Source organism: Coloeus monedula (genome assembly GCF_965178545.1).
Source record: "Coloeus monedula genome assembly, chromosome: 3".
Lineage (NCBI taxonomy): Eukaryota > Metazoa > Chordata > Aves > Passeriformes > Corvidae > Coloeus > Coloeus monedula.
The window spans coordinates 92,988,204-93,276,561 of NC_138783.1; the positions used below are offsets into that span (position 1 = coordinate 92,988,204).

Sequence of the window (288,358 nt, forward strand, 5' to 3'; positions counted from 1 at the left end):
GTAAGACTCACTTCAGCTGATGTCCTAACACAATCCAGTGCACAGAGAGCTGCCTCCACGTGTATCTTCATTGACAGTGAGTTTGAACCAGTCAGGTGGTCTGCATCCTCACTGTGTGTCTGCCAACTCATCTGTCTGCCAATCTGTGTGCCTTTTTGTGTTGTTTAATCTATCAGTCACGTTGTGTCTAGCCTAGGATGTAGGTGTGATACTGAAATGCTGTAGCTGGTGACTGCTAGTATGTTCTAGAAGTATGATACAGGATGTATCGGTACTGCAAAACACAGTTATTCATATTTGCAGCAGCAAAGATGAAGTAATTTGCACTTTAACTTCACATGCGAAGCTGGCTTTCAGGGCTGTGAGAACAAATGTAGCAAAGGAGAGATTGAACTACTGCAAAAGACAGAAAATAGAAAAGCTGCTGGGACTGTGCTAGTGGGTAACCAGCATTTCCTGAGGGTTTATACCCTCTTTGCGTGTCTTTCCTTGTGTGTTTTCACACTTATTTTTGTGAGTATGGCCAGGCTACAACTGCCCTCCATTTGCTATGTACCAGCTGGCCCAAAATCCAAGCTGTGTTGTCCTCTGGGAGATGCAAGCTATGCCTGGTTAAGGCTGTGCTTTCTTGCACATACATATAACTGTAACCTGTAAATATGTATTCTAATTTGTGCTGAGCTTCAAGCTAAGGAGCCTAGAAGTGAAATGAAACTTGTGCCATGTAGGCTGTTAAAAGAGCTTGGGCAGGTTTGCTCTGCATTCTTCTGTTGCATGGAAGCCTGGCAGAGATGGTGATACCAAATTAAACCAATTATCAATATTATGCTGTTCAGCAAATGCTTCTGTTTCTGATGGTGTTAATGAAGTGGCAGGAGCAATTTGAAGGCCGCAGTTCCCGCAATAAAGTGCTGGCAGTGCACAAATGAAGCAGCAAGCAGCCCCAGGAGGGACAGCTGGAGGATGGGGGCGGGAAGGCAGAGGCAAGAAGTGATTGTCTGTCTCCTGAGAATGGGACCAATTTTCAGTGCAGCTATGCCAGCTGAGCTCCAGGGAGGCACTGGGGAATCCAGCTCAATGGGATTTAATTTGTGTGTATGTGTATAGGTTATACATGACAGGCACGATTCCACATGCCTCCCAAATCATGGCACTGTACTTGAGCCCTTATACATAGATAATGCCAGCGTGGGATAATCAAAGCAACCTTTGTCATGCTGAAAGCTGAAACTCCTGAGGGCACAGTTTAATCAGTGTATTATTGGAACTAAAATTCCAGCCTTACTGTAGTGATTGTATTACTAGATGCCATATTTAATTCATGAAGAGAACTGTGAGTTTTAAAATTCAAATGAGACTCAAAATTTGCTGGTTGATGCAGAATGTAAAATTAATTTTCTGTTGGTCATGAGCAACAAAGAAATAGGTAAGAAGGAGCAAAAAAATCTTTCTCATTTGTGGCTGAATTCCTTTTGTCAGGTTATTAACCATCTCAAAAAATACTGAAAGAAAACACTGCAGAAAGGTATCTGTGATTCACTTCACAAGTTGCACCTCTGTTCATACCAAAGAAGGATTTTCTTCTATTCCTTTAACAGTGCATGTAAATGTCAAGCTTCTACAAGCTGAAGAAATATTTCAGCATTATTTAAATATATAAGAAAATTATTACTTCCCTATGGTTTTTGTAGTGTTAACTCCTTTTGCTCTTTTTTTCAGACAGGGGAATTGCTAGGAAGTGGTAATGTATCACTTCTACGTACACATGTAGATTGCAACCATTATGCTTGTGCTTGAGCTTGTGTGTTTTCCTACAGCTCAAAAAAGCTTTGCTTTGATTAAAAAAATAAAGAATCTGCTGATTTGAAAGAAAATATGGGAGTGAAACAAATCTCGGTTATATTTGGTTAACAAGGAAACAGAGGATGATGCCGGATGTGGAGGTGACCAGGATGTTCCATTTCAGCTTTCCTTCCTCATTTAACTTTTCTTTGGCTGCTCCAGCTAGGAACGATGTTTGAGGGCTGGAACAACAGCAGGCATGGGCGTTTTTCATTACCTGCCCCTCTGACACAGTAGCACATCAACCATCACATCTCCACTTTCCTTCCTGTATGCTCTTTGTTTCCCACCATGGGAATATTCTTTCTCCTGATGTGCCATATCTTCCCCCAGGTATGGTTTAATAGTTACTGTTCCCAAAGTCCCAGTAGAAATGAGCTTGTAAATTGGAGAGCAGTAACAGAACTTCGGGATGATGAATTACACATTGCCTTCCTGTTGCCCAACAAACTCTAGTGCTTCCACACATTGTGGTTCGTATGTTTCTTCACTCTGGCTTTTCAGCTGTAGAAGAGCAAAAGAATATCTGCACCTCTTGTTGGCAAGGAAGTGACATCCCCACATGATATTTCGGGCATCAACCTCTCACTGACTTGTGAACCTGGATCTCTGACTCTGTGGTTACCTGTGTCCAGGCTTAAGTAAATGTGCTTGAATTTGTGGTAGTGGCTGAGGACTGCGGAATAACTGCTATACTTAAGAGAATAGTTTAAATTTTTCTTATACCTGAGCTCATTTGCTTGGTGACCTAGTTGGCTTGTCTTGAAATGCAAATAGTGAGAATGGTGTCAGGTGCAAATATGACCCTCTGATTAATGTGACAGTAATCTTTATGCCAGAGTTCCTCAGCTCTGAGGTGAAGGTATTGTTTCCATCCTTCACAGCAGGCTGTATGGTGGGATGAAACTATTTCAATACTGAAGGGGCAGATCTAACCACAGATTTAAATGAATTATCATGCTGTACTCTGTCCTGGTAACCTCTACTTGTTGCTGTGTGACACTGATGCTTTTTTTGCTCTTCTTTTGTGCTGATGTAATTTTTCAATACATGCAAGTTAAATCCTACATCCCTTCTTAAATAAACATTACCATTTATTTTTAGAAACACATTTAAAACATAGACCAGTTGAGGTGACTTCAGTGAAGTTAGAATGGAGTCAAACATGAGTGTTGGAAAGGAACAAAGATCATAGAATTAGGAACAAAATCATAGAATCATAGAATGGTTTGAGTTGAGAGGGACCTTAAAGATTGTCTAGTTCTAACTCCCCTGCTGTGGACAGGGACACCTTTCACTCGACCAGGTTGCTCTGAGCTCCATCCCACCTGGCTGTAAACACTTCCAGGGATGGGACATCCAGAATTTCTCTAGGCAAGCTGTTCCAGTGCCTCACCACCCTCACAGTAAAGAATTTTTTCCTGGTATCTAATCTAAAAGATCCTCACTGTTACAGTTTTATCACAACTTTAGTGGTATCTCTCTTTTTTTTTTTTCATGTTCCTGGTGCTGCATCAACTGAAAACTTCAAATGAAGGTTTCTCTGCAAGAAGAAAAGGAAAACTTGGAAACACAAACTCTGCATGTTCTGTAACTAGAAAGCAACTAAAAATAATCACAATTCATATTTAATTTTCACAACTTTTACTGCAATAATACAAGTGCAACGTTTTTAGAAGGCCTGACTCAATTTTTTTAAACTGCAGGCAATATGGTTTAAACTCACTGTTCTTGCTTTAATTCAGGGCCTGGAAATCCAGGTGAATAGTTTTTATTCTGAAATCATAAAAATTCTGTTTAAAAAAATTGGGAATGTTTAAGTAATATTCCTTTTATGGTGGTAAATATGAAGAAGTAATAAAATAAATACACTCATACTTGGTGTTTGTCCAGTTTAAAGGGGTGTATGTGTGTGAATACCAGATTAGTCATTCTTAACTCTTAACTTGGACAAACCTTTATTGTGTCTATACTCATAACTTTTCCATGGTAACTAACATGGATTATTGAGTTGCAGCCATTTTAGTGGATTTCATGTGTTTCTATTGACCCTTAGGAGAGCTATTTTGGTGTTGAATACTGCCAGGCAGTGAGTAAATGTTTTTCTAATTTACCAAAGGAATATGTGTCTTTTCTTCCTTCCTTCCTTGCTTAGTCTTAAATTCATCTTCAATGAACTGATTCAACCAATTAACCCACTGGAAAACTATTCTTCTTTCAAAAAAAAAAAAAAAAAAAGCACAAGGATTGGAGTTAAAGGGGAAGAGTGACCTTTTGTTTCCCATGGCAGGGAGCTGGTAGTTAATCTCAGTCCAGATGTGTTTAAAACTTCAAAATGAGTTAATGAGGGTTTTTTGGACATGGTTTCTTAATGTAAGGCTATAATATCCACAGCAATTGCAGTGAAGATAAGGCTGCTAGCCTGGATTTACAGTAGTGAAAATGAAAGCAGAACTTGACCCTGAGATTAATATTTCCTGTAACTCTTAACATTCTTTTTTATAAGTGGTACTTTAGTTCTCTTTTGTTTCAAGTATTTAGTCTGTAATCATTCCAGTGCTTCAGTAGCAAAGTGTTTTAACTTTGGAGCCAGGGATTTGAAGAGAGTAAGATTTCTACTTAATTATAAGGGAAGCAGCATTTGGTCAAGTGTTTTAGGTGATTATTATCCCAAACTGAAGCTTTTAAAGAAGAAAAGGAAATAAGAAATTTTTGGGTTCAGTGATGTAACTTGTTAAGGATAGCTGTCCCCTTACAGTGTGCCATGATGATCCAACCTAGAACCACGTGAAGCAGGGGACTTCCAGGGTCCATAAGGGCATAGGACATTTTCATTGAAAAATAGAATTGCTACTAAAGCCAAGTTGTCACCTTCCTTCTGATAGTGAAGGAAGTTTTGGTTCATTAAATTACTTTCTGGCTCTTCTTTAAAGGGTTCATAATCTTTCTTTTAGAAATGATCTACTGTTGAAACAAACAGATGATATGTGCCTGCCCAATGTGATTGCTGTAACAGAGGTGCACAACAGAAGCTGAGTTTGTCTGTCTTGGCACTTTCCCATCGTGGCTGTTGGCTTGGGATAACCTCCATGCAGCCAAGGAGCTCTGTGGTTGACCACTGCATGGTGGTCACCTCCTCCACATGGGGTCTGGACATAGTCAGTGCACTCTAGGATGTGTGTTGCTGCAGCACATTGGACCAGTCCCACTATGGCTTTGGGCAAACAAGAATCCTTTTACCTTCTTGACCCAGGCACCTAGGTATGGTGAAGCTTTTCTCTCTGGTTTGGTGAGTTTGGGGATCCTGCCCTGGGAAATGTCTGGTTTTCTGAAGTCAGGAGTTGGCAGTTGTGTGGCAGTCACTGAAGTACTGTGAGGTGGTTGTTATGGGAGATGGTATTTCTACTCTTAGTTCAGTACTAAAAAGTCATGGTCTTGTGTGTTAGAATTTCTGTCTTTCAGAAAATAAGCTTTCATCATTAGCATTTCAAACATTATCTATTGATCCATATTGCAAATGAGAAAGGAGAAAATACCCTAGAAAGCATATCCAAGTGCAGCCTCCAACATGACTGCATCTGAAATTCTATGTTAAATAAAGGAAGAGCTGATACTGGTTTAAGTCTTGTTTTCAACTGATAACCCTTCTGAGAGAATTGCTGCTACCCTGCTTGATTATGCTAAGATAATTTGTGATTTTAATACACATTTTCTTTTGAAGAAGTGTAATTAAAAATAAGCAATACAGAATATGTGCTTCAGAACAGAAATGTGTGCCCCCTGAACCATAGATCAATGGTGGTGTAACAGAGTGGTAGATTATAACATGCAAAGAGTTGATCAGTCATGTGGGGCTTTCTCCTTGTTTCAAGCTGCTAAATCCTATTAAAAGGGAAGCTAGAAACAAATTTTATGTATTTTCAGTATTTTCACTCTGTGTATGGAATTACTGTGACAGACCCAAAAATTGCATAAATCATGAGTAAAGAAGAAAGTGTTGCTGCAGTGGGAGGGCATTGGTCTACTAAGAATTCTCCCTCATTCATGGCAAGTGGCTCAGGGTCTTCAGAGCCTCTGAAGATTTTCCAAAATCCTCACTCTGAAGTATTTGCTGTCAGCTAACTGGGTCCTTGCTGGAGAGACCTTGGATACTTAGATGAAAATTGTCACGGGGAAAAAAGTCCAAATTGTAATCAGATCAATTAGTTATGCTACCGTTGCTGGCTTACAGTAATTTTCCCAGTTAGGCTTCTTCTTTACTAGCTGTTATAATCTCAAAGGAATTTTGTTGGGAATTACAAGGGAATGGCTTTTATGTCATTTTGCTTCACAGTTTTTTTCACTACACTGAAGACATAGTGTCTTTAATATCGACACTCTTACAGAATACTTAACCCCCTAGTATTGTAAACTATATGAATCCTTCCACTTAATTGTCCAAGGCACTCCAGCTAATTCTAGAGCTCTGTTACAGATTTTGCTAAGTTTAGCTGCATAGTTGAAAAGGTTAGTACCCTCACAACTCCATTATTTTGATGTGGGAGTTATCGTCTGCATAGGGACAGCAGTATTTTAACTTAAACTAGAGAATTCAAAATATGCTGATGCATAGGGTTGCAATCACAAAATGGGCTTGTGACCCCTGTTCTGCTGGTTCACCATGCCAGGAATGGACTGACTTTCAGAATGAGGGCAAAGCAAGAAGACTGGGGAAAGTAAAATTTCCAAATGCCAACATTATCCAAGAGGGAGTAAGAATTCTTTGCTACTTCCTAAATTGCTTTCACAGGAGACTACTGGAATAATGCTATTTCTGGAACTCTGTGTTGTTCTAGTTGTTCTTTTGCTTTCCATGATGAACATGATCTCTTTCTTTTTCCTTCATCTTACTTTTCACACATTCTTGTTTCATCTGTTTTTCTCTTATTTTTCCCCATCTCATTTAGAAGTCTGTTTTTTAAATTGTTCTTCCTGACAGAAAAGAGAAATCAATATAAATATATGTAAAATAAAGAACTTGTCACTGCCTTGATTTACTAACCTTATATGGCTTATTTTCAGGATTATTCTCTTGGTTAGCAAAGAAAGCTGACAAGTGCTTGCTGGTGATACAGCTGTTGTCTTCTTCCAGAGAAAAGAAAGGGAATTCTCCTTTTCTTTCATTCATGAGAACTGCCTGAGCCACCAGAGTCAGAGCAATTTCCACCAGTCAGGCCAGTGGAAAGACTGATTCAGATAAATTCTTTTTTCAGTTTGGATTGGTAAAGAATGTCCTTATGTAAAAAAGATTCTCACTTTTTCCTGCTGTTAGAGCATACATGTCACTAGTAAAAAGTTTTCAATTGAAAGAGACAGAGAGTAGAAAAATACTTGACAAGAAGTGGTATGACTTGTACTTTAATGAAGTTTGACTGTGGACTGGTGTCAGGTGAACTATAAAATCATAGGCGGATCATAGAGTAGCACAAGTTATGGCAGATCTTGCCAAATACTTCCACTGATCCTATTTTCATGTGTAATTTCACTGAATTTCTCCTGGTGATAAAGAGGTTTGCAGCAGGTATCTGCATCAAGTTTGCTTATTTGTCAAAAGACAAATGTCCTTCAAAAAGGCTCAACCATTTCTGAAATGGTGAGTGGAAAATGGTGTTTTCTAATGAGTACTTCTTACAGATGTTCTAGTACCTGATAATTACAGAGCACAGACTTCACAGCTGATGTGGTGAAGGCTGCAGTATGTATTTAGTTTTCCATATTTTGGTGCTTTCTGACTGTGAAGCACCTGGCTTTACAACCTTACTACTTTTTATATAATTATTTGGTTTGCAATATTGCCTCCACAGCAATTAAAGCTGCCTCATATTTTTCATTGTAGAAGCCTCTCTTTTAATTGCAAGTTTCTTGGTCAAGTCTTAACTGTTTGGGTTGAAGCTTTCCATTCTTGCATTCTGCCTCTGACTAAACAGTTTTGGGAAGCTTTAGGAAAACCAACCAATATAGCTGTATTCCAGAACGGTCTCCAGACAGAAGTTGGGGAGAGGTTGGGGTAGATTTTGGTTTTGGTGCCACAATTTTTATTTCTTTTTCTTTTGAGTGCTTTGCCTTTCCTTGAACAAGCCCTCCGGAATTAGAACTGGGACCAAAGATTTGAGAAAAGGATAGTCATGGGGTAGAAGAAATACCATTTACTGTCCTCCAAAGACTCGGGCAAATTTTGATGAGCTACACCTTTGAAAATCCTTTTACATGTGTTCAGAAAGTACTGACTTCAAAAATATTTATTTCAGTGGCCTCAGGCTAGAGATAATGGGTAAGGAAGTGAATATAGTGAATATACAGATAGTATAAACCACATCCATATATATTGAATCAGATTCACATGACAGAGGACATACCTCAAAAATCAAGACACATGACCAAGGTAATAGGGAGGATGGGTAAAGGCAGAGCTGAGGCCAGCTACCTGCTTGATGGGCAGTGCTGCAGCTTCCCTCTGGTTTGTGTGGGACAAAGGTTGGGAGTTTCTGACTTAGAGGGCTCAAAGCCCACTGAGATGGACATGGAAAAGCAAAAGACAATCAATTTTCTTTCTCTGGAAAGCTTGCCAAAACCTCTTATTGCCATTTTGTTGCTGATTTTCTTTACCTGTTACTGATGAAAATAAGAACCTGGTTACTTTGCCAGTGTAGATTTTGGAGCCCTCAATGCATGTGCCCTTCTGGTCACCTTAAATGTTGTTGCTGTGTCTGGCTGTTTCTCTCAGGGAACTGGTAAGCAATTGCTTCTGGTTTTTTGAATTATTTTTAGATTATTTCTGAGAGCGCCATCTCTCCATGGTGCACAGCCTGATTGTAGAAACTACAGAAGTTACAAATCACTTAATAAAGTCTGAAGAGCACTTTGGGATTCATTTGATAAGAGTGGCTGCATTAAGTGAAAGGCTGTTAATTGTGTGGCTGGCTGCCATGTGCAGTTAATCCCCAACACAAAAGTGCGGTGAAATGTGCTCTATGAGCAGTTCCGATCCAGAAATAACTGCGAAGGGATGAACAGAAGCTCAGGGCTACCTTTCGACTCTGTGATTTACACTGCCCACAAGGATAGCTCGCAATGTTGGCCATGTATTTTTCAGCTTGTTGCCAATCCTCATGCCATCATTGAACCTGATACTGAGGCTGGGACTTTGTAATTCTATCCAGAATGGCACAGTTCTCCTGGTTCGCTTTTCACAGCTCCTGCTTTCATTTTTCTTCAATTAAACTAGAGGGGAAAACCATATAAGTGGAATCAAACTTCTTCACACTTGTTTGTGTTCCCATGCCTGGGAACCCAGAATGTGAAATATTTGCCAATCTTCTGTTAGGGGGAATTTTGCCTGAAATTTTATACCTCCCCTACAGGGACTTGCTCCTTCTTGATCTGCATTAACTGGCCCTTGTAACCCAATCTTTTTGTCCTTCCTAAGAGGATAGACTTGGTTCAGTACTTTCCAAACACACCCCTACCTATATGGAATTTTGGGACATTTTACAAGAAGACCAATTCTATAGCTTTATCTAAGATTAATGCCAACCCTCCAGTCTTGGAATTGCAGTAGTGCAGTACTGTAGGTGAGGGCACAGCTGGTGTTTGAGATGCTTAACCATCGATTTCAGTTGCTTTGGTTTATAAGTTTCTTTTGTGTACAAATCTGATATACTGAGTTAAGAAGCATGAAGATAGTGGAGATAAACCTACTGCCTCAAATGCCTTGGAAACTTTCTGTGATTTCTTAGACTGCAATTTTCCAGGCAGCTGAGTTGATCTCACAGCAGTCTCCTGCCACCAAAAAAAGCAAAGGAGTTGCACTTTTCCTTCCCCTTCTCATCTCCCCACTGCTCCTACTGTGTGGTCTTCTCCATCCCTTGCAACAGCCCTGGAATTCATGACTTTGCAGAAAGTGGCAGAAAAACCATCTAGGTTTGTTTGGTTTTGTTGGGTTAATTTTCTGCTGCTGTCACGAATTTAATTAGCTAATGGAGAGGTTTGGTGAAAATCAGAGAAAGAAAGAAAGAAAGAAAGAAACAGGAGTTTGCCACTTGAATCATGAACAGAGAGAAGGAATGGAAAGGAGCAGGATGCTCTGCTCCTTCCGTATCTTGTGGAATCACAGCTTCAGCAGTGGAATTAACTGATGCTTGTTGATGCCTGCACAGATCTGGATATTATTCACTAGTGACAAGCTGTAAGTGCTATAATGTAGATTTTCATGATGTGGCCATGACCAGCTCTGCTTCAGATATAGGAATTGTGCAAATGTCAGGATATTCGTGACAGTGATGTGTAGTGAGTTCTACCTGGGTCATTTCACCTGAGCAGCATTTGCTGTCTGGAGACACTTTAGGGCCTGGTAAATAGACAGTCTAGCATGAAGTAGACTGGCTGCAAATGAATCACAGGAGATAACAACCACCACCTGAGCTATACAAACCCTTCACTTCAAAAGCTTGTCCCTGTTGTTGACTGGTTTGCTGTGCCCTATTTGGGATATGAATTTCCTCCTGAATCAAAAATATTTAAGATGGTTTTCTCTGGTGATAAATCTTCAAGGCACATTTTGCTTGGTCTCCTTTGAGCAGTAAATTAAATTTTCACTTTTGCCTGCTTCCTGCTCCACTTTAAAAAAAAAAAAATTCTATTTTTGCTCTGGCTTTATTTCATCTCTCAGCTTTGGGTCTCTCTTTTTCCGGTGGTGTCTGTAGGAAAAACTGGCAAAGTCAGCAACAATGACTCACTTAGCAGGATCAACAGCTTTGCTGAGACATAACAGGTTTGCTTCAATTATTTTCTTAAAGTAGGGCAATGTTTCCCCCTCCCTATTTTTTTTTTTCATTCCCTCAGTTATTAAACTGAAAAACTAATTTAAATCCATCTTCTCTTCAACAGAGTGTAGGAGGGAAATGACCTGGCATTAGATTTCATGTGACAGAACAAGCAAATGGCTTTCTGAAGTGTTGATTATACCTTAGGCTGCCTTTTAAATGTGTCCTCACAGAGCAGTTTATCCTTAGCTATGTTTGTTACCGGGAAGGAAACTTGATAACTACATGGAAATAGTGCTGCTGATGTTACCTTTTGGCCTTATAGTCATTTTTGTTGTCAGTTTGTCCCTTTGTTCTCATGATGCAGGACATCTTCTCCAGCAGCAAACAGTTGTCTCTTTCAGTGGCAGAAAGTTGGTCTTCCTCCAACTTTGTGTACAGAAGGGATGAAGAAATGATTCTGGTTTTACAAAGGCATAACAAGCACCAGTGATGTATCATGGATACCCAATGGGGTGTTCAAAATTGCTGTCCCCTTCTCTACACAGCATGCAAAAGACACTGATAAGGTAAGCTCTGTGCTCTTATTGAGAGAACCCTTTTTTCCACCATTTTCATGGTGACACAGGGAGAGAAAGCCCTTTGCAATGCTGTGAATTTGACCCTGAAACACTCTCCTGCAACCACAGCCACAGCCTGCATGATTAGTGAATGCATTTCATCAGTGCAAGCAACATTTCTATGAATATTTGTCAGCTTATTTTCCAGAATCATCATCATAATTTTTGTCTCTAGCAGCCTTCATAGGCTCTTTTCAAAAGCAAGGATTCTTATGGACAGTGTACAAGCACATGATGGGACTTGTCCAGACTTCCGTGAAGTCAATATGAAGTCAATCTGTTATCTTTGATGGGCTTTGGATCAAATGGAAACTTTTCCATTGACTTCAGTGAGATTTGGAGTAAGTCCAGTTGCAGGCCATTTTTGTCCTGGAGGGATTGCAGTCTGGTATAAGTAGAGGAGCAACAACTGAGTGTAATGAACAAATGGAGACAGATGTATGAGGAAGTATAAGCTAGTTCTTTTCATTGTTATCATGATTTTAAACCTTTTAAAATTTGATTTTAAAAAGGAAGATATTAATAATATCAATCTCTAAAGTTAACTGTGTCAACAGTGGATGAAAATTGAAATAGTCCAGTGGAAGAGAGAGAATCTCTTTGGACATCCTGAGGCTTTGTCTAATTTGTGAAAAATGTTACCATATCGTTTTTCAAAGAGCACAGATCCATGCTAAAAGTGTGTTTGTGGGGTTTGGGAAGGAATGGGGTAGAGGTGAAGAGAAAAACTTATTTATAAGACTACCTGAGGCCCAACAATGCCTTTTCTGAAGGAAGGGCTGAATTGAAGATGACCAGAGAGAGGCTGCATGGAGGAAAGCAGGGAAAGCACAGTTTTCATAGCTGGACTTCAACATCTCGTTCTCAAAAAGCTCTTGGAACAGAATCGCTGAAGGAAGAGTCTTGTTTTAAGCATACTAATTCAGTCTTTTCCTTTCTCATCCTTTCCTTCCCCATATTTGATCCTAGGCACTCCAAAGATATTTTAGGTCCTATACAAAACAAATAGTAAATCCTGCTCATCCAGATCTGACAATTTTGAGTGGCTAATGTTACAGTAGCAGGTTTCTGGAGGGAAGCTAGTGCATCTGCCTTGTTTGCTGGGCTTTGTAACCAAAGCAAGCCAGATGCTGGTCTCACTGTAGTATAAAGGTACCTAAAACCAGTGCATTAAGTCATCCCATGACCTAATAACCCTCTGGAGAATGATTGTAAAGAAGAACTGGATAACAGAATATTCAAAAAAATTTTTTTCTCCCCTCTTTCTGTGTGTGGGGGGTTATGCAGTGTTTCATTTTCAAATGAATTTAAGCAATTATTTTTACAGTAATGGGAAAAAAATTAACAGCAGCAGTTGAACCCACATCCTAATATAGCATGTGAATTTATGCGTGAAGAAGAAATGAATTGTTTTGCTAGTGAAATGATTTTAAGGTGCCTGGGGATTATTATGTCGCACAGTGAGATGATAAACAATTTTAAGGAAATTAATTCTGAAGTCCTTATATGGGTTACGCTCCCATTGCCTGAGGGGCTCTGTGTTGGAAATTAAGTCTTTGACGGGGTTTAGCTGCACGTATTTTCTACTTTGCTTACATTTGGTGGTGTGTTTTCTTCCTTTTTTTTTTTTTTTTTTTAATTGTTATTTCCTTTTAGTGAGCAGAGATAATTAGCTAACAATTTTTTTCCACTCTTATCCTTTAATAAAAATTAGTCTCTTGGGAACAGTAAGATTTTGAAGGATAACTGCCATTCAAGGCTACCCATTGTTATTTCTTATGCTTTGAATATGTTAACATCCTATTATTCAGTTCCTTGCTCTGCATCTTGGTGATTTTACTATTCTTGTTATTTGCAATGTTATTTTCATGGCTGTGCAGAAGTACATCTTAGGAGGCTATTTGAACACTTCAGCACTTGTTAATCTGAAACACTCTGATTTCATCAATAATCATAAAATAAGTTATTTAACGTTGCCGGGAATGTGCTATTCATGGATCCTGATAGTCCTGTTGTAACAATCACTTCACTGAGGGGAAAAAAAAGGCCCTGAAATTGTGACCATCTGGTAGGCTCTTTGTTTCCTTTGAGAGGAGATGTGAAGGCCCGGTGAAATAGCCGATACTATACTTTCAGCTTTCCTAGATTCTGATGGAGGTGGCCATATTTTCGTGGGGCACATGTGTCCACTAATGGTTTTGCTGTCTGGATCTGAAACAGAAATGAAACGTTTATCCTTTTTCGTTGGAAATACCCCTGCATATCATTGCAGAAGATCTTTTAATTCCTGTGTTCTGTTTTGTTAGCTGGCAGTAACACTATTAAACATATGATTCATTGTATCAGCAAAGCCAGACTTGCCCAGAAGAGTAGTGGAATATGGAAACGTTAAAGAAAGTTGTTCTGAAGTCTGATAGAGATGCAAAGTTTTCTTTATGTTGGAAAAATGTAGAAAATGCATACAGTCTGGTTACAGTTGTGTTGATGTTATGCTACAGAAATGACTGTCTAAGAGAAGGCAGGCATTTTTTATTAGGCATCCAGAAATAAAAAGACTAGTGTAAGAAGGCCCTAGGTACTCCTAAGGTTAGTCAGGTCTTCCAAAAGGTTACATATTTAGGATGCTGCCGGAGAGGTAAGAATAGTGGAAAAGGACTTCTTGTGTTGAAAGTATTCCCAGGTCTCTTCTTATTAGCGTCTTAGAACAATCATTAAGAGTATGTTGTGGATCTAATAATTCTAATGGAGCTGGTAGTTCAGTGGCATAATATTTATCTCCATCTGACCTAAATAGCTGTGCAACATATGAGGGAGAAGAATAATCTGTGAGCTGTGTTGGACTAAGTAAACCCCATGGAAGAAAAGCTGGTAACGGAGTGAGACAGGATTAAGAGGGGAGACCACTTTGTCTCAGAGTGGGCTTCTGCAGGGAGTGACACTGCATCAGTCGAAGCAAAGATACCATGATTTTTATCATGAAATACATTCTCCCTCTCTCATAACTTACACATGAACTTTTCCAACTCAGGCAGAGTCAGTGATACGGAAAGAAGAGAGAAATACTTGCTATTTAAAAAATAAGAGACTGACAAGTAAAAGCAGCAAGCACGTCACCAACACAAACCCCTCAATGTAGGACATGTCAAAAGCACTGCCTGAATGCAACAGAAGTCTTCCATGTCTCTTTCTGAAGCACCTTTGTGAAAAGCCAAAGACCAGGCTTGAATCCCTGATAGCAGACTTGTCATACATACTATCAGGACAGGCTCCTTGCTTTTAGAACAGAGTGAATAATTTACAGCATTGGCTGGGATAATGTTTAGCAGTTTCTAACTTTGAAACTTGCTTGAGCTGCTTGGCTTCTTGTGAAAACATTCAGCTGCTTTTTTTTGTGCAGCCATCTCAGAGGAGGTGGGATCCCAGAAGGAAACTGCTCTCAATTCCAACTGTTTTCAGGGGATGATGCATCCTTTCTAGATCTGCATCCTTTCTAGATCCCATCAGGGGATTTTTACTGGATAGCAAAACTAAACTTGGAAAATCTGTGGGAGTTTTGGCTTCTGCTATCTCCTCTGACTCTTCAGGTGCCTTTAATTAGCATACTATTAAGTTATTTAAAAAATAAGTTTAAGAAGCCATGTAATTTGTAAAAGAGGGTTGTTACTGTACCTGTCAGTACAAATCACCAGTGTAAAGAACAAAATGTGATATTTATGTAAACTCTGATATTAATTTGTAGATGTGCAAAAACTTGAGTTTTTTTAAGTTTCAAACTTGAAACAACAAAAGGTGGTTTTAGAAACCAGATTTCTTCAGTAGAATTCATATCAATATAATTTCATTTTCTGCAAAATGTTGTGAAAAATTTCTGTCTCATTCTTATATGCACAACTGTAAAAGGTAAACCTGGCATTTATAAGCCCACTGTTATCTCTGTTCAGGACTTTACAGATGGTTTTGGAACCATTTTATATTTAATCATATGCACAATATTGCAGAGAGGAAATGTAACTTTTGGTATTTTTTTCCCTGTTCCTTTCTTCTATTAAGAAAACAGCAAAATTATTCAGACTGGATGCATTTGCTCTTGTGTTCATCAAAACATGCTGACATTTTTTGTACCTTTGCAGCATGGAGAAAACGATAACTTATCCCTAAACGTTGCCATTCACATACAAGAAGTGTACCTTGTTTTTTCCCTTGCTTCCTATTTTTCCCCTTTCTTTCTTGCTCTGGTTCATTTTGTTTGTGAGCTCCTTCAATGCAAAGCTTTCACATCACCAAGCAGAGACCCTTATGTTTTCTCAGAGCGATTTCTGTCTCTCTTGGTAGATCAAAAGTCCGGGCCCCAGGGGGCTGTGTCATTCAGGACAACCTGCCAAATTGCCCTGCTGACCCAGGTACCATAGCTGCAGATACCTCTGGTCTGGTAGCTGGTGTTCAGTGCATCAAGCCTGTGTTTGTGCCAGGAGAAGGCACAGTGAATTTTCTGGCAAACCAGCACATGAATTTAGAAGCACCAGCATGACGACACAGGGGCACTTGAACAGGCCACTCTTTGGTCACTGTTAATCTCTGCTTGGTGTGAACCTCATAATAAGAAACAAAATTCTGTACTTTCTAAGCCATCCTTTGCTCAAGATGATAGTTGTTCTTTCTCTTTGCTTGCACTCAGAAATTAATAGTTGTGTTTAATCCAAGAGCAATTGAGTCATGGGAAATATTTTGTTCTCTATAAATACTTTTCTTCACTATATATCATGGTGATCTCTAACCTCTATTCTTGGCCCTTCATGCATACATGAAGTACACTGCTCTGTACACTGAACAAAGAGGAGTCCTGTATGGACAGTGGATGCTGCGAGTATTCAGCTACACTAGTATCAGTTCCCTGCTTTAAAAGAGCCACTGCTTTAATAGTCATGCTTATAAACAGTAGTGAGCCTCTTGAGGTTAATTCATACAGAAATAAATTTATTTATTTCAATAGTGTGAATTTAGTTAGGAACATATGTCAAATTCAATTCTCTACCTCATCTTTAACTTTTTTCCACCTGCAAGTCAAATCAGGGGAACAATGGAAGGAAGTAAGGAAGGAAGGAAGATATTTTTACACAGCTAATGAAGCAGATTCAGTCTGGAAATAATGAAGAACTATTTCTTCGTATTAAAGCTAATTGTATTGTGATACAATCTTCCTAAGGTAGCAATACAGTTGAATCATCACTGATGGTATTCACTGCTTACAGATTTTGAAGAAGGCACAGTCCTGCATTATTACTGATTTGGAGCAAATGACTAACAAAATCTTTTTCGCTTCTAAATTTGGTGAAAATCATTATGATGCCCTAAATGGACACAAAAGCTATACATATATTTTCTGGATATTATCAAAACATGTCTCTTGTACCTTATTGCTCAACAGTAGCTTTCACAATGCATTAAGAATGAATAGAGAGATGCTGTAGTTCTTTTGGGTAAGCATAATTTTTAATGAAGAATTAAAGAACATGCTCTTTATCAAACAGTTGTACCCATCCTTTCCTTGTGTTCTTCATACTTTGCTTTGTCCCATTTTAGCTGAAAGAGTTGTTGCCACATGGTAGAATTGACAGGTAGGCTTGATGCATCTTCCACAAAATAAAGCATCTCTGAAACTGGGCTCTTTTCTTTTATTTAAAAAAAAAAAAAAAAAAAAAAAAGTGTGAGTAACACCAGTCTGAGTCTTTTCTAAAGCAAAGCCCTGGGGACTTGTGGTATGCTTGTAGCCAGTCACGTGGGGGTTGTCATGGCATCGTTGCACAGAAAAGGAATGAATAGCTGGTGGTAGCATTTTAAACAATACTTTTAACAAATAGAAAACAAGAACTGAATGTTATAGCAAAGAGTATTTTATTCATATATAAAATAGATTACCAGTTATACTTCAGCTCTGTCTTTCCTTCTACTGGTGAAGGAAAGACAGTGGTATAAGCCATTAATAAGATGCATGGCAGGGGGGTTGGAACTAGGCATCTTTAAGGTCCCTTCCAACCCAACCCAATCTATGATTCTACGAATAGTTCATACAAATATGTAAAGGACTGCATAATGGGCTATATTTACTGAGTCTTGAATTGAATGGCACACCTCAGTAATGCTCTGAACAAACCCATAGTGTCATCTTTTGCTCTGCAACAAATTTTTTCAAACATTTATTTAATTGATTAAAAATGCACTTTTCAAAAGCCAGGGCAAATGTGTTCATACTGAAATAGTTCTGGGGTTTAGTAGCCTTTTCACCTTTCTTTATCTGCTTGACATCTGACAGCTGAGAAAAGCAGACAGGCTTCCAAAAGCCATTTAGCAAGCTGACTACTGGTTCTCATAAAGAACCACCTTGGATTTCATTTAGGCAATATTTGGCAGAAAACTGAATGGGCAAAGATGTTTCCTCAGGCCCTCTCAAAAATAGAAAAGGTTCTTCTAGCTTCAAGGTTCTTCTAGCTTCTTCAAGGTCAGCTTGGCCTCCTCCAAAGATGACTTTGAGCTGACACAGATCATTTGATGTATGTCCTCATGGTATGGAGCGCCCTGAAGCTAGGTCTGGCAGATTGCTGAAGATGTTTCCTTTTGGTTCATGTATTTGCTTTATAAGATCTTTAGTTCCTAAGGAGAAGACTTGAATTACAACTTGCAGCTGCCATGGGTCTTTTAAAATAGGTAGAATAATGCACATTATATAAGAGTACTGGGATGTAGGGAGGGAACCTGTGGCAGATAGTACCAAAATTCACTAACCAAAATTGGTCTGTTCAAGGATGAACCTGGGGATATTCCTTTTTACTTCAAAGCTGTTTGTGCAGGTTGATCTTACGCAGTGTTTCATGTGGATGCAGCAACACATCTATCACACAACTACTCAACACAGAATCGGGGCCAGTGCTCTTTTTAATATGTATCTTGATTACCTTTTTCATTTCAGTGGTTGAAGTAAGGTTGATTATAGGCATTAGTGATTTTTATTACACTTGGTGTGAAATGGAGCTTACACAACAGAAGCAGACATATAATTAAAATCTTGATACCTACTAATTTTGAGCTGTAAGGCAAATACTCTTATTTTCAGACAAATGATGGAAGGAAATGAAGAGTGGTTTTTTTCAGCTGTTTGTGTTCTTAATTTCTTGTTAATATAAAAAGAAAGATGTGGAGAGTGTCAGTCAAAATAATAAAGAGTACAGAGTTGAAGTACATTTTTTCAAATACCTATATAAAACTGAACTGTACACATAACATAATTATATTTTGCTCTTGAACAAATAAAAGTTCTTGGCAGGGTCTTGGCCTTGGTCTTTTAAACGCTATGTGTTTAATGATCTGTTATGGACTGATCTGAAGGACATCATTATCTTTTTGCTGATTTTGATTAAACCCTTAAAGTATAAGAAAAACATAGACTCTTACATTGATGGAAACACAGCCCAATAAGAAATTGAAATCACCTGGCACAGGTCCCCAGCTGTTTCTGAATTAAAGTCCATGAAGGGAAGTGGCTTTAAACTTCCTCCTTGGTTGCCTCTTTCTACCCTCAGAAACTGGGCATATATACATTCTAAACTGGGTTCTGGGGGGATTTTGTTATTGCTGGGTTTTGTTTTATTTTGACTTAAGGAAAGAAAAACTCAGCAGTTTCAATGGCTGTCTTCATGCTGAGCTACCTAAGGTCCAGAAGATGGTGACAGAAGACAGGGACAGTAGGTCCTACCTCTAGATCTTATTTCACTTCTAAACCTAGAGCTACAGTAGGGAATTCTTTAGACTGGTGCTTCACTGCTTAGTCAAAGCAGTCTTCTGAAGCATCCTTAAAAAGCTGCAGACTGGACTTGCATGTAATTTCTTAATAGCAAAAGGTACTTGCTAAAGAACAGATGAGAAATGAGTAGATTATGAACATAAGAAATTTTTTTTTTTTTTGCAAAAAATGCATTTTCCACTATGTATTAAGACACAAATACATTTAGCTTTTACACACAGCAGAGAGAATTGTGTTTTCTGCAGCATAAGAGCAAGGTAGTCAATACCAGAACCACTTAATCTTGGAGCGTGCCCAGCTTCTCATTGGAGATCTCAGCACTCTATGGCTCCCATAGGTTTCTGGGTTTGTTTTGGTCAGATTTTTAAGCAAACCTGTGCATACAATGTATAGGGCTGTAAGCTCTGCAGGTGGTATTGCTGCTAGGAATTTGATTCTTGAATTACTTCCCACTATGTTGCAAATTAGTGAGTCACTGCCCTTTTCTCTCCCACCCCCTTCGCCAGCAGAAGAGCTTGGGCTGGCTCAGGAACTAGCTACACCAATAAGTTAGAGTTCCAGAATAAGTTAAAAACAATGCTTCTGCTGCCATTGCGCACCCCACAGAGATCATATGTTTGAAGGTGCTGTTGCTCACCATGATCAGAAATGCCTTTTCACTTTGTTCACTTGCCGTGAACTTCGTATATTTAGTAAGAAAATGCAATATGGTGAGTGTACATTTTCTAAGTCTTTAAAGCTTTTCTGTATGTATGAAGAGGAAAATACGTATTTTTGTTTGTTTGTTTGTGTTTTTTGTTGTTGTTGACAGCTTTCCTGGCTATTTTAAAGTTGTGGCAATTTCTTACTTTATTCTATGAAGTGCTTTACGCTGACTTTGAACATATGTACAGACTGATTCACAGGATGGCAGCCACTTGTGGGTGTGCTTGAGGATCAAGCCCAGTCTCCCTTATTCATTGCCTATCCCTGGATGGGCATTTCAAGATGCTGTGAGAAGCCAAATTATTGTTTGGTCTGTTCAGTGTGTTACGTGATAGGACCCCATGCTGTGACTTTGCCCCTGCAAGCACACCCCCTTATCAGATAACTCACAAGCAAATGACCTGACTGAGTAGTTGCAGAGTTCATCTGTACTCAGGGGGATAAAAAAGGCAACGGGAGCCGTGCTGGGATGAGTTGGATGTGCTCTGTCTCTGCATGCAGCACACCTAGGGGCTTCCATCTAAGGGCTGCCTGCAGTCAGGCCGGGGAAGTCCTCGTGCACGTGTGTGAGTAAAGCCTCCCTGGCGCGGCACAAGTACTTGCAGTGCTGAGTGGTGCAGAGGGAGGGGACTTGAGGGCTCTGGCTCCCACTGCAGTACAAAAGCAGATTGACCAGATGCTTCCTTTAGACTTGACCCCTTCTGGAAGTTTTGAGCAAGAATTAATTTTTGGCTGGGTAAAAAAAAGAGGTTGTTTGCCACTTATTGTCTGAGAAATTGAGAGAAGGGAAAGGGGGTGGGAAGAGAGGAAGAGGAAGGGAAAGACATTGCTATAATCACACAGAGGTCTGTTTATATGTATTTATATCTATATATACAATTTTAAATCTTTTGGATTATGCTTACTAAAATACACAATTTCCTTGATCTACAGAAAAATTGCCAAGAAGACTAGCACTGACAGGTAATGTTCCTCAGTGGTTTTAACGTGAGAGGAGGACACAGAGGGAGAGGACAGGGCAGGACCCAACTCTTGAGCAATTGACTGAGCTCCTGCACTGAAGTCTGTATGCTTGTGCAGCAGTCCTTAGCTTTCTGGGGAAGGCTGGTCTCGCTGCATGAATGAATGACACACAGTACCTACACAGAGATAAGGCCAGGGCCCTGTCCCCCACCTTTTCCAGAGGAGGGGAGCACTTTCTGGGTAATAACCTCCCTGTCCTGGTGTTGGCCATGGAGAAGGCACCTGGGTGGGGCAGGCTCCCGCTGCTGAACAGCTGGTCTGTAGCCAGAGGCCAGCATGCCTGGGTATGGAGGGCTGGGTGAATTGTCCTGGCAGCCCCATGTGCTCCCTGGCAGCCATATGCCCCCCTGGGTACAAATGTCACTGTGGCAATGGCTGCAGAGAGGGTGTCAGGCTTCTGTGCGTGCAGGCTGGAGGGCGTTGCTGATTCTTTAGCTGGCAGTTTTTTTTACTTCTGGGTATTTTCTTTGTATCAGACCCTTGCCAAGTTTTACAGGAGTAAATCTCAGCCAACTTGTCTGCATGAGGCACAGCTAAATTTGTGGCTGGAATGAGGGCCACTTACCAGCGCAGGCAAGGACCATGTTGCTGTAAGAGAGGTGTCAGCCTCCTAAGAGCAGCACAGAGGAGGAAACTCAGGAGCCTGAAGCACGAGACCTCCAAAGAACAGACAAAGCACGGTGAAGCAACAAAGGCTTTAGACTGAAAGCAAATGCCAACAGAAACATTGTTCTGGATGCATGAGCTGTGGCCAGTGTTCCTGGAGGGAATGCTTTACACTGCAGTGGGACATGGTGCTCCTGCAGGCCTGGCCCTTCCCCTCTATGGGAGTCATGTGGTAGTGCATGCTTGTGTTAGTTCTTGCTAATGTGTGTGGCTCAATGTTTTAGATTTTTTATACTGCTTTCAGGGCTGATATAGATTCCTACTGCTACGAACAGCTGATTGCTTTATAATAGCTAAAACAAGCTAGCGGAGAAAATGAGGTATTAATTAGAATTTTATTAGGTCCTGGGATATGTATTCTTGTTTCTTTCTCCACTCCACCCCACAGACCTGGATAACCTTCAAAAATAATTTCAGTTTTTATTCTCCATCTTCATTTTTTATTCTCCCTTTTATTCTCTCTTTTTATTCATTTTATTTTTTGGCTTCAGAAATAATTGAAAGGTATGCAGAGAAAGGCACTGTTTCCCTGAATGCAAGCACCATCTAAACACCAACTTTGGGCTGCTATTCTAAACCTGTTGGTCATGCAAAAATTGGTTGCTTAAGGGCCTGGGTTTGATTTTGGTTAAAAGAAAAAAAGGTCTGAATCCCTAATACAGTGGCACCTGTCTCATTCTCCGTACTGGCTTGGGGAGACCTGCCAATTGAAAAATCACACAAATACAATTAGTCCTGTCATCAGCCAGTGGGACACAATAAGCCAGCCCCCTGACAAGAACTGCTAGTCTTACCTGTGTGTCCTGCTACTGCTCAGCCTGTTCCACACAAGGGAGAGGGGAAGCCCAGTCCTGCAGTGCTGCATTTGGATTTACCCTCTGGCTTACTTGGATTACTCACTTTGGTTTGCTGGCACAGAGGAAGCAAGTTACAAGGTTCTGGCTCTCTGAAGAATACCATGAACAAACACTGTCCTTTTTTTTTTTTTTTTGAGTGAGAGTAGGATGTCTTGAATGGGCAGGTTTTGTTGTCCTTGAGGGTTTTATGGGCCACCATAAAGCCAGAGTGGTCAATCTCTTTGAATGAGGCTTGAAGACAATGCTAGACTGAATGAATAGAGGAAGAAATTCTTTGTGGGGATGGTGCAGGGGGACCTGCAGTCATCCCATTTCCAGCAGTGGTAAGACAGCTATGACAGACTGGGATGGGATTACCTGGGTGCATTAGTTTCAGACTATATATCTTGCCTTCTGGTCAGACTCAGGCAGATAACTTTATTCTCAATAGCAAATTAAATTTCTGTTTGTTTAAACAAAGTCATGTTATGGTTTCTCTGTGGATGCTTGCAAATATCCCCCTTTGGCAAATCAATCTTTGCCAGTGGGTGCAAGAGGAATAAGCTCCTGGGTACAAGGAGTATATTTTGCTCTTTGACATTTCCTCTTGCTCCGTGAGTGACCAGACCTTCCATCTGTGGAACTTAGTTGTGTTATCACATCTATTTCCAGCAGGTGGCAGATGATAATCATGCTAGTAACCCAATCTGGGTACAAATGATGTGTTTTCCAGGCTGTTTATTCAGATATTGACTTAAATCTTCACATTATCTAGTGGCTATAAATATGTTTCCAAAAGCAATAAAATAAGATTGTGTAATTGGAGCCCATTATTAGTTACCCATGAAAATATGTAATTAAGTACTTGGGTATCAAGTGTGGTATGATTTTTATTTTTAAATTCAGCCTTGATTTTTTTAATCTCCTAGATCAGAGAAATTGTTTCTATTCCAAAAACCTCCAAATAACCATCTGGCTAATTGTGTTTCGTGGTATAAGATTATCTTTGCTCATCAACTGTGGTGGGATAGAGCTCCTCCATGTAGTCATGCCTGGATAATTAACTGATGCTTTACAGAATTATGTGTTAAAATATAGTGACAAATGGTGCTATATTGCCTTTCCTATGTAGCCTCTTACTAGCAGGATTGCTCTGCCTGAGTGGTACTACTGACTGAAGGAGTTTTTTTCAGATTAGCAGTCCTTAATGAAGACCAGATTTTGTTCCTTTTCGCTCTTGTTAGTAGTCACTCACACACGAGTAATCCCAGTGTGTTCAATAGCAGCTATTCACCACACAGAGAGAGGGTGGCATTTGCAAGTTGACCTTCCAGCATTGGCTTCAATGGGGTGTTTGAGCAAATGGAAGACCACAGGACCTGACCCATACTAAACGCGTGACTACATGGAAAAGTCTGTTCAAGGTTTACAGCAGCATGTGGATTAGCTGTGGGCTGCTGCTTGTGGGTGAATTATGCAAAGCTTTGCAAAATCAGTGTAAACTTCATAGCATCTGTCTTACAGGTCTTGCTTATAGCACAAAACTGGAACACATCTCGGAGGCAGAGAAGTGTTTGTTTTATGTGTGTTTTGGGGTGGATGTTGGTAGTATAATCCCAATGGCTTTCCTCTGGCTGGATATGCAATCCCTGGGGTGGATAAGAGGGCGAAGATAGGGTAAAAGATCTCCTTGCAGTCCTACCAGCAGAGATACTACCAGTGCTGCCAAACAGAGGGGCGTTGGAACTTTGCCTTGGAGTTGGAGAGTAAGGGTGGAGTCCCATTTTGTCAAATTAATTCCCATAAAGAACAGAGGACTGCAGATGAGGTGATGACATAAAAGCAAAGAAGATATGAAAATTATGATTATGGCTGCCAATATGCAATGACTCATGAAATATGGTTGTTTATATGCCTGTTTGTATAACCATTTATTTATTGTGAGCAGAAGTACTCAGTATTCTTAAAACAGTAGAAAGTCCTATTGCTGTTCAGTTTTTCTTTCTCAATATTATTTGCTGTTTTCACCTAGCAGTTTCACAGAAGGTTAATGTGGAAGATATGAGAATAGATGCATACTTTTTAAACTGCAGAAAAACTCACCATATTTCATTCTTGTACATAATCACTGGGGTTTTTAGTGTTTTGTTTTGGTTTTATTTTTTGTTTTTCTGTAAGATCTTAATGCAGTTTTATTACATTATAATCTCTTATGGAAGGATAAAGGGATTTGTTCCTTAATAGGAAAGCAAAGTTTATAGGCTCAGGTAAAGCAGATATGGCCCAGAGCGCAATGCTTTTGCAAGTTCACCCAGAAAATATTTCTTGTTGGTAAACTTCGCTGGAATCCTGAATGTTCTGTGCTTGCTTCTGTAATAACTTGGATTTTAACATAGATACATATTTTAGGAGAATGCTAGACTGACAGATTTTTAGAAGTGATGAACAAGAATTAAAAGAGAAAAAAAATTTAAAACTTAAAAAAACATATACCATGAAAGTTAGTTGTATTTTCTTGGCTATTGTAACAACCAGTTCTTACTGGGCCTTTTTTCCTGTAATTAAAGCCATTTTTCTTTTCCCCCTTCTGGCCTCTTCCTGGCCCAGTGTTCCAGCAACAAGCAGCAAAAATGTGGGATTTTTTGAAAAGGCAACTAGTAAGAAAAACAGGTAGACATGCTTTACTTCCTGTACTCAGGGGTCACAGGGGAGATCTTTGCTTTCTTTAAGTGTAGTAACTGCAATACAATCCCTGGTTTTCCTGATTCTGATGCATAGATCTATTTTTATCCAGTGTGTGAGTGTGCCATACATGCATCAATACTGGTACATACACAGAGTTCAGTAACAGCCACCTCAGTAGTACCTGCTCTTTCCCATGTTTCTCCTTCAATTAAACTTTGTCATTTCTGTATTATTGTGAAATCTGTGCTTTCTTGTCACTGTTGCTGACATTTTGCTAATTAAAGGTTTCTTCTTGTCATCGTTCTCTTTCTTTTCTTCTTTTATTTCATGTAATGGCTGGAGTGTCTTTCTGCCAGACTAATCATACAAGTAATTTCACTACTGTTGCATCATTCCTCTGTAGCTACCTCAGATGTGAACTCGTAGCCTTGGGAGACAGGTAATCACAGGCTCAGTCTTAATTTCCTACTTGCATAGAATATTTCTGCCATATCTCACCATGCACGGAGACTGAAGGAAGGACTGCAGCCTTTTCCTGACCAGTTGGTTGGTTCTACGACTTCAGGAGCAAAAGTACCCAGCTACTTTTGTTATCTTACTGTGAGAGATATCAATGCAAAAATCTGAATTTACCTCTCAGACAGGGAATAGGAAGCTGAGGCTCTAACAAAGACAACTTTGCTTCTCCACTCACTTAATCAGGGATAAATGTTTATTGGGTCACCCTAGTCAGCATAGTTGTCATATCATGCAGCATCTCTATACAGATAGTAGCTGCCTTTAGGCCTGGAACAGATATTATTTGTTAAAACTATCTATGTCTTCCTAGAATTCAATTACAGGACTTGCTCAGTCATCAGATTTTTGCTTCATCATCTTGCTTTTTATAATAGTGATAGTGCCTCAGATTTGTCTTAAATGTGTTGTTCCTTCACATAAATATAGGTAGCAGCTTTGTGCTACCTTAGGGATAGAAGGTTCATATTTTGTTAGTTTCTTGCATAATGCAAAAGGAGATTAGAGAGCTTCTTATATTCTGTTTCCTCCCAAGAGAAAGCTATCATGTAGATCAAGAGAGGAAATGATTTCCTTGCTTGGCACAAATGAGTCACAGAAAATGACCTTCTTTGTAGTCTAATTTAGATTCAAGAATCCTCTGAAGAGCTGATAATATAAACCCATATGGCTTGGATGAAGAAAGTTGGGAAAGACATTGTCGCTAACAGACTCATCCACATCTTAGAAACCAGTATTTCACTTTGCCTAGATTTTTTTGATCAGACTGCTGCAGCTGCGAACCTCATGTTGCCTGCACATGTTATGTGTAATATGCACATACATATGTGATGCTGCTGCTGAGGTTTCATTTCAGCAATGGAGAAATTGAAAAAGCAGCACACGTTCTTTGGCTGTTTTTTATACTGTGTTTAACATCTTTAAAAATACATATTTATGTGAATTTTGAAACAGTGCTTACATTTACATTGTTGGACTGTGTAACGTTTGGAGACATGTTTATTACAGAGGAAGCAACAAGCTTTCAGCTGTATATCAAGAAAACAAGATCCGACAGAAAATAAACTAGCACACTGATACACAGAAGCACTGACAAAGAGCTTCAGCAGAAAAGATCTGGTGGGAAACCAGAAGCATAGCTGGACAGCACAGAGAGCTGCAAGCAACCATCTGTAGATTTTCATGTGTGGAATCTTAATTTATTCCACGGTGAAAAGTCTAAGAAAGTACCAGCTTTTTTCCCTATTTTTTCTTGCTATATGTTGGTTTTTTGTTTACTAATTTTTTTTGGTGTTTTTGATGTTTTTAAATGTTGGTCTGTTCCAATTGTTGCTAATTGATTCCGCGGGCTTCTTGGTAGTTTCTGTTATGCTTAAGTGTGGAAGTTGGTCGTGCTTCACTACATTTTACAGGAAAGGCTGGGTTTATGGTTAAATTTTGCCACAGCTTTCCTGGACATATTTATGCTCTTGGCAAAGCTAGGCCATCCTGAAAAATAGCCTGGAAGTGTAGCCATGGGCAGGTATGAATTGTTAAAGCTGCCCAGCATGCCACTGTGCCCTAACCACACCTTTGGACTGGGATGCTTTCTGATCAGGTTGCTTATGATCATGGGTAAAGAATTTCCAAGTGACATGGCTTACAGGCCTCTTGTTTTTCATAATACACAAGTGGGAGTCATGACAGTGTATTTTTTTTTTTTTTTACCCAATAAATATGTTGTGAGCACCAGCGTTAGCACAGGGAGAGGTTGCAAGCAACACCTGAGGTTAGGGTGTGGGAGAAAACCAGCACCTCAGATTATAAGGTGAATTTATGCTGGGTCAAATGACATTAGATTTGAGGTAGTGGGCTTTGACTGCAAATTTGGGTGCACATAAAGGGGTGGGAAATTTATGTATAGCTTGATTTTTGTGAACATATAATGACCGTATTATAGGTAGATATATTCTTTCATTTCCTGGACATAAAGGATATAGGTAGAAGAGCCATGGCTGACTGAAAAGAACACAATGGCAAATTGGGAAGGATAGTCTGTTCAGTATCTGCTGAGATCAACTCTTACAGCAGCAAATGCTGGGAAGAGAATTGAAAAATTGTTTTTTTTAATGACAATTTTGGGCTCAACCTTCTGCAGATAAGAAAAGGTTCCAACAGGGAAATGAGGCCAGCTGAAGTCCTTTTGTAGCAAAGGCAAACACAGAAGTAAAATATTTTATCTGAGATGTCCCTAATATTTAAAGCATGGAAGCAGATTTCTCCCTGATATTGAGGAAGATTTATAAGGATCCTAAGCATAGGATACATTTACCTTTGCTTATAGCTAAGCATTATCCACTTGCTTATAGCTGTAATTCTTTGTGCCTGTGTACAGCATTGTGTGTGACAGTTGATTGCCATTTTTCTTCAGTGAGATGGCCCAGTGGGCTTGTACTTACTTTGTACCAGTATGTTCAAGGTGTGTGCATGTGTAGTGAAGGAGTAAAAGCAAGAGACTTTGTATATTTCTTTTTATAGCTGAGCATGTACAGAGTGTTAAAACAGACGTGTATACCCTAAAATTGTTTGTCACATTCAGCATCTGAGAAGCAACATCAGGTTAGCCAGTCTGAGACAATGTGCTTAAAATGTGAGCTCTCTGATCAGTATTCTTGTAGTTTCTGTTCAGACTGCTGCTTGTGTTGCCTCTTGTTCAGCTGGAAGGTGAGACAAAAACAGGGGAATCAGAGGTATTGAGACAGGAGAAATTTGGGTTATGGTGCAGAAAATGCTAAAGGTTATTAGGGCAGGGATCACTGAAGGTATCTTGGGGGATGCAAAGGACCAGCAGGCAGAGGAGCTGAAGTGTTTCAGTGAGCTGGGAGCATTATGGAATTAAAAATGGCACATGGTGGAATGGGTGTAATGAGGTTACAGAGGACATTGGGCATATTACAGCGAGGAAGAAGGAATTACAGAATGGATGTTGGTAAATGGAAGCCTGTACTTTATAAAATCTCTTTAGAGTCCTGTGCTATAAAATTATTTTTATCAAATTACGTATGTCACTTGGCTATGCAGACAAGGAAGACACAGTAAGTCAGGCAGCTCCTTAAGATAACTCACTGCTTCCTTTTTTGGCTGTGAGCTTGCCAGTTTCCTTCAGTTAGGCCCATACCTGTGTGGGAAACTCGGATGCCTCAGGCTTTCCTACAAGCTGACTTCCTCTGCTATTGTAGCTCCTTCCCAACTTTTCATTTGCTCTTCCATATTTCAATAGCTCATCTTTTACCTTTTTTTTTTTTTTGTAATAAATGGCATTTATTATGTGTTGTGTCTTCCATGATTCAAGCAATTATGGACTGCTCAACTGTATTCATCGAGCTTGCATGCGCAATTTCTTTGGTACAGACTTCATACTGTGTGGGACTGACTTGCCTTCTGATTTCGTGCTGTCCTTCATTACTAGCTTCCTTCGTAATGCATGTTCAGATTGTCCTCAGTGTGTATGCCTTTCTCTCACTCCTGAAATTAGAGCTAGAATGGGAAAGTACTTATTTTTATTATTTTTTTGTTTGCAGGCTTGAGAAAGAGCATTTTGTGGTACTTCTCAGACTTGCTGGAGTGTGACGTCACTGGGCTGCTCTGCATAGGGATGTTCCAAGCCCCTTTAGGGAGGATTGTGACTGCACCAAAGGTAATTTGATTTTTTAGTTTTTGAAATAATGTAATCTGTAGACCTCCACTGAACTTCATGCTCTGCTTTTGCCAGACCTTTAGGGAAGCTGTATTTCAATTACTGACTTTACAAGAACCAAAGTTTGGCACTGAACACTGACACAGGTATTATTTCTTGCTGTTTAATGTGTAATCATGCAAGTCTGAAATCTGAATTCCCTGCTCTCCCCGTGCAATCAGGTAGAGCCAGCTTTGCCGCTGATCAAATGGAACCAGGAGACAGACTGGCCTGCTCCCAGCGCCCAAACGGGTTTGTTTATTTAATACGGGACTTCTTTTCCTCACTAATGAATGGATTTCAACCTGGGGCATCGCTAGTGCCCTCTCTTTATGGCTGTGTGAGAAAAGAGGACTTGCACATCCCTCCCTCCCTCTCTCTCGCCATGACGCCAACGGCTGCTCCCGGCGGCTGGTCCGGGCCGGCACTGGAGAGGGGCCACAGAGTTAGTCAGCCCTCACCCTCCCCGCGCTGCCCGCTGGGGGTCCCGGCGGGGCGGCAGCGGCGGCGGGGCCGGGCCGCGGGGGAGCGGCGCTCCAGCTGTTGCCGCGCTCCGCGCTCCCCCCGCGCGCTCCCCCGCCCCCGGCGGGCACCGGGCCAATGAGCGCCGCGGCCGCCGCCCCGCCGGCCAATGAGGGGGCGGCGGCGGGGCGGGCGCTGCCGGCCCGCGGGGGGAGACGCGGGTACTGCGCTCCGCTGGGCTGCGCGGCCGCTCCGTCCCTCGCTCGCTCCAGCCCGGTCGCGGCGCGTCCCGAGCCGTCCGGCCGCCCTCTACTCCTTCCCGTCTGGCGGAGCATCTCCCTTCCCTCATCCTGCTCTGTCCCCGAGCTTCCGCGGCGGCGGGGCTCCAGCACTGCTGAGTGTCAGGCGCAGCGGCGGCGGCACCACCACCATGGCGGTGGAGGAAGAGGGGCTGCGGGTCTTCCAGAGCGTCAGGATTAAAATCGGTGAGGGCGCGGGGCAGCGGGCAGGGAGCCCCCGCTGGAGCGGAGCGCGGCGAGGCGCCGAGCGCCCCTTCGTGCTGCGCTCCGCATCCCGCCGGGGGAGCGCTGGGGGCGGCGGGGCGGGCGGTGCCCGCGGCCCGGGGGAGCTCCGCGGGGCCGTGCGGGGCGGGCGGTCGGTGCCTGGCAGGCGCCCGGTGCCGCGGGGACGGGCGGACAGCGCGGTGCGGCCGGCTGGCGAGCGGCGCCGGCTGGAGTCCGGGCAGCGCAGGATATTCGAGGATATTCGGCGGATTTCGCGGGTTTTGTTGTGGTGTGTTGTTTTTTTTTTTGGGTTGTTTTTTTTTTTTTTTTTTTTTTTTGGGGGGGGGGGTGGTTGTTTTTTTTTTTCTCTTTCATTTCTGTTGCTACGCTACGCTCTAGAAGTTTGAAGGCGGTCACCGAGTCTCAGCACTATGTGTCACTGGCAAAGCTGGTGCGAAACCGGCCCAAAAGTGGCTGTGTGCAGGAGCCGCTGTCTCAGCCCCTTCCCTCGGCAAGGGGGACAGGCAGGGGCTGCTGCCGCTTCCTCATGGCTTCCTCCGACTCGCGCTTTTGGAGACTCGCTCTTCTTCTTGCTGTTGAGCGAGTTCCAAACCACATTATTAGAAAGTAAGCGACAGATGTCAGCGAGTGGATTAAACTCTCCCTGGTCGAGTTCTGAGTGTGCCGGCTGGGAGGGAAATCCCTCGTTTCCGTAAGAGAATCAGTCCCACATGCCGAGGGAGCAGTTCTCCTCCCCGGGATGGGGCGCGGAGGCTGCGAGTTGCAGGGGAAGTGGCGACGTTCAGTGCCAGGCTCACAGCGGTGGGTACCGAGGACGTGTGGCTTCCTAATAAAGCTCTTGTAAAATCTCCCTTTGCGTTTTCCTGCGTTCGGAAGCAAATTTGCAGCCACCAATTGCCGCGTTAGATAAAACTGAAACGTGACATTACATAAAAAATCTCATTATTGGATAGTGGCGTTAGCATTTCAAAGAGACCATTGCTAGGATGCTAGTTAATTGTCAGCAGATAGTTTAGTAATAGCAGTTTTTAAGAGTTAAAATTTTATCATATAGACTAAAAATTATGTGTTCATTTTATGTCCTTGTAAACATACAGAAAATAGATTCAGTGAGACTATAGAGTGTGGTCGGAGGCTTGTTCTCTGTCTCTTTTCAAAGAGGGGAGGGGAAAATAAAAAAGGTCTTCGCAAGGGAGAAATCCGGACACCATGTGAGTGATGCTATTGCAAATTGTTCCTATCTGGTGATTTTTAGTAAAAGGGGTAAGAACACATCTCACGTTTCTGATGATGAGTCGTGGCTAAGGTTGGGGTTTTTTTGAGAAGAAAACAGTGATGTTGTTATACCTAAGTGATTAAAGTCACGAGGGTGTGGGATTTTTTTTTTTAATTGTAGAAGAGGTCTAAGATAATAACAGCAGCGAAAGTCTTGAGATTAATCTCATTATGTCGCGGACTAAAGTTAATCCTGCTGCTGACTTCAGTAAGCGGAAGGGAGCCCCCATCAGAGCTAAGCACTTGATTACTGTAGAGCTGCAGCAAGGATCCCCGCTGGTTTTTAGCCTGGATAGCGAGCAGGAAAAGCCGGGCGCATCCCGGGCGCAGCGGTGCTTCTGTGGTGCCGTGAGAGCGGAAGGTGTTTCCCGGAGGATGTTGAGGACAATGCCCGGCGCTGCGCCGCTGTTCCGCCGCAGCCCGGCAGGGGGCGGAGCCGAGCGCTTCCGTCTGCCCGTGGCCAAGGGACGCGCGCCGTGGCGGCAGCGCGGCTTTCTGCCGCTCGTGTTCAGAAGTCACACTCCTTTCTGTAGCTGACTGTCTCTTGGGAAATTTGGCAGAAAAATAGGAAGTGGCAGGATTGCTTTGATGGGTTGGGGGAGTTTTTCTAATCAGACCGGCCTCGTAAAGCAATCCTGATCTTCTAGAATTTGTATGTGGGAGCCTGTAGGCTCCCTGCAAAAAGTCCTGTGACTGGATCTGAAGGGAGGTCAGACTCAGAGCTGTTAGGGTTGGAAGGGACCTCTGGACATCATCTACTGCAACCCCCTGCCAAGGCAGGGTCTCCTAGCATGGGTTATACAGAAATGTCTCCAGAGAGGGAGACTTCATGACTTCTCTGGGCAACCTGTTCCAGTGCTCTCTCACCCTCAGTGTAAAGAAGTTCTTCCTCATGTTGAGGTGGAACTTAGTGTGTTTCTATTTATGGCCGTTGCTCCTCATCCTGTTGCTGGGCGCCACTGAAAAGATGGGGAACGTTGGAGGGACACTACTTTTTTCAGCTATTGCCAAGAGTACATTTGTCTTTTAGCAGTTCCCATTCATGGAATGAAGTTTCTCTTTTCTCTAGTGATAGGAGGCTTTGAATCTTTTAATGGATTAAGAGACAAGTTATTTGAGGGCAAAAAGATAAGTCATTTCCCATGTCAATTTGCTTTGATTTATCATGCTGTAGAAATGATCAGTTCGGTTCTTTGGGAGCTTGTTTCATGGCCAAGCTTGACTGATCTCTGACTTTCAAATACTTTGTGCTTGATCTGGTAAGATGTTTCCTTCTCTGTAGCACCTCTGCTGGCAAATCATGAATAGGGACACTGATATACAGGTATGCCTTAGTATAAATTGGATGAAATGTAGAACTGCTGCATTGAGGAATCAGTGCAGAGTGGACACCTATGTTGGCATGCTTCTTTTAGTGGGGAGGCTGATGCAGTTGGGAGGCTTCTGGCTGTGCAAAACATCTGTAACCTAGATGTTTGAATGCCCTAATGTAATGTACTGCTGTGGCTGGCTTGTCCTGTATTTCCAAGAAGCTGCAGGTAAATGAAGGCATTTTCTTCTGCTCATATAACTTGTTCTTTTGGGACTGATGGGCTGCATGGAATCAGCCGTATTTAGCTAAGTGGGTAATTACATCCTGGATCTCCTAAATGCTTCCATGTTTTGAGGAGTGTTGTTTCTAGTCATGCTTAGATTTAGCTTGAGCCATCTGTCTCTTTTTTTGAAAATATTGAAGTTCTGAAACAGTTGAGCTTTGTAGGAAGCTGTGTGTTTGCCTCACTCAGTTGAACTGACAATGGTGTGGCACCTCCTTAAGATGTCTTGTTGTGATGAAGTTGTGGAGCAGCAATGTGAACTCTGTCAATGTGGGTACCAGTGTTAAGAGGAGTTGTTACTGTGCTGCCTCTTGTCCAGTTTCTTTTGTGGTTAGTTGAATTGAAAGAACTTAATGCCTGGCAACTTCTGCTCATGTTGCAAAGAAGTAATGTACAGTAGAAAAAAAAAAAAAGTAGTACTTGTGTTAATGAATGTGCTGTTCAGATGTCTAGTTGAAATTGATTTATTTTGGCTTTCCATAACTGAAACTGTTGTGCGTATGTCTTTTTTTTTTTTTCCTTAATTGAAAATTATTTTTACCGGAATCCCTTATACATAAACAAAACAATGTGTCATGTAAGACTAAACAAACACTTCCTATAAGATTACCACTTTGAGGAAGTGTGCAGTGCTGATATTTCCATGAGTCAGTGTTTCAGAACCTGAAAGGAAACAACATAAGGCTCTATGGCTGATGATTGGCTGGAAAAACTACAAAGAGTGTCCTTCTGCTTGACAACATGACTTTTGTTGTACCATTAATATTTAATAAATATGCTGTACTTAATTGCTACTTTTTTTCTCCTTAAATGGCATCAACTATTAAACTTTCAGTTGAAAAAATAAAAGCTCATGTTCAGGGTTTCTGCTGTTGAAAGCTGTATACTGGCTCGCAGAGAACCTGCTGCCAGATTTTACTTTGTGAAATTGTTTATACTTGAAAAATCTAAAGCAACAGCTCATTTGTAAATTTTCACTTTAATAAGCTTTTCATGTCCCTGAAATCTAGTACTGTTCTACTTAGGGGCATTAGGCTCTGCTCCAAAATAATATTTTTTCTAGCAGTAGTAGTCCTTGTTACAGCTCTATCTGATAGTTTGAGAGTAATAATTGGGACAGGAGGATATTGCACACTGAGAGTTTACTGGGGCTGTAATATAATGAGGAGAACATTTTGCTCATCATTCTGTTGACCTGACAGGTAGTAACAATCCACTTGTGCACTGTGAGGGCTTGTTGCAATTTAAGACATTCATGAATTTCTAAAACTTTCTTTTATCATCTTTGGAAAGGGTTGTTTTGTGGTTACAAGGTGTTGTGGGTATTCCAGCAGCATAAGCTATCCGTAGCATTAAGTGGGATCAGAATCATGAAGCAGTGAAATATTTGTGATGAAAGTTGCCTACTACCTGATGTAGGTTGGCGCTTTGCACACAGCTTACCCCGTTCTAAATTCACCCCATTTTCTAGGAGCTGTAAGACCTTGTTTATGTCCAGTTGACAAAATGAGGATGGTTGGTCTGTAGATGTGCCATCTCTTTGCCTCTAATTCTTGGTGTGCCTTCTTTACTATTCATGTAGAGCAATGTAGTTTAAGACACTGTGAAAGCAGTTAAACTTTTTGAAACTAAGAGTCTTGGGTGAAGTCAGGCAGAGTATTTAGTTAAGTGCTACTTTACTGGTGTTTAAGCAGCTCAGTTGCCAAGAGAAGGTTTACAGGCTTCCACCATTAAACTTGGTACAGAGTAAATTCTTGAGAGATGTCTCTGCATTTCCAAGGCTAAGAAGAAACTTATCTTGTCCCTGACAAATGTAAGGTCTACCTTAAGTCTAATAATACTAAGGTTGTTCAGGGAAATCCATTTTATCTTGAGAAGATGTCCCTTTTAATATTGTCTGCTGGGATTTAGTGCCTTAAGTGGTTACTTGTAGAAGTAATTACGACTAAATATGTTCATTGCATAATACTGTAAAAGGATTTATTCCCATTTAAATGGGGCAAAAGGTTGCTGAATAGATATTTTTAGAATGAGATAATTTTTCCCAGGTACCTTTCTCTCTCTCTCTCTCTCTCTCTCTATATATATATATGTATATTTGTGAAAAAAAGAAAAAAATATCATTTAGGAAGTGTAAAATGTTTCTTATAAAGATAACAATGTTTTTTTCCTGTGTTTCTACGTTAGAGGACCAAGACGTAAAGAAAAGAAGAAAAGCTATTTGCATCTCGCCCTGAATATATTAAAGACTTCTCAAGATCTTTTCTTCACATTAAAACATTAACAAGTACAGTTTAAACTGATGATGCATAGGTAAAATAAAGTGGCAGCTTAATGTTCTTATTGACTGACTGTAGCAATGCTAATTAAGGCTTGAGTCTCACAGGCTATGGAAGGTGCAGAATGGATCATGCAGATTTAGCTCTGCTGGTTCAGTATTTGAAATTGCTAAATTTGGGTTGTGTTCTGACCAGCTTGTGTTCAGTGTGCTGAATGGAAAAGGTCTGGGACCAGTGCTATTTCTAGAGGCAGGGTGCCGTGGCTGTTTGTGGACTGTCAGGAACAGCCGTGACTGGAGCAAAAATGGAGACCATATTTTCTGCAAGTGAGAGAAGGAAACAGAGGTAGCAGTGGAAAATGCTTCAGTGAATGTAGTTTTGAATAAATAGAAGATGCTTGTGTTTGGGGCTGCCAGCCTGACGTCAAATTCCATAGCCTTCCATCCATATCCTTACTTTTTTTTAAGTAGAGAAGGATTCATATATGAGGGGAAGCCAATGTGTTTTGGTTTTCAGAATGTGTAGAGGTAAATTCACAGGAGTGAAACTGTTAAACAGATCTGCTCAGGGCCTCTGATGCCAGTAAGCAAACTTGTTAGTTTTTTTGGTCTTCTTCTGGAATTGGTACATTTGAAAAAACTGTTATTTAATCTCTCTCATGAGAAGTAGGTATTTTCTTGTCTCTTCATGGAAGTGATTGTCTGGTGGTCGGAGTACCAAATGCTCTTACATAAGGACACATAACTGCTGGATGTCTTAGCTTTGGAGTTTTCCAGAAAATGCTTTTGAAAACTTCATTGCCTTGAGTAACCCTTCGAACTGATTGATGTTTTTTGGTGGTTTTGTTGGTTTTTTTTTTTACTATTTCACTATCATTGGTTAAAACTAAATTTTTAGTTCTGAAATTGCTGGGTTAGTTAGATGCCAGCATTAGCTTCTCTTGCTCTGTTTTTTATATGTCTGTTCTGCCTGATCCTGTTCTTTGTGTTTTGCATATTGCTTCAATTCTGTTCAATAGCTGCAGTCCAAAGCATGAAATCATGATATGCTAACACAAATTAGTAGCTTGATGCTGCTGAGAAGGCAGGTCTTGTCTTTCCCCTTCCCTACTCATCTTGCTCCCAGCCATGAAATGCTCTTGGCACACCTGCTGTTGACTGATGCTCCTCTGCTTGCAGAAAAGAAAATCCAGTTCAATTTGCAAAGCAGAACCAAAGAATGCAATCTAATTTTCTTTTCAGATTTAGTTTTCTTCCATTTTAGTGAGCTGAATCTGTGCACTCCAGTGGATGTCAGAGCTGTCTCTGGACAAGTATCCAAGAGTTTGACTGGGAGTGTGCATTTGTGGGAAATGAAATTGGAGGGGGACAGCAGGTGCATCCCTTGCTTTTGTCTGTGTACTGGCAGCGTCATGACACTGCCTGACTCTTTCTATGCTCTTCAGTCCACTCCCTTTCCTTACTATAGGTTTTCTTGTTGGTGCTGTATTTGTTAGCTGCCAATACACACCAGCTTGGGCAGCTGCTCTGGAGAACAAATGTTAAAACTCCAGTGAGGACGGCAAGAGGATTATCTGACAAACTGATGTATCTATGTCTCTGACCTTCTGCTTGGGAACTACTTGAATCTCACACTCAGTTCAGGAGCCTTAGCTGTTTATAAAGGCTTAGGTGTTTTAGTTGGTATTAATTAATAGTCACACATGCTTCCCCATTTCTCCATCACACACTTGTCTTTTAAAGCTGAGGCACCTAATGTTGGTTGTCATATTTATGGTTAAACAGAACTCCCCCTCCCCTTTCTTTGCATCAAAGCACGATTTCTGCTTATGCAGTTATGTTGTCAAACACTGTTATCATATGAAGTCATTTGTTGCACTGATGCTCCCATTTAAGGAAGACCTTCTCATGTAAACACTGGAGAGTGTTGCCTGCACTGAGATTAGAAAATAAATTTAAAAACCTCATCAAAAATACCTTTGATAGTATTCGTCGGGTTAAAATTCCCTCTATCCTTTCTCACTGACTCATCTCCATTACAGGAGTGTAAATTATGAATAATTCTGTTAAAGCCAGTAATTGCACTTCTGTGAGAGTTGAATTAAGTCTTTGAGTATCTCATGTAGCAATTTTTTTTTGTGGAGGAGAAAGAATGAGGCAAAATCCACTTTGGGTTGAGGAGTACTTAATACCTCTCATGTTGTTACAATTCACTTTGCAAAGGGATGTGTTTGGAGAATAAATCTTACAGCTAGCCCTTGTGAAAGCAAGAAGCCTACAGTAAAATCAGAGGCTTGTAGACTTTGCTGCATACAGTAAAAGATGTAAATATCAGTTGCATATATTGATATTGCACATACTGATCAGACCAACAAATGTTCAGCCAAATATGTCAAAGAAAAATTAGTATGTGTGTACCAGTGGACTATTAATGCTTCTGGGGAGCAAGTCACCTAAGGCTTGTATTAGTAGTCAAAACATGCATTAGTAAGTCTTAATGCTGTGCTTTTAAACTTTCTAGTTCCAGAGGTTTATATATTTTGTGGTTACACCAAAGAAAAGCTCAAGCTTGGAGTTAGTAACAGGTTGTGTTTTATTAAACTGAAAAGCTGATTGTGGTCTTGCTCATTCTAACCTTCTGATTTTACTGACATTTACTAAACCTTATGAGGTGTCTGTTCTTTAGCAGTGTCTGATTTCTTCAGCATAGTGGACTGGTGACTGATCCAAATAAAAGGATCCAAATAAAAGCTTTGTTTTGGAGTAAAAACAAAACAAATCTAACTTCCTTCCTCTCCCATCCTAACCTCTACCAAGGGAAAAGGAACTTCCCTGAAACTTTGCATGTTGTTTTCCTCCAGTAGAAGACTTTCTGGGTGAAAGTTTTGTGAAATGAGATGTGAAGCTTCAAAATTATGAAGAACTGGAATACTTTCCCCCTGTTTTCCTTTCACAGATTTTAGTGGATCACTGCCAACTGTAAAACACTTAAATATTCAGTGGAAAGTTTGAGGTCTTTGAGGTTTGTTTTTTTTTCTTTCCCCCTTCTGCCTGAAAGGGAAAAAGCGTAGTGTATCTGTATTTTTGAAGTCTGTTGAGGAGAGAACACAAATGTTGAGGACTTACAGCCTGGTCTGACTTGCCTGACTTCTGAGGCTGATTAATGTTTCTGCTGTTCAGTTTTCATTCCAGACCTCTGAAATATCATTTTTTTTCTACTTGACTAGAGACTTGTGCATTTGCCTGTTATTACCTCTCAGGGAGCACTGGGGCAAAATGAAGGTCCCTTCATTAGCCCAACGATTGAATCTTGCTGTTCCCTGTCTGCTGGGGTGTGTAGCTGTGACTGCATCGCCATTGACTGAAATGGATTAGTGTGATCTGATGGTAAGAGGGTTTCACTTATTTGAGAATGACTGGTAGGTTTGAACAGGTGGCATTGGATGCAATGTTTAATTTGCATAAATATTAATGTACTTTTATAAGCTGCTAGTAGGTGGACGAACATGAGATGAAGTGTCTCAATTCTTCCATGTGCAACAAATGAGGGAAAAGTCTTGAAGCTGGGAAGAGCACCTATTTCTGTGATGAGGGGAGGAGGGGGACACACAGACCTGTGTTCCATAAGATGCATGCTTAAGCTTTCTTTTCATATGTTACAGTGACTTTAGGAGGAAATATGCTTGTCTGTTTGTCTCTACACTTGTTACTAAGAGATTTGAAAATCCATTTAGAAGAAGTTTGCATTGGGAGGCCTGAGTTTTTGTTTCAAAAAAAAGGAAGATGAAACATTGGAGATGTGTTACACAGGGAGAAGAAGGGTATTTGAATGTGTGAAGGGGTTTTATTTCCAGGATTTTTAACCTGGAATGTTTTTGGATTTTTTTTTTTTAACTTACAGATGTAGGAATAAAGTTTTTACGTGACTGAGAACTTGTTTTATATTATATTTATATTATTATATTTATATTATTTGCAAATTTAAATTCTATTCAATTCCAATTGCATGGAAGGCATGTATTATAAATCAACTTTACTGGTTTTTTTTAATGTTATTTGCTTTTGAGTTTCATTCAGCTTTAATATTCCAAGTATTGGAAAATGGGCAACTTGAACAGTTGTGTTGTGCTCTTTATACAGATTTCTTATGTTTAAATAAAGCAATTCAAAAAACCACATGAACTGGTAGCTGAGTTTTAAACTTAAAAATAGGAGGGAGGGGAAGAAGTTTATTTTTATTGCTGTTTCTAATTTCTTCTAAAAATATTTCTGTTTACAAATTGTTTACAGCTACTTACTTTTGTTCAAGAACTCTAGAAAAAACCAGTTAGTGGTAGCTTTTTACAAGGCTGTAGTTGATTCTTGCTTGTATTTCCCAGCTGGTGTTAGAGTACATCTGGAATCTATGAAATTCCTTTCTTTGTTCCTCATTTCCTGTTTCATTGAGTACTACAGTGCAACATTCTGAAAGCTATTTCTCTTAGCATCTTCTAAGATGTGCATTTTAAAGCAGTTAGTGAGTTCTTAAAGGTAGTTATATGTGCTTGTGTTTAACAGTGTAATTGAACAGTGAAATTAAAGTGTATTATGAAACTTTTCAGATGCTTTGTTGTCACATTTCAGTGAAAAATAGTTCTGTTGATTTATCTGGCTGTCATTCAGCTTGTAGAATTGTAGGAAGAAGGATGGTAGAAATAGAAGAAAAATCTGGTAGGCAGTACAAAAGCTGCCTTTCTTAGTCTCTCTGTCCCTCCCTCCCTCCCTCCCTCTCCCTGCCCAGGAACAATCACCAGTTTGTAATGGAAAATTAGATCTATTTTGCAGGAGACACAGGGTGTGACATCCTACAGTTGCTTTTAGATTCTGGTGACTGCTGTAGAACACGTGAACACAACCTTCGAAAATTGAGTTCTGACAGTGTGGCACAATTTGAGATTTGTGTCTAAAACAAAATCAAAACCAGTCCATCCTCTCCAAAACAGCTGTGTTTAAGTTAGGTTTACTGTTTGGAATTGAACTGTTGCAGATAATTCATAGTCAGTAAAAAAGAGAGAAGATGAAATTGTCTAACAGAGTTGCTCTCATTTTTTGCAAGTAGTTGTTCTGTTCTTCCTGAAAAAGACTGTGCTTTTATGCATACTTTATGTATCTGAGTGGCTGCCCCAAGTTTTCCAGAAGAAATGGAAGTTCTTCACAGTCCAGTGGTCGGCTCTTCTGTTGTTGCCACTTGCCAGCTGTCAGTGCTGTTTCTGAGATTGCAGCTTTTGTTCTTTGTTCTGTCTGTAGTCATGAAAACTCTGTAGTGGTACAATATATGTTGAAAAACTTCTTCACAAAATATCTGCTCTTAAAATGAGATTTGCATTGGAAGCATTTTTTTTTTCTTTATAAATGCACTTGCTGTTTTCCCTTTCATTTTTAACTTGTGGAATATCTCTGAAATGGCAGGATTTGCTCTCATGGAGAACTTAATATTGGGGAAATATTTATCTTATTTTTAGCTGCTTCTAATACATTTTAGCAGAGCTAAGCAAGGAGTGCTAGCACTGAGACCTGTCACTCCTCTACAAATCTGATCAGTACAGTTTCTTGTTTTCCTTTGATTTTTTTTTCCAAATGTCCCTAACAGCAGATGTATAACTGATTACATGAAATAGGTGGTACATGGAGGTAGTTGTGCATTATGTTTATTCTACATATTATAAGGAGCTGAGGGAAGTGCTACTTGTTTCCCACAAGGTATGCAAAAATAGTGACAGAATTGTGAAACTCCAGCAGTTGTGTGTCTTTCAGCAGTTTATGTGGGTACAGAACGTTTTTTAAAGTTCTCGTGTCTTCTGCACTTATATAAAAGTAACTGTACTGCTCAGTGTGGCTGAGAATTTGGTAAACCCAAAAGCCATTTTGGTCTGTAGGTGATTATTGTTGCTATTAGACTGTATTTTGCCCTGTTTCAGGGATGCAGTAGAGGTCCTAGAAAACTTGCACCTGCTCTGCTCAAGTCAGAGGAGCTGTGCTCCTGTAAATTTTGTGCCCTGCTGAAACTGTCAGTAAGGTCCTCGTCTTGATCTATGCAAATTCTCAGCAGCCTAGACCAAGTCTGGTCCTAAGAGACTTCCTTCAGACCACGTATCCCTGCAGCACTGGTTCATTAACCTATTAGTTCAGTTCCTGAAATGGTAAGTTGCATTTTCCCTCCAAGAACATAGTGTTCAAGTTCTGAGTTTTATGTAAAGTGTTCCCTGGTAGATAAGCAGAAAGGACCCATCAGCTATTTCTGCAAATGTTCTGAGGCCTGTTCCTCTTTATAAACTTGTAGTGACATTTATAGTGTAGATATTTGATGTTAAAGACTTTGGCTGATGTTGCATAATATTCAAATTTCAAATTGCTAAGATACCGGAAGAACCACATTTGTGCACTATTAACATTTCTTGCCCTGAGTGTAAGGTAGGAGTTGACCAGCACTACTCTTACTCCTGTAAATATTTGTCTGTAAATATTTGTAGGTTGTTCCACATAATAAATTTTGCTACATGCTGAGGGCCAGCAGCTCTTGGATGACTCTGCTTGACCACTGTGAACACCAGAGTACCCACTAAGAGTGTACAATACTTGGAGGCAGGAGCTCCAGGTACTTGATGCAGAATAAGCTTAGGTGAGTAGTGCTTCAGAGATGATGATGGCTTAGAAAGGAGGTCGTGGTCAATGGCCATAAATTCAGCTCTGTCTAAAGCCAGGAGAACTGTTACTGCCCGTTCCCTCTCCTGTTCTGTGCGGTGGTGCCTGCAATGGACTTCAGGAAATTGGTGTTGCATGTTAGAGTTGGGAGGAACTAGATTTCAAGATAGTGTGCCTCTCCCTACTCCCCTATGGCTTCTTATTTTTTGGGCCTACTAAGCAAAATTGCCTGAGAGGGAGGAAAAAAACTGATTTTTATTCAGACCAATACTCCTGCCTGTCTGTGTTTGAATGGTGATTCTGTGATTTTTGACAGGGAATAAAAAGTGCCTCGGGGAATGTAGAATGTTGCAATAGAGCAAAATAATTTCGGTAAAAGTGAAACTCTAACAGGCTGATAATTAGTGTGTTTTGACACCCGATTCTGTGACAGTATTCCAGAAAGTTGTGAGTTTGAAAATGGAAAAAAAAAAAGAGGTGAATTACTTTTAAAGCCAGCTTCAGTATTAAATGTAACCAGTCTCTGTAACAGTCTGGTGGAAAATGTTGTCTTTATTAAAGTTTCCTGATAACACCTACAAATTTTTGGTATGCTGGTGCCCTGCTTCTGGTAATGGGAGCTGGTAATCTAGTCCTGGAGGTAATTTGTACTGCATGCTCTTGAACATGGGCTTCACTTTCTTGTGCAGAGTGAACCTCTGGAATTTAGGGTGTATTTTTCTCCTAGTCCAGTGGAATCTTTTTTCAGGTTTAGTTGTGCTGTGTCAAACTCTTTTCTTTTTTTTTTTTTTTTTTTTTTAAATGTTTGGCAACTGAGCTATAGCCAGAAGTACCAGATGCTTGTAAGGTGGGTCTGTACTTCAGCACGACCATGCACGCTGCATTGGGAAACACATAGGAGCAAGTTCTCTGCTTAACAGACCATGCACAGGGGCAGAATGAAATGGGGTCAGGCATGAATATCTTATCCAGGAAGGGCTTAGAACCAAGTAAGAGCTTTACATGTCTGTGAATTAGTGCCAGGCGGCAGATATGCCAAAACTCCTCTGGCCTTGCATGGGGTTAACTCAGTACTACAGAATGTGATCTGAGAAACCCACTACTTGTTTGGTGAGAAAACAGTGGGTATGGGGCTAGGTCTGATTCCCTGTTGCTCTCCAGAACGGCACAATACGAGATGTGGACAGGATCTTCCACCTATTTCCTTCAGAGTATGGAGTCAATCACAAGGCAGGACCGTGTAGCTGTGCCTTAAAGACAGGAATTTGGTTCCCTTTGTACTTCTGGAGGAGGTGGTGATGGCGATTTATCAGTGCTTTTGTTGTATTGTAGGTATAACATTTGGTGTCTTCAGTGTCATGGTGAAATGCTAGCATATTTTGCAGTGTATATATTTTCTGGAGTATCAGCCTGCAGGAGATAGAATTGGGATATTTCTCTTGGGGTAGGTTGGGTTTTGACAGAGGCAAAGCAGTACACTTTGGTCTAGTGCAGGTGTCATGTGCATTTATGTGATATTTTTGCCATTGTTTTGGACATGGATGCATGCCTTCCCCCGACCCCGCCCCCCCCCCCCCCCCGGCAAAGTGTTTGTTGCTTCTCTGTCCTCTGTGGTACACCTGAAACCAGCTGTGCTGGTGTACTGAGCCTTCACAGCTGCGGGGGAACAGGGTGTGGGAAGGATGAGCCATAGCCCAGCCAGTGTGTGCTACTTTTTTTTGGTTGGTTTGTTTTTTTTTGTTTTGTTTTTTTTTTTGCTTTGCATTGCATTGCTTTCTGTTTGTTGAATGATAGTTTTCTTTTGGGAACATGAGATTAGCACTAAAATAGGCCATCATAGGATGAAGATGACGACAATATAAAGCTTCTAAACATGATTTTGAGCCAGTGGGTTAGCTTTACTTTAATCAGGATTTTAATTTTTTTTTTTTCAACGATCATTCAAGTAAAATCTTTGGAACAAAATAGCTTAATATCAAGAGTATGTTTAAAGTATTTCTTTTGAGGAATGGAGCACTTGGATGTTGATGGGGACTAATGTGAATTCTGTTGTAGGGCTGTGATTGAGAGCTTTCAGGGGGGAAAAGGGAAGGAGGTTGAAACTTTTATAAGTTAAAACTAACTCAAAAGGATGCTGCTTACATCATCTATGGTATTAGTGATGCCTCTGAAAGGTCTTTAGTTATACCCAGGCTTCAGAATCATATCAGGAGTTATGGCTTAGCTGTAGACAGTGTAATCACTGTGATACAAAATTGGTTTGTACTCTTGTAATAATCCAGATTGGGTGGTTCAGCCCCAAACCTTCAGGATACAAGACAGTAAGTTTGACCTAGCCCACTTATTTCATTTTACAGTCTCCTCAGGTGTAATTTTTTAAGTTCATTAATTGCCTAATTAGCCTTAATGATAAATGAGGTTTTTTGCTAATTATTTGAAAGACAGCCTGATTTAGGAAAGTCACTGAAACACATAGCTGCTGTTCTGCCTGTAAAACAGCCTGGATATTTGTCTCACCCTGACATTATGATATCAGACATATGTCTTTCTTTTTGCTCCTGGCAGCTGGAAGCAGTGTCTAAAAGGCTTGTATTGTTTACCCGTGTCTGCTAAGCACCGCTGAGCTTCCAGAGTCAAACACTTGAAATTGAGGGTTACCATCATGAGGGTTGTTTATTGTAATCTTGAGTCTCTTTGTGTGTACATAACATTCGTACCATTACCGGATTACATCTTTACTTTTAGAAGAAAAAAGCTATGCTGCTTTCAGCCCATGGGATGGGTGATACTTGTGTAATGAGTAATTATTCTATTATTATTAATAATTTATCATAATTATCATTGCCATCATCTGTATTCTGTTCTTGTAGTGGAATACATGGTTTCCTGCCCATATGTTTAGTTCAAAACCTGCTCTGGCATTGTTGTTGAGCTCTTTTGCTACATTCCGTACCATACAGTGGAATTTTTAATCATCCAGCCTTTTTCCAGGCAGAGTCGACTCTCTTAAGTGGGGGACAGGATAGAAAAATGGTATTTATCAATCATGGTGCCAATTCCCGTCTAATTCTACGTTTTTCTGGAAGGCAATTTTGTTGAAATGGCAAGGATCTTGGACCTGAATATGTATCCAGCCATTGTTACTCCATTGTGGTAATCTTATTTCTTCCTGCTTACTTCATTCGTGATGTGCCTTCCCCCTGCTGAGGTGTTGAGTGCAGGTGCCCCACAAGCACCTCTCCCAGCTATATGCAGAGATGGAATCGACTGGCTTTGGTTAAGCACTGCCCAGAGCGATGAGAGAGCCCTGCCAGGGGAAGGGACAGGGGAGGACAAGCAGGATTCTGTTTCTCTGCCTGGCCAAGTCTTGCTTCCTTCCTTTCAAGATCCTGTTCTTGTCAATCTGCACTTGGAGTCAAATGCCTTCTGTGCCTTCCTGACATGATAGCGCTTTTGCAGTGAAAGTCCTGCCTGGCATAACCGGTATTGGAGAAATGAAATGCAGTACTAGAGCAAGTATCTCTCACAAGGATCAGAGAAGACACTGATTTCTATTCTCTGGGATTTTGGGGGATTTTGATGGAGTTATTTAAGGTCAAAAGCCAAGGGCTGCGTAATACTTAATTTTGACATCTGGACATTTGCTGGACAAGCTGACTTCTCCTGAGTTGGTGTTGCCTGTTTTAGCTGAAACAGTTGAGGGGAGTAGGAAGAGTTTAGCAGAAAACAGCTTTAGTACTCCATTTGGGTCTGAAGAATAGAAGCTAAAGAGGAAGCTATTATTAAGAAACTGGTACAAAATTGTTGCTTTTTCTTTCCTTTCACCTGTGTACCCATCCTCCCCTGCTTGTTAGACTCTCCCTGTTGATCTGCAGGATGTAATACAGTTTTTGCCATTCTGTAAGCTAACAGTAATGGAATTTTGAGCACTGCGCTACCAAGGTCTCAGTCCTGGTGTAGAACATTGTTTTGTGCAAATAAGTTCTGTTCTAGCTACTTGGAGTCTAAACAATGTAGATAACTCTGCTATAGCCTTAGTAATAAATTTCATTTTGTATTCTAGCTGCTTACCTTTTTGAAAAGCTGCTGTTCACTTATGTTACAACATAACCTTTTGCTTAGCCTTGACAAGTGTTATCCTGTTCTGAATAACAATGGTTAAATACTCCACTGATCATTGTGACCTTAGTAACAGAACTCCAGTGCCCTGCTGGTATAAGGGTGTGTTTTATTAATATTTAGAGCAGAACTGAATGAATAAAAGATTAATTTAATGTGAGGCTATCCCATTCCACTTGTCATGGAGCACAAAGTGGATTACTTGGTTAAAAAAGGCAGGCTGGAAGCTGAGCATGACAGCAAGGCAGGCAGAGCAGTGATCTTGCCAGTGAGGTGGGGAATCATATGGTAGCCAAACAAGGTCCATGATGTTAGTCAGGGTCAACCAAGAGCCTGGTGACCACCAGAGAACTCTGTAGTGGTGAGTAGGTCCAAGGTAACACCAGAATTTAAGTCATCAGAGTAGAGTCTGTGTCAGTAAGGCTAATGGTCGGGCACAGACAAACCTGCAGAGCTCTGCCAAGGGCCAAGGGTCTGTCTGAGCTGGAATGCAGCCCAGAAGTGGGGAAGGGTGCCCAGTGAGGCCTCCTCCAGCGCTTTCTCCCGGGGCTCCCTCCCCAGCAGCCTGCTCTGAGTTTTCACAGCTGCACTGTGTCACAGCTGGCCTGGAGCCGAGGCCTCCAGACCCCCGAGGGCTGGGGGAGAGGCTGTGCTCAGCACCCTGGCACCGCTGGTGTTTGGGTAAGATCTTGTCTGGGCCAGCCTTAAATCACATAGAATCTTCTGCAGTTCCTGATCCTGAGATAGCCATGCTGTGAATCGTAAAGGGTGAAAAGAGGAAGTGGGGAGGCAATAACAGAAAATAGGTCTGCATGTTTTGTAACAGTGACTGAGGCAATAAAATGCATCCTGTGTGCGAGGGGAGCCAGCCCCCCGTTGTGATTCTTGCATCCCCTGTGACTTGCATTGGATGGCGGGTATTTCCACAGCTCTTTGTGGATAAGGGCAAGTGTGGGAGGCACTAGGTATTAGGTAGCTATTGCTACAGTATGTTACAGTGTTGCTAATTAGACTGTTGGGATGGACAGAAAGTAAATGCTCTTGAAGTCTCTTTAACCTTTTGCAGCTGTGTTTTTGTGCCTTTATTCATCCCTGTACTTTGACTAATATCCTGCTCTCATTCTATGACATTTTTTAGTGATTTATTCTTCTTCCCTCTTTCTGTGGTTTGAAAACCATGTCTGATTTTTGTGAAGTTTCTGGTGCATGCTCTTACTTCTTTCCAGGCTGTGTCAAGTCTTCCCTTACATCATGTCAGCAGTGTTCTGTTGATCAGCAGAAGAGACCTATTAGTTCAGTGTCGTTTGTTTCCTGCCTCTTTTCTTTCCCCCTTCCCCATAAGGATTTTTTTAGAGACTTCTCTGTGTTATTTCTGTGGGAGCTGTGTGGAAGGAGTCTTTGCAGCAGACAGAGGATTGTGTAGAAATTAGCTTATGAACTCAACCAGTGATTCTCCCTGCAGACCTGTACTTAAGATGAAAGGGTTGGGTCTGTTTACATTCGAGTTTCCTGCTGCTTTCAAAGACAGTGGTGTGTCTCATAACAGCAGTACTCCTTCCACAGAAGGGAGAGTAATGACCAGTGTTGTATAGATAGGCATGTGGTTCCCTGTCTTCCTCTTTAGTTCTGCCTGGTTAAGAGAGTTAGAAGTTATCACTGTTAATGTTTTTTGGGTTTTTTTCTTCTTTCTTGAAAAGGGAATGATAACTCATGCAAAATATTTTGAATTGTAGTCTGAATGCATATCATGGTAAATTCACATACCGGAGTACTATTAAATGCATCTGGGACTTGTTCTGCATAATCAAATTGCTCAGAGATTTTTATCTTCTCTTAAGATGCACATAAAGTCTGCACTTTGTGTGTTTAGTAATTCCTTGCTGCATGACATCAAGCATTCCCATATGTTTAGAGATATCTTGCTTGTGTAAGAGCAGGGATATGACAGGCAATCAAGTTAACCAAATATTAAGGAGACAGCAGTTGCAGGGTTGGGGGGAGGAAGTTCACAACTGTTATGTAGAGAAAGTGGTACAGGATCTCCCAAAACAAACTAGCAGAGAGCACCCATGAGATGTGTTCAGTAAGTTATTGAATGTTTCTTTATAGCATGGCTTTACTGTTAGTGCTGGAATTTTATGTGAGTTTTTAAGTGCAATGTTGATTCTGGCACTGTCTAAGTTAGATTAGGTGCTCCTTTGAGCCGAAGGGTACAGCAAGGAGATGGAAGTGGAGAGAAGGTGAAAGGAGGGCTTATCTGGTTAAGTGGCTTTTTCCTCCCTTCAGGGAAGACCACAGAGCTGTACTATCTATTCACTAAACATCTTCCCCTGGGTGTGAGCTGTTGGTAATTTGCAGGTCTTAATGATAACAAGTGAGGGAACTTTATTTTAGATAATCGACATGATACAGGTGGTTGTTGTAAAGCATTTTAAATGGGGATCTGTGGGGAACTAAAGGATGAGGAAGGAAGCTCGTTAAAGAGGAAGGAAGCTTGTTAAATGGGTGTCCTTCTCATTCCTGCAAGTACAGTGTAAGTGGTTAAAGCTCAATGATGTAATTGGATTCCTTGGCAGATTTATTTTAGGTGGTTATTTTGCAGTTATCAACTGTACATGTGCCCCATCTCCTTCCATTTAAATGTAAGCCTGTCTGGCAGCATTTATGACTTCTGATTCCTGAAGAAAATGAGGCAGGATTTATGTTTAAGATTTGGAAATTCAGTTCCTAATCTACAGGACAAATTTTCAATACATGTGTCTATGTCTACTTTGCCTTTACCAAAGGGAAGAGACCTAATGGATGAGGTACCATTTGAACAGGTTTGGGTGTGGATCTGATAATGAGAAATGGCAGTCTGGGTGTCATTTACTTGAGTTTTGTGTTTCACAAGATGGTAAGGATTTGTTGGTTTGGGTTTTTTACCTCTGCAATATGAACATGTGTCAACTTTGGTTAGCCATGCCAGCAGGAGTTACACAACTTACTTGGAATGGCAGACTGTGCCGGACAGAGGATATCCTGTGAATTTGAGAATGAAGCTTGTAGATGATAAATACCAAGGCAAGAGTTAATTTAGCACCCACTTTCCATAAATAGAGGAAGTTGATTCATACAGTCACAGCTAGAGAGTAGAATATGTCAGAGACTTCACTGTCTTGCTTGAAATCACAAATTTGCTGAATAATGTGGTGGTCAAGTTGCAAAACTCAGTCTTCTACCCTTAGAATGGAAGTCAGAAAGATAAGATGGCGTGGAAGGAAATATCTTTTTTTGCTGTAATTGTTCTCTTTCACTGCTTGGCTCTTCAATACACCAAAGAGTTTCACTATTCCAGACACTTCAGATATATTTATGATCTAGTAAAAGATTAGCAACATGTGATATTTGATTATGGTTGTAGAAAGAGAATAGAAAATTCTTTCATCTTGGATAAAGCTGTATCAAAACCCAGCAGAATAAGTAGTGAGAAATGAAAATAAGGTTTTTTAAATGTTAGCTGAACAGAGACAGTTTCAAAGTTAAAAGTTGCTTGCAAGTTGTGTAGGGTTTTCATATATCTCTATAACACATAACTATACAATATAAAAAAAATATAATCTATAGCAGTTACAGATATACAGCAGTTGCAGTATATATTATGCACATTATGATTGTATGCAGTGTATTTTATTAATATATGCTATGTATTATTATAGAGAACAGTATTTCAGTTTGTAGATATGCTTTACTGATCACAAGTGTTGCTGTTTTGAGGCACATTGGCTTCAAATTATGGCAATAAACATGATGGGTGGAAGAATCACAGGGACTATGGCTTGGGTTATGCTGTCAATGATAGGGTTGAGTGTATCCAGAGCTGGCTTTGGGACCATCTCTGTTTCTAAATGTGCTAACCATCTGGCACAATTTATGTATGTGGTTTGTTTTATGCTTGAGGTTTTTTTTGGAGGGGGATGAACAGATATACATAAACATAAGTTTTCTTTTGGACCAGTTTTGCTGTCACTGTAAAGCTGGTGTCTAACTGCTCTGGTTATTTACTTTCTAGTTTTTTAGAAATGTTAACAGAGTAGGTGGTGGGGGCTTGTACCAGGCACGTAAATGGAGTAGGAGAATAGAAGTGAGTGTATTTCTTGGCAGATCTGCATTGGGGTTTGGAAAGTCGTCTGGATTGGCAGAGACTACTTTGTTGGCTTTTAAAATAAATAAATTCTTTTGCCAGGAAAAAAAAAGCTGCACCTTGCAGTTCTTCAATGTGTACCAGACTGGAGTAGTCACTTCCAGGAGTCTTCCCAGAAAAATGGTGAAGTGTTGTAGTATTGTTTCCTTCACTGTTCTAAATTTGAGACTGAGAGGCATTAGTAGATCCTGAAACCTGAGCTGGTAGTTCAGGGGTCTGTTGCATACTGCATTTCAGTGCTAAGCATATTAGAAAAAAAAAAACTTACCCTAAACTGTTTCCCTAAAGTAGGTGGTCAGAAGCATAGCTTTCATTTGTCCAAAATGTTTCCTTTGGCTCTAAATTGGTGCTGTAGAAGCATAACCAATTGAGGATTCATTGCTGTCTGTCCATAAATGCTGATGTTTTGGTAGGAATTGTTTCAACATGCGGTAGCTCAATAATACGTGGTCTCCCTCAATGTGTGTTTAAACTGTTACAGTGGTGTATTTATAGTTTCTTAAATTCTACTCTTAAGCGGATGGAATATGCTTGAAATGCAGTTGATGGGCTGCAGTTGAGCCAGACTGACACAAATAAAATCCCCTCATTATGTTCACAGATATAATTAGTATGACTTTAAATATTTTCCTTGCTGTTTTCCACCCGTATGAATCTTGGCTGAAGTTGCTAATGATTATTAAAAGCATACACCCCTGTTCTCCACACCTGTAATTGCACTGTCTTGATGTTTTGTAGGTGTCTTGATGCTGTCAGGCTTTGTAGGTGTTTGAGAGGAGATAAACAATGTTTTCAGTGGTTTTGTAGGTAATCTACAGCAACAGCTTTGTGTTCTACACAACATGCAGTTTTTCTGTGCAATTTGAAGTATTCTTTGTTCTGCCCTTCTTCTTGATGTGTTAATTATGCTACATTGTACTAGCAAAATGACATTTGGCATCAATTTATTTTTACTATCCCATTTGGAGATGCATGAGTGGAAGACATCCTGTGCAAGTGTCATGTTTTAGAGTTAATTTTTAAAATTATCTAGCTCTTGTTATGTTGCCATCTGTTTTCCACTAGCTTGAAGAGGAAACAGCTGTTGTGAATAATCTCAAGACAGTATTTTTAATAAAGTCTAATAGATCTGCTTACCTTCAGTTTGCATGTGCATCACAGGGAATGACTGTGCTGGCTCGGAGGAGAAATGTGGTTTTGCAGTAGGAACTGTAATGAGTTTGGTAAAGCAGTGATTCTGACATGTCTCCTCCATAGCTGGATTTGAATACAGCTGGAGAGATCAGTGTTAATGGGACACACTTCACTTGCTGTAACTGTGCATTATCTTGCAGAGGGGCTGTTATTGCAGCTTCTGCCCTCGAGTGCAGTGGCTGGCAGGCAGCTGGGGAGCTGACAATCTGCTGATCCAATGTAAACACCAACTCGTGGCCACACCATGCCATCTTCAGTGTGCTGAGCCAGGGGAGGCAATAGCTGTACTTGACCTGAGGGAAAGCACTGGAGATGGAGAGCCAGTGAACCTGGCCTCTTCAGCTGACAGTATGCAGTTCTGTGGAATTAGAGGTAGCATGTGCATCAGCAGTTGATAGCATTTTGGGGAAAACATTTAACTCTCTGATGGAGAATAAGTGTTACTGATGGTAAGTAGGGTATGGGTACACTTGAGTAGTTGATTGCCTTGTGGGTTTCTTAATTGTATTTTAGACTTCGTTTTGGTAAGGAGTGAGAAACCTCATGAAAGAGATGATGTACCGTATAAACTTCAATCACAGTGGTGATTCAACTGAATAAAGGGAAGGATAAATGAAGGTAGAGAAGCTGACTGTCAAAGAATGTCTTGGAAAAAAGTTCAGATTGGTTTATTTGAGCTCAAGCATTGCAGAGTGGCCAAGATTCAGTACTGTTTTACAAAGACTGGCTTTCTTCACTTATTTCCCTTTGATTTTGATAGACTTTGTTAAGTCTGGAAAACTTTGCAGGATTAATAGTTTTTTTTCAAAGGCCTCAACAGTAAAAAGAGTGGAGAGGCTAACCAGCAGAGAGCATTAAGTGGTGGTCAGGGAATATAGTGTTGAGTGGAGAATTATGATGAATCTCCTGTTAGTAGAGCAGAGTCTTCTGTCAGACTTGGTTGCTTTTGCTTGAGTCTTTAGGTTAATGGCGTTTTAGAACAACACTAGCAAGAGTAGCCATGAAAAATGAGCCTGTAGTTCAAGTGCTTGAGATTGTAGCCTCTGATCTTCCAGGAACCTACATCCCATAAACCTGTATGAAATGTGTCCAGTGCCATGTGGTTGCACAAGCCCTGTCCTGTTCACTCTCATTGCTGCCCCATTTCTTGCAACAAGGCGAAAGTCTGTGGTGTGGATCCGTCAGAAACCTCTACAGAGTCAGAGCTAATGGCTGCACAAGATCTGTTCTGTGCTGATATGATCTGTTATGCTTAATGGATTTGTGTAGCATGTGAACATGTGTGTTTGCACCGTGTGGGGGAAGATGGGCAGTGAGCAGTCAGCTGGCCTGTGGTGGCTTCAAGTGGCTCTGAAGCTGCACTGTTACTGAAACAGGTGAGGACATTGCTGCTCCGTGCTTAAAAATCCCCTTTTAACTCTTGTCTTCTGGCACAGAATGAGTGTGTTGGAGTTCAGGAAAGTAAGACACTGACTTGCAATTCAGTTGAAAACCAGTTATACTTACTTTTGAGCTTTCCTACCAAATTTAGGCTAATAAACAGCATTTGCTGTTTCTCTGGAGGATTATCTTTTGTATGTGAAGCACATATTGGTACAGAAACCTGCCTTTCAAAGGAGAGAAGTTTTGATTGATAACTATAAGAACTCTCAAGAAAGAAGCAAGTAACAGTCACCCAGAGTATTGTTACCTACATAGATCTTTCTTTTAAAGACTGATATTTTTGCTTAGCTTTATAGGCAGTTTCTTTGGTTGAATAGCAAACTTGTATTTGTTTTCCTGCTTGCAGATGTACCCACTGCCTCACTTCTGAATTTGTAATGCAAGTATATTAATTTCAGAACAAGTTAGAGCTGGAATAAGAAACAAGTAGTTTCTTTTGCAGAAACCCCCACCATTCAAAAGTCTTCAGTATAGGAAAGATCTGCTCTGACTGCACATCTTTTGAAATAAGTAACATTCCTATTCACAAATGGTTCATCTTGGGAAGATGAGAAGTAAATGTCTTTCTTTGGATCCCTTAAATCCACAGCTGGCAGCATCATGGTTATACCATGGTTATTTGGGATGTAGCAGTGCTGGAGTACATAGAGGTGAACTTTGCCTTAGTGGGAGCTGTCATTGGGCTTATGTCTGTGTTACTCTGTGCTTCTGTTGTGTGTACGTACCCCCTCTCCCCTTGGGAGTTCCTCTGCCCTTCTGTTTTGGTACGGAATACCTCAGGCAGCTTCTCATGAAGAGTGTCCTTCCTATCAAAGCAATTTCTGTCGTGAGGAATTTTTCTGCCAGGTTGCTTTGCAACAGTTATAGTACCTTTCTCATGCCTAAATTGGTGTTCTTTCCGCAGTTAAGCCCTTGGGGGCAATTTCTTTTCTGTGTATGGATGTGAGAGCACTGCTTGAAGTATACACTGCTAACAATGAGATGTTTCCTGTCATGGTTACTGCAAGCTGTTTGTCTTACCTGTTTGTTAAAAGGAGCAGGTGCTTTGTCTTCTCCTGCTCCGTGTTGGTAAATTTTGCTTTGTGTTTGATTTCCTCCCTTGTGCTGTTATGACAGCAGGCAAGAGGCTTCCCAGAATAAGATGTTGATCTTGACATGCTGCACAGGAGAGTCCTTTGGTGTAAGGCAGGTGGGTAGGTTAGGATGGCTTTGCTGGCCCTCAGATGCAGCTTCTGCAATCTCTCATGCAGTTGCATTAGCAAATACTGTAAGGCATTGCTCCAATGTAGTCTCATCTGAGGGACCTGAAGTTGCATTTTGATTATGAAGTACTAGAGAGGGATGGAGTTTGACCATGGAAGTTTGCTGTGTGACTTCCTGTGCACAATCACAGATGGAGTCTGCAGCAGAACGGGGAGGGAATCCAGGTCTTCAACGAAAAGAGCCCGCTTCTTGCATGGGGGTGGAAACTTCCTGCACAGAACAGCTCTGCTGCATGGTATTGCTTTGTAAAAACAAATGGACCGTTTTTGAAACCACATGAAATGAGAAAGGGGTTAACTGAAGCTGAATGAATGACTTTCCATTCTTGGGCAATCTCTGCAAAGAAGCATTAGTTTGTTTTGGTAGCCAAATATTCATCCCACAGCATTAAAAGTACTGACTACAGTGTGCACATGGATTTGTGTCCATGTACTCCATGTAACTTGTGTTCTTCCCTAAAAGGTAAAAAAAAAGGAGTATTTTTATCCAACAAATAGTCTTTGGATAGGCACGTCTATTTACGTGCTTTAACTTTTGCAGCTGGTTATTGTAAATGTCTGTGAAGAACTCCCTTACAGTCTGTGAAAGTGTGTGATATAATCCAGAAATCAACTTCTTTTTACACATGATTATCAGAGGCATTCTCTGACTTCAGTCTCCTGTTCTTTTGCAAGCCATGGATTTGCACAGGGGTTTGAGGAGATTATTTCAAGACAACTTGATATTGCACATGTATAGTTTGGCCTTTAGATACCGATTGACACTGGCTGCATGTGATAGCATAGCTTCATGTGACCCTCAATAAATATGAAAGGATTGATGGCTTTTTATTTTTTGAGTTTGAGATAAAATTCGTACATGCTGTATCAGCAAGAAAAACATGATTTTCTCACTTCTGTTGGGCTCTGAAAAAGATGACTTGTAAGTTGATGCATGTGAGTAGATTATCACTTTTTGCCTGCTTGATGTGTTCTGTAAAGTGCTGATGACAAGAGTTAACCAAGGTTTTGTGTATTTTGGGCTTTTGATGACTGAGTAGTTGCACCACAGAACTGTGATGCAAAACTGTGAGTTTAAATTTACTTAAATGTGTGTTGTCCTTTTTAGTTGTGGGGCTGAGGCATAAGCTTGGTTGCAGTGCCTTCTCCACCTGTGTGTCATGAAAGCAAGCCACTGCCACCAACTAGCTGTGTTGGCTCGAAGACTGAAGTTGGATCTTGGTTTGATTTGGCAAAGTTTTCAGAATAAGACTTCTAAATTAAGATTAACACCACATTTCAGTATATCTTTTGTATTGCATTATGTTTAGGAATGCTGTGCCTTTATACTTCCGTCCTGTCAAATATCCTTTATCTGCCCTTCCCTTTTTAAAGCTTAATCCTTCCATTACCATGTATGAATATTTGTTTAGGCTTAAGCATTTTAAGAAAGAGAATGTCGTCTTTGTTGGTACAGCTCTCATTACTGCTGGACCTCTGCTACTGAGGCAGAGTCAGAGTAGGTTTGTGCTGTGTTGGACAGAGTTATTAAACTGAAGATGCATATAATAGTAGAACTTTGTGAATGTATTTCGGAGTGGTTGCCAGTTATTCCTCTTGTTCATGTTTTTGAATTTCTTCATTTCTGCATAGACAAATTATTTCTGCTTTGTCACTAGTAGTTAGTATGCAAAATATTTAACACTTCACGAATACTTCACAATCAGTGTGACTTTACCCCCTTTCCTGCAGCTGATATGACTAACTTGTAAACTGAAACCAGAAGACTGAAAGAAAACTTAACATAAATTGAGTTCATTATATTAAGACTTCGTATAATTTAGAAAAGGAAAGTAGGTCACTTTCTATTTTTAATACCCGCTTTATACTTTGCATAAAAACCCAACAGGATTGCAGACAGTTCATGAAACGTTATACATTTTCCTGTAAATACAAATTTTAATCATATGAATGTTTGTGAAAATTGCAGGGGAATATTGTAACTTTGGCTTAGATGTTTCTTCAAAATCTCAGCTGCTTATATCAAGTGATGTATTTTTGGAGCACACAGCTATACAAACTTCTGAAGTATGTAGTTTTGATCATTGCTTGTAAATAAATTACTATATTCAGCTTCTTGCTGGTTTTTCTGCAGTGTTGTGCCTGTGTTGTCTATATTCTGTGCTGAGGAGTGAAGAAGCAAATGTGTTTTCTCTTTCCATAGTTACTGAAGTTGAATAATCAAGCATTTGGTTCTCATCACATTGCCTGAACAATGAGTCATGCTTTCTTCGTTAGGTTTGTTCCTCAGGCCAGGATTCATGTGATGTTCCCCTTCTCTGGGCAATAAGATTAGTCACTGTTTGAAATCTTGTTTAAAAAATAAATCACACCACAGGTTGATGCCTGCATACCCATTACATGCTCCCCCACTGCTCGCAGTTTGGGTTCAGCAGCATCATTATATTGAAAAATATTTTACAGTCATGGTAACTGACATATTATTGGAGTTCCATTGAAATTAGCATATTAAATTTGGGACTCATAGTAACTATCAAAGACTTGTCTATAAGGCAGGTGAATTTTAAGTAATTCAGTGCTGAAATGCATCTTGCTTAAACTTTGCTTCTTTTGTTATGCTGTTAAGAACAAAAACTACATTGCAAATGTAGTAGTAGCTTGAACTTTGTGAAGCCTATAGATTTATAAAAGCAGCGGTAATAACAAAAATTGTTAACATAGATGGCTTACTATCATGGTGCTTGAATCAGACTTTAAGTATTTGAGGCAGAAGCTCTTCTTGTTGAATTATCTGTGCCTGGAAGTGTTGGATGGAGCCAAGATTTAATGGAGGTTTCAAACAACTTTAGGACAGTAGCAGTTTCCAGTCCCTACTATGTGATATGCTGTTATGAAGGCTCTTGAAGTTCTTTATCTTGGTACTAGAAGATTTTAGGGGTGATGGTTCATTGTGGGAAGCAGCAATTTGAAAGACAAACTAATGCAGAACATGTGTGGTGGCCAGATCAGAAGTAGGAAGAGAGAGGGGAAGATACATACAGTGTGTTGTAAACACATAACCCAGACGGTGCTGTTAGCTGGCTAAGCTCCATATCTAGTCAATGGACAACAAATTATGATTCAGAAAACATGCTATGTTCATGGCCTGAATCCTCTTACGCAGGAATCTGCCAACAGTAGATGTTAATGCAGGCATCTAAATTGTGCAAAATACTGCATCTTATGAATATCCCCAGGGGCGATATCTCGTTTGTGCCTTGAGAGCAACTTACAGTTATGACACAGTAAAGGACTGGAAGTTGCTGAAATGAATGGTTATAAACTCTGTCATAGTTTATAGATGAAAACCTGAACATGAGGAAAGATGGATTAATGTTCCGCATTAAACTTTGATTCTGGTTCTTATGAACAGCTTCATTTTTCATATTGTAAGTTGTAAACGGTGTTTTGACAGAAAAATGCTCATGGAGTAGGTGGAGGTGCAAACCAGTGTGGTAGAAATGAGATTATCTATAGAAAGCCCAAATAGTGGTGTTTTGGGTTTTTTTGCAAGGCTTTTTCTGGTGGTCTTGTTCTGTCTCCATTTTTCAGCTGATTCTCACAGGTATCAGACACTCACAATTGTTATAAATACTAGTTCACGTTGTTATTTTTCCTTTCATTCTGTGTGAAACAGATGCGTGAGGTGACTAAAGAGAGATGCTAAAATTCAACTTTGGAGGAATTTCATAGGTGTGGGTGAGCAGCTCATTGGGAATATGCAGCTTCCAAAAAACACTGCCAGATTTGAAAAATACTCAGCCTCTAGGTGATTAACCAGCACCAAAATTTAATTTTGAGTCTTGTCTTTATTTCTGTGAGAATACCCACTGGAATAGAATAGACTTGTGTTGCTTTGAAGTTTGTTTAATCCTGCTGCATTGGCTTCCTCTGGAAGACAACATGACCGTGTATTTTGGCAGTTACTTTGTGCAGACATGAGTATGTTGGGTCCTATGTGCTGTGAGATGGGGACTTGATCCTGTGACTGCAGATGAAGCAAGAACAAGTAAATGCTTAGGTATTTGTGTGTGTGAACTTCATTTCCTTGAAAGATTCTTCCCCCAGCCACCACCTGGGACACTGGGAAATTGGATGGGGGAATTCTTGTTTGTTTTTTACAGTTGGTTTTGCTCAGTGCTGGTCAGTCAAGTCCCATATACTGCTCTAGATTTGTGGGTAGAACTTTACAGCTTGTTCTAAAATTAATCTCATACACTCTTAGCTTGCAACTCGAAAACTTTCCAAGGCTTAAGACAGTGGTAGCTACAATTGTCATTTCTTCCCTATACTTAGGTCAGTTTGTCTTGATCTGTATTTTCTAAGTGAAAATTTTATTTCAACAAGGAGCCAGGAAGTCTTGTGCTGGTGAGATTTTTGAAAAAACAGCTACTTGTTTAGTAAGCCTGCTGACATGGTAAATGGAATGTTTAGTAGGATCTTGGATGATGATGGTCCAGTTCTGTCAGTGTATGGATGTTCTGGAAGTAGCTGCTTCTTGAAGTTCTTGGGCCAAACTGTGTGGGGGCAGTAGTTAAGGCACTCTGGCTTCAGAGTAGAGGCATGTTGTCCTCTTACTTTCAGTGAGTAAATCAATAGGTTTGTAGATCAGTTGCAGTGTATCCTTGCATCTGCAGACTTGAGAGTTTAGCTGCACAGCACTGCAAGCTGTGATAGTCAAGCTGTGATTGCTGTGATAGTCAAGCAATTTTTAAGCACCTTAAGATGTTGTAGGGGGAGATGCTATTGGTTTTGCTTCATTAATGGAACAGTAAGCTAGCAACAAGAAATTAGCATAATTTATGTTAATTCTTGTGCATTGTTGTCATGCATCTGTGCAATACAGGCTATTCAACAGTGAAATAATTTTTTTAAAGCCACCCATAATCATATAAGGCACCAACCTTAGTAATGTACAAGTGGAATTTATTTTTGTTTCACTCCACTGGAAAAAGTGCTATGTAAATAAAGGCCCAGTAACTAAAGTAAAACAAATACTGTGCATGGGTTTGGTGATGTCATAATCTGAGAGCCGAGTTTGTAGCACAGCATTTGTCAGCCACCAAAGACTACAGCTAGAAAGGTATGCTTTCCCTTTTTCATTCCAAACCCATTGATAATGGTGTAGACTGAGAAGTGATTATGCTCACACTTCTCTTAAAGGGTTTCCTTCTGTCTTGTTCATTCGTGCAGAGGACACTTGTTGGTTATGAAGAAACACATGAGGAATATTTAAATGGGAAAAAAGAATTTGATCTCATTGTAGGAAAGTAACCTATTTTCACTGTTTTTGAATAAAGACTGAAGTAAAGCAAGTTGAGGAGATACCAAAACCTTGTTCTCTCCCTTATGATGATTAATTTTGTAATAGGAAGAGCATTTTGAATGTGAAGGAAGATACTCTTTTCTCAGTTAATTCCTAAGTCTTAGATGGTTTTCAAGATTACCTTGAGCTTCTGTGCTCAAAATCACCCGGTTTCTCAATAGCCAGGTTTTGTTTTGGATTTGACACTGTGGGGACAAAGGACTGAACTGAACCTGATCTAAACTTGATCCTGTGAGGCTCTGCTTGGTGAAGATGTTTCTAAATATATAATTCTAAAGCAAGAGCCATTGTGGACAGTGGCATCATTAGATGAAAGAGTTATGGTTTCTTAACAGTACCCATAAAGCTTAGGCTTTTTAGCAATTATTCCTTTTGGTTAGTAGTTTTTAATCTAAGCAAAACACAGCCTTTGGCAGGTTTGTACTTTTCATGTTGCTCTACTCTAAAAGTTTTTGGTGTCGCTTGTTGTGATAGAAGTGATTAGTGCCTGGAAGAGTGAGGGCATCATTACTTTTTCATTGCTTGTGTTTTGTTGGTTTTTCCACATAGCTGTAGCTTTTTGATCTACATTTAAAAAAAATGGAATGTACATAGATAAAAATTGTCCTTTTTCTTATTTTTTTGTGATGTGACCTTTGGTTTTGTCTGTGAATAATAGAAATGAAAGTAAATTACGTACTTCCACAGACATTTCTTTTTGCATATGCTGATGTTTTTGAGAATGCTACTTTTGTTCCTTAGCAATGACTAGGTTCCTTAGTACAGAGCAACAATCTTAAATTATCCTAAAGTACAGAGGCTCTCAAAAGGGAACATTTGAATTGTTGGTGGATTTTGTTGTTTGATGTTGTAAATCATTTGCTTTTATTTCCCGTGTCAAACTGTTTTTCTAAAAATAGCTGAAATTGCTCACTGTTTGCTCAGTGCAGCTCCATGATGGAATAGCCTGTTTAAAGTTACTTCCTCTCAGCTACTCTGCCCCTCCTGCAGCCTGAATCTCTCCCTCATGGCCTCCCAAAACAGATGTTCAGTGACTTAAACTTTGCTGAGAGAAGGTCTTTTATAACTTTAGGAAGCTGATTTTCAAAAAACAACTACCACCTAACCAAACAACTCCCCCTCACAAACGCCCCACCTCAGAACAAAAACAAAAAACCTACCGAGAACTGCACAAGCCACAATCAAAACTAAGGTCACAATTCAGAGGCTACAGAACAACCTATAGCTAGTCCCTACAGTACTGAAACTGGTAGGAAAAACCTCTTGGGTCTCTACCAAATGCAGCTGGGAAGTTGCATGAGATGTCTTGATGCAAAGTACCGTCTTCAAAACACAAGCTGGATTGAAAAAAAAAGATGTATGTGGAATTGAATCTAACTTTGTATCAACACAGATAAAAGAGACAGTCTAGCTAATTCATTGGTTCTTCTGCAGAAATATAAAAAAAAATCACACCAAAGTAACTTAGAATGCTAACCCCACAGGAAAACTGGATTCAACTGTAAACTCCTTGAGAACACCTTTTTCCTGGCAGTATTCTACTTTAAAATAGTATCTTCAAAGTGTCCTTTTATACAGAATAGCTTCAGTCTTGTTAAAAAGCAGCTGGACTGTGTGGTTTTTATTTTGTGGGATTAAGTTACTATTCCAAGGGGATCTTTAGAGAAACCTGATGCCTGCTGTTGGCCACAGTATTGGCAAGTAGCATGCAACCGGTTATTAAAGAGTTGAGGAGAATTATGCTTCTCCTCTTGTACAAACTAAAATCTTAATTTTGCAAGCAGCTCTCATGAAACTTGCTTTATAGGCATCTTTCCTCTCAGCCCTGGGCTTTGATTAACAGCCCTTGTGCTGTAAGCACTTAAGTACTTAAGATCATGACAAGATCTTTTGAGCCTTCTCTGTGTTCATTCTTCTTACAAGAAAAGTAAAACTGTCAGCCTGCAGCTTCTCATTGTTCTCCAGTGAAAATATCCTCAGTTGCTTCTGTTACACCCAGAAAAATAAAGCAAGATATGTGGACAGTTTATTGGACTTTCAGGGCTGCAAAAGGAGAACTGGAATGTCTGATCACACGTGTATAGGAAAAAGGGAATTTGGCTACTTCCATTCTGAGTGATAGGTCTGACTCTGTTCACCATGCAGGCTGTGGCTGATAAGACTTAGCAGTTGTTACAGAAAGGCCTGTTTGCTGTGCCAGAACAGGCTCCAGATCAGAGGAGGATCTGTATGAAGGTTCCTAACAGGTATAGAATAAATTTAATCACGTGAGGGGGCAGGGAGGTAGTATAGTAGTATGGCACTGGGTATACCAGTGAAGTGATTGTGCAGATGGGATTTTAACAGATGCCAAATGTTCCTGTCACTAGGCTGTGAATAGAGGTATCAGCTGGTGCTGGTCTTCAGTTTCATGCCAGAAGATTTGGAGTTGATGCTCTTTCCCTGAAGCCAAGAGGGTTTCCACACGATACTCTTGTCTAAAAAGTTGTAATTAGTGTAGTACGCTTTCCTTGATGGCTACTTGCTGAAGCAACGCTGTGGTATTGAGGCCATGGTATTGAGCTGCTCAGGGGTTGTTGCTAATGTCCAGGTCTTCAGTATTGTTCTGTTGAGGACGTGCTTTCCCTGAGACTTATAATGTGATGACCATTTCACGTGGAAAGAGGCTGGCAGGCAAGGGCTTTTAGATTAAGAACAGGTCATCTAAAAATTGAATTTTCCAGGTCACCGAAATCTGTTTACAGATGGCTATTTTTGATCTGGTTTAGAAATATAATGCAATCTGTCTCTCCATGAGAGGAAAGTTGTGTGTATGTGTGTGTACATAAATGCCAGTGGTCAAGGCAAAGAGACATTGTTGGACAAGTAGCGTTTCTAGCCACATCTGTTTTAAAAGAAAAAAATTCTTGAATATATCAATTTTCTTTATTAGATATTTGATATTCTTGTGTTTTTCTTATTTTCAGGCTGTGAGAATTATACACAGAAGGGGAGGGAAAAGAACATTTTGGCATGTGTTGCTTAGAAAGTATTTATTGTTTTTATTTTACTACAGAAGTACAAAAGAGCACTACGCTATTTACACAGCTCCATAGTTGCATGCTGGGTACACCGGTTCTCAGAATTTCACTTTTAAAATTTATTTTATTTCTTTTTTCTATTTGGAAAGGCAAAAATTAATTCAAACTTTCATCTCTGAGAGGTACACACAGTATGTCTACATATAGGGATAATATACAAAGGTAACAATCTATTCTGCTTTCAAATATTACATTAATGTCATATAATTATCACATTAGCTGTTTGGTAACAAAATTGGTTTCTAACGTGAATTGAAGTTTTTCAACTGGGACCATTCCAATACTAAAAGGGACTACTTTGTCAGTGTATTCTTTCTGAGGTATTGCAGTCATATCCCTCCCCTAGTCCCCATCTCATCTACAAAAAAGATGATCTTTCTTTTGCAAGAAAATGAACTGCTTTCTCAGCATTCAGCATAAATGCAACTGTTTCTGTTCAGTTTAAATTTAATGCATAGGCATGAAATTCTAGGTATTTCTGTGTGTTTTAATCAACATTAAGTGTTATTATATTTCTGGTTTAAGTAAAATTAAGTATTAGAAACTTGCTGGCATCTTGATATTTTACGTAAAGGCTGAATTTTGTGTGTGAGTAGCTTTTTAAGCATAAATTGTGATACTTAGAGCTCTTTCACACATTTTTCTTTTTCTGTTTTTGCTTGATGCGTCGATATTCAAGTAATAATGCTTTTTCAGAAGAAAGAAAACTTGAAAGGAGTGCTTGAGATAATTTTTCAAGATTTCCAGCATCTCTATTGAGACAGACAGCTTAAAGGAGAACAGGAGAAGCTTTTCATTCTTGACATACATTACTGTTCTGTTTTTGTTCTTGAAATGCTTCCCTACAAGCTTCTTTGGACAGTGTGCTCCTGAATATAGCAGAAACAAAGTGGATTGTTGTGGGTTTGTATACGATGCCCTTTTCAGATTTTAGGTATTTTGTTTCTGTACTCAAGTCTTTCAGCATGCTCCTTGAGGTCAAATACTCTGGCATTGAAAGCTCAGCTGCTTTTATTGGATTTATTTTTTTGGAGGTAGGTTTCTGTTTGCTTGTTTTCTGAAACAGTTTGAGAAATGGTTCTCTCATGCCAACTTGGGCAAATATGTTGCTGCTAGAAAATAGCAAGCTAAAGTTGCTAACAAATTACAAAGTCTTCCTTAATGCATTCAGATTGGCAGATGTGTGCTGGTGACCCAGTATTTGGCAGCACAAGAGCAGGAAATTTGTTGCAAAAGGAAGAAATAATACCTGGCTGTCATGCATTCTTTACCTTTCAGAAAGTTGCCTCTGGGGAAATATGTTAGAAGCAAAGATGACACAATGGCAAGTGTCTGAATTAAATTAAAAATACTAGATGCTTAAAAAAGATTCAAGTGGCAAAAGCTTAAGGAAATGTGTGTATATATTTGTTTATTCCTAGAAGCATTTTCAAAGTTTTTTTATTTCTTACAATTTATGCTCCCAGTGCCCTTCCCTGCCATATGCGCAGGAGAGCCCTTTTTACTTGCTTTCCTTTTATTGGCAGTGTTTTAGCAGGGCAGGAATATGCAACATTGGAAAGAACAAGGAAGATGAATACAATTTTGAGTTTTTCCTTCATCTTTTTCCAGTTTGTTGCATTCCCTGTGCCTGGCTCAAGCTAACCTATCTGTGCTGCCGTGATAATCTATTTTTGAACTGTAGCGACCCTGTAATAATTTATGGGGAGAAGATAGCAAGCCAGTGACATATTCAGAATTTTATAGTCTATTTTTTAAGACTTGTCCGAAATACCTAATGCTAACTTTTCCGTAACTGAAATCAGCTTTGCTAGGTTTAAGTACTTAGTGCTAAATTGAGTTCGGCACACAGTTAAATTAGGACCCATGTACATTAGAAGTGCAGGGATAGAGGGAAAAGCTGTTGCAGACTTGAACAGATTATTCTGCTACTGTTGCTCCAAATGGAAGCCTTATGCTCCAAAACAGAGTGTTTGTGTAGTCTAAATTGTCAGGGTTTTAGACATCTTAAGCAACATTCCGTTTCTTCTTAGTGGAAGTGGAAAACGGAAGGTTTTGAAGGCAATTGTATTGACCTTTCACCTGCAAACCCTCTCCAAGTTCTCTAGGGTACATGTACTTCACAAAAATGAAGAGGGGGGGGAAAAAAGTGGAGTTGGCTTTTGAAAATGCAATTGATGAAGATGCCTCTTCTATACAGATAGGTTAAGTGATTAAATTCTTGCCCAAAATAAATGATCTTATTTTTGAGAAAATGGAAATGACTGTATCATGTATTCAGGGCTTTCTTTTTTTTCATTTCAGTAAAAACCAAAAAATTACTGATTAAATTGTTGAGCTTCATTGTAGATGGCAAAATAGTGCCACAGAGGGAACTTTTTTGTCTTGGAGGAATCTAAAGAGCAACTGAAGCTCTAACAGAGCACGTTTGTTGACATAAAATGTCTGGCGAGAGAGCTGAGTCTTTAGCTGTGCTTGAAAGCTTGATAAATTTGTCTTTCTCAACTGCTCAGTGCTGGAGGAATCTAAACAGCCATTGGCTGCTGCTGGTGTTGGGAAGAAACAGTATTTTTTTTTTTGTAAGCTACTCAAGTCAGTAACATGATTAGTGTATTGGGTTGGTCAATTAATCCCTTGTTCTAATCTCAGTAGTTTTTCAGGGTCTTTTTCCATTTTGAAGAAAGAAATTACTGTAGAATGTCTTCTCCCTTTATCTTCCATCTGTGCGCTTTCTAACATTGTGATGGTGGTGACCTTTAATTTGCTCTACAAACTCTGCAGGCAGCCATCTTCTGGTGATGCTAAATGGTGTCTTCCTTCATGCTGCATTTATGTTTCAATATTGTGGGCTTTCCTACTGTAAGTCTTTTAACAAAGAAGAGAACTGAGTTTTCAAATGTGGTTCTTACAGAGTACTTGACATAACTGTTACCTTTAGGTGCTTAAGTGGATATTGTGCACATCAAAAAAAGGAAATCACGATGAAAAATTGCGATTTGGTTTCATGTGATGCAGTAATCTTGAAGTAGGAAGTGGAAGAGTGCAGAAAAAGGGAAGCTGTGTTATTATTTTGGTTTGATTTTGAGCTTGAAATGTTTTGTGTCTTTCTTTTGGAAGAACCGTGAGAACAGTGTTCCAGCCCCAGAGGAAGACTTCCTTATCAGTCTGCTATTGAAACGCTTCCTGTTGACACTCACTCTCATTGGGGAACTGTACCCAGTCATCCAGAAAAGAGTCTGGTTTCATGTGACTTTAATGTGAGGAAAATTAATAGAAATTTGATTGCCTGGGGAGAGGAGACAGCCTTGGAGGCCCCAGTCTGTGAGAATAGTGCATTTGGTTTGTAACTTGCTTGAACTCAGACTAACAAGAATAAAACTTGAAGGTTTAGTATGGCAGGATAGACTTCAATGCAGACCGAGCAAGCCATCAATAATCCTCAGTATATTTTTGTCTAGAGCTGCTGCAGTTAAACTATTGCTAACACTTCAGCTTAGTTTAACGCCACGTTGGGCGCACCAACAGATGTTCCAGTCACACCTTCAAATTACAGTGGAGACAGCTTTTTTTGATGCAATGTCTCACAACTCTGAAGGAAGTGGGAAGAATGCTATCAAGTTGTATCAGCTGAGCTGAGACAACAAACTTACTCAGAACTCTGAAGCGAGGCATTACTGAAGCAACAGTTTCAAGTCCCTTTTTAGTGCCTCTATATATGCTCCATCGTTAGCTTTAGAAAACATATGCACATACAGTCACTCATATACAAGCCATTTGTGAGAAATGTGGATATGTGGTGTTTCCAAGGGTATGCCATGGGTCAGTTAGCAAAAGCACGCGAACAGTGTGCCAGAAACAGATCACAGGCAGGAGTCCTGTGTCATTTTGTGCCTTTCCTTTGTAGCTGAGGATGCAGGTTGGCTCAGCATTTCCTCGCTACACGTCTTCAGTATTTACATGCACATGCATCAGGTTGCTGTTGAACAAATCTGCCAAAAGGAAAAAGTATGTCTTTACTGAAGATAGGGTTGAAAAAGCAAGGCGATTCTGTTAGTAGTATAAAGCTATTTGGGAACTGGAGACTGAGAAACTCTGTCTAGGAAAGTGCGCTTAAGCTGAGCTGCAGACATTGGATAGAAAGTTATATTTGTTACCATCATTTAGAGTTTCCTTCTATACTGGTGAACAAGCCTGTGTTCCCTTGGTCTGTGCAGTTTTAGTTTTGTTTTGTTCCTTGTATTTTTACCAGGAGAGAATGATCTAGTTCCCATGGTATGTGCTAATAATCTCCAGCTACTGGAAGACTGACGGTAAATAAGACCATGAGCATTGTAGACTTGCATTTAGGTCTGAGTTTTGTCTTTAGAATTAAATCACTCATCCACATAGTGTTAAGTTGCTTTCGCACAACAATGAGGGGCACTGTCGAGTTTCCTGTTGGAGAGTTTTGATTTTTATCAGTCAGCCAAAGAAATTTAGTGCTTGGCTTTGGTTGTTAATAGATATGTATGGGAAAACTGTGGTTTTGTTCTTGTTTCATACTCGGGTTTGGTAGTCTCTTGGTTACCCTGAGTTCCTCAGTCCTGTCCTTTTTGTTGTTGTTAAATACAGTATACATACTTACTTCTTGCTGTAGTTTTGAAACAAAGGTTATTGTGAAGAATATTCATGACTTGCATGGTACCTTTGTGCAAGGACCTTAGACAGCTTCACAAGTGCTAATTATCCCATCAGAGTGCTTTGAAGTCCAGCTTGTGATCTAAGGCTGTTGGCTGTAACTAAAGTGACTGTTTTCCATCTCCACATCCGTGGAGAGTGGTGAAGCTGTGATCTGCACAGCTCATTTGCTGTGTTCTGGTAATGGCTTTAGGATAAAATCAGTGGGCTGTCTTGGAAAGCTTGATTGCTATGTTGTATAGAGTTCCTGGTATCTTATGGTAACATTGATCAGAATCTAAGTACAAGTATGGAAGGAGATAGTCTGCATTCAAATACATGTGAATAAGTTGGATGCAACAGACAGTTGAATTGTTAGCTGAGCTCTAAACTTGGTGACTGTCAGGACCGGCTGGAATGAAAACAGGAGACTGCTGCAAAGTTTAATAGAGACTTCACATTTGAGAAGGAAAATATAATACTTTGCTTTAGCCATGTTGCTGACACTGCCTTAAGTTGACAGATAACTAATTTATGCATAATGTTATAATATGTAATCTTTCTGTTTTTTTTCTTTCTTGTCTTAGGTGAAGCCAAAAATCTTCCTACATATCCGGGGCCAAACAAGATGAGGGATTGCTACTGTACTGTAAACCTGGACCAGGAGGAGGTTTTCAGGACCAAAATAGTGGAGAAGTCATTATGGTAACACATACATATATAAATTCTCATTCTCTGCTTACTAGGTGTGTTCAATATTCCAAAGATACTTTCTTGAGGGGAAAAGAGAGGATGAATAGGATTCTTCTTCCAGTTTTAAAAACACTAGTGGTAAAGCCAGTAATGTCATGATAACTATCTGTATTTATGGGAAAATGCCTTCACCAATGCAACCCATATTAATTTTTCCTAACAGTGTACAACCAGTGCTCCTTTCTTTCTGCAGTATTTGTTTTGAACTTCCCTAAGCTTTTAAAATCTCAACTTAGAAAGAATGCACTAAACTCCCATTTTGCATCTTCCTATGCTTAGAATTTTGCATTGGTCTGGCTGCCCTAGGGAGTTAAGGATTTTATTTGTTTTCCTGTCACGGGCTGTAACTGAAGGGAGAGGTTTGAACACAAGATGCCTGTCTGATTATCTTGGACACTTTCTGTGAGATTGCGGATGTCAAATGTAGAATGGAACAGAATGAGAAGCGTGTAGTAAAAGTTAAAATGCTTTCTCCTGGAAATCCTTAGACATCAGAAAAATAAAGGGAACTAGGCTAGGTGTATATGTATATTCTGGTAAGCGAGGCTTTTTGAGAGGAGAGGAAAGAAACAGCAAGGAACAGTCAAGTTTATAACTTTTATCTTAAGAGATAACTCTCACCCTTTTCCCAATTTGAGTAATATGTTAGGAATTTGCTATTTGTCTTGTTATTGCAAATAATGTACTTCAGGAGGAATCTCTAGACCTCAGTCCCAACCACTCAGAAGTACCTGACACGTTCAGGAATGTGAGTGGGATTTATTCCTCTAAGTCTCTTTAGTTGTTCTTTCACATAAATTTTTTTCATCTTTAAGCCTTGGTGTTTTTGAATGATGATGCTAATGCTTTCCTATTTGTAGTATACTGTATTAACAAAAAGCAAAACCTGGTCTGTATGCCTTCTTCCTCACCCCTGTAGCTGACATGTAGTGTCCCTAAACCTTATATCCCTGGACCAGTTGTTTCTCTAGAAGTGATTTTTGGATGTCATATTAATTTTGTTGTTGTTGTTTTTGGGACTTCTAAAATTTTTTTTCTTCTGGATGGTCATTAATGCTTCACAGGGAAATGGAAGATGGGAAGTGAGAATGTATGAGAATAGTTGATGTAATTTCCTTGAATTAATCCAAGCATTTTTCTATTGAAAAAATAAACTCCTGGTAATAAAAATAAGCAGCAAGTTTAATTTCTACAGTGGGAAGTGTTCCATCTTTATATAAAGATGGAGAGGTACACTGGGGCTGTGCAAAACTGGAAGGTTTCTGGTTTCCTGATGGGGCTAAGTTCATTTTATTAATTGAGGTGAATTCAGGGAGAGCTGAGCAATGATCAGAGGTCTGGAAAATGTAACCGAATAAATCTGTAAATAAAAAAAGTTAAAACAAAAAAAAAACCCCAAACGCCACCCCCTTCCCCCCCCCCCCCCCCCAACAACCAAAAATTTGCAAGGGAGGGAACTGGTCTGTCTGTCCAGTATGGACACTGCAAGTAATAATGAGCTCAAATTGCAGTGGAGAAGGAAGTTGAGGTTAAGGTTTACTGTGAAGAAAAATCTCTGTTAAAGGTTCTGAAGCACTGGAATAGATTGTGTTCGTTTTTGTGCTTATTGCTGATGGCTTTTAATAGGTTTTATATAATCAGTCCCAACTAAATAATAGGGATCTTCCAGCTTTGAAACAGTGGCGGGACCCGATGACCTCTCAAAACCCATTATGGACCTATTTTCTTTGATCTAAGGCTTGACTAAAGATGGTCTCCTTGGTCATTATTTCTTCTCCTGGTAAATTCCTGTCTTCAATGGGAGTCTGCCTTCTCCCTGTGTGAGCTTCTGTTTTCAAATACTATTTTTGGAAAACTTGCTGCTTCACAGTCTCTGAATATCCACTTATAGGCATTGATATAACTCAGTTTTGCTCTTAGCCATATAGGTGTTTCCCTGTCTTTGTTTTTCTGGGACATAAAAGAAAAGCAGACAAAAATCCCAAATACATGAGTGGTAAGCCTGGGATGTCTTCCCAGTCCATGGGTAGGAATTGCTCTTACCTATTGAGGCACACTCAAACAGCTACTTTATCTTTCATGACTGTGCTTACCTCTTTTAAAACAAATGCGTACATAGACTTCCAGAAGATGTTTTTCAAATGATACCAGACCCTACTGCAGTTGCCTAATTGTTTTTTGTAGGATTCTAGGATGAGCTGAGGAGCCAGTCATGTTGTTACATTCTTTAATGCTTGTTTGCAAATTCATTTAACTCATTGAGTGAGTTATTGGGCAAGCGAGACTTATGTGCCCTATGGGCTGTGTAATTTTTGTGCAGCAGAGAAATTCCTGCTCTCGTGTACGGTGCTTCTTTGCCAGGCACTTGCCAACTTAGTAGTGAATCGTGTGTTGGTTCCTTTTTCTGAGGTATTGCTGCAGTGATACACAATGTTTGGGGACAGGGATGTGAAGCTGGGCCAATGCTCGACTAAATGAATTGAGTCCTGCCTGAAACTCCACATGGCTGGCACTGGAGTGGGTAACACAGCTTGACACAGATCTCCCCTACAGTTTGAAGGGGAGAGCGCTGGCTCTGATCTGTTGTTTATGCCTGTTTTCTATTTCTTATCACTTCATGTCTGGCACAGGGCTGACTTGCTGTGAAGTTCTAAGAATTGCTTGTGTTTTTACTGAGGCTGATTACCCCCCTCATCTTCCAATAAGCTCAAAAAATTATTTTTATGTAGTCTATAGAAATCAACATGCTTTGTATGAAAATCTGAATTGTGAGGTCTTTCATATGCAGCCCTAGTACTGATTCTGGAATGATGTCTTCTTGGAGAAACCCATCTTTTGCAGCATTTCTGAATTATTTTTTTCATCACCTGTATGAAAAGACTTGTAATTGACACAATTGTCTTGTGTAGCTGGGAATTGCTTTTTTCTTTCCCACCCTTTTTTCTCTGTTGAACTTCATTAGGCTTCTACTAGGCACTGCATAAATGTATATTTTTCCATGCGGGCCTTCTCCTGGTGTAAAGCTTAAGTAGAACTGGCAAATGGAAAAAAGGAAGCAGTTATCTCTCCTTCCCAGGGGGACTTGGATGGATGTCCAATTCTGGCTTGCTTGGAACATATTTGATAGAACTTTCAGACTCTGACTCATCATCTCCTGTTGTATACTGGGACAGTGTAAGAAGTTGCCTCCCTGAGCTTTGTCCTAATCTTCTGCAACAGATTTTCTTTCTTTGTTAGACTGTAGCAGAGGCATGAGAAGACAGCTGAGAGCAGAGTAACCTTTTAAATCAACAATTCGTGAATCATTCAGAACTCAAAACAACTGAACCAGCACGTCCTGTTGTCCAGTGAAGTGCCCTTACCGGTGCTCTGAAGAGAATCTCTGTGAGGTTGATGCCCTTTATCTAAGTTTGTGTTTCAAAAACTGAGAGGAACTAGTATGGTGAATCTTACCTCCTCTGTTCAGCAGTCAGGTGGGGCTCATAAATTAGAATGTGGAATTTAAGTCATTCCTGTCATCCAGCCTCTTGGCTGCTGTTGAACTGGATGGTGGGCACTGCTGCCTTGTGCTGGAAGATTTTGAGGGCTGCTGTGATAAACTTAGTAGTGTCTGACTGAAACATGTCAAGGGTTGGTTACCACTGGGGCAGGTCTTCCTACAAAACCACAGAGCAACATGAAAGTGATGTTTATAGGGGTGGTTCAGAATCATCCCACTTCTCTGGGGATCTTTGGGAAAGAACAGTGAATACATGAGTTGGTCAGAGCCAGAAATCCAGGTTCTCAGGGAGAGAATCTTGAACTCTTCAAGCAGCACTGTTTTTGTAAACTTGGCACAGGCTTTTACTAAATTCTAAGACGGTCACATGCAAGTCATAAGATATGAAGGAGAGGTCAGTTAGAGCCAGGATTTAATATGCTTCTCTGTTTTGTATTTGTCATTCAGTATTTATATTACCATAATCTGCAAAGACACTGAATAGATTTGGCTCCATTCCATATAACCTAGCAAAGATGTACGTGAAGGGACTTGTGTATTTTATGTCCTAAGGAGCATGTTAGGCTGACTGTGTTTTTATTAATGCAGAGATCTACAAATTTTCTTCAGTTCTGAGCTGCAAGTAAACAGCCTGACAAGAATTTTGCCTATTAATTCCCTTTGCTCAGTAAACTACTTATCTTCCCTCACTACTAGTATTCCCTACATAAGGCTCCATCATCCAGGAGTGCTTCCTAGCTACAGATATTTCCCAAGGATGAACTTTCTTGGCTTGTTGGTGTTAAGACTGACTTTGCCTTTGCAGTTTGCATCAAATGTGCCCATTCACTTAAAGGGCAGTGTCAGCTGCAACAGGAAATCAAGGCAGCTTCTCAAATCATAGGTGAAGAATGGAAGGAATGTGTCATCTCTAAATTTGTTTCAAGGATATGAATAAAGGCAAAATCTGTCGTAGGCTAAGAATCAAATGTCTGACAGTGTGTGCTTTAGAGAGGTGAGCCAAGTATCTTGAGTCTGTGATTATTTAGTTCACCACTATTTCACTGAGGAATTTTTCACGTGCTAAACATAGTGATCAAACCCTGAATGAACAACAAGTGAAGCCAGAGGCACTTTCCCACCCCCAGGTTTTTTTGGTTGGTTTTTTGGGGGTTTTGTTGGTTTGGTTTTTTTTTTTTTTTGCTAGTCTCTGGTGAACATAACAGTGAGAACTACAAGTCTGCTGTGTACTTGTGAGTGTATATTGAAATGTGCTGTAAATTCACACTTAAGGCTATGTTCTCTTTAATAAGTGGTTGCCCTGTCTTTGTTTAAGAATTAGATCAGGTAACAAATTCAGCCAGTAGCTCTCAGAACTTTAAGTTATTCTACTGCCATATTTAATGTTGTTATTTTCTAATTCTAGGTTTGCTTAAATCCTTTTCCCCCGTATGTTTGGAGTTCATGGCTGCGTAGCTAAACTTCTCATGTTCTGATAACATCTTGGATGCAGGCCTCTTCTCAGATTTTAAACACAAAGTTGTTTCCCTTAGTTGGAGTGTTGCCAAAATTAGCTGTTGTATCTGAGTTAACTCCATTAGCTGCTTCTGCATTCTTACATTGCCAGCTCACCTTCTTGAAATAACAGCTTTGCCCAGCCCAGGGGCCTTAAGCAGAGAGGCCTTGAGGTGGATGTTGCAGCGTGTTCTGCAGCTTCACCCCCATGTGTTCCCAGGATGTACCATCTTCTGCATGCAACAGCACCTAACTGTGGCTTGAATTCCTAATAAACTTCAGTTCTGGAACACTCAAGCTTCTAAAGGAAAGGTTTAAGGTTGGTAGGGGTACAACTTCAGCCTGGTCAGGGATATTATTGAAGCCAAGGACTGCATGGTTGTCCAGGGAAGTAATATAGCTGGGAAGGGTGCCAGTAAGGGAAGCCAGACTTAATGGAAGAAGGAGAGTGAGGTGAACCTTGAGACCCAAGGCAGGGTTTATGAATGAGAGTGTTTATCTATATGAAAAACCACCCATGTGAGTAACAATTGTTGGTGTTTAGGCTGCTTTGAGTGATTTTAAAAAAAAGTAAATGCAGCTGTAATGTGACTTCTGCTGTTTGTGTGTGTCGTCTTACAGAATATTTTGGGAGGTGACCAGGGGCCAAACGGCTGCTGCTTCAATTTATCATAATCCTTGTAAGCCTCATTGAGCCAAACCAGCAACTGTCAAGTGAGGTTGATAACTATAGCTCATGTGTCTGTCTGTCTCTTCTGAGCACAGGACTGAGAAAATGCACACTGCTTTATTTTTTCCTCAGTGTAGTAGGGCTGGTTATGGATGTAACAAAGCACTGTTCATCTGAGTGTCTCTGCACAGTGACGTGAGAAAAAATTCACTTAGGTTCGGTGGGTGTCTGGTAGACTGCAGCCAGCACTCTCAACAGTGGGCATGAGTGATATGTTTGGATTTCGATGTTGCCTCCTGTGCCATATACTTCCTGTTGCATGTCCTCTGCCAAATCTGTGCTTCAAATATAATATTAGTTATTTTTAATAAAATGTGTCAGAAAGCTACCATGACATCTGCCAGCTTTGGCTTTTATTTGCCTGTTGTTTTGTAGTTCTGTGTCTAGTAAGAGACTGAAGTACATTCAGATTTTATTTGGCTTGGTGTATCTGCTTTGAATAAACCTTCTCTCTTCTACCCTACTCCCTTTACATATGCTGCAAAGCATAGCATAAAAAGTATTAGCCAAGTAGTAGAAAAAGCATAGTAGTAGAAACAAACAAGTGTGCTCCTTTGTACAAGACTGATTTTGCTTCCTGCTCACATGGTGATGTGAACTCTGGTGTTCAGTTCATGCAGCAGGATGAATCCAGTATTTCTAAACCTTTTAAAATAGTCAGAGGACATGGGGTTGCCTGTGGCATGTTAATAGTCCTTACTTTTAATCACAAAAGCAGTCAGAAAAAAAATCCATACACAAAGAATTCTGGTTTGAGGGGTTTCATTATTATTCATCGTGCAACTCTTTCACTTCATCCACTGAAGTACTGGTGCCAACACAAAAACAAAACTGCTTTAGCAAATCCTAAGTATTGAGAAACAAGCACGAGATTTTGTAACACAGCCTGAAACTAAAGAAATGTTTTTACACTAACATTTGTTTTATGAAATCTCTTCCCCTCTGTTAATATTATTTGTGATGATATCAGTAGATATCTGAAGCTGTGAAATAAAATTGCAAGTATGTTTCTGGAATTTAGTAAAATGTAAATGTGAACAATTTTTGAACCCTTTCTAGAGGGTTTATTGTGTTCGAAGTAAGGATTCTTTATTTGCTTTCATTCCACTTGATCTGCACAGTAATTTCTGTTTCTCTTCTCCTTCCCTGTCTCCTCCTGAAAATATCCATTGCCAAAACATGCATTAGAAGAGATTCAAAAATAGATACCTTGAAATGGGGAGGGCTGGACAGCTGTAAGTAAGTGAAACAATACCTAGAGGGATCTTTTTTAGTTTTGTTTTCTTGGTATTCCTGCTCCCATGCCATGAGCATTCAGAACAAGCAAGTTTTTGGTGAGGGGAGAGTGAGTATGCCTGAAGATTCAAATCCGTTGCACTATTTATGCATCTTTTTGACTTGATTTTTTGTGTGTATCTCTTCTGTGATGAGAGCTGTGGAATCATACTAGGGAGAGTGTCCTGAGGAGGGATTGATCAGTGTATGTGTTGGTGGTCAAGGCTGTACAAAAGCTGTGCAATGAGAGAGCCTTGTGCTTCCTGAGGAAGGAGGACAGTTTAGGTCAGGCTTCCCTCTTTCAGAACATATTAAGGTGATGTGCATGTAGTGAAAAAGAAATGAGAAAGGAGTGTGAAGTGAGAGTATGTGGAATAGAAGGTTAGTCAGGCCCTTATGTGCCCGAAAGCTTGGAGCAAGGATTTAAAAATTAGTACAGGTCTTTTCTCCATTTCTAAACTCATCAGGAAAATAAGAGACAGCGACTTAAGAACAAGCCCTGTTTCATAACTAAAGAGTAGCTGATACCTGCACTGATACTCTTCTTGTTGCCGTGATGGCAAAACTGAAACGAAATTAGCAGAGCTGTACTAAACTTAGTAGTCTTTACTGAAAAAGCTGGGTTTGGAAACGCAGTTAAGTTCAGCTTGGAAGGAGATGAATTGCATTTTCAAGGGAGATCCACTGTTTCTGGCCTTGCAAGTTCCTGCTCTCAGCAGTTATGTCCCATCACTTGTTTGAAGTCCAGAAGAAACTGAAATAATGACAGCACTGGTCTTGTCCATGCCCTTCCCTTGTGACCATATTGATTTGCAGTCTATACTGCCAGGGTTGGGGAGGAGGCCCTCATTGTTACTCCTCCACTATGAATGATTAAAATTTCTCCTGAGTGTAGGGCTGATTCATCTACATCAAAAGTTCAACTCAAAACCTGTATGTTGAATCTGAACTCACTTGGTTCTTGAAAGATTTTTGAGTTTTCGACCGGGTTAGTTCCAGTATTTGTTTTGGAGGATGTTGTCAGACTCCCGAGGGCTGTGTAGGCAGATGTTGCTGCTTTTTATTAATTGCTCTGTCAAAATAAAAGTACTTACTGAATCTCCGTCAGACAAATTCTGGCTTTTCGGAGAGAGGAGACGCTGGGGAAGGCATTTAGCTGTTCTTTTGGAAAAACCATTCTGGAGCCCTGGGGTTCTCGTTCAAGATAAGTTAGCTTGGGAAATAAATCACGGGATTTGACTGCTGCGACCTCTTGCTCTTCAGGTCTGGGTGGGAGACAAAGCGAGTACTGTTCTGAAGAGATACATGGAGAAAAGGCACACATCTAAGTGGAAGCTGGAAGCATTTGTGTGGTTGCTTTTGATTCCTTCAAAAAGAAGTTACTGTTTCTGCAGAGCTACACAAGATTGGGTTGGGGACATACCAGATTTATCTTGATGTGTATCCTTACAGTTAAAACTTTGCTGGCTAATTACCGAGTGCAGATTGAGTATGCTTGTGTTGGAAATCTGCTTGCTTAAATTAATTAAGAACCAATGCGCCTCAGGGGTGTTACCTGAGTGATAGAGGTTGTGAATCTACGAGGGGTTCAAGATCTCGAAGGGGAAAAACCAAGAGCAGAACAAAGCTTCTCTTCTGGGCTCAGACTGCACTGCTAGGACTAATAAACTTTGTGCCAGAAGTATTGACCTGATATGGTCCCTGCACGGCTAAGTCAGCCTTCATAGCATTTCTTCTGTTAATTAGCCTCTTTCTGATTCCATGCATTGGGCTAGGTACCTCCTGCTGTCCACTCTGCTTTTCTGACTCTTGTTTATTTTGCTGTGGTGTGATCTTAGTTGACTTCTGCCTCTGTTCAACAGCCATGACAAACATTAATAGGGGGACTTGCCAAAGGTCCCAGTTGATATCTCTTCCCTACTCTTCCCCCCAGAATCAGTAAATTATGCTCAGTGTAAGTCAGTTGTACGTACATTGCATTTAGACTTGCAGTGTACTGAAGCATATTTTTGATAGAGGATTGGATATATAATCCACAGTTCATTAAGTATTGTTTCATTCTAAGGTCATTAGTGTATAAATTAATCTGTCATGTTCTTCCAGCAGAAAGGACAATTTTATGGCTGAATAGAGTATTAAAGCTTAGAATGATGAAAGTGTTTTGCATGTATAATGCACTAGATATTTGGGCAATATTAATGCATTTGTGTGGCGCCCTCAGGTCAAGCCTGTGCGTGAAAACTTGCACCAAGTGATGTGCACAGAATGAGGCCCTCGGGGCTGCCAGCAGAAGCATGGCTGCTGGGACAGTCATATAGCTCCCAGTTTGGTAGAAGCTGCTTGTAACAAAGAGTTAAGGTATTTTGTGCCTGAGGTGTGGCTGTGAAATTCCTGCTTCCAAATAAAACCTCTCAGAGCAGAACCATTAAGGAGGATGTAACAAAGAGTGCTGAATCGGATGGGGCAGTTGGGACAAACAGTCAAACCAGCTGCCATTTCCAGCTGTCAGATTTGCCTCCCCTGCATTCACAGTAGGGATGACTGAGTGGGCCTCACACTGGTTTTTATAACTTACGGGTGGATGCATTTATTTCAAGGAATGGGATTTCAGTGGTGGAAGTTTAGCCTATGGGTGTGCCTTGGGCTTTGTTGTTCCTCCAACATGTGTTCTTCCTTGTGGCTAGTGGAGTAGTGACTTAAATAATGTTCTTGGTGAATACTGAGCGATGTCTCTGGATTTCATGAAATTAATGTGGCATTTTCCCTTCAAACGCAGACTGGTTAGCTAATTTGCAGTGCCTTTGTGTTTTGAGGGAGACTTGTCAGCTAGTTCTTGAGGGAACGTAGTTATTCTGGGGGAGCGTATTTTTCCTGTAGGTGGAAATACACACAAAAAACCACATGTTGGTGTAAAACATCCTGAAAGAAGCCACGAGAATGACCTTTCCTGACAAAATTCTGAAAAATTTAAAGTTAATCCAAGGAACTGTTAGTAATTCTGTAAATCTATTTTTTTAACATAAAAACCTTTTAATAATCATTAAAACTACAGAGCAATTCTGTCTCATTTTTGAGCTCAACTAAGGCAATAAGGAGGTCTGTGTTTAAGAGGGGAAGAAAAAACTTGCTGGCTTTTGGCCTGTTGGAATTAGATTTATTTTTAAGTCTACATCTGCAGTGCTTGCTGTATTTGTCCATGTGACTCAAATCGCATCCACTCATTTAGATCTACTGAAGCATGAATGACTTGGAATGAAAGGTCTGTGTAAAATGGTAGACCTGTCAATGAATAAATAATGTTGATATATGCTTATAGTTCCTAGGAGTAAATCCTTAACCATATAATTCGATGGAAAGAAAGTGAAAGGGAAAGCCAGGTGTCTGAGATTTGTTTTTTCCCCATTTAAATTGGTAGGATCCAAAGAAAGCCCCTTAGGTCCCTAAAGAGCTTTTCATACTGAGATAGTATTTTTTTTTTTTAAATGTGGTCTTACTGTAAAAAAAATTATTCTATGCAATTCCACTATGCAAAAAAGAGATATGCAGTGCTCTGAGGTAACAAGCATGGAGCCAGCTCCAAGGCTTAGTTACCATCAGCTGACTGAATCTGACTTTATATAAGAGACTTTGCAGGGGACAAGAAAAGATGCAATGGCTGTAGGCATTTTATTTTAAGTATACTAAATGCTTTTAAAAAAAAAATGCTACGAACCATACTGTATTTTGCTCATCCTGTTCATGTATGCTTTTGTGGTCTCTATCCTAATGATCTACTGTAGGCATTCTGTGGCAGCAGGGGCCTCTCTCTACCCTTCAAGGCACTGTATGTTAACAAATAATGTGGTCTCTGCCCCCCTTTGTGAAGGGGCACTTGTTTTCCAGATAGAAAGAAGTATCTGTTCTTTTTTGCACATTAAAAAATCATCTTCTCTGGGCAGTTAAGATATTTAGGAAGAGTCAAAATGGAACAGTGCTTGACAGTGCACATTCATTGGTGGGAAAGACCATCACAGTCCAGAGTGATGTTCTGGCTGTGAAATATAAACACACTGGCTTGTCCAGGATACCAACACTAATCTATTTTCCTTTTTTTTGTGTGTGTTTGTGTATGTTGGTGTTTTTTTTGTTCACTCAGCCCCTTCTATGGAGAAGACTTTTACTGTGAAATTCCTCGGACCTTTCGCCATCTGTCATTTTATATTTTTGACAGAGATGTTTTTCGAAGGGATTCCATCATAGGTATGTGTTCATAAATTACTACTTTCTTTACAGCTTATTTCTCTTGGATTTTAACTTTTACATCATATATGGTCTTACGAGTTGGGGGTCTTGATAGGACTGATGATGATAGTGGTAAGTGCTGCTCAGTATTGCCCTTCTTTTGCCACTTGACAAAAATGCCTTCAGTATTACATATTATATATAAAAAAGCTGGGTAGATAAGCACTGTCTGTTGTGATAGTGAATGCAGATTGTAGTTTAACTGAAACAGGCTATAAAACCTTGTTTAAATGCTGACAACATCATTTGTTACTGCAAATGTTGCCTTTTTTTTTTTTTTCCCCCTAAATGCAAGGCCTTTAATCTTGCAGTTTTCCAGGGTCCTCACACTTGTCTGTGTGCAGTATTGTTAAACTGTGACTACCTTAACAACAAGCAGAGGAATAGCTGCTGGCCATAGATACCCCAAGTACAATGATGACAGAATTTTTTGGAGTGTATCAGATCAAGCTGTCACAGAATAGTTCTAAAAGACTTCCAGTGCCTGTTTGTGATTGACGAGATTCCTGCTTTTCCAGATATTATTTGTGATGCATTTCATCTGCAGCAAATTGCATGACGCTGCATTTATCTCTTTGGGGATAAAAACCTAGTAAAATTCAGTTGTTATTGAGGGGAACAGTTTCTATTTTACATCAGTTGAACACTTTGGACTCTTTTTTTTTTTTTTTTTTTTTTTTTTAGTTATTTATCTAAATAGTAGTGTATGACTACCATGGCTATAGCTATCACTGAGATGTATGTCTTGACGGAGTTGTAGAGAGGAGATTATCAGATGTTGAGCAAGTTTGTATAATGGCATAGAATTTATTATCTTAAACCGTGGCATGGTGGTGCAGATATTTTATATGTATCTTTACATTACAGTAATTTGTCATGCAGTCACAAGCTTTTTCTTTAATTATTGTTATATATATGAGCTGGGAAAGCGGTCATCATTCTCTTTTGTCTGTAAGTGAGCTCATGTGTTTAGCATCCTGGAGAGGAGGGAGTCAGTTTCTGATTGTTGAGTAAGCTTTTGGAAAGCTTTTTGTCTCTCTAATGTCTAGTTTCCTTTGCATTTTGAAAGTAACACCTCCCTTCTTTCAACTGATGAGTTTTTCATTGTTGAAATTATCTGATCTCTTGTGTGTCACCAGTTTTTAGCAGCTGCAGTGACCCATCAACAGGCCAGGGACTTTACTTGCTCAGGGCTTTACTCCCTCTCTTGGAAAAACAGTCACTTGAACCACTTAATACATGTCAGACTCATGAAATTGCAGATAGAGAAGTGAAAATATTTTTTTTTTCTCCATGTTTCCTAAGCTCACGTTTTAGTAATCAAGCTCTGATGTTGGAGGGGAATTATTCAGGAGCTGCTAGAGTAATCTTAAAGATACTGGGAGCAGTTTGTGAAAAAGACTTGCAGAAAATATAAAGACTTTTGTTTGCATGCTTGAATTATTGATCAAGTTTTCATTTTTCACTATCTCTTCCGGAAATGGTAAAGTTAACTCTTGCATGTGTTGCAGAATCCACAGGTAGGCAAACTGGTATGTTACCATACTGGTCTTAGGATCATAGAAAGGCCTGGGTTGGAACGGACTTTAAAGGCCATCTAGTTTCAACAGCCCTGGTTGGAACATGGTGAAGTAGACCCCTTCCACTAGACCAGGTTGCTCAGAGCTCTGTGCGACTTGGCACTGAACACTTCCAGGGATGGGGCATCCACAGCTTCTCTTAGCAACCTGTTCCATGCCTCACCACCCTCACAGAAAAGAATTCATTCCTAATGTGTACTCTAAACCTACACTCAGTTTAAGGCCATTCCCCCTTGTCCTATCACTACATGCCCTATAAAAAGTCCCTCTTCAGCCTTCTTGTTCAGGCACTGGGAGACTGCTATAAAATCTCCTTGGAGCCATGTCTTTTCCAGGCTGAACAGCCTGTCTCATAGGAGAGGTGCTCCAGCCCTCCGATAAACTTACTGACCCTCCTCTGGACCTGTTTCAGCAAGTCCACATCCTTCTTGTGTTGGGGGCCCCAGACCTGGACAAAGTACACCAGCTCAGGGTCTCACAAGAGCAGAGTTAGAGGGTCAGAATCACCTCCCTAGACTTGCTGGTCACTGGGATACCGTTGACTTTGAAGTTTGAAGTGCACATTGTTGGATCATGTTGAGCTTCTTGTCCACCAACACCACCAAGTCCTTCTCTTCAGGGCTGCTCTGAATCCGTTCTCTACCCAGCTTGTGTTTGAGCTTCTGATTGCCCTGACCCACGTGCAGGACCTAGTACTTGGCCTTGTTAAACTTCATGAAGTTCCCACTGTCTCACCTTTTCAACCTGTTCAAGTCCCCCTTCATGCCATTCCTCCTTTCCAGCGTGTCAACCAGACCACATAGCTTGGTGTCAGCATTGATGTAGCGCTAGAAGCCAAAACTCTGGTGTTTCCTGTCTACATTGAGATTTCACAGTGCATATTATCTACTGCAGTATTTTTTCCTCCCTTCCTCTGTTCCCCTTCCTCCTTATTGCAGGCATATTTTGAAAAGCATTTCAAAGATTTGGAAGTGCGATAAATAGCACTGAAGAGAAGAAGAAAAAAAAATCCAGAATTACGGTCAGTTTGATACTGCTCTCTAAGTTCCGCTTGTAGTAGGAAAATTTTCTGGAAAGACAACAGTGCTCTGGAGTAACTCCATGGGGCTGTTTTCAGTAGTTCCTATTGAATGGGAGGCAGCAGCAGCAGCAAAGCTCAACAGCAGAGTTTTTTTGAACAAGAGAACTTTTTGATAAAAGTCTGTCATATTTAAAAGCAGTAGTTGCTCTATGTGTATCTTCAGCTCAGTTTTAAGACTTAAACTTTTTCTTGAAGAGGCTTGAGCAAGAAAGGTTTGGAAGAGGTCCCTGCTGAAAAGGATGGTCAGAGTAGAACTTGAGTGAGCTCTTTTCCACTGAACCACCAAATTCTGCAGTTAGGGGCCCTTTGTTTGTATTCTGGAGATCGCTTGTTACATTATGTTATCATGAGACAAATCTGTTGAAGAAAATGTGGTTTACTCATGCTCATCCAGCAATGAATTTTCTCAGAGGAGGGAGTTGGGGGGTTGTGTCTTCCATCCAGGAGAGACTAATTTTAAGTCCATATGTTACTGAGACTGTGAATTTACCTCTGTGTGATCTGCAGTGTTTGATGTCTCTTTGCATTGTTTTTTTGGCTGGTTTTGAGGGGGTTTTAAGACAGTGAATGGAGTGCATATATGTCAAAATGGTGAGAATTTGGTAAGTAGCTCTTTTTTGAAGATGAATAGTTAGCAGAATTCCTTTTGGTTCACTGTTTAATGTTTCCAGGACTTTTGCTTGGTGTTACAATACTGACTTCCAGGGTTACCTGACCTCAGGCATGCCTTTACTTATTCAAATATGAAGTATAAGTTTCTGATGGTAAATTCTTTAACTTCAGAAATGCAACTCTGTGTGTGACAGATGAGAATGCCTAAGCTACCAAAAACGGAAGATGTGGGAGAGAGAATATGAAAAACAAGAACCCCCTGAAGCCTCTGACACAAACTTCCGAGAAGAGTCAAACAAACTCAAACTGGAACATGTGTAGCAGATATGTTTTGGAACATACTGTAGTATTTTGGCATACAGGATGGGAGGATTGTGCAGATAAAGATATCTTTGGAGTTTGCATGTTCGTTTATTACATTTGCATTTTCTTAATTGTAATTGCTAAGTCATCTGGGATTTTGTTAGTTTAACAAACAACTCTTGAACAACTGTGTCTTAGAAGAATCTTGTATGCTGGTTGAAATGCAAATATAATGAAGAAAATGCAGAGTTCAGTGGATCTGAAATACTATTTTTCTCTTTGTAGATAAAATGTTGCAAATAGTTACTGTGAAAGTACACTAGTCTTAAGTTGTTTAATTGATATTGACTGTTAGTGCATAGAGTTTATGTACTGATTAATATAGTATGTTGAGATGCTTTGAGTAGGAAATATACTACTGAAAGCAATGGTAAATGCAATTTAAAATTGCATGCTTGTTTCTGAATGATCAAAGCAGTAGTAGGCCAACTTGCTGGAATATGTGTCTATAATATGTAGAATAGCTATTTCCATCTAGTTACAATCAGAAAAGCATAGAGGAGATGGGACTAATTTGAAAAACTGTCAGTTGGTACCCCTCCAGTAATAATGGGAAAAAAAAGATGTCTCTGGGTAGATGCAGCAGAAGGAATATTAGGATAGTAGTGCTGCTGTGCCAGGCAAATAGTCTTTAATGATTGTTTTGATATTTTTCAGCTTTTTAGAAATGTTGAATGAGACATGCTGTGACAATAAATTGGGCTTCTCACACTTCAATAACTGAGGTAGATTTAGTGAGGAAAATATGTCCGTGATATGCCCTGAGCTGGTATTCTTCTAGGTGTGTAGTGAATAGGTCAGGCTGCCAGGGTGTGACCTTAAACCTACAGATCAGTTCAAAAACAGGAAACGTGCCACACCAAGTCACTTAACACTTCAGTGAGAGATTAGTTAATATCGTCTGTCCTTCAGGTGACAAGTGCACAATTATTTATCCTCTACTTAAGTCAGTTTAGTTTTTTTCGCCTCAGCACTTCATTTGGTAAGGGGTACATGAAACTGATTTGCCAACATCTGTGCTAAGCAGGAGCTGCATAGAACAAAATGCACCCCCATGAAGTTCTGAGGGGGAAGAAGTGCTGCACTGTCCCCGTACTGCACTGGGGGGTAAGAACTTTTCTAAGTTTGTGGTACTCCTGGCTGAGGAGAGGCTTGGTTGCTGTGCTGATGGGGATGGAATGGTGCTGAATAAAGCACGGGTGTCTAATATTGAAGCTTTTCCATGAAGGAGCATAAAGCCAGTGCTAGAAGACTAGTGCGTGGTTCTTCTGTTAATTACATTTACAGTAACTTCACTGCCCTAAGTCACCTCCATACAGGTTGTTAGGTGTGTTCTATGACAAATCGAAACTCTTGTGGCTGTTGTATTCTGGCAGGTTGTAACTCTCTTCTTGCTTAATGCTGGATTAGGTGAAGCAAAGCAAAGCACTGAAATTTGTCTTCGGAAGTAGTTAAACTTAGCTACACTGGACTAAAATAGATGAAACCAAATCATAGCTCTTGAGACACGCACAAAGTGAAAACACCTTGGAATTGAAAGTTGTTTAAGGCTTGCATGTTTGAGTTACCTGTGCCTTTGTTAATGGTTGCTTCCAAAGCTGAAGAGGTGTGTTGCAGAGTTGCCACAATTTATTACCAAATATCCAAGCAAGTTATCTACTGTTATTAGGTAACCCTTACCAAATGTAGCTGAAGCATCACCTTTTTTGTTTCATTATTTTACTGATTTAAAAGAAAAAAAAAAAAAAAAGATTCATCCCTGCTGAACTGTGCTTGTTGCTAGTTAAGTGTGGGAAAGATCCTCCAATACAGCATGAAGCAGAGATCAAAATTTCAGTAGAAAATAGTATTCCGTGTTTTCTTCTAGCCTGACCACAGTCAGTGGTTTACTGTTTCCGTAATGACTGTTGGGAATAATGTATCTACTCATTATGGTATAAATATAGCTACTAATGAAATAAAAGGAAACAGATGACTTTTTCAGAATGACAAATATCAAGAAGCTATAAACTTAGAATTATCCTGGAAAGGTTCTCTGCAGCTACATAGAAAGGCTAAAGTAAATACTTTGTGCATAGAATAGGTTGTTAGGATGCACTCACAATATCCTTTAACCTCATGGGTGGTCCCAAGAGCAGGAAAACAAAGTTGAGCTTTCAAAAAGTGGTATCTGTACTTCTCGGATGAAGAGAAAAAATATGAACAAAACTACTGAGGATAATGTGCTAGGACCTGGACCGTACTTTCATGCAGCCCTCCTCCTTACCTAATGACAAGTGTTAATATTGTCTGTATGTAGAATGAGGGAAAGAAGGTGGTGGTTGCTCAGTGCAGGCAGCATGCTCAGGGACTTGGTGCCTGCTGTAAGGCAGACAGCAGTGACTGCAAGTCTGGAGTTCAGGACTGCTGTCCCAACCACAGGCTATATCTGGTGTCTCAAATGTGGGGCCATTTTAAGGGCCCAGAGAGCAGCTGCCAGAGAGGTGATACCAAAGGTGTGGTTGAGGAGGGTTCTTTTTGTTTGTTTGTTTGGGGGTTTTGCTGTTTTTAACAGGAAGGGAGAGCAGAAATTCTGATGGAAGCTGGGTGAGATCTCTTGAGTTGTGACCAACAAACAACCCTGATAGAAGATACTTCATGCAAGGCTGCAGCTTGCCGCTCTTAAGGATAGAAGCTATATGTTGTCCACAGCCCGCTTTTTTCTCCCTTATTATCCAAGGTAAATCCCACAAAGGGGAAAAATTGATTTAGTAAGTGATACTCTTATTCTATTTGGACTAGTTTAAAAAAACCCAAACAAATTAAATTGGGGTCATGAATGTCACATGCCTCAGTACTCTCTGTAGGATGCACTGCTGCTGTGCTGGAAGTGTTCTGCCATTATTGCCACTGAATTCTTACCCATTGTAGCAGATGGTCTAGTAGTGCTTGTGCTTCATGGTGCACTGCACAGGAGCCGTGAGGGAGCAATGCTGCTGCTTCTAAAGCTCGGAAGCCTTATGTTGCCCCTAGTTCTCATCTTTATCTTTGTAATTCTCAAATAGGGGGTTTGCTTGTTTCAATCTTTCTGTGTTTTGGGAGAGGTGAGTGAGTTTGTGCTGTTCTTGAACAAGGCAGGCAAAGTTTCTGTACTTTCATTTAAAGACAAATAACCTTTCATACAGATAATTATAAAATTCTAGGCAGGCTGGAATAGCAGTGAGGCTTCTTGTTTCAAGTTGATTAGGTATCGCAGCCTAAAGTGTTGATTAAAATTGATTGATTTGTCCTTCGTCTTTCCAAGTATTGAAAGTGACTTTGTTTGTGCACCTTCATATCAGTTCTATTAAATCAGTATACTGATACAGTGTGTCTGTGCACTTAACATAATAACATGAAGCAACTTCTGAAGTAGCTTTGAGGCTCACTTGTGCCTAAGACTTCGGCATATAGGAAGGAGACAAAGTAGCCTCTGTTCAGAGCTGAGAGCAGACTCAGTTAATTAGACTGTTGGGGCCTTTTAACGTGTGAGTCAGACCTAACCCTTTGCTGTAAATTAACTGTACTGCAGTCATTGTTAATGGAGGATGTTATATTAAAAAAATATTATATTGTTTCAGCTTGCTTGGGAGCAGTGTGTAAAATTCTGTTGTTTTCACTGTGTAGATATTCCAAGATAAAGATATCCTAAAGAGAAGATACAAGAGCTCCTGAAATGCTCTGATTTTAGGCTTCTGTAAAAATAGCAGTTGGATCACTTTTCAGGTAGGGCCTTGTGCCCTTTTAAGATGACAAGTTCCTGTCCTGTTGCTACTGTGACTACTTTTTCAGTAAAGAAATCTTCTAGTAGTCTAGCATCTGTCATAAATATTCACGTATCTCAGCTGCAAACTGGAAAATTACTATTAAAAGGTGGGATGTAATCCTTTAACCGGTGCCTAACCCTTTTGTCACCAACAGGTAATGCAGACAGGAGGTGGTTATGTATGGATGGAGAATGCCTGAGACAAATGAATCAATTTTGTTAGTCTTTGTATGGAGACATTGACCCAAACTTAACAAGCCTAGGCATGTCCAGGGACAAGTTAATGGGCTGCATTGACTTGCTATGGAAAAATGTTTGTAACCAGTGAGGGATGGGCACTGAGGGTGTGGTGCTTCCACAAGCACTTTCCCAGGCGGTATAGCCAGAAATTCCTACCCTTCTCTGTTCAATATCTCTGCCTCTGTGCCTAAATTAGTGATCTCCTAGTGGTCTTCTAGCAGTGTTAATGTGACTCTTGAGTGGGGAAACTCTAAAACAGGTCAGTTGAAATGACCTTTGTGTTAAAAATGCCAACACCCACCCATATGTGATCCCTGAAACATCTCTTATTCCCTTCTCCTCTCCCGGAATGTTTATTTTCATTGTTTGGGTTTTTTTGGATTCACTTGATTTCCTCAACAGTTTCAGTGTGCCCTGCTGAGAGGACAGGGGTGCATGGGTGGAGAACGTAGGAGGCTCTTAAATCAGTTTGTACCAGGGATTGTAAAGTGGAATTTGCAGCTTTAAAACCATCCATAGCCTAGGTAGTAACTTTATTAATCTGTAAGCTATCTGCTCAATAATAGATTATCGGTATATTGTTTTTTCCCTTAAGAGGGGTTCACAGAAGGAAGAGCTCAATTGTGGCATGTTGCACCTTTGTTTTAAACACAGATCTTAGGATTTAAATGTTCCAGTGAAGGTCTGTTCAGTCTGAAGGGTGTGGGAAAGGGCATAGGGAAATTGCTGCCATATGGGTGGAAGACACACCGGAGTGTGTGAGGTTTTCCTACCCTCCCCCAATCTGAGGTCCTGGTGAGCTTCAGGCTTCAGAAAGAAATTAGTTCAGATGAGAAGAATGCTTTTACTTCATCATTGCTGGTTATTGCTGAGAATCTAACATCTAAAAATGTAATTTATACGAAGTTTTGAAATTACACCTTATATTGTTCAACAAGCTCAGCTATTTCCTGCCTCTTCCCATACAGTCTCAAAAAGCTTCAACAGATGCAGACTCTGCAGCCTGGGGCCACTCTGAGGAAACCAGCAGGAATGGCTGGGTGCCTCAGGTGCAAGATTTAGAGTTTCTTGATGCTGTCTGGAAGCCACCCAAGTCTTGAGAAAGAGTGCAAGACAATGGGCTTGAGTTTGGGAACATGCTGAAGAACCTCAAAGAAGAAAATGTCCTTTAAATGAGTGGTGATAAATCTTTCTGACCTCTCGTGTCGGGTTTATCTTCAGGGAGAATTACAGGTTCTTATCCTGTAGTGTCAGGTCAAATGACAGGTGCCAACAGCTTGTGATTATTGGCCTAGATTTAACCTAGTTCTGGTGCGGCTGGAAGTTGTTTGAGCCAGGTCAGACTTAGGTCAGCCAGTGGAAGAGCAGTAACTGTGTAGACTAGGAGAGAAACATGACCATGCTCAGCGCCTGCACTGTGTTTTATGTGGGTTGGGTGATGAGGAGGAGGAATGTGAGCTGCATGAACATAGGGGCATGGCTGGTGCAGGTAAAGAGTTATTACCAAATTGTGAGGGAAGCTCCTCTGTGTGTATGCAGAGAACTGTTTAATAGGGCAGATCAAACATTCTGCCTTATCAGTAATATATCTTTGCATATGTTCAGACTGGCCAAACTGTAGGCCCTCTTTTTCTGCTACCTTTTTTTGTTTCCCTAGTAGATTTTTCTTCTTTGTGAACCATTTGGTATGCAATGAAAACCCCTGGATTATAGCCAGCCCAGTCAATAAGTTTCAGTCATTAATAAAACTTGCTTGTGTGCAGAGCAAACGGTGCTGTTCAAACAATTTCCTAATCAAAACAGTTGTGTCACCACGTTAACTCCCTCAGAGCTGGAGGCACGTGCCATTCTCTGTGAACACTCTGTGCTGCAATCATGTACTGACTTTGTGGCCAGACCCACCTGGGTAACCCTGCCATCCTTGGTGCAGAAAGCAGTGGCATTCCCTGCTGAAAGAGGGGGCAGTGATCACACCCTTTATCTTCTGTGTACAGGTGCAGATACTGGGAAACGATCCTTGAGTTTTCTGCAAGGTGCTCCTTACATGGGAGGTGACTGTGAATGAGACTGATTGTGGGTGACAGTGTTTGGAAAGTGTGTGCAATGCTGCAGTTGAGTGGAGGATTTCTGCAAGAGATTAAAGGGTACAGTGAGGATAGCAAGCAGTGAAAGTAAATAATTTCAATGAGGTCCAAAGCAGTTAGTGGAAGGTCATGCATTTAAATGCATTCCTCTCAAAGTGTTTTAGAGAAACTAGGTTCTCCACAAGCCACTATAGCTGGAGAATAAAAGTAGAAGCTTTGCAAAAATAATCATGCCATAGATTCTCAGCAGAGTAACTTGTCGTCTTCTGTTCAGCACAGTTCAGATTTCTTATTTACCCTTCCTGACGTATTATTTTATTGGTTTGTGTAATTTAATTATTGCTTTTTTTAAGAAGTTTCAAGTGGCTTGCTCTGCATATCCAATAAAGAGTCTGGTAATGTGTCTCCCTTGTTAATCTCCCTTGTTAATTAGTTAAATGTTTGCCAGGAGATGGATCTGATAATCTCTAAAGGACAAGCAGTGAGAGGATGGTGCTGAGGGCACAATGAACAAGACTTGGGAATAATGGGTCAGAAGCTCTGAAAAGGAAGCTAGAGCAGAAATCCTGGCAGATACTATGGAGGGCAGCTGTGGAAGAATAGCAGGGTAGTTTAGGAACTGGGACTGAAAATCTGGAAACTGTCACCAGAAGCAGCCTGAGGTGACAGAAGAATGCAGCTGCAGCATGGTATGGGGTGTAGCCCAGCAAACAGGAGGGCTGGGTGAAGCTATCCAGCTGAAGGAAATGGCTGTAAATTGAGGGAATACTGGTGTGTAATAACTTGCTGCTAGGACTTCCATAAACTTCTAGATTTCAGAAGGGAAGAGTGCTTTGTGTTGGCCCCTTTTGTAGTCTTTGATCATGTGGGGTTTTTTTTTCTTTTTAAATGTGTTCTGTTAATGTTTGCTGGGGTCATGTATTACTGACATCTGGTCAAACTGCATGAATTTAGGTAGTGGTAATCTTTTTCCCACAAAACTATATCCATTGGTGAATGTCATCTAACAATGTTTGGTTAAAGGAAGTCTGTGTTTTTGTAACAAAGCAGTGGTTGCAAAGTGTATGTGAGCAACTCATCTAGCGGCAAAAGTCTACTCAACCACGTTGCCAAACCCCATCTTCCTCGAGCCTTGTGAATGTCTCTGACTGCCCTGGATTCTTTCACTTTGAACACGCTGCTTTGCTCAGTGCCTGGGGAGCCACCCAACCCAAAGCAGCTTTCTGAGGATCACGAGCTCCTCAGGCATGCCATGCTCAGATTTGTGTATATAAAGAAAGACACTTGGAAAAAGTTTCATTGTCCCTCAGAGAGTGCTTTGCATACTGCCTGAGAGATACTGGGCAGGACAGAAGTTTCTGCATTGACCCTTTGCATGCATGTGGGCTGTTAGTTCACAGTGTGGAACTGGGTGCTGTTACCATACCTACCAAAACAGCTGATTTGGTAGTGGTAACAGTGGTATAAAAAGGTGAGAGTTAAAGCTCTTCAGTGTTTTGGGGTGAGTTTCCTCCCCTGCTTTTCTCTACAGTCAGGGATAGCCCTTGGGTGGCTCTGGGTTGCATAATGGGAAGTCTGAAGGATTTGAGGGAGAGAGAGAGGTTGACAGGGCCCCAAAATGCAGATGTGGGAATCTGCTGTGACTTGACATCTCTAGTTGTTTTCCTTCTAGAAAGCTGTATAGTGAAATGCCTCATCCTGAAGTACTGTTGACAATAACATATGCACAGAACCTTTAATTTGGGATTGTTACAGACATCAGCCTCAAAAAAATGCTTGCTTGCAACAGTTTCCAGTCTTTTCTTCCCACAATTTTAATTGCATGTCAGAGAAGTAATGATGACATTTTTGCTATAATCATATTTACAAGCTTGTCCATAGTGTCCAGTGCTTCACCGTGTTAGGTGAGTAGGACTTTAGGAATTTTCAAGTCATTCACAAAATGCAGTGGAAAAAGATGCTCATCATTATGTATTGTGATAATAATCACAATAAAAATCTTTCCTTGCTCTAAAGCCTTTCTTGAATGGGACAGGCCCTAAATCATTGTTTTAAAACCTGGTTTTGATGGAAATATATCTTGGGAGAGCTACAGCATGTCTTAAACTGTGCTTCTGGTTTGTTTTATTTCAGGAAAGGTAGCTATACAGAAAGAAGATCTGCAGAAGTATCATAACAGAGACACCTGGTTTCAACTGCAGCATGTTGATGCTGATTCAGAAGTACAGGTGAGATGGTTAAAAAAATATCTTGTCAAAGGAGTATTTGTAACAAGGCCATGGAATTTTTATGGGTTTCATAGCTCTAGGACAGATGTGTTGCTTCCCTACAAAAAGAACCATTAGTATGGTTTGGGTTTTAGTGATAAGTGTAGGGTGGATTACAAGTGTGTGTGAGTCACTGGGGGTCAGGATTCTGCCCACAGAAATAATTAAAACTATGTGAACTATCAGGGTCACTGATACAAGGAGGGGTGTGTTTGTCTCAGGTATCAAATACCTTCAGGCCCTATAAATAATGGTTGATTCCTCAGGCAGCAGAGCCATCTTGAAAATAGTACCTGCAGGTACTGCTTTAAATAGTTATGTTGGCAGGTTGCCACAGAAACAGCAACAAGTACATCTTAGATGTGAAAAACATTCCTTGCCAGATTTCTAGGCCCTCTTCCAAACGGTGGGAATGCTGATAACTGTATTACTTCAGCTCTAAATTACATTTAGGGTTTGGTACTTCGCAAATTTTTGTACGCAGTGAGACTCCTCTTTTTGTACTCGCCCTCTTTTGAAGCAGATTCTGTTTTCTGTTACGACATTAGGTCTTGTGAAAACAGTCATTATAACAAAGCAAGAAATCAAAATGATGTAGCAGGATACTGTGCCAGTTACTTTTTTTTTTTATTCTCCTGTAAGTGTATATTAGAGATCACTTTTGAACCGCAATATTTGTTTAGGAGGAGACATGAATGTCTGACCTGCACAAGGGGAAAAGCCTCTTAGATAATTCCGTGTGATAGGGTTGGACACAGTGTCTTGGCTTTTCAGTCTGCTTGCAAGTCTGCACATACCAGGCTGGAAAATGACACTTAAAATGCACACACATTCCAACGTACAGTATGGTCATGTGTGGTGAAGCATATGTGAAAATATATGCAAGATTAGGCTGTCTTTTTGTTTGGAGAGCCAAATAACATACTGTTGTGCATGTGATATAAAGAGAGCCTCAGGACAGCCTGTTCAGCCTGTGGCATTCTCTTGTAAAATATTGATCCTCTTTAATGCCACATTTCAGTGTCGCTAGTGATGGAAAGGCTTTTAACAGGCTTTTAACTATGAGATCTATTCTGTTTACCCTGGTCTCCCTCTCTTCTTACCCCAAAGCCTCTTATGACAGGACTTTTAGAACAATAGATTGTTTATTTCCTGTAGGATATGAAAACTTTCCCTTTTTAATTTATCAGTTGAAGAAGGCAATATTTAGATAAGCTTCTGCACTGTTTATTTTGTTACAATATTTATACAGAGTGAGTTTGTGGAAGCTTTTTAGACCAGGGGACTTTCTGGGGCAGCACTGGTAATGTAAGTTGCAGGCAGCTCTAGCTTTTGGAGGGATGAGGAGCACAGTATTTGCTGGAAAGCATGTTCTCTGTTTGTAATTGTACAGTTTATCACTTCCTCTGTTTGCATCCTTTCAAGAGCCCAACTGTTAAAAGCTGTTTCTGGGCTCCATGATAAGCATTTATTACAAGTAGTGTAAATGCGATTACATGATACTTTGATTTTATCCATTTACTTAAATGTTCCTTGGTCTTTACGTTGAGTCTGCAGGAGGTCTTGGTTTTCCATAATAGTGGGAGCAGACTTGTAAATATTTTGTATGAATTCTTATGCAAGTGAAGGTAGCCAAATGAAATATTTTTGTGTTTGAATCTTTGACATTTTCGGTATCTCAGTTGTCCTTCTAAGCACTTTTTCATTTGTAAGAGAAAATAGAATACTTGTGTTAATGGTGAGTACTTATACAATGTTACTCAGTTTTCTTCCAATTTTAAGGAAAATAGTTTAAGAAATTTTTAGTAGTTAAAATTTGCAGTGAATCATGCGAATACTAGTATAAAGGCAGTTTTAACATGCCAACTATTAGTTTTATCATTCTAGCAGTTGTTCCAATGTAATCTAATGGATTAAACATTGAGCCAGATTCCAGGGAACTCCTGCATCTTCTGGTTTTGTCAGCCAGTGGCTGTTGTACTATTTTCCATGTTGTAGATCAGTTCATGGTTATTTAGTCATGCATCACAGCACTTTATTGAGGTAAGCTATTGTCACTCCCACACTTTGAATACAGTGAGAGTAAATGTCAGAAAGAATGTGACTTGCTTGAGGTTATACAGTCAGACTGAGAAATTAAAAAAGAGACCAGGTTTCTAATTATTTCTAATACATTAGGCCATGATATGAAAGGAACTGGGTAAGAATAATAAACCTATGAGGGACTTAATCTTTACCCTGTGCAAACTCTGAAAATACCCAGGTTTTAAGCAGACCAGCCAGCACAGTCAAACTGAAAACCACCTGAGAAACAATGGATTATTCAAATATTGGTGATATTCGATGCTGTGTTTCTTGTGGCCTGCTTCTGGGACACGTTACCTCATTTTTCAGAACAGAAAGATTGATTTGAAATTACAGATAACATCTATGATGTAAGAACTGATATTTTGAGCTATCTGAAGTTTCATGACAAGAATTTAAAAGTTTATTCAACATGGTTTGTACCTCATTTGTATGAGTTCCTGTGTACTTAAAAAAATCAGAATGTAAGTGTTAATGTTGTATAACTTCACATATTGTTTCCAAGGTGTTTAGCTCGAGACTTTGAATCCAGTTTTATGGTTTTACAACATTGCCAATTCTTACTGTCTTGTAAAGGTGCTTTGTATTGTCAGGAGTGAGATTATGGCTTCATAAATTTTATTGCAGATAAGGATGTTACTGACGGCAGGACTCGCATTAATTGTCAGACTACACAGATATGAGTATTACTGTCAGATGCTTTAATGCCACTTCCATTTATTGCTTGGTAGCAAGTAAAGGAGTCTGGCGTGATTGTTCATGTTGAAGAAAGAGTGAGGGCATTGTCTGTCTAGGCTGAGTGCTGCTAAGAGGCCTGTGATCTCACCACCACCTCGTGTTCAGTGTCACATGGAGCTGTACAGGTGGGACTGTGCAGCTGCTCAGCCCATAGATGCAGAGCAGGCATTACCCACATGCCTTTTGTGGGTTTGGTTTACCATTTGGTCTAGCAAACCTACCTAATGAGACAATCAGCATCATCAGGTGCATCTGAGTTTGCCTTCGCCAGAGTCAGTGGGAAACAGCAGCTACCAGAACGCAGTGCTGTGTCATTCAGCAGCGGGCTGTAACTGCCCTTTGAAGTTGACAGGCTTTTACTCTTGTTGGTACGTCAATGCCCCCACATTTTACTGGCTGGTTTTGCTCTCACTAGTTTGAAATAACACATTGCATATTCTGCTCTAGTCCTGTCAGTGGTTACCCTGGATGCTGTTGAGATATAGCTGCGTGATGAAACAGCAGTTGTGCTCTAAGTGATTAAGTTTGAGCTGCTATGTGGAGAACAAATGATGAAACTCCAACTTGTATTTGTGTTTGGCATACATTATATCTGAATATTTCCTTTGTAAATATAGAATAAAATGTTAAATGTGATGGGGAAGTTTTCTTACACAGTGCAGAATGGAAGTTGACAGCAGCTATTAATGCATAAATTATGGCTTAACTTTCCAGACTGAAAAACTTGTTCTGAAAGTATGAAGCTATAACCAGGTGGGTTTGTGCACATTTAGCTGAAGGAGTTTTAAGTTCCCATCTTCTGATGGAGCCTCCCTCCTCCTCAGTACTGTGACCGGAGTTAAATGCCCAGTGTCTGACAGTACAAGAGCCCAAGCCTTTCAGTGAGAAGTAGAACAGGAATTGAGCCATTACTGAAAATGGTTTAACTTTTGCGTTGAAATAGATGATGAACAATCAGGCAGCTTCAGCTGGGAGGGGCTAGCAGCAGAAGAGACAACATTGTAAGCTGCTTGAGGACAGCACGAGCATGATGTTGCACACTTTACACGGCATGTGTTTCTTTTCTACTAGTCATTTGTCTTTCAGGACCTGCTGTATTCTCATTGTCATGCTTTTTGAGGTCTGGAAGCAAAAATTGCCATGCTATTGTGTGTACATCTGTTTTGATCCATGAATGTTTTCCTTTTCTTCACAGAAGGAAGTTTACCCAACAGTAACTGATTCAGATATTTGCCTAGGGCTGTAGATGACAGATGCTCTCAGTGGTCCGTGTGTTCTCGGTGGAATTTAAGCCCAAGTGCACATGCAGTCTTTAAAAGCCCTTTCCGGGTTTTGAGTAGTTTTCCCCTTAATTTTTTTTCACATTAAGTTCATAGTTCAAGTCTGTTTTGTGAAGTTTGAGCTTTGCAGCCCAAATACCCCTTGTGTACATGTAATCATTGAAGTGGTTAAAGATCCAGAGATATTCTGATTAATATCTGTATACTCCAAGCCATGTAGTCTGTATATGCCAAGGTGGGGGAGACTTGCAAGGAGAGTTAGATTATTCTGACATCTTTTCCTGTGCAGGCTCTTGTTTTAAAAGTTCCCCTTTTCAAGTGTGCTTTGAGTTGCTTTCTCTGCCTCACTGACAAATGTGAAATAGTCATGTCCTCTTACAGCTGACTTTTCAGTATTAAATGACAGAATGTTTTTTCCAAAGCCAGTTATGCTCAAGGTCTTATGTAAAAGTCATTGTTGGGGCAAAAAAAGTCTGACAAAAACTTGAAAATTGCTCATTTCCCCTTCCTTCTCATAAGAACTTTGATCTGTTTGAGATATCTATTTGGCTATCAACTTAATAAAAATAAAAGGCATGTAAAGGGCAGATAACCAACACTGAGGAAGCAAATTGTCTCACATTTTAACCTTCTGTACTCAAAGCTTTGTGCAGAAGATTTACTGATGTTAAGTACTTTCTTCAGACACCAAAGGCCTTTCCTCTTCCTTTCACCACATTAGCATTTTGTCTATGCAGGCCTTTGACTATTGTTGATTAAACATGCCTGTTCTTGAGTATGGACTGGTGTCATGTGGTGTACTAGACTTCATTAGTGGAAAACATTTACAGGTATGTTTGGAGAGTGCACCTAAAATCCTCTTGTCCTGCTGGACATAACTACTGGCTCTGAAATGCTGCCTGTATATTAGCTAAAAGGATCTAGCTAATGCATGGTGTGCTCCTCAAAAAAACCTTTCGTTTGTGTCAGCACCTTCCCATTGAATGCAAGATCTGTATCCCAAGTGTCAGGCTTCATGAATGAAATCTTGGCCTTCTCAGGGTGGGAGTTTTGCCATGAGTTCATCAGAGCCAAGGTTTCACCACAAACTTTTTAATTAGCTCTTCTTCATTCAGTCTTGTGTGACAGAGAAGTTTATCCCAGATCTGTGGAGGAAGCTGGAAGTGTTATTTTATTGTTTTTATTCACCTTGCCGAAGTTTCCAAGTTCTCTCCTGTATCTGCCTGCTTCCTGTTCTATATAAATCAATGCTCTTTGTGTAAGTGGAGTAAGTCATGTTGATCTGTGATGGCTCTGTTGCTAATTGCTAATTAAGAATGTGTTTGAAGATACAAGATATAACTGTCTTTAGGAACAACTGTATATGTCAGTTTCACTCCAGTAGTTGAGAGAATTACATTGTCTGTTGAACAGTTAAGAGCATTGCATGCCCACTGTCCAACACTGATATTGACTAACTTTGTGTAGGTACTTAAATACTTCTAGCATAAAAATGAGTCACTGACGCATTTTGTGCAACCTACTGTAAGCATGGGTAAATGCAAATTGTAAAAAGAAGCAGCTGCTTCCAGTTTTGGTATCAGCTTTCTACCACACACAGGAAACATGGGTGTTGCCCTCTGTATTTTGAACAGTGGCACTTAAGTTTCTGTCTTCTAGTTGTTTTGAAGAGAGATCACATGTCTGTTTTGATAGGGTGGGGAGATTCTCAAGGCTAAATGTCTACTGACAAAACTACTTGAGACAACTGAACCATGCATCAGCAATGGTAAATAATGTTTGTGGTAAAGGGAAAGAGCAGCTATTGACCAGATCCTGCTTTGTGGCAAGACTTCCTCCCTATACGAATGTAAGAGCACAGAATTCAGACTTATCAGCACAAAGGGCTAAGACAGTCAATCAGGTTTTGATCTATTGCTCTTCAATAGCTAGTCTATAACATGGCACGTGGTGAGGAGCACCTATTGCTGAACAAGGAGTATACGTGGTTTTAAAGTAACATACATGGGTTTTGTATCTGCAGAACATAATTTGTCTGGGGAAATGAAACCCTTTCACTTACAACATCTACGTATTATATCCCATCAAATTATTTGAGAGGAAAATGTGATTAATTATAAGGATTTTGACCATATGGCAGTATTCTTTCTTTAGAGAAACAGGAAGGTTAACATTATGCCATGTGAAGTTGTTTGCCAGTTACTGAGCAATTCTGACATGCTTGCACATATGGAGAGCAAGCAGATATCAGTTCCGCTTTGCTTAGCATTTATGAATCCATGCAGTGCTGAATAGAGCTGCTGCACTTTCCTCAGCAGTCAGCTGGGTTTTGTTCCAGTTTCTTGTGTGCTGCACTGTGGTCCAGCAGACAGGCTGTGATCTCTAGCATGATCCTTAGACCTTTCCCAGCCGCCTGCTGCCCTCTGCTAAAGGAAGAAGCAGCTGTTAGACGCAGCAAATGTAGACAGCAAACAGACTCCTTCCTCCTCCTGCTCTCAAACCCGCTGTTAGGCCTGACCTTATGTGAGGCTGCTGATAATACTGCAGGGCTGGATTTACCTAAAGCAGTAGGTGTCCCCTTGGTCTTTCCCACTCCCTCAAGGGCAGCATTTTGTGAGCCCTTAGGGTTTGGCTCAGTTTCCTTGTTTGCTTTTAAGTTTTGCTGATGGCAGAAAGTGACTTCTCATGAAGTTGGCTGAAAAGGCTTCAGAGTAGACAGAATCTGCCCAATAACATTTGCTATATCCTGAAATAAAATTTGGAAACACTGAGAAAGCAATGGCACGGGTTATTCCCTAGTTTGGAATGGTCTGTGTGCAGCACTGAGTTCTTCCAATGCTCATTTCTCCAGACAATTTGGAGCAAGGGAAAATAAACCAACACACCACTGTTACCACAGTCCTGAATTTGAGACTCCAAAAAAAATGCGGTGCTGGCATGAGTCAGTCATGAACTGTGCTTCATGTCACCTGCTTAGCCTAGTGCTCTCCTACAACTCACATCTGTTACATCCCTTCCCTCCTCCATCTCCCGGAGCTGGGGTGAGACTGCTTGCAGTCACATTCTACCAGCAGGATGAAGAGTAAGGAGCCAAAACTGGGTCCCAGTCCCTCTTTCCACACTACTCAGCAATGAGCAGAGTTGAGCTGTACTGGGAAAAGTGTCCCCATATGGGATAAATGTTTGGAAAAACATTCATGCAGGTGTACTCCCACCTTGGAAGGGAAAGTTCCCAGCAAAATTGGGTAGGCTAGTGAGAATTAGGAAGGTGGGTGACCACAAACCTCTCGTCCAGCAGATTTAATAGTAAACAATACCTTATTTTGGGTTTTTTGTGACATTAACTTTGTTCTTTTGTAGAAGAGTGAATTACTATGCTGTGTGAGCCCTGGATATTAAGACGATTGACTTGATACTTAATATTCAAGCAAACTGTGTATTTTCTGGTTTTGTTTAAAATCAGCAGTGAAGACTTGTTCTTTTCCTTTGATGTTTTTAAAAATGAAAGATTTCTAAAAATTTGATAGTAACAAAAAGGATGGAGGCCTGCTTGATACTTGATTAAAAATGGTTTAGGAAATTTCAGTCAATTTGGCTCCTGTCTTTTGAACTTAGGCAGACTTGACAGTCTTGTGTGCATCTTCTAGAACCTCAGATAGGCACAGATGTTCCTGGTATTTGTCAGTGCTTTTTCATAAATATTTCTCTGAAAAACCAGATTGCATCTGTTTTGAGCTAGGTCGGATGTTGCATCTGAATCTGCAGTCACTGGTTCACGTGGGGTGTGTCAGATTCCAGGGCAAAAAGTGTGCAGGTAACTGCACTCTGATGTGGCTCCCAGTGGTGTCCTGGTGACCTTGCAAACACTGCCTCTGAGGCCTTGTTCAGGTCTGGCATAAAATTGTTTTATGCCAGGATGGCAGAACTTTGTCATAAGAGCAACTTTAGGATAATCTGTGGTTACGCATTTTCTTTTCCTTCAAAGTACTGTGGTTAAATGAAACCACAAATTTGCAACTGGTGGAAACATGATACAGGTAGGAAGGGTTTGTATGCCCTTATGTGCTTTGTAACTGTTTTCTGGTGTTTCAGTCCACAGCGACTCCCAGCTTCATCCCAAGCAGAAAGGAGGTGGTTGGAGACAGGCTTTTCCTGTATCTATAAAACCAGGACTTTAGGTGTGCTTTTTCTTTTCTTTGCCAACTTGAGATCAGTTTCAGTTTAGTTTTCAGGTAACTGAGTGTGTAGTAAAGGTTAGATTTAACAAGCATAGTATAATTTGTTTTCCTCAGTAAGGCCTTTCACAAGTTTTTTTTTGTTACTGATTTCCTTTTGAATACTTTCTGCTTCCCTACAAGAAATTCAGTCATCTGATGGCTTCTTTAATCAATAACTGAAATACTGGAAGCTGAGTGGCCCCATTATGTGGTGTTAGATGTGGTTAGGAAGGAGGTGCGACCTGTGAACCCACCCTCCATATCAGCTGGAGCTGATGGAAAAGGAAGTGTTCAGCAGCTGAAATGGCACTCCTTCAGCTTGTTCCTTGAAAAGGGGTCCTACCCTTCCGAAGGAGAAGGTTATGCTAATAAGCATAGCTGCTTCTAGGAACACCCTGAAATGTATTTGTTAATGGAAGTGTTTTGAGTAATTGATACGTTCTATTTCAGAATTGTCAAACCTCCAGATTTTTTCTCAGAATTTTTTTGCTCTGCTAAAGGGAAAAAAGCATTATAGCCTTATAATGCAGGACTGAGCCTAGACTCAATCCCTGGCTCCGAAGGAAGGATTCTCTCTGAGCAGGATGAAGCCACTGTTTCAGCTTTTGGTAAAATGGATTTTTTTTGTTGTTCTGTTGCATTGTCTAATCTTTCCTGCTTGTAAACTCTGCAGATCTACTATAATAGAAGACTCTTGTTGTTATTGCAGTAGTTCTTTTAATAATAAAAATATAAATTTATTTTTTACAAGTTGCCAGTCAGAGATCATGGCAATTCTGTTTCTGTGGTAATTTAATCCATTCTAGGTTGACCTTCTTGTTGATTAGATTAACTTTTGATCTTATGATACTGATTTATTGCAGTTTTCTGTCTTCCCTTTGCTAAATGAATTAGCTGGTGTTTTGTAAACCCAACTAATGCCATTGCTCAGGAGTGAATTTATTCAGATGAAATCTTATGTTTTGCGTAATGGTATAATTGATTTAAGAAAAAGGGTTCTGTTTATATAAGAGTTACATTTTCTGTAAATTAAGCCTGCAAGTGTGTTAGTGTAGCCTTATTTGAGTTTCTAACTGGAAGTAAAACATTGGAAGGTGTTTTGGGAATAGTTGTAGGCTGCTGTTCCCAGTGATCCCATGACCTCTGTTTTGCTCTAGGAAGCTTGGAGTCACTTTTTGAATAGCTGGCCATTTTCAAAGCTTTCACAAGAGAAAGATGAAAACTACAAGAAAAAATGGCTTTTAGCCCAGAAGGGGCAACACTATCATTTTATGCTTAATGTAGCTAGGAAAATGTGTGAAATACTGCTGATTTTTATAAAGATCTTTTTTTCAACCTAATTTCTGAAATGAGGAGCTTCCATTTTACTCAATCTGTGTGAGACTGAGCAAATGGCCACTTGAAGTTTGCTCTCAGGCTCATCTAAGTGCATTGCAGCATTCCTTCCTGAGAAGGGTCAGTCTCACTTTTAAGACCAGCAGAAATATTTCTATAAAAGCATTTTCGTACCTTGGTATTTTTCTACAAAGGGATATTTTCTCTGAAGTTGCAAAATCTCTGGTTTTGACTCTTAATTTCTTCAAAACTTGTATTTAAGTTGATTTCTCTGGTAAAGGTAGTTTGCAGGGTATCAACAAAGATTGCAGTAGTGGGTTTTACAGGTTAATAATATGAATTTATTTTCCGGAGACTAATGGTTTGCATCCTGTAATAGAATATGTGGCCAGTGGAAGAGAGAGCATTGAAGAGTAAGGAAAATACAGTAAAACAAAAGCCAGAAAACTGTTCTGCTTAAGCAGAGTTCTTAGCTGGTTATGTGCCCAGCCCTTGTCATGTGCAGCTACAGTGGGCATTGCAGTGGTACTGAGTCCTTAAGAACTGGGTCTAGAAGTGGCTTTATGCATTTGTGCAGAGAAATCCTGTTCTTACGCATGAGGACAGGCTTCAGTTTGGAAGCTTATGACAGATGCTGACTTTGGCACACACTGACAGGGTGAAGGAGTGGCCTGTGACACTGAAACACAAATCAGGAGTGGCAGCTAAATGCAACATGTCTGGTTTGTGCATTGGGGGCGGTGGTGGTTTAATTATTTTGTTTAAAATTCTGCAGAAGACACATGGCAGAAGCCTTGTTTTAAATTCACACAGACATTTGGGTTCTTCCCTGTTCAAAATGCCAGCAAGCTGCTGCGGTGCCTCTGCAACTTTATACAGATTGGAGAGGTTGTCTTCCTTGTTTTCTGGATGAACACCAGTATCATATGCCACGTTTACTTGAAGGGTCTGTGTTCCAGCCCTCAGATAGGAAAAAGTGTTACTGAGTCAGAGTACTGAAGGTGTAAGTAGAGGATAAAGGTTTGTGGAGTGAGAGCGTGAAGTGTGTGTTCAAGGTAGTGCAGAAAGAATGGTGCTGAATAAGGGATATACACTAGGAAGGGGATAGAATGACTGTAGCAGGAAGAAACAATGTCTCATAGGCTTTTTCAGGACAAGTATTCAGGCACTGAGTCCAGTGTGTGCTTCTTAACATGAGAGGAGCAGGGAATGACCTTGGACTGAACTTCTGCATGTCCATGCTCCTTAATTGTTGCTGCACTCCTTGCAGTGCTTTGGACTGTCTTCACCAGCTTTTGTCCAGACAGATCTGCTGTAGGGAAAGGGAATCTTAGCAGCATAGGTGCAACTTGAGGCCAGAGTTTCATCTTGACTCTCCCCTGTTGCCCAGGATGGACATTCTCATAGAGCAGGAGGTTGCTGTAACTAGTCACAAGAGATAGGGAAGTTGCTGGCAAGAGTTTTGGTCCTGTGCAAAAAGATCAAAGGTTGAATCTGGAAGATCTTATAAAAGGGGTGGCAAGAGAATTTTGTGTGATTTGAGGTAAAGATAATATCCACATTAGAGCTGTGATTAATTAGCAGGGTGGATTTTCGCATCCTTTATTACAAAGGGTGGAGGGGAGATAGTTATGAAAATGAAAGGCTCGATTTTGGCTATGATATTTTGCAGAAGATGACTTGGCACTGCTGACATGTCAGATTTGGTCAATAACAAAATGTATTTTGCATTTACTGTATACACACTGTAAAAGTGATGCTGAGTTTTTGTCAGTGGGATACTCACATTTTGAAATATAATGGAATTAATAAGAGGAATGCAATTGGTATTAATGTTTGCCTTTATTTTCTTAGCATATTGAAGGATAATATTTTGGCTCAAGTCATAATAAAGTTAATGTGATGGTAAGGAGTTGAAGACTCTGTAACTGTGAATACTAGCAACATGATTGAATACTTTTTGTGTTTTTTCAAATAGTTGTTTGATATAGTTTTATTGATACATGTCTTACAATTTATATTGCTTAATAGATTTTATTTTTATGATGTGTAAAACATGTAGGTGTTAATTTATAACACACTTCCGTGATACCATTTTTAATGGTAGTGTTGCAGATATTTGCTTAATATTTAAAATGCTAATTACAGATAAAGCTCCAACCCAACATTTCTGTGTCAAACTGTGGACACTCCATATCCTTCAATTAGTACAACATATAGAGATAATATAATGGTGGGAATTATGCACCCAAATTTAGTTAAATGACTACTAGTCTGGATTCTCTGGAAGTTGAAGGACGTTAGCTATACAGTTCTTATTTAATCTTTAGACTTCTCCTGGAATTACTTGCACAAACTGGCGTGCTTTGGTTGAAGTTGGAATGGTGACTGCCTATACGTAAAACTAACTTTTCATATGGTGTTTATGGTGTGTTTCAGGGGAAGGTCCACCTCGAGCTGAGACTGAGTGAAGTCATAACAGACACTGGTGTCGTCTGCCATAAGCTCGCAACACGGTAGGTCTTGAAATGTAGCAAACAGTGTGTGGTGCTTCATTTAAAAAGAGTTGGAGGAATCAAAACATTTATTTGGACACTGAATGTTCTTAATCAGAAATATCCATATGAATTTATAGGGTGTGAGATTGTTCTCATTTTCCCTTCTTGTTCTCTTCACAGAATCGATGTAATTTTCTTCCTAATAGTCTTAAATGTTAATAAATCCCTTATCCAATTTAGTCATGGCATAAATACTATAAAGACATCAAAGGGTAATATTAATGTCCTTCTAATTTGCATTAAGGACCTTACCAGCTAAGTAAATTTGTAGCACAACTTACGTGGTGAGAGAGTGTTACAGAGCTGGCTTAAAACAAAAGTTTGCCATCGGTTACTAAGGCAGCCTCAGAATCAGCCAATCCAGTCTCATTCAAGTTGAAACAGAGATGACACAGGACTCAAATGGCAGTAAAGATTTCTCTGTCCTCTGAGGAGTCACTGCTCTCTGGCCACACCAAAGCCTTTCAGGTTACCTCAGAAGTAGTGGCAGAGCTGTTTGGCTTCTGTGAGGAATTTGCTTTGTGTTCTCAGTCAGAAGAGTGCTCTGCTAGGAAAGTTCTGACCAGCCCAAGTTTCAGACCAGTATTTAATATCATTTTGTTGCTGCCTTTGCTAAGACTTTGTCCTGGCAATTTTTACATCTAGGACCTGTTAACAAATGCAGGTAACCCATATGGTGACCTCCATTGCAGTAGGCCCATTCTTGATATGGGGATGTGCTGGTGTAAGTGATCCTGCCTGCCTGTGCATGTACTCTCTGGCCATACAGGTCCTACCAGAGCACTGCAGTAGGTACATTCAAACTCTTTCTCTCTGCTGTGATGAGGCAGAGCGAATACCAGGGATATCGTGGTGCAAGTTGCTGTGTAGGCTCTGAGCTCCTGTGAACTTGTTAATCAGGGCACAATGCTGCTGGAACACAGCTGTATCTTTTTGAGAACAAAAACTGCCATGTCAGTATAGCTGTGCACCACCTCTAGCTGCCACCTGAGGACTCTCATTATGTCATTTTTCAGTGCACAATTTGAATATGACCAAGTGATGATGGTCGCACACGTTCTGAGAAACCAGAGCTCAAACCTGTATCTTCCAAGTCCTAGGCTGGCATCTTGTGTTTAAGTGTTGTTTGTATTGCTATTGGTCCTAAGGCTTTGCGGGAGAGGGGGAAATAGAAGGTGGGAAAAGGCAATTTCTTCCCTCTCTGCTGTCAGAGGGGGTGTATGTGTGTGGGACATACAGGACAGTGGGTTTATCACTGAGCTTGGACTGTCCTCAAAGCAAGCCTGGAGGATACTGTGCTTAGAGAGGAAAAGGAGCACAGTTGTCCTGATTACCATGTTGATGTGGTTTTTTGCTTTGGTCTTTCTGAAAGTGTCTAATGCACTCCTTAGATGTGATGCAGCCACAGAGCCCTCTGTCCGTATCCTTTGAACCCTAATTGTGGATTGACACCCTTAGATGTCCGTGACTCTGCAAACACCGATTAACTGATACATCCTTCCGCTCTTGTCTGTTTTGATTAGTTAGGTGGTATACTGAAGGACCTTCAGAAGTGTTTGCCTCTGTTTGTTTTATTCTGAGAGTGTGTCATACCACAGCCAGCTGTCTTTTAAAGGTTTTGTCTTCAGTTAAGTGGGACCTGGTAACATTACAGTACCAATGGATTTTTCAGTGAACTTTCTGAAATGCCAGAAATAGGTGTCTGAAAAGGTCCTTCTTAATACAAAATACATGCAGCTTCTTGCTTCATGAATAGCAGTAAGGCAATGACTACTTTAACAGTGTGATTTTCTAGCTTTCTATTCATTTTGGCCAGACAGCTTTTAAATACTTACTCAAATTTTTGCTTATGTATTCTTGATTTGAAGACTATTCCATCAACTTTCTACAATGCAGAGAAAAAGACTTCGATTGGTTACAAAGCATTCTGTAACCATGATTTGCTAGGTATTGTTCACTGTATTAGCTTCAATGTGTAGAAAAATCATGAGGTTTTAACCACTGAATCATAATGAGCCCAGGTCTCTTAGAAATAAAATTTGAGAATCGGAGCTCAAGCAAGCTTTTGTCTGCTGAAACTACCTTTTCCCATTGCCACTTTCTCTTCAGTATCTGACCTGGACACTCTGGCTCTTTCTAGTTCCCACATTTATTTGTTATTTGAGAGGTAAGGGAGAGTAGAGCTTAGCAGTTCGAGTAAGAGAACTGGGAAGGAAGAATGTTTCTAGAGTATGTAGCTCAGTTAGTGCAGGTTTTCATGGCAATGTGTCTTAGGTGTGAGAAAGAAGGGAATGATGAAGGGGAATGATTACATCGGGGGGAAAAAAAAAGCACTTCAGAATGTAGTCCAGCATTTTCTCTATGCCACACTACTTGCTTCAGGAAGGTCTACAGCAAACTGCAGCTCTTAACATTTTTCCACATGATCTGAAGTGTCTTTCAGGTTTGTTCATAGATACCTTGGTCCTAGTGCTTAAGCATATAAGAAAAGTGTGGTAATTAAACAACACTCAGCTAAAAGTCTATGTAGCTGGAATTTGCCAGTGAGGAGAACAGCAAAGACAGGAGAGGCAGAACCTTTGTTAGAGGTAGGTCATGAGTGAAAAGCAGAGCCTAGGTGTTTTGGGGAAGTGCAGCTTCCAATTGAGTGTTGTGAAAATAACTGATTTTCTTGTGAATATCTCGTGGATGTTACAGTGAGCAAGTAAGACAAGGCTGTAAAAATATGCGCAAGAATCTGGAATCACTTCATCTTAAAAACTAACTTGTTCTGATGAATCTAATGCTTGTCCTGTGAAATTCCTTGACTTTGTTTAAAAAATATATATTTAGGGTTTTTTTTAATGAAGCATTTAGCTACAAAGATAAACAATACCCTGCAAATGACCTCATAGATATAACTGGTTGAACAGTTCAGGTTTGCAAGGAGAACAAAACCTGCATCCAGTGGGGCAGCTGTTTAAAAATACCTTAGAGAGACTTGCTTTTTTAAGCCCCAGAATAGTGCTTGTTTTCAAAGACCACGTATGTAGGCTAAATGAAGACTTGGCCTAATTAGGAAACTTTTTTACCTCTCCAGAAAATACGATCTTACCCATAGGTCTTTATCAGTGTGCCCTCTGAGCTTGTTCACACTGCTGCCACCTCTGCATTCCAAAAAGCCTGGAAAGCAGCTGGGGCTGAGCCAGCCTGCAGTCCCATGGAGCATGCTGTGAACAGTCAGCTGGATGAATGAATGGAAAAATTCATCTGAATGGAAGGGCAAATTAAAATATTTAAGTGCTGAGCTCTTGAACATTAAGTGGTAGATTATTAAAAAATGCAAAAGGCAAGTGTGCTTCCCCTGCAGAGGAAGCAAAAAATTCAGTTCAAAAACTGTTACCTAATAGCTGCTCCTTAGGAAGCATTCAATACTTTCATTTGGTCTTAAACCACGAAGCTGTTGTGCTTCATCAGAGGCCCTAGTCTCAGCCAGCTGCTACAGCACAATCTCCTGGACTGAATCCCCGCAAAAGAGATTAAAAGGAGAAGCATTAGTGGATTTAAAAGTTACATTGATAGTACAGATGTAGGCACCACACTCACACTGCTTGTGTCCCCTGGCAACTTCTTCTGTCATACTCTGTAAGAGCCACAACTCTCATTTTGGATGCTCCTTCTGGGAGCACTTGCTACTTGTGGGCTCCCTCTGTGGGACCTGGTGGAAAACCTGATGGTCCTTGTGACTGGCTGCCATAAGTCTGTCATATCCCAGTTACAGGGCTTGGGATGCAGACCCTTGATGTGTATGTTCACACTGTACAGAGAGAGCAGACCTACAGCCTGCTGACCACAGACCCTTGCTGGAGTGTGTCAGATAAAGAACAACATGCATGGACTTTGTGGTCTGGTACCTTTCGGTATCTGCATTTGTACTAAATACTGTTGTGCCATGTAGTGAGTCCCCTTGAGTGTTGAGAAAAAGAAAGTCTTACTAAGTAGGTGTGGCTTCTCCCCTTTTTGTCTTTCACTCACAAAAGGTCTTGCACTGTGTTCCTCCACACTTTTTGCAGCCACAGCCTTCCTGGCCCTCTGCACAGTCAGCTGCTGCTTGTTGTGACTATCAACATCTGGCCTCACCTTCCACTGGTTGTGAAGGCCATCTCCTGTTTGTCACCTGCCAGAAATGTATCTGTAATTTTATGAACATTTTTAAGATAGGCCATGGAAAGAAGTGGTCAAGACCTTCCCATGCTTCTGGCTGCTTGTGTCCATACACACCCCTTTGTGCTGACACACAGCTCCTGGCAGCTGCTTGTGCAATGTTGTATTTTATTTTTTTTCCCCTCATGCTTTTTCAGCTGAAACAGGTTTTAATCCTGTGTATCCTAGAGACTGCACTTTCCTTTTTCTGTAGTGCAGAGGAAGGAAAATGACCAGGGAAAGATTCTCTTTCTGCAGCCATGCTGGATGGAAGTGTTTGAACTAAGTCATGAACAGTGTGTGTGTAGCCATATTACATGAATACGTCTGAAAATCAATGGTATGTACTTCTCCCTAAATTTTTTTTATGAGCCACCACTTCCCACATACAGAAACTTTTCCTGCTTTACAACTGAAGTACTCGGAAAGGATCCCTAGACTTTTTGTGAACCTTTCCCCACCATTGCTGGAGCTGGTTTTGGACAACATATTTGTGTTTAGCACAGAAAGGTGGTTCCCCAGAGGCTTTAAGGCCTCTGGGCTGTCCAGACAACTTTGTCTCATCTGTCAGATTCACACAGGCAAGGGACAGCAGATACATGCATTTGTATTTATTTAATAAAGAGGAGGGCTTCTGTAGATAGCTTTGTAGCATTCTGTAGCCTTTGCTGTGGTTAAGTGACTAGAGGCAACATTTAGAAGCAGTGTTCTGTATTTAGCAAGATGACATCTTGCAGCATGCCTGAAGGAACAGGCCACTGAAGTCCTGTTGAAAGTCAGAATGAGCTGGGAGCCTGGCTCCCTGATCATCCTTTGAGAATTCCAGCATGTGTATGTAATTAGTCACATTTAAATGTCTGTATTTATTCAGTGTACCCAGCTGCTCCTTCAAGTGTTGTCTTATGTCTTGTCTCTTAGTTTTAAAAAAGCTTGGAAACATCTGCTTTGAAGAGCTCACCCCTTCTCCCCCCTGCTTCTTTTATTCTCCCACCCAGTAAATCTATATAGTTAAATTAAACATATGTGCTTCAGAGGCCACTGCTTTCTTTCATATGTAGTGACATGGTTTTCCAGTAAACAATTCATAAGTCTACAAATACATTATCAATGCTGAAATTTTATTTGGTAAATGAAGCTTTTGTAGCTCTGGTATGGAAGACATGGCTGCTCTGCATTAATTTATGAATTAAATGCTGTGCAACCCTCTCGAGGGCTCTACAAGGTGTATTCCATTCATGTGAAACAAAGTTGAATGGGCAGTTTACAAGAGCAAGCAGGAAAGGAGACAATAAATAGGTATGACATCCCTACGATAAGTGCTTCAGGGAATATTAAAAGAACAGTGACTGATCTGTGGGCTTTAAAAACCTTCGGAAGAGGGAGGTAAGGAAGAAGGTTTTATTTGTCAGGTGTGGTTAAAGCAGAAGGTCTCTGCCTAGGGGTGGGAGTCCTGGGAATTGGTGATGGTTCCCCAGCCTTCCCGGCCGTGTGAATAAAGCACAGAGCGTGCGGTGAGCAGCATCTGACCTTCCTCTCTGATTGCTTGCATTATAGATCTGAATTTCCTTGTCCATGAGCATTGCTGCTCACTGGTTGACAACCACTGCCCTAAATCAGATTGACTTTATGCAACTGTTTAAAAGTCTCTTATGCAATACGATGTTTCTAAGGTTACAGTAAATGATGCTTCATTTTGAAAATTTCAGAGGCTCAGCCCTTCTCTTTTGTTGGTCACAACTCATGAAGGGCATGTAAAGTCTGGTTGGAAAGGTTGAGATAATGGCCATTCCTGCTTTTAGATCAGGAGTCTGGATCCTAATCTAAAGCATAAGAGGAAAACACAATCCCGTCTTGTCTGGTGCAGGTTTGCTGTTTTCTCCTGTGATTGCATTTGGAGACACCTTGAAAAACTACAGGAATGTAGCTAGTCCTTCAATCATGGAACATGCTTAAATGCGTTTGTGTAAAATTAAAACATACAAGCATCATCTTTGAGTCATCTGAGAATTCCCCTTTGCTAACTAGCTTGTTTCCTGCTTTTCTCGCTTACATTGGAGCTAGTTTACTTTCTAGTACATAGCTATCTTAATCAAATACCAGGAATTGGTTAAGAATTTGTCTAAAGGGTTGGATTAAAGAGAAAGCTTGGAACTACATGGCTGTATTTACCTACTGATGCTGAAGACCAAATTTTGTGGTCTTTCTGATGCTGTTAAGAGCAGAAAGCAGGAGTGCAGGCAGAGTGACCAGCAAAGTTTTAGATAATACTTTTCTCTGCTGTTTGGTTGGGAGGGGTTGGTTTGTTTGTTTGTTTTTCTGAATTCAGTTTTAATGCAGTAAACACTTGGACTTACTAGCTTGATGACATTTCTTTAATCTCTCATAGTAATCTGGTTTTCTGTAACAGGTGGTGGTGACATCTAGTTACTTGTCAGTGGTGCAGAGCAGGGTTTGCTCCTCTCTTTTGAGTGTGGTGTGTCATATTCAGTATTTCCTTTTCCAAAATGGAGTTGGTGTTCCGTGAAAGCGTCAGCAGGAACCAGGAGGTGTTTCTTCATGGAGGCAATGTTTTGTTGCTTTGTGAGGCAGTAGTGCTCAGTGTCAGGCTCTTGATGGTATGTTATTGTGGTGCAAGGCTGCAGCTCCTATTGAGTGTGGAGATAGCCTGAGGCCAGAGCTGGCAGTGGCTGCTTTTCCTGTGATGTTACAGCTCTCAGCGCTCTTTGCCTACGTCCAGAATGGGTCCATGAGCCACCCAGCCCTCTTGGGTTTGCTGCTTCCAGTTTAGAGAATATACATTTGTGTTGCTTTAGAGAAGTTTCTACTCTGCTGCAGAGACATACAGCCAGCTTTGAACTCACTTCAGGGTCAAATGAAGCTTATTTTCCTGCGTAAAATATGACCTGCATCAATTAGGGGGAAAAAAGGTATTGCTAACTACAAGAAGGTCAGTTTAATGTATGCATCAATCAGGTGAACTCACAGTATTTTGAAAAATTTCTACTTCTGTTTGCTCCTGGGAGGGAAAGCTAATGAAGGCATAAAGTGGTTTCTCGGCTTCATTTTGGATAAACTCCTGCATCCATTAAATGTGTTACAATCTCCTTTCTCTAGAGAGCAAGCCCTGTATCAAGCTGTGGCTTTTCCTGCAGGATTGCATCTTGATCATGCTTTTAATCTTGTATGGGTTTCATAACAAACTGATGGGGGAAATGTGCTCAGAGGTTGAATCACATACTGTCTGGTACTTTTATCATGGAGTGCTGCAGTGCTGTGGGTTTTGGGATTACAGAGGGGAAGAGAGAACAGGTATGTATCTTTATAAAGCTTTAATATGGTGCATCAATTTTTTCTTCTTTTCTCCCAGCTCTCATAACATTGAGTTTACACTGCCTCTGCTGTGCTTCTCCATCCCCACCATAGCCTCTGTTGACTATTTTGTAGCCTAAATCAAGTTTCAAGTGTTCGCTACCCATTAAACCTCTGATATTTGGAAATACTATCTTCTGCTACTGCTGTGTTTCCCACTAAATGAAGTTTGTTTCATGTTTCTTTGTTTTTGTATTCAGTGTTTCTTCAGTGCTTCGCCTCTGTTAATGAAATTCTTTGTTTATGCAAATCACATATGAGTGTCATTTTATCTGTAATCCCAATCAACAGCAACTTCAATTACACCCTCCTCCAGCAGAACATGTTTTAGAGTGCTCACCATTTTGAGACTGAATAGTCATCACATGACTCTGTGGAATAGATATAGAACTCAGTTTGTAATTAAAGACTCAAATGTAAGTATTAAGTCATTCTGTTTCAGTAGTAAACGCTGCTGTGTAAATAACGTGACAGTACTTCCTGTTTTACACAGAATAGACATAGACTGGGATTATAAATGGAGGCAAATTATTCAATCATAAATCCTTATGGTAAATTATTTCATTTCTAAATGTGCTTGAGATCACAGTGTTAGGGTGTTTTGGGGGCGTTAGAGAGCATTCCTGTAGTATCCATGTTTGTAAAAGGTGCATGGATTTTGAGAACTGTGAGTTGTTAGCACCTTCGATAGGCTGTCAGTGCCCCAAATGTCTGCAGTTTTTACTTCACTGATGTCCTTTAATGATGATCAGCTGGAGCAGTTCAATTACATTTGAGGTAGGGCCCTAGGAAAAACTGGATGAGCTACCTGTCTTGAAACACGACCTGTGTCAAAAGGTTCTTTGGAGTTTCTTTGGAGTACATGGTGTTTAGCATAATACAAGGGTGAACTTGTACCCTGTTTCATTCTGAATGACTTCTGGGATTTCTACAGCTTCTGTGGCAGGCACCATCCAAAACCAAAGCTAGAGAAGTTTCTAAAGGAGCAATGTGATGGGGCACAAATTACAAATGTCACTTGTCTCTGCAAATTTTTTATCTGTTGCTCCAAGAACAACACTTGCCAGTATGATACTTAGATAGCAGAATGGAACTCGGGACAGACCTCAAGGAAGGATAGACATCAAGATAGAAATAGGGGAAGCTGGAGGGTAAAGAGGAAGTTGCAGGGCCCCAAGTGTTGAGGTTGGATGATTTTGGATGATTTTTTTTTTTTTTTGGTCGGGTGTTTTTGTGGTTTTTTGGTTGTTTTTTTTTTTCAGATAAAAGGAGGGTACAGACATGGTACATAATGCCTGGGAAGCACTTGTCATTAACTTCATTGTTCACAGAAGGACTTGTTGAGAGGAAGTTATTGCAAGAAGTCTTAAAGTGGATGTGGCAATAATGAGAAAGTATCTTTTGCTCTACTCCATCTGGAGGAGCTAGTAATCATGTTCATGCTTCTGGATACATTATTGTACTGAGAATGTAACTAATTCTGTGCTATGACTGAGTACTTTCAGAGTCCACTGTGCTAAAATCACCTGGTATCTACTGTATGTCCCCCTACTTGTCTGTTTTGGTGTAAACCTTTGATTTTTGACGCCATTTTCTGGAAATTCCAGTAAGACTTGAAAAGAGTGGAAAAATTCATCTATGTTGCCAATTATATATTTATAATATAAAAAGCACTTGTGAGTCAGGTTAAAAATCTTTCAATACACATTTTTAATTTAATAGCACTTTGAGACCTGTCATTTTCACTGTCCCACTCCTTTCTGCCCTACAAGGTAGGTCGCTAGTTTCTCTAATCATTTTGTTCTCATAAATACTAAGAGAAAAGGGAAATATTCTGAAACTGCAGTAAGCACAGAAATTGTCAAGGAGGCTGTGCTTTTGGAGGCAGTAGTGTCTGCAATTAATTTTAACTTACTTTACGGTTGACTTGCTTCCAAGCTGATGGTTTTGTAATAATTTCATACAAGCTTCAGAGGCAACAATTCAGCTAGACAGTATACAGCTGCAGATGTACTCACTGTGTGTGGTTTTACCGTTTTAGTTGTTTGACAGTCACTGCTGTATTGTCCAGTTTTATGCCCCACCAGCCCAAACATCATGTTTGTAAAAGGTGGCACAGTGTGACAGCAGACTCACTATTAATGTGCTGTTCAGTCAAAAGCTGCTGAGAACTGCTGTGTGCAGCTCTTTCCTCTCTAGGGACATCCAGGGGTGGTTTCTTCTCTGCATAGCCATTGAGTTTAATAAAATTAGTAGAACTGGAGTATCCTTTGAAATCTCTACCACTTATTCAAATTTTGTGGAAAATGCCAACTGATTAAACAAAATCATCAGCAGGAGATTGACTGACAAATACAGACAGAAAGCATTTTCTCTTAAGCCTCTATCTTTAGGAGACCAGGCTAAAAAGGATGCTGTTAAACTCAGAAGTGTTCATGGGAGAGCTACAGGAAGAATCGAAGAGCTGGTAAATATGTCTTACAGTGAGTGACTGATTTTTGCAAGAAAAGCTTTGATGACACCAAGCTGGGGAGAGTGTTGATGTGCTGGAGGGTAGAAGGGCTCTGCAGAGGGACTTAGGCTGGATTGATGGGCCGAATCCAACGATATAGGCCACACCTTGAGTACTGTGTTCAGTTCTGTGCTCCTCAGTTTAGGAAGGACCTTGAGGTGCTGGAGTGTGTCCAGAGAAGGGCAACAGAGCTGGTGAAGGGGCTGGAATGCATGTCCTATGACGAGGAGCTGAGGGAGCTGGGGTTGTTCACACTGGAGAAGAGGAGGCTCAGAGACCTTACTGCTGCCTACAATGACCTGAAAGGAGCGTGAAGCCAGGTGGGGGTTGGCCTTTTCTCCCAGGCAGCCAGTGACAGGACAAGAGGACATAGACTTAAGCTGTGCCAGGGGAGGATTATGCTGGACATTAGGAAGAAATTCTTCACAGAAGGGGTGATTGGGCGTTGGAACAGGCTGCCCAGGGAGATGGCAGAGTCACCGTCCCTGGAGGTGTTTAAGAAAAGACTGGATGTGGCACTGAGTGCCATGGTCTGGTTGACATGGTGGTGTTAGGTGGTAAGTTGGACTGGATGATCTCGGAGGTCTTTTCCAACCTAGCTGATTTGTGAAATCTCAGTATGCACAATATTTAGAAGAGAGTCCTTCTGAATTGATGGTTACTTATTCCTACCATAAGTGATAACCAGTGTTTGGAAGCTCAAGGCTAGTGGGAAACCAGTAGTAAAACCATTGGGGATGGGGGGTTTGTTTGTTTGTTTTTGTCATGATTATTAATCAGCAAACAGTTCCATGTAGAACATTGTAAGGATATTTTAATAGTTGTGATTCCTTTGAGTTAAGCCTTGATTGCGTTTAAGAAACATGCTCTCAAACTGAAGTAGGCATCATAAACTTGTTGCACAACTTTACTAGGTGAGAGCTTTCACCACTGTCTCGAAAGAGGCCAGACTACATGATCCCAAAGATCCCTTTTGGTCTCAAACTGTGAAGATAGCCATAACACGAGTATGAACTGTTTGTGCAATAACTGGAAATAAAAAGCTGATGTGGGCTACTAATTACAGCTGGTTATACCAGCATGCCTATCTGACTATGCCCTAATTTGCATCCTGTTTTTCCATAAGATGATCTGAAGTGACAAGCCACTAAAAACTTTAATAAAGAACACTTTACATTGCTTTTCATCTCTAGAGAATTAGTGCTGTATAGGCAATGGTATAACCACCACTTGGTGAAGCAGATTTCTTCTTTGAATGAGATATCATAGCTAAACCTATGACATGACTGACCTTTCAGAGTAGACAGTAAAATGGGATAGTGTGCCAGTGGAAATGGTTTGCAATTTGTGTAATGCTTTGTTCCTGGTAGGGACTACCGGGTTTACCATTCGGCTGTGCTTTCATTGCGCCGGTAGTCGTAACTGGTGCTTTTTCCTATCAAACAGGTTAAAGGGATTTTGTCTTCTGTTAGAAGTCTGTGGCTTCCTCTCCAGGCACCTTCTGGGTTTTGCTCTGATATGACTCAGTAGCAGGCAGTCCTACTATGGAGTCATAGGTATTTTCCTAACGTCTTAAAAACTGTGGACAGCCTTAAGAGCCTGGTGCTTTACAGTTGTAGCATTTATTAAGGAGGTTTCACTGCTAATGGAAGATTCTGTCTGCGGGACTTTCTTTGGTGTTGCCACAGAGAAGCCACAAAACATCCTTCATGGAATTTCTGTATTACATTCACAGTGTGAATAGCACAGAACACTGTTGCACATCTCCTTGTAGGACCAGAGGAATGATTCAAATTAGGCAAGTCACCATCCTGTGACAGCTGTTTTTGAAATAAATGGTTTATGAATCCTGTTTGATCTCTCCTTTGGCCAAGTCAGGGACATTGATAAGGGTTTTTCAGTTAATTTCATAGGAAAGTGTATTAAAAAATGTGCCTTTTGATGCCTGTGATGATTGTGCTTCTTTGATGGGGCTTTGAGCAACTTGGTCTAGTGAAAGAAAGGTGTCCTTGCCTGTTGCAGGGGAGTTGGAACTTTATGATCTTTGAGGTCCCTTCCAACCCAAACCATTCTATCAATAGCTCTGTCTGCATCAGTGTAAAAAATGTAGGTAAATGAAACTTAACAAGCTTGGTTTATATGTTGCTATTTGCTTTACTAAAAAACACACTGTTCTGCTTCCCGCCTTTCACAGACTTGGTGTATCTGATTTAAATGGAATCTTTCTGGTTTGGGTTGGGTTTATATTTTTTTAAATAAAGGGCAGTTTTTGAGGCTATAATGCCATGATTTTAGTGTTAAATACCACGTGTTTTTTTATTTTTTGCCTCCTGTGTTCGATTACTTCATTGTCCGTAATCGGAATGAGATACATTAACATCTTTTTAGATATGTAAATCTTGACAGAATCAAGTTATTAAAATTATTTTGTGAATTCTAGTTGGAGAGCATTTTTGTGTTCATTGTGACACAATTTGTATAGCCTTAGCCCAGTTCTCTTATCAAAACAAATTCAGTGTATCAGCATTACTTTGGAACTTAGTTGGCAACATAACTGCCATCAGGTCTCAGCAGGGCTGATGAATCAACTTAATTTGAATTCCTTAATGAAAGTATTGCAAAGTGTAGCAAAAATCACTGCCCTTTAATAATAATTATTGTTAATCAAGATCCAAAATTGTCTGATTATTCACATAAATGTAATCAAGAGTTGTTCTGAGTTGTTTCAAGTTGAGTTTTTTAAAGCATTAAAGGTTCCACCTACCTCAGGCATGCCAAGCCATTCTCATTACAGAAGATTTTAGTCTCTGTGAAGTGTTTGAAGGCACCTTTGATTGCTTTGCAGTTCCACGAATAATTACTTCTTTTCTTTATAAATTGCAACCTATTTTTGTTTTGCTTTCATTTAGAAAGGTGTATTTGTTACTACATCTAATTAAACATATGATGTGAAAAATCTATGTGGAAGAGTATTCAGTAATTTATTTAGTAGAGAAATCATTATACTTGGATTGGGTAGGGACGAGAAGAAGCTTGGCTGGGTTTACATTCTGTTGGTGCTATGGCTTTCATTAAACCATCTAATTCCCCTGTCTTCCATTCCTGTGTCCATCCCCCATCTCAGCTGATGCATTCTCTTGGCCCAGGAGTTCTGGGTTGTTGGGCCCTGTGGTTCAAATGTGTAATGGCATGTGATTTAGATGCTCTTTTCCAATTTGCTATTCTTCATGTTCTCCCAGTTGTTCCAGGTGTCTGTCAGTTCAGATCACTTATCAGCATGTCTAAATTACTGTCTGTGGCCAGCCTGGGATATCTGTTTGACTTGTTTCTTGGGAGGAAACTCTTGCTCACCAGCTAGGCAGGAAAGCCGTAGGACGAGCTGCTTCTGTTTAGCTCTTTTGTTTCTTAGAGTTGAATACCCCCACTCTCACACTCACACCTACCCACTCCCCACCAGGGTGCCTTATTTCCTTCTCTCTGTCATAAGTTCTTTAAAGCTTCTGCTTTTAACCTTTTCCTTATCTTTTTACTTCATAATCAGATTCCTGCCAGTAGGCTCAAAAGCTTTTGGGTGATTTCTTGGTAACTTCTGCTCTGCCATGTATCACACTCTGTCTTAGGGATGAATGTCAGTCATTCCAACAGCTTCTTCATTTTGTCTTCCTTCTTTTCATGTGGGTATCAAACATTTAATAGTTGTAGATGCTTCTAGCCTCCTGTGGCTGGTGGAGGGGAAAAGTCAGGACACGTTCGTGCAGCTTGTTTTGTTTGCTTATGTGCTCGTGCACGTACACAGTGACAGGTGGGATTGTGCTGTGTGCCTGCAGTTCCTTCCTGGGAGCAGGTTAAAGTTGGACAGGTCTCAAGTCAGATCTCACTGCAGTTTTCTTTCCATAAAACCTGTATATCCCATACACAGACCAATATACCTTTCCAAGCAAATAAAAATTACATGGGAGATTTTTGTGTCATAGTCTGGCTTCATCATTTAGCCATAGGAGCCTTTCTGCCTCTGACTCCCATGCTGCCTTTTGGTCTTTCTTTTCTTATCAGCCTGTACAGACAGGATCTCATTGCTTCCATTTAGGATTGCTGCAGGCTGCAGTCGGCTCAGCTAAAGCTGCTGGCTGGGCTCTAATAATTTGCTGTGTACTGTAATTGTTGCTGTTTTGTGCTTCATTCCTCTTGCATTTCCCACTGTGCTGCTTTAGCTTCTGCAACTGCCTTGATGTGTTAACCCATTCCTTGGCTCCCTGCCATACTGCATGAAATTCAAATTTCTTCACTTGCCCCTACAAGAATCAATATAGTACCATCATTAAGCACATTTATCCTTTCCTGATTGTACCTCTAGTTTTGTTCTGCTATTCCATTATTATTTTTATATACTGCTTGCTTTGCTTTAACTTTTATTTGAGTCTTTTGTCTTCTCTGAATATCAGCATGTACTAGAAATAACTTCTCCTTGCTTAGCCTTTCTCTTTTCTCTCCTGTTGTTAAGCTCTTGTTCCCTGTTAATAGCTGGGGTTGCCAGTCTGAGACCAAGGCAGAAGGAAATGATGATGTCAGTGCCAGGAATAGTCACTAAGTCAGTGTGGTTCAAAATTTCAGTGAGCTTGTGTCTCTGCTTAAAGCCTCAGGGCACTGTCATAAGGGATAATTTAACCATTTTTTAATATTGACATATCTGAAGAGTTTTCTGAAGAGGCTTTTAGGAAGCTTGCAACTTTCCTTTAATTGGCTCATAAACTGGCTTAACTACTAATGGATTAAGTCCATGTCCTGCGAGAACAGGATGACTGACACACACTTTTTAGTCTGGTCTCTTTAGTAGAGAGTACAGATGGTACTCCGTAAATGTGTGCTTTTAAAGGTCTTTCTAGAGCGGATATTGGGAAGCAAATGGGATGTTTTGAACCATACTGTGGAGGACAGCTCCCATATTAATAGCAGAAAAAAAATCTGTTTTTAAATGTGTAGATGTTTAATGACATGAGAAGTTTGCAGTTTATTTGAAGTGATACTGGTTTTAGTGATGTATATGTCCCTTCCTTATATTTAATGAAGTAGGGGTTTTTTTTGCATTGGATGTAGTTTTACTGTAATATCTGTAATAGGATTTGGTTTAGAATAGGGAAGTAGGGGCTGTGCTCATTAGCTTTCACTTGCTTTCTATATGTTATTTGTTGGCTTTGTATGAATATTTGTCCCTGTTTTACTATAAAATATCTTCAGTAAAATAACTGCAAAAGAAATTTTTGCTTGAACCCAGACACTAGCAGTCAGTTCCTCTTCCTTTGCTCTCTCTGAAGGAAATCATCATTGACAGCCTTGTGTTAACAAGAATTGTGTGTGTGAGACAGAAATTTTGAGCATACAGAGCTTTCCACTTAAGACCAAAAGCTAATCTGTGTGGTGCATGAGGCTGCAAAAATTGTTGCAGGTCAGTTTAGGAAGGAATCTGTTCAGGGTAACATGGGTTTAAGAACATGTTTAAATAGTTCTCTGGACTGTGTTTTCAACTGAACTGGAAATGGGGAAGAAAAGGTAGTGCTTACATGGGGTTGCAGCTGTAATCTCAATTTCAAGGTTTCTGTTGTGCTTTTGCCATAGAGGCTTTGGGGAAAAAAAACCCAAAATAGTTGCCTGTTGGAGTAGTTTTGAGTGTCTAATGTACTTTGTATATAAGTGTTTCAGAGTCAATGCCTCAAATGCTGTACAGTCTTTATTCTAAGGGAATACGCATTGAGTAAATTGCTGGTCCAGGTGAAGTGCCATTTGTGTGAATGGGTCAGGATTTCATTTAGTGCCACAGACCTATGTGGCAGAATGCATTGCCATATGAAGGGGGGGGAAGTAGCTCCAGTTAATTGTTAATCCTCTCCAGTGTTAAGGAGATGGCAAGTGTTTATTTTTGATTGTAAGCCAGAACTTGTTTGTTCACAAAGTAAACTCAGAAGGAGGAGGGTATTATCCAGGGAAAATAAGGTACTGCTGGAGTTCCTGGAGGAGAGTGGTTTTCCTGGAGGGGGAGTAAGAGTGGTGGGAGGATAGACTGGAGAGCAGCAGTGTGGATGAGGATTGAGTAAAGTCTCTGGTTTCAGGTTTCCTGGAGAGATGAAAGAATGTAATGGGAAAATGTCTGGAAAACTCACGATGATAAAGCAAGTATTGATGTATTCTGTTCAGTATGGCTATATCCACTTGGACATTGTTCCATCCTTTCCTTTCCCTGGTTCATTCTACTGTAGTGACATGGTCAGTGGTCACCAGACACTATACAGTGCTGTAGCATTTTGTGTCTGTGCGGGACATAACTTGAAGGTGAACCAGAGCACATCATTGCAGGCAATTCCCGGGATGTGAGAACTGCTACCAGAGGAAACTGGTCTGTTCACAGTACAGAACAACATTCAGGTGAGAAGAATAGCAGGAAATATTGTTTTGGTGCAAATAGACCAACCACTTCTGAAAGTCAAGGAATGGGGACTTTTGAATTCTTCTTTTACTGGAGTTCACTTACTGGGAGTGGGCATGATCCTTCAGCTTCAGATGATCATCCAGAGGACAAGGATTTGATTCAATGTGTGGATTCAGTATTCTTAGCCTCCTTGTTCTGTGGGGACAGGGTCAAGTTAAAGTCAGAGTATAGATTGGTAAAGAAATTTTGAGAAGATTGGGATGTAATAATTGTTCTATCTTTGATGATGAAGGCAGAGTGGAATTTAAAACCAGGATTGAGTCAACTGTAAAAATTTTTGTCTTATTCTGGAAGAAACTGGCCACTTGGTCAGCCTCTTGACAAAAATGGGTTGTGTGTTTATGTTAAGTCCTCAGTGGAGATCCAGTAGATTACTTTGTGGGAGTGAAGGGGAAGTGCAAGGCTTGTCTGAAGGTGCACAAACAGCAGTTCAGATGTCGCATTTGGTCGGACTCAGCCCAGGATGCTGAGTTTGTCTAGGAGATGAAGAATTATGAGAGCAGTCATACAGTGACACACTCTCCTGGCCTCCAAAAATTTAAGATTCAGGGAATTTTCTGAGCTAGACATAGCACCTTTCTGCTTATTAGTGGTGAATGCAGTTGCATTCAAAGCCCCTCTGCAACATGTGAATATAACTGGTTTATTAAGGCTATGATAAAGGGAATAAGGAGGAGGCCTGGTAATAATTCCTGCTTGTGGTGGAAGGCATAAGTCAGTTCACTGGTCTGAGAGCAGCTACCATGTGCCCACACAGATGTGAGGTTGGCCAAGGTGTACATGAAAATCTGTCATGCAGCATTACATCAAAGTTCCTCTTAAACCACTGGGAATGAGTAAGGAGCTCAGCTCGTGGTGCAAAGCTGCACCGAAAGAAAAGAACATTCAGGAATGAACTGAACATTGCAAGGAAAGGACACCACCTCTTTGCTGTCAGACTAGGAAAAAAGACTGGACTGCTCTATTATGAAGTTAAAGATTAATAGCCTTATTTTATGTGCCGTGAGAAGCCCAGTCACAAGGAGAGACTATTTAGAGGTGTTCTATTATCCCTGGAAGACAAAGTACTCAGGATAGTACATATATTACGAGATGACTCTAGTCAGTAGAAAAGAAAAATTGGGAAGGAAAAAAAGAGATCTAGAGAGACTTGAGAAGCTAAGTCATATACCCAGCTCTGGGGAATGTACTTTACCAAACAAGTACTTAGCATAAGCCAAAGATGCATTGTTTTGATGACAGTTCTGACAAATCTACCACAAGTTTGCTTTGTTGGTGCTTGTCTGGTCAGGCTTACCTCACAAAGTACTGAGTGTTCAAGTAACCATTAGATCACTAGAGCAAGCAAGGAGGAAGTCTCTCATCTTTAAAATAATGCAGAGCAGAACTCGAGTATGGCCAAGAAAATAAGATAAAGAAATGAAAGAGAGGTGGAACATACAGAGGCTGGAAATAGAGGAATGGCAAGATAGATGAGTAAAATTGCAAAGTATATATATTGATCCCTGGAACCAAGCAATTAAAACACATTGTACAGCTATAGAAAGCAGTTGTATAGAAAAAAAAATTGATGTATTTATTTTCTCTTGAGGAATCACAGTGAGAAAACAGTCTGATTTGAGAAAAGAGAGTGAGAATGGTGTGCTAGTCCCTCCCCTAGGCTGAAAGTGGGGAAACAAGTGAGCCTGACTTGGTAGACTGGACGTGATTTATTCTGGAAAAAGAATAAATACACATACGAGTTTTAAGAACAGCTATGTCTCTTCTGGTTTCTTTTCTTTGTCTGTTTTTGCCTTGGTTGTCCATTCTGACACACAAGGAGGCTGATGACACATGTGCATCTTGGACTAATCACAAAGCCTGTAATTCTTAAACAATTTTTGCAGTTTCAGGGAAGGAGCATGGAATGCCTGTGGGCTTGGATCATTCTGGTGTTGCTCACCTGTGTTAAGCCTCGTTTTGAGTATGTTTGTGTAGGGGCTGTCAGAGATTACAGCCCACACTGCTTAGTTGGCTACCCAGAGGCAGAGGAAATGCCTGTGCTGTCAGATATGAGCTGCTTAGTCTTTGTTGAAAAATCTTTCTTTTTTTTTTTCAAGATCTTCTGCTCCTGCCACCCTCTCAGCTTCTGTAGGCACAAGGGCATGCTTATGGTATGTTTAGGTTTTTGAGGTTTTTCTCTTACCCACTGGGAATTTTCCATAGCTTATTTACTCTTCTGAAGGTTTGGTCATGAGCCACGTTGAAAACTGAACTGCCTTGTTTCTTGAAACCTATTCATTTTATAAACCACAAGCAAAATATAGTGAGGCAGCTGCATTGAGAGTTTTCTCATATGACCCAGCACTAACCTTAGCTCTGCCCAGCCAGGCAAGCTGTGAGGGGTGGCTCACTCTATCCCAGCTGGGCTCCAGACAGCTAATGGTGAGAAATTACCAGTTGGGTAGAAGAGATCCTGGCAGCCACCAGACAATTTTTTTTTCTCCAGGGTCTGATGAGTTGACTTGTAATTCTTGAATGATCTTGGTTGTCTAGGCTTTTTTTCATTATTCTAGTATGTGTAAGTTAAGTTAATTTTGCAGATGACTAGAGCAAGGGTGTTTTATTTTTACTGGCTTTCTTCAATGCCTCCCACTATGCCTCCCTTTCCCAAGTGTTGGGGTCTCCTCCCCCTGCCATGTGGTCCTGGCAGAGGGGCCCTGAGGGCACAGACACGGCGTTTCCCTGCCCCTGCTCAGCCTCGTTCCCATGGGTTGGTTTGTGTTCCCTGCGCGGGCAGAAGGACCCTCGGGTCCTGTGACTGGAACAGTTCCTGGGCAGAGCCCCGGCCATGCAGCTGGAGAAATAAACATCTCTGAAACAGCTATCAAGAATCCATCCATATATATTTCTTTCCACGGGCCTCGTTGTCTGATGCACGTGTTGCAGTATCGCCGCTGTAACACCCAAGATGATACCTTTATTCCACTCTTTTTTTTCTTTTTCATCTAATCTAGATATGAACTGTCAGTCTAAATAACGTGATGGCCATGTTGCAGAATTGAGATTCCATTTTATTGTCTCTGAGTAGCTGACATTTTTTTCTAGCTCTTTTCCTGCTTTCCAAGTGAAGGCAGTGTTTTGGTACCAGGCTGGGAGAGGAGGAGCGTTAATTGACTTAGCAACTTTCCCATGACTGAAGAAAATGGCTGTAACAAAAGCAGCCCCAACATTGCAGTATCCTGTAGCTAAGGAGAGTGTTCTAATATGAGGCAACCAGACCTGTGCATTGTTGAATTTTATTGTTTCTCCTCATAATGCTTTGTAAGAGACAAGAACCAGAATGAGCGTATTTCCAAACACAGCCTTCCTTCCTCAAAATCCCAAGTCTTCAGTCTTTTGCCTGATTTCTTCAGCATTCTTAAACAATAACTGCTTTTAAATTACCTGAAAGGCTTGTGATACAATCTGTTGGCTGTTTCCTGTTTTTCCACATTTTTTTCTTTCAAGGTTGTTTTTGCTTTTCTTATTCCAGCTGTGCACAAAGAAGCATCTTACTCTTAAGTCATCATGACTGCACAAGAACATCTGTGTATTTTGTTTTATTCCTTTTCTTTTTTTCCTTTTGTTTTTGCTTTTTCCCCTGAGAACAGAACAACTTACCTAGTGTGTAAAATGCCCGTCTAGTCTAGCCTGGTACTGTTTCTGGTACTTGCTGGTGAGTGATATTTCAAGTGGTATGATTGCTCCAGTGTTGCACCCTTCCTGATCAGCAATTTGGGATTTCCTGAGCTGAAGGAGGCTTCTGAACCATTAAGTTTTAATAGCTGCCTACGAACCTACACTCCATGAGTTCTTGTAGTGCTGGTTTTAATCCACGTATTCTTTCAGCCTCCGCGACACTTCATGACAATAAGTTTTGCAATTTCATTGTATAGAAAAAGTACTTCCTTTTGTTTATTTTTAAACTTTGTCTGGTAATTTCATTGTGTGCCCCATAATTCTTATTTTGTGAGGAAATGTTCTTCACACAATTCATGATTTTGTAAGCTGTTTGTGGATGGGTAACTTCTGTTTTCTGAGCTGGAGAGTACAGACCTGGGAGAGCTATGAGTGATTAGAAGCCATCTGTTGTTCTTCTCCATGTGTTCTGGAGAGCACACACAATTCAAATCGTAGGCATCTGGTGATGTACCTTGCTGTGTTCTCTCCAACCAGCTGGTGATACTGCTTGCCTTTTTAGCCATTGCTGATGATTGATGTGGTAACAGAGGGCTATCCACAAGAAAAACCTTAAATTCTTCTATGTGGCAATATTAGAATAGATCCTGTCATTGTATATGTGTACAGTTAGGGTATGCATATTTTTTGTTTGGGTGAGTTCACACTTTTCATCATTCAAATTCATCTGTGTTTTTTTTTTTTTTAATTTTCGGTTTTGTTTGTGTAGTGATTTGCAAACTGTATGTCCTCTAGTGTAGATTATACTTTCTGGGATCACTTTCTACATACTCTGGAAAGAACTGCTTTTACTGAAACAGGAGTCATACTCTCTCTGGCCACATGCTCTGACTGTTTAAATTTCACCTAGTTCTTCCCATATGGATGAGAGCTTGCTTGGAAGCCATTCATCAGCAGCAGAAAATTGGCTGACTTCTATAAAGCCATTGAGTTACTATTTCATTTTAAGGAACTTCAGACTGCTTTAAGGAAGCACTAGAACAGGGGGGTTTGGTTTGACACTGGCACTTGTTGTACAGTTGTTCTGTTAAATAGGAATCTGTTCAAGCTACATCTGCCATCCTGAAAGAGTTATCAGCAGTCCTGCTGTAGCTCACTGGCAAAGTGTTTCTGCTCTGAATATGGTCCTACTAGTATAAAGACCAGTGGAAGGAAAGTGGTCTGTCCCTTACTTGTATGAAAATCAAGCTGCACCTGCCTCTCCATAAAAACTTTCTTCTGGTACTTACTGGTTTTTCCTCCTGCACTGACAGATACTCTATAAGATGGCTACAGTGTAAAGTTCTCCGTAGTGTTCTTTCTGTTCTCACGTGCCCTTTTTAGATTTAAAAAGTGGCATTTCCCTTACAATTTTGAGTATTTGTATTATTACGTGTACAAAGAAAAAGCTTATTCTACACTTTCTCTGTAAGGTAGGCTGGGTGAATTTGGAGTAGGATTTGGCTGCTTGAAAACAGGCATCTGGTATATTTATGAGGCCTCTGCGAGATGTGGAGCTCACAAATTTACATGTTTCATGGGTACCTCCTGCCTCTCTGGAGCAGCAGCAAGGGATGGTGGAAGAAACTAAGTCATCTCAAATGGCACTGTATGCATTGCATTGAGGCAACCAAATCACGTGTTTTGTGCACTGCTTGATTTTGAGGGTTCCTGAAGCTTGCACCATGTGTTTCCAGCTGGTGCTGGTGTAGAATCTGTGGCTTGAATTTCACTGTCTGTGTTGTAGCACTCTGCAATATCAGATATGTGGTCAAACTAGGTGGTTCAGAGGCTTCTAAATTCTCTCTGTGTGGATGGTAAACTCGTAGTGAAATAATAGAAGTCCAGAAATGAAAGCAGCACATGGCCTATGCAATCCAGGCTTTTCCTAACTTTCTCTGTGGTTTTCATCTATGATTTCACTTGCATCTCCAGAAAACAGAACATAATTTTGTACTGGTGTTAGTGAATTAGCAATGAGGAGTCATCTAGGTTAGGGCTGTGCAACTGAGAAGCTTGTGGGTGAGAGAGTTTTTGGGGGCTGTCTATATTGAAAGATAGCTTAGCCTTCATTCTGAGGAGCCATGGGTAGGACAGTTCAGCTATGAATGTAATGTATTATTTCAGCTACCTGTGTATGAACGTATCTAGACTGTACCATCTGTGGTACAAAAATCGTTCCTGTATTGATGCAGAATATTACTTTTTTTCTCCCTTTATGGAGAGTAAGTAGTAATAGGCCTGTGGTTAAGCTGTATTTACAGTCTACCTTGTGTGCTACCAAATAACTTGCCTTGTGGATGAAATTGTGGAACACTATCTGTTACTGATTTTTTTTTCTCTATTGGTCATCTTAATATTGTTTTGCATTGAAGTTACTGTCACTGAAAACAGTAAAAAGGATATTGGTTTTCATGTGATGTTACAGCACCCAGAATTTTGCATGGTATTTCACACTGCAGTGGTAGTACTACTGACTTGCCCAAAGAGCTTCACAATTTGTCTTCACTGAAATTTTTCAGTTAAAACTGTACAAATACATCAGCCCAGCAGGTTACCTGTTGGAAGCAGAACTTGTTGCAGGAGAGAGAGTCCTGGAAACCGACTTGTCTGTCTTTGTTTCCAGATGGTACTGCATTCTTCAGTAGGTTTTAACTTCTGAAACATGCAACATTTTTTCACTTTTCGGGGGAGCCGTGTTGGGTTTTTTCTTCCTATTACTTTGGGGTTTTTTTCCTCCAAAGAGATGTTGAAATGAGAGTGCAAAAGTGCAGCTTTCCCACCACTGTGTGCAGCAAACCCCAGTTTGTTCCATTTTGTCCCTTCAATGTCTCTGTTACTACTTGACTGCAGAGCTGCTGAACATGGAGAAGGCTGGCTGTGTCATGTTGTTTCCTGATCTGTAATTAACACACCTTTACAAATAAGCCCATGCCAAGTTTTGCAAAAGCACTGAGGTCTTCATGAATGTTATTCTGAGAAGTTACTTAACTACTCCTGGGATCTGTCTGTGTGGGGTTTTTTTAATGTTCTGTTACAGACGTAAATTCTGGTTATGTATTTTGGTGAATAAGTTGTCACAGAATTTTAAAGTGCTGACAGCTCCCATCTTGACAGCAGACTCCTACTTCATGAACCTTCAGTTGCTGAGCTTGCATAGTAAGAATCCTTTGACTTAGGGTTTCTCAGTCATTTAACAGTATTTTTGACCCTACTAAAGTTAGTATTTAAGAACAAAATCTGTTTTCAAGTTCAGGTATAAATTAAATGTTTCGGCTTAGTGACATTTCAATTCCCTAGTGTAAAGTATTATGAAAAGAAAACTATGAAAACGCTTTGCTTTAATTTTCACTCCAGTCTCTTTCCATTTAATTAATTTGTCTTAATTTTCTTGTTTTCTAGAGTTTTGGAGTGCCAAGGGCTTCCCATTGTGAATGGGCAATGTGATCCCTATGCCACTGTTACCTTAGCAGGACCCTCCAGGCAAGTATTGCACATTCAAGAGCTTCCATTTTATAAGGATGGTTTCTGTTTCCTTTGTCAATTAGAAATTTGCTTTCTCAGATGGACAGCTGGGAGTATTTAGGCACTGCTAGAGTATGTTGAGTGTTTGGGGGGTGTGTATGAGCTACTGAATTATGCTAGAGTAAGTAATTTGAGACTTGTTTCAGTTTTGATTTATGTAAAGATCTGAATAATCTCAGAATAATTTGAATATCCCAGAGAATATAATTTGTGGTTAGTCTTAATTTATGCATCTTCTCACCTCGCAGTTGGAGGCCAGTTTTTGAGCAAATCCATTGCCCAATTTTGGGCAGGGTGGAAGAGAAATGTGAATACATCAACATCTTGCCGAGTATGCATGTTTGCATGTGAATATTTAGAATGTCTTTACTTTCAAGGTGTGACAAATCAATGTGTATGTCAAAAACCCTCGATGGCTCAGTCCTGTAATTTGATATATGCACACATAATAGCATGGATAAAACTTGGAATGAGGTTTTGGTGATGAGATTCTGCATAATACTTCTCAGTTTAAATTTGGGATTCAGTTTTCCCATCTGTTATAAAAATTTCGTGTGCTGTTGGATGTCACTTTTGTTTCTGCTTATCTGGTCGTCTTTTGTATCTGTGTCATTTTAGAAACAAAACAGCTCTGCTGTGACCTCAAAGAATCACATTTGGTAGCATGGGTTATTAATAATGTTTTACAACAGTTTACTGAAAATACTATAAATAAGAAGCATTCTTGGCAAATATTTACCTTGCATGCAGAGAAGTCTTTGAGCTTGTCTGTATTCTTCATCTTTGTCTAGGTGTGTTGTGCCTTATCTCCGTTAATGGACTTGGATATTTGACTTGTACACTTCATTTTAAGCCTGTAACTAGGTTCAAATGACTGGCTGGGTAGCCGTTACTGAAACTGTAAGGAGATTGATTGACTAGCCCTCAAATGTCCAAATTTCCCTTTGTCTGCTTCCCTTTGTCCCCCAGTCTGGCTAATGTATGACTGTTGATAATGTACTCTCCTCAGAATAAGGAGTATAGCCTTATCCTATTCCTATCTGGGTTTTTGTGGGGGGAGAAGGCTTGCCTCCTATCTCCAGCAAGCAGCATGCAGCTTATTCCCATTCACTGCTTTGTAATTGCTCAATAATTGTGCTGCCTTAATCGCCTCCCGTTCTACATCCTGCTTCCCAGACCCCTCCCAGATGGGTTTATCAGTAAAGAGGCTGATTGGCAAGTGTGACTGATGAGATGGGGTTGGCAATCTGTCCTGTGTCCTGGAGGAGATTAGTCTCTCTTATCTCTCAGCTTCTTCTAGGAATAGTGGGATATTCTTAATCTGTACATCATTCTCCTCTCTGGATTTTCTAGTGCCTCTCATTTTAGAGTAGGAAAGCTGCTTTATTCAGCTGCAGTTATGCAATGCCAAGCATAAAAATTTTGACAAATGTGCTGCTGTTTATTGTGTGATTTGTACTTAGAGTCATCAGACTTCCTGACCAAAACTCTCTCAGTGCCTATATTATAGATGGAAAAATATTGTGTACTGGTGGACAGGCCCATTCAAGTCACACGGGTAGTCTGTAGCAGCACTGGGAATTAGACCCAGCTTTTCTTGACCTCTATGAAATACATAGAGTTGTCCAGTGAATATAAGCAGTCACAAGCTATCTAAGCAGCTTTGGTGCATGAGAAATGAACCATGGCTTCTGGGATGAAATGATTAGGAGGTCAGTTTTCCACATGGCTGATGTGCCTCTCCATCTGTGTCTGTTTTATCTATGCCTGCAGAGCTGTAGGGTAAGATTGGTGACACAGGACAGCACGCAGCTTTTCTCTTGTAGGTAGCGAGAGCAAATCAAGCATAGGTTCATAACATTTGGAAGCCATCAAACAGCTGTTGGCTGGCCTGTGAGAAATGCATTGTGCTGGCTTGAGCCCAGCACCAAGCAGTCAATGTCTGTGTTCTCAAAGGCAGGCACAGACGGATGGCACAGCCCGTAGGAGATGAATGGGCACTGCTGAACTTGGTCAGGCCTGGTGGGTGGTTGGGAGGAGGTCTGCCACGTCTCACACCTACAGAACAGTAGAAATAGAGATTTCTGCTCAGCACTGCTCATAATAATTCACCACTATATTAGCTAAGTGCTGCTGGTGCTGCAGGAAGGGATGGTAAGACAGCAGAAAAACATTCTTACTGAAGAAAGCATTATGGATTTTTTGATTGTCACTGAAAAGCAGTGATTGATTTTTCAGAGCAGAATTATAAAATACGAATCACAGAAATAGCTATGCTAGTCTTTGTCTCCTGTGCTTTTAGAGTATGAGGAATTTTTGAGTCATGTCAAGACTGAGACCATCCTCCAAATGTTGCTGCTCAGAGCCCCATTCTTGCCAGTTGCTTTGTACAGATAAAAGATTCTGCTATGTCAAGCAAGTGATAGAATAAGGGTTCAAGGAGTTGTGTTTAAAATGGGATAACAAAATGTGATTGCTGCCACTTTAGAGAAACAGGAATGCATTGAATCTCTCTCTTAAATGTGTGCAAGTGTCTGTGCTTTGCTGTGCTGGAGCCACATGGCATTCCAGTTTTATCAGATAGATCAAGTGGATGGCTATTTCTTCCTCAGTGGCTCTGTTCTAGGATCACACTTCTACTAATGTTGTTTCTCAACCTTTTTTTTGTTTATTTTGTTTCCTTAATTCAGATCAGAAGCCAAAAAGACTAAAGTTAAAAAGAAGACCAACAATCCACATTTTGATGAAGTGTTTTATTTTGAGGTTGGTATTTCAAAGGAATGGGTGATAAGCTGAAATACTATACTGTGGATAGTTGGCACGACATCCTGCTCCGTGTTGTGCCAGCTGTCATCTTTGAAGACTGTTTCAAAGCATGGTGCAGGGGAAAGAAGTACACGGGCTCAGACTGGCTGGCCGTCTGCTGAAGGAGCAGTATCCAGCTTCACCTCAGGTGCTCTGTAGGAAAAGCTTCAAGTTGGGCACTTGTGAGCAACAGGCTTTGCACTTAACCACATCTTGCTCCACTAGAGTTTTGAAAAAAGGACATTTAAAAATGAGTTAAAAAAACCCGAACAAACCACACACACAGAGAAATGATATTTTTTTCTTAGTCTGTGTTTTTATAGCTGCTCCACCCTGTCTTTCCCAGTCAATGGGAGGAAGGCTATCTCCTTAGAAATACTGAAAACTGCAGAGGAAAAATACACTTAAACTGGTTGTTCTGGCTGTCTACCAGTCTGCTGCAATACCAGTGCCTTTTCTCCAAGTGGGTGAAACCTCTACAGCTTTATTTAATACAAAGTGCTTTCAACAAGTCCACTTAAGATAAAGTATAACTTCTATGAAAGTACTCATTTTGGTTCTCTCTGGCAAGAGTAGCTCTAATTGTGGTGTGGTCTATACATATATGTGCATGTGTTTATAATTTAGATCTCTCTTGAAACTTTTCATTCTGTCTTCTAAAGTATGTGTATCATTCTCTTTTTCTCTTGGATATCATAGTCCTGGTCTATGCTTGACTGTTCTATTTCAGTAGACACCTCAAGAAAGTATCTGGAATAACACAGCTGATGGAAGAAAAAGCCAGAGTAGCACAGTGCTGTTGGCATAGATTGAAAAGCCCTTTCTGCTCATATGGCTTGCATCATTCAGGTCACATTTGCATTATAAATTGTTGCTGGCATAGGGATGGCACCTAGGGATGTGGTTTCTTGAACCAGTTCTGGGACACAGCCAGATCAGGAAGGAGAGCCGGGCACAGAGGAACCATACAAGTGCTGTTGCACTGCTCAGATCTGAAGTGCACATGTAATTCCTGATTGCTGTCTTCCTGCTCCCTCTACAAATCGCCATCTTTGCCTAGAAGCTAGTAGTTGTACTGACTAATCTAAAGTCTGTCATACCAGCAGAAACATGCTCTTGTTGATGTAATGTGTTTGGATATGAGAAACAGATTTAGCAAGTTGCTTATTGGTAGCAGCACTTTCTGTAGTGCCTGAAGGGCTGGAAGCCATGAGGGTAGGCTAGGATAGCTATCTAAGGTAATCTTTGCTCTGCCAACCCAGCATGTCTCATCCTAGGATGTAACTGCCCTGCTAGCAGGGAGCTTTTGTGCCTGCTTCCTGGCTCCATGAGACTGTATGGAGTTGCTGCATGGGCACAGTTGGAGGGGCAGAGATCTCATGAGACCGAGTGCTGAAACTGCACTGAGGTGTCTGTGTGTTTACCCAGGATTTCAGTCCATCACCTGGCCCAGAACTGTGGTCTTTGGCAGTGTGATACAAGAGTGATGCTTTATGTAAGTAAAACTAAAATGGGCTTCCTTATTCTTAACATAGGCAGTTCTGGAGGAGCCTGTCAGCGAGAACTTTTTAATGAGAATGTAATGCAGGAATTCAGACTGTAAGCCACAAAAACTTCACCTGATTACTCAGCCTTCTGTATGCTGAAGAAACAGCGAATGTTTGGTATTTAAACACTGAACTTGGCAGGTGGTACCGTACTGGGAGAAGAAGGAGAGAAACAAAGCATCTTCCAGCTGGAGTTGGGAGGGAGGAGGCTGGGGGCTTGCTCAGCTTGCCTTTATACTGAGAGCTGGGTTGTGTGCAAGTACCAGCAAAAGCAAAACCTGAACTCAAGCCCATGCCCCAGTTGTTCTGCTAACTCAGAGCAAAATGAATTCTAAGAGGCTAAGAGCAGAGCTTGGGAAGTGACTGAATCAGCCAGAACTCTGAAATATAAACATACCCTTAGTGCAGACAGAGCCATCATAGATTTATGTCATTTTGAGAGTAGTTAGTACATATCAGGCTAAACGTCTTCAAGGAACAAGGTTCAGTAGAACTGCTATGACTGACTGGGAAATACATTCACTAATGAGACGTGGGCAGACCTGTGGCTGGTGCATGCAAACTAAGTGCTCCGATTCCTGTGGAGCTGAGAGATTCATGCTGTTGACAGTGGTGTCACTTTCTGCTTCTAAACAGCTTCATCAGCTTCCCTGTAGCCTGCAGCACTGTGATTGTCCAAGCCTCCAAGGAAGAAGCTTATCTGTAAAAGACAGTGAATGGGTGCTTTTCTTTCTACTACCAAAAAGTCACACAGATTTAATTTTCTAAATGAAAAATAGGTTATTGTTGGTTTGGGAAATAGAACGCTTATTTAAGGGGTGCTGTGAATGAAACTTGCACCTGATAGGAGCAATTTTCACCACTGTTTCAGCTGCAGAGTAGTGTGGAGCTGTGTGTGCAGCTACAGGAAAATGGTCCTCTTACAGGAACTCAAGAGGGAAGTGCTGGGGACCCGTTTGTAAACTTGTGTGTGCTGAAAAAAGAACCTGAGCAGCTGATAAATGGCTTGCCAGCTTTGTCAGATGAAAGGGACCAACACAGCAGAGTTCTGCCCCCTTTTTTGTACAATGTTATGGGTCAGCTAGTTTAGCACCGTGGACTGGGAATTTCCTCATCTCCACTTCCATACCACCATCTCTTTAGGAATACCACTCTCGAGCTGTATTGATGTGCACACTAAGTAGTCATATGGGTAAACAGAGAGATGTCATACATGCAGATCCAGCAAAACTTCTTAGAAAGTGTTTACTTAGAAGGGACATGCCATAAGTCACACCTATGCTGCAGCTTTTTGGAACAACTCCTGGGTTACAGATAGTAAGAGACTTAAAAGTTTGCTTCCTTATTAAAAATTACACCATTAGCTTCACAGTGGTAGTAGAAACTGTCATTTACAGGCCTGTAGGATACTTTGCAGAAACAGCAAAGTATTTGCAAGGCTAGGGTGAGGAATTTGTGTTTGACTGCTGAAGTTGTAGACTGTATTTAAATCCACAGTGCTGTTGGGCTTACCAGGTGCATTTGACTCCATTAGTCTGGAGCATTTGGTCTCCAGTGCTGCTAGTAGTACATTTTAGTGTTTGTGTATCATTTTGAAAATGTTGCCTGCCTCACACGTACACATGTACAAAAGACACTGAGTGTCCTGTGCCAAAGATTGTTTTCTGGTTCTTCTCCACTTAGGCAACTGTATCATTGCCTCCCTTATTTGCCATTTGTATCTCATGTACAGTACAAAACCAAACAGTCAAGTTTACAATAAATGCCAATTTTTGTGGGTGAGAAGCCACAAGCATATTCAAGCCTACAATAAAGTTCAGCTTCTTTATGCAGGAACCCAGAGCTGAACCCAAACATCATCATACACCCCTGCATTTGATCAGTTCCTGCTGTGGTTTCAGCTGGGTGGGGTAACCTTTTTCTTAAGTTTCTGACACACTATACAAAAATACAACATCGAAGTATTTTTACAGTCATGGTAGAAAACAAATTTTAAGAAACGTTTGTACTAAAACTTTTTATGCTAATGCTCTGTACTTCTTTCCTTTTTTCTTTGCCTGTGCTTTCCTGTTAATCAGTCTTGCAAATATGGTTGGTGAACTGTGTAGCTGCTTCTATATTCTGATATGCATAACACAGGCTAGGGTCTCTTGGATGCTTGGTCTGCTTGGTATTTGTTGTATGGGCAGGTTGAACTGACTTCCAGGATATCAGGACAGGAAGAACTTCCCAGTTTTAATTGGGTACACTGCAAAATGTTTTTAAGGGTGGTTGTGGTTCCTTCCCTGCCATCTGCAGAGTGCCTCAGGGTGTGTGTTGTACAGCTGTATTTAAATCCCAAATATTAATTACCCTTTTATTTCCCTAGATGGATAATGAAAGTGGTGCTCCTTTCACTGGTATTTTTCTATTGTCAATGTAAACTTAAAGTGCTGTAGTAATATTAAAGATGGTCTTTCTCTGTAAAAAAAACTACAGAGTAGTCCAAGAGTATCTGCTTACTCTTGGATGTGATTGTGTAACCACCACTTTATAGTCAGTAATCTGTTTAGTCAACATGTTTACTTGCTTGTATGAATGTTTTCAGTATCAGGACTGAAGTCACTGCTGGTAGTAAAATACTGTGCTTTTCCAAAGCTTTCTAAAAGTTACATCCGAATGTTTTTGTATCAGATAAAGCTGTTAAAGTTTCCTCCTTGTCATGATTTAGCTCACTACACTCCTTTTTATTAGGTTACAAGACCCAGTAGCTACAACAAGAAATCCCATTTTGACATTGAAGATGTAGATGAAGTGGACAAAATGGAGATTAGGTAATATAAAATACATTATTAGTTAAAAATTGTCTTCCAAAGTTGTGTAACTTTGTAGTAGACTGTTTGCAAAGTGGCAAGCATAGTTTTTCTGTTGATGCATCAAGATGAGTTTTTGTCACTGTATCTGTATGTTTATTTACCTCCACTGTCCTGTAGATTGTATCTTGAATATGTATGTTGGTTCTGATGCAGGAGAGATCCTTACTATTTTCCTTTGTTTGTCATGTACACTGTGTGTATACTAATATGAAGTTGTCATTAAGCACAGCTTTTTATATCTGGGCTCCCCTTTCCTCCCTCTCTCAGTTGCCCAGGACAGCCCAGAGGCTCTGTGATGCTCTCAGTTAAAGAGTATATTTTCTTTTATCACCTAATTTTAGCAACTTATGTAAAGTCCCTCTTCCCTGAAAGGAAATTCTTGAACTCAGAGTTTTTCTGGGGCACAGACAGTTTCTCTTCTCTTTTGCCTTCCCAGCTTTAACCCTTTATTGCAAGATTTGGTATGGTAAAAGTGAAATCAGTTGCACAGGAAAAAGCAATTCTGATTTCAAAACCAAAACAATCCTGCCCCACCCTGTGCCACCCTCTTAGTACTATTTTAAAGCTGAGGCCAGTCAACAGTGTCTGTGGGGAGAGGTGAGTATAAAGAGAGGTGAGAAAACAATAGGAGGTGCAAAACTGGAAAGTGTCACATGCATCTTACCATCACGTACTATTGAAACTTGGAGACTGGGCCATCTGGTGATCTGTATTCACAGTAAATGAAAACTGCTATATCTGCATTAGGTGGTGAGAAATTCCCCTCTCCTTTATGTTAGTATTTGGAGGAAGAATAGTAGCACTGCCTCCCTCCCCATGCATTCTCACCAGAGAAGGTTCCACAGTTCTTCAGAAGCGCAACTGGCTATAAGGAAAGGAGGGGAGATCAGAAAGGGGGAACAATACTTAATCCCAGCAAGCAAAACACATCTGTCTTCATGAATGGATTGAGGGCTGTTCTGATTTGACAGTCAGCTGCTGGTTCGTGTAGCCTCTCAATGTAGTATCACAGCACTACAGGAGCATTAATAGATTTGTGTTTGCCATGACTCTGTGAGGCAGGAAAAGGAAACTATTCATATGTGAGAGAGGCAAGAGCTGAGCTCTTTCAGAGAACATTTGCGTCAGGCTGTGCAAAGGTAGCACAACCACAGCTAGCTCATGGGAGTAAAAGCAAAGGCCCAGGTGCAGCGCTGAGCTGCTGTGGTGGTGTCAGTGTTGCAGCACAGCAGCTGACCTAGGCCTAGCACTAGACTATATTTCTGCAAAGCTTTGCATCGTGTAGGCAGATATGAAGTACCATGCCCCATATTCCATGGGATGTGTGTGATGAAAAGGGCATCTACACCATGTCTCAGAAGTTCCAGTCTAGTCTTTGTAACCATGGTGCTCAGCCATGCACTGATTTTAAATGGAAGCCAGGATTCTCTGAAGGATTTTTTGATAGTTTTGAGGGAGACGCTAGACATTGGTGTACAGTGCTTACATACTGCTTAATATTCCAATGATTCTTATTTTGTACTACTGCGCTAAATGAAATTATACAGTTGTTTTACTTGCTAAATATATAGTCTGAACAAATGACTCATCTGCAACAATAATGTATGTGGAGCTGAGCTTCAGAAAAGTGTGTCATTCCTGAAAACCAGTATATCACAGTCTGGTACACTGTGATATACTGGAATAGTTTGAGAGCAGGCTTGCAAAATAGTTGGGAAAAGATTAAGTGCCTAAATAACAGGCAAAAGCAGATAAAGTGTTAGTCTTGGTTGGGCAAATTCTCCTTAGAGCTTTTGTCCCCTGTGGGACAGTGTGTTTTTGTTTCCATCTTGGGTTCCCCTTCCACCCCCACTCACTTCCTCCACTCTGTTTAGTGAGAGTTAGATTTCCCCCATGCCCTCTGGACAGATCATACAGTTTATGGGTTTGGGGATTTGTTTTCTTTTTCTCTCCTGAGAAACATACAATTCCACAGAGTAAAGAGGAGACTTAGTCTCTCATGATTTCTCTCTAAAGCTATGAAAAGTTTTCTCTTTTTGAGTGGGTGTAGGAAGTTGTAGGCAGGGCATATCAACACTTGGGGGACCAGATGTTCTGGTGAATTCATTGTTTCTCCTCCCCCTCTCTCCTGTTTGTTTCTTTCTGTGACTACAATCTGACCAGTTTCAGAATAACACTTGTCATAATTTTGCCTTTTAAAAATCTTGGGAAACAGTGATCTTTTAGACTCTGAGGTCTGTGTATGAACATTTTTAATATACTCTGTTTATTCTTTGTACTCCAAGAGCACAAACCAGTAACCTCAGAATTTGTATGCCTGCTTTGCTTACTGTGTAGAGTGAGATCTACTTAGTTAGTTCCTCTTGTACAGATCCCTTGCACTGATTGTTTTTCTGTAAGCACTGTAACTGCTTTAGCTGTCTGTGTTTGAAAGTGTTATTGCTAGTTGGCATCTTGAAAGAGTTTGGATAAACTAGAAGCCAGTAGCCTGTAAATACTTGGTAAATCGTAAGTTTGATTGTATAAATAGGCTTAAAGATTCCTCTCCTCCTGAAGCTGCCTTTAGCTGTCTGAACTGATCAGCAAGATAATAACCCATCAAATATGGAGAAAGGAGAGAGAAGGTCAAATTTTCAAAGAAGATTTTTTCCTTTTGGAGAGTTCTTGCTGGGCAGAAATACTGTCCAAATTATCAGAGTCTGAAGAACTTTAGCTAGCAGGCATGCAGTGTGAGCTGATGGTGTGCCTACTGTATGACACCTGATGCAGGAGGCGCTGTTAAGAGATACAAGATTCAGAGGACTTAAAAGTAGTGTATTCTTTGCTTGCATAAGATAGGATAAACCTTTAACAGGGCTGTTGACATCTGTTCCTTGGCCAGTCTACTGTGATTTGCTTGACACCAGGAGGGTTGTGTAAATATGTCCACAACTGGTTGGCTTTGCACCTTATCCGAGTTACAGTTGCTCTTCTAAAAACTGTCATGATTTAAAACCTGTATTTATTTCCATGTAGTGTTTTTACCCCCAAAAGTTAAAGGCACATTCAAGCTGTCACTTAGCTGCAAAATAGTCAGCTGATACTGTTTTTTAATAGAAATAGCTCTGAGAGAAAACCTTAAAAAACATACAGAAACAAATACCCTGGAGTTTGAAACCCTTGCTTCAAGGTGAGTATGGTAGCATTTACCTACATGCTGGGTTGGACACCAGTACTTCTGCTCTGAATCTCAATGCAGTTGTTTTCCATCCAGATGTTGAAGAGCGTATGAAAGGGAAGAAATCTACAGATAGATACCAGAACTTTCCAAATGTGAGGGACCAAGTGCCAAAATTTGTGTAAGCTTCAGCCAATACACAGATTAGACCAAATGGTAGAACTGTCCTAAGGCTTTGAATATCTCTGCAGAACTAGTTTAGGTGCCGTAAATGTATATGCTTGACACAGGAGTCTTCCTAGGAGCTAGAAACTGGGAAAAACTGTGTAGAACTAACTCTGTAAAGCTGCCACTTAGCTGTTAGTTATCCCAAATTAGACAGACTCTGAGGATATGTAGTCCTTAAATAACTTTGTGCTTTTTCCCCTGGTGTCCATTTTACCTGTATTTTTCCATTATCTGGGATAGCCAGATAGCCCTCTGAATCTTTATCAGTATGGACAGTGGAAACAGTACAGATGAGAAAAAGTTAATCTGAATGACATTTTTCACTGATGTTTTATGGAGGTGAATTGTAAGGCTTCAGAAACCTAAGGTAAGGTTATCCGTTACTATTTGGAAACTATTGCTGTACAGTTTCAAGTCTTTCTAAGTCATAGACTTGAGGGGAAAAATCCCCAAAAAATTGGCAAAAAGGTTGGGATTTAAAAAAAAAAATTAAATTTCTTAGTAATATTTTAAATTATTTGTTTTTATTACAGGGTTGATCTTTGGAATGCCAGTAACTTGAAGTTTGGTGATGAGTTTCTAGGAGAACTGAGGCTCCCTTTGAAATTTCTCCGACAGTCTAGTTCTTACGAAGCATGGTATTTGACATTTTCTTTTGGAGAATAAGTAGAAACATATGTCTGCTCTGAAGACTTAAGAGTAATTACTGCTATGTGATAAAGTTTAAATGGATTTAATTTGTATCTTTTTTGTAAGCAAGCCAAAGTAATCTTAGCAAGTGTAAGAACAAGAAGTTTTGATAATGTGATTAGAGGTTTCAGTCTGCCTCTCTGTAGCATGTGGGAGTTCTAGTATGTTGGTTTTATACTATTTACTGCAGTCCATCAGCAGTGCTATGGTTTTAGTGTGTGGGTTTTTAATCATATCTACATAAATCTTTATGTTCAGAACTTCCCATGTTGCAGTTGGTGCAAAACAGACTGGCAAGCTTAATTAAGAAGTCTGATTCGGAGCTCTCAAGAGTTTGATGCATATATAAATACTGTGTATCTGTACAGTTCTCTGTGCTCATATATAGCCTGAGAAAATCTTGTGTTTCAGCACGAAGTTTCTGTCTTATTTTTTGCATATCAGGTATTTTCTGCAGCCCAGAGATAATGGTAACAAGTCATTGAAACCTGATGACCTCGGTTCCTTAAGGTTAAATGTGGTTTACACTGAGGACCATGTTTTTTCCTCAGACTATTACAGTCCGCTGAGAGACATCCTGCTAAAATCTGCAGATGTTGAGGTAATTAGCTTGTGTTGTTTGTTATTTACTTGCAGATCATCTTCACAGGGGTCTGAGTATTTGTCACTATCTTGCTGGCACCGTAGGTGTGTAATTACCAGAGAGGTCAGCTCTTCCTTTTCAGACCTCAGAGCCTTGTTAAGCTCTGCATATCCCTGGTGCTTGTTTTCAGTCCTTGCAGAGATCTTTATCTGTATGGTGGGTGAAGGCACACCCAGGAACACAGTGGTTTTAGCAGCAGCATATTCTCTGTGACTTCTTAATTTTACATGTGTAAATGCCAAGTAAGCTTCCGTTTGTTCAATTGTTTTCCTTTACTGGAGAGGAACGGGTTCGATTGCATAATTGAGAAAAACCCAAACTAAAGAACTAATCCTGAAACATCAGAGATTTGGACTGTGTGGGCCCTTATGTATACTTTTTACAGTTGTAATGGTGCTTTGGTTTTTTCAGTAAAAGAACTGGGTTCTGTACTCACTGTGACTTGAAATTGCAAAGGGTTAGATAGAGTTCTTTCTCTTCACTTGCTTCCCAGGCAGGTGACATTTATTGAAAGACAGCCATTAAAAATGTGGGGAATAAAAAGAGACTGGACTGTAATCGTTTTTAAATTGCTGCCCTCTTGTGACCAGAACTTACAGCCTACAAAAACTGTGATGTAACATCCACCCACGTTATATACAGACATTTGGGTAACTGGCCATTGCAACTGCTGTCTGGGGTTCTACATTAAGAAGCTAATGGGGAAAGAAAGAATGAATGATTGTTCTGGAAGGATTTCTCAAAGTTTTTATTTTCCACTGTTCAGCCTGTTTCAGCATCAGCTGCACATATTTTGGGTGAAGTTTGCAGAGAAAAACAGGAAGCGGCCATACCTCTTGTCAGGCTTTTCTTACACTATGGCCGAATTGTGCCTTTCATAAGTGCCATTGCGAATGCTGAAGTGAAGAGAACTCAGTAAGTACCAAAAACCAAGTTGCTATCGAGCATACCTAACCTGCATTGGCTAGTGCTAGAATCCTTCACTCATTTTCTAGAAATATGCAATTTCAGAAGAAAATGTCAAAGTGGTTCCTGTTCTTCCTAGCTGAGTGGCAGGATTCTTTATAAATTCTTTCACTGCTCTCAAGAGCTGCTTAATTTGACCTTTAGGAGGAGTTCCCATCATTTTTTGTGAAAATGATTTGCAAGACTGTTCTAACATCTGAGAGCAGGGATTTTTACTCTTCTCAGTCTTAAGTATATTTGACAATCAAAATTCTACATTATCTTCAGCTGTTCATATGAAATAATTTCAGCTTTATCATGTGCTAATAAATCATTTAGTGCTGAGTGTTCGTTTAATTTGTTCAGAACAACAAGCAAGTTCCTTCCTAATCATGAATATTTAAGGCAAGCTGTGTGTCTAATCTTCCCAGTTAGAGGGTGAAGGATTAAGGATGGGATTGAATTTGGCATGGGATGGCAGAAGATGAAGTTGGGTTTTTTCAGTTGCTTCTTTTGAGTTCGGTGTTTGACTTACTGGTGGGCTGATAGTTCAGTAGCATAAGATCACAGTGTTCGTACCAAGCAGGTCCTAAATAACATATGTTGCCACAAGCCTTGTGCCTGTATTGTTATGCTCTTGATTAACAGTGGAAGAGGCAACTGGGAGTCAAGGGGAATGACAGATACTGACTGTAAACTTCCTTAGTGCAAAATAAAGTCTTTGTGTGGGTTGGCTCTTTTCAGAGTGTCTGAGGGATCAAGTGTGTTCTTTGCTTTAGGTAGGTGTATTTTTTCTGAGCTGCAGGTTGGCTGAAACAGCATGGTTTCTGCAGCATGAGGAGACTTGCTGATCCGTAGTCAGTCATGCTCCTGTGATAAAGCAGCAAAGATGGCGTTTGTTTTCAGGGCTTTCTGGCATTTGTAACAGTCAGTGAGCTTACTTTTTTTTGTGAAACAAAATTATGAATCCAGCAAAGTAATTTTCCTGTTACTGCTTGTAAATGAGTACAACCATAGCGAGCTGTAAAACCAGAAAAGATATCAGTGTGTATATGAGCAAGCAAATAACTTCAGTTCCAGGTTTGGTGTGCTGTCAGTAAGCACAGGTTTTAATTGTACCTGTTGTAGATGAGATCACTGATTGATTATGTACCTGTTTGCATAACGTACATTGCTAAGCAAGGGAGGTACAGGTATGTGATAGAGCAGCTGGCTGAAGCTTTACTGGTCACAGAGGCTGTATGTGTAGTATGTGATGAGTTCTGTGCAAAGAGCTTTTTTTCAGAAAAACCTGGGAGTCTGCAGGATGCCACCTTGCCACACAGTTCTCTGGGCCAAACTGGGATCTGCACTGTGTTGTCATAGAACAGTGCTCTAAGACCCTTAGAACTATGTCATTGGAGCCTGCCTTCTCTTCTTCCTCCCAGCTCACAAGTACTTACTTTGTAGGTGGGAGTAGTAGGTCATGTGCAATATCCAGTGTAGTTGTGAGACTAAAATCACTGCCTCTTTCCCTGATTCAAATTAGCACTGTTCAGTAGCATGTGAAAACAGACGTGTTTCCCACATTTGTGTTGCAGACCTCTTTGATTTGAGCCTGTGTGTTGCTGTGTATTTGGATAGTGCACTGAGCACATGATGCTAATACAAAGAAGATCTGTAGTCCCTCTGGATTTTCCAAGGCTGCTGCTTTTATGTTATACCCTGGAAGTGCACTAAATGCTGCATGACTGCATTTGATGGCAGGCTGGTGTCAAAGGGAAGTCTTGCCTGACTATTCAAACCCAGGATTCTGTCACCTTTCACTGCTGCTTTTATTTCTGTGTATTAGCAGTTCATTACAAAGAGACTAAATTGCAGTAAATTGTTCACTTCCAGAGATCCAAACACCATTTTCAGAGGGAACTCGTTAACTTCCAAGTGCATTGATGAGACAATGAAACTGGCAGGGATGCATTATCTGCAAGTTACACTAAAGCCAATTATAGATGAGGTAAGAACAGTTTAGACTGTTTATTTGGTAGAATGTCATTATAAAGGCCTTTAGGGAACAAGTACTGTTTATTACTTCTCATTTTAAGAACACTTTGTCGGAATAATGCTTAATAGCTTGTTTCTGCTTTAGGATCCTGTGTGTTAGGTTAGCCACAGCTGAGTCTCCCAATTCAGAAACAGTTGGATTGCATTAAAGGGGAGGAAAATTTCTATTATTAAAGCACATTGCTTTGTTTTATAAAAACTAGCATATATTGTTTCTGAGAAATTAGTAAATAGTATGTACAATAGAAAGCTGTTGTGAAGCTGTAAGTAATGCATTTCATCCAGTGGGTATACAGGGATACGGTTACTCTTAGATAACTGTGCATGTGATGCTTGTATTGTAACAGTGGTTTATTATCTATCCAGTCCAGAATGGTGAGTGTGGGTATTTTAGTGCAGTAATTGGGCAGTACTTTCAGACCACAGACTTCCTTTAAATGATTTGACAATTTCTTCAGCTGTTTTTGTCTTAATGTTTCATCAGAAAATGTCAAGGTTTAAAGAATATGGATATACTTTCAAAGGTGACTGTTTTGGAAGAATAGGAGTTTTCTTGAACTGCCTTGCTTGAGAGATTCTAAAGAGCAGTTCTGCATTTCAGTTGAAGGAAAGGGTAGAATGAATTAATGCTACTTTTTGGGAAAAGATAAAGATCACACATAATTTACCTTTGCTGTTAAAAGAAAAAAATACTGTTTATAAAGTTGGGGTTTTGCTTTTTACCTCTCATCTCAAAAGCTAACAGATTATGCTTTTTACAAAACTTCTTCTACTTGTAAATAAACTTGTATACCAATTGTTCACTATATTTTTTTTTCTAGATTTGCCAGGTCCATAAGCCTTGTGAAATTGATCCTGTGAAATTAAAAGATGGTGAAAACCTGGAAAATAACAGGGTATGCATTAGATTTTGAAGATAGTCTCTGTTCATGCCATCAAGTTTAACTGAGGTCCTCAGAAGTTTGATCTTGCAAATAATTTTGTCATTAGAATACACTGTAAGCTTTCTTGACACCACCCTTATAATTATTTTGCAACAGCTTTACATTATGCTATAAATGCAATACCTGTAGAAAGTTAATGATTTCTCCTGCCGCCCTGAGGACAAGGATAACTTAGCCTGTGGCTAGCCTGGAGAAGAGGAGGCTCAGGGGAGACCTTCTCTCTCTCTACAGCTAAAAGGAGGTTGTAGCAAGGTGGGGGCTGGCCTCTTCTCCCAAGTAACAAGTGACAGGACAAGAGGAAAAGACCTCAGGTTGCATCGGGAGGCTTAGATTGCATATTGGGGGAAAATTTCTTCACCTTAAGGGTGGTCAGGCACTGGAATAGGCTGCCCAAGGAAGTGGTGTAATCACCATCCTTAGAAATGTACAAGAGTATGTGGATGTGGCATGTGGGGATGTCGTTTGGTGGTGGACTTGGCAGTGCTGGGTTAACAGTAGGACTCAATGATCTGAGAGGTCTTTCCCAGCTTTAATGATTCTATGATTCTGGTGATGATGTAGTAAACAGTGCTAGAAGAAGGAATGATATGCCATACGGCTGGATCATTTAATGTTTGGTTTGATAGGAATGATATTTTTACTCTTCTACTTCAATATGTGCATTTCCCAAACAGTATAATTGAGTGAGAGTTTGTTTTTCAAGTGTATAATGTTGAAAGTGGGAATCTTTTAATGATGCCACTATGAATAAAACCAGGAATAGTACCACTTTCCACAGCAGGAAATTATACTAATTTTATCATAATCTTTGCATTTTTTCAGGAAAATCTGAGGCAATATGTTGATCGCATTTTTACTGTAATTACAAAATCTGGTGTAAGCTGCCCTACAGTGATGTGCGATATTTTCTTTTCACTGAGAGAATCAGCTGCCAAACGTTTTCAAGGTGAGCTTACAGATATTTTACATAACTGATAGTTTTAAACACAGGTGTAGTCTAGCAGTCTGCATGATCCCTGTTGGATTTAGTAATTGAACAGCAGCTTATTCAAAATAATATTTGCAGTATGTTAATGCTGTTTTTTCATCTATTATTCACTCCACAAGGAACATTGATTTTTAATGATGATTGGAGTTTTTTCCTTATAACTTTCAAAGGAAAACAGCATTTATAAAGGTCATTATGATGGTATGTGTTTCTGAGTTCAGTATTTGGAAAGCATGCTCAATTTTCAAATGTTCAGGGCTCTGTAATGGCTCATTCTGCAGATTCCATGCAGTGCAATTATTTTCTGCTCGTATGTCAATCTGTAATAAAAGCCAGTCTATAAATTGGAGTTACTGCAAGCTCATTGCTCTAGGAGCCCATGTGCTGCAAAGGTTTTCTGGCTGTCAAGAGACAGTTCTTTCCAGTCCGTCTTAGTTGTTTTGACTCTGTGAGAGTAAGTGGACAATATAAAACCAGAATTAAGCAAAACAACCAAGCTATGTATTTTCATGAAGGGATGCAGATTACAGTAAGGAAGTGTTAAAGAGAGTAACATGAGTTCAGCTTTTAAACAGGCACTTCAGAGTAGGGAAGCTCAAGCAAAAAGCCATTGACTGTGCTGTCATGTTTTTTATTTTATGTTTAAATAAAGAGGTAAAGCGTCTTTTCTGTAACTACCAACTGGAATAGATACATTAGGAGTCTGTACAGCACTTGTACTTAGGGCTATAAGTAGGTAAATGAGAGTTGGCCTCTCCTGAACGTTTCATGAACTGTATAAATTATTCATCATACTTTAGTGCATATATGGAATCACAGATGTCTATGAAATTCCCTGTGTGGTGGAAGAGCGGTTGGTGTTCTTGTAGCTTATGCTGTGGACCTGCTTATTTTTAAAGAGGCTCTCATTGACATTTCCTTGGGTTAGGCTAGCTGATATCTGGCTCCAAATCCTCTATGATCAGTTAATCCTGTAACCTGCAAATATATACATTACCCAGCACATGCTTGAGTTAGCTCTCTCAAGGCTCTGTGATAATTACAGGAGGCTTTTCAGGAAGGATTATTGAAATGCTGAGTAGAGTTTTTTGGTTTGTTTTTTTTTTAATAGGTGACCTAGATGTAAGGTACACAGCTGTCAGCAGCTTTATTTTCCTGAGGTTCTTTGCTCCTGCCATTCTTTCTCCAAACCTCTTTCAGCTTACACCACACCATCCAGTAAGTACTGTATCAGTTTTTTTCTAGCTATGTTTATGGTTCTGTCACCATAGTCTGTCTGTCGAAATTCTTTGTTCAATTCAATAGCCTTTAGGAAAAGTACCTTTGTTAGTTCAAAGATCTGTTTTATCTGTCTTGGATACGAAGCATATGTTGAATGACTTTGTATGTGAAGAACTTGGGAGATACTGGAAGAAGAGTGAAATTTAAGAGTAAACAAGGTAGGTGGCCTAAGCTGCTGTGGAAGGAAGGTCATTGCTTTGGTTTTGCCATATCACATTAATGCTGGATTGATTTTCAGCAGTGTTGGAAGTATTTTGGATGTTAAGCAATGTATGCCAGGCTTCTTGTAGTTGTTCTTATTGGGAGTGGGGAGGATGTGGACAGCCTTGTTTTTGTTTTGCGAGCGATTGCCTTTGGATCTCTGAAGGTCAGTAGGGTAGCTGTGGAGTATGATGGCTTAAGAGTCAAAAACCTTTTAAAATAAAAGCAACTCTTTTCCTGCAGTGTTTTATTTGGGGTATTTTCTAATCTTCTGTTTCCTTTCTGCAAGTGAAATACGAAAAAAGAAACACAGTTTACCTTCCTCTATTCATTATTTTAAATAGCTAGTCTATGTAATATTGTTCTCTTTCCTAGGATCCTCAGACTTCTCGAACTTTGACACTTATCTCTAAAACCATTCAAACACTAGGCAGCTTATCAAAATCTAAATCTGTAAGTATGCTATTTTCATTTAATGACTTAATTTAGGAAAGTGATTTTTTTTAATCTTTTATCATTAATTGTAATTAAGCTTTTAAAATACTTGAATTGCACTAGGCTTATGCAAAACTGGTTATGTTTGCTTTGATTATAAGCCTCTCATGCTTAGAGGAAAACTAAATCTGTCTTAATCTGAACTAGATTTCAGTAAAGCAAATGGCATGACCAAGCTAGAAGTCTACTTCAGAGCTTATCATTCCTTCTCTGGAAGAAAGACAATGATCAGGAGAACCTGTGAAGTTCTCTACTTATCTGTGATACACGATTAGCAACTCTACAGGCTTTATAGATTGTTTCAGCATTTTAAAACTCAACTGAGAAAAGTCACCCCGTAAGGGGAAGGGCTGTACTTTCCTTTTCATACCAGTTCAGTTGTCTGTCTGTCAATGGTGAGATTAGATCTAGATGCCCATACTCTGGATGTTTGATTGAAATAAGTGTATCTAAGGCACTGCACTGCTGTAGCTGGTGGTAGTTCGGGGTGGTTGGGGTCTTGTTAGGATTCACACAGGCAACTGTGGGTGACTGTGTACCTCAATTATGAATCCTTCAAGACAGTAGAATTCCTTTTCTTACGCTTCTTCTCCAGAGGAAAATTAAAAGCCAAAGCAGAATTTTGAAGCATTTGAAGAATACATTATTAACTGTAGTAACTGAACATAAGAAATGCATTCTGCTATGTCTCTGAAATAAAAGTTTGGTACTACTGAATGTGTGCTGTATAACATGAAAGTAGCACTTTGCTTATTTTACTTCTGGCCAGAAAAAAACCCTGTCTTATCTGCAGTGGCTTTCCTCCTGACGTACTGCTATTAACAATGATATTTTCTGTAATAAACTCTATGATGATATGCATCTTTTTGGCTTTGTATTTCAGGCCAATTTCAAGGAATCTTACATGGCTACATTTTATGACTATTTCAATGAACAGAAATATGCCGATGCAGTAAAAAATGTAAGTAATGTATGTGAAAGTTCTAAAAATCCTGCTGTGCTGTTGAAGTTGAATCTTAGAAAGCAATACATACTGTTAGTAAACCAGGAAGTGTGTTGAGAAGAGCAGACTCCTGATAACTAATATTCAAGAAACTTGTATCAAATTACATGCATGTGAATAGTAAAATCTCTTTGCATCTATTTCTAGTTAATAATTAGGTTGGATTAACAAGCTGTTGCTTAGAGCTTTTGAGATGTGTGTTTTGTAGAATGCTGCAGATCTGTGATGAAAATTGCTTAGTCCAAAAGTGAAAGATCCACATAACAAAGGAGAAGTGCAAGAAGCATTGGGCATCTGCAGTTCTACTGCTTAAGAGCTTTTGTGCTATTTTTAGGTTACAACCTAGGAAACCTCCCAAGTTCCTCAAGCTTCTGCCATTACCTTCTGTTTAACTACTCTTACAAATATTCTCTTGTGGCTCTGTGCTGTGCAAATGTTGAAAGATTTTGATTTGGGGAGTGTGGCCCTGTCATTTTTACATCTGCTTTTTGTTCACCTTTTAGTTTCTAGATCTAATTTCATCTTCAGGAAGACGAGATCACAAGAGCATAGAGCAACCTATATTACTTAAGGAAGGGTAAGTATGCATGTGCAACAAAACCCTCTACTCATGTGCTTACTCCCATTCTAAGGCAGCCATCTCTTTTTCTGCCACCCCTATTCCGTTCATGCATTCAGAGAAGAATGTAGGAAAATTCTTGTGTTGCGATTTCTCCTCCCTGTGGTTGCTATAGCTGATTTGAACATATTTTCATTTGATTTAAACATCTTAATATAAATGTGTGTTGAAAAAAAAGGAGGAAAGAGAAGCCTGTAGAACTTAATTAGCTCAGCTAAGGCAAGATAAACTTAAATCAGCGTTGTACTAAAATCAAGTTGGGGTCTTCTTCCTGAACTCCAGTGAATAAAAGCTGTAAAATTCCGCTGCGAAGACTGTGAAGACAGATACTGAATAAGTTAATGAGGGCAAAGCCTGCAAATGGAATTTGCTTTTGCTGCCCTATAAGATTCATATGCTAACTATTATCACGGCCATTTCGAGGAAAATTTGACATGCACTTGGAACAGTTTATAGTTTTAGTACCTTTCCTTTTTTGGAAAGCATGTTCCATATGCTCTGTTAGTTTCAGATACCAATTGCTGACATTTTTTGTTACAAAACTGAGTTGTTAAGATCATCTAAGTGCACTGTAGAAACAGCTTTTTTGAGCTGGGAGGAAGAAAGTAAAAAAAAAATCCAAATTTTTGTCAGAGCTCAGTAAGCTCAAATGCTGTTTGAAATTAAGCTTTCATGGTCTCTTTAAGTAATGCAAGAACTACATTTTCAGTGAAAACATGACTACCCCTTCTATTTTACCTTGACAGTTCACTTCTCTGATAAACCTCTGTCCTTAGAAGCAATTTTGTCTATTTTAATTCTGTACATTTATCATTCTTTTTGTTTTCAAAATAAATTTATAGTTTGTAACATTTGCCCTCTAACTGTAAAACATTTTTTCTGCCTCTGTCTTTCTTTTGCTCCTGTCTGATTTTTTTCTGTCTTTTCTTGCTCGGCCTGTGGCTGCTGTTGTAAGGACTCTTAAACTAACAGTAAAGAAAGTTGATGGTAATAGTTCATGCAGGTAAGATGGTAGAGGCAGTTGCTGCTTTGCTGTAGCTACTGGCTGACAGCATGTCCATTGCAGCAGTAGATTTGTCTGACTTAACTTTGGGGAGGAAGTACTCTGTTTAACCATCCTGAAATGCCTGTGTAAACCCAGCAGAGAACATTTAGTTACCCATTTCTTGATGTTGATCTCTTTTTTTTTTTTTTTTTTTTTTTTTAATTCCCCTTAAAACAAAAATCTGCTGTAAATAGAGAATAAAGGATTTGTATCTGTAGGCAGAGCACCAAGAAGCACTATATGGATCCTGATGAACTTACTGGAAGTGATGAAGAGACCATACATTTTCTAGACACTTCTTAAGTAGCATTCATGTAAATTATTCTCGAGGTTAAGAAGTGGCTTTCAGCAGTCTGGTTTTTTCTGACATTTTGCATTATTGCCATGTTTTGTCATGGGATTTTTTACAGCCTTTGATTTGATTCTTCTCCAGATTGAATGGTGTTTTTATTTGCCTTTGCAATATTTTTGCTTGCTTTTATTTTTTTAATCTATCTTTGTCTCTACTAAGAGCTTTAAATGGAAAGCTATAGCATATGTACTTTAGAATGAAAAGATTAGTCATTGGCACTTGGATTTGCTGACATCAGTCATGCCATCACTGCTTACCAACTGCTTACCAGCTGCCTGCCTGGTTCTTTCCAAAAGGAAGAGAATGAAAAGGAGAACTGGTTGTTTTTGTTGGTGAAAAGGGCATGTTGATACTTCCAAGCAAGGCTAAGGCAGATCCAGACTCAGGTCTGCCATAAGCGTGAGAAGAAACAGTCTCTCCAACCACATTGTGCTGAAATGGGTTTAATCTTGGACTTTTTCTCCCTCTGTGCTTCTGTTTGCTCTGATTTCTCATACATTTTGCAATTGCTAGAAACAAAGAAGTTGACCTTATAACTTCTGTGACTTTGAGTGCTTGTCACCTATCTCTGGAAAATAAAAGCACGTTTTTCTCTTGGCTATATCAACTATGAAGAATTTAATTAGAAATGTGCTCTTAGCTCTGCCACATGGAGTTTGCATTTTTCAAAGAGGGGAGGCTCTGTAAGAGTTTGCAATTTTAAGTCACCTTTAAGTGTTGGCATGAGAAGGACTAGAAACTAACTTGAAGAGGATGTTGTCCTGCCCAGGGATATCAATTCTTGCTTTGAAATTTGCCTTAATCTGGAATTGAGGGCTACTGCCAATGAGCCTGGTGATGACCTGAATCACATGGTTTTATTAAATATTTCTCTAGTATTCCAAGAATAAGGACCAAGACAGTAACTGTCCGAGTATCTTAAGAATAAGCGATCTGTGACCATAACCAGTTAAAAAAAACCCTGTTGCTGTAGACAGTCTTTGTCAGCTTTTGCCCACACAACTTGGAATAAGCAGCAGGCACCAGCCCAGCTGGTTACAAAACAGTTAAGTCTGAAGGAACTTGGGTTTCAATTTGAGCTTTAAACAGACCTGTGGTCTGGTCAGATGTATTGTAGTTATTTGTGACTGAAGGTACCAGAAGCAAGAAACAGTATTACCTGTTCTAATCATTTTAGCTCTGGTATTGAAAAATCTTCAAGTCATTTGCTGTTCTCTCTGTGGGCTCTTTGTGCTGTATAGTGCCTTCCTACCTGATAAGAACTACTCTGTAGTAAATAGATTTTACCCACTCCATTATGCTATTCTGTATTTGTCACAATAGTTAATGTAATGTTTAGAGTAGCTGTTATCAACTCTCTACTGCATATGCATGCACATTTTTATCCAACAAAAGTGATGCTAAGCAGTATGAAGTCACCAAAGTCACACTGAAGCTTTTGGATTGATTTAGAGGTTAGGAAAGTGGTGGATGTATCACAGTTTCTCAGTGAAATAATTTCACAGTAAACTCATTCAGGTTTGAAATTAAATAAAACTGACAACTCACTAAATGAGCACCCCTAATCTGCTAGAAAAGGGGTGGGGGCTGCTCTGCCTTCCAACCATGAGATCACTTTGTATGGTACTGAAATTGCATTTCCAACTGCAGTATCTATGTGCAATTGCAAATGAGGCTGTGGAACATCCTGATTCTGTTTCTAGAGCTTGAGAGTGATTAAAGCATGTAAGAGTACAGTAGGTGTGCTCCAGAGGCTTTATACCTGCCTTTTAATTATTAAATATAGTCTAAACCTTTTGAGCTTTCTCATAGCTTTAAAAAAAAGAAAAAAAAGCTTGTAGAGTCAACAGGTTGGGCTTAGCGGAGCAGTACTAACCGTGTTCTGCCTTTTTCCTGCTGTACTAGGAAACCATTTAGCTGGATTTGTAACTGCAGAAAGGGCACAAACTGCAGCTCAGTTAACTAACTACAAGTCAAGTTACATGCCTTGCCCCTCATCTAGATCTGGAAAAAGGACAGACCTAACTAATAGATGCACTAAACCTATCCAAATGTGACTCTCTTCCTTGCCAAGAAAAGGCCTCAATAATTAGAAAATACTGTGTCCCCTCCTAAAGCTTTGCAAGTGTGATGACATGTATCTGTATGCATATATATATACACATATAAATCCATGTACATAAGCATGTATCTTTAAAAGCTGGTGAATTGTAACAATTGGTACCCTGTTTACTAGGTTCATGATCAAGAGAGCGCAAGGAAGAAAACGATTTGGTATGAAAAACTTCAAGAAGAGATGGTTTCGCCTGACAAACCATGAGTTTACCTATCAGAAAAGCAAAGGTAACAAAGGTTTGCCTGTCTTGTTTTGGTACATTAAAGCAAAGATTAAACATAAGGATTGTGTAGGAGTAGAAGACTGAGATCTAGATCTGTAGCTGTAGAAGACACAGTGCAGGCATGTCTGTCAGCCTGTATGTTCTTGCTCTTTTTTTAGTGTCTGTATTGACAGTTAGAGAAGCTTCTTGGATAGCACAGTACCCTGTAAGTTAGCAAAGTAATAGTAGATAATATTTATCTAGTATCAGTTATTAACATTGTCCGTGGGTTTTGCGGTTACCTAGATTGTCCTAGGAAACAAAACTTACAAACCTTAAGCTGGGATTTGGGTTTCTGCTGAACATTCTCAGATGCATCTCAGCATATGCTCATAAATTCTGTAGCACTGGCACAACTGGGTGCAGTAGACAGGGATTTGCCTTTCAAAATGTGTTCACTTAATGTTGCCTGATAGCAAGGATTTTGCTTTTTGCAAATTCTTCCTGTCTGTTCAATAGTACACAACAAATACCACTTCCTTCCATCATGTAAGTAGATAGGGAGTAAGAAAGATAGGGAAGTATGTTCAGATCATGCCAGTCATTATTTCACACTCAACTTTGAGGTCTTGCATCACCACTAGTTCAGTTCAGCTCACAGGAATGATTTATTTCATTGTCACCTTCGCAGTAAATATACTGTGTCCTGCTGCAGCAGTCAGTTTCTAAGAGGTTTGCTAATGTAAGGTAGTGCAGCTGAAAACAGAAATTACTTAAGATAGTACTTAAAGACCATGCTAGGAAATCCCTGATGAGTGAAAGATTTTTCCTCTTTTCTTAAGCAGTCAAAATGATCTTCAAAGAAACTGTATCAGCCCTTAGAAAAAGGGCAAAAGGTTGAGTTGTGAGTAAGTGGCTCATTATCTGTGTGTCTGTGTGTTTTGCAGGTGATCACCCTCTGTGTAGCATTCCAATTGAAAACATTCTGGCAGTGGAAAGGCTAGAGGAGGAATCCTTCAAAATGAAAAATGTAAGTAGGTCATCTTCATTAATGTATTTGTTAGGCTGCTCCAGATCCACCAGCCTAATCGCCTTTTTCCCCTTTGTAACCTGGATTGGATTTCTATTGAAAGATGTACAACCACAGCTGCTTGTTCTGTATATAGTAGCAGGAGTTTCCAAAAGTACAGCCCATTCAGATTCTTAACAGCCCAGTCAGCAGTCTTTGGATTTCGTGATCTGCAGCACACTCAGTACTGAGCACTGCTGATCAGCTGTCAGCTCTGTAAGGTCACACACAGGTAAAATGATCAAGTCCCTGCCCTTTCTGTCCGGCCTCTCTGGTGGGGAGGAGCTCGCTGCTTATGACTGTGAAGGATCACAACTTCTTCATTAGCTATTATGTTTCTTTATTGCTTAATGAAAGTACATATATATATGTATTTGTATATGTCTGTTTAATTTGGGTTAGGTTATGTACCAAAACAACATCTGTGCTGTGCTGGTATGGTTTACTATTTTGATTGCCACGTTAAGGAATAAAACACAGCTGTATTTCTCATGCATGGAACACTACTGCCAACTTCTGTATTGTGTAAGAACAGACTTGATCAGTTTGGGTGGTGTTGGGAACCTTTTTCATACACCTCTGCCTGTAAAGCTGAGTCCAGTCCTTAAAAAATTGTATTTAAAATAAAACAAAAAAAGCGCTCAGTTTTTTTCACGGTTCTTAACATGCATCTACTACAGACTTATTTATGCACATAAATAGTTGTGACTTTTATCTTTTTCTGCCTTTAAGTCTTTCCTGCTGTCTACACTGCTTGTGAGCACCATGCAGGGCAGTGCCCAAACCTGCCCTAGATACTAGGTTCCTTGAACAGCTCTTTGTTAAAAGGGAAATAGAATTCTAGACTCCTCAGTATTTCCCAGTTTCAGGTATTATTTTGGTAGCATCTCTCTCTCTCTGTGCTAAAGCATGGAGTAAGTTTCAGTTCCATCTGCTTCTAGAACACATCTCAATTGTAGTGTAGTTTGCTCTGGTGTTTTATAACTCTACTACATAGGCAAAAACCAACCAAGCTGCAAAATACTTTAAGCTATCAGAAGGCAGCTGTAACATGGGATAAACTTTTGCCATCTGCACTCTGCAAACTAACTTGATTGAACTGAAAGCAGCCACACAGTTGAGATAAAACTCACTGTCTGTGGAAAGGAGCTGAGCTATAGTTTTGTAACTCATGCTGAGTCTACTGACCTAGACTGAGCAACCAAAATATGTCTGTATTGTGAAGATTCATTATAGGAAAAATATGGCTTTATTGTTGACATCAAAAACACTGTGCTATTTTGGTTGCTTAAATTCAGTATTACTTGGAATATCAAGGTGACTACATCCATTCTGGAAAGTAAGATTCAGTCTTTCCATAAACAGTAGAAAATACTGTTATCACCTTCTTGTGCTAATATATTCCTATTTTTCTTGCCATATATAAATAGATTACTGCAGCAAGATCAGGATTCTCGGAACACCACAGCAGATGTATTTGCAATGGATATTCCCTCATGGGTGCTAAGTGTGATAAAAATTCACATTTTGTATAAATACTCTCTGTGTATCTGTGCTCTGAATTGCACCAAGTGTGTCTTTCTCACTCATGATAAATCTGCCTGTCTGACAGTAAGGCCAGTAACCTTCATCATTCTTAAGCACAGTTTGGGGAGTGTGAGGGTGGCTTTAAGTACTGTTTGGGTCTTCTGTGTTGTTTGAGAGGCAACTGGTTTTGGTAGTGTAAAGGCCTTGCAGCCACTTGAAATTCTTGGCTTAGTTGGGGGCTCCTCAGTAACCGTTGCCATATGTTGGATCACTTTGGTTGGTATCCCCTTACACAAAGCCATACTCCTTAAATCTGTTCCTTTGTTGGAATGCGGGAAGCTCCATTTACCCCAGCAGGACATTAAAATTATTTTCCCTGTAGTTAATGTGAGGGTTGAACTACATGCTTCTGTCTTCCTTTTTCTTCCTTCCTTCCCTGTTTCCTAGACTGAAATTGACAGTTGTGCCCTGAAGAGTTTTATTAAAAGGACTCTTTGGTGTGTAGTTGATGCTGTTGGACTGATCACACCAAGCAGCTCCTACACTGCCATTGTGTATTGTGCCTTTCTAATTATTGCCTGATACCAATAGGGATACTAGATCCAGGGAAATGGTTGTTTGAGTTTTCCCTTTGCTGTTTGGAATCATGTACATCTAAAAGCGTCACAAAGGAAGAAAGGATTGTGCTTGGTACCAGTCTGCAACATTTTCCCAACCAGCTAGGTGCAGAATTCAAGCCAATATTTCAGGTCCGTGTAACAAACAAAGGCAAATTTTAATTTTGTTGGGTCTGGTTTGTTGTTATTGATTGGTTTGTTTGTATGTTTTTTGTTGGTCTTTTTTTTGTGTGTGTGTTTGCACCTCTCTGGTTTTCTTTTTAAAACAGCTGTTTGGAAAATTGTATTCCATATGATACGGTCAAATGATTTGAATAATCAAATGAGGAAGTAGAGGGGAGAAAGATAATTTAGGCATACCTGAAGAGAAGAAAATGCAGTAAAATTAAATACTTGCAGAAGCTAGAGGAAATGAAGGAAATCTGCCTTTCCAAAATTTGCAGCTAGGATCACTAACTTCAGCCTAGTAATCTTCAGTGCATGATCAGTGTAATCAAGCAATGAGGCTGTGCATCAGAAATTTCCTTCTTCAAGAAAATAAATACCCTTTTAGGTAGGTTGCAAGCTGTTTTGAACAGACAGGAGAGCTTTAGTTTAGATTTTCAGTGGCCAAGCCGTGATGCAGAATTAATGTGTAATTATTTAAACTGCCTGATTCAATCAAAGAGAAACAGTATTTCTGTGATTTTCTAATAGCAGCTGTAGTTGAGTGCAGAAGCATGGAAGTTACTAAAAGGTGAGGGTCATGCAGGTGTTAAAAGGACTAGAGAAATGGCAGTATTAAACTAAGGCTGGATCCAAACTCTTTGTTTTTTTCTTTTCTGCCTCCTGATGATGAGCATTTCCTTTCAGGCCAGCACTGGGTTCCTTTGTCAGCCTTCCAAAACTTGGAGTTGCAGCATTATTAAAACTGCTTCCCCAAGGCTGACAACAAATCTTGTTGAGACCCAAGCAGCAAGTGGATATTAGCTATTTGTAACAGGAATGGTATCTTACTGCTTGCACCAGGTGAAAGGTCTTGTTCTTTTAAGGGCACACTTGCTGTGTGATTTTGTGTTGAAATGTATTTATCAGTCCATTCTTTCAGTATGCTGTGTTTTTCCTGCAGTAATTCTTCGCTCCAAGTCTAGTCTTTGGTTCACTGACTCATTCTGGTGCTTTATTCTGTGGTTTATTTGCAGATGTTCCAGGTGATCCAGCCTGAAAGGAGAGTCTTGTATATACAAGCAAATAATTGTGTGGAGGCCAAGGACTGGATTGATATCCTCACCAAAGTTAGCCAGTGCAACAAGAAGCGCCTCACGGTCTACCATCCCTCGGCTTATCTTAATGGCCACTGGCTTTGCTGTAAAGCTACTGCAGATAATACCCCTGGCTGCACACCCTGCACAGGGTAAGGGTTTCAACATGCCATCAAGTGTAGGTACTGCCATGGGTATGTGTGTCTCTGCAGTGTGACTTGCAGGCTCATAGTTAAACAAGATTTGCCAGGTGAACCAGTGTTCAGAGGCCATCTGTTGGTATTCCTGATTCTGCATGTCTTGATCAAAATGTTGACTTTTTAGAGTTAAAGATGGTAATAAGAGTTGACTGTGGGATAAAATACTTTGGTTTTGATCATTTGTCATTAATAAAAATGTCAGAAGTCCCTTCAATATCCTGTTTGCAAATTCCTGAAGCACTCATCTGCTGATAGATTTAATTCTAAACTGATCTTTTCAGGGGGCTACTCGTGCTCTCTCTTAAAGATGTATTGTCTGGTTTGTAGGAAGCAATTTTCCTCTAAACTGAGAGGAATGAAGAGACTGTATTGGTGGTTAGAATAGAAGACCTGTGTGGTTGGAAGTTCAGTGCTTTGGCTCCTCCATCTGGTGGTAGCAGACTAATTCACCAAAATGTCTGGGTACTGATACAGTCTTCTCTTTCAAGTCAGTGAAAGTATGCTGGATAAATAGAGGCATAAAGAAGTTTGAACTTGTCTTCTTCCTTTGGGAAAACATGGACGGTTTTAAGCTGTTGCACAATCTGTTAGCTTTCATGAGAACTCACTTTTGTTTTCCTTGTTAAGTGCTTTATGTGCCATAATACACTGTTAATCATATAACTTTTACCTCTCTTCCCTGATGCCTTACAGAGGCCTGCCAGCAAATATACAACTGGATATAGATGGAGATAGAGAAACTGAGCGCATCTACTCTCTTTTCAACTTGTATATGCCAAAATTAGAGAAAATGCAAGGTGAGGATTAAAGATCATTGCATCTCCAATTCACTTACCAAGGCAAAAATACCAGTGAAAAGTTGGATGTTCTGGCTCAACCAGCCTTGCACATCACATCCTAGAGCACAGTGGCCTTTATTTCAGTTGTTTCCCCTTCTGCTGTCTTGAGGCAGTTGTGTGTATTATTTTTGGTGCAGTCTCATGGTCTGTAAAAATGTTCTTTGTGTAATAACAGTTGTTTGAAATACGGTCTTAACCACATCATCCTAAAATAGCATAGGCACAGAGTGTTGCCTGGATGCTCTGAACTGACAAATCAGAGCCAGCACTGAACCAGAGTTTTACTGATCCTGCCAAGAAGCACCAGCAAAGCTGAGGTTTCAGTGGAATATGGTTTTGTGTTACCAGAAGTCATGTGCATGTTGCCTGATTCAGATCCTAAGAACAGGCTGGATACAAACGGTTTCTTCGGGAAGGCTCTTTTGGAATTATCCATCGAGGATGACCTATGGATGCCTGTGAAATGTTGAAAAGTGGAGTTTTGACTGGGAAACCTTCAGCAGCTGAGGGAAGCAGAGATGTGATGGGAAGGATAAGAGAAAGAAGAGGCAGCAGAGGAAGTTGGTACTAGTAGGCATGCCAAGAGAAGTATCCGGTGTACACAGTGCCAGACTTGAAATCCCAGTTTAGCACAGGGAGTGGTGGGGAAGCCTTCACTGTGGCACTGATCTTTAAATAGGACTTTATTTTATAATATGAGATAAGCCAGTGGTGTCAAACACGCAGACTGGAAAGCACTTTAATCTGTTCCTGGCTGCTGTGCAATTGCAAACTCAAGATCCTCACCACTTCCGAGCTGTCTGAACTGGTGCCCAGCTTTCCCCTGTTCCGAATCCTCGCTGCCAGAGTCAGCATCGAGTTTCGGTGTTGGGGAAAAGGACGCAGGTCTGGCACAGACAGTGCAGCAAGGGGAAGGGAATTTGAAAGCTGAGACTGGGGTGGCAGTAAAGCTAGAAGGAGAGACAAAGTAAAATACTCTTTCCCCTTCTTTCCCCTTTTAATGTGCAGAAGTAGATCACATGCAAGTGTGTTGTGGATGTTCATGTGTAGTCAGTGTTCAGATCTCTTAGGAAGGCTCCCTGGTAAGATCAGAAGGTGTAGAAGTATAACTTGCCCCTTTGGATATGTCATAAAGCAGGCAGCCAGGCAGTAGTCATGGCATATTCTGCTAATGCTTATTGCGTGAATCTTTTCGGGGTGATGTGGTAAAACATGACTACTTCAGCCTGTAATGTTTTTGAATTCAGCCTGTACTTGCTGCCTGGGGTTGAAACCTGTCCCAACAAGTGAATAGTTGACTTTGTGCAGGCCACCCCTGCAGCACAGTGGCAGAGGCAGGCCTGTGTCAGAGTTTCCAAAATGTGTGCATGGGGTTCAGATAGTGGCATTTGAGATGAAAGCACTGCCTGTGCAGCGAAGGACAGCTTCCCACCAAGCCTGGAGCAGCTGCCAGGCTTGCTGGCCTTCCCGTATGAGACGAGGAGGAGGGAACGGGCATGGGACAGCCTCTGTGCATCCCAGCAGCCCGGCAAAAGGACAGGGAGCTTCTGCTGTTGATGTCAGCCACAGTTCTGTGGTGGTCATACAGAAGCAAACCAAGAAACTGCATGAACCCCAGACTGAATATTTTTAGTCTGTTTGTCTTGCTTTTTCCCCCTGCCTGATATCTATTCCTGTACTTTATTTTTTTTTCTCCAGAGGCCTGTGGGAGCAAATCTGTGTATGATGGACCTGAAGAGGAGGAGTATTCTACATTCATCATTGATGACCCTAAGGAGACATATAAAACACTAAGGCTGATTATTGAAGGTGTTGGAACTTTAGAGCAGGAACATGCTCAGTATAAGAGGGATAAATTTAAGAAGACAAAGTATGGAAGCCAGTAAGTACAACGGGTTGTACAGACAGGGGAACAGTCCTGGAAAATTTTATTTCCCTTGCTTATACTCTGGCTTTCACCATATTTTGTCCCAAAAAGATTCTGCAAATACATACAGAGTAGCACTGTGACTTAGGATTGATATCACAATATTTTAAAGGACTTTAAGGAATTTTTTAATCCTTGATTTTAATGTGGTTTAATTCATAAAATCTAAGTGTGGGTTTGGTAGATTGTTGGTTTTAAATTTTGAACCCATGCTGGTGAGCTGAGCAGTTAATAGCAGAAGATACATGTGTTTACCAGCTTATCTTGGAGTGTTGGTTTAAAAATGGAAAGAGTGGCTGACACAGCCACATGACTGTATTTTGTGTACATATAAATAAAGCATTCTGCATATAGCTGACAAAAAAGAGGATCAATTCAGTCAGTTCTTCTAGCTCAAGTAAAATGCAGTATTATCATTACAATTACACCTTTAAAAATCAAATTTAGGGAAAAAGTTCTTGCGTGTTCCACTTTCTGGTCTGATATTTTTATGTCCTGACAGAAAGCTCTGTGTATAATCCTGGTTTTTTCTTTTCTTCTAGAGAACATCCCATTGGTGACAAGAGCTTCCAGACATACATCAGGCAGCAGTCAGAGATCTCAGCACATTCCATATGAAGTGTGAAGGAAATCACAGGACAGTGCTGAAGGGTCGATCAGTGATGCTAAATAGCAAAACAAAAGGGAAGCCACACATGTAGCAAAATGTATGGATAAGTGTCAAGCTTACAAACTTTGAGACTTGGTAAACATACTCTCTTTTCAAGAAACTGTTATAATAGTTGCTATGCACTTTATTCATCTGGTTATTGACAGATGATAAAACCCTGCCTTCTAGGCAGTTGTTGTGTATTTTTAAATTTGCTTTGGTTTCTTGGAATCTAGTGATCAGTTCAATGATCGAGGTGTGTGGACTTCATCTTGACAACTCCCATGCAATTCCTTATGTTTTGGAAACCAAGCATGCTGCTAATGTGCAGCATTTTGTAGAATGGTTGTTTGTTACTGGTTTTTGTTCCTGATTATTGTATATTATGCCACACCCCTTGCGTGCTCTCTTAGGAAAAGCTTAGTAACACTTTACTTTTAATGCCTGCATTTAGACAAGAAGCAGAGAAAAATCCCTCTGGTATAATCATCTACGTTGTAGCTTGTATTCTGAGCAGGCCAAGGAGCAGGCCATTTGTTTTTACAGCAGCGTAATTTTTGCTAACTGTGCACAGTTTTTAATAGAAATTCAAATCTGAATGGTACTCTTGATATTTTTGAGATACGAAGTCATTTCTCCAGGCACATTCAGCAGACTTTGGATTTGAAGATGCAATCTCAGCAGTATAACAAAACTGACTCTCATAAATATGAGTAAGAGAGAAATGAACTCATGTCAAAGCTCCTTGTCTCTCTTAACACAGTCCAGTGAATGGTAATTGTTGAAAGCCTGCCAACTGAAAGGCAAGGTAAGCTGATTTTGATGACCTTTTATCACTGCAGTGAGAAGGACAAATAGAATATGAATCTGGCAGCTGAGACATGCTGATTCCCAGGCACAAAAGCCGTCAAGATGGGCTTTCTCTGAAAGGATGTTTATGCACTGGAGTCCATGCTATCCTAGTACCACTTGCTTTTCTGGAAAATAGATTTCTACTTTTCCAAAAATGTTTTTAAATACTTTTTAAAAGAGACTTGTTAAACAATATTTAGTATATTAACATGCATAATGATAACTTGTTAATTTTATGAGTGTAGTGAAAATGGAATGAGCTGTGTATCTCACTAATACCAACAAAAGGAGAGGAATAAAGGTCTTCTAAATATTAAATGCATATTTATGTACGCTGTTTAGTTGTACACCATAATTTTTCTGTGTAAGGGTCTGATATACAAACATCTAGCTTTGATGGATTGGAAGCCTGCATGATGGACTTCAGGCCTCTGTGGGGTAGAAGCTAGTACAGGTTTTAAGCTGAGTTGGATCAGAAAGCATTGATCAGTTTAATGTGAAGATGTCTGTGTCTTTGCTTCAAGTGTTAAAGAATAATTCTTAACTGTGTCCTCATTGCATCTGACATGAATTAAGGTGGCTAAAGTACTTTGAATGCCTCTTGTTTGTTAGTGATGTTCTTAGGAATTAAGTTTTGGTTTTGTTCAAATATATAGTAGACCACCTTTTAGTAGATGATAAATGATCTTTTATTCATCTTCATCCAGCAGACTGGGGAAAGGGAATAATGAAGCATTGCAAAGATATGTTTTGGACTCCAAGCTTTTAGCTGCCATGAACTGCAATTTTTAACATGTAATTGTAACTTAATATTGTTTATAAAATACTAATGATCTGTAATGTGTGTTCTACTTGCCAATTAAAAGAAATGGTTTATTTCTGAAAACTGCGTCCACATTTGAAGTCTTTTTAAATTCACAGTGGCCACCTGCTGTTCCGAGTGGGACCATGGATGAAGATCCTTGTGAGTGTAAACTACCAAGTCCCATCCTTGCTCCTCCTCCCATCCCCACCCACCCCTTTTCCTTTCAGCATTGCACCCATGGGACTCAGCAGTGAACCAGACTGGGCATCTGAGCCAGCCATAAAATACCTTAGCAAAGAAAGGTCGCTCAGCTAGATCAGCATCTTGAACTGGTTCCTTGTGTTACTGCACAGTAACTGAGCTGAGACAGTGTTGAAAGGACAGGAGGAACAAGCTGAGCCCACAGCACCCTGCATGTCTATTGATTGGCTCATAGACCTATGAAACCACCACCCTTCTGGTTAGGACCTGTTCCATGACAAACCTTGGACATGTTGAGGTCTGTGCAAGTCACACTCCTGGAGCTTACCAGTCCTCTCTGGATAATCCTGTGCACGGAGCTCTGGCTCTTGAGATGATGTGTGACAGGCTGCACACACTGATTCTCTTGGGGAGTGTTTCCAGGGAGGCTGGACAACAGCCCCTCTGGGATGGCAAGCTGTTGACCAGAATTCAGGGTGTGTTCATTCAGCTTGCGTTGAAGGTAACTCCTACTGCTGCAGTGGGTGTCTCTCACCACAACCCAGGCGTGTGTTTCCAAGAAGCTTCTGGGGATGAGCTGCTGCAGGCGCCTTGAGCTGTGTGACAGTAGTGGTTTAACAGATAAACCACATCCCGGAACAAAAACCAGAGTGATGGTGAAAGACACATCACCAGTGTCCTGGTGAAGGTGAACTTGACCACAGTTGTGAAAATGTGGGTTTTTGCTGAGGAACTATAAACCTTGATTTGAAAACAAAATTTTACGTAAAATGAGGTAGGAAACTGACACAAGATTTGTAAGAAATGAGCAGAGTTAAATGCAAAATTACTGTAACACCATTTCCAGCTCTGTCTCTTTTTCACTCAGTCTCATCTGGTGTATATGATAATTTTCTTCTGCTAACATGTCTTAGCTTAAGTCAATAGGGAATCTTTGAAAGCTGCTTTTTGCAGCATAACTTTGCATGTTTGGTGAGGGGGTTGTGTTAAAACTGGGCTTCCAGGACTTGCTTAGCCTCTATGTCCTGTCTGTCTGTAGCATATGTTTCTGATGCTATCTTCAGAAACACTCAGAAATCCTGCCCACAAGAGAAAAAGCTTGATTGGGAAACTTGGGACAGCATCCCTTGTGTCTGTAATGAAGAAAATAGCAAAAAAAAAAAAAAAAAAAAAAAGGCATCATATGCATAAGTAAGCACATCAGGTCAGTTTTCTTTCCTTCTCTGCTCTGTCCCAGGGTGAAAAGCAACAGAATTATTTTTGACAGAAGAAATAATTAGAAGCTGGGCTATTCTCTCCTGGGACTCCTACTGCCAAAGAAGTTCCTTGTGCCTTTTTTCTCCCTTGCTGAAGCAATGTGCTAGGGCAGGACTGATGTGGTGACAGGACCCAGATACCTAAGGCAGCTGGCTGTGTGACACAGCTGTCTGAGGCACCTGAACTTGGATGTGTTTCCCATCCTCTTTCTGCATTACTCTATGCAGTTTCAGCTTTCTTAAAGGTCTGTGTGAGAAGTTCACCTGGATAGCAGGAGAATGTGTGAACCCTGCCAGCCCCCATTATTAGGTCCCGGAAGTGGGTGCCGCAGGAGGAATACGGTGTAAGGACTGACGGGGGGGTGCTTGGAGATAAAGAATAGCATCTTCCCATGAGCCACCTTCTGTGTATGCATTGCAGGGGCTAGGAGGGCTTACTGAAGACAGCATTTCCTTCTGGCTGTTGGGCTACTGTCATTAAACAGTAGATAAATTATTCCAAAGCTCAAGTGGGTACTGAGGAACAGAGGAAGTTTCAAGACAGAAGCACTGTATTCCTAGATGGATAAGATTCTGGATTTGATCTGTGTAAGAAAAGATTGGAAAGAGTCATCATGAATCAATTGTTCTGCATTTCTAAAATGAAACAGGATCCTAGGAGATTAATCTTGGGGATAGAAACCAGCCCTCCTAACTTGTGAATAAATCACACGCACCTTTCCATTTCAATCCTTATTTTTCTTCTCCTACTCCATTTGAGCCACTCTGATTTACCTCAAAGTTTAAAATCATCTAGTTTACTGGTTTTGTGCAAAGCTGTTGCTTTTAACCACAAAGTTGCCTGGTGGTAGGTTTGCCTGCAAAAATAATGTGGAAGTCTTGATTAAACAAAAGGCTCACCAGCAGCCTGAGGTAGATGTAAGGAGTGTTGAAATGGTAAAAATGGAAGTTGGCTTTTTACTAGTTTGAAAACGTTGCTATGCTGAATCTTAACCAAAAGCATGCCCTAGATGGCCTAGGTCTGGTCAGCGTTGAGAGCAAATTCTCTCTGCAAGTGTGGGGTCTGTGTGGTGTCTGACTTACTTTACTAAATTAATTCATCATCTTTAACCTCTGTCACAGTTGCACTGTTCTGTCCTAAAGCTGTCAAAAGGAAGTACATTTTTTATTGTTTACTTGAGGCCATAACAAAAGTACTACCTAGATATGGACTCTTACAGGCAATTGAGTAAGTTTTGATAGAGTTGACAGCAGTGCACAGGATTGCCATCACGTACCAAAGGTATGGATTTGTAAATGTAATTGAATAAGTAAGATACTTCGGATAAATGTAGCCATGTATTTCTCTGGGGGTGGAAACTAAAACTGTAGTCATAATGTTTGTGTACAGAAATCTGATGATGGGAATACAAGAAGTGAATTTTGTGAATTAAAGGGGAAGAAAGACATACTTGATGAAAACACAAACAGTGCACCAAAAAAAAGGAAGGGCTACCCTGAAATGCTTTGTGTTTTGCTTTCTTTGGGAAGTTTTTCTGCATTTCAGCTCAGCTATAATTCCTACTTCTCATTCTCTACAGAAGCTATCTTTTTGGCAGCCATGACAACCTATGACTAGAGAGGCTCACAGCTGAGAAACACAGCTTTAAAAATAGACAGACTCATCTGTGGTGTCTGGAGATACAAATGCTTTGCCTCCCGCTGTGCCACAGTGTTGTGAGAACAACTCCGTGGTATGTCTCCTCTTGTGGTAAGGCCCCCTTAAAGAGATTCTGCTGCCTGCCCTGGCTGTGGTTCTGCATCCCATTAATAGCACTGATGAAACCGAATCAGTGAAATAATTGGGAGTTGTTAGGAAGAGATTTTGGAAAAACCTGGACTGTCTACATAACCAGGTTTGGCCACCCCAAGACAGGGAGTTTGTAGAGTCCTCTGAGAGGACTGGGCATTGAGTCTCATCAAAGAGTAGCTGGTGCCCAGGCTATTTTGGTGTCAGAGATGGCTGATGCTTTTGCTTTATTTAGAAGTTGTGACTACAGGAGAGGGGCTGAAGAAACTGGCAGGCCTGGGCATATAGTATCAGTTTCATTAGGAGAGAGAGGAGAAAGGTATGAAAATCCTCATAAGGAGGCAGGACCCATCTTCCTGGGCTGGAAGAGGCCAAGTGCTCTGGTGTTTAAGGGCCTGCTCACATCTTACAGTAGGATCTGACACAGTCAATATAAAGCAAGAGCCAGGAGGCCATAGGCAGCCTCAAGCAGAAAAATCAGAACTGGATTTGCCCACTGGGCTCCCAAAGCTGAATGATGCTCTCTTGATCAAGCTGTCCAGTAATTCATTTTCTCTGCATGTTCTTCCTGCCTAAGCAATTCCTGCTGTAAGGGAGAGCTGTTGTTCTCTGTTGTGTTCCTTCAGAGCTGAAAACACTATGAGCCACCATGCAGCCGCATGTGCATGGACCACCTGCAGCTGTGTGGGGCCAGCAAGGAGGAGAGTGGGGCACTTCCCTGGCTTCCTGCACATGGGTGCTGCAGGACAGGGCTGCTGGGAATCTCTCCAGACTCTGCAGGCAAGGTTGGCGCAACTTCTTTTGCCTTCCTTCCCTGGCCCTGCCCCTCTAAAACTATCCCAATTTCTTCTCCTCATCCGGTGCCTGGGCAGAATAGATGGAGACAGATCCTCCTTTACCAGCACCTTCCTCTTGTCCCAAGTGCAGGCCCAGCCTGTTGCCCCTTCTGGTGTGTCAGACCCTGTGTTCACCATTGCCCTAGTCCTGGTTGTCATCACTAATCACCAAAAGACTCAGTGTGGAAGGGACCTCTATGACATCATCCCACCTGCCGCTCAGATCAGGTCTTCTGACTGCTCCTGATAGTCCTTTTGTCTTCAAGACTGCACCACTGTGTTCGCTCAGTCAAGGAGGTCACTTGGGCAGTGATACAATGCTGCAGTGGAGGAAGAACAAAGCTGGTGAGCTCTCTAGGAAGTTTTATTCTTTCCTTAAAATAATCTCAGTACTGCTTGGAGGTAATGGGGTGCGAAGAGAATTATTTCCATGCCACAGGAAACTATGCCAGCATCCTTGCCTGTAAAATTTCACTCATCTGACTATTTGTGTGTGGCAGGGGCTGAGTGTTCAAAACTGGACATTAGGAGCTTTGAAATGGCATAAACCAGATGTCAGTTTCATTTTGCAGGAGATGGGGAATGATGTTCTGCTGAATATGTTCATACACAACTCTGACAGCACTGTTAGAGTGTTACTTAGCCAAGCAATCTCGGATCTCTTGTTGACATCCATGAGAAACAAGATTTGTATTTTAATAAATTCAGTAAGACATCGTAAGACAAAATAGGATCTGTCCCTCTAATTGCAGACATCCAGCATATAGATGCTAACATTTCAATTAGTCACTCATCCTCCAATAGTCAGGGGAAAGAGAGAGGCCTCTCTAAAGTGTGATTCACAGCACACTTTAGAATGTCTACTTTAGGATTAAATTAGTCAAACCTATAAAATTTTCAGTTCCGGTCTGTAGACTACAAAGAACCTGGCCTGATCTCTTACAGTGCAGACATCTGAAGCTGGTGAGATGAAGCACACCTGGTGACAGGAGGGAATCCCAGCTGCTGGATGTGCATTGTCACTCTTTCCTCACCCCCCATTGTGCAGCCGGTGATTTTCTTGCAAGCCCTGGATGTCCTCAGAGGGTTTTCCCTTCTGCCTTTGGTGTCACAGGGACGGCTGAGGCCACTAGATGGGGGTGCAGGATCTCCTGCAGGATCTGTCCCACAACCCCAGGGCCCTGCTCAGGGTGTGCTGTTCAGCAGTGATCCCAAAGAGGAAAAGTTCGGGAGCATTTTCCTGGGACATCAGCACTGGCTCCGTGTGTTGCTGGCTCAGCTGGTGCCACACACTGACCCAGGTGGGATGTGAGCCCACCATGGGTTCCTGCTGACTCGCCAGAACATGCTTGAGGGCTTAAACTGGGTTGCTTTTCCTTTGCCTCCTGTGGTGGGACAGGACCACACCTGGTCAGGTACCAAGCTGCTCCGACAGCCCTGATGCACCAGGAAGCTGCCAGGACGCAGTGTGCCCTCCCAAACAAACTTGGACTGGCAGAGTCTGAGCAGGTTGGTTCAAGCCTTGCAGGGCGAGTCCACACTGCTTTCAGTTGTGTACTGGGTGCCAGATAAAACAATATTCCTGCTTGGCAGAGGGCAGCCAGATGAGAAAGGTAAATCCCTCCTGTTTCAGCACTATCAAACAGATCAAAACAAGGAGAGTGTCAATTCTCATGTCGTGCTGCTTAGTTCTAGAGCACCAAAGCAGCAATGAATTTCCTGGTTATTGCTTTCGGTTTACTTTGTACTTTTTGTATTGCATGTGTGGGATATTGATCTAATTTTTAAGAATGTCTGGTCCCCTGATTTGCTCTTCTGTCCTCTTTTCCAAAGTGCAAAGGGAAATGCACTTGACTGGGTCAGCTGCACATCCTTATGTTAAACTCACACTGGAAAATGACTGTATATTTAAGTCTCCAGTGCCACAAGTGATTCCTGTGGTGGGGATCACAGAGCTACAGCTGGCCCTGTGGTCATTTCTGGGGTGGCTGGGAAGAAAACCCAAGGCCACAGGGCCTCATAGCATTAATACAGTAACTGTCACATCCACATTACAGCTGGCCCAAAGGATTTATGTTCCGAACAACAAGAATTATAAACAATGTGAAGGATACTGGTATTCCTAAATTTGGAAGTGGGTATATCATCCTATTGGTTATGCAAGCACTAGCAAAACAAGAATACTACTATATTTGATCAATATTGTGAGTCCTGAATCTTGTGAGACTTCTTTACAGCTCCTCAGCTATCTGACCAAGAACAACTCTCAAGTACATCCTTGAGACACCAGTAAGCATCCTTTGTGCCTTACTGTTTTTTCACAGGGATCAGGTGGGGTTATCAGCAGTGTGGAGTACTTAGTAGGGAGCTGCTGCAAACCACCTCTGCTTCTGTCCTGGTGTCCTGGCACCAGAGAAGCTGGGCTGCCTCGCAGGCTGGACAAGGCAAGAGAGAGAAGGAGCAGTGCTAAACAGGCACCCATATCTTGGGAGCTGCTAAGAGCTGGTCTGGGGAGGGATCTGGACCTCAGCTGGACAGGGGAGAAATTTTCTCTACCAGCTTTCTTTCATGTCCCCTCCCTAGCATCACACATTCAGACCTCTTCCCTGGCCTCCCTTAATCAAAACCTGACCTCCCACAGCCCCTTCTGCTGTCACTGACCTCCCATGGCATGGGGAATGGCTGCTGGCAGCTCTCCTGGAAGGAGCAGATCCTGCTCCCCACAGGCTACCAGCCATCTCTGGCAGGACTGTGTGAGCCCAGGGAGTTTGCCAAAGAGACGTGCCCAGCTGGCACTGGGGAGCTGTAACATGTGGCCAGGGAGCACCTCTCCAGGGCACATTCTGGAAGAGGAAGCATAAATCATGCTGTGTGGCCTTCCCCCAGTGCTCTGTGCAGGTCAGCTGATCTCTTTTTGTTTGCACTGCATGTTTTTCCCTGGAAGGCACGTGACGCGTGACCTGCAGATATCCCTTCTTAAGAAATGTTTGCCTGAGATTTGAGCCAACACTTGGACCTGGGAGTAGAGCACTTCTCAGCCAGTTCCTCCTCTGCAACACCACTAAATGTCAGCGTTTTGTGTCTTTCCTCAGGCAGACATGGGGCAGGGCTGGCAGGACCTGAGTGTTCATGGCACAGGCTGCTTTCAGCTATGTTTGCCAGAGACTGGATGTTTTTTGCACTGGTTAGCTGGGATGTCTGTCTCCAGATGCTGGAGTATCTCATTCTTGGCTGTGAGGGTTGACATGGGCCAGCTGAGAAGCAGATGCTAATTGGAACAGAAAAACAGAGCTTCAGCCTGGTTTTCCAGATGTCCAAGTCACCTTATACACAGGACTTGCACCGATTATATGGTGTTGTGGTTGGTGCTGGGTGAGGCTGTGATCTTTAATGATTATTTCTAAAGGGCTGTGTTGAAGCCATGCGCCTTTTCCTTCAATTTGTGGCTTCATGTTTAGATGAGTATCCGTTCTCACCCCATTTGCTACTTAGATTCCTGCTGCTGGTCTGTCTCACACCATTTTCTGTCATCTAAATTTTACCTTGTTCTTTCACTGCGGTCATTGCTTTTGTAGTAAAAAGCAACAGTTTTGGTGGGAAGGGCTGGGGGCAAAGCAGAAAATTAAGTTCATCTTACACCAGTGAAGTTGGGTTTGTGTTCAGGCTGCTCTTCTCAAAGTGACACTGTGGCAAGTGCAAAAGCCTTTGAAAGAAGAAACCAGTGTTAGATACATTATTCCTTTCCCCTGCTATCTGTTTTGTTTCTCTTATAACAGACACAGGTGAGATGATGCTGGAAGATTTACACTCAGCAAAAAGTGAAGAGGCTGTTTCCCACTGATAAGGGCTGTGTGTGTGTTCAGATGCTGGGGAGGGCACTACTGCACTAAAACCTAGCAGAAACATTTTCCAGTAGTGAGAAGCTCTCTGTGATTTACAACTGAAAATGAAGAAAAGGGTGGGAGCAAATTCAGCTATGAGAAACCTGGAGGTTAAATCTCTGCCTTTGCTGCCCTCCAGGGCATGCTGCCTTCGTGGGTGAGTGAGAGAGGTTGCTCTAGGTAAAATTTTGCTTTAAGCATTCAGCATAATGGTTTAGGTAAATCACCTTTTCCTGGTGCAGTGAGAGCCATACAGCCAAAAACTCATTATCCAGATATACTTCAGTCTGCTTTGTGGTAGCTAGGCTGTCTCGCAGTCTAGCGCTCACTAACAGAGGACCTCCCCCGTCTCACTCAGTAGAGATCTGAAAATTGCTCTGGGAGATGTTTTTGGTACAGTGAGTGTATGAAACACTTATATCAGCCCAGGTCACAAACACTGTCTCTCGTTAAATGGGTTTTAAAAGTTTTACCCCCGGGGTTTTGAATTATCAGCAAACAAAACAGGACTTGGATACAGTTGTGAGGCCTTGGTGGATTATGCTTCACCCTGAGTAACAGCTCCAGCCTTCCACTGTCTCCTCTCCCCTAAGCCATTCTCTGGACTGAAGGCTTTTGGAGGCACAAAGGGACTGTACGTATATCCTCTTCACTGCATACAACAGATTCCACCTCAGAGAATCTCTGACGGCTGCTGGTGGTGTTTGCCTGTTTGAGCCCTGAGCCAACCCCAAGCACTCACTCCTGAGCAAAATGTTTTCTGCTGTGGTGATGGAGAAGCAGAAATGATCTGTCACTGCCTGTACAGCTCCTGACCAAGGAGCAGCTTCTGGAGCAAGTCCAGGGGACATGACTTCAAGGGCCCCTGATGAACTCTGAAGTCAGGCGAGGTAAGTCATGGGAGCTGCTCATCGTTCAGTTCCCTTGAAACAGAGGAGCTGAGCTTCCTGCTCAGATTTCCATGATAAGAGGAAGGCCTGTGCAGTCTTAGATCCTTTCAAATCCTACCAAAACTGAAAGCTGGCATCTTAATGTAAAAAAACCCAAAACAAACCAAAACAAAAAAAAAGCACCTCAAAGCCCTGCAGCTTTGAGTTCCCAAACTACTCTGTTGCCTACTCCATTTTTTGCTCAGAGCCACGGGCCCTACAAACCCTCTGGACAATGTGAGCTTGCATCTGTAAATCTCTGAGGCAGAAGGTGCAAAAATAGGCAAACTCCATTGCTGCCACTGTTAACCCAAATTCAGTAGAGGCAGATGCAGAATTGTGTGATGGGGGCGTTGAGGTGCCCCTGTCACATTCAGTAGTGCTGGCTCGCTGCCACCGCTGTCTGTGCTCGGTACCTATCAACAGCACTATTGGAGCTGTGGCAGTGTCTTACCTGGAGGAGTGCTTTTCACTGAGATATTCAGAGGATTAGCAGAAACTAAAGTGTGAGCTTTCTGTCTGTCAGCTGGCCCTTCAGCAAGGGGAGTCTGAAGACACTATGTCTGTTGACTATTAGAGATATGAAATAAATGAGAAATCTGTCTTCCTCCAAAACCTCCCAGCAAACTTTCATGTGGTCAGGCTGCCAGAAGGCTGAAGAGCCTGAGCAATGCTGACCCCTGAGGGTGGCCACTTAGTCCTCAATGGTGCAGGGCTGTCTTCAGCACAGCTGCTCCAGCTCAGACTGAGGCATCCAAAATATATCCCAAGGTCACTATAGCTTTCCTTCCTGTAGGACTTGCCCACACATCAGCAGCCCTATGGTGTTTGTTGGAACTACAGATAATTTTCCATCTTATAAAGCACAAGGTTTGCTGCAGCACAATGGGTAGGCTGGGTTAAATCTCCCACTTACTCAAAGTTTCTCTTGTAACATTTTCCCCTCTCTGCCCTGACTCCTTCAATGGGGCTGACATGTTTTCTTCCAAGTTACCAGTGTACATCTGCCAGCAACTTTCCATGCTCATGGGAAGTCCTGCTGTATTCCTCAAAAGCACAGTACTTTCTCTTGCTGCAATCAAATCAATCACTGAAAAAAGAAAAGTTTGTGTATCAGATACATAGTCAGCAAATATTGGGCAATTCTTGTATTGCCCCTGGCAGTGTTGCACAGGGAAGTAAATATCATTGGATGTCAGCGCAGTCTGTGTCCCTAGAAGCCCTGGAAAGCATAATTCCCTTTTCCTGACATAAATGTCTTTTGGGGCTGAAGAATTTAATCTGATGTTCATGCAGCCTCCTTGAAACACTGCGTAGTGTTTCTTTAATTGCCTTTGAGTGGGTCCCATCAACCACGCAGCTGCAGATGGAAATAGCTTTTCATAAGACAACCTTTATTTTTCTGTTCTTATCCCTGAGATCATTTTTACTGGAGGAAATATGTTGTTCATAGCAACGGGCTTGTGGGGGGCCAGCAAGACATCTCTGCAAGCTGGATTTCTTCACTCTGTTCTGACCAGTGGACTTTCTTGGCAAAGGTACACAAAAACAATGCAGAGAGCACCTTGGAGGAAAGTGGATGTCCTGTAGGCCATGATCTGATGTTTTCCAGACAATGTCTGGCAGCAAAGTGCACTCTTCTCCAATTCTTCAATGTCTTCAAGAGCTGGATAATATAATCAAACATAGGCATTCAAGAGTAGATTTGACAGTTCTTGTCTGTTTCTATATATCTTTTCATGTACTTAACACAAAAACCACCACTAGGAGCTCAAATGCAATTCCCCACTCAAACCTGTAAATATTTTTTTGAGCTCCTACTTTCCAGTTTGCATGATGGGGCTGTTGAGGTGCCCCTGTCACATTCAGTAATACTGGCTCGCTGCCACCACTGTCTGTGCTTAGTACCTATCAGTTTGAGCCTGTCCCACTCTCTAATCATCCCTGGGGAGCTGTGTGGTAGGGCTGGCTGTGGGTAGCCCATGTCTCTTCAGAGCCTGGCAGAGTCTGCATTCACCAGCGCTCACCAGGGGCCCAGAGACATCTTGGTAAAGGGCGTGATATAAGCATAGTCAATAAAATGCTGATTTTCATGCAAGGAATTGGAAAGATCACAGAGAGGGGGAAATGGCCAAGAGAGGTTGGCATGGCCTTATTCATCATTAAAATAGCACAGTGATAAACCTAATCTCTTGAGATGGTCGATGTAAACTGACAGGAAGATTGTGCCTGCAGAAACACTTCTTGTAAAATTTACTTCTTGTAAAAAAAAAAAAAAAAAAGGTTCGTTTTGGGTTTAGCTGTGAATAGCTCAATGGTGCTACCTCATGGCCAGAGAGAAAATTACTTCACCCCCTTATTTCTTTTGAAATTTTTAATTTACCCTGTAAGTGACAGACTTGCCACTAGAGTCTCTTACTGCTGGACAAATATTCCAAGTACATCCAAGTACCCAGCTGCATACATGGGGATTTTTTTTTTTTGGTGGAGGCAGAGTGCAGACTTAAAAGTTGCAATGCTCACGGAGTACTTCTCTTGAATATAAAGTTTCTGTTTGTTCTTCTCCTGTTACCCAGCACAGTGTTGTACCCATCTCAGACAGGGAGCTCTTTGGCACAGGGGAGGCTTCTGAGCTCTGTTGCCCAGCTCCCTGCAGAGGAGGCCACAGTGCTGCAGCCACCACAGCTGGCCCCTACAAACATTATGCCCTGTCTTGGGAACAATAAAGTTAAGAACAAGCCAAAAAGAAAACACTCAAGGCCTCTCAGAAAGTTGCCAGTGGAATCCTGACTGTTTTGGGGGCTTTGTTCTTACCCCAATTGGATGCCAACTGTCTTCTTTTCAATACTAGCTGGAAAATGATCAAGCACCAAAGCATGATAGAAGTGACTCATGATTCAGAAAATTGATCTGGCATGGGAACCCCTCATTCCCTTTCACCACCTTGTTTCCAGCCCTGACACAGAGAATTTCTATGCTGTTAAATTAAAGGAGAGCTGGGGACCCATCATGAGGCCACTGGCTGTTACCTGCCCCGTGCTAGGCAGATTTAAGCCACACTGATTGCTTTCACACCCACCCTGGGTCTCTTCTGAATCACAGGTGGTACCTCTCTGGGACCCAAAGACATGTTTGTGTTTTGCTGTCTCCTTTTGGTGCAAAGGGTCAGAAATACTGTGAGGCCTCACAATGCAGCCCCCAGAAGTCGCTTTATAGCCAGACACCAAAGGTGGGAGGGAGTGTGTACCTACAGTCAGTGCTTTCATGAACTAACTCCAGTTGCTGCAAGGAGATTCAAAGCCTCCATCAGATGGAGAGCAAAGCCTGCAGAGCTAAGCTTGACGTGGTTCCCCATTGACTGAGGCCAGCCACAGCTCCTCTGCGAATGGTGCCACCTCTCCTCCACCAAATCAGCCACTGGGCCAAGAAAGCTTCTCTGCGGGGTAGCAGAGTAATGGTTGTCCAGTTTGTGCACCAGAAATTAGCTCTGTTTGCCAAAAGCTCCTTCAGTGGTTCTGAAAAAAGTTAGAGGTATATTGCAAAATGGGCCCCATATACACCATATTGGACCTGATAAGATGCTAGATTTTGGGGTCCCAGTGACAGAGACCCATTAGGTATTTGTAAGAGAAAGACAGTCACACACAGGGAAATTTGTGTTGAGACCACTGTAAGTGGTGTCTTCCTGCTGCTTTCCTGTGGAGATGTGGTACACACACCTTGTTAGCTGAACTGACCTGGAGTGCAATCCTACCGAGGGACAGAGCCAAGTTTCCATAACAAAGTGTTTGAAGCTCTTTATTTTGCATGAGGTTTTGTTTACCAGCAAACAGGAGCTGGATGGAGGAGCCACAGCTTTGTGTCAGCAGTGCCACCATCCTTGGAGCTGACCTGGGCAACTGTCCTCCTCAGATGGACTCTGATTTTAATATTGGCCAATCTTCAGACATGTGAAAAATACACAGTACTTCACACCTTTCACTGGAACTAAGAGCACTCTGTCTTTCTGAGCTTCTCTCCCAACAGAGGTATGGGCCAGGAGATTGTATGAATGGGAACAGGTCTGCAGACAAGGCACCAAACCTGGTTGAATTTTGTTGCTTTTGGCAATTGGTGAGCGTTTCTGTTTGACCAGAGCTTCATGGTGTATCCTGAAAGCAGCAGTCAGCCCTGGAGATGTTTTTCCCCAAGCTGGGATCTGCTGGAGGAGCATCACAGGAACGGAGGATCTCTGAGGTCTAAGGAAGGATCACCTACCTCTCAGTTGAACAGGAATGAAGGCTTAGTCAGCTGAGAAAGGCTCCTCCCCTCTGGTTTGGGACCTTGAAGAAGCATTCAGTGAGTTACAGGAAGATTTACACAATGTCCCAGCATGGCCTGCTTCCTGGCTGTGGGGACACAAAGTTTCCAAGAATCCCCTGAGCTCATATGAGAGGCACCGAGCTGCTGCCTGGCAGGAGAGGTGCTGGCTCTGCACATTCACTCAGCCACTGGGATGGAGGAGCTCAGCCAAAGCACTTTTTTGGCACATTCTTCTTTCAGAAAACATTGAGAAATAGAAACTTAAACTGGCAAGTTTGTCTCTAGAAAACTCCATGGAAGAGGCTCTGTATTGCTCCTGTGGGAGCTCTTGACTGACATGTAGTGTAGAAAGTTTCACTCTTGGGATGGGTTTAATGTTAGCTTGACTTCTTTTCTGTAGTGCTGATGCGAGAGACATGGTAATTGTACTGCTTTTGCATAAGTGCAAAATTCTGGCAGCCTCAGCTTAAGAAAATAAAACATTAAAGTTTAGATTGCAAAATATGATCCAGTTGTTCTTGGTATTAAAAGCAATACTCAAGATATTACCGTCAAGAACAGGCCTTCCCTATTTTCTCCAATTTATCTGCTTTTATGTGTTCATGGCTGCTGAAACAGTAGGAAGAACAAGGAATACTAAAGCTGATTAACCATGGAAGTGATAATAGGGCTGTTAGGCAGTTTCTCCAGTATCACTGCACTTTGTCATAAATCTGGATCTCTGGGGACCCCTGACTGAGGAATGCACACAGAGAGCATTTAGCATGACTCTGTGTGGAAGCCAGTTTGGATATGCAAATAGCATTCTCTATCCCACTGTTTGCCAGTGGCATACCTATTCCAACTGACAATCAAAACAAGCAAGATTTAGTGATCCATGCAAAAAAAAAAAAAAAAAAAAAAAAAGAAAAGAGAAAAGCCCACAGGACAAACCACACAGGGTAAGCAGCCAAAACACAAACCGTGTGTTGTCTGACTCCTAAACAATTGTCTGTGTCAGAGTGGGTTCCCTGCATTTATTTTCTCCCACGAACAATAGCCTGTCTTTTCTTAGTGTTGTTCAGGAACCATTGATAGGCAGTCATCCTCTTGAGGACCATCACCCTCCAGAAAGAACCCAAAGAACCAACAACCTCCAGAAAAAAAAAAAAAAAAAGAGCTTTTAAATATTTCTCCTGATTTCTTTTGGAAATCAGAAAAGGTTGGGGTCCTAGGTTAGGGGCATGACTAACGAAGCCAGGCTGCATGAGTGAACCCCCAGGGATTACAGAGACTTTTCTCATTATATTCCCTGTCTCTGCCGTGATGAGTTTGTGTGTGATGCTGCCCTGGGACAGCCCTCAATGGATCCCACTTGCTCAAGCCCATGTTTTCTCACAGTCCCAAAATGTGCTGCTACATCATGCTAGACCAGCAGGATCTTGCTGTTTTCGATAAGAATCAGTAGGTGACAGTCCTACTTTTCTCCTTTGAGCTTTTACATCAGCAAAATTTTCTTTCCAAGCAGCTGATGCTAGGACAGCTCTCTGGGGAGCTGGCCCCTGCAATCTTGCATGAGGAAAACCCTTCTGAGAACCTCCAGCTTGCTCTGCAGGAGCACCACATCAGCTATGGTTGAGGCATGTTCCTGTTAGCATCAGATGTGACATGCTGCAGTGTGACTTTCTTCCCCTGGGTGCTGCCTGATGGTGTTGGAGATGTTTCCCCAGCTCATGGCTCATGTCCCCTTCCATTGCAGATATCAAAAATCAGAGCAAATTTCACAGCCTCACTCTCTGAAATGCTGCCCTCCCATCACTGAACTCTGACATTAACTCCAAGCAGGGATAACACCTCAATGGAAAATGCAGATTCAAACCAGTTCCAAGAGCCTAATATGTTCCACACAGAGGAGCTTCCCTCTGGATTACAAGTTTAGTGGTGACAGGAGCAAGAACTCCACATTATCCACACCCCATTGACTGGCTAAGCTGGTTTCCTTCAGGGTCACTGCAGGAATCTGCAGCCCTGCCAGAGGGCTGGTGCTGAGCTTTTGTCTGTGCAAGGTCCTGAGGGATGGTCAGGTGGAGCCCTGGGTGTACCTGCATTTCTTCATATGCACATGAACTATGAAAGGAACACTCAAAATAAGGAGGTCATGTCTGACTACAGTGTGTAAATGCATTTGTATCTTCAGCAGTTGTCATGAGAGAGGTCATTAATTCTCAGCAGATTTTATTAGGAGGAAGCTCTGTCCTGTGAAAAATTTTGGCCTTCAGGTCATGTTACCAGATGCAATACTGAGCCAAATTCCCTCCATACCTGTGGCTTGGCAGCTGCCATGCACTGTGCATTTGCATGGGTTTGGGGTAATTTGGCAGACTTCAAGCATGAGCACTTTTTAAAAAAATATGCAACCTAGCCTATTTCCGCTGTGCTACAATAAGAAAGTGTCACTTAAGAAGTGTCCTTTCAAATCCATATTTTTGATGTTACTGTCAGTTTTGTTTTCCTTTCTGGTTTCGTTTATACTTGCTACAGCATCTTTTTTTATTATTATTGTGTCCAACAGAAGCAGGCAACACTCCAGGCTAGGATGAGATGCCATTAGAAAGCAGCCATGTCAACTGTGCAGCATTTCCTTAGTGCCAGACATTCATAACCATCCTGCCTTAAAACAGTTAATTATCAGACAAAACCCAAGGGATCAGCCTGCAAGAGTCACCTGTGGAAAGTGCTTTGTGACCTCGTGTGTCATGTATCACTTGATCCTTCTCAATGACCAGGTGAATTGGTGCCACACAGATGTAAAAAACAGAAAAAAAGAAGTTTTAGTCTATATAAGTGTTCTCCTTCTCCTGACATGAAAGCTGGACCTGTGCATCTTCTGGCCTAGGCTGGAGAAAGCCCAAAGATAGGAGAAGCATCTCTATCCTGCTGGTCCCATGCCCCATACCACCATCTCTCTCCTTTTATCACCTCAGGCTTGGTTTGTGTTTAGCCTTAGTTCAGCAAAAAAAAGATCTTTTGTCAGGAAAGGCTTTTCTCTCTGTCATGCTGGTCATGAATCATCTCATCTGATTTGCCTGCTTCTTGAGCAGAGAGCGAAGGCTGTGTGCAGGGTGCCGCAGGAAGATGCTGCTTATAAATGTAGGAAAACAAAGTTCATAGAGTGCTTTAAGATGCATGTGTCAGCTGCTTATTTTTGCAGAACACAATGTTATTTCCTCCTAAGGACTGAATCTGCTTTCCTTAGTCTTTTCTTGTGTTATTTGCACTTTGTTGCATTGTATCCTTGCTGCTCTTCAGCCTGTTCTCTTGTGCCCCTCTTGACAAAGAAAGCAGGTTTGTGACAAGTACTTATTTGCAGCACACTGATAAAAGTGGTTTTCTAATATCTGCACTGGTCTTGGGAGGAGAGGAAAAACTAATACCTGTGGAGTGAAATCATGGTTTGGTGCAGGGCAGTGGCAGCATTCCCACCAGCTTTGCTGTGGCCAGAATTTTACAACAAGATGGCTTGGGAATCCAAATACCTTCGCTGCCTCCTCTAACTGCTTGCCTCGATGCTGAACCAGGAGCCCACAGAAACACCTCTCAGCTGCTGCCTCCCTACTGTTTTAATCCTAAAGAGATTATTTAGGAACAGGGGATTGCCCATGCCCAGGTGCTGCTCAGCCATCACTGCAGCTGCAGGGTAGGGCTGACATCCATGGCCTCACTTCACACACACATGCTTCTTGCCTGGCAGGTCCTCTGTGTGCATCCACCTGCAAAATCACCTTTAGCTGTGTGGGGCACTTTGGCACGTACTGCTAGAGAGTGGCTTTAGTGGGCACCTGAAACTCATGAGTGAGCTCAGTACCTGAATCAGGCCCACTTTGTCCCATCCTTTCTTCCCATGTTTTCTTCAGTGGATGTTTTCTCGAAGCAGGCTCAGGGTACTGAGACATGGTGATGTAAGCGAGGGCTTATGTGGAAAACATGAGATTAAAGTATTTGGCCAAATCAAACTACAATGTCCTCTGGGACTGATCCTGCCCTTGTTGAAATCAAAGGGAACTTCATCTGATTTTGCTGGTTGTTGTGATTGTCTAAAGTCAGGATTTCAGCTCTCGTCCTCATGCTCTGAGGATGGCAAGATGGATCACAAACCACCATTAAGGTCTCTACCACACTGGACCTTGTCTACTCAAGGAACATGGAAAGCAGAGATTTGTGTATGACCATCTTACCCCACTGGCTGATATCTAAGTGGGAATAACATGGGAAAGAAGCTGCTCATGGGGAAGGTACCCAACTGGTTTGTGACCTGAGTTTGGCGTTTTTCTCATCTTTGCTATTTTCCAGAGACAAAGCATAATGACTTGCTTCATAATGATGCTCATGACCAGGACTTCCAATTTCTATATAGAAAATTGTCATAGAAAATGAGATGCAGACGTTTACTCCTCTCCTATGCTCTTGCTGAATGATCTCATCGATGCTCCTTCGACCTTGGATACTGATGGGCCTGATCCAAAAACCTCAGTGGGAGGATTCAGTAGGATTTCCCTTTGACAAAGGCTCCTAGAAAGCACATAACTTCCTTGGAAATGCCCTGTAGTAATCCATCATTTTATCTGAGTGAGGTTATCCCACAGGGCACCCTGGGCTAGTGGCCCATGCTGGGCAGGACCAAAAAGCAGAGCTGTTTCTGAGACTGGACCTCCCATATAGTACTTCTGCTTGTGGATATTTAATTTATTTGCTCATGTTTTGGCATTGCTGCAAAAAATATCCTGGCCTTTGAAATATCAAGGTGTGTAGTGCACAAATGATATATCAATAATCTAAGTTGAGGCTTGTCTGCAATTGCCTCCTGGCAATCTTTTAAATTAATTTCATTTAACATTTCTGTCATTGCTCTTTACAGAGTCCAGAAAAATTCATGTGAACAGAGGAAGGTGCCTCCTTCAACAGCTTCACACTTGATGTTATGTCTGTGTGCTGGGAAAGCTTGTCATGAAAAGGCCAGTGCCAGCAGCAGATACCTGCTTTCCTTGCATTCGACATTTCTTGGAAGCATTTTGTGGCTTCAAACCTAAGGCCTAGAAGGCTGTCAAGAGAAAGATAACCCTCTGAGTGGGTTACTTACGAGACTCACACTCTGGAAGAAGGGCACAGAGGAACATGGGTTGAAATGACAAAGGCATCAGGCTGTGTTTTCCTCGACTGACCCCCAGCTCTTCTCTCTCTGGTCCACAAAGCCCAATGGAGCACCTGCACCCCTGAAGGTCCAGTGGTGGTCCTTTCAGTGTGGCGTGGGCAGCAGGAGGTATGTGTGTGTGTGTGTTGTGTGCATGTGTCCTCCCAACCCCAGCAGGATCTCCAGTTAGCACTGGTGTTGTCTCTGTGTGCCCAGCTCTGCATCCCATGCTGCTGTGGCACTAGCCTCACCTACCACATCGCTTCCTGGGCTCCTGACAGCTGGTTTCAGTATCCATCCCAGCAGCAGGCACACCCTGGAGACATGCCACCAACCCAGCACCTCCCACCCTTTTCTAGCTGGCAGCAGTGGCAGCACTCGTGGGAAACATTGCTGCTCACCCACATAGCCAAGTGCACTTTAGGAATGACAGTAATTTGAGTTTGTTATTTCTAAGTAACTGCTGGTCACTGCTTGGGACCTCAGAGGTTGCTGCCCTTCTCAGGAAATCTCAGGAAGCACCAGACACTAAGGGGAGTGGGTAACATAGCAATGAGGTGGGTTCCAACCCTGAATTGACATGAATAAAACCAGGAACTTGCTGGGTACCTCTCTCCTGGTGGATCAGTGCTCGCAGCAATTAAGCACAGCACAGGTGAAGAAGGAGCAGGCATCCAGACCTAGTAAAAGAGGGTATTTTCTGACAGAGCTCAGGCTCAGCAGATATATTCTGATTTTCAGTTTCTGTGGTTACTGACAGAGTTTCTTTGGATGATCACATCAGCACAAGCATGCAAGTCTTTCCAGGAAGGGTTTCATGTGAAAAATTTTTGGCTCCTGGAAGAGAGAAGGCTGCTTGGGTTCAAGATCTCCTGGGATAGAAAGGTTTTTATATATGGGACTTCAAATCAAAATTGCTGCTTTCCACTCCACTTTGCAGTCCAGTCTGGCAGGGATCTAGCAGATCTTGGGCTTTTCTAGATGTGGAAGGAAAACCTTGAGCACAAAGAGCATTCAAGTACAAGATAGTTTCTGAAAGTCTCTTACAGGATGAGCCAAAGTGGAAAACTGCAATGTAGTCTTCTATCGACCCTCACACAAGCTCAACACTGTTTGGGCCACAGCTTTTAATTTGTCCCATCTTACTTGTTACTCCTGAAAAATAAACCAAAGCATTCTAGGAGAGGTTTAAAATAGCTCAAGTGTGACTCAAGTCCTGCAAAACTATGTAATTTTAAGCTTAGAGAAAGTGTTTTATCCTTAATTTGTCCTGCAACGTTCAAATCCACAAAATGAGGTGCTATTCACACCACTCTTGGTGGTGACTCACCATCCCTTAACCTCCCTGTGCTGGGACCAGAAGCAGATCCAGGTTTCCATGGGTGGAGGCATTTTGTGTCCTCTGGGTCTGTGTGGAGGCCGCAGAGAAGTATGAAGGGAGGAATCTGCAGTTGCATCTCCATTTGAGGGATGCTGAGGGCAGTGAGGAGGCAGGCAGCTCGCTCAGAGGGGCAGGAGTGGCAGCGTGAATCAGGCAAATTCTCCGGCCTTGTGCTGCCCACTGACAATACTGGGCAGCCCTGCCCCAGCAAGGCTCTCCATGGACATGCATGGCTGTTGAGACGTGATTATTTTGTCTCAGTAGCTTTACTTTTCATCTCTCCTTTTCTCAGCCTCTAGAAGGAATTGTGCTAATGTTTTTATTCACTTCCCTTTTTTGAGTGTAATTCTTTCTTTCCTCTTCCTCCTGACTGCAAATAAACCCTCTCTTTGCTGCAGCAGTGTTCAGTGCTGGCTCTTTGCTACAGTTCAGCACAGTGCCACACAGACCCCGAGGGCCAGGTGCCAGCACCTATTCTGCAGATGTGGGTCCAGGTGTGTGGCTTGAGCACACCCTGGTGCAACTTCATGATGCACTTCTGCTATAACCTGTCTCTCTCTGTATAGAATCTGTACGGTGACAGAAGGAGGCACCTTAATGCCTCGCCTAGTCCCCAGCCATTTGAACACTCTTCTTTCACCCATCTCCTGCCACATGCCAGCTGTGGAGTTACAAGCATTAATGCTGGCACTAAAGAAAGGGGGAAATTCCAAATGGTCAGAGGTAAAGGAGCAGAGGGAGAGCTGTTTTTTGGTTCTGTGTGGACCTAGCCCTGGCAGGTCAGCCCAGGTCAGGACAGAGCTACGGCTCTTGCAGTGCCCCAGATAACCACATGAGCTCCTTCCCCAGCACCCCACGCACATGGATGTCACAGGTGGCATGGTGGACACAGACACAAGGAGTAAATCTGGCTGGACTCAGGACTGCATGGACAACCTCTCTCCACAGCAGCCCACCAAAACCCTAGGCTGTCTTAGACCAAGCCATCGCCATCAGGGTGTAGTTACTTTAAACTGGGACATTTTCAGACCAGTGAAATCCACAGGGGGAAGGTTGGATGAAGTGCTTATTTCAGAAACAGAAAGACATTTAATGAACTATGACTCTTTTCCCTCCCAAGTGAGTATTGCTGTTCAGAATAGCTGTGAGAAGGGGAGCTGTAAACATCTCCCAAGCAGCCTGGCACAAGTCAGGCACAGGAACATACAGACAATCACTGTGATGCTCTGGTTAGCAAACGTGGCTAATCATTCTCATATTTTTTCCTCCAGGCATGGACAGTTCAGAGATTGCCATAAAGACTCTGTTTTACAGTCTCCCTGAAGGGTAATTAGCAGCAATAAAAATATTTTTTAAATTGCTGGCTGGTTAATAGTGTGTGCAACACAGGAGAGCTCTGAGTCCCAGCATCAGCTTATGATGAGGCATGAAATGCCTCCAAACCAGTAAGCAGCCCAAAAAAAAGCCTGTGTTTTGCCTCTCCATCGTACAGCAGCAGCAGTCTGGGACATGCAGGGGAGGTGTTGTTTCAGGCAGGAAGCAAGATAAAACCCAAGTATTTTTTTTAACCACTATCCAATAAAAGAAAAAGAAATCTCTCTTGTGGAAACTGAATTCAGAACTGTTCTCCTATGCAGGGATGGCTGGAGCCATCAGGAGGCATCATTTTGCATCTTCAGTTGCTTAAGGAGATTTGTAATGGGAAGAAGATCAGTGTTGTGATGGTGTTTTACTGATCAAACTCGTGTCCTCTCCTGAACCCCTTAATTGCCTCTGTGTTCAAATTTCGAAGTGTTCCTGCTCGCCTTACAGGTTCCTTCAATGTGACAGGAGGGGAAGGCTTGAAAGGGGTGTGAGGTGCAGGATGTGCCATGGATTTACAGTTTGCAAAGCTTCCAGGCAACCTACATCTCCACACCTGTGCTGCTCAGGACTCACTGCCTTCAGACCTGGGGACAGCATGTCCTTCCTTCCAAACTGATCGAAAGAAAGGGCAAAAAAACCCTATACAGTATGAACATGAGCTGTACAGTAACCAGGAACCTGGGGATGCCAGAAATGAACGCGCAAGAGTCAAGAGACAGAGCAAACGGTGAACCCTCCTGAGCTCATTGACCCTTCCAGTGATTTTAGGCCTTGCACCTGACAAGGAAGACAGCTTTGAAATTGCTTTCCACATTTTGCAGACTGCACGTTACCTCTGTCAGCCACACATTGACTGTGGTATGCAAAGGTTGCAACAGATAGTGAAATAGAATGAATAATTTCCTTATTTTGAAAGAGTTGCACCATGATCCTTTCACTTTAATATTGTTTAAACTACCAAAGGTTTAAAAATAGGTACGTTAGCAATTGTACATGAACAGTATGTTAGTCTTGGTTGATTGGGAAGTTATAGGTTGGTCAGTCATACATTCTCTGGAATCCAAGTCCATGTGACGAGTCACTAGACCAATACAACAACAGTCTTCTCCTATTAATCACTTGGAAGATCACAAAATGTTAGGCTTAAAGACCTTGTGCTCTGAATGCTTCTTTACTGCAATGTTTTTCACATCTGTTCATATCATACATAGGTGAGAAAAAAAAGTTTCAGAAGTAAGTTGCAAATTTTCTGAGATTAGAAAATATTTGTCCATAAAATCATCATCAAAATTTTCCTCCTTTCACTAACAAATATATAATTGTAAAACTGACTTCTGGGATGGCTAAGAAGGGTATTGTGACTCTTTAAATAATATAATATGTATAAAAACACAGTCTTGAGGCCTTGCATTTGTCCTGTGTGAATAAAATCTTAATTTAAATTCCTGACATTAGTGGCAGGAGCTAGTTTTCAAAAGGGTACACTTGACTGGAGAGCAAAAGAGAGGAGGGAGGGGAGAGCTCTGACCATGCTCCTCTTTGAGTGTCCCAAGCTGCCTGGTGGCTTGGGGCTCCTCAGAGTGTGTGCAAGAACACTTGGGAAATCAAACATCTGTTTGATGAGGGATCAAAACATAATAAATGGAGGTGGGTCAAGAAGTGTTGCCAGAAAGATCTGAGAACACCCTGCTATCAACTACAAATCACCACCAAAGCTCTACAATGGCTGGTATGCTCATATGGCGAGAAAGTAGTTTGTACTTGGCAGTGTCAGAGCTTGGAAGCTATCAGATGGCAGCCTGTTTTTCCAAAGGCTTTTCTCATTGAGGGATGCAAGCCACTCTCATAAAGCTGCAGGCCAGCTCAAAGTGCTGGGAGCCAGATCGCATTCTAATTCCTTGTGACTGTAACATGAAAGAACAAAGGGCTATATCCTGCCATTGATACATTTTCAGGCCTTCTAATGGACACAGCTTAGAGACCCAGATATAGATCAATGGCAGGATATAGTCATAATGACCAAAACTGAGCTGAAAGAATGGTGTCTTCCTATTTCAACTTTATATGACATAGCACTTGCACATAATGGAGACCAGATTTTTCTTTTAAACAAGTTGTCAAAGCATCTGTTGCGTCCCATTGAAGGAATGCTTGAATAGCAAATTCCAACCCTAACACTTCAGTAAATCTAGCAAATTTGTTATACTATACCATGCTGAGAACTCTCTGCAGATCTTTTCAGTTCAACTTTTGCAGGTAGAATATCTTGGCTGAGATCACAGCTGGAGTTGTTACCAATAAAATGAGCCACCTTAAATGATGATGGGTGATGATGCTTCTCCATAGCACTTGGTCCTGACTATGCCATGTCTCTCAGTTTATGCAGGACAACATTTATGGGATGAAATTTTGTTTTAGAGCTAAACCTGCCTACCAAGTTGCTGAATGTTTAATCTTTACAGTGTGTGCATTACTGCACGGATCAAAAAAAATCCCCCCAAACCAGCCACAGAGGTTTTGGCTGAACAATATTTTTAGAAGCTAACTTATTCTTCTACTGGTGGTTATTAGACCAAATAACTCATGACAGCCTATTTTCTCTTTAAACTTTTTCTCCCTCACAGTCAGAGGTAGCATTTCAAAATATTTGGAAGGGTGCTATTTGTTTTTCTTCCCAAAATCTCCACAAAGATGTTGTGGATAACCACAAGAGTATCATCCACATTCCTTTATGGTAGTACATGGGGATATGATTTATTCAAACCCAGAGTACTTTAAACACGTGCCAAGCCAAAGCGCACCGAGTCCCAGAGTGGAGCCCTGGAGCATCCACCTAGACTGTTGACAAACCTGGCTCGAAAAAGCAATCTCCACTCTGTCCAAGAGTAACAGGGTACATGACAGTACTGCTAAAAACCTAGGAGGCTAATGTGAACCAACCTGGCCATCTGGGGCTATTTAGCTGTTCTTGCTGTGTGATAACATAACTTGGCATGAAGGGCTGGAGCCTCCAGCAAAATCAGACATGACAAAATACTCTGAGCTGAGTCAGAAACAGTAACGATTCTTTTTGCTGCATGTAAGCAGAAGTCACTGATTTTGCATGGCGGAGAGCAGTCTGACAGATAGGAGTGGCTGGTCAGTGGTGCCTTTTGACTACTAATCATCTTTAAAATGCTGAGAAATGGAGGGCTCCTTAGGCTTTCTTGCACTGTAAACATTTATGGTGTTGATTCTTGTTCCGGAAAATGAGGCCACATCATCGAATGAGAGCAAGCTACTGAAGCAGCTGAACTCAGGATGGATTCCCAGGAGAAGCTGGCAGCCATGAAGTTGCCCTGAGATGAAATATTGTAATTTTTCAGTAATTTCCCTTTATTGAGGCTAAATGGGAATTAAAAGTCTTTCAGTATATGTCTTGGAGAGAAATAACTATTCTTCCTGCTTGCTGGGATGAGACAAACTTGACCCTGACGTGACACAGAGGAATGGGGAGTGGGAGCCCAGCTTCCGCAGCTACAGATCAAGGAATGCACATCAGGGGTGGGCTTTCCCCCACCAGTGGCATGGATTAACAGGAATATCAGGGATGGAACCATGGGGACCAGATGCACAGCATAATGCAGTCTCCAGTGCATGAGGTGATAGTTCCTCTAAACTGGGTCTGCTGCAATGGGCTGTGCCTGAGGGAGTAAAGATACCTGAAATTACACAATGAGGTAGCCTGAGGTATAGCTGAACATGCTTTTTCCTGGGTGGCAAAAAGATAAGTGTTGGGAACCTCAGAAGAAAGCAGACTGGAGCTGAATCCTTGAACGTTCAGCTGTGAATAGCTGGCAGCTGCCACTTGGGAGGAAAAGCAAACCTAAATTTCCCTTTAGGTACTGCTGCTCTAACACTTTGTGAATGCTTCCTGTAAACACTGCCCCAAAATCGCTGTTGTTTAAGGATAATTTTTGCAGTAGGTTTAAAAGTAAGGGAATTCAGGACAGCTTGTGACTACAGTGGAGAACTGCTACTCAGAAGAGGTATAGATCCTGCCCCAGGCTCTCTGTAGTTTGCTTCTCACAACTTATGAGGCTTCCAATGTCCCCTTCACCTGGGGCTAGGGGCAATGTTCTGGTTTGGTAACATTTTTTACCCTTGATCTGTGGGACACAGATGACCCACAGTGCACAACAATGATCCCTCAAGCCATTTTTGTTTTGGTGGGTTTTTTTGCAGCTGACATCCTCATGTTGCAAAGTCCCTGGCATGCACAAGCTGAACTGTGCAAAACTTCAAGCAGTGACCTCAGCTTTGTGACTGAGGACTGCTCAGTGGTGCAGGAAGGCAAAACAAGAGTGTGTGATTCTGTGACTGCTGAGACAGATGTGCTTCTGTAGCCACAGTTTGCTTTTGAATTTAAGAGTTACTGAGAAATTTAGCCAGCCTGGAAATTAGTAAGAGGGAAAGAAGTCCCAGAAAATAGCACAAGCTGGCTCTGGGAGCAGAAGAGTCAACAAAGTCTGTTTTCACATGTTTTTTTTTCTTTTGTGACCTTTAGCATCCTACTGCTACAACTCCAGGTACTGTTCCAGCCTCTGCTCTTGCTTTTTTTCACTTTGTTTTTTTTTTTTTTTATGGCTATGCTTGTTGCCTGTCCTGTGTACAGACGAATTCATAAATCATTATAAAAAAAACCCGAAACACCAGAAAGCCTGAGATAAGGGAAGACAACTAGAACTCTAAACCAGACAAAGGAATATTACTGTGTCTTTCCCAGTACTCCCAGCCTCTTCCCAGTTCCTTCCCATGTCACCTGTAGCTGCTTGTGCAACCCTGCCAGCTGTCCTGGCAGCAGCAACATGGGCTGGGAAGGGTGGAGCTCTCTGGTTTCCCTTTCACAAGGATTTGGAGGATGGTTCTTCTCAGCTAAACTGACAAGGGCCACATACCACAGCCAAGGATCACTGAAGAACTCACGTCACATTTGTGCTGCTTAAGGATCTCTAGGTCAGGCTCACACTGCAGAGAGCTGTGCGGAGCAGTCCAGAGCACAGCTAAACACGAAGCGTGCAGGCAGTACAGGGCTCTAGCTGACCCCCCTGCCCTTTTTTCTTGAGTAGAATAGCTCTGAAGATACCAAAGTGAGAAGCTAAAGCCAGAAGATCCTGTTGGGGTTGGGGTGGGGGGGAGGTGGGGGGGGGATGCCAACAGTGGCCTGGGGGAGGAGGAAGAGGTATTGGTGCTTACAGAGTTTTTAAGAGAGCATGGGAGTCTTCCTATCTGAGAGCAGAGGTGAAAGCTAAACAAGATTTGCCATTGAAGTCTGAAAGTTTCACCATGTGTTTTATTTGTGTTCAAGTCTTTTTTCTTCAAATGGAATTTGGACTGTGTTATGCACTGAGTGATTTCCAGAAAATCTTGTTCTTCATCCTCATGGAATTTTTAAGGAGATATTTGCCCAGGCTGTCCACATGAGTGTGTCTTGTAATGTTGATCCCTCAGAGAACAATCATGGATGAAATCGCAAAAAATGTTGTGCAACACTGTTTTTCTGAATTAGGAGCTTGGAAATAACAAATATACTGGAATTTGCTTTCAGTCCATTCCCTTCTTTATTTGACCTCCTATCAAAAAGAAATAATGTATTCTTCTTCTGGAATAGGAGCTGTCAGCCAGTATATTGGCACATCTGTAAAATGCACAGGCTTACTTCAAAACAACATTTTCTTTTAGAAAGGAAATTGCACAGAATTTTTCTGAAGCCAACCATGCAATGACAGGATGGGAGTTTGTCCTGCTTTCTGACAGATCACTGTAGTTCTCAATCAACTGAAGCCCTTTCAGCATGCTCCCCTTTGATAGCTCTGTGGGTTACAGCATCCCTATCCCTCTGCTCCAGCAAAGCCAGCCCGCTATCCCATCTTCCAGAGAACTTCTTTTCACAGTCTCCTTGACCACTGAGAGCCCTGTATGTTTACCATCCCCTCACTCTCACAGTGCTCACACAAGGTCTGTGCTGTCCACAACCCTGGGACCCTTCAGGGAACCAATCTTCATCCCACTCACCTCTTCCCACCTCTGACAGATCTGCTGCTGCCACTGTGAACTCCAGAGCCTGTGTGGCCCATGGCCATAGAGAGACACTCTGTGGGCAGGAGAAACTGCCCCACCTGCCTCCACCTAAGCTGCATCCTTTGGCTGCAGCTCCTGCAGTCTTCTCCTCACCTCCAGGTTTGCTGAGAGCAGAGGGGGAAGACAAGGAAAAGGGGGTACAGCCAAAGAGTCTTCCTGTGGCTGCTGCACTTTCTATCAGGTATTTTATGGCTCCCGCCCGCACATGAGCCTCCATTGCTGCACCTGGTAGCACTGGTGAAGTCAACGACAATTCCCAGCTTGGATGGCTTGACAACCTCACCATCACCTCAGGCATCCTCCACCACAGCCACACACACACCAGTACCCCCAAATCTGCTTAAAACATCTCCTGCTCTGCCTTCACCTTTTCCTACCAGCTGCACATCATTTTGGAGCTACACTTCCTCCTCACTTGCCCCTTGTGTCAGAGGAAGCTTGCTCTCCCGAGTCAAACAGCAGGGTGAAATAGATCACTGGGATGTTCAGACCATCACAGGGGGATTCCTTGCTTGTCTGCTTGTCAGCAGTTGCTGCTGAGGTTTTTCAGGAATGGTTATTGAGACAGAGGAGGCATAGAAAGGTGAGAGGACTATGTCTACACAATTAATCATGGTATTTGGCTTGCTGATTTTATAATTGTAGTCCTAAAGACGTGCAGGACTCAGTACTCGGGTTTTTAAAAGCCCACGGAGGCCATATTTATCCTATAGATTTTTTTCCAATTCTCAGTTTGCTTTTAAAATATCATCAAATAAGGTATAATTTAATCATTTATGAAGTCTCCCCATCCTCCCATTTAAAACATACTTTCCAAACACCACAGTCTGCTTCTTAGTGATTGAACTGGGAAAATGTTTGTGTTTCTAGTATTTACTTTTTTCTGTTGAATAGTGCAATAGAAATTGTGCCTGCATAAGGCAAGAATTTAACATAATTCTGAACAGACAACGTAAATATACAGCAAACATGATCACAGACTCCTAGGTACTCAGGGAAGGTAATTTCATCAGCAGCCTGATCACTGAACAGGCAAAACCTGTCTACAGTTAATTACAGGGCTATTTTGAAAACTCTGACTGCTTCCTGAGAAATCTGTGTGTTCACAGAAGAAAATGGAGGTGAAATAACTGAGAGAAGAAGCACAAACTACCTCTTTGCACAATTCATCCATGCTAATCAACCTCTTGATTTACCCAGCATATAGGAGCTGATGTAACTGCCCTGAAATCCATTATGGATGTAATTGAAACCTGCTGCAAAACTGGGCTTTTCTTACCAAGTGCTTACTCACTGTAACTGTAAAGTTTCAAAATTTTAGCAGTGTATTCTATTGCTTGTCCTGTATAGTAAATAGAATGCTGTAAAACTGGCTTTCTCCTCAGGTTTGTTTGTTTTGTAATGATTCCAATAACTACCACATCACTCAATATCTCTTAATATCCTTGCACAGACATGAAAATTTATGATAAACTGATGGATTTTGAGAAAAAGTACAGCAGCAGTTACTCACAGATATGTCTTTCCATGTTCAGTCACATGCTTTTTTATTATTATTATCATCTATATGCTTTTTCCAAGCTATATGTTCCCAGAGAAACACATATTCTTTTTAACTTGGAACCATGCAAGTGTAGCAAGTCGCCTAATAGGAATATATAGGTCATGGTATTACTTGACTTAACTCTGTTTCAATGACTTAGGCTCTTTTTCAACTGCTTCATCACCAATAGCTGCTGTTGAAGGAGCCAAAATGAATACAAATTGGAAGAGCATAAGGAATGGTCTTTTTCATTATGTAAGTATCTATTTTAGGCTCATTTTTAAAGATATTTCCATTTATTTTTCAGAAGGAAAATGTTACATTGACTGAACTTTTGTTAACTGAAATGAATGGGCTGTATTCACTTGCTACCAAAGGGAGTATTTAGAACTGCCATTTGTCCCATTAAAATCAGAACTAGGCTTGAAGTGACCTGCAGAATGGAGCACTGTGGTGTGCAATAAAACTGCAGATGAGTCTTCAGGAGATGCTAAAGACACAAATGTTTCTCAGCAATGTACCAAACTTCGTTGTTTCCCCCAATGACAATGAAAATTGTCTGAGCAGTACAGAATTCCTGAAACGCTTCATAAATTAGCCTATGTATAAAAGCAGATATGAATTTTTTATTCTTCCTTTGTAGGAAATAAAGCACTTAGAGTAATCTCAGACAGTCGCTGTTGTCTCCTCTTCATATTGTTGACATTTCAGGTTGTTTTTTTAAATATGCCACAGTCACAGAGACAAAAACACAAACAACCCACAAAACTCCCAGATTTTAACCACACAAGAATGTGTAAATATAAACAGGGCTGATGAAAAATTCAATCACTTCCATTTTTAATTGCAGGGAGCCAGTAGGTCCTTTGACTCAAAATAGGCTGCTAAGTTTGAATCCCACACACGAAATTAACTCTGAACATGCTACTATTGCTTGTGGTAGGAAGACCTTTATTTGATGCCTGAACTTTATTCAGTGTATATGTTTCCATGATTGGCATAGTCCTTCTGCTTCAAGAAGTTTTTGTGCTACAGTACTTTTAAAGTACCAGAGAATAAGGAAAAAGGAAAAATGAGTGGATGTAAACACATTTGAAGTCTTTCAAACTACTTGGCATCCCTTAGGCTTTTTTATTTTCCTCACTGCAGACCTTTTGATTCCAATCTCAGTCCTCTGTACACTTCCCACAGATGAAGAAACACAGCAAAGACTGACCCAGTTTCGGCTTTCTGCTACCACTGCCTGTGTCACTGTTAGGGAAATGGGTGAAAGCAGTCAAACTGCTGGGCACAGCAGTGCTAGTTGAGCAAGGCCAGGTGGCCTGGTCCTGAGAATTCCTGTAGATATTATAGCTGGATCCATAAAATAACCTAACTGAAGTTGACTGTGCAGTGTCCAAATACATTTAAAGCAGAGGATACTCCATGCCCCTCTCTTAGCTTCACCTGAGCTCCGTACTGATGTTATGAACTGAAGTGACACCGTACTTGAGAGATGGAGCATGGTATGTAGGGATGAGCTGTTTCCATCTGGGAGCAACTGCTCTATCTCCACAGAAATGGTGAACAGCTTCTCCGTTGGCTTGTTTGACTTAGTTCTATCTCTGTTCTGCTCACATCCACAGAACTGTTAGTGTTGGCAAGTCTCAGTTTTAGATGGTACATGGACATGCCTACAGGCACACTAGGAAAAATGTCCATGTACCGTTTATCCTACTTTGTCCTATTCAGATGAGTCCCACCACAGTCTATTGCTAACCTCTAGCAATTCCTGTGAGGTTTGGAGCCTTTTATACTGCAGGTGCTTATTCTAGCTTAATTTCTGGAAATTGGTTAAAGAAAGGGAACCAACTTAGTCTAGGCTTTTATGTCACTGAGTCATTTTTTTATAATGAGTTTTAAGAAATTTAGGATTAGAGGTACTTTCTGCTGATTTCACCACATTCTCACTGTCTTATTTCATTCTTATGAAATAAGAATATTTGTTGCAGATTCAAATTTCATTAGACTACATCTAGATTCAAGATTTTCCTGGTTTCTTTCTTTTTAGTTTTGAGTATTATCTTGAAGAAAATATCCAGGACTTGACCTAAAGGTTTACTTTTGCAAAGGCATTGATCTTTTCAATTTTTTTTAGGATCTGGATCCTACTCATGAATCTAGATGTACAGCTCCACACCACAAAAGAACTTAAGTAGCCTGCCTCAAATCAAGATGTACAAATTACTTTCTACATGCCTGAAGTAATGCACACTTGATAGTTTTTCTGGACTGGATCTAGTACAGAAAGCCTCATAAGATATTGCTCCTCACCTTTGTGTGACCATGTAATGAAATCCAAAACACCAGCATCTGACAGAGACTCAGTGTTGATTGGCGTTATTCTGAATCAAGACTTTCAGCATCATGAATTTAAACTGTGGCTCTCAAGTGGCCATGTATACATGCTAAATATGTATATTGCCTATGGTGCTCCCCATGACTTATATGCAGGCTACCAAGATGCAGTGTTCAATATGTCACTTTTTTTGCTTCTATATATATAGATGCTCACACACACTTCTCTTGCTGATTCTCAGCTCCAGCTGAACTAAACTCAAGAAGCCACAGGTAATTTTGGATAACATCCAAGGATCGCTGGCAAGGAATGAGACAACTCTACAACTCTCTGTTCAGCCTGCAGGTTACTTGGGACCTTCTGCAGAAGGTTTTTGCCATCAACACCTGTTTGTTGTACATAAGAGTTAATAAACACATTTTTTGCTACTGTGCCAGTGAATGTCCTAGTTTATGAATCAGGATATGCTATTGGAAGAGGCTGTGTCTCACCCTGCACAATTTAACTGAAAAGGTATAGGCAGGAGCTGGATTTTAGCATATCAAAGTACATTTTAATGTGCAAAAAAGGATCCAGTGGCCTGCAGATTATCAGTGAGGAAATTATGTCCCTGTTCATGGTTTACCCTCCAGGCAATGGGAGGGGAGGCAGGGTGCTGACACAGCCTTACCTGAGCCAGACCTGAAGGTCGATGAAGCTGTCATTGCTCCCTCACATAGAGATTTCACAACCCAGAACTTGTTCTGGACATTCAGCCAAGGTTCTGCTCCTCATCTTCCAGGTATGGAGATAATGGGGTGCTACCACACAGAACCCCTGTCTCAGCCACACCAACAGATTCTAGTCCTTCATCATGGAAAATCCCGTTGGCCCTTTGTATGTTATCTTGGCAGCATAAAAATTTATCCTAACAAACAGCTCTGAAGCAAAACTGCTCTACTAAAGACTGGTTTATAGTCGTAATTAGCAACACTTACTGTACCATATACTTTCTCTTCGAAATTTTTCTATAGGTTCTGATTTGCTCAGAGACTTCTGGTCTGGGATGCACTGGAATTACCTGAATAGTCCAACTACAGGATTCAAGGATAAAGGGATAACTACTTGTGAAACTGCATTATCTGGGTAGATAATCCTTGCCACTCCTCCTAGTTGCAGTGAAAATTTACCCATTTGCTTTGAAGGGTTAGGATCTTATTCATAGGAAGGAAAGTCTCTGGTTTCCTGTCCTTCCCTTTGCCAGTTGGGTGTGCAAAGCCGTACAGATCCCAGTGGCCAACGATGATGGCTGAGGGCAACTGCCACAAGGAAATCTTGTGGTGGCCTATGGGCTCTTTCAGAAACATCCATATTTGTAACACAGACATCTACTCCGGAACAGTCTCTTTTTAACCAATGTGTAATGTATTCAGGGTGTAAATCATTTAATCCCAATCCAGGCACCTGAAATAAGTGTCAGATGAACCATGCCCTTACCGGTATCTGCATCCCTCTGCTTTTCATGAGGAAAGCCTGTAGTGAGTGGATCAGACACAAATATCTGCTCCAGACACATCTAAAGGCAGGTAAGATGTTTGATTCCTCCTGTGCACTTCCCAGGACATGAGGTCTGGTTCACCCTGAGTCATGCCTCCCAACCTTGCTCAGTGCAACAGACCGGGGCTCTGTGAGAGCTTTTGGCTGCAGGACAGCCACTTGCTCTGTGCTTCAGGCTTCCTTCTCTGATGGAGACAATTCCAACATAGAAAGCAGTAGCTGGGCTCTTTGAGGAATGCTTAATTTTATCTCCTTCCCCCTCCACCCCTGCTTCCCGCCATGATAAGCTAAAATAATTAAACACTTGGGGTTTGGTTGCATGCATTGTTTATCCATACTTGTGCTTGCTTCTATGTTTAACAGAGGAAGTAACTCTCTATGATAATGTATCACTACATGCTGGTAACATCAGATAAGCTAAGCTGGACAAAAGTGTTTTCCTTGGCAATTCTCCACTTTCTTTAATTTGGCCAGAGAACCCACTTTGCTTCTGCAATTGTGAAGGCCCCAGTTACGCTTTATTGTAACACAAAGTGTTTCATGGCTTTTCTTCTTAACCTTCATGCAGGACTAGGAGAACAATCCTGCCATTTCTTCCCCTGCAGTATAATTGAGCTGATAAGCATCAAGCCACACACATCAAAACCCACAGTGAATGTCATCTGCATCGGTTTTCTGCCTTTAAAAAAAACCCCAATCTGCTTATCGGCCCCCATCGGAAGCTGCACAGTGCTATAGGGATGCATATTAAAAGTTGAACACAGGGAAGGAAGAAGGAAGTGCACTTGGAGGGAGCCCTTTTGAGGTGGAGGCAGCATTCCCAAGCACAGCAGGAGGAGCTGAGTGAGCATCAGAGGAGCCCCTCCATTTACCCACAGGTATGGGGACACTGCACCCCTGGTGCAGCAAGAGAGTGGGAGAAGAGATTGGGGTTCAGGGATCATCACATGGGAACAGCTTGTGCTGCAGCTCCTCTATGGCTCCCATCAATGGGTTTCAGGCAACAGGGTCACTCTGGAGATATCTGAGCACACAGAGAGGATGGAGAGGGCTGCTGGAGGTTCTATGCCTCTGCCCCCCAGGTAAGTGTGTGCTGGTTCTTGGGGTGGTTCTGGTCCCAGATTTAATCTTCCTTGCATGGCACCCTGGATGCAGCCACAGCTTTGAGTTGAGACATCTGAAGCACTGCCAAGGGCAATCACCTTCATCCTGGGCAATGAGTCTATATAGTTATGTGGGTTGTATGCACATGGGGCCACACATGAGCTCCTGTGTCACGGGTTAACAGATGTGCAGGAGTCACACCAGTGGCATTGCCACAGGGTTTTACCTTTTTGTTTGGCACCTAACACAAAGTTTTGGGCTCACATGCCCTTTTCTTCCTGAAGGTTAGAGTGTGGCACAGTCCATGGGGGACACAGGGCAACAACAGTGCAGCAGGTACAGCATCTTTCTCCTTCATGTCCCACCAAAATCCCTTGAAAAGCACTGGCTGGCCTTGCTGCAAACCCCACCACTCTGCACAGCTCCTCTGCTCATGGTCTGTAACTCACTCAGCCCACACACAGCAAGTCTCCTGCTTCAGGGTACTGCATCTGAGATTTGGGGGGCTTCATCCCCAAAATGTGCACTCCTGTTCATTTACTACATTTGCGCTAAGAGCTGGTGTCTGCGCAAGTGACGGGCATATTGAAGATTTCTAGTTTCAACAGAGCTGCAGCTGCTAGGAAAAGCTGAGCTTCGTTTCCAGGCAGCAAATGCACCTGGCATATAGCAAGCCACACTGTTGGAATCTTCCTTGCAGCATATGTACAGACTGAAAGCCTTAAATACACTGGATTATTTGTTGGGGTTTTTTCCCACCCTTTCCTCCCTCCCGTAAGCCAAACATTTATGCAATAAAATATTTCTAGAGCACAATGTATAAACAATGCACACAATAAAAATAAGAACTGAGAAGCTCTCGTAAGAAAACAGCTGAACTTAATTTTATAGCCAGATAACAAATGAAGTTTCTGTCCATTTTGTTTTGGGTTTTTTTTTCAGATATTAATATTAGTTTGACTTAGGAGTATTTTGCTTAACACCCGTTTCTTAACAGAATACTTGAATTTTTTTTCTTTGTCATAACCAATGTGTAATTTCTGAGATTTAGAATTTGAACTTCTAGTCAAATAACTTAGAAGCAAACTGCAATTATATGCCTTTTCCTGGTGCAGCTGGTGCCAAACCATAGATGAAAGCTAAGTGATTATAGACAAAGAGCAACCACTTGGTGACTGGGTTGCCTTTGAAGAGAGTCAATACAAGTAATTTCTGAGTAAATCTAGTGAAGAATCTGCAGCAGAGGCCACTATCCAGTGTTAGGATGGATCTTGTATACAATATACAGTCACTCTATATTGTATACAATATAATGTATAAATAATCATTGAAATTCTGAAAGAGGCTTTTTAACCAATGTGTAATGTATTCAGGGTGTGAATCATTTAATCCCAAACCAGACACCTGAAATAAGTGTCAGATGAACCATGCCCTTACCGGTATCTGCATCCCTACGGAGTGTCCTCTCCATACACCACAGTATCACAGGTCCCTCCATCATCTCCATTGCTTCAGAGCATTGTTTATAGGAAGTGAGAGTGTGCTCCTCAGGGACAAGGAGTCGGCACCACAGGCTGAAGAAAGCCCCAGCCTGTGTCCTGCAGTGGGGGTGGATTTATTTGCCTCTTATACCAGCCTGTAAAAGGGGTTGCTGCCCTTCCAGACCTACTTTGCCCCCTTTATTCCATTAAAAAGGGGGTGCTGCTGCGTTTATATTATGCACTGGACTGTGCACACCAAAATGCAATGGCGCTGGACTGGGTCTTTTGGACCATTGTTTGTCTGGTTCCAGTCCTTAAGATCCAAGAAGGGCTTTAATTATTGTGGTCTGGGTGTAATTCATTCAGGTTTTCTCAACTGCTTATTCATCTCTTCCTGTGGTAGAGCTTGCAGACCCAGCTGGCATCAGTGGTAGCAAAACTAAATTTCTTTTTGAAGAATCAGCACTTCATTTTTAAATTACTGCTCTGATACAAGCTAAGATGAAGGAAAGATTTCCCCTCTCTCAACTTAAAAGGAAACAATAATTTTCTCCTTTTATTTAAACACTATTCTATTCCATGATTTTTCTCTCTTTGCCATAGAAATTTTGAAATCAAGTCAAACAATGAAAAGAAAAGATGGTACCATAAATCTTAGACATAAATCCCCCCACCTTGGACTTTAAAAAATAAAGTCAATTCCAGCTCTTCCTGGGTTTTAACTTTGAATTTCCCTGAGACTCCAGCTTTCTAATCTGTAAACAGGAATAATACCCTCCTGTCTCAGAGGACTGCTGTAAGAAGCTTAACCGATTCGTGTTTATAGGATGTTGGCACATGCCAATACAGACATGGACGTGGAGATACATATATGTGCATATTTGTATGCATCTATGGATGGGGGTACAGACTGGTTTTATTTTTGTGTGCCTCCTGTTTTGTGTTTTCATAATATCACTGTCTTCCTAATACACAAAGGATTTCTTGCAGAGAAGAGAACTGGGAAGCACATTTACCTGAAGATCAGATTGCACGTGAATGAAACATGTTTTTTTGACGTGTTTCTTGCCCATTCTAAGTACCAATGTTAGAAGGTTTCGGTATTTGATAAAATTAGCACAACACAGGCTCAAAACCAGCTCTCAATAGCAATGTATTGTGACATTACCATATCTTTCAGAGCAATCTGTAATTGAAAAAGGAAGTCATAATTCACCTAGATATCCCTCTCCCTCTGTAATTTTCCTGGTTAAAATAACATGTTGCTTAACGTCATGGTTGAACTCCAGCCCCACACAGCCACTCACTCACTCTTCCCCAGTGGGACAGAGGAAAGAGCCAGAAGGGTAAAAGTGAGAAACTCCTGGGTTGAGACAAAGACAATTTAAGAGGCAAAGCAAAAGCCACTCACACCAGCAAAGCAGAACAAGGAATTCATCCACCACTTCCCATGGGCAGGCAGGTATCCAGTCAATCCAGGAAAGCTGAGCAACATCATGTGTAATTGTGATTTGAGAAGATAAACACCATTACTCCAAACATTCCTCCCTTCCTTTTCCTTTCCCCAGCTTTATATGCTGGTCATGACACCATATAGTGTGGGATACTCCCTCTGGTCACTTGGGGTCAGTTGTCCCAGCTGTGTCCCCTCCCAGCTCCTTGTGCACCCCCAACCCCCTCCCTGGTTGGTGGGGTGGGGTGAGACACACAAAAACTCTTCAAGCTGTGCAAGCCCTGCTCAGCAATAGCTAAAACATCCTTAGTTATCAACCCTGTTTCAGTCATAGCCCCATAATGGTAACTATAAAGAAAATTAACTCTACCCCAGCCAAAAGCAGCACACCAAACAATGATTTTTTGACTTTAAATCAAAGCTGATATTTTCTTTCTGTTGTTTACAACCCTTCAAAAGAACATAAGCAGGCCCCATGACTGCCTTCCCTGACGAAGCTCACATCAATGCCACCTTTTGTTCCCAGGACTTCAGAGGATGGCTCACACCTCCTTTTTGTTTGCTTGGGTTTTTGCAGGCATTCTCCTTTCCTCCAGCTTTTGAAGATGGAAACTTCACTGGCAGTCAGTACAGGTTGCCCAACAACACATCTGGAAAGTCCTTCCCTCAATGATAACAGTCTTACAGCAAGATAGCCCTTGGGTCTGGCCTGACCCACACTTCCATTTTACTTTTTCTCCCACAAAGAAGTTAACAGGCCTCGTTCACCTCTCAGTGCCTCTCAAACTGGATAGCTAGAATTTCCCTTCCAGAAAAGAAAGCAGAGCACCTGTTTTAGAATTAAACTCAGACCCTTCCTATTATTATTATTATTATTATTAACAATAGGTAAATGTACACATTTCCATTTCGATGGAGAAATCAGCACATCAGATATTGTATTTTCCATTCAAAAATTAAATATAAATGTAGATATTTTAATACATATATTTGCATACGCTTTCCAAAAAATGACTTTTTGTTTTCTTGGTTATGTCTATTTCTTGTCCTACTCTGTTAAAATCCCCTCTGCTTCTCCCCATCCTTTACACACACCAGAGGTTACAGCACTCCACTGACAATTCTTGTTAGAACAAGAAGCTCATCAATAAAAGATTACAGAAAGCCCTGTTTTCATTTTGCAACATGGACCTGCTAGAACTCTGCTGCAAAGACTTGTGTCCTAAACAATTCAGAGATGCCATAAAATGACTCCTATTTCATTACATTAAACCACAAATTATAAGCTAAGTTTCTATTCTGGTGTTATTCAGCTCCTTCCAATGCAGTTTAACAGCTGGAAATGAGAAGGCAGCAGCTCCTTGTTACCAGGCAACTCTTCCCAACCATCAGCAGCTTGCCCCAGGGATCAGGGTTTGAGAGCTGTTCTGCAGTGACAGCTCTTCCCCCTTCTTCCAAACCCAGATTGGTGTATGGAGGCTGCTTCAGAGCAGAGTCCCCTCTAAGAGCTCAAAGCATTGGCAAGAGCTACATCTCATTAAAACTCTGTTTTTGTCTCTCACTGTCCCACTATAATGTGTTATACAGCTGGGAGTTTAGCCACTGACTTCCAATAAGCCAATCGTTTTTTTCAACACACAAATAATTTTTTAAGTTATGGGGTGTATTGCTTGGAGTTAATGAGAACAATAAAGAATACATCATGCTCTTCTGCTAAGAAGCCCTTTGCAGAGGCAGCAATGGGTGTCAGTTCTCTCCCTCCTGCCTTGGACATATAGCTCTAACTTACGTAATGTCTCAGCAACTCCACTTGCCATCTTGGTGTTTATATTATCCCTGGTGAGGTTTTGTAGGGTAGAACACATTGTATGGGCTTATATTTGTTCTTACTGTTTTGCTGCAATATTCTTCTCCTTCTCATGTCACCCTAAAATGTATTTATAATTATTTTAGGCTTTATTCAAACAACTAAAAATCCCCTAGGACACAAGCACATGTGGAATGCATAGGAATGGCAGCCATGATGACCTCATAGTACATTGATATACCAATGGCTTAATAAAACCCAAATCCCATCCACCAGCAATGTTTATGAAACACCTTACATCACTCAAAAGTGCATTCCTACTCAGAGTCTGGTTTTGGAATTCAGGCTTGTTGAACTCTTGTCCTCACTACAGTTCAGAACTGGGCTCCATCTGCTGACACTGTGTTTTCTCTCAACACTTCCCCGACAATCATGCAAGTCACAATAATTTCTTCATCACCAGGATGCCCCTTGTTTTAACTCAGCACACTTCCACTGGGTCGAGGACATCAGAGAAGACAGAAGAAGAAACATAAATGTCCATGTTGCTGCAGTGCTTCAAAGTAATACTCAGTTTTCTCAGCTGCGGAGCATCCAGCAGGAAACCCGATGGTCCTGAGAGAAGTTGGTCCCTTGCAAAGGTTATTCCTCTGGTCATTCAGTTCAGCATATGGACACAGGCATGACTAGCACCTGTAGGAAAAGAAGCTTTTCTCCTTCTCCCTCCAGCATAATGCATCAATGTCAGAAAATAGGGTTTGGATCTGTTATTGAAGAGAGACATTAATTAGGGAGTCTTTCATGAAATTTCCTTTTGAGTTAAATGGCACATGTGAAAGATGAACAACCTTCCTTCTACATTTCTCCCCATTCATTCAGCTCCATTTTTTAATCCAAATCTTTGTTTTTCTCTCTAATCTGTATTTACTTATTCTTCTCATCCATTTCATAGTCACTAGAATTAAGCATATTTTGAAAGCTAACCATTTTCTTCTCAAGTTAATATATGGTAATCACTCAAAAAAGTTGTGCAGCATAAGGGCACCTTTTCTGAGACTGCTTTTATTAGAAAATGTTTAATTTGAACACACCAGAGAAGAGGAATTTTATGCCATTAACATTACTAAAGACCTCTGGATGAAATTTCACATTCTCCCACAAAAATATTGGCCTGATCTAAACAAAGACAAATGTTTGTGTGGCTCTATGAAGGATTTATACTTGGAAGAGTAGAAAGCAGTTTTCAAATTTATCCAGGAATCTGAAAATAGCCTGATTCTAACCATGGCTTATAACTGTTTTTAGTTGCAGTTTCTCAATCCTTTTGACATCCTTTTTCATCACCACTTTCATTCTACATCAATCTGTGTCTTTGAATAAGGTTTCACATATGCATTAGTAATGTCTTTCAGTGGAGCTGCATGCCCATCCAGCATTACACTGAGTGCCTGGAAATATTCTTAGAAGGATCGCATCCTATTTTTGTTACCTTCCAACTTTCACTTCTCATCATCACAAATACTTCACAATTTTAATTTATTTTGATTCACTTTACACCCAGACATTAAATGAAGCTGACGTGTTCAAACCTCTGTTGTTTTTAAAAAGAAAAGGGCAGGCTGTGCAAAAAGCCCCAGCTCATCTGCGGCAGTGGCACATTAGGAGAAGGTCCAGATGGATCTACCAAATGGGTTTCCCAAGCAGCAGGGATTGCATTGGTACCATGAAAGGTTCCCGCCTTGCAGTCTGGGTTCAATTCCTGCTGATGACAAGAAGAAATCTTTAATTTTTGGTGTGGGAACCCATACTTTGTCTAATTAACTGAGGTCCACCTGGGCAAGGTACACATGCTGCTACAGGAGCTTTTTCACCTTTGGATGAAGCAGAATTACAAATCCTCAGCTCTTCAAACACTATTTCTGTAAGGAATTTTTTGTGTGATTTTTCCATACAGACAAGATTTGTGTGTGTGTGAAGACAGTAGGATATTTTGGGTTCTGCTTTTTTGTTATAAATTACCTGTCAGGGGCATCCTAGCATTATTTATGATCTGTCAGGGGCATCCTAGCATTATTTATGATCTGTCTGCCCACAGTAGTTCCAGTTTGTGAGCTCCCTTCTTTGCCAGTCACATGTGGTGAAAACCAAGATATCTTTCAACCTCTACAAAATTCTTATGCCAAATGGCAACATAAGGAGATAATAGAGTCATCACTTAGTGATGGTACAATGGGCACTTTATCCTCAAGCAAGAAATCTATTACAACTTAATTTAATATCCTCAACTAGATAACAGACATGCAAAGGCAGGAGCGAGATAGAAGGAGCTGGGCTTCCTCCACAATGCAGTTAACTCCACAATCTAATGCTTGGATCTCAGAGATGCAGAGATTGTTTTAAAAATGGAGAAAAGCAAAGCTATTCTTTTCAAAGGGGTAAGAAGTAAAGAGCAGAGTCAGTTATGGAAGATCCTCTTCTAGTTTCTCCTTCTTCTGCACAACATCTTGCCATGACAAATACAACAGCCCCATTGGGCTCCCTGCCTCCAGGTGCTTAGTGATGACTCAGACTGCACAGAAAACAGACCCTCTGGTCCTGCATCCCCACCTCAACCCTTCAATGTCCTGCAGAGGTATATAATAAACCAGGAGCCATGATGTCCTGTAGGCTGTGGCAGGAGGCCTGATGCTTTTGCTCAGTGCCATTTAGTCTGGGAGTTCACCCATGGATGGCAGTGGCACATTCTGCCCAGGAGTTTCTTTGTTGTCTTGCTTGCTGCAGAGGGAGTGCCACAGCCCAGATAAGCAATTTGGTTTTGCTAGTGCCTAAAGCCATTTTCAGTCACCATTTTAGTCTCTAATGAAAGGAAATCTCCTTCACCTGGAACCAACACAGGCATGGGGAGAACAAGATGAGAGTTCAGAACTTCCTTGTCCTTGAAACGTCTGGTTTATTTCCTGGCATTAGCCCGTGAATTAGAGTTCACAACTAAGAAGCATGTTCCAGATCTTAATGTGCTGAGTACATCTGGCATATGGCCAGCCTGTACTGCATTCAGGTCAAGGATCATGGAATCAGCTCACTTACTCTCAGAGGGATTTTTTTGGTTAAGTATGCTTCTTTCCACAGTCATTTCATTCCTTAAACATTCTGATGTAATTTCATAGCCTTCTACTCCTCCCTACCCATAGAATACAAGAAAAAATAGGAATGACACCTTAAGAGCACTTTTGAAGGAAAAATAACAAGAAATGAATGTGGAATGAGCATGTGAAAAAGTCACTTGCACTAAAATCTGAGATACTTTGGCAGTGTGGGACAACTCAGAGGACATGTCTAATAAATTTTTCCTTGCAGTCAAACAAGTACTTTACACAGAAGAGATGGTCAGTCCTTCAGAAGTCAAGAACCATGCACCCCATAGTGTCCCCAGCTGGAGGATTGATAGAAGGAAGGAAGGGCAGGCTTGGGAATCCCTTCCTCTTCTCCATTACGCATATATAGAATCATAGAATTGTTTAGGTTGGGGAAAAATCTCTAAGATCATCAAATCCAACTGGTAATCCAGCACTTCCAGGTCTATCACTAAACCATGTCCCCAAGTGCCACCACATCCACACGTTTTTTGAACACTTTCAGGGATGATGATTCTACTACTTCCCTGGGAAGCCTGTTCCAGTGCTTGATCATTCTTACAGCGATGAAACCTTTCCCAATATCCAAACAAAACTTCTCCTGGCACAACTTGAGGCCATTTCCTCTTGTCCTTTCTCTTGTTAGCTGGGAGAAGGGACTGACCTACACCTCACTACAACCTGCTTTCAGGTAGTTGTGGTTGTAGGTCCTCCCTGAGCCTCTTTTACTCCAGATTAAACAACCCTAGCCTCCTCAGCTGCTCCTCATAAGACTTGTGCTGCAGACCCTTCACCTGCTCCATTGCCCTGCTTCTTCAGCTCTAAAGTTGTGAGGCCTATATATTCTTTTCAGGACATTTTAGTTTCCTTCTACAGTTTGGTGCCTACAAATGTAATTAGTTGTAGGAACCTAAATGAACTTTGCTCAGTTAAACCTTCTTCCACTGCACCTCTGCAGCTTGGCTACACACTACGCATGGGTTTGCTCTAAAAGGCAAATGCTACCTTGGTTTTTATTTTGGGATTAATTAAGGAAGAAAAACAAATGGACATTCATCAGAATTTTGTGTAAGTGTCTCAAGTTCTGTTAACTGATGAATCACTTTTAGATTTTTGGTCCTTAACGAACACCTTCTAGTTGTATTTTTAGTCACTTCTCTCAAAACTTGTTAAATTTGGTGCATATTTCTGGTTAGTGTCTAAAAACCAATGGAAACTAATCCTTCAGACTTATATTTGGAAACTTGTGTTGAGATTAGTGTAAAACAAAAAGAGAATCTAAAATGGGACATGCTGAGAGTACAAGCAGTTCATATAACATTGTTTTAATATTTTCAGCATTATTTTTCTATCCTGTTTTTCATGTTCCCTAAGACATCACTGGGACAGCTGAGACCAGATAACAAAAATAAAAAATAAATCCATGAATTCTAAAGAAAATTTAAGATGCATTATGAAACTCATTGCTTAAATCTGCCTTAAATGCTACCATGCCAGAAGAATGGAAGGTGGAAAATACAACTATTGAAAAAACTTCTGAGTCACCAAAATCAGTGTTTGATGTCTGTGCCAAGCAACTTACTGGAAAATATAATAAAGAATAGAATTGGTAAACTGAATGATATGTTGGAGAAGAATCGGCATTGCATACCAAGAAAGATGTCTTGTTTTCCAAACCCATTTGAGATTCAAGGAGTGATACTTATTTAGATAAGTATGGTTCTGATAATACTAGAAACTTGGATTGTAAAAAAACTTTTGAGCTGGTCTTTTACCATATGCTCTCAAAGTGTGATCATATGGGATAAACAGAAGAGGATAAAAAACCATCTGAAAGAAAGAAAATTCATCATTAGATTACACAATATAATGCAGTTTCCAGAACCCACAAGAATCTCTTCTGTTCAACATCTTCAGAAATTTTATGGAGAAGTTTAATGCCATGAGGTCAGTTGGCAGATAATACAAAATTCATCTGTACAGATAAATCTTAAACTGGTAATCAAGAATATCAGAAGACTTTTAGAAAAAAAAAATTATCTTGGCTTAGTGAGTTGAATTGACTTGCTGAGAGGTCACATCAATGACAAAAGCTTACAAAGATTGTGCATCTGGGGATAAGGTGGAAGCGTAGAGGGAAGGCAGAGTGGGACAACCTGTTTTGGGAGCAAGAAGCTGTTCAGTTAGCTTGGCTGTATTACTTGATAACACTCTTAATGTGAGAGGGTAATAAATGACAAGTGAAATTTAATATACAGACACACAAAGTGACACATCCATGAAAGACAACCCTCACCTTCTGTATTCACTGGTAAAACAGCAACTCCTCTCAGGAAAGAGATCTCAGACCTCTTGTTCATGGCTCTTTGAAAAGAACAGGTCAGGAAGTGACCCATGAGATGTTTGAAAATAGTAAGAGAAAAACAAAAGTAAGAAAGAAGTAGGATACTGTTACTATAAAACCATATCTTGAATATTGCATGTAGTTTTATCCATATTGTCTGAAAAGAAGTATAAACAGAAAATATACAGGGCAGGATGAAAAGGTTTCTGTTTGAGGGGCTCAGGCTACAATCCCAGAGCAGACTATTGATTTACTGCTGCAATCCCAGTCCGTACTTCTTTGTGCTGTCACTGAGCTGGTTCAGCACAGTAACCTGGTAGAAAACACACACACACTAAACAAAGGGAAGAGTTTCCTGACAGGTGACTGAGCTGAAATGGCACAGCCACATCTGTGGACGTGGGCAGGGGGACACATGACAGAGGGAGGAAAGTGGCAGCCAGTCCTAGGAAACCTCTGCCTTCAGCTGTAGCTTCATAAAGCGTTTTGGCCAGCTCTGCTGATGAAATTAGGCCCAAGCTCCTTTGCCTGCAGCTACTTGCTGTCACTCCTGAAAGCCTCTCCCTTTTGGTGTTTGTGCAGCTGCTCAGCAAGTCAGTGGGGGAACTGATCTGAAATAAAATTAATCATTTTTGTTGGATTATTCTGATTTAGTTTGCAGCATGCTAGCACAAGAAATGGATGTGGCCAAAGAACAGAAAAAAGCAACAGGGACTGCAGGGACTGCTGCTTTGAGCAATGCCAGCTCAAAGGGGTCTGAAAACAAGTAATAGAACAAAGCTCCATTTTTTTTTTCCTTTCAGGAAAAAGAATGGTTCTGAAATCATATGAGAGAGGTCTATAAACTGGTATGGTGAAAACAAATAGGGCATGATCATTCACTGTTTCTTAGATGACAAAAATTCAAGTACCCTGTAAAATTATTAAGCCCTGGATTAAAAACTAGTGAGAAAAAGTTCCTGTCTAGCCTTTGTCCAAATTCTCACCACTCCTGGAGTCCAGGCATACCAACAGATCAAAAAGCTAGTTGATAAATTCATAGAGAAGTGGCACATTTGTGTCTGTTAGTGTTGCAGTGGACACAATTTTCATCTGAGAGCTCTTCCTCTGCACTTCAGGAGCTGAAAACAGAAAGAAAAGGCCACTCCACAGTGTTTTATATGTTTTTATACCTCTTAGCTATATCTCTACTATTGCCATTGTCAGACAGAAGATAACAGCCTAGGGATGGTTGCTTTGAATGAGTAGGCTGGCTCTTCTGTTTTCACGTACTTTACTTCAACTATATGTGATATGAATACACTGTTTACATTTGTTATATTTCCAGTAATTATTGTGGAGACACAACGTCTGTATTAGATATACATAATAACAAACTACACAAGTTCTTTTTCTGAAACAAGTTATGCCACTGAAATTTTCTTGAAGAATGTATAGGTATGGTGTTACTGGAGCTATCAGCCACATTGACCCTTCGACAGAGCGGTACAGATAAGAGGGGTGGCTTTAAAGCAGTGGCACTAGATAGCCTAAGTGCAGCTCTTACCCTACAGCTCTACGTTACAGCTAACAGGGTTTCCCACAGGGGACATGTCCTGTGTAACTTCGGTTGGGCAAGGGACAGTAAAGTATGGCTTGCAACATACTGGTATAAACGGGATTCATCTCTTTCCTAGGGAGCTCATCCTGAAATAGTGGAACAAACTGAAAATGCATTTCTGACCAAAACCTGTGTTGGTGTGTGGGGAGAACCCAAGTTTCTAATTTATAGCAGGACTGGGTTGGGTTTGGTGCCAGCTTCTCTGGTGAGCCCCGGCGCTATTAAAGAGATGTGCCTGGAGGTGAGGGCGCAGTCTCCTCGCCCGCTCCCCGCGTCCTACTGGCCTCCTATCGGCCCGAGTCCCCGTGACCGCCCCCGCCGCTCGGCCGGGCAGGTACGCGGGGCCGGGCCGGGAGGCCGCTCCGCCGCGAGGTGTGTCCCTGTGCGGCGGCTCGGCGGTGCCTTGTGAGGATTGGGCAGGGCGGGCGAGCGGCTCCGCGGCTCCCCCGCCGGGCTCCGCCGCCGCGCTCCCGCAGTAGCAGCGCGCTCCCCGCCCGCGCCGCCGCCCGCCCCGCGCCGCTCCCGCCGCGCCGCCAACGCCCGGCCCGGCCCGGCCCCAGCCAACGCCGCATCGTGATGCCGCATCCCGCGGCGCCCCTCGGGGCCGCCCTGCTGCTCGTCCTGCTGGCGGCGGACTCCTCGCAGAGTGAGTACCGCGGGGGTCCGTCCCTCCCGCACACGCCGCCGAACATCCCCCGCCGCCCTGTGTGTGTGCGAGTGCGGGGTGTGCTGCCGGGGCGGGGTGGGCTGCGGAGGGGATGCGCAGCTTCGCGGCTGCGGTGAGGGCGGCGGCGGGGGCAGGGGGATGCGGATGAGGGGCCGCGCCGAGGCCTCGGCGACCCACGGGCGGCGCCCCGGGCAGGGAGGGTGCTCGGTGTCCCCCGGAGGGGCGGTCTGGTGTGCGGGGTGGGGGTCCGGGAATCCGGGGCGGCCAGGCGGGCTCAGCTGTTCACCGCTGCCTGTTCTTCCTCCTGCTCCTCTCCTCCTCCTCGTCCTGCTTCTGGCCTCCCCCGCGCCGTCCCGGCGCTCGGCTGCCCAGCCGTGCTGCTGCGCGCCCCGGAGGCTGCCCAGTTCCTGCGGCAGAGGCAGCGGCGAGCCTACCAGATCTTCGAGGAGACCAAGCAAGGGCACCTGGAGAGGGAGTGCGTGGAGGAGCGCTGCAGCAAGGAGGAGGCCCGGGAGGTGTTTGAGAATGACCCCGAGACGGTAAGGGCGCACAGCCGCCGTGGAGATGTGGGGGGGGTTGTCCGGCTCCGCGCTCCCGCCCACCGTCTATCCGCCGCTGGATGCCAGCTGCCGGCACAGCTGGGAAAGGCATCGGGAGGAGGAGGACCCGTGGCCATTAGGTGATTGACTGGAGGACACTAAGGCTCAGCCTGCACAAGGACAGTGTCAGGGCTGTCCAGCCAGGAGCACCTCGGTGACCGTGGTCTGGGTGAGCAGCCCAGCCTGGCACTGGCTTGGCAGGACTGTCTTTGAAGACTAGAAGGGTCCTGTTCACCCATGGTCTAAATCCATGAAGCAAGACCAGTGCAACATAATGATATAGCTTCTCTGTCTGGATACCTTACCATCCCTCATCTTTCCTTCAGTTTCCCATCCCAGCTGTATTTAAAATCACCTGAATTTTGCAGCATATGTCACAATAAGGGCTTCTCAGAAGAATGTCCTAACCACTTTTAAATCCATGGGGGCCAATTCAGCTTGGTCAGCATCTTAGAATCAGTAGGTTCTGCACTTGTCACTACAACAGCAGGAGAGCTCATGTATGGGAATGCGGTACTGCTGCACTTGTAACACTAAGTGTGGATTCACACAGTTACAGACTGCACACCACGCATGGAGCTGCCTTTTCCAGTCTTACCAAGGCTGACTTTCACTTCAGCCTTCTCACTTCAAGCAGCATGCAGATACTTCACTAAGCTTGCTTACTCTTCAAGTCACTTTACACCTCCTCTCAACACTCTTTTGGATAGGCTGTTCTCATTGCAAAGAGTATCTGGCATGGATTTAGCAGTGGGAAGTGGATTTTCTTGGTGTTCAGACTGAAGCTCCGTTCTGCACAGCATGTTCCTGTTAATGGTATGATGCTCTAGGGAGAAGATAGGACAGAGAGAGAGAGGGAGAGAGAACACGTGTATGTGTACACAGAGACACAAACCACAGGCAAGGGAGGGACTCCGCTGAAGAGATGTTTTATGCTTCAGTAAGGCAAGTCCTGACACGTGTGCTTCATTAGCAGCCTCAGCACTGGATATACAGTGCAGTAGCTTGTTGTCACAAGGCAGTAGTAAGTACAGCAAAAGCATCATGATAGACTTTTGACAGTCTTCATTTTTGAGATTAATATGGAGCACTTGCCCAGGCAGTGTTTAATGTTACACCTTTTATGTCCATGTGTAGTCACATCTGCATGTAGAAGTGTTTGCTTCCGTTCTGCAAAAGCTGAGCTACTTCAGAATGTGGATAACTGTAATGGGGTGAGAGTGTCTGGTACAACTACTTCCATATTCATGTTGAGTAATATAACTTTAAACTCACTATAAATATTCATCACATAGCAGTGCATGCAGGGAAAACCATGATGAGGGTGATTTTGTAGCCTTCTGTAACAAAGGAGATCTAAGGTCAGTACTTTTACTAACTGGCTGCTGGCCAAGAAAGTAGCCAAAGGCGATGCATTGATGGATTAGTTTAAGGGTGGGATAGTGTAAAAATATGTAAGGAGTTTTTAACAGTATTTGGCATTAATTTTGTAAATTGGAAAGAATACACAATTCTACTACTGAAATGACAATAGTGAAATCATTTTGGTTTAAAATCTTTTGATGTATAATATAAATTCTTTAAGATACAGTCATACTTTAAGTGCGTTTTGTAGGACAATGCCAACTTTCTGTCATTGCAAATTATTTTGATTTTTTTGGTGCATTTCCTTTGTTATTGCTGTTAGGTTTCACTCTGTTTTGAAAACCTGAAGAAAGGCTAGGTGGACTTCTATTGTTTGTGCCCCCTAACATGGCCTTCTACACCAGGACACTTAGATCTTCAGTGACATAAGATCCTACATTTTCTGAGACACAAACCTGACAAGAGCTATTAAGTTGCTTGTTAAGTGCAGTATGTCCTACTCCTTGCATTACTTTGCTCCAATTTGATGGAGAAGCAAATGTGCCGTCATATATTGGGGATTTATGGCACTTCCTGTCCCTTTTGCAATCCATATGTGACGTGAAAGCAGCAGCTGCTGTGCAGTAACAGTTTTCTACTGCATGGTGGCAGAGGTTATGTATGTGGGCTGTTACTACTCTACACTGGAAACCTTCACTGTTTTGTAAGGCACAGGTGACTACTTCTCCAGCAGTATCTGTGGATTTCATGGACAGAGTATTAATTCACAATGGAAGTGTATTTTAAACAGTAGGGAGTTACTGTGCTGTCATTTCACTGATGCTGTGTTGTACATCCAGTCCTAGTGACTGACACAAGAAGGAAGCTAGCTGAGACCTGACTCAGGAAAGGCAAAAACTGTTGTAAAAACCACCAAGCTTTTTGAAGAATTGCAGTAATTGCAGTCATGCCTTAGTGTATTGCCAGGCTGCAGCTGATCCATGCTGGTAAAGTGAGCTTTCATTGACCAGGGAAATGTACAGATTGCTGTTGACAGAAAATGATTCCTTGTAGTTTAGGAAGGCTGAAATTTCTGCATGTGCCTGCTGAACGTGGTCACAGGGATTAACTACATAGGTTGTGGCAGAAAGAAACATCTATGGCATTTTTTGCCCTGTGCTGAGCTCTAAGAGGCTGTGCTGGTAAGCTGTGGGGAACAAACACATCAGTGCAATCTGTCCTGTTGCATCTCCCGGGTTTTATGCTTTAAAGCACCAGATTAGTGCCTGTGTAGGCATTTGGCTGTTTGCTGTCCCACAGGAGCAATGGTTTTGTATCACTTTCAGGTGAGCCCTCCACAGTTTTGCAGCCATGACAACTGAAAGTTAGTTAGAGATTAGTTAATCAATCTTGATGCTTCCCTGTTCAGCCTCAAGGAAGGCTTGTGATGTGAGATCAAAAGTGTTGTCCCTCTTCCCTTTTCCCCTCCATTAGATGCTAATGAAATGTATGAGCCTTCCTTACAAACCTTGCCATTCTTAACTATCCTGTGGTTGTGTGAGGAGAATTTCAAGGCCTAATTTCAAGACGTCCTAAGGATGTGATACAAAATTGCATTAACTGATTCAATTAAACAGCTCCAGAAGTTGAGGTAAGATGAAGGAAGGCTGTAATGTAGCTCACATGATGCTTCCCAGGTAAAACCATATCTTGATGCAGCCAATTGTAACATCTAGCCAAGAATAACATTTTATGGAAAGATACCTATTTCCTGGACAGACCAGTAAATGAAATGAAGTGTCACATACCTATACCAGAGCACCCTTTTTCTGTGCCTTCCATTGTTTCAGTGATCAGCTTTCAAAGCAACATCTGCAGGCAGTCAGCAGAAGATGGACATTCTCTGAAACCTGAATGTGGGTTTTGCCACATGTGTGATTACTTACATCAACTGCTAAGAATAGTGTATCAGGTGGGGCCCAGTAGCCATTCATGTGCAGGCCAGGGCAGCTTTTGTCTTTTATATTACGGAAAATATAAATATCAGCTCGCTCAGACTAGAGGAAGGAAGATCAATTGAAACATTTTTAGATTTTTTTTTTTTTTGAGAGGCAGAGCAAAACTTAGTCTGTGCCACTTGTATGACTATACATGGTAAAAACAAGTAGCCTGGAGTAATGAGTCTTGCAGCCTACCTTTTTCATGAAGCTCATTATAACATCCTTAAACATTACTGCAGAATTCTGGGATGATTCCTGTCTTGTAATTTCATGTATGCTAGGGGTGCCAAACAGAAAAATTAAAAGAGAATATGATGGGGAAAAAAAAGAAGGGTGGAAAACATCTTGATGGGAGGTATGCAGACTGTTTCTAAATGTGATCTATTCAAAATACATGCTAGGTGTGATAGATGGGATGAAGCTGCAAAATACCTTGGATACAGAGATAAGAATGTTATCTTATTTAAGATGTTGATGAGGCCTTATAAAAGCAGTACTGCAGAAATAATTGACCTTGGTATGCAGTCAAGGTATTACAGCTTGTTAAGTCACTGATAAACTACTCTGGAATTTGGTTGACCTGTTCTAAAAATCTGGTCATCCAAGCATGTAAAACAAAGGGCAGAAGGGACTGTAGCTCCTGGTGTTCTCAGAAACATTGTATTTCACTGAAGAAAAAAGTGTCCTCGTGCAAGGAGTTTCTCTGTTTTGAAAGGCTCAGCATAGGGAAGATGTTTGAACACAGCCTCTTATCCTTTGGTGCCTTAGTACAGCATCTGTCCTTGCACATCTTGCTTGCTGTTGTTACTGCTGAAGAATTACTGGCCTTCCTGCAGCTCACCATAGAAATTGCCATGCTGAATGCATTCAAAAGTGTTAGGCACACCAGAAACACTGACATAGGTCAGCCTGGCTTTTTTACTGTTTACTGTGTTCATGGATTTGGTCCTCAGTAGAGCACTGTGGAAAGCCAGCTGGTTTCCATGTGCATGCAGAATGGACATCTGATTCACAGGCAGACATGTGAAAATTCTGATTTTTGAGGGACTTGCATCCAAAATGCTATTAAAATCTATGGCTTGTGAGATACACAAAACACTGGCAGAGAATCACAGTGTAACTTGGGACTGAAGAGAAACCTACTCCACTATCCCACTCATGACAAGGGCAGCAGTGACACCAGACCAAGTTTTTTGGAGTTTTTCACAATCCTGTCTTGAAAATTACTGATCCTAACAAAGCATCTAGCAATGTCAGCATTCTTTCTGCTAGGCTTCGTTTACTGAGAAGCTGAAATGCTGATGAAGCAATGTATAGGGTGTGATAAGGGACAGTTTTGTTGGTTTTCAGAGTGTTGATGGCTCACTTGGTTTTATTTTTTATGTGTTCCATAATATGATGTGGTCATGATAACACCAATGAGCGGCATGCATGGACTAGGGTCTTCCAAACTTCATTCTGATCTTTTAGGGGGGGTGCTTTTCAGGCAATATTTAGATGTTATTTCTAAGGATAGCAAGATAGATACACACTTGCAAATTTTAATCAGGAAAGTATGAAGGTATGTAGAGGGAGGAGAAGAGTTACTGGGAGAGCAAAGCAGTGTAAAATTTCTTTAAGTAATTTAGTGAATGTTGTGTAGTCTAGACATGAAAAATACTGATATCTTTAGATACAGATGTCATCATCCCTGTATAGAATATTCCTTTATAGATCCAGGCAAGAATCTGGTTTTATTTGCTGTGACAGTTCTTCTCAATATAATGATTTGTTTTGACATTTTGGCAGAGCATGGAGAAAAGGCTAGATTTATAGCTGGTATAAATTTATTTGTCTCTTCTTGTTGGTGCAGAGAGAAAGAGTTATTGGAAAACTCTGTGCTAATGTTTTAAACTGCTTGGACTCAGTACATGGAAGAATGGATTCCCAGGCACAATGGTACCTGCTTAATAGATTTTGAGAAAGAAAATATGGGGATATTTAGAATTTTGTCCAGGAATGGGTTGAAGGAGAGAAGAAGGAAATAAAAATTTGAGTACCCAGGTATATGCCACAGTGGCATCCCAGCCTGCTGGCATGAGATCTGGGTGTCCACCAGGTGTTCTCCCTTCCCTTTCTTTCCTTCTCCCTGTAGTTTCTTATAAAAGACAAGGGAGCTTTGTACCAAAATCCAGTGGGTGTAACTGGTCTGGAAGGCAAAAAGATTGGGACTGTGGACCAGGATGCTCCTGTCTTCTTTGCAGTACGGACACAGCATTTGTTGGCAGTGGTGGCATTCAGTAGCAGGAGGGTGACAAAAGTACTCCTTCCTGCCTTAGCAGGCAGGTTATACATTTTTTTGGCTAAATGCTGCTTTATCAAAAATTATTGAGAAGGGTGAGCAATGTTTGCTGTTGGTGGAAATAGACACAACTCCATCAGCTCTGCTGGACTCATGCCTACCCGATCTTTATCAGTTTCCACTCATGGGAGAGTAGCCCAGAAATTCAGAATAGACCTGGAAATACTGACACACCACATCAGAGAAGTAGTACATGCTAAATGTCCTGTGCAGTAGGACGGAAAGAGCAAGACAAGACAAAAGGGACTAATATTATGCTGAGGGACTGTTTGAAGATAGGGTGGAAAAAGATGCTAAGAATGGCAAATTGAAGCAGGGGGGTCTATGCTGGTTTGGTCACAATGGATGATAATGGAAAAAGTAGATAAAGTTAGGGTAAGTCTGTTTTCTAGAGAAATACAATAGGTTTTAATAAATATGTGAGAGGGGAAAAAAGACAATTAAAAATTAAGAAAACAGTTTTGTGGCCATGAGCTAATTTCATTTTCTTTAAAAAAAAAAAAAAAATAGGAGCAGCCTACTGGGAATTAATACAATTTTTTAGTGCAGCTGCTTAATTGGCAGCTGTAATTTATGTGTGTTCCATACTCTGAGTGAGCTTAATGAATTACAAGTAGTCACTTTCCAGTAAGTATGAAGAACAAGGATGGAACCACCACCACAGATTTAGAAGAAACTGAGAAGGAACATAGCAACAAGGTTTACTTCTCCCCTCAAATTACTTTTCAAGCTTTGGTTTCACACTGGGGAGTTCAGCTGATCTAGTAGAGGTAAGCAATTCCCTTGCCTGTTCTTTTCACCCTTCTTGCACAGCAATTTGGGTGACTGCATGGACCAATTAAAGTAACTTAACCTAAAGAAAAGTAGTCTGTAGAGAAAAATGGTAATTTTGCAGCTGGATCAGTTCCCCAGTCCAGTGGGGATTGACATGGTGGAAAGGACAGTCTGAGGTTAGGATGGGAAAGCCAGGTGCTGGAAGAGAAACAGAAATTGTTGTCACAGCTCAGCCTATCAAAGCAATGAATGAACAACTAAGCCTTGGAGAATCTGATTGAAGTTTTTCAGCGGGTTTCCCTTCTGTATCTTTGCTTTCATCACAGTTTCGTTATGAGTGCTGTTCTATAGGCTCTCCACATGTGGACATCTGTGGGGAAATTTACTTATTGATGGGTTCGTGTTTTCCCCCGTTCCTTTGAGCATCAGCAGTGGGACCCAGAAGAAGAGCAAAGTTGGAAAGTAAGGAGGATACCCAGGGAGGGGAACAATTTTTGGTGTTTTCTTCACTCTGCACACCTGCCAGGACAGAAGGGTATATAAATGAAGCCATAAAAGGACAACGGGTCATGCTTGCACTGCACAGAATCACATGTACCTGGAAAGCTACCATATTTGGCTGATTCCTGGAATTCCAGAAAATATTTAGGACAGGAAGAGAAAAGCAAAAATTACTTATTAAAATAATGAACAGGGACGTATGAGATCAGATTCTGTCACCAGGGCCTGGTGTCATCTAAGATGTCACTTCCCTATTCCTTGCTTGCCTGTGCCCTCTGAGTCCAAATCCTTAAATTCCGTAATGTGATTGAATGCTGTTTGTATGAGTTGCAACCTCTGCAGATAAGCAAAATCCAAAGAAACAGTATGATTACATTACAAGAAGGGGAAAAACTTCAGTGGATAAAATGTCACAGAACCTATGAGAGATCATAGATATTTAAATCATGTTTGATGGGATATATTACCTGTTCTGTTTTAAATATGGCTAAAATAATTACAGAGTAATGACATGGTGTTGGAGAGCCTTTTACTTATGCTAGGTGTTTTGTCAGATACTGTTTTCCCTAATTTGACTAAACTATCTGAGCGAGTGTTAGTTTACCCACACATACAAATATTGTAACTATTGCAACAAGTAGGGATTCAAACGAGCAACACTAAGTGAACATTTGTCATCAAATTGAGATCTCGTGCATTGTTACAGCTGGAGTGAAAGTAGCCTTTCAGTTCTGAAGCAGTGGAGGAAACTTCAAGGCATTTGTAATCGGATTCCTGTCAGAGTAACTTAAAAGCACATGCAACCAATTGGGATCACTCTACAGATTATTTTTGTTGAAGTATTTGGTACCAGTTCTATCCATTTCACACTATTTACTGTCTAATCAAACCCTGTCTCAGGCTGCCTATAGAAAACATGTCTTTGTGCCCTCTGCATCTTCATAAAATAGAAAATATCTGTGACATACGTGAACTTTTTTTTTCTTCTTTTCTTTCCTTTCAGTACTTCTTTTTCTCCCCTGTAATTATGCATTCCAATCATTGGTGGGTTTTTCCTCATTGCAGAGAAACAGTTTTTGCTGAAGTGGCACCTCAGTAAGCTGTTGGGAAACAGTCTTGCTGTCCAGAACAGAGCAAAGGAAGTTATGACAATAGATGGGTTTCATTTCAGACTTGAGGATTCTGCAGAGGTACCTAGTCTCTATGGAAGGGGTCATGCTGGAGAATATAGTCCTGAATGCTTCTATTTTGGAAAGTTCAACAGCTTGGTAGAAGGGGCAGTCCCAGTCTTTGTGCATCTGAATAGCTGGACAGTGTGAAGTGGATACTTGACAAATGAAGGCAAAATCTAAAAGCTACCCTAAGCAGCTGTAACTTGGGTGGTAGGAGATGAGACCTGGAGGCTGCTTTTGGATTGTAATGTGACCTACTTGCTTCTGTAACGCCTCACTTGCCAAGCTGTGGAGAGAAGTTCTCTTTGCTCTTCATATAGAGAATCCAGATTGCCGTAAAGCAAAATAGGAAGCAAACTAACCTGGCTGAGTGATGGGTTCCTCATGATGAGAAGGAAAGCTTGTGCAGGTAACATGGCATTCATTTGAGCATAAATTCTATACCTACAGGTTCTACATATATAAAATTCTGAATTGCTGAACTGCTTAATGCCCTTATATGGGAGGAAGTGCCCAATCATGCAGTGTGAGATTTGCTATGCATCTAAAGACTAGGGCTGAGTTTTAAAAAAAGGAGAGTTCTCGAGCATTAGTGAGATTTGCATTCTCAGGTTATAACAGTTGAAAACTGGCAAGTTATAGCCAATTATGGTTGGTAGCAGTCATTTCTTCAAGGATAATGCAAGCCCATAGTGTGGAAACATGAAGAATGTTTATAAATGAGGTCTGGCTATGCCCAAGACAAACATTCAGTCCTGAAGGAAAGCGGAAAAGGGAGAGTCATTGTATGGAAACGAGGAAAGGGCATAATGTGGGAGTTGTTGCTACTCTCTTAGATGTAACTAGGTAACTAAGAAAGTGCTTTTTAGAAATCACCGTTGCTAACACAAGTCAGTGAAATGCTCCGGTGTTAGTGGTGCTGCAGTCACAGAATCACAGGGTGGTTGAGGTTGGCAGGCACCTCTGGAGGCCTTTTGGCCAAGCAGGGCCACCAAGAGCCAGATGCCCAGGAACATGAACAGTCTTCCTATAAACTACGCCTTGTATCTGTGGCCTCTAGAGCTAAAACATGATTTTCCTTAGATTCCGTGCTGATCAGTCTTACCTGACCTGCTACTCAAGCAAAATAAACAGAAGCAGTAAGCAGGCCCTTTTGTCTGAGGTCTCCAATGTTGCCAATTACTTTAAAGTAAAGCAACAGTGAGAACGTTTTCCTGGTGTCAACAGGGTCATTGTTATGTTTTCAGAAGGGCTATTTTTATACAGTGACTCATGTTAACGCCTCTTCTGATTTGGTGTTTTTCCATCTTCTCTAAAAATGCCGCAGGACTAATGCATACTCCATAAAATTGCTCTAACTTCTGGATTTTAGCATTATGGATTTTGGCCATAGAGTTGAAAAGAGATGGTGACCCCAGTGACAATGTAGGTTTCCTTTGGTAGGGAGGCTGACATAGTTATTTCTGCCCCTTCCACTCCACAGCTGTGAATTCTTACCTTCATGTTGCTGTTCTCCTCAGTTGTTTCAGTGTGGGTTGTTGCATGGGTAGCCACAGCGAAACTGTTCTTAACACATGGAAGGAAAAAGCCAAATATAAAAATGAACAACCTGGAGTTTTGGGGGGGTTGTTTTCTTGGGTTAGTTTTTTTGTGGACACTTTTAAAATTATGCTCTCTTAGATATCCAGACTGAGTGTTGTAGTGGCTGTTTTATCAGGGTAATAGTAACCTCCAGTTGCAGGTGGGAGAGGAACACCTTAGCCTCATGAACAGAGTTCTTACCCCATGTTTGGTGTCACTCTACCTTGAAATAAAAACATGCATTCTTAGACCTTGCAATACTGTTGTGGAAGCAAATAGTGTATCAGAAGACTTGCTTCTAGCATCTACGTGTGTTCCTGGGAAAGAGGTGGGGGCTGTAGAGTTTAAATCTTTTCTGTTAAAGCACAGCTCTGTCTGCTGGGCAGCAAGAGAAAGGTCTCTGGCACTGAGCTGAGCTAAGCAAGCCAGGACCTGCCTGAAGAGACTGGCCTCATGCTGTGCTTTCCACCTCACTGAAAGGGTGGAGATTTGGAGATGTTAGGCACTTCCCAGTCTCTCCTATTTCTTCCTCTTTACCTGAGATCTCTGCTGAGCTGTACTTTGGGTGCACATGACATGTAACTCACCGGTGAGTTACAACTCTGGTGTGTAGCTCATACTACATGTTTGAGCTGTAGTGGCAGCAGATAAAAGATTTTGTAGTTTACAAAAGAACTGTTCATGTTACTGGGACACCACAGGCTGCAGGTGTCCTGCTGCCAGGCCCTTGACTATTGTAGCTTCTGGCATCCTAGCCATTCTGGTTGGTACATGGAAACCAGTCAGACAGAAAGTTTGGTGGGTCTCAAACAAGAGAGGTGGAAATACACTAAAGTTTTCTTGGTAGGAACAGTCACAGGGTTTGTTGGAATTGTTGAAGCTACATTTGTGATGTTTGGTCTCTTGTGGAGGTTGGAGCTTCTGCAGCCTTTGTCTTCCTTTTGCCTGTGCTGGGATGTTACTACTGGACAGATGGGTTGGAGAGCTTGGTGAGGTCAGTGTCTGTGCAGCAGCCTGTCTGGAAGATGTTCATGACCAACATGTGTTTGTTTATACCTTTTTATTTAAAAAGCCCATTGCTCCTGCTTTTATTTTCAGCAATAATTAGGAAGCAGATCTAAAGGGGAATGGCTGACCACATTTAAATGTTGACCTTTTTTATCACAATCCAAGCTGAAAATTTAACACTTACATAATTCTGTGGTGATTTTTGCCACCTTAGTGGTAACAGTTAAATAACTTCCCGTGTTTTGATCCTGTGAACAGTGTGTGATTTCTGGATGGTGAGAAGTTTATTGAGCCTGAAATTGAAGGTGGCTTGTTGAGAAATCAGCAAAATAGTAACAGAGAATGTTTGCCAACTCCTTCTTAGCAAGCCCCAAAGCATTTCTCTTGGCATTTTTGTAGGATCCTGAAAATACAATCATACACTTCTGGTAGAAAGAAGATGAGTTGCACACTTTTAATAGGGACCTGATCCTGTATAGGATTTTCATTTTCCCTGACATCTGGGCATCATTAAGCCATAGTGCATCACAGAAGACTGAAAAGACATTGAGGAGTTGAGCGCTCACATGAGAAATAACGTGTATCTGTACCAGGTTAGGCGCAGCTTGAATTTTTAACCAAGAAAACTTCTCATCGGTGTTTTTTGAAAAGGGACTGCAGTTTAAGCAGGTTCCTTTTCTCAAGGTGTAAGATCATTTATCCTTCATTCTTATTAATCTTTTCTCTGAATGTAATTACATTGTCATTGTATTTACAGGAGCCAGCTGTAAGAGAAATTGATTATGGAGAAAAACAAAAAGTTAATCATACAAGAATGAGTAATGTTAGAACCTGTGAGCATGTGTCTTTATTTTAGAATGGTAGTATCAGCAGGTTTTGTAAACCTGGAGAAGTGCTACTGATCAGCAGTACTGTTGCTTTTGTACAACATAAGCAAATGAGGAAGACAGGGAAGGAAGAGTTAAATTTCTATTAATAGCCTCCTGTTTAAATCACTTGGCTACATACTTTGTGGAATGAAGCTTGTGGTGATACAATGCCTTGGAGTTTCACTTGCCTGCTGTTCAACTGGCATTGAATCAATACACAGTCAGTTTGAATTTGGAAGTTACTTGTATAAAAGTAAACTCTATACCACTTTTCTAGCACTCAACTCATTCATCAGAGGTCAAGAAGAAAATGCCTTTGCCACCACTGACATGGAGCAATTAGGCTGATAGCCATGAATATGAAAGCTCCTATTTATTGTCTTGTTAGTGCCAAAACAGTTGTTCTTGCCAGAGTCTGGATTATCCTTTTGGTGGTTAAATACATCTGCACGTTCTTGTGAAGTATATGGAATAAAGGGGAAATAATGAAAGAAATGTTTGGAATATTTTATTACACACCCCTATCTTTTTCTCCTCAAGTGCTGGTTGAAGTTCAGTTTGTGGTTATAGCACAAATGGACAACCATCTGAATACTTAGATTGCTTAGATTTATTTCTATTTCGACTACATTTTTTTGACTTGTCTTTTCCAAACTAAACCTTAAAAAAAAAAAGAGGGAACAAGGACCATAGTGGGTTCTGAGCTCATCACTCTGTTAACCCTAAGGCACATTTCAAAGTTCAACCCCAAAAGATGCCAAGCCTATCGCCCTCATGTCAGAATTGAAAATTAACGTAAGTGTAAGCTGCTGCTTCTACTTCTTTGCTGATGCTCTCATAATTTAGGCTGAATATTTTCATGGTGCATTTCAGTAACTGGAGCATATTTGCCAGAAGCAATTGATTCTTCTGGTAAATGTCAACAGTGCAATTGATTGCATTGGGCAGTTCAGATCAAACTGAATCACGGTGTGTGCCTGTCCCTGTTGTTTATACATGTCTGTATAGATGCAATCCAAACATCTGTAATAAGAGGAAAAGATAAAATAGTGTCTTTTCTTGCACATTGTATAGACCAATTTAATTTTTTAGAATGCAGGGTATTTACTGTCCCAGTCTCACTGGAGATAGTGTTATATGGAAATTGCTCCTGTTGTATAAAAGAGAATTATACTGTGCATATGCTTTCATAGTGAGCTGAGAAGTGGTTTATTTTAAAAAAGAAAAAAATTAAGCACTGATACAATCCGTAAGTTTTTCTTCATTCCATGCCCCAATTACCATTTTAACAGCACTTGAATTAGTGACTTTTATGTTACGGAAACCAGGATGAAGGTGGACAGAAGTGTTTTTTCCTGGCCATGACGTTTTGTATTTTTTTAAGAATATGATACAATTGTCAGCTTCAGCCAATCTCCCATTCTTCCATGCAGCACAAGTGCATTTTCCTGCTGTTTCCATGTTGGTGCAAGCCGTCATGTGACTTGCAAGGCCTCACCAGGCTGACTATTCTAACTTATTCACATCACATCAGCAAAATGATGCTGCTCTTGCTGTATGGCTGCACTTTGCTGATGCAAAGTAGGGAACAGTAATGCACGACCATGTACCATGAAAGGAATGGCAATGCCCTTTGCAGTCTGGTTTTAGAGTAAGGGGTGTCAATTTTCCCCTCTCTTGCAAAGTGCCATTGCTCCCTTCTTTGAGCATCCGGGACGTGATGTATGGGTGGTACAGCAATGGCTGCTGTCTGAGTTGTAGGGTGCTCCTTGTAAGAGCAAAAGGTACTTTTTCTAGTGGCTGTGGTGTTCATGTGCTGGCCATGTCCTGCATTAGCAGAATGCCTTTGAGGTAGCACGGGGTGACTGAATGATCCTGTACTCTTCCCTCCAGGGTTTTGCCCTTAGATTCCAATTCCTTCCCCTACCTCATACCATCAGCAGCGGCTTTATCTCTTGGATGGTTAGTGTCTTCGTGCTCAGTCACTGCCACTGACCAGATCAGCTGCCATAAAAAAACACCTTGAGACTGGAGCTAATGTTTCTTTCCTTTTCAAATGACAAAATGCATGTATCATACTGTGCTGCCCTGGTTCTGAATAAAAGGAAATTAGGATACTGGTGTTTGGAACTTGTTAAACAATTGCCATACAAGACCACCAAACTAACAGCAGCTCTTAAATAGCACGAAAATAGAAGCAAATATGTTTCAATAAATCTTTGCTCTCTTTTTTCCCCCCTTCTACAGGAATATTTTTACCCGAAATACTTGGGTGAGTTGCAGCTTTTATTTTCACTTTGTGAGAGTGCTGGTATGTGCCTAACACTGGAGCTTGTCACATCTGAAATCTCTGCTAAGGAAGGTGATGGACATCTGATTGCAATAAACTTGCATTGCTAACTTTAAAGCTAGACTTTATGTTCCTTATTTTACTTTGAGGTGTGTGTTTTTACTTATGTGTACATTTGCAGACAAAGATGCTTTATGTGTTTTCTGCATGTTAAAATCTTGATGTTGCGTATATATCTGTGGCTTGCACTGCTATGAAATAATTAGTAGTTTTCTACCTTTTCCCCTTTTTAATTAAGTTAGCTATTAACTAATCTCCTTATTAAAAAAAAAAAAAGGTGCCTGATTGAACTACTGGCTTATTCTATTGACTGTATCATAGTCAAGGCATCATACTGTTTTCTATTTGTGTTTAATATGTTGTACTTAAGATCACAAATGCCACAGTGGGAGAAAAATCCATGTGCTTTTTAGATATTTTGAGAAGTTTAGTTGGTCAAATTTGAGTAGCTACTCCCATAGTTTTAAAATCATAGTAGCGTCTGGTTAAGTGATCATCCTCTTCAAATGGGTTTTAACTACTGTACATCAAAGCTAAAAGATTGCGGTGAACTTCAGAATGTTAAGGCATCTGGAAGATTATAATATTGCATAGCTTTTGCATCCACCTTCCAAATCTTTGCAGGCCAGGTATAATTTTACATGCTTTGAACAGCTGTCCTTCACCACTGTAACAATAACAATTTCATTTTCTGTTTTTCAGCTTGTATTCAGAAATATGGGTCACCGTATAAAAGAAATCCAGATTTCCTTACATGTGTACACAGTAAGCATTTTTGGTTTTTATATTGTAGTTAAATGTTCTCTCATTCTACCTGAAGGTGTGGGACTAGCTCAGCCATCTCTATTTTTGGTAGTATTTCAATACTGGTCTTCCTATTTTTCAGGCTTGAGACTCCATACCACTAAACAAAATCTTTCCCATTTTATAACCTAATGCCATCTCGCTGACATGTTTTAGTGCTTCAGTATTTTATGATGCAAGTTTCTTTCCCACCTGTTTCCCAAAGTTTGAATAATCTTAGAAGCAAGAGGGACAAGAAATAGGAGGTACTGTAAGGTTGCACACTATGCTTGGCCCTTCGTTTTCTATTCTTTTGCATGCTAGCTTTGGCTCGCCCCATTAAGGAACCTTAAGAAAAGCTTAAAGTCAAACCCAGGCTTGTGTCAGCCTTCTTTACATTAAGAGATCAGTTTCATGTATCACGCGACTATGCTTTGAATATTGCTACCTTTAAAAACTCAAATCAATTTGGAAGACAAACTGATAACTTTGTAGTGGGTGGGGGTTTTTCTGTTCTTCACTAACATTAGAGAAGAGAATTTGATGAATTCTTCTAATACCTTCTGGTTGTCTTTTGAAGCTTAGCAGTGCTACAGGTAGAAAACTGCATAAGTATACTAAATATGTCCCATGAGCAGTTCAAATGTGGAGAAAATCAGATGTATGTATATTTATTTTCTTTTTACCCCTGGGTTTCAGTCTTTTATTGTCATCAAGTTTAATTAGTCATGCGTTCATACAAGTGCAAGTGCAACCAAAGCAGGATCAGTATTTAGTCAACCTTTCACGTTTATAAACGTCATTAAAACAACCTTTTTTAAGAGTGAATTCCAAGGTTAGTAAGTGGTATGTGAAGAATTTCCCTCATATATTGCTGCAATATCACTTTTGGATGTTGAGTCCTTTGAACTGGGAACTCTTGGACCTGTGGTATCTGAGTTGGCTGCAGCATGCCAGCTAGTTCAAAGTGGGATGTGAGGCTGAATGCTTAGGTTTACTTGTGCGTGTGGCACAGCAAAGAGGCAGGACTTCCTGATGAAAATGGTGATACCGACTGGGAACACTTGTTCCAAACAGCTAATCAGTGTCTCAGAAATGAGAGTCTAAAGGGGAGTGATGAAAAAATCTGAAAAAATAAAAGCTGAATAATTATTTGTAGGGCTTTCTGCCCATTGCATATGCAGTGGTTTGGAAAGAAAATGATAATATTTTCCTCCATTAAAATATTAAAAGGCTTTTAAATGGCTGAGTTTTGGCTAGCCATCATCAATTCACAGGAGAAGTAATAGAGAAGGAGCCTGAAATGTGCTTGGAAGAATGACAGGCTTCGTGCTTGGCCAATACCAGTGTGCCTCTTAATTTTTCACAGATACTTCCAAAACACTATGTAGCTCTCTATGGGTTTGTGCCTGCAAGACGCTTCTTAATTTTGTTTCTTAACAGCCTTTCTCCTCTCAAAACAAGGTAGTGGAAAGTTCTTTTAACCTGGTATACAAAGACATTGAACAGCCTAAGAGCTGGGGGATGATTAACTGGGGGATGATTAACTTTATGGTGGAAATAAGGTAGAAATTTTAAGTATGACAGTGATTAGACAACTTAGACAGAATATGGGAGGATTCCTAATTTCATAAACTTTGAGGTCAGGTTTATACAGCTAGGACTCAGCTCCAGATTCAGAGAATTAGATACAGTGTATAGATAGGTATTTCCAGCATGAGTGCTTACATGAGCAGTATTCCCATCAGAGTTAGAAGAGAGTTAATCTCCTCTGATTCTAGAGGGATTCCCCCAACCAAACTGTGTCTGCTCTGGGGAGACCTGAGGCCCTCTATGGACTCTGTTTATTGTACTATCTCCACTGAGACTGCAATGAGTATTTATAATTGCTTTGCAGATAGATGCTGACTTTACACACGGACACCTGTACTTTCTCTGCCTATCTGGATCTTTTTCTAAAAGAGATCCTGCAGGTCATCTAGGAATTAAGGATTTGGTTCTGCAAGGCTTTGGAAATCTGTACAGGACTTTTGGGAAGGGAAGCTTCATGGGGCCTTAAAAAACACAATGAGATTCTTGTTAGGTCACGTGTGCCTGCTTTTTACTATTAAATTACTAAGTGTAATATTCTTTGCAACCTAGCATTCTCTTTATGAAGTTTCAGTATGAACTATTTTGTGGGTATCAAAAAATAAATTCACAGAACAAAATGATGAACTGAAAGTGACAGGCAGCGAACACAAGCCAGGTCTTGTTTCCATACAGATTTCAAAGATGGAATTGGTAGTTCTATTCTCTGTATGCACTTATGAGCTTCATAGGTGCTATCACACACAGCTCAAAGCACATGAAAAGGTCATGCTCATCACTACTTTTAACAGTTTTACTAAAATCTGTCATGTAGATGAATGGAAATGAGCTCAATTTTTTTCTTTTACAATGGTTTCAGTCAGGAGCACCTTCTATGAAGCCAGAAGAATTACACAGCTGTGAAACCACCAGAAGAGTATAGGAGTGTGTCTTATGTTCTCAAACTCTCATGATAAGAGGGAGCAAATAATCAGCACAGTGCTGATGTGATATAAATCTCTGTGGTTGTTATCCATGGATTATACCATGGGTTGTTATCCTGCTGGGCACTGTTACTACCACCTGGCTCTGCAAGGCATGTCAGAATCCAGTTTGAGGGGAAGAATCAGAAACTTGTGGATACACCAGATAAGCTGGGCATAATCCTGTTGACTTGTTTTGCTTATCAAATGACTGAAAACACTGCCATGTTTAGGAGGCTTGGTTTGTGCTCCTAAAAAGAAAATACTTGGCTTATTATACCTAAACCATTCTGTTTAATGTACAGATTCTGATCTGTCAAGGAAAAGAAACATCCTGGTCAGACTAGCTCTATTGTGGCTCATCACCACCTTAACCTGGTTTCTCCTTCCCCAGCTCCTCCACCTCCAGCAGTGTGTCAGCTGGGCAGTGATTTACTGGGAGGTGTTCTGGCAGGTGGATGTTAAGACAGCCCATGTAGCTGTGTTTTGTTTGTGTGGCCTGGCCTCTTTGGCTGTAGCTTTGCCCCAGCTCTGCACATCTGGAAGATTTCATCTGAACATCTGGAAATGTTCAGAAATCTGCTTTTTCACTGTGAGAGTGAACCACAACTAGCACGGGTTGCCCAGGGAGCTTGTGGAGTCACCATCCTCGGGATAATCAAAAGCCTTCTAGCCATGGTGCTGAGCAACCAGCTGTAGGTGGCCCTGCTTGAGCAGGGAGGTCGCACAAGTGATCTCCAGAGATGCCTGCCAACCTCAGCCACCTGAGATTTAAATCTGAGGCAGTCAGTGCAAACAGGAGTGCTATTCAGTGCTTTATGAGACATCAAATGGAGCTGCTACTGCCTGCACTCATAGAAATGTTAAAGTTCTTTCAAAGCAGCTTGTCATGACAGTCACTTTCAGGATCACACAGAGGAAGCTAAGAAGAGATACGTAGAAGAAGTATAATCCTGGCAAAAGTAGGAGTCTTAACTTCTCTCAGTTTGAGAAGTCTGATGGGGCTCCTAATTTATGAACAGTTCCCCTCCTAAAAGCCTCCCTGCTATGCTACGAAGTCACGTTTCAGAATATCAAGAGTCTGTACTGGATTCAGCAGAACCAGTGCATGGAGACCAGTGCAGGTCTTTTCTGCTGTTGCTCACTTAATGTATGCACTGGGCACTTTCCAATGGTGGGAGGAGATATGTAAGAAGAAAGGCCTTTGAACTAGGTGAGCTTTGCAATCTGCAGAATGAGCTTCTGCACTGTTCCTTCTGGTTAAAGTTGTGCAAACAGTTAATGCACTCATGTTTTTGAAGACCACTTATCTAGAACACTGGTGTTAACGGGTTACTACTACATGATAGCTACCAAATCACTTTTTTGTGGATACAAGGGTATTCTCTCATCCTTCCTTTAGTTACCTCTGCAAAGCACTGTCCCTGGGTGTTTTGCAGGTAAGTGGGTAGGTGAATTTGGGCAGATGACTACAATTGGTCAGTAATTACATGATACTTTGAGATTTATTCCTTCAATCCTTCCCAAAAGGTGGCGACTACTCCCTTGCTTCTTTCCAATGAGAAAACACATTGCCAAATACTGGAACTTGGCTTAAAAATCCCCATAGGAACATTGTGTTCTCTGTAAACTGGATTCATAGTTTGTTTTCTTTGACTGTTTATGTATGGGTATTCATTTTTATTTTCATTTTATGTAATAGAAAAGGTCTAACAAAAATTTCATTTATAAACTTTTGCTAGCCAGAAATCTATCAGCCCTGGTAAGATCCTCAGTTGAACTACCAAAAATGACTGAAAAGAGTACCCATCCTTTCTTGAGGACTTTAGTTGATACTGCTTTTTGTTTTCTCAAAAATTAGCGATAGTAGAAAAATGAACTCCTTTGAGTTGTTTCAGGATGTTCCCTTCAGATATGGGGGTGGTAGCTCACTCCCTTTTGCAATGAGATGAATTCCACTGCATGTGCTCTGCAAAATTCCTGGCACAGCTTGTTTGGCATGTGAGCACTGAGAATTAGCTTCCAGTTTTGCCAGGTGCAAGTATTTCTGAGTGATTCCCCAACACTGTTTAAGCTTCTCAACTTCTGATGAGAGTGAAACACCTGGTTGTCAGTGACTTCAATGTATTGTTCTGTTTTGTTTTGGTTTTTTTATTCCTTGTGTAAATCAGATTTGCCAAACCAGTGTTCTCCCGATCCTTGTCACAAAGAAGGGACCGTCAAATGCGAGGATCTCAAGGGGGACTTCTATTGTGAATGCAAGCATGGCTGGCAGGGAAAAAAATGTGAAAAAGGTAATTGGGTTTCATTATCTTTCATTCTTGTAACAAAGATATTTTGTGTTCTGTTGTATTCTCAAATGGTCACTGACACTGTGCTGCACAATGCAAAAGTCACAGAACTGAACCTGGATTACACACTGTTCGTGCTTTACCCTTCTGTCAAACAGGTAGTTTTTTCGCATCAGCATTTTTATATGACTTTAGTGGAGCTCAGCTTGGTCTTGGCAAGATAATTCAAGAAGTTACATTCCAGCTTTCTGCTCCACCCCTCTGAAACCAGCAGCAGCAGTAGAGTTGTAGTGCCTTTTCAAGCAGAACTGCATCAGCTGCTGCTGTGAACCCTGGTGTAACAGATCACAGGCCGCAGAGCCAGAGAAGCTGGCCCATCTTCCCATCTAGCATCCCTGCAGTGGGAACAATGACTTTCAGTTGGCAAGTTGAGGTCTGAGTCTGATGACACACAAACTGATAAAATTAGTCTGTTAAAGGCTCCTTGCTAGTAGGACCTTATTCCATGTCCACTTATTTCCACATATTCCATTGGTGTATTTCCATCACCTCAAAAGAGAATTTCAGACAGAAGCTATTTGTGCAAGAAGTTCCAGCTGCCCACAGAGCTTTCTCTACAAGTTATCTTCCCTCCTCTTGTTTTATGGTTTCTTTTTTTTTTTTTTTTCTTCTGCCTGCAAGGCTTCCTGTCAGGGCCACTGCTTTTTTTGCTTGCTAATAGTAAGTAATGTCTAGAAGTTGTATCCAGCCAGTCCAGAATTGTGGCAACCAAGACAGCAGGAGAACCAGGCCTTTCCTTCTCATGTAAATATTGTGATGAGATTAGAGGATCACTCAAGCATCTTTTTTAATCAATTCAGAAAGCAGGCCAGTCAGTATCCAGTGGGCTTTGAGAGCTCAGACACTGATCAGTCTGAAGCATATTTCCTTATTTTCTTATAAAATGCCCTGACATGCTGTTCTACCCATCAGCTAACTCTGGAGTCCCATAGACAAGTGGGACACAATGAGCAGGTAGGGTAGATTGCAAGTGAAACCCAGGCTCTGCTGGATTTTACAGGCTTTAGCTGCCAACTTCAGTGGAGCACGGTTAAGCTCACAATGTTCAGCATGTGTGAACTTAGAACTTTCTGTGTTCTCATGAGTTCTGTAATAGTAACAATATAGTGTTCCTGCTTTATTTAAAGCTTTTGTCCTGAGCTTACTGGCCATGACATAATTTTAATACTTAGTTATGATATAAAATACATAACCAATTTGCTTCAGCAAACAAGCTTCTTTGCCTCCACAGTGACTAAAGATACTCATGTATTCTCAGAGTGTTGAAGGAGATACTACTCAGTTACAGTTCCTTCTCTCTCCCTCTTTTTTTTTTTTCTTAAGTTAAACAAACTTTGGCTTATGTGCATGAAGTGTTTGAATAAAATCTTTGTGCTTTTTGTAACCATTTGTTGCATCTGTAATACTGTCTCTTGTTTGGTCTTTCTCCTTCCCAATGCCCATCTCAATCTCACCCTGTAGACTGTTTACAGATGTGAAAAGCTGACTGTAACACTTTCTTTTGATGTAGATATTGATGAATGCAGAACACAGAATGGCGGCTGTAACCAGCTCTGCCTCAACAAGCTAGGCAGCTACCGGTGCTCATGCTACAGTGGTTACACTCTTAAAGACAGCAGAATATGTGAAGGTAAGCTTTGCTGGGACTCTCAGGTTGCTTGGGGGGTGCTTAGTGACTTGTGTCTGTATTTCAGAGATCTGGGTTGCCCTGAACGGTCCTGGTCTGCTCCCTAGCTCAGGAGAAACTTGCTGGTAGCTCCTCTTAGCTTTACTCCACTGGGGTTATGCTGAGTGCTCCAGCCAGCCTACATGCCTGGGCTTGTCAGCAGTTGGACCATGATGCTCTCAAAAGCATAACACAGGCGTGATTCATGGAGGATTTGTGGCTTGGATTGGGCTAAATTGGTTTAGTTGATCAGTCCTCATATCCTGACATTGAGAGGAGGAAGTGCTGGCCAGATGTGTTGTTATGATTCCTTCCAGCTTCACAGTGTTGTAGTATGTGAGCCATTTGTTTTTCTTTTGTCTGTTTCTTATTTTATTTTTTTAAATTTGGATATGTGCAGCAGCTAATGAATTCAGATAGATTCAGATTACTAAATTCACTGCAACTGAATATTAATAGGTGTAGAAAGGCCCTAGCAAAGGTTGGCAGCTGTTTTACATACCAGCTGAGAACAGAAAGTGAGGACCTGAAGTTTCTGATTGAAACTGCAGAATGAATTTACATAACCAAAACTTTAGCAACTGAGATTTTAAAAGTGTTAAGAAACTGCATGCTGACACAGAGACTCAATAACTCAATAACAGGTGGCTGTTAAAATTATGTGCATCTCATGAAAAAAGAGGTATGTTCCTCTTGGAGATGGATGTGATGACGTATTTCTAAACAATTTGCATACCTGATCTGAACAACTTATAAATGCTACCAGCAAAAAGAAAAAGAGCAAGGTTTTATTTCTATGTGACTTCCAGTCTAAAAAGTGATGACTGTATAGATTACATGGTATCCCTTCCTAATGGGAGCAGCAACTTAGAAGAGCCAACTTCACTTTTGAATTGTTCTCTGGTGCCAGTCAGCATGGACAGGTGAATGGCTCACAAATGTGTTTGTTTTCCTGTGTGTGCACATTTGTTTCATACCCTAGTACTGTCTCCTAGAGCACTGTGAGAACTACTACATAAGCATTCTGTAGCTTCAGTGTGTGACCTTCCAGCTGCTGAGATTACTGTCAAGTGTGGTTATTGACAGCTCAGATTTATCACTGCATTTTGACTTTTTTCCATGTTTGTTTCCTGTCATCATGAGCATACACACAAAAGTTCCCTCTTGTCTTGATTTGTAGACTGAGCTACACAGGGTACTCAGCCAGTTCACTCATACGTGGGAAAATCAACAACAGTAATGTGTAATTGTAGTTTTAAGACATACTAGAAAGCAAAAGTAAATATTGAACTCTCAATATACTGCAAATGTTTTGTCAACACCAGGATTCTGCGGGGTATTAGTTAACATGTGAGGAAAACACTCAGGTTTTTTTATGGACTTCCAGTACTTTGCCTACCTTCATGGTGAAACCCTACATCTCTCTGGCACAGCTTGTTCTCTGTGACAGATTGGGCTGCTTCAATTCTCCTTTGCCACTACAGACCAACAGATTTAGATCTTAGCTTTGTTAATGTATGAAAAGTTACTCTCTGCCTGTATGGGGACACAGAACAGCAATCTGTGAAGTGCTACAGGCTGAGTGTTCCTTCAGTGTTTTGGTAAAATTCATGCTGCTGCTCCCAAATTTCTGCCTGTTGCTTTTTCAACCTGCAGCTTCAGTCCCCCTGAGTGGGGAGAGTGAGGCTTTTTGGTTTTGTGGTAGTTGTTTTGTTGTACAGTTTTTCTCCTGGTTCACTCCGCATTGTTTTTTCTAATGGTCGTTAATGGCTTAAGCTAAAAAAGACCAACTGAATTTTGAAGCTTGAAGTCACTTCTTATAGCTAGCTAACCCTAAAAGTAGGTTCTTAAAGATACTGGTTTTTTGATTTTCCAAAATTATGTAGGGATCTTCTTGCCCTAAGCTCACTCCAGTGTGTAAACAGTAAAGTGATTATACTTTTCTGAAGTCATGTTGTTTAATTGCTTGTTTTGCAGACATAGATGAATGCACAGCATCAGCAGATATCTGTGGAGAAGCTCATTGTAAAAATTTAATAAGCTCGTATGAATGTCTTTGCGATGCAGGCTACAAGTACGATGACGTGAAAAAAACTTGTCAGGGTAAGCTCAAGAAATATGTCAGCATTTATTATATAATTTAAATCTGTAGAACCCCAGAAATTTAGTTTCAGGCTTCAGTAAAAGCTTTTTTATTTCTTTTTAATCCTGCTTACATACTGGAGTTCTGTTCCCTTTCCCTAGTTGGGAGTGAGTTTGCAGTATGCGGTCACCTTTGAGTTCATCGAGCTTGCTGTCATCTTTGAGTTCATTGAGTTTGCAGTTGTCTTTGATGACTTGAATCGAGCTATACAAACCAGAGCAGTGAGATTTCTTGAACTTTCAACAAGTGCAAGATCTGGTGAAAGCTCGGAAGCATCTGTGCCTGTTGCTGTCTCTCTTTATAGGACAAGAAAAGTTACAAAGCAGTAGCTGTTTTTTCAAAACCTCTCTTGTGGTGTTACTCTGAAGTAGGAACTTAATATGTACTGGAACCATGCACAGTTCTGCTGGCTACACTGCCACAAGCTTTCTCAACAGACTATGTTTTGAAAGTGTTCCAAAACCAGCATCGTTCCCTGCCTTTTGTCTAAGTTAACGTAATGACTCAAATCACACTCCAGCCAGTCCTGTTGGGCATTAAGTGTTAAACTCTGCCTGAAGAGATCCCTGTGGGCTGTCACAATTTGCTTTCCGGCATTTGTTTGTGAAGGAGATAAAAAACAGCTGAAGAAAAAAAAGAAAAGAAAACAGTGAATGAGAAACTCAGGTTTTATTTGCAGTCCCTGACTTCAAGGAGCAGAAGCCAGTCAGTACAGGCATAGCAGAAGGGGCCTGAAGGGAGGAGGTTTTGTCTAGAAGTTAAAGCCCAGGGCTCTGCTCCAGCAGACAAGTAGTTGAGTTCTGCTTCCTGCCTTCCCACTGACTTGCTGTGTATCTTTGGGCAGCTGGAATCTGTCTGTGAAAATAGATTTCACAGAATAAGCTGAGTTGGAAGGGACCCACAAAAATCCAAGGATAGAGTCCAACTCCCAGCCCTGCACAGGACCATCCCCAAGGGTCACACCATGTGCCCAGGACCATTGTCTAAATGCTTCTTGAACTCTGTCAGGCTTGGTGTTGTGACCACTTCCCTGGGGAGCTGTTCCAGTGCCCAACCACCCTCTGGGTGAAGAACCTTTTTCTAATATCCACTCTAAACCTCCCCTGACACAATTTCAGGCCATTCCCTTGGATCCTGTCACTGGTCACCAGAGAGAAGAGATCAGTGCCTGCCCCTCCTCTTTGCCTCACGGGGAAGTTGTAACTGCAATGGGGTCTCCTCTCAGTCTCCTCTTCTCCGGGCTGAACAGACCAACTGACCTCAGCTGCTCCTCACACGGCTTCCCCTCAAGGCCCTTCACCATCTTTATTCCCTCCTTTGAATGCTCTCTAATAGTTCAATATCTTTTTTATATTGTGGCACCCAAAGCTGCCCCCAGCACTCGAGGTGAGGCTGCCCCAGTGCAGAGCAGAGCAGGACAATCCCCTCCCTTGCCCAGCTGGTGATGCTGTGCCTGATGCCCCGCAGAACAGGGTTGGCCTTCCTGGCTGCCAGGGCACTGCTGGCTCAGGTTCAACTTGCCACTGACCAGGACCCCCAGGTCCCTTTCTGTGACACTGCTTTCCAGCCTCTCACTCCCCAGTCTATTCGTACATCCAGGGTTGCCCTATCCCAAGTGCACAATTCAGCACTTGGAACTTGAAGTTCCCTTGTTGAACTTCATCCCTTTGGTGATTGTCCAGCCCTCTAATTTGTTGAGGTTTCTCTGCAGGGCCTCCCTGCCTTCAAGGGAGTCAACAGCTCCTCCTTTTGTGCAGATGCTGATTTTAACTTTTCTCTCCTGTAAAGGTATGGCACAGGCCACAGAGCACTTGGGCATGCTCACGTGTAAGGTGCTACAACACAGCACTAAAAATGCTTTTTTAGCCCAAGATGGTTCATGTTTAAACAAACTCAGTGGTTTTGTCTCTCTTCTTCACTGGTTTTGTGTAGATATAGATGAATGTGAAGAAAAGCTCTGTGAACAGACCTGTGTCAACTCACCAGGGAGTTACACCTGTCATTGTGATGGCAGAGGAGGAGTGAAACTTTCTCAGGACATGAATACATGTGAGGTATGTCAGCATTCATTGCTGTAACTGCAGAACAGACCTTTACTTTACAGCACTCTCTGATTCTCTTTCTGCTGTGTGAGGAGAATAAGCACTCAGAAATATGTTTTGATTCTAGAACATCATACCATGTGTGCCTTTTGCTGTTGGAAGGAGTATTAAATCCTTACACCTGGGGAGGATGTTCAGCGGCACACCTGTTATCAGGCTGCGCTTCAAAAGGAAACAACTGACGAGGTGAGGACAATTTAGAATGACAGTCAAATGCTCTGAGCGGCTTTGATGCATGCAAAGGAGTTGTTACAATAATAATTGACCCTACATTCATCATTAGTTGCTTGGATTATGAAGTTCTGTAAGGCTAAACATTGTCCAAACCAGTAATTGAGAAAGGCAGCCTTGACCACAGAGCTGTTAGGATAACTACTGAAATACAGTATTGTATTCTCTATTTTTGATGATATTTTAAAAGCTGTATTCACATCTTAAGGCTTTTAGGAGTGCATTAAAAGCTAGTATATTTTAACAGAGCTTTATAGCTGCTAGAATTGATGCTATCTATATGGAAAGTACTCTGTGGTTTTTTAACTCTGCATAACTAATTTATTTCTTGGCACCTGTGTGGTCAGACTTGTGGCTGAGTTCGACTTTAGAACCTTTGATCCTGAAGGTATCCTTTTCTTTGCTGGAGGCCATCAAGACAGCACATGGATAGTCTTGGCTTTGCGCAAAGGACGGCTAGAGCTGCAGCTGAAATACAACGGAATTGGTCGCATGACCAGCACCGGACCACTTATCAACCATGGCATGTGGCAAACGGTGAGTCCAGAGCCCTGCTGAGGTCTTACTCCTTCTTGGCTTGTGTGGGATGTACTCAAGTGCAGATAGATCTTCTGTACTCTTGGGAAAATGCTTTTCCGACCTATCTATCCATTAAATGCATGCTAGTATGTTATACATTCTAAGGTGAGAATGGGATATTTTTCCCAAAAAATTGAATTATGCTTTATATCCATTGTAATATAGACTGCATCTCTAATTTGCACAACCAGAGCAACCACTTGCACAACCAGTGCCTTTGAGATGCAGTAGGGCTACAATGACTTCACGTCAGTTCAAGAAGATGTCCTCTGGGTGAGGGCTGGAAGTGTGTAAGAGGGAAGGAGCTCTGTTCTTTTAAGAAAGTTTCCAAGTGTGTTTGGTGGGGGGGGAGGGGTGTCATTGCTTTTGTTTATTCATTCATTTGTTTAGTCACAGGGCTCAGATTGTCTGAGGCCTTGACAAATCTCTTATGCTACAGTATCCTTTCTATAAAGTCTTCAGGCCCGTTTATATACAAAATAGACTGTTTCCCTTGTAAAGATACTGGGGTCTATTATAGAATCACAGAATCATCAAGGTTGGAAGAGACCTCTAAAATCATCAAGTCCAACTGTCAACCCAGCACTGCCACTGTAACCCATGAAACATCTGTTTACTGATACTGTAATCCCAGCAACCTCATGAGATTGTACGGATTGTAAGGATTCGTGTTCCTCTTGGCACTCTCACAGAACATCGACCGGTGATTTGGGTAGCATTTTGGTTGTTACCATTTGTGACAGGATTATGAAAAACATCCTGCAGTATGATCTACACTAGACGAGCAGTTTATACATGCTTTCTCACTTCTGCCTTTTCCTTTCCTTTCATTTTTTCTTACTTAATTAGTTATTTTAACTTTTAAGTTGATGTGCCTCTTGGGGAGTGGGTGGGAAGTTCTCAGCTCACTCACATATGAGACAAATGCAGATACAGGTAACTGTGAATCATTTTCTGGTTTACATTTTTTAGTATATAAAAAGTCAAAATTATACGTTAAAGAAATAAGCAAGGTGGGAAAAAATTTGTTTCTAATTAATAAATAGTGAAGTCCTTGAATACATTCACTATCAACTACTGACATTTGGTAATGTTTTCAGCAGATGAGGTGATGTTTGGTTTAGTTCCTTTTGTGTCAGTGAAACAATTTTAGATTCCAAATGGAGAACTGTAGAGGTTCAGTGAAGCTGTAGATAAAATGTGTGACAAGCTGTATCTTTACATATAAGAATAGCTTCAAGCCAGTTCTTACTGAATTTTATGGTAGAAGTTGTTCTGCTAGATTGAAATACAACAATTGTAATTGCCTGCAAAGAGAGGATGGTGACAGAAGATATGAAAAGCAGAGTGGATACTACTGGGGTGACTTGGGAGTCACAAAAATCAGCAGTTACCAAGCTAATTCATTTAACACAGGAGCTAACATACTTGTTAAGTTCCAGACCTCATTATGAGATAATTACAAACTACCCCATACTAGTTTGAGGGGACACAGCTGAAATGTATTTTCTTTCTTCAGGGAGACAAGGCAGTGTGATAAAAGCACGTGTCATGTTTAAGCAAGTGTTATTGGTCTCCTGCCAGTTATCAGTGTCAGGGTTCTTATCCCCAGGTATCATCCCAACCAAGACATTGCCTGGCTGAGTTTCTGCAGCAACACACCCTGAGCATTTTCTGAGAGATTGTGTAAATCCCTCAGAAATCCTTCCTGAGGGCTTTATGGGACAGTACAGACCAAGCTGTGGGTGCTCTGTGAGGCAGGTGGGCAGGACCCACACTGATGGGGTAGGGGCAGAGGTGTCCCTGCATGTGGGCTGAGCAGGGCTGGGCAGCTGCCAGAGGCATCGATAATATGGCACAAATGGAGGAGAGGGCATCATGCAGTGCTGGCACAGGAATGTGTGCCTGGAGCAGGTCAGTGGCCATAGCTCTGGTGACTGCCTCCCAAAGGGAAAAAGTGCTCCAAAGCAGAAGGATTTACCCACAGATGAACAGCAGCAGTAGGAAAAAGTCTTTAGTCTCTTGACTTCGCGGTTGACACCTTTGAGACTTGGGACCTTGCCTGGTTTGCTGTGGGGGCTGTTGATTTCTCCTTTCTCTGCTGTATTTTCTTATCTCTTGCTTTCACCCTAGAGGTACTTGGCTCTCTTCTGCTTGACATCTAGTGTCGCACACCTCTAAATGCAATTTAATCTATATGGTTGAGTGATAGAACTATAAACGTGTTCCTACATTTTATCCCCTCCCTCCTTTCTCCTTTTTTCTCTTTCTGGCATGGTTTTTAATTCAGGGAGCCCTGTTTACGGATTTCTTTTTATCTGTCTCCTATTACAAAGCATGTAGCCACACATTTCATTTTAATCATGGATTTGTGTGTACTTGCAGCCTCACCTTCTATGAAGCACAGCCCCAACAATCTTCAGAGGTCACAGTCCAGGCTCAAGTGCAGTTGTGAGCTTTAGTCTGGACTTCAGTATGCACAGAATCAAGCCCTTGGTTTTGGTTAGATCTTAACCAGAGGACTTTGGATACTGGAGAGAACTTCATATGGGTTGCGAGAAAACAGCAATTTTACCTTTTAACTTTCAGCAGGTGGAAAAATAATGGTATTTAAAAGCAAAACATATGAAAAACCACCAGCAGTGTTCTCGTCGCTTGAGCAAAAGTTGCATACTTCAACAGAAATACGATGGCAATCTCAAAACTTCAGGCCAATATTTCTAGCTAGGTATTTTCTCTGGTATTAGTCCTTCCTAAGATATTTTGAAATGACCATTGAACAAGCATTGAAAACACAAGCAAGCCTCAGGAAAGACTTTTAATGCGGTTATTTGTGTGTAATCCAGCTGGATGAAGTGGCATGTATTAAATTATGATAATAGAGAATGCACTCGCCTTCTGTTTGTTTTGCATTTCCAAAAACAGTCATCATTTTTTCTTATTTTCAGTGTTCAGTTTAGTACTGCTCTGAGGACACAGTCTGGTTAACAAAAATAAGAACTTACCTGCACTGTAAAGTGTCAGGGCTGAAAGTTAAGCAATTACAAGATTGGTATTTGGCTTTAGCCCTGTGGCTGACTGTAATTCTGTCCCTTTTCAGTGCTGCCCACTTGCTTTTCAGCAAACTGCTGGCTGTGTGCTATGAACTATCCAGGGCATGAATCCAAAACACAAAGCTGACTGCCCTTATGGCTAACCATATGGGAACCCTTAGCTATGAGAGCTGTCCTGAATGTCCCTGGGTCATGGTGGCAGGCAGCAAGTAGCTTCTCCTTGCCACAAGAGCAGGGAACTGGAGCAGGATGCTAACCACTGAAATGCTTCCCCTTTTGATTTGTAGGTGATGGTGGTGCACCAGCAGTTAAGTTTTGACTATAAGAAGCAGGAGTTTAAACAGCCAGAGGGCATTGTGAAGTAGGCAGAATGTAATTTCCTAAACTGGAATCTGTTAGAATTGCCACAGGGATTAACCCCTTCTCTTATGGAAGTTTTCACTGATTTGGGTTTGCCTGTATTAAAGATCAGATGCAGCTGAGAACTCAGAATATATTTTTTTCTAATGTCTGTGTTATTACTTGCTATACAATCTAAGAAAATTTTAGAAGGCTCTGAATTCTGGTAGCCCTGTAAGTAGTAGGATTTCTTCACAGAGGAAGCACAGTATGGGCACTGCTGCAGCCAGCTTTTCCCGATTCTCGTTTGCTCTGTGTCTGCCCACTGTCTGTGCTAGGAGCAGGGAGATGGTCTGTGCCAGCTCCTTGTGGCACTCTATACCTCGGAGCATCAGGGCAGCAGTGACCATGGCACTGAGCAGAGGTGTCTGTTTGAGTTTTTGGCTACATAGCCTGTGTAGCTCAGCCAGCTGGGCTGTGGCTGCCAGGACATCTGGGCTTATGTTCCCACATGCTGAATGGGCCTTACAACCTTCCAATACCCAAAATTTACCTTTTTGAGACTGGTTTCTGTGTCTCCATGGGATGCAGTCAGGAGGTGTAGGTGCTACTTTAAACAAGCAAGCTGCAGACAAATTCATGTTCTGTAGGATATGGCAGAGAGCAACACACCAGGTGTAAACAGTGTTGTAGCAACATAAACCAGATTATACTGGAATCCACAAGAGAAGAAAAAAGGTTCGTGAGAAGAGGAAAGTCTGTGAATAACCTTTTCAACTATCAAATTCACTTTATCTTCATTACTGAAGACTGCAATCCAAAGGGAGTTCCCAGGTATAAATCTGCTCAACCCTGTCCTCCTTTATGCTACAGCCACAGAACAAGAGATCAGAATAGCTGATAAGAGTGATTTTGGGACAGCTAGTCAAAATGCAGAGAGAAGGGTGCTCAGGACCTGGCCAGCTAGCAGGGAGAGGGAAGGACATGCCTAAATGTCCTCTGAAATAACTAACTGGTTCTGTACAGCAGCTCACTGATGGAGCAGCATCTGGGTGTCCCAGGGAACAGAGCTGTACAGATGAAGAGTTGGTAGGTGGAGTATCTGTCATAAAGTGGGAAGAAGATTATGAAATAGTGGAGGTGTATTCCTTTCTTCTGCTCTACAGGAAGATTGGGATTGTCTTCTGCTACAGTCATAGAACACCCTGTTGGTAGCAGGACCCAGGTCCCAAGGCAGCAGTATCTTGGCTGCTGTTCAGCAGTCTGGTGCATCAGCTTTGGGCTTCACCTCTCCCTCCACAGAATCTTTATAGTGCTTCCTTGTGAAGCCTGGTCATAATCAAAAGGATGACTTTTTTTTTGAAATTTCAGTGGTAAAAGAATCTTCCTAGAAGTAGCTTTTTGGAGACATGGAGGGAAAACTTGCAGATGCTTTTTTGAGAGAAAAGTTATTGCCTTACACATTTTTATTACCCTCTCAAAAATTACATCATCTGTTGTGCTTTCTGCAGAGGTCGGTATTCAAAGACTGGGTCTGGGAGGCTTCTGTGTTATCTTCCACTGATCCAACAAAAGACATCTTGTTTGTTGTTCCAGCTTTTCCTTTCACATGCAGTTGCAATAGGACGTTTCTCATTAATAACTCATTATTGCATCTACATTTTGCATAAAGCAACCTACAAAAGTCATGTAGCTAATCCACTCACATTTTTCTGTAGCTGTTTTGAAGTAGCTGGACTGTCTTCACCAATAAGGGTAATCACAGACTACTTTCTAGAGTAGATTTACATATCTAGGTGGAATGTAACTTAAAAGGTAAACAAAGAGGTTTGGGGACTGAAAATATTTCTTTGTCTTGGGGATTTCATTGGGGTCTGTCCTGTACCTGTGGCTGCAGACACTAAGTTCTTTTCATACTTAATTATTCAATTTGGAATTTTACTTTTTCAGATCTCTGTTGAGGAACTCGAAAGAAATTTGATTATAAAGGTCAACAGGGATGCAGTTATGAAAATAGCTGTCTCAGGGGACCTGTTTACTCTAGACAAGGGAGTGTATCAGCTGAATTTGACAGTAGGAGGCATTCCTTTCAAAACAAAGGACCTTATTTTACCAGTAAGTATAGCATGATCACTTGTGTTCCTTTGCATGCCTGAAGAGCTTGATTTCCTCTTCTCTTGGGGTAATGTCAGTCCTTCCTGAGAGAAGTTCAACCTGCCCTGAAACAGGTGGAATTATCATCTTCTGGATATAGCTTTCTGTCCATTGACTGTAGCAGGAGCCTAAGCCAGTAGCAAAGTTGGGACTCCAGATTTTTAAATTGGTAAGTTTGGGTGAGATGTATCCCATCTGCAGAATTAGGGCACAGCAAAACTGGAGCACATGACAAAATTCACAGTGGTCATGCTGGCTTGGAGAGCATGAGTGGCCCGGGGGAGGGGTTGGTGGGCACATTGCTGTGTGAAGGTGCCACTGTGCCTGCTAAGTCTGGAACCAACATCAGGGGCGCTTTTTGTGTTGCGACCAAAATTTTTGCTTCACGTATAACGTATCACAGTTTGCTGCTTGTGTGCTGTTTCAGTTTAGTGAGACCCAAGGAAAAACAGAAGCTTATTTTTCTTTATTTCCTCCTAATTGAGGAGGAAATATGAACAGCATTTGAATATGAACATACAGCATATGAATAAAAGTTAAGGCATTCCTTGGGTGAGACTGGATGATTGCTGTGTTTCTGGAATAGCTGCTTCTCAGGCTGGTTTGAACATCCACCACAAGCAGAGCTGGCACCTTGAAACCCAAATTTGCATCTTATTCCTAAATGAGGTGACAAGCTTGTGGCTCTGTGGCTGGGAGTGCAGCAGCTGAGCCTCACAGCTCCTGTGCCTCACAAGAAGTCATTCAGGGCCACTGCATGTGGGAAACAGTAAGCTCAGGGTGTAGTCAGAATCTAGGACTGAGAGCCAAAAACTCCTCAGGTTTTTATCCTGGCTCAGACACTTAATTCTGTCTCTCCTACAGTTAATTGGGAGTAGTGGTGCTGATTTAGAGGCTTTGCAAGGAGCTTGCTCTTTACACACTGACGCACATTTTAATGCTGATGTTTGGTACCAGATGGCCTAACTAGAAGCTGGAAGGTATAAGGTGTGTACGGAGTGGTGTGCCTGTCTTGTGGTGCAGGCACCCCTCCTTGAGCCAGAACCCAAAAACTTATACCATGATCAGGTCCAATGTCAGTCTTGTGTGTCATGCAGGCTGTTTGCAATGACAAAAGGATTGCATTTTCAGCCTCAAGTTAGTTTCCAGCATTTGCAATGCAGAATTACGGAGCTTTGGCTACGGAGCTTTGGAAATAAGTTGTACTAATGATGGGCAACACACAGAGAAACTTAGAGAATCAGTACAACCAAATCAGCACCTGCACTAGCTAGTGCCCTTCTATCCTGTGGAGACAAGCTGAGCTCAGGAGTTTCCTGGGGAATGCTGACCGCTCACGTGCTTGGGGTTGGAGGATTGGGGTTGCTGCCTGTTGGTTTGCATGTGCATAACACGTCGAAATTATTTCTACTGTTTAGTATCATAATATAACTCAGTATTCCTTTGCACCCAATTCTTCTTCACTGAACAATAGTTTGAGGCATAAGACACTGCTTTATCTTCCTAGATAAACCCTCGGCTGGATGGTTGCATGCGGGCGTGGAACTGGCTGAATGGGGAGGACACCTCTATCCAGGAGACCATAAAGATGAATGAAAAGATGCAGTGCTTTGCTGTAGCAGGACGAGGGTCTTTCTATCCTGGCCGAGGTTTTGCTGTGTTTAATCTTACTTACAGTAAGTTGGCTGGGTTTTTTTATTTCTGACCTGGTGTCCTGCCATTAACCATACCTGGTTAATAAACAGTGTAAAACAGATGTATGCCAGATTCATTGTTGATTGATGCAGAAAATACTAAACTTGTGATTGATTCATAGCTAAGGAAGGCCTATATATGATAGTTCAAGCCAGTGAAAATATGCACAGCATGGATTAGGTTCTCTCTGTGTCGCTCCAGGAGTACATTTCACAGCCAGACTGGCTCCAGCTCATCCTCAGCCTTAGAGGCTTTACATCTCCCTGTCAGCAGCTTAGGTGCTTCTGCTTCCAGTCCTTACCATTGTTTTCTGCTCAGCTGGGAGACCTGCAAGCCATCCTGCTGTATCTCAAGTTTAGGATAGACAGAAAAATTAATATGGTCTATTGTCTTGGATTCACTTTTAATCATGGGGTGTCATTACTTACACTTGGGACAAATGCACTAAGCATATTTCTGATAGAAACCAATTAAACTGGCATGCAGTAATAATAAGTTTCAAACCAAACTTGTCCGTCCTAATGTAGCACTCAGAAAGGCACTTTTTGTTCTAGATTATTGTGTTTGCTTATCTGTGTAATCAGCTATCAGTATTTCTGAACCCACACAAATGCTGACCATCTATTTCAGTGTGGTGTGTAAATCTGCTCTGCAGGAGCCATCTCTTCAGCGTCATATAGATTTTTCTGCTGTTCCATTGTAAATTAGGGAGTACCAGGTGTCTTGTCTTACTACTTAGCACATGGATTCAAAAGTTGCAAAGTAAAGACAAGGCAGCATCTAAAGTGCAGGTGAAGTGCAGATGACAGCACTTGGCTGAGATAAGGCCTCAGCAGCTGCATTTTTTTTTTTCCAAACAATTTCTCTCTCTCTCTCTTATTTTTTCTGCTTTGTAGTGGTAAGCTTTATAAAGAATGCATTATTGTATTTCAAGATGTGGTGAATTGTAAAGCTAATACTCCTGTGAAGGGAGGTTGCAGGAGCAGGATTGAGATCATTCTTTACAGCCTGCATTAGCTTTTAAATTACAAGGGCACTGAGGGAGTAAGAAGATATCAGAAAGTTTAATTCAGGGTTCAATAGGTGAAATAAAACATGTCACACTTCTGAGAGGTTGGTCATCAGGAAGAGTTTGAGTAGGTGATGAGTGTAGTATGCTTATATAATTTTTGAGTTTAATACAGGCTTTCATAGAAATGTTTCCTGCATGTCAAATTTCAACTTAGATTTCTCAATGATCTTTGGGCAGACTGGTTCAAAAATTGGTTTCTGATTGACCTATCTTGCAGAAGTTCTTTGAGCGTGTCAGATTGGCAGCCATGAGAATTTGACTAACTCTTTGTGATAAAAAAAGCTTAATGTTATCCTTTGATGTTCTGAAAAGCAGCAGAATGCATAAGGTAGCAAGAGGAAACTGATGCCATTTTCTTGACCGATTTTATGTTCAGGTGCTTTGGAATTATATTTTTTTTAATAAAAGAAAGGTGGCAGTCTCTCCAGATGCTCATCTGCCTATGCTCTTCTCCAGAGAGAAATTGAACAGCTTACCCATTTGATACATTGTCCTATGCATTTCTTTTCTGTAGCGCAACCTTCTTCTGGAAATGAAACCAAGACAAATTGGGAAATCGAAGTAAATGCTGTAATTCAACCAGCAACAGATACTGGTGTGCTGTTTGCCCTAGTTACAGAAGAAGCATCTGTCCCTCTATCACTGTCTCTGATTGACTATCACTCCACAAAGAAACTGAAGCGTCAGGTACCAGTACTTTTGTAGAGAAGTTTCCTTGCTGTTTCCTGGTAACTGGAAGTCATTTTCAAAAACAGTTGTCAGGTTTGCTGCCTGCCCCCTTATTTGTCCCACCTGTTCAGAGCATGGTCTGAAAAAACCGTACTTGACTGGCACCGAAGTTCTGCCTCTTAGAGATGTGTGTCAGCTGCTAATAAGGGGCTCTTTGCAAATGTGACCTAGGTAAAAGATGGAACTGCTCTCTTGAATGCTGGCATACTTTTTTTTTTCTGGCACAGAAACTATTTAGTGCCATAAACCAGGGATTTCCATTCTCGCTTATCAGTAACTGTCCCAAGGTAGCCAAGAGACAGGCTTTAGGTGTAGGGAAGGTGCTGGGAAAAGCCAGTTTTGGTGGAGTGTTGAAGCTACTATTTAATGGCATTCATAATAGATGGCTAGATTCTGGCATTCCACAAGGGTAAACTAGGGAGGATTTCTCTAAATCTCATGAGCCAATTTTGATTTATAGTACAGCAGCTCCAGTCAGTTTGGTTCCAGTGCAATATAATGACTTCTGCAAGACCCCACTAAGAACTCTCTCTGAGGAAACATGGTTTCAAAAATTAGTCCCACTGATTCATTGGCTTTTCATCTATGCAAATGAACTCAGAATACAAACAGCAATAATAATAAGCCTAATTCTCTGGAGGCTCTGCAAAATATTTGTAATAAAGGCCACACTGGGGTCATCTTGGTACTAGTAATTGTGGCTAGGTATTTTTCTGCTCACTGCCTGTTTTTCTTTCTTTCCCCTGCTGTTCAGTTTATCATTGTGGCCTTGGAGAACACAGTTGTGTCCAGACTGGCAATAAATCTCTGTGATAAGAAGGAACACTCCATAGACATCCTCCTCAAGAAAGATCACTTATCCCTGAGGGTAGATGGGGTAGCAGGAGAGAGTGAACTAAGCATCTCTGAGTTGGAGGACAGTCTGTCCATCTTGGAGAGCTCTTTGCAGTCAACGAAGACATACGTGGGAGGATTGCCAGGTGAGTCTCCAGTTTTGTACCATGGACCACCTTGCTGAGCTGGGAGTCAGGAAAACTGTTTCTGTTCAAGCTGTGAGACTCCTGTTTCTGCTTGAGCAGGCTTTGTCTGCAGTGCAGGCACACAACAGATATGGAGTTGCACCTTCCTTGAATGTTTGTGTCCTTCTGAGGACAGCTGGATGCAAAAATAGAGGAGGTTTTGCTTGTTCAACAATAGGAATGATTTATCTGAAGGATAGCTATAAGCTGGGTTATTATCTTAAACCTGGTAAAATCCATAGGAGCTGGACTGCAGGTTCCTGCAGTGCTTCATTAATGTAATGAACCCATGGCAGCACTCCTTGAGGGGCGTACTAGGGACTCGAGTTGCTTTACCTGAACCTTGGGAAGCCTAGTGTGGTGATTCTCCCTGGCTGATGGTCTCTTTGAACTGATCACAGCACAACACAGTTAACTGACTGCCTCCCAGCAGAGGGCAGGTAGGGCACAACCAAGGGATTAACACCATTTATACTTTCTCTGTCTTTTCCACAACAACAGGGTTTCTACTGGGAGGTCAGTTTGCTCCTCTCTTCTGAGCTTGTGAGATTAAACTTTCACCTGAATCATGAATATTGGCCAAGTTTGGGAGTTTGTTTCTTGTTCTGGCTGAACAGGTTTATCTGTCCCTTCTGCTGAGGAATGCTATTAAGGAAACACTTAGTTTCTGATGCACATGATGCCAGCAGCTAAGCAAACTCTTGCCCTTACTTGCCCAGGCAAGGGAGAGGCACAAATGTTGGCCTCTTGGTAGGTGCTGAAGCAGTCAGGCTGGAACAGGGTGGCTAAGGTGCCACATGTACTAGGACACATGGTGAGGCTGTCCCCACCATGAGCAAGAGTTTACAGAGGATTTATGCTGATGATGCAGATGGCTGCCAGTCACACCTGAAAGGGGAGGCCACATACTCTGGCACGTTCACACACTGGCAGGAACAAGGCTGGAATCCCCAGCGCAGCATTTTCCGGTCTCAGATTGAATTATCCAAGCTGGCCATTGCACAGGCAAGAGACGTCGCCTGCTTTCTTTTAAGTAGCTCTCAGATGCACAGCAGAGACTTCCACAGCTCAGGTGATCATCCCATTCTGTCACTGTCCCAAGTTCTCTATGGTTTGCTTAGACTACCTGTGCTTGTGCAGCACCGTTTTTGATTTGCCAGAACTGAGTGTGAGATACCATGGCTGTGGCAGCTCAGACTCAGCTGGCTGCTGTAGGTTTAGCTGCTATCCCCTCTCTGATCTGTTGTGCTTAGCAACAGGAATTTCTGCCAGCGCTCTGCTTTCGCCATTGAGAGGAACCCAGCGCTTGCATGAGAAACCTTGTTATTTGCCAAGCAAATAAACATTTCAGCACTTCAGCTGGATTAATCACTCTGGGTTAAGTAACAATACCGAATGGTCAGATCTAAGTGAGTTTGGCTCATTCAGATTTTGAAAACATTACGTAGTTTTTGGTTTTTCCGTGCTTCCATACCCTGTGGAAAAAACAGTATAGTGGTCAAACTTCACGTCTTTATTCCATTGCCACAAATAAAGAAAGAATTCTGGGTCCAAATATGTAATATGTCTGATCCTAAGCACAGTTAATATTGCAGATGTGGAAGAAATACTACTTAGAGTTTCAACAGATAGAAGGGAACATGTAGACATTTATTACATTTTCTATAGGCTTTTCAGTTCTTGTAAATCCTAAATGATGTAATTTATGTGATGCATAGGTGTTTTTTCAGGAAATATGCATTCCACCAGGTAAAGGAACCTTTAAACTAGGCTTCCAAATCTTTACATAACCACATTTCGGACAGATCCATTTCTAGTCATAACAGAAAATTAAATATTTCACGTGATTTACAACTACAACACAAAGAAAAAAATTTATTTTTTTAACCTCTTACAAATCCACCTGAAAGCCCACACTGTCTCTCAGTCAGCCCTGTGGCACATGTAACAGCAATCTGCTTGATTCCTTAGGCGAGTCGTCAGGCTGTTAAGCCACAACTTCAACTTCTTCTGACTCAAAATTTAGTTTACGTTCATGTGAGGTATTACAACAGAGATGCTGCATTCCTTTAAGCAGACTTTGCAGATAAACTTTGGTAAATGGAGAGGTAACATCATTAGTTAAAGCAACTACCGAGCAATGGTACTTCTCATCCAGGAAGCTGAAAAGATTTATAGTATTTTTTTGTGGCTTACAGATCTCCCATAATTGTTCTCTCTCCCACTCAGTCCTAGATACTGTCTGAACTGTGTCTGATCACATCAGCCCTGCATATCTCCAGGCAGAACACTTTAAATTTCAGACAATCTTGGCTCAACAGGACAACCTATTGTTCAAGTTGTCCTTGCTTCGATGTAAAGATAAATGGTTTATTTAGCTACCTGAATCACTGTTAAATATTCTTTGAGACATTTATTATTTTCCATTGCACAACCAGTTTGATTGGGTCAGCTTTGGGTTGTAAATAAACTAATGACCTTTGGGGAACGGTAGAGGACACAGCTCATGTCGATTTTCTTGTCATTATGTTACTGTGTGGGGTTTTTTGTTTGTTTGCAATCAGTGTGTATGTGATATTACAGAAGTTAGTACTAAGACTGACTAATTTCCTCTGGTCTATTGGATTGTGCTTAGTGTCTTCTTCCTTGCCATCTGTTTTCTGCCGCTGGTAAACTGATTAAAAGATCGTCACCAGTGGATCTCCACAGTAAAAATTAGTCTCATTAGTCTGACCAATTCAACTGATGCATTCCAGCACCTTGCTGATGAAGGCCAGCAACCTCCCTGTGCTTATACACAGCAAAATCGTGGTAAAGATGAGTCCAGCAAGTGGTAGAGGCTGCATATGGGAAGTGCTTTCCTGTCATAAAGTTCTTCCTACAATCTTTTGGAAACTGTTTTGAAGAGAAAGAGCATTAGAGGAAGGTCTAACCTCTCCACTAATGACAAAGCAGAAGGTTCGGAGATGGAGGGGGGGAAAACATGGGGCTGGAAAGCCATGTGAGCACATTGTGCCACTGCAAGCAAAGCCTTGCTGCTGTGCAGCAAAGGTTTCATGGTTTCATCAGGTTTGGAGGCCTTTCAGAGACACAGAGCAGCTGAGGAAGGGTTCAGCCTGGGAGAAGGGCTTTTGAGCACCAGAACAGATGGTGTTTTCCTCACGTCTGGGATTGTGCTCTTGCCTTCGGGAGAGAGGGGCAGGGGGAGGTAGAAACCCTAGCATGGAAAGAGGTGAGCTTGAATTCGTTGAAGTGATAGCTATCTGAGCCTAGGTAGGGCAGGCATTTATTTAAAAGCAGCTGTCAGAGATATTTATCTCCCATTTCTGACAGACGTTCCTGTCACTTCCACTCCTGTCACCGCGTCCTACCATGGCTGCATGACCCTCAAGCTGAGCAACACGGCACTGGACTTAGATGAGGCTCTCTACAAGCACAATGACATCACCTCACATTCCTGTCCTCCAGTCGAGGAGGGTCAGTAGGTACCACTACAATGCGAAAGTTTTATACTCAGAAACTTTCAATGCTTTTCTTTTTTTAAAAGATATAAATTATTCAGATCTACCGCACTGCGTGTATAGTTTCTCTTAAACACTGAAGTTACGTAGAAGCTACTGATCCTTATGTCAGATTGATTACTGAAATACTCTTTGCTTTGCGGTTTAAAGGTTGTAATATATTTGTAAATAGTTCAGAAGACTAATATTAAATAAGTCAAAAGTACAGAATATACTGAAAGTGAATGCTGTCTTTAGACTGTAAGAGACGGTTTCATCTGTCATGTGGGAAACCTGGTAATATATGAGTCTGGACTGGAATAAAAATAATAATTCTGTATTATTTTTTATTACCAAACACTGCTTTCTGATTTGCAAAATACAAGAGAATAAAATATTTACATACAAGTTTTTAATTTACCTGTACTGAGATTATTCGGTATTCTGGTATTTGGACACAATGACTCAGACTGTGCCTGATGTGGAGGTTACACTGTCCGGGGGGTGGGGGAGGGGAGGGAGGGCTGCTTTTCTGGTTTGGATTTTTGTGGGTTTTTCGGGGGGTGGGGGGTTTATGTGCTTACATCAGTATTTCATATCTTCTCAGCTGCAGAGCAAATGGTGGCTGCTATTCTTATTACTAGGGTTTCTCTTTCTGGTACCACAGAAAGAAGACTCAGTTGTGACCTTTAGAAAAACTCTTGGTCAACAGAAAATGGAAAGCAAAGTTGGGTCAGCAGGAAACATTTAGAAGAAAAGACTCAATAAATTGAAAGCCATATGGCTTTTGTGTCAATAGCTGCTGGAGCAAATGATGAGGTGTTGAGAATTGGGGAATATTATCTGGTGATGACATATTTTTGCTGCTGCATTTTTAGGTTGGCTCATTCACTGTGAGCCTAGTGGGAGCAGAGAGGCTTGAGCTGTGAGAGTTAGCCAGGCTGAACTGCATGAGGTGAGAATGTCTGTGGGCGTTTATGCAGGAGAGGTTGTAGAGCCATAAAGTGTGTTCAGCTATTCAGCTCTCCTTCTGAAGCTGGGATGGGCTTTGCCTAGCCTGCCTTGTATCACTTAAATCTTGTTTTATTTGGTCCTTGTCTTGCATCAGACTAATAAACTGAGTACTGTTGGTATATGCCGTGGTGCAAAAACCAAGTACAAGGTAGATAAGGTTACACCATCCTTCAGAGGATTAACATGAAAAAGGTCCAATTCTCCAAGGTCTTTTACAAATTATTCTTGGCCAGTCATGTTATGTTTTCCCTAAGCAGATAACGAGATGACACATTAGTCTCATAATCTGCATGTGTGGCAACATCTGTGACCAAACGGTGAAGATACAACTGTCCCAGAGGAAAAGATGAAAGAGAGGCAAGACTATTCCAAGCATATTTTCTGGCAAGGATCCCTGCTTTGTTTAGCAGAGAAGAGGAAGGCACTCTATTAGCCATTAGACATGGCATCATAGCTTCTTATCATGAGCAAATCAATCAGCAGTAATGCAGTAGGGCAGAAAAGAACAGAACTTTATCACTTTCAACCAACCTACTCATTTATACTTGGAGAAGGATGTGTTGTCAGGTCTGACCAGACACAAGTTTGAAAGGAAAGATCCCACTAGACAGTAATAACTTACGGGCAGACTGTGCATGGATAGGAAAAACCAGGAGTAGTTCTATGGTTTTGCTTTTTTTAATTGAACAAGGGAAATCATGTTGTTTCTGAAAGTGCTTTATGTTACAGCTGATGACTCTGGATCAATTTGTGATTTGATGGAGTACCCAAGAAAGATTAATTAGTATCTCCAGTAAGAGCTGAAAATCCTGAAGATACTCTGTTTAATAGAATGTCCACACTTCAGTGTTTTATTTTCTGCATGTTTTTCATGGTTATTTTAGTCCTTTACCAAAATACAGCTCTGTGCTTATTCTGGTTAATATTCTTCACAGCAGCCAGTATGGGGCTGCAGCTTGGGTGTGTGCTGGAAACAATGTTGGTAACTCTGGGATGTTTTAGCCATTGCTGAGTAGGGCTTGCACAGTGTCAAGACCTTTTCTGTTTCTCACCCCACCCACGAGTGAGGGGGTGCGGGGTGCACAAGGAGCTGGGAAGGGACACAGCCAGGACAGCTGATCCCAAGTGACCAGAGGGAGTATCCCACACCATATGGCCTCATGATCAGCACATAAAGCTAGGGGACAAAAGGGGAAGGGGAGGGACATCCAGAGTGATGGTGTTTGTCGTCCCAGTGTTACACATGACATTGCCCAGCTTTCCTGGAGGTAGCTCACCTGCTCACGAGAAGTGGTGGATGAATTCCTTGTTCTTCTGCTTTGCTGGTGTGTGCAGCTTTTGCTTTACTTATTAAACTGTCTTTATCTCAACCCATGGGTTTTCTCACTTTTACCCTTCTGATTCTCTCCCCAGTCCCAGCAAGGGAGAGTGAGTGAGGGGCTGCCTGGGGTAAGCTGCCAGCTGGGGTTCAGCCACAACAATCTCCCACCTTTTTAACTTGGAGTAGCTCTAGTGAAAAAAAGTACAGACTCAGAAGCCACCTATTTTTAAACCAAGAAGCTGAAACAAGCCCTGTTTTGCTTTGTTCTTTTCAAAATAAGCATGCTAGCAAAATAGTTTTGTGTCTGGTATTTTTGTAAAATCTCTGTGGTAGTTCCCAAAAAACTACCACGTGGCATAAATTAATCACAAACATGTCTGTCTTAATGTAAGTGACACTATTTATGAGGCCAGAATTATTCTGGGTCCTGGAAATGTGAATCCTGTGGTACGTTATGGTACTCTGCCGTTCCATACTAAATGTTACATGTACAAGAGCATTTAATTTTCTAATTCAGAGCAGAAATTGCTCCTGGACTTTGCATAATGTGTGCATGTAGTGAAGATATTTTGCATAGATCACAATGCACCCTGACTCAAAATGTGGTTGAGAAGAGAAACTCAGAATTTCTCAGTCTGGAGAATGACAGAAGGGGGGGAGGAGGGGCCTGTCTTTTGTGTAAAGGTGAAATTTTTTTTGTACCCTATAGCAGTACCACACTGGAGAAAGGTTTGGAGGAAGAAGTAGCTGCAATAAGCATTCATTCATTCCTTCTCAGTCACTTGCTTCAACCCAAGAGAAACATTGATTTCATCCTTGTTCAGTTAGTCTAGGTGCTCAGCCCAAAAGGATCAAGTCTGTTCTGGACTTTGTGTCCCCAAAATGAACCCAGGTGGTTCTCCTGGTAGTATTCATAGCAAGTAAAAAGAAGTAAATGTGTAGCTTCACTTATAATCAGAGTGACTGTGCTATTCACAGCATGGATTTGCACAAGAACTAAGCATTTTGGATGCATTATATTAATGTTTAAAACAAAACCAATGGTCTCTCTCTGACTTCTGTTTCTCTCAGCCACGTTCACATAACTCACCTTGTCAACAATACACATAAGGCACCTCATCACTGATCACTGGCCTAAAACCTTGTATCTCAGAAAAAACTTAATTGAACAAAAGGTGCCTTTTATGGTCCATATAAATTAATCTCTCTTCTTACATGTATTAGTAGTGAATCTGCTTTTATACATAAAGGTACAACACATGAATTAACAGAATTTTTTTAGAAGTTGCAAAGTATTATGTAAAAGGATGATCATTCTTTGTTCTATTTTAAGCAGGTCTGATGGTGTCACTTCCTTTCAAAGGAAACTGTCAAGTAAGCTGGTTTTGTTTATATAGTTTTTTTCAATATCTTCATAATACAGAGCAGCTGCTTAAAATGTTAATGAGAAATACCTTCCAGTCCCTGTTTTACTCTTTGGGATTTCAGGAAATTTCTAGAGCTTCATTGCTGTCTAGACTGTACGATCTATGGAGCAAGCAGCACCAACACCCTTCCTGCAGGAGCAAAATGCAGTGAAGGGATGCAGCATTTAAACAGGTTTTCATGCTGTTGTAAGTACTCCTATTCCAAAATATGGCAGGTGTGTGCCTAAAGGAATCCCAGCTAATGTGGTGCACAGTGAGGTGTCAGGGCGCAGACTACAGGGACATGGCTTTTTTCCTGTCAATAGCACTGCCAAAGGTATTGTATCTTAGCCTTTGAAGAAAATAAATAAATAAATAAAGGAATTAGGCTACTTCATTCACTCTGTTTCAGTCATTGTAAAATGCTTGCATCAGGTCTTGGATTAATTTAAAAATAAATAAGAGGCATTTAACCTAAAATGGTTTTGGTTGTGGTGCTCTTTTCACTAGAAAGGAATTAATTTGAACACTAAAGTGCAGCCTAAAATACTCATCTGGAAATGGCATTTTTAGTGCAATAACGTGACATTTTACTGTGCAGACTAGATTGGCACAAAGTTCAGCTGAAACAGTCCCAATAGAAGTAGCCTTTCTATCTGAAACTTGAAAAAGGAAACTATTTGGTAGGGTACTTCTTCCTCTGTTCCTTTGTTTTCCTTTTGTTTTTATTTCTGTCCAAATATACACAGTGAATTTTATTGTAAAATAATTGCCACACTTTATTGGTACAACACTTTCACCAGAAAGTTTATTAAACGCTACAAGCAAACAAACTCTTACTACCCAAAGTGATTGATTTGGAGAGCTCCCGGCTACCCACTCAGACAACACAGGCTAAAACCCCTCGATACTGGTTTATGAAAGCAGAACAAGTATCCAGAGGGTTTTCTTCATTTTTCCTCTTGAAGAAAATCTATTCTGCAGTGCACTGAGAGGGAAACACCTCATGCTTATGGTAGCCAGAAAGCTCTAGTACATCTGACTGCAGGCAAACTGAGTGGTGATGTGCCTGCCCTTATACTTCCAGGGCTCTGCCCTGCTCACAGGGAGATGTGGGTAAAAGCGGAGCGCACAGTTTCCAGAGGTTTCTTAAAAACAAAATAAAAGCTTACCACCTACTAAAATAAATTATTTGTTCTACGGTGCATATGGTGGAGGCTTTTCTCCAGGCAAGCAGTAAGTTGGTGTATAGAGGGCTGGAGCATTCGGGGGAAGACCATAGCTGGAGCTGGACTGAGATGGAGGCTGAGTTTCTTCTGATAAAGAAATGTCAGTAGATGATGTTCCTGGAAAATTGCTGGCAGGCTGTTATCAGACAAAGAAAAATACCTTCTTTAGTAAAGGATTACAGCCCCATTGAAATTCTGTGCTGTTTGCTACGTGTTACATAACAAGCCCCATGATTAGATTTCTCATGCACTGCAGCACAACATTAACTTTAGTTCTAAAGTACCCGCTTAAGTGTAGCAATGATGGTTTCTAGTGGAACAAGACAGATTCCACCTGGAACCCAAGTTGTTTTTGATAGACATTGCGCAGACAGCTAGGCAATAGAGCAGAACAGGAATTTCTGCAGGAAAAGATGCTTGGCTTCCTGGGTGAGGCACAGCACCTGACTGACTGATTAGGTTACGTGTAGCTGCTCGTTTCCAGGCATCACTGTGAAATTTAAATTACCTCAGATGTAATTAATCTCACTTACAATACATGCATAAATGCAAGGTCTTATTCCTTTGCCAAATGCAGATTCCTCTTAAGAGAAAATTTCACAGGTAGGCATGTGTCTCCCTCTTTGGTTGTCTCAGCTGTGATGGGGCTTTGCATGAAATAGGCATGAAAAATAAATAGAGCTTAGGAAGTAGCCCATCTTCAGGAACAAGCAGGGTTCATTAAAACAAAAGAATGCATGTAGGGAATACTATTCAGGATAAAATCCTACTACTGCTTTAAACCAAGTTTGTCACTGATTTAAAAAGAGTCAGGATTTCACTCCTCCCCAGCACATGCCAGTCTAAGGACTTCAGCTGAAGACTTGGGCTCAGCTTCCCTCAGGTTCAGGCTTTAAGTGAACTTTAGGTGTCTGGAATTTAAAAACGAGATAAAGTAATCATGGATCTTTTTCATGAGAGATCGGAATTAAGGACTACAACCATCTGAGCAGGTCTGAATCCAGCAGCTTGAAGCCCTTAGATGCAACATGAAGACCTCAGACCTCCAGCCCCATGGATTCAGCCTCCAGCTCTCAAGCAATGGAAGCAGACGACAGTTAAGTTTCTGGCTGTTCCTAATCATTCCTGCTTCCATCATTCACCATTTGTACCTTTGAATAAGTTTATGATGACTTTTAAATTCATGTACTGATGCAGAAATTACTTCTCTCCAAACTGGAACATAATGAGTTCATACATACAGGGAGGTGGGTTGCTTTTATTTTTTTTCCCAGGAATAGGGTTACGTTTTCCCTTTTGGATCCCAGTGTTTCTTACTAACCTCTCCTGGCTTGGGGACAGCTGGTGGGGTCTGACGCTGAATGTTATGAAGCGGAAGGAAGACAAATGAACACACTTTTTTTAAAAAGTAGAAATCTAGGGAAATAACTGTGTTTATTTTGGAATGCAGATAAAAATTTGGGGTAAATGCAATGCATTTCTGTTTCTCAGTGGACACAGGACTGAACAATCACAACAGATCCTCATGACTACTTACATGAACCTTTTCAGCCTTATTTCTTGTGTTTCTATCCCCTTCTCTCTCTACTCTTGGCTACTCTTACCTCATCAGCAGGTAAGAGTCCAAAGGACAACCAGAGAAAGCCTGAGGTCTGAGAACAGACTAGAAAACTGGGCACAGACTAAATCATCCCAGTGACAAACCTGGGAGCTGGGGTCCAGTTAAGCCCTACCTCTGCAAATTTTGTACTGAGTAGCAGCCTACACTTTTCTGATGGCGTAAGAAGGGTGTGGTTTTGTACTGTACCTGAAGAGGCAACGGGTAGGATGGATATGTAGAAATTGTTGCCGCAGAAGGACAGAACCCAGCATATGTCAGGATCTGCTGGGCAGGATTGTACAGGATCTGAGGAGGAGGTGCAGCACTGAAAGCAATTTGGGACAGAGGTACCTGTTGAGCATAGGAGACAATAATATATCAGCACAGTGTAGAGGGGTCTGGAGCAGGAACTGCTCCTAACACAAGCAACAAGACAATTTAACAACTTTCTATTTTCCAACACAACACCAGTAGTACAAAAAACCAAGGAGCAGACAGAATGAGAGGAGGGTGTATCCAGAATGAATTTTCTGAGTAAAAATACACAGCTATTTTAATCTTCTTCCCTTGGAAAAAGACTGCTGGAGCATCCCTGGCAACAGTTACAGAAGTGCTGGCAGGACTCCAGATCTGAGACACCCTGAAGAGCACAGCTTTGGCTGCCTCTTCTTACTCGTTCCAGCACCAAACACCAAGTCCTTCACTATTTGCTGCAGACTTCTTTCAATAGCAACTACCTGATGCCCTCAAGTCTTTTCTCTCTGCTTTCCTACACAGGTTTACCTAGATCTCCCTTTCCAGACCAGTTGCTCCTCTTTCACAACTCCCTCTCACTTGGGAAATGGAGTTTGCTGCTGGCTCTCCAGCATCACTCTTGATGTGCATTCCTCATTCCTACTGAATAAAACCCTTCTCCCACGAATTTATTGGCCTGTCTTTTAATGACAACGCAAAATGAAGTTTGCAGGAAGAAGTAGTAGCTCATATTAAACCAGCTAAAAAAACTTGGTCAGGAAAAAAAGAACAAAAGCTAAATGTGAAACAGGGTTTGTGTTAAACCCTAAACCCCTGTGCTATGTAACAATTTGTGAAGGACAGCAGAGCAACAGAGCTTAGTGAAGTATTTTCATGATATAAATCCAGCGGTTTCTTTTATTTCCTTTGTTTTTGTTAGCAGATTCCTCCACATGAGAGCATGGAATTTTCTTTTCACTGAAATAATAAAATATGGTGGTTGCCAGACAAATGCAGAAAGCAGTGGCCAGGATTTTTTTTTCTTTTTTTTTTTTCCCCATTTTCTTTCAAATTTATCAGTGCGAGATATAAACCACTGCATCCTCTGGAGACAGTGTGAGATCTCTCTGTGACTGAGAAAGAGGTGTATTAATTGTGTTTTTACAAGGAAAACATCATCTAGGTCACTGATGTACCACATAAGGTTATCTAACAATTTAGGCCTTAGTTTTCTGGAGAAATTTGGCATTTCAGGAGCTGGCATGGAGGAAGGCTGGGATCAAAGGCAGAGAGCTTATTTCAAGAGAGAAGGCAAGTCTCTCATCTTCAAGGCACCCTCCTCAAAACACTCTCACCTGCAAGGTACCCTCCTTTCTACATGCCCTGCTGGGTGATATGGTGGGGAGAAACGAAAAAACACTGTCTCAGGAGTAGGGAGGAGCAGGTAACCTGCTTGCTTCAGATCCAAAGGTTTGGGGCCAGCACCACAGCCCCAGAGTGTGCCCTTCCTTCCTCAGAGGAGGGATAAAATCAGATCCCTCTGACATAAATGCATCAAGAAACACTTGCTTCGCCCACAGATGTGAAATACAGATGCCTGTTCTGCATCTGTCACCAACTTTCTGGTGTGGGTCTCTTCGGGTGCTGCTGTTTGACCCTCTTTGGCTTCTTCTCTCGGGAACCTCTCTCAGTCCTCTCACATTCCACCCCCCTTAGAGCAATGCTCTCTAATTGCTAAGGATGAACATCTCAACAGTCCTAGAAGACAAATTTGGGGAGTCATCCATGCCAAATATACTAATCAAAGCACCTTATTAACCAGGCTATCTGGTCTCACCCCAGGGCCAGCAACAATTTGCAGGTACTGAAGCTGGTTGGAAGGATGCTTTTATCAAGTATTCCAGTAATTACTCTATGTTAAATTACTCAGCTAAAATACATGGGTAGGTTGAGACATTCTGAACTGCACTAACACCCAAGTCAAAAGAGATAAGGAGCTATGAACTAGCCAGGGAGTGCTGCCAGTGTCAGCTCACTGGCCTCACACAGACCTGCCAGAGAATTCATGGCTGAGCTCCAGCTACTTTTCACATCAGATTGCACCTTTAGTTGCATGAGTGCTAACACATAAACCCATGGCAAGTAGCTCAGTAATTAGGGGTTAATTTTGCTTTCCTTTTTAAAGCAGGTTGAGGGAAGAGGAGAGAGGATAAAGCAATGCTATTTAACCTGTTAAGATTCCTTTAAGGACTGCAAGGAGACTAATTTAAAAAATTATTAAAAGACAGCCCCGTCCCACCCCACCCCCCCCCCCCCCCCCCATCCTCCCCTCAGGACTATCAGTAGTTCAGATTAATGCAGCCCTAAACTCAGGGCAGGCAGATTCCTTGGCAAGGTGTGTCAGAAAAACATCCAGAATTCATCAGATGAATACTGGGACAGGGAAGGGAGTTTCTAGATTAACTCAGCACCAGCAAGTGAAGTTTTCCATGTAATTCTTTACCTGCTATTTCTGTAAGAAATAATCACAGTGTGTTATCATTTGGGGTACTTCAGCTACATCTGTTTATGTAATATCTTAATCTGCTTTTTGTTAAAAGTGACTTTAAGGCAACTGCCTCCATGTCCTATATCCAAGCACACTGTAGATCTCAAAAGGAGAATTCCTGTTGTAATCACTGCAGCTTCCCCAGCACCCTGCAGATCACAGAGGGCAGCCCCACGGGTGACACAGCAGCCACTGAGCTGACACCTTGGGGGTCAGGAGAGAATGAAATGTTTCCCACTGAGCCAGCACAGCCCTCAGGCAGGCAGCAGAACCACAGGGAGCGTGCCAGGGTCTGCAGGGAATTTGTCACAAGAAAGAAAACCCGCAACAACCAAAACAACACTTTTTTTCTGTCCAGGAAATATGATGGGTTTAAAGGCAAGGGCACTGTTTTGCAAACTCTCCCCTTTGTAACATGTTTTGGCTGCCAGCATTCCCCAGAGGTAAACATGATGTTTTTTGTTTGACTAGTCAGCCTGGCCTTGTGTTTTCTGGAAGTCAATCCCAAAGCAATGCTGTGAGGCATTTCAGGGGGCTTTGCAGTTCTCCCTGCAAAATGCCAGTGAGCATTTATGTGAGAAGGTGACATCCTAAACAAAGTAAATAGTTCTCCCACACATTTTAATGGTTTTTTTTTCTCTCTTTATTTCAGTCCCATGCCCCTTTTTTTTCCTCTTCTGCTTGATGTTTTCTTCGCCCCTGTCTTCCCCCAAGGGTTACTCCTTTTGTAAGGAAAGGAAGAAGCAGATTAGCAAATCAGCTCAAAAGAACCCTGAAAAAGCACAGACAGGAGCAAGGGGCGGTCATTGCATTTTGGATTGCTGCTTTAGTAAGACTTTCACAACATAGCTGAGGTGACTGACACGAAGTCATCTTTCCCTTGAACTATGACATCCTTTTCCTGCTCACACTGAGAGGAGACACTGAACAGCTTACTCAGATCAGGTTTTTAGCTGGAGCCCTGACAGACACACTCAGCTAAGCTTGGGGTCAAGCTGCACATCCACTGCTGCTGTGATTTCCTTCCATGGTTTTATGCCACCCAGTCAGAAGACCCAGACTGTGACCCAGGCTCTGCCTCCCAGCAAGGGAATGCGCCAGACCACAGAGACTGCAGTACTCCCAGGAACATCTCCTTGGCTTGGTGTTCCTCACAAGCAGTGCAGCGATGGCCCTGCAAAGTGCCGAGCTGTATCAAAGCATCAGCCCAAATCTCATATAAGCTTAGGTTTGAGCAAGACAGGTTAGGTGGACTCAGGCTGGCTCTCTGCACGCTTCCCACAGCTGCACCTGCACCCATCTGCTGAGCAGGAGAAAACATTTAGGGACACTAAACTGCAGTGCTCTCCCAAAGACTAACTGTAGATGATGGCTGCCTTCACTTCCCATGCAAGCTGCTCTTCCCCTCATTTCCCACTGTGGTTGTCTTTGCTCCCCTTCTGCTCCTCTCACAAGGAGGGGATGAATTAAGATGGGAAAACTGCTTCTACTCCTTTTGGGCAGCTGCAACTCTTTACTGGCTGGCTGCAATCTGTTATCAGTTCCTTGCAGGAGTCCCCTACACAAAGGACAGCTCAGCTGCACATTTCTTACATGTGATAGCTCATTGTGCTTGTTTGGCTTAAGCTAGACAGAGGAATATTTCCTCGAAATTTTGCAACTATTAACAAAGGTGAATTTCAAACAATTCATATGACCCTGCTCTATTTTAAGCATGGTTTTAAGCACCCAACACATGTTGTAGATAGCCTGGCCATGGTTGCTAAGGAATACTGGGTGGTCAGAGCTGGGCCTGGATGGCCTCCAGCCTGCCTGGATCCCAGTTCTGAGCAGTCCCTTCCTGCCAGTCTGCTCCTCCTCCTGTCCTGATGTACATCTCAGCTATCTCTCTTCCTTTCTCTTCCCTGCTCTTTTTTTTTTTTTTTTCATTTTACCCATCTTTCTATTCAGTTTTATCTTCTGCAATAGTCATCAGACACATCATGGGTCTAAGATGACCCATGCTGCTATCACACCTCCCTTTGGTTCCTGCATTTCACCTCCATCTCCGTGTCTCTGCCCATTTAGTTCTACTACTCTCCTGACAGCCTAGTAAGTCATGAACCCCTTGCTTGGTCTTAAGCCATTGTTTTTGGCAAACATGGCCAGACAGTGATAATCCCAGGAAGAGCAACTTTGCCCTTTAACGTGTCAGAAAGTCTAGGCAAATGGGGGACTTTATTGGAGAATCCCTCCCACCACACAGCCTCTTCTGAATGCTGTGGTGCACATCAGCACAACATGGTGTCATGGCACAGGGAGTAGGCATTCCTTAGTGAAACAAAAGAGGATGTTGAAGTGTCCCGAGCACACAACTGTTTAAATAAAAACTTGACTGGTACTTCAGAATTCATCCCCATTCTTGGGGAAAAGAGCTACACAAGGCTGAACAGTCACACCTAGGACTTGACTTTTACACGTTAGCTACCAGCTAGCATCCTCAGACTCCATGCTGGCCCACATATTCAGTGACAAATTAGAAGGGAAAACTGGTGGGTGAATTGCCAGGATTTGTTCTCATAGTTGTGTTTTTTTCTTCCATTCACGTATTTGACCAGGCTTGACCCACTTAGCTGTGAACAGCTGGCAACAGCTTTACCTAAAGGTATAAATCCATGAGAGAGGCTGAGTTGTTAAAGGACAATGACTCAAAATATTCCCCCATTTGTAGAGACCCCAGGGTGCTTGGTTGAGATGGACAAGGTGAACTTTTAGTTGTGTAATGGCTAAACCTCTGATCTGATAAGGCACAGGGTGAATGATGGGCTGTGAGTGAGACAGGAAATGGATCCTGTGGAGACGGGTTGTGCACCTTGTCATGCTAAGTTGTGCTTCCCTGCACAAACCACTGGGTTGTGGGGCTCCCCCTCCTCCCTCAGGGAAAGTACCAAGGAATTCAGGACATTTGCCTGTGGCCTCAGCAAGTTTATCTCTGCTGATGGGACATAACTGACTCAACTGCACTGGTGGGATGGGCAGCTGTGTTGTCTCAGAAGTGTCCCACGGTTCTCATTATTATATCAAGCTCCCCGCCTCGCAGGAGCTATCTGGCCCGTTCCCACCTGAACCAGAGTGAATATAAACCCAGTGGATGTGTTCCGGGGATTTCTCTCCACCAGTTCTTCGGGATTTCCTCCACCACCAGATGGACGTGGTCAGCAATCACCACTTTGACCAAGACTGCGCAGCAGCCAAGTCTTGTCATCCATGGGCAGTGAGATCCTCACACTCTTGTCCTTTCTCTCTCTCTCTTTTTTTCCCCTTTTCTCTGTCCTTGGGTGCTGTTGCGCTTTCACATTGCAATGCTTTTTGTTGTTGTATTACTCTAGATAACCACCACAGTGGCTCCAGACCTGTTTTCCTTTGCAACAAAACTGTTCTATAATAAACCCTACATTGTTTACTTGCAAGCACAGATCATTCAGTGTTTTTTCATTCTAATCTGCCCCAAGGGAGCTATTAACAAGAACCTGGGTGACACTCACTGGTTACTTCTGCAGTGGCTCATAATACTCCAGACTCCCACAACACCCAGGAAACACATTTAAAGCATCTCCTTAATATATTTATACTTCTTTGTTTTTAACTCACTTGGTAATGCCAACAAGCATTAGCATTATGAGAAGCCCTTGCATAAGGCAAAAGACTGTGAGCCTTACCATGTCTTTAAATGCCCCAAGAATGGCTGCTGTGATAATCCCCAGAAACAAGCCAATGATGTTGAGGACTGTGGAGGACCACAATAGTCTGTACAGGTGAACCACGTCCTGACAACTGCTCACGCCGAGAAATTCATAGTAGCTGGAGGACTGGTCTGAACTGAAAGAGAATGCAGACAACATCACTGCTGTGGGAATGGTTTTGCACATAATACAGCACACTACAGGATCTGACTCCTTCCTGCTTGCTTTCCTCTTTGGCAAAGTACTGTATCTATGCCCCCACCAAAAACTGCTCAGAAGAACTGGAGAAAGTTCTGCTGAAAAACTGGCTCTGCTAAGGCCAGCATCAAACAGTCCAACTAATACCAGCCCCAGTTTGGCTGATTGGTGGTGGTTACCAGCATGGACTGTTTTTTAGTTTTTGTTCAGTTGTCTCTAAACAGAAGTGTTACCTTGGTATATGGATGCTGCCCTTGTCATTTAGCTACCAGATAAAGCTTGCTTAGCTTTGCTTTTTTTTCCCAGCTCACCTAGAAATCTGCTGGCATCTCAGAAACTGGGGAAGACAAGTTGCTTAAGCATTAATTCAACCACAGGAAGGGAGATATTGCCAGCTGGCTACATTTGTTTATGGTGTCTGTGGTTCCAGATTAATGCAACACAGTACAGTATGAAGATATGTCTTTACACTCTGGATTATACTATCCAGAAATCTTTGTTCATATTTCTACACCACATTGGTTATTGTAAATCAGGCATGTGGTGAAAATACCCCTCATTGTCTGGCCAAAAGCCAGAAATACCCTACTGCAGAATTTGAAACCACAGGTTCCTGAAGTTCTTTCCAGTACCTGCCTTAATTTGAGCCCACAAATGAGCTCCTAGGGCAGCTATTAGAATTGGAAAGATTTTTTTAAATGCCAAGCCTGTTTTTTCACTGTTAGGAAATTGCCATCAGATCATGGTGGAAACCAGAAGTGAGCAGTTTGTGCTCACTCTTCTGTTCCTCCATCCCCAGTGCATGGGGCAGCAGTGGAGGTGGTGGTTAGGGAAAGCTCTGCAGAGCAGTCCACAACATTTGTGGGAAGAACCAAGCCAGGCACAGTAACTTCTGGAAATATCCAATCAATGGCTTCAGGTCATGGTTCTGGCACTGAAGAACCACTGTTGTTGAGTTCATCTGTCATGAGCCCATCTTAACCAAATAAACCTACAGCTTCAGCTGCCATGAGGCTGAGGAAATTGGATTTGCCTTCATATCAGTCTATTCCATGGCTGACAACAAACCACTTTCTGGGCCTGTGCCTCCTCCGACTTCTCTCTAGCCATATTGTTAACTGGAACGGCCAAGTCTTCAGAGTAGCATGACTGCTTCTTTACCCTGGATTTGTCCATGCTAGTGCCATAAGATCTTGCTGTCCACTGAGGAATGTTGACAATAGCAGAACATACACATTTAATTATATCGCAGAATAATGTTGCAGCAGTGATCAGTCCCAAAGTGTTTCAAACAAACTGAATGTCTTAGAAAAATGGCACTGAGGATCTCCATCTGAAAGGGGAATATGCCTGATCTCTCCTTGTGGTTACTTTATGCTTTAAGCAACAGTCTCAGTCACCTTTTTTGACAACTCTGAATACTTTCACCCCTTTAACACCCCTGTTCTTTTCTGTGTTGAGTTGGGCTGTTTGGTTCAGTGTTAACATGCAGGCATTAGCTGTGTACCATGGAAAGAAGCATTCTCACTATATACACACTGCATTGCAAATATGATGTTCCATCATTTGTCTGTCATAGAAAAGGTACCAAAGTTGAATATTGTCTACCTTTCCCATTTGTTTTGTATACCTCTATCATGTCCAGATTTAACATTTCTTACATAAGCAAAAGATTCTACATGATTTTAATCCATTCCATAGACCTTCACTCACTTTGTGTCTCCCATCTGCGTAAGAAATATGCATGCATAGATCACTTCCCTCTAGTCCCAAATGTCATTTTACTTCTCTAGTTGAATTAGCATCTGGCTAAGAGCTACTTTTTCATGCAGAAGCCTTATGTAGAAGCTTGATTGTTCCACCCTTGTTTCCCTATGCCTAAAATGTTCATGTCTGGCATCACAGTAGCTGAGGCTTACAAAGGACTGGGGTTATTCAGGGCTGCTAGCATGTGAAGTGGAGGCAAAACCAAAATAAAAAAAGTTGTAGGAAAGAAGAAAGATGAGAAATACACAGGAGGAAAGAAAGAAAAGTGACTGTGGCTGAACTGTAGAGGGTTGCAGAGGTTGCATGAGAGTGTATGGTAAGATGATATACAAGGGCAGGTAGTGATAAGACAAGGCGGAGTGGTTTTAAGCCAAAACGGGGAAGACTTAGATTAGATATTAGGAAGAAATTCCTCACTGTGAGGGTGGTGAGACACTGGAACAGGTTGCCCAGAGGAGTTGTGGATGTCCCACTTGTGGAAGTGTTCAAGGCCAGATTGGAGGAGGCTCTGAGCAGCCTAGTCCAGTGGAAGATGTCCCTGCCCCTGGCAGGGGTGTTGGAGCTAGATGGTCTTGAAGGTCCCTTCCAACCCAAACCATTCTGTGATTCTCTGACAGTGAGACGTGCAAAGGGTGAGTCAAGCAGAACATTCAGCAAATCTAATGGGAAAAATGCATTGCCAGACCAACAGTATATCTGAACAGGGATGTGACTGAGTGATCAGTTTTGAGCACGTAGCAAAAAGCTTATGGATATATTTAAAGAAAAAGAAACTGAAATAATGCCAACACTAATGAACAAATCCTGACCTATTTTATGCTGGCATCAGGACTGCAACTGCAGAGGAACTGGATTTCTCATCATACAAGCTCCTTGTGTTACTTCTTCAGGCCCTACCATTTACCAAGAATTTCTCAGAGGCCATGGAATGCACACAGGTACTTACTTCTCACAGTTGTACAGATCACAGCAATAGCATGTGTTACTCTTTATTTTCAGCTGGCACTTGCTGTTTAAGGTGTGACATGTCACCTGCCAAAAAAGTAGAAACTTTTATCCTCAATGTTTCAGTGTTGTGTGAATCACCCTACTGACCACAAAAAACCCAGCTACTACAGCATTGTCAAGTAGTATTACCTGTTGTGCAGAAAGATCCTGAGATTTCAAAATTCATGACTGCAAGCCAGAAGGATATCCCTGAGCTCCTAGGAGCTTTAACCAGGATGACAGCCCCTGAGTCTGAGGGCATTTGCACTATGGAGCACAGAGCTCCCAGCACCAGCCTGAAGCCAGGGCCGCCAGAGTTTTCAAGCACTTTGCTGCACTGCCTGGTGCTATTCTGATGAGACCCAGAGTCTGCAGCCAGGAGACCCAGATCTCTACAGTTGTGATGCAGTGACCATGGGTCTGGGGAGCTACGCTACAGCAAACACTGAAGTGGATAAGAGCACCAGTCTATTATAGTGGGGAAATGGCTAGGGAGCCAATTTATCTGAACAGCTTCCAACAAATGGGAGCTCTCCACTTTCAGTGAAACCCTCCTGAGGAAGGAAGTAATTATGAACAACAACAAGAACAATCTTCAAACTCACAAACAGAATAATTCAGAAAAGATCCAAGCACTCCAGCAAATAAGCGCCATTTATTGCAGGCTCTTGACTATAAAACTGAAAAGGTTTATTTATGTGAGGAAGAATTGCAGGGATGGACAGATGTTAGAACAATAAAGGCAGGCACATGTAAGCCTCTCTCCATCCAGACACAAAATCATTTTAATGACTCCTTAAGTGTGGTAAGCATTAATCACTTCTATTTGGCACTACAGGCCAATTGAAATATTTTATATGTAAGGCTTTTCTTTTCCCTGAGATTTTTACCTTATTGACTTTGAAATCCCGGAGAGCTGTCAGGTTTTAAAAGCTAGCAGTCAGAAAATACATTATTTCTATAGCTTTGATTTAATAGGAAAAAGTCTCTGTAACCACTGGAGAAGTATTTTGTTCACAAAATGCAATTAAAATGTACTATTGAATGGAAAACCCCTCATAATGAAAAAGTAGAAGGAGCATGCTTAGGAATACATGCCTGCTTTTGACAAGTTTATCAGACAGTTCTGGCTTACCCATGAATGTGTTACTCAGTGGAATAGTGTCCACAAGAGATGTCAAACCAGATGTTTCTCACGTCCTAAGTTCTGGATCTGTGCATCCTTTTTAGTATGAAAACTGTCACTGTTGATCAGTCTGTACTCCTCATGTGCTTGTTCCCGGCAAAAAGGAAAGCCTTAAACACACACACCCAGCACCAGAGAAAGTTCATCTTGCAGCTGGTCTCACACTTGCTGCACTTGTCCTTAGCAGGATTTGATTGAGCAGTGGAAGACGGGTGCCAAAACTAATGTTAGAAGGAGATTAGAATAATTCCTTGGGATTTCTTTACTGCTCAGGACAAGGCTGTACCTGTGGTTAGTGCCTCATACAAATCAGCTCTTCTATCCCAAAATGGAAGTTAGATTATAAAAGGACAGTCTCAGTCTAGGTTGCAATCTGGAAATGGAGCTCACAGCTTGATACAAACACATCCCATTTGTCACAAGGGCATCTCATCCTGAGACAGAACCTTGTTTCATCACCATTGCTCTATTGTGTCTGAACTTACTGGAATGTAACCTAACGGCTTGGTTGGCCTGAAGTCCAGCTGTCCTCCGCCTGAGCTGCAGCTTACTGCAGGAAAGGAGCACTTCTCAAAGCAGATTGAAAACCAATCCTGGAGCACAGTTGTGTTACCACAGCCATTTGTGGGATGCCCTATGCTTTTGCATTCAGTGGATCTTCAGACTTTGGTTTCGACCTCCTGAATGCAGTGAAAATGGCCTAGGACCTGCAGAGTTAAAATTCCCATTACGCATGCACAGTTGGGATAGGAGGGCTTTATAAGATGGAATGGGTTACTAAAAAGTGGTTTGTTCTGATGCATGGTTTGGGGACCACTTCTGATAGGAAATAAAAGTAGTTTTTCCCTCTCCAAGCAATAATAAGGCCAGTCTGCCCCTTTTAATGTAGAAGGCTAGAAGTACAAAACAGGGAGATCAGCATGATCTTAAAACACATTTTTAGCTGCTTCTACACTACAAGACACATATTATTGGCCAAGGAAGTTACTATAGTTATCTATTTTTATCACCGCACTTTTAAAACATGCCCAGAACAAGACACTCCTTTTTAGGAGAACACTGAACAAACCAAAATAAACAAATTAGTGTGTGGTGTGAGCAAGGGTGGTGGAAACAGGCCATTTGTGGGTGTTCTGCACGTCAAGACCTATTATTTCATTTCAGTGACCAGACACTTAGCTTTTTCATGTCCTGGATGTTTCTGATTGATTATCTCCTTAGCACCAATTGAAGATACGTTCTCATCTCATGGTAATTGCAAGAAAATCAAATTCTTTCTGCTTTGAGCAAAGAGAACTGAAACAGGCAGACCAAATGAGCTGGAGACCACTTACAGGTGAGAAATGTCAATCAAAAGGAAACTTGCACTCCGTAAACAATCTGCTTTCCTACTTAAGTGTTTGCCTGGCATGCAGAGCATGTCCTCTGCTCACTACCTGGCTACCTTTGGAAAAGCAAAAACCAAGTATAAATGCCACGGATCCTTAACTCTGAATTAGCATATGCTGACTCTAAATCAGTGAACAACCAGACAAGAATGTTATTAGGAACTACCTACACTTTTAACAGATATGGGGGTTGTGTTTTTTCCAGAATAAAGGAAGGAGTTCTGGGTGGCCCAAGTTTAGACATTCCGAGAATCAGCAGAGCTGTGGAAAACCATCTGGCCAGAAGCCTGAGGCTGGGGTCACCTGGAAGGAGTTGTGGTCAGTGTGACGCCAACCACATGCTTATTACAGGAACCAGAAGCGTTTCTCAGGCCATGTCTGTGTCTGAGTGTGCATGCACACTGTAGAAAAAGATGGTGTAAAACTGACAGGAAAGGGTGTTGTCAGACTTCATAAGTTTGTCTAGGTAGGCCTTTACATGAGCAGATCAGTGAAATATTTTTGTCATACATTTTCTGAAATCAACAACAGGGTGCCCTAGCAGCAAGATTTAAGTAGTGCTTAACCTGGTAGTATACTTTGCTAAGCTTTCTAGAAATATCAGTGGTAACATTCCCCATACATCTTTTCTTAGCCATGCCAGGAATGGTGATAGAGAACAACTGGCTTCTTGAAAGTTATACCACTGTTAAGCTGTTCTCCATTTTGCTTTTCTATTCACTCCCACCAATTTACCACAGTAATAAAATAGGAAAAGAAACTAAATCTGGACTTCTCAGGAGGTTAGCCATTTGGATATGGGAACTTTTCTGACCATGTTAATGTCATTGAGATAATGAAAAAGCTGCATTTAAAACCACTGATGTTCTTGGCCTTTGCTGGATAAATACAGAGATTTGAAGTCTTCTGGATGATAAAAATGGATTAATTTAGGTATTTCCTATTCTACTCGGAGTCTACAAAGACCTTCTTAGAGGAAGATGCCAGTGTGACAAACACATTCCAGACAGTTATTATACAGCATAGATGGACTAGGAATCATTCCATTCCCAGAGTAATGTACTGGATTCAAACACTGATGATTACTCAAAACCTCACTGATTATAGTGATTTGCAATGATCAGAGGCTTGGACAAGCAGGGAGTCACTTGCGGGAGAAAAACAGTGGGGTTTCTATCTACCCATGACCTACATGCACAGACATGCTCTCAAACATCTCACTCACTCCTCCCCAGCACAGCAGAAATGAACACATGATGAGGTGAGTTTGTTTACCTCAGTCTGGTAGGCATCATAGAGGAATCCTATTCCACTTGAATAAAACTGGCATCTTTTGTTATACAAAGGTCTGGGTTCCTGTGAAGAGAAAAACAGCCAAAAAAAAGGGATTGGTTTGGAGGAAGTGGAAGGCACCATGTCCCATCTCCCCATGCCGAATGTTTACAGCTCTGTGGAGCTGAAGCTAGTGCAGTCACTTGGGTAAACAGCTCACACCCCCCGTGTTGGCTTTCTTTCTGGAATGGCTCTCCTCAGGGCTACATTTTCCATCCTCACTCCACCACTAAGCTATGTGAGTATCATTTATTTTTCTCTAAAAGACATCACCCCTGGCATTTAACCACCTGATGTCATTTAACCACACTTGATGTTAAATAGTACTGCTCTATGAGAATGGTCCAGTCACTCTTTTTTCTGGTACAGTTTCTTATCTAGCACCAAGATTTACTTTGCAGGTTGTTTTCAAGATACAGGACTTTGTTTTTAAAGAATTTCAACAACATTCATGGTGAGAACAAAGTAAAATATATAAGAGTTTGAATATTCCACTTACAATACACACTTCAAACCCCAGAAGCAAAACAAAGAATAATGAAGAAATTAAGGCATAAAGAGAAAGCAATTTACATTGTTTGTTTTTGCCTTATTTTCCATTTATGCTATTGCAAAAGATGCATTCACTGCTCATATTTCATATTTTGCTTGTTACAGTTCCCACAAACTGATATAAAGGAAGAACATAATGAAATATCCTTGGCCAGATGGAAAATGTGTGCTTCTGACCTTGGCAAACAGCCACTTTGAAAGCTGGAGGGTACATACCTCAGTCAGTTTCAGGACTAGACCATATTTGTTTTGGGAGGATTTGACAACATGAGTCCCCTGTGATCCAATGTCTATACCAAAGCAGTGTTGGAATTTCTTAAGTTTGCAAAAAAAAAGAAGAATTTTTCAACTTCCCATCACTTATCTAGTCCTGATCTGTGCTTTCAAAAGCATTCAAGCGCTCATTGCTCCTCAGTATGTCAGTCAGACCAGATACGAGACAGAAGATGCAAACCCACTATCTGCCATCCCCTCTTTCCATGCCAACTTACAAGCAAAGGACTATTTAAGTTGTTAGCAGAAATCTTCGCTGATTAACTTTCACTGCATTTTAAAGCTTTAACATCCATCCAGGAATAACCTAGAAATTGCAGAAAGATCTGCACTACTTCACATCACAAGCAGAGTATTCTCTTGTTGGATAATGAAGTGTGAACTGTATAGATCTGCTGATCCAAAATGCATAATTAGTCAAAATGCAGAGCTAGGCAGGAATGCAGACAGATCAATGAATAAAGCTCCTCCGTCAGCTTGTTTGCCTTTCTGATTACTCCAGCAAACTTAAGCAAGTTTGAACATCAGCTCTCAAGGGTTAGAGAAAGGTTAGCTTCCTGCATCCAAAAATATTTATTTATACTACACAAGTGTAATAAAAAATGCTTCAGTAACTCTTTTTCTCTAGAGGAAAAGCAAATACCACATGAACAGCATGCCATATCTTGAACTAGGTCAACATTCTTCCACAGTCCTGGGAAAGCATTAGCCTTCAGCCATGACTTCCAGGGACAGTTCTGGTTGGGAGGTCTAAGAAGATTGCAGTTTCTCTGCCAGAACAAGGAGCTGACAAGGAGAGTAGCTCTGGTGGACTTCATGGTTACAAACAAGGAAAGATTGGTCAGGGATGTGAAGGTCAGGGGCAGCTTTGCCCCTAATGATACGGTGGGGTTCCGAATCTGGAGAGGATGGAGCAGGATCCCAACTCTGGGCTCGAAGAAAGGAGACTTTGGCTTATTCAGTGATATGTTTGGAAGAATCCTGTGGAATACAGTACTGGAAAGCAATGAGGTCCAGGAAAGTGGGTTGATATTCAAGGTTCACCACCTCCTAACTGAGAAACAATTCATCCCAACCAGCAGAAAATCAAGCAAAGGCAGCATGAGGCCTGTGTGGATAAACAAGGAGCTCCAGATGTAACTCAGGCATGAAAAGGAAGTCTATGAGAAGTGTGATAAGAGGGAAATCACCAGGGAGGAAAATAGGGAAATTATATGAGCATGCATGGAGAGGTTAGGAAAGCCAAAGCTTTCCTGGAATTCAATCCATCAAAGGTTGCAAAGGGCGAGAAGAAGGGCTTCTATGAGCGTATTAGCAGCAAAAGAGAGATCAGGAAAATACGTGCACATTACTGAGTAAGGCAGGCAACATGGTACAAACACATGGTAATGGTCAAGGTATTCAGTGCCTTCTTTGCCTTGCTCTACTGTGCAGATCAGTGGGAAAATCTGGCACAAGAAAGGATTACCCTTGCTGAAGGGGGATCAGTTTAAAGAACATTTAAACAGAATGGAGATACATCCTATCTTCAAGGATGACAAAGAAGAGAATCAAGGGAACTACGCACTGGTGGGAAGGGATGGAGCAAATAATCTTGGAAGCAATTTACAAACATCTCAAGGACATGAAGGTGATTTGGAGTAGTCAGCATGGATTTAACCTTCTTCAAGGATGTGACTGGCTTGGTGGATGAGTGGAGCTCCTTGCTCACCTGCTTCTGATCTTTATCTTCACTAATCACTCTGGCAGTCTCTCATTCTCACAGACAAGCTGATGAAATATGGGCTGAATAAATGGAGAGTGAGGTGGACTGAAAGTTGGCAGAACTTCTGAGGTCATAGTGTTGGGAGTAGTGACATGAAGTCCATCTGGAGGTGACTTAATAGTTGTCTACCCCAGGGGTTAATACTAGGGACAGTATTGTGTAACATCTTATTTACTGAACTGGATGGGTAGAGTACACCCTCTGCTAGCTAGCAGATGATACACAACTGGGATGAGTGGCTGAAACACCAGAGACCCGTGTTATTGTTCAGAAGGACCTGGGCTGGAGAAATGGCCCACAGGAACCTCAACAAATTCAGTACAGGGAAATGTCAAATCCTGCACCTGTGGAGGAATAATCCCATGCACCAGAAAAGACTGGAGCCTGACTGTCTGGAAAGCACCTTTACAGAGAAGGACCTGAGGGTCCTGGTGGGTAACAAGTTAAACATGAACCAGCAATGTGTCCTTGTGGCAGGAAAAGCCAGCAGTATCCTTGACTGCATTACCAATAGGCCCAGGAAGGTGATCCTTCGTCTTAACACTGGTGAGACATATCTGGAATACTGGGTAAAGTGCTGGACTCCCCAGTATGAGAGAGACCATGGACATGGTCTGTGAATTAACAAACTTTAGTATCTGTGATAAGAGAAGCAGAGCTGGGACTGTTCAGCCTGGACAACAGAAGGTTCCCATGTACCTTATCAATATGGATCAATACTTGATGGGGAAGTAAAGATGGAGCCACATTTCTCTCAGTAGTGTCCAGAAAAATTACAAGATGCAGTGGGCACAAACTGAAATACAGGAATTTCCATTTAAACATAAGAAGAAACCTTTTTTATTCTATGGGTGATTAAACATTGGAACAGGTTTCCCAGAGTGGTTGTGGAGTCTCCAGCCTTGGAGATACTCAGACTGGACACTGTTCTGAGACACCTGTACTAGCTGACACTGACAGGTGGTTGGATTAGAAATCTCCAGAGGTTCTGCCCAGTCTCAGCAATCTTCTGATTCTGTGAAGAAGGTCAGAGTCTATGTCAGGGTATGAGCACACTAACAAGTTCTCTCAAACTGACATAGGTTACGAGTTTAGCAGATATACTTTAGCACCTGGAGACAGATGCTCCCTGGGCTTACCTTCTGGGCATTCATATCCTTACTACAGGTTGCTGATGAGTGATGTCACCACACCACACTATGAGGCTGAGTCTGATCCTGAATGCTAAGATACTCCCCTCAGACACCTTTGTAAGGCATCTCTTAAAGGCAGAGAGAGAGAGCTGTCTAATCTGCCTCCATCAAGTATAGGAAGACCCTTACTTTTTGGCCCTGATCTCTTGGCTTACACAGTTTTTCTACCTCTTATACCTTCTTCCTCTTAAAAAATAAACTGGTCCTTTTATTGGTTTGGTCTTTGGTGGAGAAGACAAACACAATTTTCATCCAAGTGTGCTTGTGACTGGAAGCAGGACTGCTCCCTTGGAGAGAGGTGATTGATTAATCCATACCAGCTATTATGGCTTGATATTGCTGTGCAGAAAAAAGGTCAGAGCTGTGACGTGGAAGCGACCACAGTGAATACAGTTATTACATTTGCATGCACAATCAAGGCAAGCAAATACCTTCCCTCATGCACCTAATTTTGAACAGCAAGCCTGTTGCACTAGTACAGCCAGCCTTCTGCATTCAGTCTGTTCTCTAAATGCATCCCTATGTGCAATCAAAATAAATGAGTGATGATCAAATGTACAAAAATAACAAAGATTAGATAACATTGGCCTTGTCCAGACACCCACAAAATTTAACACCTAAAGCACACAGCTTTTAAGTAAAGGTACTCTGGGGATGCCAAGAAGTTGCATCAGTAAAAGCTTCCATTTTCCTGTCACAGAGGTGCTCTAGTCTGTCTGTCTGCTAAGGTGTTTATACGAATAAGGCACCACACAGATATTAAAAAGTGTTTAAAAGTTATCCAACAGTACGTCACACCACATAAGAACCTGCTGGACTTTACAGGAGTCTCTAATACCAAAGGCAAATGAGACATACTTTAAAGCTATAAAAATATTCCTGATAGACAGGTCTTAAAATACTTCATATTGCTCACAACAGATTGTATATGAATATAGTATGTACTTACCAGTCCTTGATTCTTCTTGACTCTACTGCTTATAGCAATACTGGTTGAGACAGAGCTAGTTTTACATACTGTATATATGTGTGTATGCATATATATACATTTCATCTATTAAGAGTAATTCTAAAATATATAGCAGCAATATTCTTTTTAACTAATTTAATATCCTTTGATACCAGGAACTTCCTCAACCACTTTTATTGAAACAGAGCTATGTAATACCTCCCACTAAGGTGTAATATTAATTCATTAAAATATTAATATATAATATAAAATGCATTCCCTTTCTCTGCTTCGAGTAAGTCCCTTTGAGTGGAAATGGGCAGGTGGGAAAGTTCTGTTGGTTAGAGCTCTGTTGATACATGCAGAGGACAAAATATGTAGGCTGGTAAAAAGAGGAAAACTACAAAAATGTAGTTTTCTGCTTGGGTTTGTTTATTTATTGGTGCAAAGGAAAAATGGACAAGTTTTATTCAATCCTTCTGAGCACTGGAAAAGATGATTTCTTAGCTAATTATGTATGACTGAGTTTGTGTATACTGGGCAGGTACAGCCAGAATGCCATCAATCTAAGTTTAGAAAATTTTCAGATGTGCCAAAAAATCCCCTCCCCCCCCCCAAAAAAACCCAGGACACCCAGTACTTCCCTTTAATTTGAGACAAATCAGAACTGCTCAGCCTTGCACCCTACAAGGCAAACTCTAGCTTTCCCTCTTCTTGAATTTTTTATTTCAATAGTTTTCCAATATGTGTATTAAAACCTGAGAGTGACAGACGGACAAGAGTGAAGGCTTTATGCCAAGGAAGAGAAGACTTGGTCCAAATACAGAGGGTTTTGGTTTGGCTGATTTCTTTATTTTAAGAGCATACAATAGAAACCCCACATTCTCTTTGATGGTGGGAGCATTGCAGTACGTTTTTTGTGCAAGGAAAGTATTCTTTTAACAGCATCTTTGGTGAATTTGATAAAATGTCTGTGAGGAAGTTGAAGGGCTCTTAACTGAGGTACAGAAAGAAGTTTCTTCTATGCCAGTTTTTGTTTCCTTGGAGAACAGATATATTTTGGATAACATAGGGAAAATTCTGTTTCTATTATGTGTAAGCTCACTTTCAGAAAACAGAGATATAGCTTAAACTTTATTGAATGAAATGTACACCATACTTTACAAAACATGACTAATAATTTTTTGAAATAATTATATAGTGAGGGCTATTTTTTTCCAGTTACAGTATTTATTTACTCTTAGCTTCCATAGCTGCATTGATAGAGGTGTAGATTAATCAGTGCCAGAGAATGTTTCCAGGGCTGAAACTCGAGCATCAAGCCCATTAAATTGTTCAAACTGTGTTGGTGATGGCTTTGGCCTGGGCAAACTATCACTCTTCCAAAATAATTTCTGGGCATGATTTGTAAATTATTATGGGCCAAGAACCATTCCCAGTAAGTAATTTGGACATTGCCATTTACATTCCAAGAGACTTTGAGAGTGAGGACGTGGGCTTTACCATGCCAGCTGGCCTGAGGAGCACGGAACTGTCCTGGTCACATGTAAAAGATGAATATAGATAAAATCGAGGAGTCCAAAACCAGAATAATGTTTTTGGTGTCTCATTAGCGTCAAGTTTTAATTTTCTGTTTTCAGTTGTTTTCATCTACAGCAAAGCTAGCAATGAATAGGAGAGGGATAGCTGCCAAAATTTTTCAAGTTTAATCCTAAAAACAAACTGAAACATCACCCTTCAGTGCCAGCTCAGCCTTGTGCCAACAGCTGGGTGTTCTGGAGATTATAACTCCCTTCAAGATCACACTCTCTGCTAACTTTCTGAAAACAGGCACGCAAATATGAACAAATAGAAGTTATTAGCAACTAGCTTTTATGCTCCTCTGGAGGGCTAGATGGAGCACAGGTATCTGTGCTCCACAGTGGCTGAGACCACATGGCACATGGGAGCATAAAAACCTGAGAGCTTTCAGACCAAAGATAAAAGAATCTCCTCAAAGAAGGGCCCAGCATATTAGGAGCCTGGGAAAGCAGGCAGACTGGATCGCTGTCTGGGGGCCCAAGCTAGAGTTGGTTGGATCCTACCCTGTACAAACAACGAGAGGAAATGCTACAGGTCTTTTGTAATTCCTGTCTCTCTCTGACCAAGGGCTGTTTCTCCATCTTTTTCAACAACACTCCCAATGAGATGGGTGTCTCCTGAGGAAGACTGCTAGAAGATTGCAGGGATTCACAGGAGTGATTAATACAAACATCTTTGTGCTTTCGATCATAAACAAATGAAAAATGCCCATTTAAAAAAAATTTATGAACAGTTTCCATATTGGCTCTGGCCAGTTGGGTATTAGGAACTTCTGAGTCCAAGGTCAGTATTACCAATACTGCAATGGGGGGGTGTCAGCTTCAAGGAACAAAACATTTTATACCTCAGTTTGCTCCCCAGCCTTGCAACTCCCACACAGAGTACATGACCATACCCTCTAGAATCAGAAGCAAGGGTGGATTTTTTGAGAACGGTTTTGGGCTTTTACTCACTGGCAGATAAACCTACAATTCAGTTTTCAGTTTATAATTTCTGAAGCAGAAACAGCTTTCAGAAAACAATTTATCTTGAAGAATTTCACTGTTATATGGAAAAAGAAGAATCAATACCCCCTGAAATCTCCAAGTCCATATTTCCAATTACTGAACCCACATCAACTGCCAGAAAACTAAGTAAGTAAAAATTTTAAAATGCCTGGTTTCCTGAAGACCTGTATCTTCTCGTGTGTTGTTAAAGAATCTTTAACTTTCTGGTAATCCAACAGAATGCCTTACACATAATTAATGAGATGTTAAATTTTTGTATACATATAGTTACATATAGTTTGTTTTGTAAACAATTTGCTTACATATTAACATAGCATTCCTCATATGCCTCATTGAAATTTATTTCTGTAACTAATGCCATTATTTTCAAACCTCTGTATTTCAGACAGCAGCTGGACAGAGAGGAAGAGAGGGGTCACTGTTCACTCTGTGGCAGGAGCCTCTGGGCAGGACACATCATGTTCTCCCACAGGAAATGTTGCTTCCTTGGACAGGCCATTGTCCTGGGGCTGCCCACCACCACCACTGGGCTCAGTGGGCTTCTCTTCTCCCCCTTCAATATCTGGGACTGCTCTTATGGGAGTGCCAGGGATAGCCCCTGGCCTTTGCCAGGATGTGCTCTTTCAGTCAGTGCCGGGGATTCTAAGGAGGCTGCCATTGCATCTCCATCTCTCTTACGCACTAAGAAATTCAACCCACATAATAAATTGGCTGTAAGCATTTGGCTGGCAGCTATCTGGAATGCTGTGGTTGCTACAAAACCTCAGGTTTAAAACCACTGTGACTCTGCAAGTCCAGGTGCTAGAAAATAAAGCCATGGACATTATGGAGAGATGACTGAAAGACAGGCATTGTAAAACAAAAACAAACAAACAATTTTTTTTTTATTTTAAATTAAGGAAGTTGGGAAAGTGCAGTTATGGGAAGAAAATTAAATGTCCTACTGGACTTGGCAGTGTTAAGTTTATGTTGAACTTGATAATCTTACAGGTCTTTTCCAACCTAAATAATTCTACCATTCTGTGATAATCCTTACCTACTTCACATTTTGACCATGCACCAAGACAGTTTTTTCTAGAATTATTAACAACTTTTATCTCATAGTCACCAAGCTCATAATCAGCTTTTGAATCCAAATGTGTCAGTTCAGTTTCACTTCATCAAGTGGGCTTCCAAGCCTTTCCATTTCTGCATTTCAGCCATTTTCCTCCCCTGTGATACTAGTGATTGTTTCCTACTTTTTCTAATGTTTTGTCCTCTTGATGGCATCACCTTGACTATCAACATGGAAAGTCCTAGGCTGTCATGGTGTGCACAGTGCATGCTGGCTGGGATTTGGGAGGGTGAGTGCTAATAAAAGTGAACCATTTCTGGACTCCCACAGTCCTATGTGAGTGCAGCAGCCCAGCCCCAAGGTTATGCTTCTGCCAAGGGCTGCAATGGATCAGACCATCAGGAATAGAATATTTTCAATTTTTTTGCTATTTTTTTCAAAATTTATCCAATAATTAGTGAGGTATATTAAGAAACTTTAAGCCCTAGAATTAGGTTTTCACATGTTCTCTTTGCCTAAGGTGCAGACCTGGCTAGTTTTTAATTCAGTTTCTACATATATTGCCCTTGCCTTAAGAGTCAAGGGTTCCCAAATGTACAATTGATCAAACCCTTCAAAGCAATGCAGAGTGAGACAGAGACATGCTTCTGTCCATGCCATACTACTACTGTAACTACAGCACATTAGTGATCCCCTAAATGTAATAATACAATTAATACATTCCCAGTGTTGTTTAAGCACTTCAGAGGCAGCCTCCACAGTATCTGGTTACATTCTCTGGGTGAGGTCATGCCACGAGAGCAATTCCACCGCAGTCTGCAGACAGCACTTACCCTTTCTTGTGCTTCTACATCTGCCTTGCATGAATTTAAGAGCTAATCTTCTTCCAGAAATGCTGCACTGCAGCCTAGAGACCCTGCCTATCTTGTCTGCTATTTCTGAAATAACCCAACTATTTCCTATTTTCAGTTCTGAGAACAGGAAAAGCAACTGGTAGGGCTTAAAACCTTTACTCTCACAAACTAGATTTACTTCCCATTGTGCTTTCCAGGGGCTCTTTTTAGGATTCCTATTTAATCGGAAAGACTAGATCCTACAGAATCCTCTTCTCTTAATGCTTGGTAGCACTAGATATTAATTTCAGGTCTTTCAAACCAGTAAATATTCAGAGTACCTGTACACTGTCATGGCTGAAAAACACACACTTTGCAGTGGTAGCCTCAGTCTTACTCTGTTTTGGTGAGGTATGTGGTCTTGTAGTACCGCTACAGTCAAATGAGAAGCCTCCAGATGCTGGAGCTGCCACACTGCTGGACAATGGTCACTTTCTGATGTGGACTGACAGGTCTGTTCTCAGATGGATACAGATCTGTTAGAAGAGATTAAGTCCTCTTCAAACAGGTGATTTTCTCCCAATGACTTTTGGCCACACTCTCTGTGGCACGAAGGTGAGAGGAAAGGCCCATCAGCCTTCACAAGCAGATGGAGTGCAGTGAAACAGGCAGAAGAAATGAGAACTGACACCCCTGCACATTCCCAAGGAGGTTCAGTGGCTCCAGTGCCTTTAGCTGATGCAGGCTCAGGTGGTGGCAAGAAGGAAAGATGTGTGTGCAGAGCTGCTGAGTGACATAGTGCCTGTCTGCTTGGGGCTGCTGCTCTGGCTGCTCTGGGGATAAGGCCACACAAGGCTCCAGTGAGGAAGCCTACTCCTGCCTTAATACAGTAAATCCAAGCCAATACAAATCCAAGGCACAGGAATAGGTCTGCTTTTCTTCAGTCAAGTCTTGCTAGCTAACGTCTCTCAGGGTGAGGCTACAGACCTTCCCACAATACCTGCAATAGCTATGTTGTGTAGTTAAAAACTTAGACTTACCACTGGCTTTTACACAAGTTTCTAATGATGCAATTAGCTGATACTATTCAAGGCTATAATTTTAGTTATTGCTTGATGCAGTTAGGTATTTAATTGCTTATTATAGTTGATTACTTGCATTGATTACATTACTTTGATTATAGGGTTTGTTATATGAACTGATTGCTCTGTCTTGATTGTAATGATGTTGTGCCATGTGAGTAATTAACGTTTCCACAAGAATGCAAGAACTGTTTATTCTGTTTCTGGTAATGTAACTCAAATACATGAAAAACTGATCCTTCTCCTTCCTTTTGCCTTAATGCCATCAGAATACATAAGGAGTCACAGAACCACAGAATATTCTGAGTTGGAAGGGACTCACAAGGATCATCAAGTCCAACTCTTAAGTGAATGGAATGATCCCACACAGGGATCAAACCTGAAACCTTGGCATTATGAGCACCATGCTTTAACCAACTGAGCTAATCTCATATAAATCTCTAAGTATACTAATGGAAAAAATGTCAGTTTGGAAGACATTGCCTTTACACATCGGAAATACTGAATATCTTGCTGACTGAAATGTACAGGGGTTTCATTTATAATGTTCTTTTGGATTTATTTTACAGCAAAGAGAAGGAAAAGAGGCTGCACCACAAACATCTAATTGAGCAATAGATATGTATTTTAATTATCTACATCTACAAATTAAATGCTGGAGGCTTAATTAACATTGCACTGTTGATTTTAATTTTCAGGGCATGGCACAACATATCCCTATTATAATTTAAATAATGTAATAACAACTTAATGTATGAAATTTTTATGTTAGGTATTGAGCAGAAAACAGACAGAAAGCAGGTGTTTATGCCCAGCAATTTGCCATCAAAGCTCCCTATCATTCCTGTAACAGAGAGACCCCCACTGACACACATCAGCCAGGCTGACAGGGCTCATCCAAATGCGAAGGACTGCAGGACAGGGCCCCAAAATGTAAGAGAGGAAAAAGTCCATGAGAGAAGCCTCAAGAGGAACGGAAAGACATGAGTTATAAAAGTAAAATAGTCTAAACAATTAGTGAAATGGTTCATGAATGCCCTGACTGCTCAGGTACAATTAGCTTCTCCCCATCTCCACTGGCTTGTCATTTTGAAGCTCAGATGCATTTCAGAGGATCAGAAATGTTGAAATACATGGCACTCACTGCTCCAGAGGCAAAGAAGTCACTGAATATCCTGATGGGTGGGAATGTGGAGAGAACTGCACTGAGCTATACACACAAGAAAATTCTAGGCAGATTTGGCTAAAAAAATTCTTAACTATGTTACCTTCTTGGAATTTATCATAAAAGACTGAATAAATATATTACAAGTGTGAAGTTCCATAATCTAGCAGTGGTGATGCAATACACTTTAATAAGCTCTTAACAGAGCCATAAATAATCGTCTATCAAAACTTTGTTGAATACCTGGGAACATACTTTCCATGGACATTATATGCAACTGAATAATCATCCACCCACAGAGAGAGAAATTCCTGCTACATGATATGATTATTCATACTAATCATGGTTTCTTCTTAAAGGTGAAGCAAATAAACCTTTTGCTAGGGCAGATTGCAGCATACTGAAACACCCTTAATTTTTACTCTAGTAGAATTTAAAGACTTCAGATCCATGTAAATAAACAATGCCTTTTCCTTTTTTTTTTTTAACTCCACTATTTTCTGCACTGAGCAACTGAAAACAGTTTTTCTTTTGAGAAACGATGAAAAAAATTGTGAAGTATTTTTGCTGCAATCTGAAGTCTGCAGGTGGTTACTTCCTCTCCCTCTATATATCTGTGTAGAAGCTTTGCAGTTTTTTCACAGAAAAGAAATGTCTGTTGTTAGTTTAGAAACATTTCTGAGAATAGGAAACAATAAAGGAAATTATCTTCTGCTGGCAGCACATCAGAGTGAAGTAGATTATGCTTTTCAGAACAGACTGCAAGCCCTTTGCCCCAGTTACCCACCTTTCTGAGGATTAAAGTGTAATTAACTTGCTTTGTATGCCTTGCATAAATTCCATCATGGTTGGTGCTTTGCAAAGTAATGAAGTAAAGATGGAAGTAGACAATAAATCTCCCCTGACCCAAGCTGCTATTCTACATTGCTGAACAAATTCCGCCGTCTCTGTCACTCACCTGATTTTTGGATATATAGAAACCACACAGATGCAGAAGACTATAGTCTATGTACAAATGCAGAAGACTATAATCCATGGAAACTAAAATACCAGTGTAATTTTAAATTTGGATCAAATCCTTCTCACTTTCTCACATCTCATATTATTTCTTGCATTAATAATATGATTATCAATATCACTAAAATTTCAGTGTAGAATTTCCCTATCCTATTTCCTTATCTCTGGAGCTGATTTACAATGTACTCAGTGGAGTTTGTACCTATCTAAATACATTAGAAGCAAAGCTAAAAGAAAATAAATTAATTTTCAGAGCCAAAGAAACTGGAAGTGCCAGATTTGCTACTATCCCATTGTGCTAAAAATTCTGCCCAGTTGTACACTGACATTGTGTTCTATGTGCAACAGGATCTCGCAATTAAATGGCAGTGGCATTTAACCGTTTAGCTTTCAAACAGTCAAACACGTGGGTCATTCCCTTAACGTTTTCTCACAGTACAAACTCCCAATCTAAAACAGAAGAGCAGTCTTCCTCCCTCCCTATTGCATGTAATTGTAGTAAGATGGTCTTACTGCATCTTCACAGAACTCTTCCCTCAAAGCTGTCTTGCTGCAATTTGAATGACCAAAGTAATGACATTAATGAGAGATCTCAATTTGGGCTGTTACATCTCAAAGAGGGAAGCCAATGGACCCGTGTTTATGTCAGGGGCCTAGGGAATCCTGGACCAACCCTTGGTTTTGCCAGCAGTGAAGGGATTTGTTCTATACAGTGGGGCGGAGGGGAAACGAATTCAGAACCTCTCTTCTTCCTTCTCACAGCAAGTGAATTCCTCTTTGATATTCAAACACAGTGTGTGTGCTGCCTAATGGTTTAGACATTTCTGTTTGGTTGGCCCTTTTCCCTCAGGAGAACAAGTCACAGTGGGGAAGAAAAAAGGGATTTTAAAGAATTTACAATTTGGCTAAACCTGAAAGGAATTTCAGGGGGAAAAAAAAAAAGGCACTGTATAAACAGGGGGCTTTGTCCCTGCCAGGGTGAAAGGCTTTGGAAACTCAAGGGGGAATCATAAGATGTACTCCATAAAAAAGGGTTGCCATCATTTTTCTTACTACAAAATATCTGGCAAACTAATGCAGACCACCAGCTCCTCTGTAATGTCAGTATATTCAGGCTGCATGCATAGTACTGTCTGGAAACAGAGGAGTATACAACTGCAGATTTGTGGGTACAAAGACCCTGTATCTGTGTTCTAGACCAGAAAACATTAGTAAGATGGCAGTTTAGCTGACGAGTCCCTTGATGCATCCAGTACATTCAATATATGTGTATTCATATATATTAATATATTGAATGTATTCATCATTGGGTTGTTTTGTACGTTTTCCAGTATGTGAGTAATAGTGGTTTTAGTAGAGATATTACTTCAGTTATGTTCATGGTAAAGATTGCATTTCCTCTGTTGATTTGAAGACCAGCAAACCTAGATCAGAAATCTTGATAAATGATTTTCAAGTGTTTTTAATCTATCAAATCCTAAACATTTTCCAGCAGAGAACAGGTCCTGGCACCACACAGACAGGTCTAACAAGAGGTAATAGAGTTTTCACCTGACTGTAAAAATAGTTCACAGGAGCCTTCTTTGAAGACCCTGCTCTAGAATGACCTCCTGAATAACAAAGGCTAATTTCATTCCAAGACATATGCTTCAAGTTCATAACCTCTGGATAAGCTTCATAAGATTACACAAAAAGAAGCTTGGGATTTAAATATTTCAGTGACGGAGAACTATCCATAACCTTGACAAAGCTGCTTCCATAATTCATTATTGTCAAAACCATGTCTGCTCCATGGTTTGAATCTCTTTAGCATTGACTTCAACTCACAGCATTTACTTTGTTTTTTGCAAGAGACTAAAACCCTTTGCTATCAGATAACCTTTGACTACACTGATACATTAGAGAGGCCATGATCAATTTACCTGTCAACCTTTCCTGTGTTAAATGAAATAAATCAAACTTTTGAGTACTGTTACTAAAAGCTACCACTTCAGATTTCAGATTTTTCTTCTCCAAACTCTTTCCAAGTCAATAAGGTCCTTGGCAAAGCACCAAGAAATACCAGAGGTGGAATCAGTAATCTCACAGTGGTCCCACAGGCTATTCCTGTATTGTCAGTTAAAAGCCAGAGATCAAACTCCACATGGTCCCACCACTTTGCTCACACCAACACAGCTTAGCATCATATGTCCAGTTCTGATCTGGTTTCAAAATAGCTTGTGGGGGTGGTCTGAAACTCTTCTGTAATGTCAGTACATTCCCTTCTACTAGATTTCCTTGTGACTTCTGTTGTGAGGCTTTTGACTTACGTACCTCTGACTAATTTACCTTTCACAGGACTGGGCACTCCTGAGCTGTAATGTGCTTCACAGGGAAAATATATCTGAGTAACAGGAACAAAAGTGATAGTACAATAGCCTCCAAGCTTTTCAGGCCCTCCAGGAAAATTCTTTTTCAAAGTTTTTGCCCTTTGATTTAAAGTATTGGATGTGTGAATGTGGTTGTCTTGCAGTACAAAAGAGAAATCTTGGCAGATGGGCTTCAGCTGGTTGCAAGAATCCTCCTTTGCTCCAACCCTTGAACTAAGTTCATAAAAAAGAATTAATTCCACCCCGTAAATGGTTGGTACTCTAGGAATGCAATCTGTGCTTCCCATCTCAGTGTCAGATGCAATGTCTTATACTAGGATTAATACTGTGGGATAGTTGACCATTGACATCAAAATGCACTAGTTGGAAACTCAAGCACTCTATATTTAGGAAGATCACAAATGAAACAATTTTACCTTGGTGGACCCTCAATATAAAAATCACTACTGAACTAGCACTAGCTTTCAGTTATAAATGTTTAGTACTCACTCTACTAAAAAACCAAAAATACAACTGCACAGCCTTTCACAGATTCACAGAATACTTTGGGTTGGAAGAGACCTTTAAAGCCCATCTAGTAGCAATGAGCATCTTCAACTAGACCAGGCTGCAGAGTCCTGTCCAACCTGACCTTGAATGTTTCCAGGGCTGGGGCACCTACCACCTACCTCTCTGGGAAATCTGTTTCAGTGTTTTACCACCCTCATCGCAAAAAATTCTTCCTTATATTTAATCTAAATTGACCCTCTTTTAGTTTAAAACCATGACCCCTTGTCCTATCAAAACAGGCCCTGCCAAAAATTTTGTCTCTATCTTTCTTATAAGCCCCTTTAGGGCTTATAAGCCCCAGCTGGTTTCCATGGACCCTTCTCCTCTCCAGGCTAAACAACCCCAGCTATCTCAGCCTGTCTTCACAGGAGTGGTGCTTCATCTCTCTGATCATCTTTGTGGCGCTGCTCTGGACTTGCCCAAAGGGGTCCATGTCCTTTCTGTATTGATGAGGACTCCAGAGCTGGATACAGCACTCCAGGTGGGGTCTCACCAGAGCAGAGCAGAGGGGCAAATCACCTCCCCTGACCAGCTGACCACACTGCTTTGGATGCTTTTTATGGTATATGCTATGCCATGCTATTCTATTAATGAGTCATGCAGGATGGAAATGGAATTAAAAGTAATTAGCTGTAATTTTGTCTCATGTGGCAACATGGAGAACGTAAAATGCATTTAGTGCTGTTCTCCAGAGAATCCACCTAACTTAATTCCAGTGAGAAATTATTCTTTGAGTTATGCTTTCTACCACCAGTTGTCAAGGTAACAACTTTATTAGACATGGAATACAACTATTTGGTTTTTTCTTCAAAGGGAAAGCCAACAGGCTTGCTCAGAACATTTTCAAATGGCTTTTTAGAGCATCTGGCCTGTAGTGTGCAAGACTGTGGCCTGTGTTCCATGCCAAGGGCATATGGAGTCACCCTGTAGTAAAATGCCGCGGTGGCCGGCAAAGCCACCGGTCACCCTGCTGCTGTCCTTGCCTGAGCGTCTGTAACCTGCATGAGAAGCTCCAAAGATGGGCAGAGGATTGACATCCTCGGCCGCGGGGTGTGCAAGCCCCGGATGGTGCTGCCAGCTCCTGAGGGCACACATGCAGCACCAGCATCCTCTGCCCAGGCCTCAGGGAGCAGCTGGGAGCCCACAGGGCACTGCTGGGCGGGCATCTCTGCGCCTCTGCCAGGGAACTGCTCGTACCACAGAAACCAGCAGACCTTCATCACATAGAATGTATTTATAATGCAGCTATTTGTGCACTAGGTCGGGGCTGACAACTTGACACTACTTAATAGAGAAGCTTTGGAGTTCTACAAACCAGAGCTCAATTTGCATGAGCATCCCCCAGATCAAAGACTCCATTTTCCCATCGCCTTGTCTCTGTGCCTCCCAGAAAGTGAGTTTACATAAAATGCCTGTCTCATTGAACAGTGTTTTGAGTTAACATATATAAAGAGAAGGCAAATATCTCAAGTTTAATATCTAAACTCCCAAATCAGTGGGTAATTACCCAGCTGATACACTTCAGCAGTCCACAAGCTGCACTTAAACCATGTGGGCGAAGATCCGAATCCAGGAGTGTTTTAATATCCTCTAGTTCAGCTAGGTTTGTTCTCAGGTTCATTTCAGGGCTTAGCACCTGATGATATATTCTATTTTAATTAATTCCTTAAGCCATCACTATCAAGAGGAAGAAACTAGGTCAGCTGAAAATTAAATTAAATCTATATTACACAGAAGTGGCTTTGCAGAAGAGGAGAGGAACAACATAACACTGCTTGGTTTGGTGTGCATTCTAGATCTTAACTTGGACAAGCAACTCTGACTTCCATAGCACCCAGCTTTTCCTTCACAGAATCACAGAATACACTAGGTTGGAAAAGGCAATTTATTCACTTCATACCTGGATTTCTTGCTGCTAGCTATTTTAGGCTCTTCCTGGAGCACAACTGCAAAGCTAAGGATCATGTGGCAATGGTCAAAGCTTGCAGTCATGAATAATAGGTTGCAGCTACTGCAGAGAATAATGTGTAGCTGAGGTGTGGCAGGGTGTGGTGGGAGGAGGTTGTAGAATGATCTCCAATAGCACAATTGGACTATTCTTGTCTGCTAAATAACAAAATGTCTCAAGCAAACATAAATGCACATATTTTAATCACCATATTTTTCTGAAATAACATCACTACACTTTAATTTCAACTTTGATTTATTTCACTTGATTCTGGTTTGGGGTTTTTTTTAAAGGTGAATTACATCTGAAGTATTTTTAAAATAAGCTACTGCTATTTTAAATCAAGCTACATTTCCTTCAGTGTTCTTAATTTTATAAATGGTGTGATCCAGAGCTTTCTATAAAGCAAAGTAAGTCTTAAATAATTTAAGTATCTCTTTTCTGAAATACATCCATTTCCTGGAAGAAATGTTGTCAATTTCATGCCTTCTTGGGAAGGAAATAAAACAGAGAAAAGTATTTTATTATTCTATCCACAAGTTTTAGAAGAGCAGGAGAAAATGTGCAACAATGGTAGTCCCCACTCCACTGCAGGCACATACTAGGAAAAATCTGTAATTATGTGATTTGTCCTCTTCACATCCTTCCCAGCTCAAATGAAGCTAAAAGCAAAATGAAGAAGGGGACACATTTCTTATTTCAAATTTGTGTGAAGGATGTTATATTTGTTGTCATTCTGAAGACTGCTTGGCTTTAGCTACCATTTCTCACAAAAAGCTTATAGCATTAGTATAGACTAGCCACCTGCTATGACATGGCAGGAATTTGTCCTTTCCCTGACTGGAGGAGAGTTTAGTCCAACTCTTCAGCAGTTATGTCCCAAAGGCAGTGGACAAAGTGGCAACAGCACAACCCAGGTCTGAAAAAGGCTGGTACTGCCTGTAGGGAATGGACTGAACGTGGTCCTGATGCTCTTCCTGTAGGAAATGAGCTGTGATGCAAAAAGGACATAACACAGTGGCAATGACACTGTAGTCTGCATGGCACATGTTCTTTTGATAAGGCCCCACCATTACTGTAAATTACATTGGGAGCACACTTACACTGTCAAACCTACAGACTTTCCCAGGTGTTTTAGTCAGAGAAATTTGGTGATGTACATATTTACTTCACCTGATCCTATCGAGTTCCTTATTAAGCAGAGGAGAATGAGTTGAAGTGAGTGTGATCATATTGAGATGTAAATTAGTTTTCCAACAAATGGTGCTACTTAGTATTTCTTTGCTCTGCAATAGGTGAAGGAGAAAGCAATAGATAGCTGTGACACACAAAACTAAGCCCAAATGTAAACAAATGGACATGGATTTCCATGAAGCCTGTCATGATGTGGCTGAAGCAGGATCATGTTATTGGGCTGTACATCTCCAGCACTCTGGGGAATGGCTGGATGGTGACCAGCCCCTTCCAGCCTCCAGCTCTGCATAGGGGATGCAGTCATATCCAGACACTGACCTAACCAGACACAGAACTGCACCCCAGATTGTAAAATGTGTTTTACTTGGGTGAGTGCAATGACTTTGTGCCTTGGTGTTCTCCTACTGAAGACACCGAGAAAGGAGAGAGGGGCGCCGCCTGTCTCTGTGCTTGAGATTGAGCACACACTGTCCCCTGACACAGTACCTTGCCTCAGAGAAGCTGTGTCTACCCCCAGCAGTGGGGGGCTGTGGCTGCACAGCTGCTCTGCAGTTATAAGGTGTAAGACTGTACAAGTGCCATCTGAACACTTCCTAATGATCACATTAAAGCAGGACAGAGATAAGTCCAGCTCCTGGGAAGTTACACAATCACAGAATCATCTAGGTTGGAAGAGACCTTCAGGATCATCCAGTCCAACCATCAACCTTAAATCACCTCTACACCATATCCCTAAGTGACACACCCAGATACCTCTTGAACACTTCCAGAAATGGTGACTCCACACTCTTCCTGGGAAACTTTCTCCAATGCTTAACCACTCTCTCAGTATCCAATCTGAATCTCCCCTGGCTCAACTTAAGGCCATTTCTTCTCAAACTTTCAAGTGGAATATAGCAGAAGAGACTGACCTTCCCCTCACTATGACCTCCTTTCAAATAAATAACCTCCCAACCCCAGTTCCCTCAGCCACTCCAGGACAGGTCCAAAATTTCGATAAGTGGCAGTGGTTTTCCAGGGCTCAACCACTGAATTTTCTGGAGCAGGGAATCTAAATAGGAATTTGCTCCCCTCCTCTTTTAAGCAGCTCCCATGGAAAGGCTCCCTGGGCCTATGCTAATCAGAGATAGTTAAACTAGGTGTCATCCAGACCAGCTACAGGGTAAATCCAAGAAAAAGCAGGCCACTTCGGCATCATGCAGGGTCTGTATAGCACAAAACATCAATCCTACAATCCAGAGCATTTATCCATGCTCACATTGCACACTTCAGTTGTTTGTACCAATAGATGTCTCTTGTCTTATGCAATACATGTGTGACTCTGAAACCCACGTTTGGTTCAAAGCCCTCTTCAATAACAGTAAAATATAAAACAGTTTATAACTTTATGCTCCAAGTGATCTAAAGCCTAGTTATTCTGAGGTATTTGCTAACAGAAATTCAAGTAGGGTTCCACTGATGCCAGTGTGGTTATGCTGCCCCTCAATGAACAAAAGCAGAAAGATGAGCAGGCCCATGGTATTTCACAGCAGAGAGAGGCTAATATACCATCACAGTTGCTGTATTATTTAGCATACTACATCTGACCTCTAATGTCTATTAACACGTATGACTACTTATTTCCTGATGATTTTGGAAATCAAAGCTCAATTAAAAGCTAGGGTTTAGACTGATTTTCAGGTATTCTATCACAAAAGACAGAACAGCAAACAACACATTTCTAACATATAAACTGGAATACTCAAATCCCATCGAGTCTTCTGGTGCTCATCACTGTCTGTGCCCACAAAGCCTTTGTGCAATAGGAAACAAATGCTGGTAGTGGTTGAAATGCCCTTTTTTTCTAAGCAGATATACCTTTTAGCATGCCTTTCATTACATCATTTTATATCACCTCTCTATTTGGAATCTCCACCAAGAACAATCA

General features: G+C 41.3%; 4 protein-coding genes across 6 annotated transcripts in view; 2 read left to right on the forward strand and 2 right to left on the reverse strand.

Moving 5' to 3' along the window:
* Positions 1-10,949: 10,949 nt before the first annotated feature.
* CFAP97D2 (CFAP97 domain containing 2) lies at positions 10,950-16,893 on the reverse strand (the record flags this gene model as incomplete). Its single annotated transcript, XM_082277845.1, is given in 4 exon segments — positions 10,950-11,072; positions 13,394-13,474; positions 16,790-16,851; positions 16,854-16,893. Coding segments are annotated over 4 exon segments (306 nt in total).
* Positions 16,894-29,943: 13,050 nt separating this feature from the next.
* On the forward strand, positions 29,944-161,308 carry RASA3 (RAS p21 protein activator 3). Of its 2 annotated transcripts, XM_082277551.1 has the most exons (25): positions 29,944-30,151; positions 67,909-68,026; positions 79,208-79,311; positions 91,231-91,325; positions 103,459-103,535; positions 127,223-127,303; positions 130,036-130,108; positions 134,431-134,510; positions 138,471-138,575; positions 139,072-139,228; positions 140,037-140,185; positions 142,094-142,208; positions 143,077-143,151; positions 144,022-144,145; positions 145,299-145,405; positions 146,045-146,122; positions 147,048-147,125; positions 147,671-147,744; positions 148,742-148,789; positions 151,420-151,526; positions 152,449-152,531; positions 155,896-156,107; positions 156,849-156,952; positions 158,693-158,876; positions 159,464-161,308. In XM_082277551.1, exons 1-25 carry the CDS (start codon positions 30,097-30,099, stop codon positions 159,537-159,539), a joined length of 2,559 nt encoding a protein of 852 aa, XP_082133677.1. In that variant the 5' UTR covers positions 29,944-30,096; the 3' UTR covers positions 159,540-161,308. The 2 variants fall into 2 exon arrangements, with proteins under 2 accessions (XP_082133677.1, XP_082133678.1); XM_082277552.1 differs by lacking the exon at positions 148,742-148,789.
* Positions 161,309-207,274: 45,966 nt separating this feature from the next.
* On the forward strand, positions 207,275-248,254 carry GAS6 (growth arrest specific 6). 2 transcript variants are annotated; one of them, XM_082277337.1, is made up of 15 exons: positions 207,275-207,440; positions 207,834-208,000; positions 221,898-221,922; positions 222,703-222,765; positions 227,507-227,629; positions 229,197-229,316; positions 231,330-231,455; positions 233,428-233,549; positions 233,665-233,783; positions 234,176-234,365; positions 239,750-239,914; positions 241,461-241,629; positions 243,235-243,407; positions 244,204-244,429; positions 247,802-248,254. In XM_082277337.1, exons 1-15 carry the CDS (start codon positions 207,371-207,373, stop codon positions 247,951-247,953), a joined length of 2,010 nt encoding a protein of 669 aa, XP_082133463.1. In that variant the 5' UTR covers positions 207,275-207,370; the 3' UTR covers positions 247,954-248,254. The 2 variants fall into 2 exon arrangements, with proteins under 2 accessions (XP_082133463.1, XP_082133464.1); XM_082277338.1 differs by lacking the exon at positions 231,330-231,455.
* A 4,652-nt stretch (positions 248,255-252,906) lies between these two features.
* The window catches only part of TMEM255B (transmembrane protein 255B), a gene marked incomplete at both ends in the record, with an annotated part of 65,571 nt that continues 30,119 nt past the window's right edge, over positions 252,907-288,358 (reverse strand). Inside the window, 5 exons of the mRNA XM_082277365.1 lie at positions 252,907-253,074; positions 254,746-254,889; positions 261,019-261,178; positions 263,954-264,039; positions 267,844-267,924. Of these exons, the coding sequence (XP_082133491.1) occupies positions 252,907-253,074; positions 254,746-254,889; positions 261,019-261,178; positions 263,954-264,039; positions 267,844-267,924 (639 nt within the window). The remainder of the gene's footprint in view (positions 253,075-254,745; positions 254,890-261,018; positions 261,179-263,953; positions 264,040-267,843; positions 267,925-288,358) is intronic.

Bases quoted from the DNA above. Each gene is read 5' to 3' on its own strand.
- GAS6 (XM_082277337.1), top strand. From the start codon at position 207,371: ATGCCGCATCCCGCGGCGCCCCTCGGGGCCGCCCTGCTGCTCGTCCTG. The intron at 233,550-233,664 runs GTATGTCAGCAT...TTTTGATTCTAG, and splicing joins AGGACATGAATACATGTGAG to AACATCATACCATGTGTGCC. The intron at 233,784-234,175 runs GTGAGGACAATT...CTGTGTGGTCAG, and splicing joins AAAAGGAAACAACTGACGAG to ACTTGTGGCTGAGTTCGACT.
- RASA3 (XM_082277551.1), top strand. From the start codon at position 30,097: ATGGCGGTGGAGGAAGAGGGGCTGCGGGTCTTCCAGAGCGTCAGGATT. The intron at 147,126-147,670 runs GTAAGTAATGTA...TTCACCTTTTAG, and splicing joins ATGCCGATGCAGTAAAAAAT to TTTCTAGATCTAATTTCATC. The intron at 156,108-156,848 runs GTAAGGGTTTCA...GATGCCTTACAG, and splicing joins GGCTGCACACCCTGCACAGG to AGGCCTGCCAGCAAATATAC.